This window comes from Schistocerca americana, chromosome 2 (assembly GCF_021461395.2).
Source record: "Schistocerca americana isolate TAMUIC-IGC-003095 chromosome 2, iqSchAmer2.1, whole genome shotgun sequence".
Taxonomy (NCBI): Eukaryota; Metazoa; Arthropoda; class Insecta; order Orthoptera; family Acrididae; genus Schistocerca; species Schistocerca americana.
Window position 1 is genome coordinate 766926199 of NC_060120.1, and position 288358 is coordinate 767214556.

A 288358-nucleotide genomic window follows, 5' to 3' on the forward strand; every position below is an offset into this window, starting at 1 on the left:
TACAATCTGCTGCACGTTGGCAGTTGATAACTGGGATAGGTTCTGAAAATAATTTAAGCATTTTAGTGAAGACACTCAAGTGCACTCATATAGTGAGCGTCGCATATGTTCGATGCATCAGTATATTAATAGTAAAACTGAAGGTTAATTTCTTTTGCAGAACCATATCCTACAAAATAGAATTGTTACAAGTATATATATATTTTCTCGTTTTAAAGCATGATTCATATTGTCATGAGTTTTCTGGTAAGTAGTTATAAGGAATTAGAGGCATATGTAAACAGGTATCGCACAGTACGCTACCTGTTAGCGCTGCTTGTTGTGCTAATAAGAGAAGAAAAGATTTATAAACAATTCTGTACGCTAAGCTAAGTGCATTATATGCACAGTTAAAGCTTTGCTAGTTTTGTTATAAATGCATTTAACATCTCGTATATACTATTAGAATGGTTTTGATACTTTAATGTTTAAAGGTTGAAAGGCTTAGGGATAATCGTTGATTAAAGGAGATACATTAAAATGAAATTACTTTTCTGCTTGAATAATCACTCTGTTTTTAAGTGGTTGATTTCGTGTAAGGATTATTTTTGCTCCATGGTCGCTTTCATTAGTAAGTTGTATCTTGAGACTATTTTACAGTGCAAATTTTTCTCTGTTCTGGTTATATTACGGAGCTGTAGTTAACCATGTGAACAATTGTACCAATGACCAGAGGCGGCTATTGAACTGGCTACCGAACTGCTATAATGAATGTCTTGAAAACAATTCACTGAAGTTTGGCGACCTTTACTGTTACGTGCGAAGCTTGCTAAATTAAAAATTGAAATAAAAGTCAGTGGAAAAGTTTTAATTAAACTATTCTGTGGCCTGGTACCTTACGCTCACCCAAATCCTCGCTAGTAGTTTCACATTTGATGAGCTATGTACGGCAGATGTAAGTTAAGTGTGACATGGACACTTCGTCTTACCATTTATAGATACATTTGAAGGTGGGCTGAGTTCCTGAAACCTGGTAGTGTAAACACAGTAGTCAAGAAATAACTGTCTAAGTGTAGCGGATATTTCGTAGTGACTTTTCTAAACAAAGAAAATTAATAATCCTCATTTGCTGATGTAACTCGCTTAAAGAGTCTCTACCTGTGTTTTATGTATCATGTTTACATGTGTTGTAGGCAATATAGCGTAGTTATATTGCACTTATCAGGCAATTTTAATGCAACCAAATACCTGGATTCGGTACAGCGGTAATTTCAGTTTAGAGCTGTTGCAAGAGATGCTGATGGCGTCCTCCAAAATACGGCTGTTGGATTAGATTATACAGCTCATAAAAATATTGCGGAGTAGATTGAGTGCCTGATAAAATCTAGAACGAGCCTATAGTTATTTATAACCATCAAAATGATCTTTACTTCTATAAATATTGTGGAATGCATTCTCTGCCGAGTTGCAGTTGTAAATTGGCATGTGTACAAAAGTAAAATTGTTTATTACTGTTTCCCGATGGTAACTGCAACATCATTAAGCACTTCAGGAACAGTGTTATCACTTAACAAGTAGGAGTGCAACTTCTACAGTGCTCAACACCTGTGCCTGAGAAATAGGCAACAAAGCATAATCTAGAATTCTTGGCCTACATTTATGATTGGTTACATGCTTCATTCAAGTCTACTTGCTTTCTCCGATCTTATTCAACTGCGTTACAGTTTCGGTCTGTGTGATGTCTTTATTTCTTGTAATATCGTATGGGGGGGAAAAATTACTGCCCTTCTCTTGGCGTACTTCACTTTAAAGTTAATGAATGCCTTACTAGAAGTAAACAGCTTCTATAAGGTGCTAATATACGCAGCATTAAACCTTGACCAGTACTGATGAGACTTTTGTTTGTGGTATCCATCGAGGTCGACAATTTATTTATTACAAAAAGAAAAAACACACTTCTTTGAAAATCTTGTCGCTGTTCACACTGTTCAACTATCCGTCCATAGGACTAGGAAGCTAAACTCGGCGCCCCTACTTACAAAGGAACCCCTTGAAAGCGAGGTCGCAATAGGCTAATGGTGTTTATGGAAATCCATGCCCCACATATTGTCTACCATGCAACCACAAATCCTGTCTCCAGAAGAACGTAGTAAAGGACTATCGTTGTTCAAGGAACAGGTACTAAAGATAATTACGCAGCACTCTAAAAAAACAATTATGAATACATTTCGAATAAGCCCGCGGCCATGTGACCGTGTAGCGCATAGTAAAAACTATTGATTTTCAAGAAAGGACAAGGCGCACTTGCTACAGAAGCTGGTGTTTCCGCGTTTTAAGAATGCTCGATACGATTTACAGGATGGGCATGGTAGTAACCTAGTACGTTATGCACATCAGACTGCGAGCGACAAAGATTACTGTGATTTCAAGCGGAACAGTGGTTGGTTGTATACCTTAGAAGAGCGCTACAGAATTGTAAGGCGTAAGGTAACGAAATTTCAAACAGAGCGTCTACTTGACGATAGACAGAAAACTGCAGAACCGGCCCGAAAATTTGCAGATCAGATAAACAAACTTATCCCACCGTTCATAAGAAATTTGTTTTAAATTCCGAACAATGGGGATTTGAAGAAGAAATGCATATGAAAGGAACTCTGAAAATTAGAGGTAGCAAGAGTGTTGTATCAAGATCAGCTAACATCAATGCCTTAACGCCTTCGTAAACAATTATGTCGACTGTTAATGTAGATGGTAAATCGGAAGGAATGTTATTTGTTGTGCTGCTAGAAGTTGGTGGTGCTCTGCCCCCTACGATTCTTTCTCGTGTGAGTGACGTCGCAAGGGCAATAGGAAATATTTACGTCACTGCAAGCAAGAGTGGGAAAATGTGCTCAGGAGAACTAAAACTACGGTATAGTACTACTTTTTGCCAATAACTGGTCAAAGGAACCTGCTTTTGCTTGATTCCTGATCTGCATGTAAAAATCATACTGCTTTACAGCAAACTATCTCTCCTGAAAAGTGTGTGAATTGCATTTCATACTATCTGGAACTAATGGACAAATTCAACCTTTGGATATTCGTTTTTTCCGTGCTATAAATCATATTATCGCAATATCTGCAGCTACACCTTAAAGGATAGCCACTTTTACGAAAAGCTTAACGACAGACTGTTTCGCATTCTGATGCATGCCATCACATTCCGTCAGTTCTCATCAACCTGTTACGCCAATGTGATTGTATATGTGTTTGTTAAGAGATACCTATCTGAACGTCTTGCACGGTTCGTAGCTGCCAAGCAGTTCGCCTTCGATCTTGATGGGGTAAATCTTTGTGACCACTGTGGCGCGCCGTTTTTCATTCGGACTTCACGGTGCAAGTTAATGGTTTCTTTTGAACATTTCTGGATATAGACGATGTCCATTTTGGGATGTGTAATACATACATTCAACAAAAGAATGATCTCTGCACCTCCCGACCAATCATTTCTTGTCGCCGTCCTGATACATATGATGTCATAATTGTTAACACAACACTTTTAAATGAGCCTTACTAAAGACTGAATTTGCGACCTAGCACTGAATAGGTTCCTTATTAGTGAAATTCTAGATCACTAGCCTGGTTGCAAGAGGAAGGTTTTATCTCGTCACCCTTCAATTTCTCTATCTTACTTTATCTTTCTCTCTCTATATATAGGGTGGTCGGAGACAGTCTGAAAAACTTGTAAGGATGTTTCAGGTGAGATTTTGCAGAGGAGTAATTGTTAGGAAAAAGATTCGATACGTACGACATGCCAGAGTTAGTTAGCGTTGAAGTTAGCTAACCAGGTCGTTGCGCGCGTGATTTAAGTGCTTGCGCGCTCTAAAATGCACAGCCATCTGTAGGTCCGTGAGCTACCTTTTGTAGTGTTGGCAGAAGAGCCAACACTGTTTTTCTAGAGGAGGCCGAAATGCACGCGTTTAATTACACGCTGACTGGCGTGAGGTCTGGAAGAGGACAATATCTTGAGAATTTCAAATAAAGTACGTAGTTGATATAATACTTAACTTTAATCCACAATTGTAGAACATCTCTCTTGACGGTACATGTTATAACCACAATATATATAGCAAAGGATTATGGCGCCTTGCTAGGTCGTAGCAAATGTAGCTGAAGGCTATGCTAACTATCGTCTCGGCAAATGAGAGCGTATTTGTCAGTGAACCATTGCTATGAACGTCGGTTGTACAACTGGGGCGAGTGCTAGTAAGTCTTTCTAGACCTGCCGTGTGGTGGCGCTCGGTCTGCTGTCACACAGTGGCGACACGCGGGTCCGCCGTATACTAACGGACCGCGGCCGATTTAAAGGCTACCACCCAGCAAGTGTGGTGTCTGGCGGTGACACCACACTACCACTTGTTGACATGCTCATTACCAGTTAAAATGTGCCTTTTCGGAAGCGATGGATTTAAGGTAGGTGATCAACAGCTACATTTGTTCGGTTTGAGGAAACCAAACAAAGTACTCGTACATGTTTGGCGACATCGCCTTTGCAGGCTGTTTGAATATGTGCTCCCAACGACATGACTGCCTGACTTCAATGCTGAATAAGTCGGAAACAGCGCCACGAATCGAATATTTTCTTAAGAATAATTTTCAGCAATCCTCCCCTGAAACATCCTTACAACCTTTTCGTGCTATTTCTGGCCACCCTGTATATATTATCAGCAGTACAGTCACTGATGACCTCAAAAGTTAAGTCCCATAGTGCTCAGAGCCATTTGAACCATTTGAAAGTGTTAACAATTTAATGTCGCTCTATTTCAGAAGAAGATGTATTGTTTTTCATTAAACTGGATACAATGGGGCGTACAGTAATATAAATCGATTAAGAGAACTGTAATGTGAAACACAGTGAGGTGAGGATTTTAACTGGATTGTATAGGCAAAGTGCAGGGACAGTACAATGAAATGAAATGTGATACTTCATTCAGCAAATATGTCATTAATTAATGAGTACAAATACTTACATAACTATTTCTACGACTTCCTGCGATGATAGAGGTGTGGAAAATGTGAGGGTGTGGTGAAAAACAATGCCTCAGAATTTTTTATCAGAAAGTTCTTAAGGCTTTTCAAATAAAACAAACGTTTTTATCGTTCTACATCATTATTGATCGTGTCTACGTATTTATTACTCAACATAGTCATCTTGGTGATAAACACATTTCTCCCATCAGAACATCCGTTTGTTGATACCGTCACTGTAGAATGTTTGGCTTCACCTTTGCTTGCACCGCTGCATCCCTATCGAAGTGAAGTTCTCGAAGGTGTTCTTTAGATTTTGGAAACAGATGAAAGCAGGATAGGGATAAATCGGGACTGTATGAAGGATGGTCAACGATAGTGGATCCAAGGCGTGGGATTGTTGCAGATGTTGCAGATTCATATGTGGTCCGGCATTGTCATGCTGAAGGAGAGGATGCTCCATGTGTGGACGAACTCTTGAATTCGAAACTCGATTACACCGCGCTGCCTCTCACGCACCGACATAGTTACGTTACACACCGCTACGTTACACGTTACAATTCGGAGCCCTGTACGACAGAGGGCTGCAAATATGCAGACATGGAAAACAAAGATGTATAATGTAAAAATAACATTTGTTCTATTTAAAAAGTCTTAAAGTTTTCACGTAAAAAACCACCAGCAACCTAACAGATTTATCGAGTTACATCAGAACTCGCTTGTTTTGTAAGAAACTCTATTCAAATTGGAGATAGAAAATAGTCTCAGCCACATCTGTGTGCTGTTTTCTTGCTGGGACAAAGTCTAGATCACGCAGCCTCACTTTTATTGCTCGTGTTTGTCCACGTTTAGTAGTAAACGTCCATCATGGTGGACCTGGGGCTAGTCTCAAGGGTCGCGAAATTGTTCAGACTGGATAATACGGCGCCATGTTCCACTGCCACTTCTCTTTGCCCGCATATCTCTATCCAGCTTGTCTCATCCCTATAATAACTTCTTAAATATCAGAAGATATTTGTTTTTAACCCCTTTTTTTAACTGATGTTTTTGGTAACCAGTAGTAACTCACTGTTTTCGTCCGATTATAGTGCTTTTCTTACGGACATGTAAATGTTTGTTGTAAATTATAATTCGTTTCTGTAATAGACTCGAATGTAAGCTTTACCCGATATTATGATTGCGTGTGGCCCCTTCTGTTCATTCACAGTCCCATGATCAACTTTTATTGGTCGATGTAGCAACTGACTGCTTGGTTCATGCCTGTAAGTAGGATCAGTCATACGCTTCTGAGGCCACACGGAATGGAGTATCTTTCTTTGGGATCCACTTACTGAAGCAGCTACTTGACAGGGCGGATGTAACATATAGGCAGCGTTCCTTGAAACGTTAATTCTTCGACTTTTAAAAATACTTTTAACCCGAAGAACCTCTATATCAGCTACAATATGTGATGATGCTTATTGCTGTTAGTTCCAAACACACTAACAACTCAATTAATAATGCATGGAGCTTTATTTTTGAGTTATTACAGCATTTAAACATCAAGAAAGACAGTGCCCTAAGTTCTTTGTACCGTAGGAGAGAAATTCCAAACTATGAGAGAAATTCCATTAGAATTACCTTTAGCAGTTATTAAATGCTGAGGTGACTTTATTTGACATTAACGACGCTCCAGTTCTTCCCAAAGACGTTCCATGTTATTCAGATTAAATTCCTGAGCACCCTTTTCCAGCGAAACAGCATGTTTTTCAACGTACCATGATACAACCCAAGTACTTCTCGTAGAAACTCCTATGTTAATTTATAATTAATTGACAGAACCATCACTAGAAAATGGCAGCACCAGACATCACACGACATACACTGAATGTCACTATCACCACAACACTCAGTGTCAACATTGTTCTCTCTGCAGTCTCCGGGTCCATATTCTCCCATCAGAGTGACACTGTGTAATGATATCAGGACTCGATTAAACACTCTTTCATTACCATACTAAAAATGACGGTGTTTATCCTACTCCTATAAGCACCACTGAACATTTCCTCATATTTACGAAAAGCTCCACGACAGACTGTTTCGCATTCTGATGCATGCCATCACATTCCGTCAGTTCTCATCAACCTGTTACGCCAATGTGATTGTATATGTGTTTGTTAAGAGATACCTATCTGAACGTCTTGCACGGTTCGTAGCTGCCAAGCAGTTCGCCTTCGATCTTGATGGGGTAAGTCTTTGTGACCACTGTGGCGCGCCGTTTTTCATTCGGACTTCACGGTGCAAGTTAATGGTTTCTTTTGAACATTTCTGGATATAGACGATGTCCATTTTGGGATGTGTAATACATACATTCAACAAAAGATTGATCTCTGCACCTCCCGACCACTCATTTCTTGTCGCCGTCCTGATACATATGATGTCATAATTGTTAACACAACACTTTTAAATGAGCCTTACTAAAGACTGAATTTGCGACCTCGCACTGAATAGGTTCCTTATTAGTGAAATTCTAGATCACTAGCCTGGTTGCAAGAGGAAGGTTTTATCTCGTCACCCTTCAATTTCTCTATCTTACTTTATCTTTCTCTCTCTATATATAGGGTGGTCGGAGACAGTCTGAAAAACTTGTAAGGATGTTTCAGGTGAGATTTTGCAGAGGAGTAATTGTTAGGAAAAAGATTCGATACGTACGACATACCAGAGTTAGTTAGCGTTGAAGTTAGCTAACCAGGTCGTTGCGCGCGTGATTCAAGCGCTTGCGCGCTCTAAAATGCACAGCCATCTGTAGGTCCGTGAGCTACCTTTTGTAGTGTTGGCAGAAGAGCCAACACTGTTTTTCTAGAGGAGGCCGAAATGCACGCGTTTAATTACACGCTGACTGGCGTGAGGTCTGGAAGAGGACAATATCTTGAGAATTTCAAATAAAGTACGTAGTTGATATAATACTTAACTTTAATCCACAATTGTAGAACATCTCTCTTGACGGTACATGTTATAACCACAATATATATAGCAAAGGATTATGGCGCCTTGCTAGGTCGTAGCAAATGTAGCTGAAGGCTATGCTAACTATCGTCTCGGCAAATGAGAGCGTATTTGTCAGTGAACCATTGCTATGAACGTCGGTTGTACAACTGGGGCGAGTGCTAGTAAGTCTTTCTAGACCTGCCGTGTGGTGGCGCTCGGTCTGCTGTCACACAGTGGCGACACGCGGGTCCGCCGTATACTAACGGACCGCGGCCGATTTAAAGGCTACCACCCAGCAAGTGTGGTGTCTGGCGGTGACACCACACTACCACTTGTTGACATGCTCATTACCAGTTAAAATGTGCCTTTTCGGAAGCGATGGATTTAAGGTAGGTGATCAACAGCTACATTTGTTCGGTTTGAGGAAACCAAACAAAGTACTCGTACATGTTTGGCGACATCGCCTTTGCAGGCTGTTTGAATATGTGCTCCCAACGACATGACTGCCTGACTTCAATGCTGAATAAGTCGGAAACAGCGCCACGAATCGAATATTTTCTTAAGAATAATTTTCAGCAATCCTCCCCTGAAACATCCTTACAACCTTTTCGTGCTATTTCTGGCCACCCTGTATATATTATCAGCAGTACAGTCACTGATGACCTCAAAAGTTAAGTCCCATAGTGCTCAGAGCCATTTGAACCATTTGAAAGTGTTAACAATTTAATGTCGCTCTATTTCAGAAGAAGATGTATTGTTTTTCATTAAACTGGATACAATGGGGCGTACAGTAATATAAATCGATTAAGAGAACTGTAATGTGAAACACAGTGAGGTGAGGATTTTAACTGGATTGTATAGGCAAAGTGCAGGGACAGTACAATGAAATGAAATGTGATACTTCATTCAGCAAATATGTCATTAATTAATGAGTACAAATACTTACATAACTATTTCTACGACTTCCTGCGATGATAGAGGTGTGGAAAATGTGAGGGTGTGGTGAAAAACAATGCCTCAGAATTTTTTATCAGAAAGTTCTTAAGGCTTTTCAAATAAAACAAACGTTTTTATCGTTCTACATCATTATTGATCGTGTCTACGTATTTATTACTCAACATAGTCATCTTGGTGATAAACACATTTCTCCCATCAGAACATCCGTTTGTTGATACCGTCACTGTAGAATGTTTGGCTTCACCTTTGCTTGCACCGCTGCATCCCTATCGAAGTGAAGTTCTCGAAGGTGTTCTTTAGATTTTGGAAACAGATGAAAGCAGGATAGGGATAAATCGGGACTGTATGAAGGATGGTCAACGATAGTGGATCCAAGGCGTGGGATTGTTGCAGATGTTGCAGATTCATATGTGGTCCGGCATTGTCATGCTGAAGGAGAGGATGCTCCATGTGTGGACGAACTCTTGAATTCGAAACTCGATTACACCGCGCTGCCTCTCACGCACCGACATAGTTACGTTACACACCGCTACGTTACACGTTACAATTCGGAGCCCTGTACGACAGAGGGCTGCAAATATGCAGACATGGAAAACAAAGATGTATAATGTAAAAATAACATTTGTTCTATTTAAAAAGTCTTAAAGTTTTCACGTAAAAAACCACCAGCAACCTAACAGATTTATCGAGTTACATCAGAACTCGCTTGTTTTGTAAGAAACTCTATTCAAATTGGAGATAGAAAATAGTCTCAGCCACATCTGTGTGCTGTTTTCTTGCTGGGACAAAGTCTAGATCACGCAGCCTCACTTTTATTGCTCGTGTTTGTCCACGTTTAGTAGTAAACGTCCATCATGGTGGACCTGGGGCTAGTCTCAAGGGTCGCGAAATTGTTCAGACTGGATAATACGGCGCCATGTTCCACTGCCACTTCTCTTTGCCCGCATATCTCTATCCAGCTTGTCTCATCCCTATAATAACTTCTTAAATATCAGAAGATATTTGTTTTTAACCCCTTTTTTTAACTGATGTTTTTGGTAACCAGTAGTAACTCACTGTTTTCGTCCGATTATAGTGCTTTTCTTACGGACATGTAAATGTTTGTTGTAAATTATAATTCGTTTCTGTAATAGACTCGAATGTAAGCTTTACCCGATATTATGATTGCGTGTGGCCCCTTCTGTTCATTCACAGTCCCATGATCAACTTTTATTGGTCGATGTAGCAACTGACTGCTTGGTTCATGCCTGTAAGTAGGATCAGTCATACGCTTCTGAGGCCACACGGAATGGAGTATCTTTCTTTGGGATCCACTTACTGAAGCAGCTACTTGACAGGGCGGATGTAACATATAGGCAGCGTTCCTTGAAACGTTAATTCTTCGACTTTTAAAAATACTTTTAACCCGAAGAACCTCTATATCAGCTACAATATGTGATGATGCTTATTGCTGTTAGTTCCAAACACACTAACAACTCAATTAATAATCCATGGAGCTTTATTTTTGAGTTATTACAGCATTTAAACATCAAGAAAGACGGTGCCTTAAGTTCTTTGTACCGTAGGAGAGAAATTCCAAACTATGAGAGAAATTCCATTAGAATTACCTTTAGCAGTTATTAAATGCTGAGGTGACTTTATTTGACATTAACGACGCTCCAGTTCTTCCCAAAGACGTTCCATGTTATTCAGATTAAATTCCTGAGCACCCTTTTCCAGCGAAACAGCATGTTTTTCAACGTACCATGATACAACCCAAGTACTTCTCGTAGAAACTCCTATGTTAATTTATAATTAATTGACAGAACCATCACTAGAAAATGGCAGCACCAGACATCACACGACATACACTGAATGTCACTATCACCACAACACTCAGTGTCAACACTGTTCTCTCTGCAGTCTCCGGGTCCATATTCTCCCATCAGAGTGACACTGTGTAATGATATCAGGACTCGATTAAACACTCTTTCATTACCATACTAAAAATGACGGTGTTTATCCTACTCCTATAAGCACCACTGAAGATTTCCTCATGTGATCAGTGGATTATGAAAGCAACATGCTTACATAAGCAGTCATGAACCCTTCCGGCAGCTTACAAATGAGTGCCGGACCAGGAATCGAACACGGAAACTTGTTTTGTGGGCAATTCTCTAACCAGCTAAGCATCCAGACCCGACAGACGAGCCACCCTCACAGTTTTTTTGAAGATTTAGAAGTCGGAGAGAGGTGCTGGTGAAAGTAAAGTAGATGAGAGCATTACCCACGAAATGCAAGGTACTGGGTTTGCGTCGTGGTTAGGATCACATTTTTAATGTGCTAAAAAGTTTCAAAACAGCACACATTCCACTGCAGAGTGTAATATTCATTCTAGAAACAGTCTCATAGTCTGTGGCTAAACCATTTCTATGCAGTACCCTTCCTCCAAGGAGTCCAACAAGGGAACCACAAAGCGTCTGTATGGTCTGGATTGTAGGAGATAAGTAAGTGGAAATAAAGCTGTGAGGTCGGGTCATGTGTCCTACACGGGTATTTTAGTCAGTTACAGCGCTGATAAGATTCTACGTCCAATTCCCAGTCCAGTACACATTTTTTAATGTTCTACAAAGCCGTTTATGGAAAATAATATTGTGAGTTTGGCATGAACACTGTATTTTTCGTATTGCTAACGTATTTTTGCATACATTTTAGAGGTTGAATAAATCAAGTGAGACGTAACAAACGTCAAAGAACAATGTGGATGACGAAATAGATTAATTTGAGTGTCCACAGTGCCTTACACCTTGTTTGGTATATAAATCGACTTTTGTAGATTCGTTAGTGCTGTTTAAGATATATGTTCATGGTAGAAACATTGTGTGTGTGTGTGTGTGTGTGTGTGTGTGTGTGTGTGTGTGTTTGTTTTGCTAACTTATTTTATATGTAGAAATTCTGCTACTTGTACACTTTATGTAACTTTTTGGGTAAATCTCTTCGAATATGACAAGAACATTTATATCGTTTGGTACTTTTGAGTACAGCTACAATGGCTCCTCTGGGGCTATTTTGTGACTGACTCATATTAATTGCTGCTAAACTACTAGGCTCTAACTGTAGGAGAGCAGAGGTGAGAGGGAAGATGATGATGTTTCGTTTTGTGGGCGCTCAACTGCGCAGTCATCAGCGCCCGTACAAAGTTCCAATCTTGACATTGTCCAGTCTAGCCACTTTTACGAATGACCATGAAATAATGAGGACAACACAAATATCCAGTCCCCAGACAGAGAAAATCCCCAAACCGGCCGGGAATCGATCCTAGGACCCCATGATCCAGAGGTAGCAACGCTAGCCACTAGACCACGAGCTGCGCACGGAGAGGTATGTGAATGGATGAGTGGGGCATAGCCTGTCGCCTGACGATGACGTCATTGCTAAGGATGATGATGCAACATGGCGTAGCTTATGACGCCATAAATGTAAACAAATTAGAACTTTCTGACTAAGTGCTCTGGTTAGTAGGTAGCTATACCAACAGAAAAGCGAGCACTTAACTGCACTTTGTTCTGTAAACGGATCAGTCACCTCCTGATGGGTCTTTGTGTCTCCCATCTCCATACCTGAAACGTAACGGTAGTCTTCTGAAATGGCTGATCCAGAGTTGTATGCTGAGGTTCCTCCTGCCTTTGCGGTATACGTTGCGTATCGGTCACTTACATCAAGAAAATAGTGTGAGCCAGACTGTGTCGGGAACCCGGAAACCTGACTTCTGCATCCAGTGCATTATCGCTTGCACTACCCGAATACGCCTCTGCTCTCAACGAACGAAACGGTGAAGTGGTTAAGAAACAGAACCAGTACCTGGGAGTTGTTAGATTCGGGCCATCTTGATTTGGGTTTTCAAACTAAATCGCTTAAGGAAGATGCCGAAATTGTTCATCTGAAAGAGAAAAATCGCTTTTCTTCCCCGTTCTTGCAACATCCGGTTTTACACACCGCCTTTTATTACCCCATTGTTAACGGCACATTAAACTCCGATCACTCTTTTTTTTGTGTGTGATGTCAGAGCTACTACCTCTCCAGGATTACAAACGAACTTATACAGCCAACTCCTGATCGAACTCACGCAATTACTTCCATTGACTCATTCCAGAAAAAACACCGTCATGATCTTAACAGTAAGTGTCTGTACTTTTTTTAGTACACTCAGAGTGCCCGGACAGGGGGGTATGAATACATTTTTGGCACCATAGTATTATTTTCAGAAGTAATAAAAAATAACATTGTCGACTTTTTTATTTTCTGAGAATTCTCGACTTTGCATTAGAAACGGGACACCACTCTGAAGTCATGGTGAGGATAAAAGCTCGATAAAAAATTTTTCTTGCGTTTCGTGCTGCTTGATATATAAGTATCAGACGATCCGAAAAAGACCTTTTTATTCCGTAAATACCATCAAAGAATAACAGAGATAATGTCTGAATACAAATATGCCGGTATCCCTGAAGGGGCTGTTCAGCTTAGTTCGACAAAGGAATTTACACACTACTAGGCACCTGCCCAGTCGTCGCACGAGTAGCACTAAGTATGTAATAGATTTCTTTATTCTCAACTCAAAAATGATAATTCAGTTACGGTGTGTAAGAGTTTAAAGGAGAAAAGACATATATTAATATCCAAATGGAAGAAATTCTGTAAAAAGGAAGGCAGTTCCTCAGAGGAAGTACTCAAATTGTATTTATTGCAGAAAGAAAGTAATAGATAACTCTACCAACACAGATTGCTGCAGTATCTCTTAACCATTTCAACAGCTGATGATTCAGACTGAGTGAAATAACATTTAAGGCTCTACATAAAAAGCAGCGCTCGAAGCATTGGGAAGAAGAAAAGGAAAGTGAGTTGAGGATATAGTACTCAGAGATAGGGCAAGCCATGGAAGAAAAATAAAAAGCATATGAACTTCTTTTACTACGCAGAACACAAGAATATATAGCATCAACATAAAAATAAGCGAAACCAAGATTAACAAGTAATAAGGAAAGCATAGCAAGATTCATTGATTACAAACACTGAACTTAAAAAAATGGAAGGCAGGATTTTGCCTACAAAACCTCTAAAAACTTAAAAAAAGTTGCCAGTAGCAATGTAATCAATGAAGAACAGTGGATGAAACATTACAAAGAAAACATTGGAATATGAAACGTCTGCAACACACAGGGAACCCGTGACACCTCAATACAACAAGTATATGTAATTATGATTGTAAATTTCAACGTATTATACAAGAGCATAAGCGATATATCGATTATAAAGATGTATGTGTGAAAGAACGCTGCGAGGCAGCTATCGCTGAGGCAGAGTATGTGTTACAAAGAGCTTAAATGTTAGGCCGGGCGGTAGGGAGCAGTTGTTTCTCGGGAGTAGTAGGAGTAGCGCGCCAGAAGCTGGCAGTTTCCGTAGTGATGCTCCGGAGAGGGCAGTCGCTTGGTATTAAATATTCAGTGTAATAATGTCAGTGTTGTGTATTAAGGATATATGGAAGAAATAAGATTTGAAGTAACATTAATTAAGTAAATGCTTCAAATATTATTGTGAAATTTTGATGAAAAATCTTTCTACATATTGTTACATCGATCTACAATAAGATAATCAATATTCATGTATTTATGTGTTTTTGCTGTGTAACGGATTTGAAGAGGCCAGATTTGTACATAACAGCAAGTTTTTTATTGCACTTTTGTTTGTAAAGATCATTTGTTTGCATAAATGTAATTTTTTTGATATGACTTAACAATTGCAAGTCAGCTTCACAATAAAGTAATATTTTCAAGTAAGATATTACAGTCTTTCTGCTCGGTAATGTTCCGTCCCCCAATTCCAAGTCTTTGTTTTTTTTTTTAAACAAATTTTAAATGTGTCTCAGTCAAATTTCTTGCATTTTGGCTTTTGCAACTGTAGTTAGTTTAGTAGTGCTGAGAGCAGAACAACGCGTTATCCAAGGTGATATCCAAGATGACATCAGTACGACATGAGAAATTTATTTCACACAGTTTGTGTGTTTTCTCACAGGTACCACTCTTGTACGTATTCAGATTTACAGCGCTGTAGTAAGATCGAGTGGATCTGAATGTACTTACCTCTGATTTGTGATTATCGCGCACAGGTTTTAATTAGTTTGGATTCACTGGTATTGCTTTCTTGCTAATATATTGTATAAAACAGGGTCAGGTAAATATAAAGGTACACGCAATCAGATACGCAGTCAGCGCACCACTTGATAAACTGTTCCTTGTTGGATACAAACATCACACCTTACTTTAGACTTAAACGTTACAACCTGACTCAGCGACATTAGACGAGCTTGAATAGGTTTTAAAAAGAATTCAAGTCATACAGCGTGCGGCTCAGATGGAGTAAATATCGATCTTATTAAGTATAGAGGATGTTGTGTGAGTGAAGACTTCTACATTTATTCAATCAAAGATGACGAAGCTATAAAGTATCTCTATTCTTGAAACAGGATTGAGAAATGAATGTGACAATTACAGAGATGTAAGTCTTTTACATAAACTTTATAGAAATTACTCAAAAGTATTAAATAATCACTTGCGAGAAATAGCAGATGTATTCCTAGCAGAAGAATGAAGTAAATTTTGGTGAAAAGCTCCCCAAACGATAATATTTTCAGCATTAAAAGAATTCAGGAAGAACGACAGGAAGCCAATGAAAAACACGTTATTTTTATTGACTTGGAAAAAGTTTCTGAGTAAGTCACAAGAGGTAAACTATGGACAATAATGGAAGAAAGAGCATATCCCAAGCATCTTATGGGGCTACAGGCAATCAAAAACTTATAGGATTATTCCAAAATAATGACAAACACAGACAGCTCGAAAATTAAAAGAGATAATGATAAATCAAGCATTAGGCAAGGATATAGCTAGTCACTACCACTCTTTAACGTCTGTACTGAGTATCTCATAAGAAAATGGAAGAATGAAGTACATAAACGGGTATAAAAGAAACGAAGCTATCATCTGCATGCTGTGCTATATGCAGATGATGTAGACTTAGCGCAGAATAAGGAAGCAAATTTACAACATTCTATGTACTCGTATATGAACTAGGAAGACAGTACTACAACCTGCAAAACTATCCCACTGAATCTAATGTTATGGCTTGCTATGGAGAACACCTAGCCGGATCGATAGTTATTATTGAAGACAATCCTCTGGAACAAGTATCCAGTTTTAGACATTTAGGGTGCGGTATCAATTTGAATAACAATAATGGTTTAATAAACACAACAATACTCATAACAAAGGCTGTAGTCGTCAATTATACAGTGTCCTTCACTATTTACAATATTCTGCCAACGCTGGGGTAACCTTTCGAATCGGCGACGGTAGAAATCATGTGGTTTTGAGGCAGAAGCACGACGAGCCATGTTCGGAGTACATTTTTGGTTCAAAAAATGGTTCAAATGGGTCTGAGCACTATGGGACTTAACATTTATCGTCATCAGTCCCCTAGAACTTAGAACTACTTAAACCTAACTAACCTAAGGACAGCACACAACACCCAGCCATCACGAGGCAGAGAAAATCCCTGACCCCGCCGGGAATCGAACCCGGGAACCCGGGCGTGGGAAGCGAGAACGCTACCGCACGACCACGAGATGCGGGCAGGAGTAAATTTTTCTCCAGAAACAAAGTCCCTTGAAGGTTGTTCGATAGAGAGCGGAAAATATGAAAATCTGAAGGCGATGGATCATGTGAATAATGTGAGTGCGGAATGACTTCCTAATCCAACTCCTGTATAACTTTTTTGTCACTCTACCAGAATGCGGGCGGGCGGGCTTATCGTGGAGCAGCATCACTTCATGCAGTCCTCCTGGTCGTTGTTCTTGGATTGCGTCTGCAAGACGTCTCAGTTGTTGACAGCAAATGTCAGCAGTGATGGCTACACCTCGGGGAACCAATTCGTAGTACACCACGTCGTCGTTGTTCCACCAGATGAATAACATGTGATGTGCGCAAGTCTTTGTACGGGGAGTTTCTGCTTTGTTTGGGCTCAAACATTCCTTTCTTTTCCTTATGTTAGGATAAAGACACCATTTCTCGTCACCATTAACAATATACAGGATAGGAATGGTCAGTGTTGTCACGAGCGAGTTGATGACGAGCAAGTAGAGATACACATACGGCCGCTTTGGCTTAGAGCATGCGCTACCCATACACCCCATAGCAATAGTGAACTACAAATGAAAATGACAGACGATAAATGAATATATTGCAACTGGAATACCTGCATGTAAAACCGAACATGAACCAGAATAATGTAAACAGGCCCTTAAGGGGCTCCAGAAAGGCTCAAAATCATGAAAAGTTCAATTTTTACTTTTTTGCGTTTTCTGAATCTTCAGACTATCACCTTTTAATAGATACATAATTTATTCAATTCCGAAGACTACAACTATTTTTAAATTTTTTTTGAAATGTGTTCTACATGGGCGTGACCCACTGTGGCGCTGTTAAACTGCTGTCAAATGGTGTTATTATTAACGTCCGTGTTCATCAGGTACATTTTAGTGATGTGAGATAAAGTATGGAGGTGATAAAACCTATTTTCAGAGACTTAGCAGCACCTGAACTGTTGAAAAAGTGTATTCACGGAAAAACTCAAAACCCCAATGAAAGTGTAAATAGTGTTATATGGTCAAGAATCCCCAAGACTGTATTTGTTGGAATAGAAACACTTCACTTTGGTGTGTATGATGCTGTTGCGACTTTCAATGATGGCAACATTGTAAGGTGCAAGGTATTTAGAAATATGGGAATGAAGATAGGTTCTAACATGGTACGAGCGATGCTTGCTTTAGACAAGGAACGCCTTCGGGCTGCAGACAGGGCTGTAAAGAGTCTAGAAATACAAGCAAGAGTAAACAGGAGGAGGAACAAGAGGAAGCTGGAGGAGGAGTTTGCAGAGGATGTAGATAATCCATCCTATGGACCTGGAATGCACTAAAAAGTTAATCCAATCTTTGTCGCTCGATTCCCAAAACTTTTATTTTCTCATACTAATTACATGTTTTCTAAGGATCTTCCAAACATATTTGTTTCAAACTTTCAGTAAATGTTACACAGTACCTTCTGCATAATTTAACACAGCCTTTTTCCAAAAAAACTGTATATTTTTGAATATGTAAATAAAAAATTGCAAAAAAATGTTGTGAATTTTCATTACAATTGAAAAAAATCATCTTTAATAACTGAACTAAAATTTTGTAAAATCCCTGTGTTAAGTTGTAGCCCATATTCCAATAAATAATCTGTAAAAAGCTCAACTTCCTACCTCAAGTACTTTGTGAGGAAAGATGTAATTTATAAGCGTTATTTTAACATTGCAAGTATAGGGCGTTCCGGAGCCCCTTAAAGAACAAGACGGGGAAAGGCACAAAGCTAAAATTTTACAAAACAATTGCTGTCTCTATCTTGTTCTTTGGCAGTGCACCTCGGATAGACGAACAGGAAAACAAAAGCAGCATACAGTCGGCTAAAATGAGACTTCTAGGATCTGTCAAAGGTTGTTCAAGGGGGGGTCTTACGTGAAATGAGAATATACGAAAATAATTAGAAATATTGAACTTAAACAACTAAGAGGTTTAATATAGGGAGAAATTGAGGCAACATCTTAAACGTGTGGATGATAACAGAATTCCAGGCATTGTAAACAAATAGAAGCACTCAGAAGAAAGAGACATTGGAAGGCCGAGAAAGAAACAGCCTTAAAAATTTGAAGTCTGAAGAGGCTTATTACCTAATCCTTTAAGTGAAAAAAAATTACTATTAGATCCTTGTGTGATTCCAAAGATTTACAGAGTTCTCCCCTGTACCGCCACACTGATTTACTGCCTCGTCCTGAGTGTAGGCCTTGTTCCAACTTCCAATTCTTTATTTTCTTACTTATGAACTTGCAGTCATTGGTGCCTTCAGCAGAAGGAACCCTGTATTACTTTACGAACTACTGTAGCGAGCTTCTAAGATTAAATAAACCTGTTCAACAGTCACAGCTTTGAGCATATATTCAATCAGTTCTGAGTATCAGCAGACACAGCACAGTCTTGGAAACTTGCACGAGACAAGGAACAAACATTCAGAACAGTTCAGAACTCGTTCTTCATGTCGCCAGCATATAGAATGAAATTAATATAAGTGTTGCCGGTTGAGTCATATTCAGCCACACGTACGGTACTATTTAACATCTGTTCTAACAATTATACCTTAGTAAGTCCCATATAACTATTTTGATAGCCTCAAGGCTCCGCTAGTATGAAATCAAAGAGAAATTAAGAGGAGACATCGCCAAATGCGAGGCACTGTGCGAACACTCCACCACACGCCCAGTTTGTTACACACATTTTCATTTATTTTCCCTCCTTATAAAGCGTACTGCAGGTTGACAAGCTCATTCATCAGAAGCACTTCGCTTTTAATAACAAAGCTTTAGCAACAGTCATATTATAATCATTACAAATAGACAATATTTTGCGTTCTTTCAATTATAGTGGATTGACCGGTAGTTGTCCCTATTGAAAACATATTCTACACAATACTGTCAGTGTTTTGTGTTCTTTTTGCATGTTCTGATGACAACAACTTCTCCATTCACGTTAGCAGAGGCTGGAATAGGATTTGCACTACACAAAGCCTTCTCAAGTTTTCGAGCTCACTTTATCTTAATAAAGCATTCCTAACAACAACTGTTTTTAAGCCCTTAATGGTCAAAAGAGCAAAAATTGTTATCAACAATGTTTACAGTATAGCTACTGATGTTACTAGAAAATTATAAATAAGTGACTTGCGTCTGACGAATGTGTTTTCCGTTTCAAGTTTGCTTAAGACCTAAAAAAGAAAACTATTGTGGCACCTGCAGAAGAGAATAGCTACTCAGTTGTCTCACTCTGCTATTAATGTATGATGTTCATAAAGCAGTGGATGAATCTGAGTATTATTCGTAATGACACTTTAGATCCGACACCTCTCTACACAAACAAAACTCACTGACGTATTTGTTTGATCAGCTCGATGGGTGCCTACACCGCTTCTTCGAAGTACAAGAAACAGCTCAGGAGCGAAATTAAGGCCTGCCTGCACCTGGGGTAACTTAAATGTAACAAGGCTCCGTAATTTGTTTAGCAACTCTGTGATTCGGCTTAGTTCCTGGAGTGGGTGACAATTATCCTTCCATACTCACTTGTCATTTTCTTCTCATTTTGATTTAATATTATTAATAATTTTCACTTAAAAGCCAACATTGAGTTAATAAATTTATGGTTTTGAGTCTTGTAAGCTCGTTCCAAGCAGGAACTACAATCAGTTTTGTCTTTTAATTTGTGAATTAACAGTCTTAGCCATTAATGTGGCAATGAAAGGACTATCTGCCACAGATGTTCGGTAGTCTTACAGTAACGTAGTTGCGCTGTAAAGGAAAAACTGTGTTAGTTCTGGTTCCAGTCTGACTGCAGAAATTTTTTCTTCTTTCGTAATATTGCTACAAGCAGCGTGATTGACATTCAGTAATAAAATCGTAAGAAACTTCTCCCTCCTAGGTATTATCACTACCTATCAGTACCCAGAGCAGATCTGAAGGTGAAACACGTGCACACTTGTTAAAGTCTGAAGTTCTCTTCTTCTCCTGGGCTATCTTTTAGTTGTTTGAATACACACGTCTGCTAACTAAATTGTGGCACTGAATAATTTATTAACTAGGTTTCGTTATGTGACTATTCCCACTGCCACATTTCCATACTTTCGTCGTAGTCCTTTACCGCTACTAGAATATGACTGCGCACTGCACGTTGACACAAAACATTTCAAAGACAAAAGTATTAAATATCTTGGTAATTTGTGATGATTTGTGCAGGCTGGTATTCCGGATACCTTGTTTTATAAAAATAAACTTTCGTCATAAAGTTATGACAATAAGTTGTAATTCATTTATATTAGATGCTTATAGTGCTATTCATTAGTTTATTGAACACAGCAGATAAACATAAGAGAGAAGTGATACATGATCAGGATATTCTCTCTCATTATCTGAAACGGACTGACAGTACTCTGATAGTTTTTCGATTTCACGCATGTAGGAACATATTAACATGCAGTTAAGGATGGCGACAAGCCAAGTTTGAAGCTAGTTTTTCTGATAATTTCTTGTAAATGATCATTCAAGGTAAACTTTTGAGGGTGTAAGACCAAAGGAATAATCTAGCTTCACGATAGTTTCTTTTTCGAAATTGTACAGGCTTTATAGTGCAGTATCAAAATCTGATGGAATCTTTTTGGTATTTTTCCTTATATTGCGACTGCAAAGTGTCAGTTTTTGACAACAAATGCCGGCGGCAATGGACATACTTCTGGAGTCAGTCCATAGTGCTCAGCACCGTCTTTGTGCCACGAAATATATAACATTACTTCTGTCGAGTAAATTAGAGCTTTGATTGAGATACTTTTTTTGTTAATGCTCAACCAATAACGTCTTTCAATTTAGTTAACATAAAAACACCAAATCTCGTCACCATTTAACATATTCTACAGGTATGCTCGCGGAAGCAGCTAATAGCGTTCAGGCAAAACTGCATACACTACCATCCACTGATTTTCTTCGGTTACAACACGCAGTACATCTACACCCATGTTCAGAAGTACCATCTGGCCATGTTGTTTCAGATTTACCGTAAAAGGCAAATACTGGTAATTTTTGTTGAAAGAATATGGTCAACTTCCTTCCTCATCCTACCTGCTCCATCCCTAATAACCTCGTTGTTAACAGGAAATTAAACCTATCTTCATACCTTCTTTTTATCCTCAACTTTTAAACCTTGCCCTTAGGATACGACAATAATTCACATCAACACGATCTATTTAAAACGGTGCAAATGTTTCAAACTGCATGAGACATCTGTCACACCCATCCCCCCGCCCCCCTCCAAGACCCCGCATCGCACAAAATAAAGGTCAGTACCCAAAGCGAGCGAAAAGTCACAAAGTTAGAGTTTCCTGATTTTCTAATGTTCTGATACGCAGCCCTATAATGTCACTACAAGAAAAACACTAAAACCTCAATTAAGGAATGGCAATTGAAATGTGCAGCCCTAAACAGCCTGCAAGACTTACACGCCGACCAGAAGCGCCAGGAATGTATGCACCTACCTTTTTTACAGGTAAAATTTGTTGGCAGTTGTGGATTACATATTTTGATATTCCTCACGGCCATGCTGAATGAGCAGTGGTCGGACCAGTGTTATTACTGCACAGTGTTCACTCGATTTAGCGAGGATACTTCGCGAGGAAACTCAGACGGCATTAATAAATAATCTTATGCTTGTCTATGAGAGTGCAGCACCTTGCGCTGTAGATCATTGGCACAACGTGCGAAGAGTCGCGAGCACATCGGCGGACAATGGCTGTTGTCCGGTGTCCAGTGGTTGTCTAGTGCTGCATCCAGAGAAGATTCTGTGCAGATGCGTAAAGGAATTGAAAGGTCACTTTTTGAAACCCCGCCTTTTCTCCCATCACGTCGCAGGAGTTTGTAATTTGTTCAAAGGTGCCTAAAACCTTCCTCTGTAATGATGGAAAAGCACGGCCCCCTGCGACGTCACCGTCGGGCTCGCTGACGCTTCAAACAGAAAGGCGCCGACTCATGCGGGGAGAAAAAGGCCAAAGCGCAGAAGTTCATGTGAGGTGTAACGCGTCTTAAGCATGTCACGCCGGCACCAAGTTTCACCACAATTCCGCCCAACGCTATCGTGGACGTGTCACACGATGGAGGGCTGCACAGACCGGTCCACCCACATGTCACCCCTTCGCTTGACGCCTCTGTAATGGAGGTCAGGACCACGACGCCGAGCGTTGAAATCACGCGGTTTCCTTATGCGTGGCCGACGGAAACATTTAAGACACACCGCTCTTAGAAACCTACACGTCAGGATGTGGCATAAATGGTGTCAATGAAACCACCCCTTCCCTTGGGGCGTTCATTTACACACATTTCATGATCGAAAACGACAACTTGCACTGCTATCTGCAACAGAACGACATCTTTGGTAACCTTCGACGTTGCTGACACTCCTAGAAAGATTATATTTTTCTTTAAGGACGTCACGGGGCTGCAATGTGGTTTGAAGTGTAGCGTGACTCCAATTTTAGTTCTAGTGTACAAGGTGGAACCACTACGGACCGATCAAAACGATTCGACGACATATGAACGTGATACGAAGCAGCAAAGCGTGTTTATACTTTTTCGGCCGACCTGTTTCGCGCCATCCTGGAGAGTGATTACGGGAAAGATGAAGGGAGGAGTGAAAGAGGGAGAGGGTCAGGGTGCGATATTGACACGGCGTGGCTTGAATACAACGGAAAAGATTCCAAGACCCTCCAGTTCGACGACACCCTTAGTGTTTTACCCACGTACATTTCTTGAGCACTTTAAAAATGTACTTGCACTAGGACAACTATGCAACGATTCCTGTTGCCTGCGGGACAGGCAACCTCATCGACACCCTTCGGCTGAGTGGCGCTACGGCGTTGCTTGCGGGCATGCGAAATCTGGGGAGTGACGAAGGGGTCGCCTGCCCCTGGGCACCTAGGACTCGGGCAAGGGTTGTTTCCCTACATGTACATTTTTAAAGTGGTCAACAAAGTTGGCGAGTGGCAAAAAGTGTGTTGCCGAACGAGGGGGCCTTAGAGGGACCTTTGGCGACTATATTCTTACATATATCTATGTCGACCCTCCCCCCCCCCCCCCTCCATGACTGCGCCACAGGAGGATGCGAAACAAGGAGGCTGAAAAAGCGTAAACACCCTTAGCTGCTTCGGATGAAGTTCGATTTTCGTCGAAACATTTTGAACGGCTGCCAGTGATTCTACAAAAATTTCACAGCCACACGTACGAGTATTTATTTTTGTATCTGACGACGGCGTAACAGCCAAAAACCAATTTTCAAAATAATAAATATTCAACGAAATTACACCAGGTAGAAATTATCATCAATAAGATCACAGCTACCACCTTATCCCAGAGCAAAAACTGCGGTCGTGCTACACTCCAAATCACGTTCAGTGGGTTTGCAGCCCCATTATGTCCTTAAAGAAGGGTTTTAATATTCTGTTGAATGTCAGCAATATCGAAGGTTGGTTCAAATGGCTCTGAGCACTATGGGACTTTATATCTATGGTCATCAGTCCCCTAGAACTTAGAACTACTTAAACCTAACTAACCTAAGGACAACACACAACACCCAGTCATCACGTGGCACAGAAATATCGAAGGTTGTCAAGAACGTAGTTCTGTTACACATCTCAATGAAATCTATCGTTTTCGACTGCGAACTGTGTGTAAATAAACGCCCCAAAGGAAGGGGTGGTTTCATTTATCCTCCTTACGTCACATTCTGAGGACTTTTCATGTCGATTCTGAGCGACAGCGTGTCCTCAGCCACCCATAAGGAAACCGCGTGATTTCAGTGATGAGTGTCACGATCTGATCTTCACTGCAGAGGCATCAAGAGATGCGATGAGATTGGACTGAGATGGTGGCGGGGGGGAGGTGACAACCTTCCCATCGTGTGACACGCCTGCGATATTTGATACCATATGACTTCATTAACCTTCCTCAAACATCACATAAACTTATGAGCTCTGGCCTTTTCTCAGTACGTGTCGACACCTGTCTGTTTGAGCCGTCACTGAACCCGAGGATGAGGTCACAGGGCGCCGCACTTTTGCAGCATTACAGAGGAAGGTTGTAGGCACCTTTCGGGTGGTCCGATGCATTGGTTCTCGACAGCATTCCGAGGGTCTCACGTTCGAGTCAGGCTCGAATCCAAAATTTGTCCGTAGTGCTGGTGGTTCTTCAGTATTTTTAAAATTACATAGACGGTTCTTATGTGATGGCAAAAATGTAGTGAACAATGTACAGAAACGCAAGAAAAAATGATAAGAGCAGGGCACGAGTTACCAATGTTTGTGTCTGTTGACCAGTTCTATGTCAACTGGAAAAATATAACAAACAGGCTTCTCTTTTTAGTGCTTTGATTCTTGGAGTTGTCATTTTAAAAAATCGTATGTGTTACTATTACATGCCGATATGTTGTCAGATGATCATAATTAATTATATAAATTATATGCTGATTTTATATTAGTTAGCTGAGTAAGTAGAGGTTCACATTCTATTATCAACATTTTTAGCTGTGGGTAGTAATATATGAGAATTGCAAACAAGAAGCAGGCTTAAATTGGCCTCCCCCATTTCAAAAATTAGATTACCCTTCTCTCTACGAGTTCACTCTCTAGATGTGCTACTGGTAACACTAACAACCACTGCAATCTGCAACTTCTTACATTCCTTCGGGTTCCTTTAGAATCACCATTCCCACATCGATCCATGACGCTCTGTAGGTTATTGTAATATTAATGTATCGATACAGGAAACTTTTGCAGGTCACCTGCTTGAAAGAGGACACAGTTGCGACGTGCAACTCGAAGTCTTACATAACATCCAGAAATGGAGAGATGAACTTTTTTGAAATAATGGAAATTATTTAACATATGCCCAACGGCCAAATCTTAGTACTGAATGATCCGATATAATTCTCTTACCAACTGCAGACAATGCTAGTAATCACATCCAGACCGCTTTGTGAATTACCCTTCGTACTCATGTGTCTTATTTTTCCTTTACTTCATTTATTTTGTTCATTGTTTCACTTACCTGTTCAATCTCACTAGCAATATTTTGTAGCAGTTTATAATATGAAGACTTGTTAAGGTCCAGATTACCTTGTTAATTCAGTCCCTTATAACACTTCACCGTAGTTTACTGAATATTGTTCAACTATTTTTTCTTCTAAGGACAATTGTTGTAATTTGTCATGTGGTTCCTTACTTAATGTGTCACATATTGTTTTGTGTAAGGTAAATAGTTTTATATCGCGCTTTTAGTCCACAACAAACATTAACAGTTACCATATTTCAAAGCTAACTGTGATATGCTGTAGATGCAGTATTTTAAAATCTCTGATCCCGCAAAAATTTCGCAGCCGCACCTGACGATATCTTCATAGCCGAAAGTCAGTTCGTAAAATAACAAATATTGTGGAATATTACACCAGAGCCAGAGTAGACTGTCTTTTTCTATCATAAAAAAATTGTCTCAGTTAGATTACAGCTAACTCATGTTTGTCTTAGATTGAAATCAATATTTTAGTTGCTATGCCTATAGCAAGTTTAAAAAGTAGTGGATAGCACAGTTAGAATGAACTATTCTCTTTCGAGTAAAAACATCCAGCAATCGTCCGCACCAAACAGTATATTAAGTGTATTCGAGCTTGCGAATATGGACAACCATTAGCTGTAGAATGGAATCACGGCAATGAAAATTTGTGCCTCTCCTAATTCGTTACACAGTACGAAAGGATTCCTCTTGTCTATCCGATGAATAAGTGCTGTTAGCGCCGGTCCAGAAAGAGTACCAATGTGACACATGTTAATTTTTGTGAGAAGTGTTGCGATAGTTCAGACGGGGTAAATCGATCTTTATTGTTAGCTACTCTTCTTAAATTGTTAGTTAGTCTTCTTAAATATTCAAAAACCATAAAAATGGTCTGCATTCTACCAAACGGCAAGCTTTATGTGGCCGAAAGTCAATGTGTTAAAATGTAATGGGAAATATAGAGTTGCAAATCAGTTAGTAAAATCGATTACTGACATGTTATAAAAAAAAAAGGCGCGTCATGAGAAAGGCTGTTATTACTGACTGTGATGATAGTAGATGACAATTATCCGTTGGCATTACGGCAGAGGAAACTGGAGGTTTTGTTAAATAGTATGTTGGTAGCACTGTGTATTCTAACTTGTTACGCTGCTCAATAGGCAGTTAAACTTGCAGTTCAGTGTAATAAAAAGGCGAGGGTCTCGCGAAATCTGTCCCCGACTGTACTTGACATCGTTCTAAATCATTTGAATGCACTTCCCCTTAGTTTAACCATCTTGCCGATTTCTGCAGCTACCTAAGAGGACCTCGACAAATTCTGTGTTTCTGCTTTTGATGCAAATTCGAACGACACAGCGTATTTTAGTCAATAAAACTACCCTAACGTACTTTATACAAAGATAACGATAGGTGCTGTCATCAATAAGTCAGTAATAATTTAAAATAAGAGATGTATGCGCAGCTACCAGTTTTTCAACTCTTTTTCTTATTTGCGTATGATTTTACGGATTAGCTAAGCATAAAAGTTGATGGAATCAGCGGACAGATATATTTTACTTGTGTTATCCTTTTTAATGTTAACTGGAAATTTCTCGTAGTTTGTCGCTGAATTATCTTGTCACTGAGCAGAAGATCATAATATGGCGTCATCACCGGAAATCGTATTGGAAACAAAACACAGTGACAGAATAAAGACCATTTTGTATTTGCATCTCAGTATTTACATAAAATACAATCACAGAAACTCAATAAAGAATCCGTCAGCGCTGCAGTGGGTTCTTCACATTTCTAATGCATTTTATTCGTTACCAATGCAAGATATGTTTCACAGAGCTTACATATAAATAGATATCAACAGTGATTTACATATAAGGTACTGCAGCACGACGTGCAATAAGTGTTAGTGTGTGTGTGTGTGTGTGTGTGTGTGTGTGTGTGTGTGTGTTTGTGTGTGATGTTATCCTGTAACTTCAGCGATGGATAAACTATAATCCAAGATATGTAGGAGGCTCCTAATAGTGAAGCAGTATGGTGGGAAACATTCCAGCCGCATATCACAACACGTGTCACTCCGACCATTAAGGAACAGTTTTGTGAGGGCTCCAACTGATTCATTAAACCCAAATATAAAGACGTTCTGCATCAGTTAAAATCCATTATATTCTTTACTAGTTTGGATGGTCCTATCACTAACACCAGCTAGAATTTATCGTGTTTAGAATTTAGTACTGGATTTATCGCTAGAGTACGCAATTCATTTTTGGCCACAATACCGAAACTCCAAAAAAGACGTATTTTGGCTCTCAGAAACACACTATATATAAATCTCACAAAAGACAAATTCTAATGTAAGACACTTAATAGTATTCCTCGCCATTGCGGCATGATCGTTTAAACACTTAGTGATTGGATTAAAGTATGACTGATACAGAACGCTTATGTTTTCGCTAGAAAGCGTTACAAATACACTCTGTACAATTATGAAGAGGTGTCTGAAGAAATTTCTTTACTATATCAGCCTTACATCTCAAGGAGATTAAACGAAAGGCTCTTGTTCCAAAGATGGGGAGGGCTTAATAAAATTTAACGCTGTAGAGAGTGCCATAAACTTATGATACATACAATCAGTCAAGTTTGAGTTTTACATTTGTATCGTATGTTATACTCCCGTTGGGACATGTTGTATACAAAGACGATAATGTTTAGTGACGTCTGTTTAGCATTCGTCTAATACAGTGGTGCAAATACTGCCTCCATAATCTTAATTGCACCTTTCGTATTACATTTCATATCGAGAAGTGAATGTTAGTCAAATGCTAGAATCATATCTTATGGAGGAAATGTCTCCTACTATCTTATTTTTTCCCAGCGCCTGCTCCATACACATGTTTCCGACAGATCAGATTCGTGTATGTTAGTCTAGAGATGAGAAAGTTAAGAGTCAAGCTCTCATCACATTTCCGAAAAATATGGTGGAATGATTCCCGTCATACCGTTCTGGAAAGGGAACGAACGGAGAACAACCTTAATCAACCGAACAATGGTCCTGAAGCGCATCTTTGGCGTAGAAGGTTTCTTTCAAAAATTTTAAGCTATTGGCACAGATATAATTTCTACAATAACAGCCTAGGAACTATTTTATAAAATCTTAAATTTTACGGTACAAATAGTCATTCTTGTGGAATTCTATCTCACTGATATATATCTGAATAGTTTCCATTTCACTTCCTTTACATGCACACAGCGTCTGCTAGGACAAATGAGTGTCCTGATCGATTAATACATAACAATATTACTCTCACAAAATAAATAATTTGTTTTACTGCCTCCGTATTTGCTCTGGGTAATCAACAATGTTCTTGGAAGAAAGTAGTATAAATCTATTACCTTGTTTACTTTCCTATCGTAAAATTATTTTCCAGATTTGGAACTTGTTCAATCTCTTAAAATTTTGTGCACAGGAATCATCACACTTTACTTATACGGCGACGCAACACGTTTTATTCTTCATCGTCTTACTGGAAAGTACTGGCGAGCACAGCGATTACTATGTCTTGCTTCAGGCTCGTTTTAGTTTTGTTTCCAGAAAGGCGACGTTTAAATGTTCGTGTTTCTAACTTCGTTTGTAAAACAATATCTTGAAATAAATAATTCGTAATACACATGTCACTGGGGTCCAGTACACTTTATAGAGTTTTTCTACTTCAAATATTGCACTCCACATGAAACAATAGGTAGTATCGCCACATATTTTTGTACAAGTGGTAACTAAAAACTAAGTAATCAACAAACGGTTTTGTAGTCACTTGCACTATGCACTGTCTTGCATAAATTTTATTTCTTTATTTTTTTTGTTTTGTTTTAATACGCCGAAATTATCGGATCATACTCGTAAATATGGATTTAAGTGAACAGTCACAAGGTTCACAGATTACTTGATATATCGTGTTAACTGCACTTTCGGCCTCACAGCACTTATTCGGTATTATCGATACCTCTTTACTGTCACTTTTATTTTTCGGAGAACAGGAGGAATAACTTGGCTACAGGAGTCCCTGTACAACTTCTCCAATAGAGCACTTCATTTATTTGATGATGCTGCTTGATTCTATTACTAGTTGCTTGACTCTTCTGAGAATGTTGGTAATTACAAATGAAACTGAAAATAATTTCAAGTGATCCTTTAGTGCATTCCAGGCTGAGGGGCTTTCAGAGGGAATGTTGCAAACATGAATTTTCCGCGTCATACATTTCAAAGTAGTTATCAATAAGACAGTCAGTCGCGAAGAAACGTTTTCTGTTTTAGTGAAGAACTAACGTCTCACAATCGGAGTACTTTTGTACAAGGGAGGCACAGGAATCAAATGCCTAGATTTGTACTGCTCCATTCATATGTATTGCAACGCATCGCTATTGTGATCCTGAGAAGTATCTTCGGACACTGAGCACCTGTGTACAGTTGAATCACAATAGCAGTAAGATCATAGGGCCCCAGGTAGCAGTCGGAGAAGAACAGCTTTTTCGGGAAGTCCGTTCTTCTGGATGATCGATTGGGAGCTCGAAGACACGGCCAAGTTTAATGTCCTCAATGGCCGTCCAGACGTGAGCCAACAGCCTGCCGCTTCACGGAGAGCGCAGAGTTGGATGACGAGTGGTAGAGGTATCGCCGACACTAGGACAACTGCTGTGCGGGGCTGTGCGGGGGCGGCGGGTGGAGGTCAGCGTCCTGGAGGCTGTCGGGTGAAGAGGAGACGGGCGACAGTGCCTGGCGCTGGGGGCGGGACGCAGCGGCGGCGGCAGCGGCGGCGGCAGCGGCTGCGGCGGCGGCGGCCGAGGGCAGTGGCGGCGGGTACGGCGAGAACCTGAGGACAGAGCAGCGGCTGTCAGTAGATGAAACACTGCATGCCATCTCACGCTGTCAGCTGGATACTTCATGACGATATGCAGTACGACAATATCATAATACTACACTGTTCAAAGTAATTAGAAGAACACGTGTAGCAACGTCAGGTATGTTAAAACTTGAGATCTTCGCTTTCAATGTAGACAACAGTTAAAATCGTTCGGCACACTTTTCTCTTCAGGGGACATCCACAACTGTTGGTCAATATCGCATAAACCAGTTATACATGTTGGCCACTAATGCATCGTGTTAATACATGGTGTTAAACCCTTGAGCTTCAGCTAAGGCCTGAAGATGGTGTACTGAAGCATCATAAGGACGACTGTAGGTGTTCCATTTTCTTACATAAGTGAACGGTCGAAGTCCCCCAGTCACAAGAATGGATATACAAAAACAGTTTTTCATTGTCAATGATAAGCTCCGATGATTCATTTATAAAAAGGAAGTACTAGCCGGTTTCAGAACATATGTCGCGTCTTCAGGTGCATATTAAAATGTGAGTCCACAAAGGACGTATAACTAAGTCTAAAACAGGTTACAATATATTAAAACAGTGAATCACTGGTACATGTCCGCTCAGAATGTCAATCCTAAGGGACCGGGTTCGATTCCTGGCTGGGTCGGAAATTTTCTCCGCTCGGGGACTGGATGCTGTGTTGTCCTAACCATCATCGTTTCATCCCCATCGACGCGCAGGTCGCCGAAGTGGCGTCAGATTGAAAGACTTGCACACGGCGAACGGTCTGCCCGACGTGAGGCCCTTGTCACACGACATAGTTTTTATTTACTGGTACATGACATGCAAAAGAATATACTCTTCAATCGTGGGTCTACCAGAAAGCTTTTCGCAGTGGAGGACAACGATCCACACATGGATCCTCAAAAAGACAAATGGGCGATCTTTAGAACACAGTGCTTCGTAGCACCCATTAGATTTCTGACTAGTGTGAAGGCCCTTAATGAACGTAATTCTGTTATGAAAGCCTCGTCTGCTTCTCCTAGATCTGACTATCCTATTTTGCACTCGCTGTACAAAATATTTGCTTGTCTACCTGCATCTATTGCTACAGTAGAAAGAAGTTTTTCAACATTGCGGCGTACAGAGACATGGCTGAGGTCGACAATGAGGAGGATCGACTTGATGGCTTAGTTCTATTGAACACTTTCTCTGACATTGATTGTCCTATTGATGATGTAATTAACCAATTTGTCAGGAAGAACAGACGCATAGAATTCATCACTTAAGAAAGAGAACCACATTTGTAACTTTTTATATCATAAGATGGTATTGTCTTGTATATGTGTATAATCAGTTTAAATAAAATTTTCTTACTCTTTGCATTTGACTTGATTATTTTTTATTACGGTAAAAGTAAAGGCAGCTGGAGATCTCCTTAGCGCCCCCTACTTGAGGATTTTCTGGATCCGCCACTGGCTCTTACTTATGATAGTCTACGACAGCCTACCGTAGTTTTACAATTCTAGTCATGATCAAGAGAAAGCATGGGGTGGGAGGGAAAGGGAGGAGGGGGAAGGCGAAAATATACTGCTGGCCATTAAAATTGCTACACCACGAAGATGACGTGCTACAGACGCGAAATTTAACCGACAGGAAGAAGATGCTGAGATATGCAAATGATTAGCTTTTCAGAGCATTCACACAAGGATGGCGCCGGTGGCGACACCTACAACGTGCTGACATGCGGAACGTTTCCAACCGATTTCTCATACATAAACAACAGTTGACCGGCGTTGTCTGGTGAAACGTTGTTGTGATGCCTCGTGTAAGGAGGAGAAATGCGTACCATCACGTTTCCGACTTTGATAAAGGTCGGACTGTAGACTATCGCGATTGCCGTTTATCGTATCGCGACATTGCTGCTCGCGTTGGTCGAGATCCAATGACTGTTAGCAGAATATGGAATCGGTGGGTTCAGAAGGGTGAACGCCGTGCAGGATCCCGACGGCCTCGTATCACTATCAGTCGAGATGACAGGCATCTTATCCTCATGGCTGTAACGGATCGTGCAGCCACGTATCGATCCCTGAGTCAACAGATGGTGACGTTTTCAAGACAACAACCATCTGCACGAACAGTTCGACGACGTTTGCAGCAGCATGGACTATCAGCTCGGAGACCATGGCTGCGGTTACCCTTGACGCTGCATCACAGACAGGAGCGCCTGCGATGGTGTCAACGACGAACCTGGGTGCACGAATGGGAAAACGTCATTTTTTCGGATGAATCCAGGTTCTGTTTACAGCATCATGATGGTCACATCCGTGTTTGGCGACATCGCGGTGAACGGACATTGGAAGCGTGTGTTCGTCATCGCCATACTGGCGTATCACTCGGCGTGGTGGTATGGGGTGCCATTGGTTACACGTCTCGGTCACATCTTTTTCGCATTGACGGCACTTTGAACAGTGGACGTTACATTTCAGATGTGTTACGACCCGTGGCTCTACCCTTCATTCGATCCCTGCGAAACCCTACATCTCAGCAGGGTAATGCACGACCGCATGCTGCAGGTCCTGTAGAGGCCTTTCTGGATACAGAAAATGTTCGACTGCTGCCCTGGCCAGCACATTCTCTAGATCTCTCACCAAATGAGAACGTCTGGTCAATGGTGGCCGAGCAACTGTCTCGTCACAATACGCCAGTCACTACTCTTGATGAACTGTGGAATCGCGTTGAAGCTGCATGGGCAGCTGTACCTGTACACGCCATCCAAGCTCTGTTTGACTCAATTCCCAGGCGTACCAAGGCCGTTATTACGGCCATAGGTGGTTGTTCTGGGTACTGATTTATCAGGATCTGTGCTCCCAAATTGGGTGAAAATGTAATCACATGTCAGTTCTAGTATAATATATTTGTCTAATGAATACCCGTTTATCATCTGCATTTCTTCTTGGTGTAGCGATTTTAATGGCGAGTTGTCTACTTCACGAACAGAGCGTACGGTGAATTACGGAGTAGAATTTAGAGGGCGGGAATTACCTGTGCTGCTGCGCGATGCCCGGGTAGAGGGGCCGCGGCAGTGCCGGCAGCTGCTGGCCGGCAGCGGTGGAGACGGAGGCGGAGGCGGCGGCGGCTGCGAGCTGGTGCGCGTGCAGCAGCTGGGGGCCGAGGCACGCCCACTGCCCCCAGAGAGGGCCGGCGCCGTATACCGCGGGCCCCAGTGGGCCGTACGGCCCCACTGCGGCGGCGGCGCCCGCGCCCCCGGAGGCGGCGGCAGAGGCGGCGGCGGCGGCTGCCGCGCGCAGGAAGAGCTGGCTGCGCGCCGCAAGCAGCGCCTTCTCTTCCAGCGTCAGGTTGTTGTTGTGCGTGTCCAGCTCGCAGAAGGGCCGCAGCGGCGCGCGCAGATACTGCTGCTCCGCCAGCATCGACTCCATCGTCTCCCTGCCACACCAGCCTACGCTGTGGTCCGCCCTCTCCAGTTGGACTTACATACTCGTCTACGTCTGTACATTTATTTCATACACAACTCTGCTTCCCCTCAAAACAATGCAAGCGTAAGCGGCATGCCACACACATGTAAAACTCAACTCTACCGGAAATTTCGAGGGGATGTAGATGGTTCCTTGAGGAAACATTTGAAGATAAGAACCCATGATCGACAACGTCATCCAGTGACGTTCAAAGTCGTCGCCATGCAATTCCTGGTGCATAGAAATATGGTACGGGTGAATCGATGTTTATGTAGCATTCTCAACACCGACGTTTCTGAGATTCCCGATCCTCGCGCAGTTTGTCTGCTGATGATGTGCGGATTAGCTGCGACAGCAGCCAAAACACCCACTTGGGCATCATCATTTGTTGCTGGTCGTGGTTGACGTTTCACATGTGGCTGAACACTTCCTGTTTCTTCAAATAACGTAACTATCCGGCGAACGGTCCGGAGACGTGGATGGTGTCGTCCAGGGTACCGAGCAGCATACATAGCACACGCCCGTTGGGCATTTTGACACAAGAGCCATACATCAACACGATATCGACCTTTTCCGCAATTGGTAAACGGTCCATTTTAAAACGGGTAATGTATCAAGAAGCAAATACCGTCCGCACTGGCGGAATTTTACGAGATACCACGCTTTCTACGTTTGTGATTATTACAGCGCCATCTATCACAAAGCGAAAAAAGTGGTGCAACTAAAACATTCATATTTCTTTACGTACTACACGAATTTTGTAATAAAAATGGGGGTTCCTATTTAAAAAAAACGCAGTTGACATCCGTTTGACCTATGGCAACGCCATCTAGCGGGCCAACCATAGCGCCAGCTGGTTTCCCCCTTCAAGCTAGACGAGTTTCGTTCTTGGTAGTTTTTTCGTTTGATGCTTATGTCGTGAGATATTTGGCCCGTTCACTATTAATGGACCACCCTGTATACATCACTTTCTCATTCATCTAACGTTTCTTGATATTTTCGTAGGTTTCTCGAATATTTGTGGGTAAATTCTTTGTTAGGTAGCGTTTTAGAACGCCACATTGTTCAGGCAGAAATGTGTTCTTCCACGTACTGTGAGCTCTGTTTCGAGCTGAAATAATCAGCATTTTCAACACCTTATTTCTGAATTTATTCACGTTTTTTTTCTCTATTAAACTAATAGCTGACATTTAATCATTCTATTTAGTATGACATCTGCCCATTCACTACGCAAATTAAACTACAGTAGTGATTCTGCCATCACCATTTGCCTGCAGCAAACTTTTTTATTCACTAAGAGCTGCTTGCACAGTCGCTACTGACTGATCCAGCAAAAACATTATTATTTGCGACTTTGTATGAGTTTTCAGGTTTCGAAGGTAAGTTGCATCGTGATTTTCGCATCAGCCACAGATAACTTGCGTCAGAATCCATTCATTATTTATTCTACTATCTAATACTTTAATGCTTTGTGTGAAAAAGTATTTAGATGACGATTTGGAGCCACATATGGTTTTCGCACATGCTTTGCCTGTAAGATGGGGCATTTACACACTTTCTAAGTCAGGTGATTAACTCGTTGGTAGGGAACTTGACAGTTAAGGTACGTTCAGTGGTGCTCACAGATTAACGATTCTACAAAATAAGCGTTCCCCTTGTTAACCTGTAGGTAGCGTTTAACAAAACTTTGATGGACACGTATTTTCTGATTTGAATTGGGCATGTTAATCAGGTCAGTTTTCTAAGACATACTTATATGTACTCAGAATTAAAAAATAACACAAGGGCACTGACAAGTTGTAACACTGCCGCCTTTGCTATCAGTGCACTTTGTGGTTTCCAATATCTTGAATATTATCAGGCCCATTAAGAGGAGTTCCGTTTGCGATCGGACTGCAGATCGAGAAAGTTTTGCTGGCGGAGTGGTGGACTAGCGACAGGCGTTCTTTCTTATAACTTCGATGCGGACGTTTCCGACCATAATTTCTAATTCTCATTTTGTTGCTCAAGAGACACTACATAACCCCTCGACGTTTGTCAGTAGATTTCCTCTTCATAATCTTAGAAAATGCATATAACGCAAGAAAATGTCTAGAAGGAGTCTCTATCCAGTAGGGGATGTCGAATGAATTCCTATGATGTTATGGTTTGCCATTTATTTGCCACATCTGACAGTGCTCCACCTCCATCCACCATATCGGAGGAAAACAAAAAGAAAACTCACGTCATAAAACTAAAAATTATGGACTTCCCTAAGTTACTTGTACTTTATTCAACATAACGTAGTTTTTAAAATTGGATACAAGAATGGAAACAGCAACATAGTGGAAAAGTTAGTACCATTTCTCTCAGCATATCGTCTTCTCTCTTTTCACTCACACGCCGGCCGGAGTGGCCGTGCGGTTGTAGGCGCTACAGTCTGGAACCGCGCGACCGCTACGGTCGCAGGTTCGAATCCTGCCGCGGGCATGGATGTGTGTGATGTACATAGGTTAGTTAGGTTTAAGTAGTTCTAAGTTCTAGGGGACTGATGACCTCCGAAGTTAAGTCCCATAGTTCAAATGTTCAGATGTGTGTGAAATCTTATGGGACTTAACTGCTAAGGTCATCAGTCCCTTACACACTACTTAACCTAAATTATCCTAAGGACAAACACACGCACCCATGCCCGAGGGAGGACTCGAACCTCCGCCGGGACCAGCCATTAAGTCCCATAGTGTTCAGAGCCATTTGAAGCACTTTTTTTTTTCACTCACACACTCACTCAAACACGCACGTACACACACACACACACACACACACACACACACACACACACACACACACCATACAAGCGATAATACAGAACACAACAGTATGCTATATCTCACTCCTTTTATTACAAGGCCTTCTAAAATGTTATTTTCCGTTATACTATTTCCGTAGTGTCAGTTATGAAAAAGGAAGTGTGAATGAACACTTTTTTGGAAAGATCCTCTGAGTTATGAAAAATATTCACATGGGCATCTGCAGAAATTTATCTAGGTGGTTTGGTGAAGACTCTTAAATTCTCATTTTTCATAAATACACATCAAAAAACGTTTTGCATCACCCCCGATACGTCGTGCAGGTTTGTTGCTATTGTGATTGTTCCTGTACAGATCAAAACGTCGTCCCTGACGTTGCTTTTAAATATAGGCACAGTTACCATGAGCTTTACCTACGGGTAGAGCGTCACACTCGAATGGATTGCAGCATTTCAGTAGAAACTAAAACATCATTAGGGACGCATTAGAGACGTCTGTAGAACAGTAGAGTGAACATCCATCACGCCACCAAGGACAAACCCGACCACTGATCGCATCCGACTCATCACATTACGCGCAGAAAGCTTGTCAATCAGGCAAATTGCTCGACATGTGCAATGAACATGAACTCAATCGGTTCCATTTGACAGGTAGTGTTGAGGATTTAATGCCGCACAGGCCAACCACATCCGAAACGTGCACAGGACTTTTGAGACAAAAGAACCATGGGAACCATGGGGTAAGTGCTCCAGAACTGATTTTGGCGTTCGAAGAGGCTACGGAACGTCGTGTAGAGCATAAAACTGTTAGGAGACAATTTAATGGTGTAATTCTCCATTCCCGACTACCAAGGCGAACTCCACGTCATACACCACAACGCCATGAGATAATGCAGAACTGTCGCCCAAGGACTGGCGTCGGGTGGTGTCTACGGATGAAACTGGAATCTGTTTGTACCCAGATAATCGAAGATAACTTGTTTGGAGGCAACCCGCTAATATCGAATGCCTCCAACACTGTGTCCCGCAAGTGCAACTACTTGGTGGTGGAGTGATATTCTGCTGGGTCACCGTACACCTCTCGTGGTTGTTGATGGCAGTCTCATTGCTCTACAGTACAGGGACGAGATTATGCAACCAATAGTGACACCGTGTAGCCAACATTTTGTACAAAAATTCGCGTGCTCATTGTGCTGCTCGCGTGATCACGTTTCTCCAGGATGCTAAGATCACCAGAAGAGAGTGGGCTGCCTGTTCCCGCACGTGAGCCCTATTGAACATGTGTAAGATTGACTGAAACTTGCTCCCTTCGGAAGTCGACAATAACCACGTCCTCTGCGTGACTTATGCAGAATCGCCACTTTGGATTAGGGCTGGCCTGAAGATCCCATTCATAATGTGCTCTGCACCCGAGGTATGGGATGTTATACAACGTACTGGCATTGCTCAGAAGCGCTGTGGGTCCCTTCTCCCTCTCAATTGGCTTTGGGATCAGTCGACTTGGTTGTTAAACTTTTCTTTTTCTGGCAGTCTGAACACATTACAGTTACATGCGCATGCCTCGGAGCCATTTTTATTGTCTGTATCATGAATTTCTAAATAAAGGGGTGATGCAAAACTTTTGTTGATGTGTGGAAATGAGTACTGTCTCACTGCAATCAGCCACGTAATTCTAGGATTGCTCAAACCAGAGGTTTAGGGGAATCACAGGATATCAGGTCTAGAAGTGTATGAGAATTCTGTATTTTTTTAAACAAAAAAAAACTGTGTAGTCCAGATTGCCGGGGGTAAGGGGGAGGGGGTGGAGTCCGCCCCGATAGCTGAGTGGTCAGCGTGACGGATTGCCGTCCTACTGGCCCGGGTTCGATTCCCAACTGGGTCGGGGATTTTCCCCGCTCAGGGATTGGGTGTTGTGCTGTCTTCACCATCATCTTATCCCCATCCGGCGCGCAAGTCACCCAATGGGGCGTCGAATGTAACAAGACCTGCACCAAGGCGGCCGGGCCTGCCCCGCAAGGGGCCTCCAGGCTAATGACGCCAAACGGTTATTTCCATTTCCGGGGGGGGGGGGGGGGGGATGGAGAGTAGTGACCCCTTTTAATCACTCCCCAACCTGATAAAAGCTGGTAAAAATAGCACACAGCTACCGAAATGAGATTCTTAAGAACAGTAAAAGGCTGTACTCATTCACGGCTAGGGAGTGACTCTAGTTGGAGTGGGCCCGCATCTCGTGGTCGTGGGGTAGCGTTCTCGCTTCCCACGCCCGGGTTCCCGGGTTCGATTCCCGGCGGGGTCAGGGATTTTCTCTGCCTCGTGATGGCTGGGTGTTGTGTGCTGTCCTTAGGTTAGTTAGGTTTACGTAGTTCTAAGTTCTAGGGGACTGATGACCATAGATGTTAAGTCCCATAGTGCTCAGAGCCATTTGAACCATTTAGTTGGAGTGAACAATTAGTAGTAGCCTTGGAAGGTAGGAGAGAGGTACTGCCAGAAGTAATGATGTGAGGGGAGGGATAGGGTCGTGTTTCGGTAGCTCATTCGATAGAGTAATAGCCTGCGGAAGGCTAAGGTTCCAGTTTGGAGTTCAGACACATAGGATTAGTCATTCAGGAAGTTGCGAATCAGCGCAAACTTCCCTGCGGAGTGAAAATTCATTCTGGAATTAGCAGAGAGAAATTTTTATTAATATTCATTGCTGTCACGGTTAGGTGCAAATGAAAATATTCGCTTTCAGTTCACATGAAACACAGCAGCGCAAAATTATAGGTTTCGTGTGTTGTGGCAGAAATGAAAGAGTGATTATGCGCAGTGATCGCAAACAATGGTAGCTCATTTCGTAAAGTGCCGCCGTGGAAGCGTGCGTGTCCGCCCGTGACGCTGCCTGAACACAGATTTGGAAGCCTCCGGCCGCGCAGGAAGCGACAATTAGGCGGGCGCAGTTCTCACTGCGGTGTGCTCGGTACTGTACGGTACCGGCCGGCGAGACGAGAGAAGTCGTTAGCCGGGGCAACCATCGGTTGCCGTGGAACAGGCGATCCGGCCGCGTTGCGAAATCCAGACATCCGTCCCGCCATTGTTCTCGCCAACAATTAGACGGGCGGTGCGAGCGCGGGCGGCCAGAGGCGCGCCGCGGCAGGAAGGAAACGCCACGCCGTTCCGGCCAGCAATCTCAATTTCAAATCGACCGGCAGCTCGCGCGCAGGAAGACGCGCGTCTGGGATCGCGAGGGGCGAGGAGGCGCGGAAAGCGTGGCCGATCTGACAGGCGGCCGGGACGGCGGATGCAGTCGCTACAGAGGGCGCCTGGATGTCGGTACCGCAAACAGGGACTGCTAAGGCAGGCTTCAGGAGCTACCACTGGTAACAACGTAACTGGAGTGAAAGAGGAGTTCGACATCCTAAACTTTATAGCTCATGCTGTATCGCAAAAAGCAAAACGTAACTGCAGGGGGCTGACATCGAAATAAGTGTCCAAGGAATAGGAAAGCAAATTAAATCACTCAACAGAGGAAAGTCCCCTGGACCTGACAAGATACCAATTCGATTCTACACAGAGTACGCGAAAGAATTTGCCCCCCTTCTAACAGCCGTGTACCGCAAGTCTCTAGAGGAACGGAAGGTTCCAAATGACTGGAAAAGAGCACAGGTAATCCCAGTTTTCAAGAAGGGTCGTCGAGCAGATGCGCAAAACTATACGCCTATATCTCTGGCATCGATCTGTTGTAGAATTTTACAACATGGTTTTTGCTCGCGTACCACGTCATTTCTGGAAATCCAGAATCTACTCTGTAGGAATCAACGTGGATTCCGGTAACAGCGATCGTGTGAGACCCAACTCGCTTTATTTGTTCATGAGACCCAGAAAATATTAGATACAGGCTCCCAGGTAGACGCCATTTTCCTTGACTTCTGGAAGGCGTTCGATACAGTTCCGCACTGTCGCCTGATAAACAAAGTAAGAGCCTACAGAATATCAGACCAGCTGCGTACCTGGACTGAAGAGTTTTTAGCAAACAGAACACAGCATGTTGTTCTTCCCGCGGACCATACGCGACTGGAACAGGAAAGGGAGGTAATGACAGTGGTACGCAAAGTGACCTCCGCCACAAACCGTTGGGTGGCTTGCGGAGTATAAATGTAGATGTAGATGTAGATAAATATGTGAAAACACCGCGAGCAGTTTCACCGTAAATGCCGGTGCTAGTCAAGCCTGCAGGTAAGGAAGGTAGCCGAAGATTTATACTGCATACAGTGAAAGTAAGTCACAACGCGGACGAAAGTTTGTGCAGCGTGGTCGTGATAAGCATTCACTGACTGTGAGGAAAAATAGGAGGACGCCTGCTGCATACGTTACTGCAGAACTGAATGTTATACTCGCGATTCCTTTCAGCACGAAAACAACACGAAGGCAGTTCCAGAATCAACGAATTCCAGCACTAGCTGGAATTCTAAAACCACTCAGCTGTGAATCAAAGGCCCGTAACAAAAAAAGTGGTGCCGAAGTCGATGAATCTTGTTGCATACGGCTTCCAACTTCTGGCAGAGTTTATGTCCCAAAAAGGAAATATGGCGGGAGATCGGCGATGATTTGGGCAGCAGCATCATGGTATTCCATGCTCTGTATGGGTACTCTGCAATGTCACATTGTTGCCAAGGATTGTGTGATCATTTTCGCTGATCAGGTCATCCCCACGATGCAGTTTCGTTCCCCAACGGTGATGCTGTATTCAAGGCGACGGGGCTCCTGTCACACGAATCGCATCGTCCAAGACTGGTTTTGCGAGCACGGGGATGAACTGTCGCATCCCCCTTGGCTATCGTAGTCACCAGATATAAGTATTATTGAGCCTTTGTGATCTATTTTTGAGAGAATCGTGCATTATCGCTACCCACTCTTTCGCAGACATAACGCTATAAGAATCCCTTGAAAGCTACACAGGAGCAGCATTCATCCATTCTGAGACGACTGGAGGCTCTTTTGCATTCCAACGGTTTTCCTACAACGTATTCAGTATGGTAGTGTGTTGTGTGTCTAGTGTTTCCATAGTTTTGTTTCATCCCTATATAGACAAGACACCGCAACAAGGACGGTTAAGTCCTGCAGACTACCCCTGGGAACGATCGCTTGACCCAGTAATGTAAGAGTATAGGGAAGTGGCTACAAGCATAACCAAGAAGTACGAGAAGCATCAGTGAAAGCTAACCGATGCTCTCTAAACCTTCGCCATGCGGTGTGGAGACAGTAAGACATTTCTGGATCCGACAGCGTGTCCAAACCGGTGTAGATCGCACAGAAAACCTAGATATATTTTGACAGTAGTAAACTGCGCGCGCTTGCCTGTCTGTGTGTATGTTTGTTTGTTTGTGTGTGTGTGTGTGTGTGTGTGTGTGTGTGTGTGTGTGTGTGTGTGTGTGTGAGAGAGAGAGAGAGAGAGAGAGAGAGAGACAAAGAGAGAGAGAGAGTTGGGAACAGTGAAGCAACACAAGACAATAGGCTACCAAAGTGTTCTCTGATTACCCGAAGATTATAATCAGTAGTCGTGGTAGAAGTATTAGCACGGTATTATAGTTGAGGTTAGTGACCCAGTTAGTTGCAGTTTCTGTAGAAAAATCAAGTTGTTGTAGTAGTAATAGGGCTTTTTTATAGTAGTAAAAGTAGTATCGTTTATTGCTTTGGCAGTAGAATATGCAGTTGTAATAGTACTAGCAGCAGCAGACGATAAAGAAAGCTGTAAAATTAGGCAAAATGGTTTGAAAAAACGAAAACCTATGGCTCTTTTGTCATCACAGCAAAAGAACACGCTACAGAGAGTAGAAAGGAAGATGCCATATGAAAGCTATGCGTAGGGTACCACATAGGTAGCCCTCTCACGTTAGAGCGACAGTGACAGAAACAGGTAAGATAATGAAAAATAGTAAGACAGACACTGTGAACTTTGTTCAATATTCAAAACAGAAAATAACAGGGAAAAAACAGGTGATCGCAAAATTCACAGAAATGTGACGGTTTATGGAACGGTCCATTGCTGTCATCCAGAAAATTGATTATAATAAACAAACAGGGAAACAAATATGGGTGTCACGTCTTCCATGTTGCAGTCAACGTAAACATGTCAAACCGGCTTTTGTTTTTCAAATCTCATAATATACCGTATCATTAGGTAAGTGTTCCAAAGTTGAACATGGTTTTTAATAGGGGAACATGGAAATAAATTGTATTAATTATATCTGTAAGTGGCTGACAAGATTTCGTGCATGACTTAGAACTGTACAACGTATTCGGGAAAGGATTACTCTCTGCTCCGATGAGGCACGTGATTCGAAGGAAAAGCTGCGAGTTTTAGCCATAACCTTGGCGTCTAGTCAAGAATTTCGTCGAGAAAACAAATGTTCGAGAAGAAGGTTGGAATTCCACCGATTTCAAAGAAGGAGCGCTTTGGTAAATGTAACTACATATGTTCAAGAAGTCCATTCAACGGAACACTACAGACCGTGACTGTCCAAGTCAATGATTTAAGTTAATAATTTTCTTGAATTACATGCTGAAGTGAAGATGGTTGTTAGTTTAAAACTGCGAAAAAATGATACACTAATAAATCTCAAAAATATCGAACAAATTACTCGAAGAGTTTCACCAGGATTTTTACGGCATTTGCTAGTTAGGGACGTTACTGTAGGAAGTAAAGGTCAGTTACCATCACAAACTGTAGCCGTACTGAGCTCAATTTAAAGCTTCAGAGTAGTGACGCTACACAAGTTCAAATTTCAACCGTACCGTACTAATCAAAAGAAGATGTCTTTCAGTCCACAAATGTGGCACATGCCTCTTCCAAATTCCTTACACACCGAATCATTTACCAGACCATTGCATTCGCGCTCACAAATCGTGATTTTCAGACTGTCCATTAACGTGTGAGGTGGAGCAGGTGATTCTCTGACACGATGTAACCTCGTGGTGTTACGTCTCTCAAACGTTGCCTGAGGTATGCACTGAGGGGAACAGTTTGAATAGTAATGACTCTTGGAACAAACAACCGACCTGAATGAAAGAACTTCGCGTGCTCAAGTCTTACAAAATAAAGGTGTAATTTTCTCGTATCTGTATTTCCTTTTTATTCTGCAATCGGATTATGTTGAGCACTCTAATCAAAAGTGAATGTATGCAATTGATAACCAAAGATGAATGGTTACCATTGCCAGTAATCGTTTTTCCGTGTGGAATCTGACGCTGATACCGGCATTTATTCAAGATATGCCGTTACTGATTTGCTATAGTCTATCACTTCACTCGTCTGTCACTCCGGAAATGTTTTCCAAAATGGTAATAATAAATGCTACGAACTTAGACACGCAGCTTTTCTCGGATCGTTAATTTGCAGTTAAAGCGCAATTACGGGTCAAAAGAACTAGGTGACCTCTAAAGCTATCTCACCCATTGTCTGTCTGCGCAATTATTCTGTCGTAGTAACTTGGTAATACTCTCCCTCACCGTGTCACTACACGCGAACACACACACACACACACACACACACACACACACACACACACACGAACATGCAGAGTGAGAGAGAGAAAGAGAGAGACAGACAGACAGACAGACACACAAATAGACAAATACAAAGAGAGAAGATAAAAATCTTTCATAAATATTACCTTTCGAATTCCGTCAGTCGCGATGAATCCCGGAAGCCTTTGGCAAAAGGATTGCTGTCAATCTTCAGCTTCGTAATCTGAAACACAAAAACAAAATGACCTCACAACACTGCCTGTATTTTTTGCTATATACTCATTCTTTAGATAACAGCTAAAGCTGTTGATGCTTTCTAAGCTGTGCAGCTTTCAAGATGACATCCACTGACTGAAAAAAACGTTAGTGTAATTATCTATACGTGGGAGTGAATTTCAATTATTGAGATAGTTAACGGACAACTTTTGAACCAGTATTGAAAATTTTACGATGCACTTAATGTAGCTTTCACATTAGAAAAGTAGATTCTGTTGTTGAATTACGCTAATAGGTTGCCAGCGACACAGATTATCACTCTCAGAAACAGTAAACTCCGTACATTCCAGAACGACATGTACGCTGTGTCGCTGCATTTTCATAGAAATAGCTATTCACCAACTTCTAACAATTGTTTTGGTAATATGAAAAATTATGTATTTTCTGTACAGCCTTATACAACTTTAAGGCAAAATCTCTTCGTCTTACACAAAAAAATGGCTCTGAGCACTATGGGACTCAACTGCTGTGGTCATAAGTCCCCTAGAACTTAGAACTACTTAAACCTAACTAACCTAAGGACATCACACACATCCATGCCCGAGGCAGGATTCGAACCTGCGACCGTAGCGGTCGTGCGGCTCCAGACTGCAGCGCCTTTAACCGCTCGGCCACTTTGGCCGGCTCGTCTTACACAGTTTCTGTCTTATGATGTCTCTCACGGGAACTCTCTTGGATCATCTTTTCTATGATTCCACTAAATAATTTCCGGCGATGGCCAGAGTGGTTTCCTATACGGGCTATCGTCGTCAACAGGGCCTTAAATCTTGATCTTCGTTTTTCATCCGTTCTTCATGTAGCCACGGCTCTCATTTGCAACATTCTCCTCCAGCTGAGCTAGTATTCCGTCTCAAATGAGTTCACTTCCTTCTTCTGTACTGAGCGAGGTGACGCAGTGGTTAGCACACTGGACTCGCATTCGGGAGGACGACGGTTCAAACCAGCTTCCGGCCATCCTGCTTTAGGTTTTCTGTGATTTCCCTAAGTCCCTTCAGGAAAATGCCAGGATGGTTCCTTTGAAAGGCCACGGCAGATTTCCTTCCCTATCCTTCCTCAATCCGATTGGACCGATGATCTAGCTGTTTGGTCTCCTTCCCCAAATCAATCAACCAACCAACCACCAAAAAAAATGGCTCTGAGCACTATGCGACTTAACTTCTGAGGTCGTCAGTTGCCTAGAACTTAGAACTAATTAAACCTAACTAACGTAAGGACATCACACACATCCATGCCCGAGGCAGGATTCGAACCTGCGACCGTAGCGGGCGCTCGTTTTCAGACTGTAGCGTCTAGAACCGCACGGCCACTCCGGCCGGCCAACCAACCAACCTTCTTCTGTTAATGCGACTCCGTAAGTATTTCAGGCGCTCGAACAATACTCAGGAAATGATCGGATGAGATTTTCATAAACGATGCGTTGCTTGCATCAACAACATATCCCTTAAACAATAAGAAAGAGGAGCTTACAGTAAGAAAGACAGAGATACAGTTTGTCCACTGCGTCCTGCCCGAAGGAACAGGCACCTCGCAGAATCCGGAGCTCTGAAATGTCTTACGTGACTGAAGATGGAGGAGGGAGAAAGGAAAGGAAAGGGAAGGAACTCATAATATTAACTACATCGGAACTTTGTGCGGAATCAGCTGTGACGAGTAAAATTGTATGCTGAACAGGGAGTTGAACCGGGCTCTCCTGCTTACTAGGCAGTTGTGTTACCCGCAAATGCACGCTCTTTGGCCGACTTACGTTCCCATCTAGCGGCACCACTTATTCGCAATCCCTGTCCATGCCGTCCATACTCACTAATTTTATATTCCCGTTGAAGGTCGAAAGTAGATCTGCATCTGCACTGATGATTCTGGATTCATAGCCCAGCAAGGCATATGGATTGTGTCAATGTGTGACGTCTGAAAGAACAGACGCAACTCATTCATATAACTTGAAACGTCCCCTTAGAAAAATTTATGAATTACTGTGCTGATAAACCTCTTACATTATTTGATTTTCAAACAGCTGAGCAGAACTGAACGTACTTAGACATTTCTCTCTTTACTTATTCTGATCAACACTAAACTGACATAATACTTTTAGCGCAACGCAATCTGACTTTCAATAATCTCTACAGAAGAATGGCCCTGACTAACAATAACCTATACCTTACATGAACCACATACCTCACAAAAATCTTCGTTACTCGAACTACTGCAGTCCAACCCAAAACTTCATTCCATAGATCTTTCCTCTTATTTAAACATTTGTTTCCACCAAAAAAATCCTATCCAAGCATGCTTTCTGTATTTATACGTTCACGTATTTATTACCTCGTTATTTATTTTCCATTATCATTTATTCCAAGAAAATCCTACCTAAACCTGTTGTCCCTAAACCCTATGTTTTTGTTCATATCCTCTATCAAAATCCTTTTTTGGCCAAACCATTTTCTTATAGCTTCTCAATGCATTTCTTCCAATTCATCACAACTCGTTCTCTTATAAACTGAAACGCCTCGATGGGCTATGAAGCTATGAAACCGTAACTGTCCGAAAGAACAGACACCAGGCATTCATACAACTGATATGCTTCGATGTGCTATGAATCCATAACTATCATGCAGATGCAAATTTATGTTCGACCTCCAGCAGGAATCTAAAACTAGCGAGCAAGCAGGACATGGACTGGGGCAGCGTATAAGTGGTGACGCTTGGTGGGAATGTGGGTGTGCCCAGATAGGCCGCACAGTTGTAGTAAAAACTGTGTACGGGTGAAGCTGTGGTTTTGTAAGTAGGCTGTTTAGGTTTTTATGTTGGTAACACCAAGTAGCGCTCTATATGAAAATCACTGACTGTGCTGTGTGAAGGCTGTGGTTGGTTTGCATTGTTGGAGTATATGCTATTGTAGTGTTGGGCAGTTGGCTGTTAACAGCGCGTAGCGTTGCGCAGTTGGAGGTGAGCCGCCAGCAGTCGTGGATGTGGGGAGAGAGATGGCGGAATTTTGAGAGCGGCCGATCTGGACGTGTGTCCATCAGAAGGAGTAAATTTGTAATATTGGATATCATGGACTGATATATATATATATTATGACATTTGAACACTATTAAGGTAAATACATTGTTTGTTCTCTATCAAAATCTTTCATTTGCTAACTATGCCCATCAGTAGTTAGTGTCTTCAGTAGTTTGAATCTTTTATTTAGCTGGCAGGAGTGGCGCTCGCTGTATTTCAGTAGTTTGAGTAACGAAGATTTTTGTGAGGTAAGTGATTCATGAAAGGTATAGGTTATGGTTAGTCAGGGCCATTCTTTTGTAGGGATTTTTGAAAGTCAGATTGCGCTGCGCTAAAAGTAGTGTGTGTCAGTTTAAGCACAGTCATATATAATTTTTCTAAGGGGACATTTCAGTTTATGCAACTGCTTAAGAAGCAGAAGATCCCTGGTTGGAGTCCCGGTCTGGTATACATTTTCATTCGTCACCACTGATTCCACTGAAGTCCCGATGCAGCTGATATTATAAGTTCCTTCCCTTTTCTTTTCTTCCCTTTCTGCCCCTCCACTTTCAGTTTACATAATATTGGACAGAATTCAAAAATTTGCATTTTTTTGGAATTTTCTACATTGTGTAGGTTTTCATATTAAAATAAATAAAATAAAAGTGAATCCTATTTAAATGATAACAGCTGTTTGGACAATCCTTAACTACTGCTTCGAAACGATGAAGATGTCAGATTCTAATTACCAGTACCAAGAGATACGGAATACTTGGAGTCTGCAAGTGTCGCATAACAAGTAGATGTGTCTCGTCCAAATGACAGATCGCTGTATCCTGAATGAGGAAAACAGCGGCGCCGCCGTGGGCGGCGTGTCGGGGCGGCGTCAGACAGCGGAACAAAGCAGCGGCTCCGTGGGGCATTTCCCGTTAGTCCTATTTGCGGCGGGCTCGGGCAGCACTGCTATATCACTCCATCGGCGGGAGCAAAGCAATATCGACCGCGCCGGGGAAAGGGGCCGCGCTCCTAACTGTTATGTCTGATTGCTTTAAATGTATTGCGCACGCAGGATGTTAATTTCACGCCTGAGAACGTATTGCTGGGGGCCGCGGGAAAAAGCCGGCCGTCTGGCGGGCAGCGCGGCGTCGCCGGGGGCGGAAGATGCGATGAGGGGCGCTCGCTGCCCAGGAGCCGTGGCTGGCGTGTGCCGGGCGCATTCCCGCCCATCTCAGGCGCTACTCACACAAGGCGGCGATGCTCTCGGCCTCACACTGACACACGCTATGACTCACCCGATGACCGGAGTAGTAGCTACAAGAGCAAACTTGCAAGTGGTATTTGCACCTATCTACCATTATTGTTCTGAGTATTGTCTTCTTGGATAATCGAAAGTACATTGACAATTATTACAAAAAGAAATACAAATCAGAAAATAAAGAAAAGGAGAAACTTACAGATCAGTTTCCTGATTTTCTAGCCGCTTGATTTCTTCTGAGCTATCCTGATACAGTTCTTCAATGCTAACGTTCGGAGAATGAAATAGCATGATAACTACGAGTTATGGCATGTCAACAGGTACGTCAACACCACCAGTCGACAACTGAGCACTCCGTCTTGAGGCCACAAGTGGCCTACCGGGCCCATCCGACCGCCGTGTAATCCATAGAGGAGGATGCGGATAGGAGGGGCGTGGGGTCAGCACACCGCTCTCCCGGTCGTTATAATGGTATTCTTGACCGAAGCAGCAACTATTGGGTCGAGTAGCTCCTCAATTGGCATCACTAGGCAGAGTGCACCCCGAAAAATGGCAACAGCGCATGGCGGCCTGGATGGTCACCCATTCAAGTGCTGACCACGTCCGACAGCGCTTAACTTCGGTGATCTCACGGGAACCGGTGTATCCACTGCGGCAAGGCCGTTGCCTAGTCAACAGCTGAGTGTTTGAATTAATTCTCATTTATTCTAGAGAAGCTGCACGGTCGTCAATGGTATCTGTTCTTTCGAGAACAGTTACTATCTTCGTACATGTTAATGTCATTCCGGTACTTATTTCAGCTAAAAGCGCTATCCGTATGTAAGCTGCATGCAGTTTCTGCAGAATCCAATGCGCTACAAATCCCATTCGCCAATTCGTTAAGACAATCCACGAAAGAGTAAGGTTAAATGGTTCAAATGGCTCTGAGCACTATGGGACTTAACTACTGTGGTCATCAGTCCCCTAGAACTTAGAACTACTTAAACCTAACTAACCTAAGGACATCACACACATCCATGCCCGAGGCAGGATTCGAACCTGCGACCGTAGCAGTCGCGAGAGTAAGGTTAACTAACGCAGTATCGGGTGGGAAGGTATGACCAGTTACACTGTACGCCATCTACACCAGTTTGTACAGAATCACGGCTAAATTAATGAACTTATACATCAGTTTAGTTCACTCAGCTGGCCGGGGTGACCGAGCGGTTCTAGGCGCTACAGTCTGGAACCGCGCTACCGCTACGGTCGCAGGTTCGAATCCTGCCTCGGGCATGGATGTGTGTGTGATGTCCTTAGGTTAGTTAGGTTTAATTAGTTCTAAGATCTAGGGAACTGATGACCTCGGAAGTTGAGTCCCATAGTGCTCAGAGACATTTTAACCATTTAGTTCAGCGAGGCGATTTTGTAGCCTTTCTCTCATATGATTACTAGCGTAGGGTAGGGATACTTGAATCTTCAAAGTGCGTTACAATTGCACCGGAACACTGATCCTGTTCATCGCTAGGAACTAATGGATTCCCGCCGCGCATCCGTGTGAGACTTCGCATGAATATTATATATGAATGCGGAAGTGACCGAAAGAACAGACACCACGCATTCATAAAGAAATGGCTCTGAGCACTATACGACTTAACTTCTGAGGTCATCAGTCCCCTAGAACTTAGAACTAATTAAACCTAACTAACCTAACGACACCACCCATATCCATGCCCGAGGCAGGATTCGAACCTGCGACCGTAGGGGGTCGCGCGGTTCCAGACTGTAGCGCCTAGAACCTCTCGGCCATTCCGGCCGGCCACGCATTCATAAATAACTGATGGGCTGTGAATCCACAACCATCAACTCAACAACAATCGACTTCCAGCGGCAATCTAACATTAGCAAGCATGTTGGACATGGACAGAGACTGTGGATAAGTGGTGGCACTAGGTGGGAACGTGCTTTGGCCGGGAAGCGTGCTGAGATAGTCCGCACATTTGCGATTAACAATGTGTCCAGGTGGCGCAGTGGTTAACGCAACAGCCTAGTAAGCAAGAGATCCCAGGTTCGAATCCCGGTCCGGCAGAAATCTTCACTCGTCGACGCTGATTCCGGTGCAGCTGATACCAACACTTCCTTCCCTTTCCCCCCTCTCCTCCTTCAATTTGCATAAGTTGGCGTGACATCACATCTCTGGGAATCGGAGCTAGGACCTTTTCGCTGTAATTCTGTGGCGCAACTGAACTGAAGTGTGATGGTCTCTAATCAACTGGCACTCCCGGCGTGTGATAACCGGGCGTGCCAGCGTCCGCACTTGTGCCGTGCAACATTTCCTTCCCGGGGCCGGGTCAGAGGGCCCGCACAGCGCCAGCAGCAGCAGCAGCAGCAGCAGCAGCAGCCGCCAGCGCAGGTCGCTAACGAGCCGTCAGGCGGCCCGCGGGGTGCCCGGCCGCTCCCCGCTCTGCCAATTAGCGCCCGCTGGGTGGGCCCGTCTCGCCGCCTCCGCTGCAGCCTTTATTTACGCTTCCTGTGGCGTCAGATTCTTCACCCGGGCCGTTTCGCAAACCAACAGCCCACCCGGGTGCACGCTGACAACACGATACGGGACACGACGAGCGTGTGAATTCCACTGGCCTATCACACGAATCAGAAGACAGAGAAATTCACGACTGAGGGACAGCAAGGAGAAACAGGTAACAAGATCGGCTTTCGTGTTTGTCGTCCCAGACATTCTGATCTCTTAGTTGTTGTCTTAACCGTTTCGTGCCTGTAGAAGACATCGCACAGTTCTTAGGCTCCCTTTGATGCAGAACACTGATTACACTGAACTTCAGGGCAGGTTAAAATAATGTCGGCCCTGGCCTCTAAATCATCCACAGGCGAAGTTCTTAAACTGGTACGGCTTACGATTTGCCCTCACAGCGCCAGATTTGCCAATACCGGTAACGGTATCCTCTCTGGCTGCAGCGAATCAGTTCCATCAGTTTCTCTGCCTTGTTTTTTCCTTCCAGTATTACTAGTCCTGCAAGATACACAAGTTACATTCAGGGAAATTTGCGAGTTGCGGGGAGTGGTCGCGCGGTTTGAGGCGTCGTGTCACGGACTGCGCGGCCCCTCCCGCCGAAGGTTCGAGTCCTCCCTCGGGCATGGGTGTTTGTGTTGTTCTTAGCATAAGTTAGTTTAAGTACGTTTAAGTAGTGTGTAAGTCCAGGGACCGATTACCTAAGCAGTTTGGTCCCTTAGGAATTGACACACATTTGATTATATGAAATTTGTGAAGTAGGGCAGGTGTACTGGCAGAGTCGGAGCTGTGAGTGGGAGTCACGAGTCGTGTCGGACGACTCAGTCTGTAAGACGACTACCCGCGAAAGACCAAGGTGAAATCTGGCACGAAGACAGAGTGAGAGGTTCATTCTAGAAACTGCTGTTAATGTTTCACCAAAACGTATAGGTTTTAAGTAACAAATGTGTTCTTAAAGTGCAGAATCACCGATTTCCCGAAAAGAAATAACAGTGCTGACTGTTTAAGGTGTGTGTGTGTGTGTCAACTTTGGGCTGAAATTCCTTGAAGATATTTGTGTGTCATATTGGGAGACTGAGCGACTTTGAAAAGCCCAGAGTAACCGAAGTGCTTGCTTGTCAGAACTATAATTATGTAAATTCGTTAATTTATGGTCTGTTGTGGATGACCTACGGTAAGGATTGTCAACGTAACCGCTTGTTGATCCGTACTCATGCGTCCCAATATTTTAAAAAAAAGAAGAGTTTTCTTAGACAGTTACTATCATCATACAATATAAAAGAAAGGAATACAAGAGAACTCCTCATAAATGTCATTTATTTCTGGAGCTATGAAAGAAAACTGCCTTCTTTGAGATAAACGACTTACCAGAATACCTTAACCCAGTGAAAAAATGCTGTAATATTAAGTTCGGCAGTCGGATTGGACGAAACATTTGGTTCTGCAGGAAAGCAGGTTCATATTATATACTTATTTTATTCCTGGGGATTGTTATTGAGCATTAGGCGATGGCAGGTTACTTTATCGTTTGCTAGAGACAACTATCCACACTTCAACGATTGTACATTGTATCCGTTACTGAATGAATTACTCTTCATACACTGGTTCGATGGCTGATCCCCGGCGGGGTCAGGGATTTTCTCTGCCTCGTGATGACTGGGTGTTGTGTGATGTCCTTAGGTTAGTTAGGTTTAAGTAGTTCTAAGTTCTAGGGGACTGATGACCATAGCTGTTAAGTCCCATAGTGCTCAGAGCCATTTGGGCCATTTTTGATGGCTGATCACACACTCTGAGCTGAAAAACCATGAGATGCTAATCATAAATTACTTCACTGCCAGCAACGCAGGAGAACCGACAACAAGACCTGGCACATCTTCGGAGGGCGCAGCAAAGATCGTGCACAGGGGCAGAGATGTTAACAACCGACACTCCTGGATAACTGCACCTGAGTATCACTTTAAATATTTCATAGACTTTCGTTTCTATACTGGTGCCCAATGTGTTGTGTTTCTAATTTATAATGAACGTGTGGGGGAAGGTCGGGAAAGGAACGATTCCTAAGGTCAAATCCTTATGCTACATCGTTACAAGATCATGGCGAATGGACTACTTCCGCTTCAGACGTACAATAAAGGAACACCTAAGAGACGCAAACAGAAAAAATTCACACGATTCGCAGGCAGATGAGGAAAGTGGTGTGGGGCTAGGAATAGCATTCTGTCATATAATCACAGCAATTCCAAATCTAGGATTGGGATATACTCACGACGTGTGGGTCGCAAAGTTACGAGAGAAAAACTGGAGAAATAGCTAAAACCGACGAACATTACTGGTCGTACTTTAGCTCTCGGAAGATGGGGATCTAACAGGTGTAAAAATAGTCGTACTACCCACAGCTCCTAAATGCATATAATTAAGGCTCTATTATTTGTGTAGGCGTTCTATTAGGATGCCCCGCACTGCACTCGAGTATTCCGTGCCCCACCTACTAAGCCCTCTTTTTGCCGACAGTAACGCAAGAGGCCGTCTGCCACCACGCAGACTCGTTTTTCTCCGTCCGTTTCCTCTCCCACCCTCGGCGGAGCGGGCAAGAAGAACAGTGGGAGCTGCCACGGCAGGAACACGGAGGCGCGGACGCAGCTGTATCCAGGAAACGAGGACACATGGAGAAAAAGAAACGAGAGGAAGTCGGCCCGCGGAGGGGAGCCAGCGGCGAAGACGGACGGCTGCGCAATGTTTTGTTGCCGCTCGTTATTGCTGTTTTGCTGGCTCGCGCCTGCGAGCGATGTGCACGATGAAGCGCCGAAAGTAAAACAACAAATACAGCGCGGCGGGAGCTGGCGGAGCCACTGATTAAGGAGGCGGTAAATCTCCGGGGGGGAGGGGGAGGGGGGGGGGGAGGCGGGCGCCGCCAGCACCGCCGGCCGGTCGCCAACTCGTGTAGCCTGCTGACCCCCGCCAAGTCACGGCGTCTGGGGTGCTGACTCCGCGATGTTGTGTGTATTTCGCGACTCGTACGTAAACGTTCACAAATTATACTTCAAGCAAAGTGTAAATCGTGAAAGCGTATCTTGCGAATAAACTCAGCAGGCAAAATTCAAACGAAAATTTGTTCCATTTGATGATGTGCATGTGTGACGCCCGAATGTCTAGCATATCATTCCCTTCGCGTGCTGGTGTGGTTGGGAAGCGTGCTATTGAAGCTGTTCTGCGCTGTCCTTGGGCAAGCTGTACCACTACTGCGGTATGTGGTCCGTGATCTCGCGGATACTGGGTTGGAAACAGTAGGTGTGTGAGCTAATCCGAAAGGGACAGAACTGGGGATCGTACTGCCCACGTGAGTACCCCAACATCACGCGCAGTTCATATTGACAAGTGCGATGTCACGAGCATTGTCCTGCTGAGAAAAGGCACCAAGATACTGTAATATGAGAGATAACGCATACCTTCGTGCCGTCAAAGCTACCTCAGTCACTACCAGACGTGACGTGGAGTCCGCCAGATGACTCCCCATACCGTACTGCTGTGCCTCTCCATTCTTGTCGACGATGACAATCCGACGTAACGCAAAACCTCTGTTCATCGCTGAATACAAGGCACCGCTATTCATTTTCCTCGGCCACGGCGTCAGTACAAATGCAGCCGTTTGTATTGTCCTGTTAACAGCAGCTTTCACATGGGATATAATTCACTAGTGTGCATGCCGCCAAACTCCGCCTAATGGTGATCGACGACACAGAATGCTGCACTTCATCTCGGATAGCAGCCGCATATGTGAAGGGGGTACGATGTGATTGGTTCACAAATGGCAATTTTGGCCAGACGTGGTCGACTGAAACATTGTCCTCACATTTCCACACAGTCCAACATGGGGCGCCTGTCACGTCCGAATGACCCATAAATTTGGATACTGCATGATACACTCAGGTGGACAAATGGAGACCCAGAGTGAGGCCCCGTTCAAACTCTGTCCACTGCTGATAATGGTGTCTCAGACGAGAACGTGGGATCTCCGTGTTGTTCACAATGATCATTGAACATCTTATGATGTTCACATCTTTTGTATACCCCACGAGGCCTAGTAGCGTCACTGAACACTACTGGTGACCGTTCTCCGTGTCAAAGAGAAATGCAACTGCTATCGCTGACATACCCGCCGATGATGTGTACGTGTATGAAGTTATACTGACAACCGACGTTGTCTTGTGGATTCTTCACTTTTTTGTCAGGCATTACATAAATCCTGACCAAGAGGGACGAACTCTTTATTAGCGATACACAGAATAAGGAAATGTCCACGAAAGTAGTGCACGAACGACTGTGTCCTCAGCTTCGACCGGCTACGGTCTACTTTATTCAGGAAGTTTTGACTAGAATCTGAGTGACAGTTAACTGCAGGTAAAATCTTCTGGGTTGATAGGCCGCGTCCTATTTTTTCTGTACGATCGACGTTTCGACTCCTCTGCTGGGATCATCTTCAGGATCTGTGTTGTCCACTATTGACTGAACACGCCAATGAAAGCCTGCAGACTTACATCAATGACAGTTGTTCCCCACTAGCCGTACTCACCAGACTTAGCTACATGTGAGTTCTTCCTCTTCCTCAAGACGAAAATCAAAGTGAAAGGATGAAGATGTGATACGGTGGAAGGGGATTCAAGTGAACTAAATACCTTAACAACGAAATATTCCCAAGACACATTTCAAAAATGGCAGAAACGTTGAGAATGGTGTACGCTACTACTTTGATGAAGATGGCGCAGAATTAGTTCTGAGTAGGACTTAGTAATTTTAATTAATGGTTTTCGCGAACTTTTGGAAACCACATCGTAGTTAAACAGCCCGCGACTGTAACCATCGCGATTACGCAGTCCGATGGCATTAACAACAGTGGGAAAGTGAAGGAATCCACGAGTGACAGTTTGGCTGAAACTGGTGTGAAGGAGGTTATCAGACGTGAGGTCAAAGCTTACAATATGTTACCTGTGCCACCGACCTGGAAATTATCAGAAAAATTAATATGAAAATTAGTTTTTAACAGCGAGGACGTTAGAGACGGGTACCCAGCTCGGATTTGAGAAGCATCTGGAAAGGAAACGAACGTCCCGATTTGAAAAGAATCTTCCCGGGATTTGGCCAATGCTACTTAAGGAAACCACTGTAAACCTAAATCTGGATGGTTGGACGGTTGTCTGACTGACCGAGCGCTACTGGACACCGGCCGATGGTTTGCTGGCGATACGTCACCAGGTGCGGTAGTCGCTGTACTGGCGGCTATACTTAGCCGCGGGTGCTGAGCAGGTCCTAAATCACGGCGGCGCGCGACAAAGTCCGTACGCCGCGACGCTGGCGCCATTAGTGCCGGCCCGCTGGGCGGCAAGTGGGCCGCGCCGTGCAGCCACGTCAAATCCGTCTCCGTGACGGACCCCGGACACAACAAGTGCTCATTTCTCCCTCTTTCCGCGCGCGCCTCCATTCGTTCTCGAGAGCCGCCGACTCTTGACTGAGTGAAATACTGGCTGATAGGTCTACTGCTGCATAACTGTATTTTTAACCCAGCCTTCGTTCTTCTCTTTGTTCCTACAGTGATAGTTTCATCGAGTTGCCATGGAAAAATTCCACAATCCACTTCTTTACAATTATTGAGGATTCTGAGGAGAGTTTTGGCAGCGCAACGCACAAGCATCATCAGCATGTTGAGTATACGGTATTGCATTTATCTTAACCATCCCAAATAACTTTTTGTCTAGAAGAAAAAAAATTTCTAGCAAATGTCTTTAGCTACCAAAGGGATAGAAAATAGCTTGACTGGCTTTCCTGTAATTTCATTCTTTACGAAGATATGAAGAGGAGTTGCTCCTTTTTAAATGGCAGTATGTATTTTCTAGTCGGTAGGTCACCTCCTCTCCTCAGGGCCTGTTCATGCATGGTGTTCTGGATATACCTATAGAATAACTACTATGTATCGAGTGGCAGCATATTAACTGAAAACGGGCAAACCAGAAACAGTACGAGACCTCTTAGGGGAGTAAATTCGGACCCTGAGAGAGTTCAAACGCTGGAGAGTGAATTTATGGCAAAGGGTGCGGGACAACTGTCAAAAGGCCGTAGGTTGTATGCATCGTTCCCCAATATCAAGGAGCGACTGAGGATGAAACATATTAACCCCAAGCAGGCATGCTTCATTTCTTAATCGGCCATGGGCCATACTCCACTCATTCACTGCGTGTAAATCTCGGTCAGAAGGTTGATTGTGCATGTGGAGAGAAAGGGCGTCAGAACACATACTTCTGTACTATTACCGTTGTTCGCAGGGCAGACGACTAGTGCATTCACACCACAACATCACATACAGAACAAATCAAATGGTTCAAATGGCTCTGAGCACTATGGGACTTAACATCTGAGGTCATCAGTCCCCTAGAACTTAGAACTACTTAAACCTAACTAACCTAAGGACATCACACACATCCATGCCCGAGACATGATTCGAACCTGCGACCGTACATACAGAACAGACGTTGTGGCTCGATCTCAATGACTGTGTACACAGAATATTTAGAGTACTGCATAAAGAGTACGTGCAACGAAGGAGTACGAGCAGTAACGAGCAAAGGCAACAAATTATTCCACAGACAGTACCAGTGTGGCAGATGACAGTAGTAGTGCTAGCACAGTAGTCATAGCACAGTCAACGTTGGCACTAGCGAAACAGACAGCATAGAATAAGGACTAAATGTATAGTCACCGGAGTGTCGCGAAATCAATTGTTCTTAAGACATTAATGTTAGATTGTAAGAGAGAAGCGGGCGTAGGGAAGAGCATATACTGCTGTGTAAAGTATCCCATCTGAGGGCGAGAGGCCCAAAGTATTCCTGTGGTCCTTTCCCTAGGTTGCAGGTAATTTGTAAACGACAGCGAATAATATAAAAATAATCAACCTGACATTTTGTAAAAACGGGGCTTCTGCCGCATGTTCGCATCGTTCTCGCATGATATTTCGACGGCGTAATCGCTGTCTTCTTCCGGTGCTCCCCGAGAATGGTCCTTGGGCGGATCGTCCCAGTATTTATACCTGTAAGGTGCTATGCGCTCCTTAGTCGGTCCGCGCCGCATCGGGTTTTCCCTCTGCGGTCCGCCCCCGCCAGACGCGGTTCCTATGGTCCTCTCTGGTCGCTGGTGTTCCCACTGCCGTGCGCGCCCGGCTCGGCCGCTCTCTGGGGTCGAAGTCATCTGAGGTCTACCGAAACTGGTCTGAAATGTCTGATGCTCTGTCTCATTGCTGTATCCTCGGTTTCCACTTCCGTCTCTAGTTCAGCGCTCCGTAATCGGTACGCGCCGGGTCGAGTGTTCCGTCCACGGTCCGCGCCCGCCAGGCGCGGCTCCAAAGGTTCCCTCTGATCGTTGGTGTTCCGACTGATGTCCGCGCCCGACTTGGACGTCCTCTAGGGTCGTGGTCGTTACCTCAGGAGTGTCAGGACAAATCTGTAGTGTCTGGTGCTCTGTCCCGTAGCTGTTTTCTCGGTCCCCACTCCTGTTTCTTGTGAAATCTCGGTGTGTTTTGCGTTGAGTCTTCAGACGTTCAAGAGCCGGATCCCAGGCCGTGCTGAGCTGGTATGCAGTGTCACGGTTGATGAGATACTCCGTGATTTTGATCTCGATGGACTCTTTTACGACACTGTCATAATATCTAGGGGTCTGTGTGACAATCTTGATGTCACTGTAGATCATCGAGTGACCGAGCTCTAGACAGTGCTCTGCTATGGCTGATTTGGTTGCCTTCTGACTCTGGTGTGCCTCTGGTGTTCTTTGCACCTGATGCCCACCGTTCTGGTGGTCTGGCCGATGTATGGCATCCCACACTCTAATGGTATGTAGTAAAAGTCTGGCTTCTGTAACCCCAGGTCAGCCTTTGCATTCCACAACATTGTCCCAATCTTAGTGGGTGGTCAAAAATACGCTCTTGATGTCATGTTTCATGAGAATTCTGCTGATGTTAGCAGAGATCGGTCCAGCATATGGTAAGTATGTCACCCTCTTCGCTTCTTCTGGTTCGTCTTACTGTATCCTGTGGTTGAATATGGCAAGTATGTCACCCTGTTCGCTTCATCTGGTTCTGCTTACTGGGTCCTGTGGTTGAATGGCATGTCGAAGTGCCTCCTGGATGTCTAAATTTGTTCAAATGGCTCTGAGCACCTTGAGACTTAACATCTGAGGTCATCAGTCTCCTAGAACTTAGAATTACTTAAACCTCACAAACCTAAGGACATCACACACATCCATGCCCGTGGCAGGATTCGAACCTGCGACCTTAGCGGTCGCGCGGTTGCAGACTGTAGTGCCTAGAACCGCTCGGCCACCCTGGCCGGCTCCTGGATGTCTCTTGATGAGAATCCATTCTTGCTGAACACCGAATGTAAGTGTTCTATTTCCATCGCCAATCTGTTGGGGTCTGACAGATAACGTGCTCTGTGGACTAGAGTTTTGAGCACTCCGTTCTTCTGAGCCGGATGTGCTGCCACGGATAAGGAATACCGCACATGGCAAAATGGCGCTATACAAAACCGGCACTGAGGCAACTGTGGTGCACCATGGGCCACAGATGGCAGGTATGAAAGACAGCTGCGAATGGAGGTGCAACCACTGAGCAACTGACTGTCGAAATGAACCAGGTGGTTACCAACAATGTCTCCTCTACAACAGTTCAGCGAATGTTGCTGCGTATGGGCTGCAACAGCAGGCGCCTTCTTCATGCACCCATGCTGACTGCTGTTAATCGGCTCCAAAGGCTGGAACTTGCAAGCCAGTACCGCAACTGGACGTCCACTGAGAGGCGACATGTGTCCTTTCCAGATGAATCACTTATTATGCACCGTTGGACTACATCTACACACATACTCCGCAATCCACCATACGGTGCGTGGCGGAGGGTACCTCGTACCACAACTAGCATCTTCTCTCCCTGTTCCACTCCCAAACAGAAGGAGGGGAAAACGACTGCCTATATGCCTCTGTACGAGCCCTAATCTCTCTTCTCTTATCTTTGTGGTCTTTCCGCGAAATGTAAGTTGGCGGCAGTAAAATTGTACTGCAGTCAGCCTCAAATGCTGGTTCTCTAAATTTCCTCAGTAGCGATTCACGAAAAGAACGCCTCCTTTCCTCTAGAGACTCCCACTCGAGTTCCTGGAGCATTTCCGTAACACTCGCGTGATGATCAAACCTACCAGTAACAAATCTAGCAGCCCGCCTCTGAATTGCCTCTATGTCCTCCCTCAATCCGAACTGATAGGGATCCGAAACGCTCAAGCAGTACTCAAGAATAGGTCATATTAGTGTTTGATAAGCGGTCTCCTTTACAGATGAACCACATCTTCCTAAAATTCTACCAGTGAACCGAAGACGACTATCCGCCTTCTCCACAACTGCCATTACATGCTTGTCCCACTTCATATCGCTCTGCCATGTTACGCCCAAATATTTAATCGACGTGACTGTGTCAAGCGCTACACCACTAATGGAGTATTTAAATATTACGGAATTCTTTTTCCTATTCATCTGCATTAATTTACATTTTTCTATATTTAGAGTTAGCTGCCATTCTTTACACCAATCACAAATCCTGTCCAAGTTATCTTGTATCCTCCTACAGTCACTCAACGACGACACCTTCCCGTACACCACAGTATTATCAGCAAACAGCCGCACATTGCTATCCACCCTATCCAAAAGATCATTTACGTAGATAGAAAACAACAGCGGACCTCCCACACTTCCCTGGGGCACTCCAGGTGATACCCTCACCTGCGATGAACACTCACCATCGAGGACAACGTACTGGGTTCTATTACTTAAGAAGTCTTCGAGCCAGTCACATATTTGGGAACCAATCCCATATGCTCGTACCTTAGTTAGGAGTCTGCAGTGGGGCACCGAGTCAAACGCTTTCCGGAAGTCAAGGAATGTGGCATCCGTCTGATACGGTTCATCCATGGTTCGCAAGATATCATGTGAAAAAAGGGCGAGTTGCGTTTCGCAGGAGCGATGCTTTCTAAAACCGTGCTGATGCATGGACAGCAACTTCTCTGTCTCAAGGAAATTCATTATATTCGAACTGAGAATATGTTCGAGAATCCTGCAGCAAACGTATGTTAAAGACATTGGTCCGTTGGGCATTGATATGTATGGCGTGAAATATCTGTAATTAAACACCCTACGATAATCGTCGGAAGAGTCAAGGGCAGAGGAAGGAACGTTATGGCCCGCTAAATATTTTCTGGGTGGTCTCGTCACTCTGGAAGGCACAATGAGTCAACGCAAGTATGCATCTATCTTTGAGGTCCATATTTAGGTCTTCCAGGGCTGGTCACGTTAATGTACGTAAGTAATCCAGTGTTCAGTACACTGTTCTGACCCAGTGATACCGAGACTTCCCGGCGCACTTTACATGACGATAATGTTGTGACTCGTCGGTGCCTGTGAAGGACCCGGCAGCACGGTGTAGCAGTGGCCGGCGGCGACGCGGGCGATGCTGCCACCCAAGTGGAGATTCTGCGGGTGTCGGGGCGGCGACCCGCGTGCGTCGCGGCGCCGTATGGCTGTCAGCGCGCGGCGGTGATTTAGCGCCACCCGGCCGGCCGCGAAGACAACTTGTTTGAACGGGCAGCGCGCCCGCCGCAGGTAATTGGGCGTCCCGTGCCAGCGCCCAGCGGCACACCGCGCCTCATTACGGCCGCGCGCTGACAGTATTTATGCGTCCGGTTCGACGACGCGCCGGTGCACCGTCTGTCGCCGACGCCGACGCCGAAATCGACACTCCCCCGCAGTGGTGAGTCTTTCGACACTACTCTGCTGAGCTTAGCACTCTGAATCCGACTAATAATATCCTTATCTGCCTCCCATGGCAATATAAGATTATCAACGGCACGCTGCATACTTTCCTGGCCGCCCAAATGTGCGGGCAGTTTTCAGTTTGGAAATCGCCTCAGACACTTTACAGCTGTAGGTGGAGACGTTTTTGTCCGTAGTCCTTCGAAGTGGGCATAGGTAGGGGACCATGAGGTTCTTTTCAAGGAGAGTAGTTCGTGTGGTAGTCGGCATTTCCAACAAACGCAGGGAAAGCTCTAAAACAAAATGTATTCACAGTTGCGAATATGAACCACCTTCGGCTGTATTTTGGAATGACGCCAATGAAACTTTGTGCTAGACCGGGACTCGAACGCAAATTTCTTGCTTCATGCGCGCAGTCATCTTAACCGTTTTGGCCACTCGAGCATGAAACCACAGCTCTCTGAGACTGCAGACGTGTGTGCAAGTTGCGTTTGCGTGAGCGTGTGAGCGCGTGTGTGTATGTGTGTCTGCTGCTGACAAAGACTGAATGGCCGAAAGCTATAATTGTGTGAATCTTTTTACTGTGCCTATCGCGACTCAGTATCTCCGCTTTATGGTGAGTAGCAACAATCCTGCCGGCCGGAGTGGCCGTGCGGTTCTAGGCGCTACAGTCTGGAGCCGAGCGACCGCTACGGTCGCAGGTTCGAATCCTGCCTCGGGCATGGATGTGTGTGATGTCCTTAGGTTAGTTAGGTTTTATTAGTTCTAAGTTCTAGGCGACTGATGACCTCAGACGTTAAGTCGCATAGTGCTCAGAGCCATTTGAACCATTTTTGAGCAACTTTCCTTTTCTGGTATTGTTACATTCCATCCTGGATTTTCCATTGTTGCATATGAGTAGATATCGCTGGCAGATATTACGGCTGAAATGGTGGCCAGTCAAAAACCATAAACACACGGTATGGTGTATTTAACAGCCAGTATATTCCTGTGACCTGCATTAATCACTTCTGTTTATCAACTGACGTTAATATGTGTCAAAACAGTGGCAGAGATCGTAAAAGAGCGGCAACACCATGTTAGACACATGATATTTGCCTTACCAGAGGTATTATCAGGAAAGAGGAGGTGGATATTTATGTAGCTAAGTGTTTATCACGTCCTTGTAAAATCTTGATCTCACAACGATGGCGTGGCTGCAACATTATAAAATCGCAGTTCACTGATTCATGATGACATATACAAAAGTTGTGAACAGAAGGTGATGAACAGAAGTGACGAATGCAAGTCACAAGAATATACTGGCTGTTGAATGCCCCATACTGTGCATCAATAGATTTCACTGTGCACAATGTCAGTCATGTTATCTATCTTCTTATCTACTCATATCTAGTAATGCGACAAATGGTCTGTAAGACAAGAAATATGTTTTTTCGACGATGACATCTCACAGACAGGTCGGACGAAGTTTAACGTGTAAGTAATGTTTTCAAATGCGTAATAACTGCTTGTTCCTATGCTTCGTACTGTACGATTTGCACACTTTATTAATTTTCAGTTCAGCGTGCACATGAGAATGGCTATAAAGCCGAAATTATGATTGTGTGAAATAAATGAACAGCTAACAAATTTCTTTGAAAAAATTCTATATGACTGTGTTCCCTCACGAAGGAAAGATCATCAAACTATTGTTGTAGGCCAAAAATCACGAACCACCAACGAAATGTAAGCAGTGGCAAATGACACGAATTGTTTCTCGACAAACCCAGGATTTTTTTTTCTTACCGCTTTACGCAAACTGAGTTGAATGTGTAACAAATATTCCTTATTCATCGTACTTTATTGTTGCGAGAACGCACACTACACTATGCGGTTAAAATAGAAGAACACAGTAAACATAACCTTCACATCTGACCACATTTGTCGAGTTGAGCTTACTTTGGTCGTTGCGATACAGACTGCTTCACTGGGACAACTGGATCTTAATTTCGCTGTAATATCAGTAAAAACATGTTTCACTACCTGTTATAACACGCTTCAGTAGCCCTGCATACTGTTAGCTTCATCTAGCAACTCCTAAGCAACACGCATTCGCCCATGTTTTTATTCCAAAGTCAACAATTTTGGAACAAATTTTCCTGTTTCACGCAATATATCATGGTATCAGCCAACCATATACCACCATGATCAGCGACTACAGTGATTGTGATTCTACAATCATACATGTTCACTTCTCTCACTTTTCACACCTTTTCATATGTTGATTATGTGCTGGGATGTCCATGGCGCTCGTCACATCCAGCGCACACACGGTCTTCTCCGAAAATGCTTATACCACTGGTAAATCTTTGTTTAACTCATAGCAGACTCACCAAAACCAATACCTAATATTTCGAAAAATTTGCTACTTTTCATTTGCGTCTTGTAGAAAGTTTAATAGACATTCTCTAATCAGTTTTATACAAAATTAATAAACGACAATACTACCGGTATCAAAATATATGCAAATCTAATGATTTTTCCTTGTGTAGGAACTTTTTGAATGAAATCATCGCCATCATTTGAATGCAAGTTCTGTTATACATCTATTTTACTAAAAAACGTTATTCCGGCTATAGAGCCAGTTTAAAATGCAATGGTGAAAAAAGTCAGTACATTTCAAATATGTCTGAATGACATGTAATTGTCCAAATGTTGACATAAACACTGTTTTTCAACATCTTTGCATTAAATGTCTAGGGGTAGTAGATCACGTAACTGGGAACAACTTTTGTTAGAGACAAACTGTTCGCTGATGCTTACCGACTACGCTAGACGGCCTTTCGCCACTCATCGATCCCGAGACGACGAGATTTCAAAGAATTAGCAAGGTGTACTGGCTAGGTGTGCTGCATTCTACCTACCCCAGTAAATTGATAGAGTGCTTTTACACAAGAAAACCTTAAGAATGAGTGTCTCTAAGTGGATAAAGCTGTTGTGGGAGTGAATGAGCAGCTTAAATTGGCTCGGCATATCTCCTTTTACACGGAGCAGGTGACTGGATTATCGGCAACACACGTTGCATATGCATATTGCAGAGTGTCTGCACCCCACCGTCTCTTAGGGATATAACAAATGAAAGGTCGCCCAGCGTCTCCACGAGGCGTCAGCGAACATTTTGACTCTAACAGCAGTTGTTTCCGATAAGTGGTCTATTAACCCCCAGATATTTGGCGCAAGGACTTCGAAACGCCCTGTTTATGAAAAAGAATGCTGTAGAAACGGCCAGACAGAGTTCCACTAGAAGCATCCTAAGTAAAAGTATTTCATCCTCAAGCAGGCAGCCGACAGTACATTCACCCGGCTGGTTCTCGAATACCAGTCATCTAATCACAAAACCGCGAATAAGCGATTACCGGTGACGTTACCCACGGAGACACACTATAATGTAGAGTGCTATAATAGTACTGGCCAACACCGTTCTGCAGTAAGCACTAACGAATATCTTCTGTAATATTCCGGCGACAACATGTCATTCCGAAGTGTCTGATATTTACGGATCTTTTTCTCACCACTGCACTTGAAAATGGCTCTACAGCCGAAATCACGAAAGTAAAATAAATAAGTAATAAAACCTAAAGTCAGATGGCAGCAATGATTTCCCTCACATGTAAAGCTACTGACAGCTGATAACAAAGTAAATTCTTGGTGGTCACAACGTCTCTACTTGCACAGTGTCTACATATAAGTCCACACTGCTTCATTAAGACATGCTCTCCCTGTGCAGGAATCACGAAATGTGACAGCGTAAGAGTTGTGGATTTCGTGATATGTGCAAATTTGGGTGGGTCTCGGATATTCTCCTGTAGCAAAAAAATTTAAGGCGACTACTCGCAATGAGCGAGAAATCCGGGTTCGAGACCCTATCCGGCACAAATTTTCATGTGTCGCAAACAGCTGACGTCAACTGGGTTTCGCAAAATGCGAAACCATTTAGTACAACAGGGTAAATATCCAACAACGCTAACATTGTACATCTGAGCTCAGGTGACAAATGTCACGGGATATCGATATGCACCCATACAGATGGCGGTAGTATCGGATACTAAAGCTACAAAAAGAGCAACACATTGGCGGATCTTTCATTTGTACTCAGTTGATTTTGCGAAAGGATTTCCAACGTGATTATGGCGGCACGGCGGAATTAATAGACTATGAACGCCGAATGGTATTGGAGACATTTCGGAAATCGTTAGAGAATTCAGTATTCTGAGATCCACAAAAGCTGTGCGGAGAGTACTGTATTTCAGGCATTGCCTCTCGCCACGGACAACGCAGTGGCTGATGGCTCTCACTTAACGACCTAAAGCAGCGGCGTTTGCGTAGAGTAGTCAGCGCTAAAAGACAAGCAACCCTGCGTGAAATAAACGCAGAAATTAATGTTGGATGTACGAAGCACGCATCCGTTAGGACAGTGCGGCGAAATTTGCCGTTATGGACTGTGGCAGCAAAAGACCGATGCGAGTGCCTTTGCTAAAAGCACAACATCATATGCAGCGTCTCTCTTGGGCTCGTGATCCTGTCGATTGGACCTTAGTTGATTGGAAAACTGTAGCCTGGTCAGATGAGTCACAGTTTCAGTTTTTAAGAGCTGATAGTGTGCTTCGAGTGTGGTACAGACCTCACCAAGCCATGGAACCAAATTGTCAACAAGGGACAGTGCAAGTTGGTGGTGGCTCCATAATGACGTGGGCTCTGTTGACGTGGAATGGACAGCGTGCTCTGGATGTTCGGCTGTTTGGAGACCATTTGCAACCATTCATGGATGGCATGTTCCCAAACAACGATGGAATGTTTATGGGTGACAGAGTGCCAAGTCACTGATGGGCCACAATTTCTCGCAATTGGTTTGAAGAACATTCTGGACATTTCGAGCGAATGATTTGGCCACCCGGATCGCCCGATATGAATCGCGTCGAACATTTATGGGACATAATCGAGAGGGCAGTTCATGCCCAAGATCCTGCACCAGCAATCGCGTTCGTCTACAGAGGATGCTTGGCTCAATATTTCTGCAGGGCACTCCCAACGGCGTGTTGAGTGCGTGCGACATCGAACTGGTACACTACGCCGGGCGAAAGAAGATCATAGGCGATATTAGGGGGTATCACATGATTTTTGTCACCTCAGTGTATGTTACATTTCAGACAGGTTCATCAACACAACCGGACTAACACTACACATGAAATCACAACATTCACGCTGCTATTTGGGCTCACCTCGTAGAATACAGTCAGACCTGTACCGCTGCCAGCGAGAAGAGTTTCTCCCATTCCGTGTGAGGACAGACGGCTGGGCTGACAGAGGGCGGCGCCGCGTCCCCGCGCCGTGGGCGACGGCGCGATGTGTTCATTAGGAGCGGCCGTAAAGCGCCGTCAGTATTTATGGGGCGTGTTGGGCGCCCAGAAGCGCCGCCCAGCGCGAGAAGCGGCCATTAAGGTTAAGTTTAATGGACTGCGCCCGCCGGTGCGTAATTTCCACGCGCGCCACGCCCGCGCGATTGTTGAAAATTTAATGACGGCCGGGGCAAAAATTTGTGCCGGCTCACCGATTGTGCGGCTCGGACGGAGAAATGCGGGGAAAGCCGAGAATGGTGCGCGGGGTTAGCGAGGATCAACAAACGCCGCCAGCGAGCTGGCGCCAGGAGCATACAGTCTAGACGTGCGTACTTGTCGGGAGGGAAAGCGGGTCGTGTTTTAAGGGTTACAGTTCAATGCGGTGCTCTCTGTACCGACACCGACGCTAAACGATTCGGCCTGGGTGGCACACCTGCCACGCATGTCTCCGCGGGCACTGACCGTGAGATGCAATTTCGGTATAGGAATTATCTCTTACGTATATGAAGCAGAGTGTATGTGTTTATGTCTTGCAATCCTCCTTAACCCCTTGACCGATTTCAACCAAACTTGGCGCAGAAACAGCAGGCCTAACGGGTATCATCACTGTTGGTTTCTAGCTTCATAACTACGAGAGGAGCAGAGATATGGGCAAAAACGTGCTTAGTTCCTAGCATGTAGGCTGCCCTGAACGTCAGGCGTGTGGAAACAGTCCAGCCTGCCAAATCAACCTGCTTTTCCGGGCAGCCTAAATGTCAAGGATCCCGGCATGTGGGCTCCCCTGCATGACAGTCATGTTGTATTGAAGTAGTATCGGTCTGTTTTATCGACTTGCTTTGCATGGCAACCTGCACATCAGTGGCAAATAAATGATTTTTGAACTCGCTGTTGTTTAGCCTCCCCTGCATTACAGTTGTGTTGTGGGAATAGTATCGGCCTGCCTGCCTTACTGAACTCTGTGTCAGGGACTGAACGGTATGGACGAAGATAGGCTGATATGGATGGAGCAGGAGGTGGACAAATTGATGGGGAGGCAGAAATGTATCTAGAGAAGGACAGATGAGGGGATGCATGAGGTAGGTGGAAGGTGTACAGGGATAGTGGTCAGGTGGCACAGATGAAAAGAGAGAAGGGCAGGAGAATATGATCAGAGGAAATGGAGACGAAGATATGGCCAGAAGGGGTGGAGGAAATGGACAGTGAGGGTAGATGGATGAGATAAAGAGAGAGAGAGAGAGAGAGAGAGACAGAGAGAGGAGGAGGAGGAGGACGGGGTAGTAGATATAGGTGAGAGGATGAAGTGGGCAGAGAGAGCGGGGGAGAGGTGGACATAGCAGGGAGTAGGAGGAAGTGTGTTCAATATTTGTGTTGAATGCTTACATCGCCGAAGCTGTGGGGAAAAGGCTAGTTCGTAATGTTTGTCGAAAGGTTGGAAAACTGCAATCATTCCTGAGACAAGGTACTTTGTGATCGTAACTGGATAGTGGCACTGGGACAGAAATGGCATCCAAGATTGTCCCACAGACAGATCTGTGGGTCTTGCTGGCCACGTGAGTATCTCAAGATTGGACAGACGGTTCATAGAGTTACGCACCACCTGTTGACGAGCATTATGCTGTGGAAAAAAGGGGCCACTGTACTGTTGCTTCAGAGGTAACACAGAAGGACGTTGGGCATCAGTGACGCCCCGTTTCTTCAACCACTACCAGCTCTTGTCTGAAGTCCGATATCCAACATGTCTAGTGTTCTCATGGTGTAGGAACCATTGTCCATAAGATTTGGGAAACCAGTGGCTGGTGAAATCATATTTACTAATTCTGTCCACAGGAACAGGACTGTGAATTTGCTGTTTAAGCCATTCACAGTCTCCAAAATGTTGTAGTACAGTTATGTTCCTGCAGTCACCACTTCATAATTTCCTTCCACAAAGCGCATGTCTTGGTGGGTATAGCTGAGCAGTTTCCCTCGTGTTAATTTCCACGAACAAAGTTTTGAAACATCTCTTCTTAAATAATATCCCCTTCCCTTATGGTTCACTGTCTTCGTTAAAGAAATCATATTTTCTGTCATTATGAAAAACATTGCGAAAGTACTGCTTTCACTTTACTGTGCTAACGAAATCGGAATGCGTGATTTACAGAGACCATTCGCGCAGTACAATTGTTCCTCGAAAACCAGGAATTTGTTCGGGCTAGCAAACTAATATGGAGATCTTCTTTTAGCGCTGAATCCAGAAGTAGGCTGGTTGACAGCACATTACCTGTCTTCACGTCTTCCTGCCTTCTTCATTTCTGGTATAAGACCTGCAGTGAACATATTTCAGAATTTGAGCTGTGTACTACAGCCGTGTTATTTCTCTACTTCTTTATTTATTAGCATATAACTCTATTATAGTTTATTGCAACCCATCACGTCGCATTAGATGACCAGTAATCTGAACTCTTCATTTTTACAGTAGCGGTCCAGAAACTTCTCTTCTTTCCCATTCTTTAAAGGAGTTCGCCATTAGTGATCTCATCAGTCGATCTTATCTTCAGGATGCATCCATAACACCAAATCTCAAAAATAATTTGGCCTTTTCCTTTTCTCGGTCACCAGAGTCGTGGTCTCCCTCCAAAAAATACCACACTCCAAAAGTATGCGTTGATACCGCATCCACTGATTTGTAGGCTATTGCGTTTACCAACGTCGGCTTGTCAGCAGGTCACCTTCAATTTACTGAAGGTACTTTCTGACACATATATGCGAAAGTGAGTTTCCTAAATTCGGCATTCCTCTTCCACAGGCTCCAATCGAATGAACAGCAGCTCCATGTTACAGAGACAAGAATAAGGTCCTAGTCTGGAGTAGTGCCATTAAATACAGAGTGAGAAACTAGTCTGGAGTAGTGCCATTAAATACAGAGTGAGAAACGACCACTTCCGAGGCCTGTTTATGGTAGTAAACGTAGCTTCAAGACAATCGCCTGCGCTGATTGTTGGACGGACATGTCACGCATCGTGAATCTAAACGTATGGCAAAAACAGTACTTGGTATAAAAGAAGGGAAAAAAGACCAGAGCCACCCAGCGAATACGTGAACCCCAAAGAACGACCTCTGAAATGATGCAGATACATGCAGAATCGTGCAATAAGATCTGGAGGGCCGACCCTGATGTATGTGGGGAATAAAGCACGAAAGAAGAATAAAAAGAAGACGCTGTCCGTCTTGCACAAGCTGTGTTGCACGCGAACTTGATGGTTGGCGAGTCGTCCGAGTACTAGTAGGCGCAAGTTGAGGATGGCAGCGGTTTCCCAGCGGAAGTTCCTTATTAGGCGGGAGGCGGCGGTTCGCGTGACCGGGTCCCGGCGTCGAGGAAGCGGCCGTCCGTACCTGTCACGTCACGCCACGTCACGATGCAGCTACGTCACGCGCCATTGCGCGCGATGCTCCGCCGACGCCCGTCCGGGCACGGAGTGCACCTTACGCCCTGGCAACGGGACCCCGGCACAGCCGCGCTCACCGGAACGGCCGTGCGAATCTTCTCACCGCCACACACCGCCCTCCCCCTCCCCTCTCTCCCAAATCCCCCAACCCTCTTCCGCTCCTATTTCTCCTCTGAGGTGCACGATCAGAGAGGCGTCGAGCTTGTTCCAGTCGACTGATCTTCTGTCACCACCGAGGACCCGCACCTTGTACCCAGAGTGATTTAAACCACGATTTATAGCGGCACCACCGAGTACGCTTCACTCTACAGTTGAAGCAGTTCATAACCGGATAAAAAGTTCTTGGGTTCCGAACCGTATCAAGTAATTAAAATTACACGAACTTTCGGCCAAGTACTCCTTGGCCATTATCAAAGGGTATGACTGCCAGTGGACTGCTGGTATTTCCCTTGTATGCACTAGTTGCCGGCTGTGACGTCACTGGTGCCCGCGGCATCGCCATATATAGGCATACGTTGACTCGGAGTTCGATGGGCCCGCTCGAACCACGCCGTGCTGTGCTGAAGGCCACCGTCTCTGTTTAGGGTGTTGTCGGTGACTGTTACTTCAGTGGCTTCTTTAATTACAAAGTCCCAGAAGTAGCTAGTGTTTCTTCAAATTGTATCCGGTGTCCGCTATCTAAAGCAGATTTCTTGGGGTATCGTAGGCGATAAAACGTCTCATGCTCTTTCCTGCGTTATGCCACAGACGTGCTGTTTGTCTGACGTAAGACTGGCCTCACTCGCATGGTACCTTGTAGACCTCAGGTGTTCTGACACCTGCTGCGCTTGTAACAGCTCTCAGTAACTGACGGATTTTTGTCGGATGCCTGAAGATCGATTTGATCTTGTGTCGTTTCAGCAGGCAACTTATATTGCCAGACTGGAACTACAGGACGGAAAAAAAGCCAGTTTCTGTTCCTGCTCCTCGCCGGTGGTCTTATTGTGAGTCTTCCTTGAAATCACTTCATTTGTTTGATGGACGCTGTTCCTGAAGACCTTGCTTAGGTGGCTCAACTCAAGGGGCAGGTTATCAATGTCTGATATCATTCTTGCACGATGTACCATTTTTTTGTAAAACAGTGCGCTTCTGTGCCGGGTAACGACGGATGATGGCGTAGAAGTACAGATCGGTGTGGGCGGGTTTTCTATAGATGATGTGACCAAGGCATCCATTTCATTTGCGGCGGACTAGGACGTCAAGGAAGAGCAATGCATCAACTTTTGATACCTCCATGGTAAACTGGATGTTCGTCGAGTTTCTCAAGTCCATGAACGTGTCGTCATCATATCGATAGAAACAACTAGACTTTAATGGCGCTGTGTCTAAGGCAATATCTCCAAAATTTTCCATGAAGAAGTTTGCAACAGCTGGAGCTGACGGGCTACCCACTGCAACGCCTACCGTCTGATCATAAATCGGGCCATTGTACAGGAAATACGAAAACGTAAGAGTGTGCCAAAATGGCTCGGCCACTTCACTTACAAAGAACAGGAATACTAAGTCCAAACAGTCTTTGACAGGCACATTCGTAAGCAGCGCCACCACATCAAAAGTAACCATAATGTCACTCTCACTGCGTCGAACACTGTTAATTCGGTAGATAAAATCTGCTGAATTTTTAATGTTGTGTTCGCAGTGTCCCACACGTGGAGCATGGCAATTGTCCAAGTACTTAGCCAGCTTGTATGTTGGTGGACCAGTTGTGGATACGATGAAGCAGAATGACGTCCTGCCCTTGTGAACCTTCGGCAAAGCATAAGAAGTGGGATTATGTAGGTAGAGCAGATTCTTCACCTCACTGTCTTCCACCGGAGAAGTTCAGATGTCTCTTATTATTCTCGATGTTGGGTTGTACGGGAGTTTGCGATAAGTATCTTCGTCCAGTAGCGCTCAGATCTTCGTACCACAGTACGTGTATTTCATGATTACGGCTGTATTCCCCTTGTCAGCAGAAAAGACCACAATGCTTTGATTATTGCACGATCCTCGCAGGACATTGCACTCAGTCCTGCTCATGTTGGATACTGGTAACTGTTTTCGTGAGAATATGGCTTCTTTCACGCCATATTTCATCCGCTGTTTCATTTGGGAGCTTCCGGACTGCCTGTTCGACGCCGCCTATTATATCACAGACTGGAACGTCTGGCGGCGAAGTAGCGAAATTAATTCCTTTCTTAAGAGCCGACATTGCATCCGTGTCTATATCTCTAGCCGTCAAGTTGATGACGGCGCGTTCTGAGGATCTGTGGTCTGCTCCGTGTATTGTTGCGAATGGTGGCTGAACTTTTCTTTCTGCCTCTCTGCAGTTCGTTTCCGTGACGACGTTTGTTGGGAAACCATATCTTCAACCCATTGCCAGTCCAAAGCTGTGAGTGTCCTTGATAGTCGTAGATGCAAACCCATAAGAGCACGTCCATTCGAACCAGCTGTTGCCTGGTGTTTTGTCTCCCTTCTCGTAGCATTGCGAAGCTGTCACGACGAAATATCCTTCTGGAGGCGGCGCTGTTGATATGATGGGATACCATAGCAAATAGTTGAATAGTCTTCTCGTCACGTCATCAGTTTATACAGAGTGATTCAAAGGTAACTGTACTCGCTTTGTGGGTGTAACGTATGCATCAAAATAAAACTTCTAATAAAGTTTTGTCTGACATTGATTTATTTCACAGTTTCACAGTAGAGTATCGATCACAAGTGCAACACAAACAACGCAAAATTAATTCTTCTCGGGATGTAACGACACGAAATTCAACCCCAGGAGATGTTCAAAATGATGCCCATTAGACGAAGAGAGTGACGTGCTTGCCGTTCTCGGAATATTGCAGTTTCCGTTCATCTCATTCTGCACAGTTGCACAGCTGTTTTCATTTCTCTGTTGTAGTTGTGCTACATTCTCAGTTGCAACGCCGTACACGAGCTCCTCGAGACGGGCTCAAAAGTAGAAGTCCAGGGTCTGAGATACGGTCATCTGGCGGCCCAAGCAGCTGGTCCCACAAGACCCATGAGCGTCTCTGGATAAGCAGCATTGAGATACTCTCTTGCTTTCCGACTGAAATGTGTAGGGGAAGACAAGGACTCAATGTGCCCACCAAATAAGGCCACTGGGTGCTAGTGATATCTTGAGTTCAAGATTTTGGCGCCGGAGAGAAAGTCGAAGCGGGCCACATGAAAGCGACCAGAAGAGTAAAGATCGCCCCCCCCCCCAAAAAAAAAAAAAAAACTGTGATGTAAGACGATACTGTGATTTCCGGAGAATCTGTTACGTCAGGAGCGAAAGTCTGTACAGCACGAGCTCCGGCAGCCAGCTGGAATGTTTCGCCGCTGCCACAGCTAATACAGGCGCTAATCTCCTCAAAAATGAATGTGCGGCGCGCGTTTTGTAACGCGAATTACGGCGAATGAAATATTAGGATCGCAAAGCGGGCGCCGGCGCGGCGCAGCGCTTAATTGTCAGGTAGGAGCGCTGCGCGCGGCGCCGCATTAATCAAAATTTCGTTGATGGCGGCGGCGGCGGCGGCGGCGCGCGTGAAACAACAATGAGCGGCTTGATTTAAGGCGGAGAGGGTGGGCGTGGCCGGGCCGGTTGAGCCACCATTACCGCCAGAATGGCCCGTAATGAATTGAACAACCCGTATTTTGTTCGCCGGTCGGCGGAAATAAACCGCTACGTAATCGCCCGTCGCCATATAAGTGCGCTTCTCCTTCTGTCGTCAGAAGAAGAACCGCTTGTTAGAAGAGTTCCGTGCCCGTCTCACTAAAGACAACACCTCCGGTGAAAAGATTCCTCCATCAATCTTAGAAGTTACATATCTTAACGTTGTCGTAACAGTCCTAGATTCGCTGTGTATTTTTTCGTTTTTAATTATTTTTGAATTCTGTACGAGTAACGTAAAACTGGCGCTCGATCGAAGAACATTTCAATATACTACCTGTATATGAAAAGAGTGGTCGTGGTGGGTTAGCGGTCAGAGTGCTAGATTCCGGCCAAGGAGTTCTGTAAATTTTTCTCGTTCCACCCTCTACAGGACGGATGAAAGTACTCTCAGCCTGTTATCAGATGAGTACTGGGGATATTTTCCGGGGATTAAAGGCGGCCGGGGCGATGGACGCACCCCCTCTTCCTCCTAGCGCCGCGGCAGAGAAAGACTGTGTACTCTACATATATTCAGGTCAACTGTCCTGCAGCACAGAATTTTACATGAAAAGTAAATAACAACACTAATGAAGATATGAAGTAAAAAGAGTCGTACTGCCTTATCGGCGAGAGATGCTGATAAAATGGTTCAAATGGCTCTGAGCACTATGGGACTTAACATCTGTGGTCATCAGTCCCCTAGAACTTAGAACTACTTAAACCTAACTAACCTAAGGACATCACATACATCCATGCCCGAGGCAGGATTCGAACCTGCGACCGTAGTAGTCGCGCGGTTCCGGACTGAGCGCCTGAACCGCTAGACCACCGCGGCCGGCGATGCTGATAAAATAAATCTTTATTAACAACTGTTTAGATAATCGAATCGTCATCAGCACTCGACAAACTGTTTCTTAATGACTGCAGGCTTGTCGTTTCTCCCGGTTTCACGTTCATTGAATGGTGCCAAAATATGGCGTGGCAGTTAAGATAATGTGTTCATAATGGTGGCCGGCCGATGTGGCCGAGCGGTTCTAGGCGCTTCAGTCCGGAACCAAGGTGCTGCTACGGTCGCAGGCTCGAATCCTGCCTCGGGCGTGGATATGTGTGATGTCCTTAGGTTGGTTAGGTTTAAGTAGTTCTAAGTCTAGGGGACTGATGACCTCCGATGTTAAGTCCCAAAGTGCTTACAGCCATTTGAACCATTTTTTGTTCATAATGGAGAGGAATTAGGTTCAAAACGCCTTCTGTTCATGAAGATTTGTGGTTTAAATGGTCCTCCCGAATCACTTCAAATGTACAGAGAGTGAGTAAGGTTATCCACGGGCCTTTCCCAGTACTAGGTTGCGGATCGTCTCCAGTGCCCTTAACTTCAACAAATGTTTAAAATAATTTCAGGCTTTATCTTAATTTTTCAGTAATTAACAAGAGCTGAATTGCAAGGAGACAGTAGCGGAGAAATTAAGAGGCGTAGAATGGCCCGAGTAACCGAAGTCTACGATTCCACTTCACCGACTCGCAATCGTGGATTGGGTTGGATTATGTTTGGGGGAAGAGACCAAACAGCGAGGTCATCAGTCTCATCGGATTGAGGAAGGACGGGGAAGGAAGTCGGCCGTGCCCTTTCAAAGGAACTATCCCAGCATTTGCCTGGAGCGATTTGGGGAAATCTCGGAAAACCTTAATCAGGACGGCCGGACGGGGGATTGAACCGTCGTCCTCCCGAATGCGAGTCCAGTGTGCTAACCATTGTGCCACCTCGCTCGGTGATCGCAATCGTGGACTGCGCCACTTATCAATATGCTACCATACATTTTATGACATGGGAGTACAATGACAAGGCTCACTTTTTAGCGCAGGGCACCATTCTGCTCAATATGTAGAAAGCTAACCGTTTTTCCAGAAACCACTGAAAGCTAGAGATTAACATCTTGAAGACATATTGGGGACCTGCAGTTCTGGGTTCAAAAATGGTTCTGAGCACTATGCGACTTAACTTCTGAGGTCATCAGTCGCCTAGAACTTAGAACTAATTAAACCTAACTAACCTAAGGACATCACACACATCCATGCCCGAGGCAGGATTCGAACCTGCGACCGTAGCGGTCACGCGGTTCCAGACTGAAGGGCCTTTAACCGCACGGCCACACCGGCCGGCGCAGTTCTGGGTCTTTGAAAACATGAGACACCGCTGAACGTTTTAACTCAGCAAAATCAAATGTATACGCAATATAAAAACCACGAGCACTGCATAACATAAATAAGTGGTAAGTTACAAACAGACACTGGACAGTGACGATGCAGATCATCTCACTGACCGTACAGAGACATAGAGAGAGAGTGAGGCAATTTTTTTGTGGAGGATGGTTAGATGTAATTTACTGGTTAACCAGCTAGAGAAGGGGACTCGTGGTTTGTAAGGCGGAAGATTTGGAGGCGAGCCAATAGAAATGCAGTAAGAGACGCAAAGCGCGGCAACGTGACATTTTCTTTGAATTAACTTTCGATCAGAAGTCACTTCAACTGCATTTTCGGGAGCCTCCGCCGCCAGATTTCCTCGCTACACCGTCGATTCCGCCGGCCCACCGCGCCGCCTGAGCAGATGTATTGGGCACTTTGAAAATTTTCGGGCTAATCTGCACTTACAAGATGGCGAGGGTAGTTGGTTCCACCATAACTGTTTCTGAAACCGCTTCAGCCTCCCCCTGCTGCACTATGGTCAGATCAAGCCACAGTCGCGAGAAGACGTGCAGGGACATTAAAGTCATTTTATAGTAATCCTGTTACTTCAAACTTCACTCTGAAGACTTGTATTTTAACACAAATGAACAGGTTGCGTTCAACTCCTGCCATAGGCGTGACGTATTTCCCTTTGTAGTACTACGTATTTTCAATCGAGGGAGGTGACACAGTGGATAGCACACTGGACTCTCATTCGGGAGGACGACGGTTCAAACCCGAGTCCGGCCATATTGACTTTCGCGATTATTACCATCTTCCGACCCTCTATGTTGAAATAAAACAATCCCTTGCTTTTCATTCCTTTTTCGGTACCCTAATGAAATACTCTCCGAAGAGCAATTTCGTAATTCCAAATGTATCTAATAAGTAATTTCGTGTAATACATTAACTTTCATAATATTTATTATTTAATTTGTTTACTTGTATGTTGTGTTCGTCCAATATATGCTAGCATTATTTTGTATTCACTAATTAAACCGTAATGAAGAAAAATTATTTTGGCACTGCTGTTTTTCACTATTTTATAAAATGTGATGTATATCTTTAGTAAAAATCTTTTATATTGAATACGCAAATTTGGGCATAAAACACGAAAAGTTTTGTGTATAGTTATTGATAATAGCTTTGAACTTTTAATTGTTAATTTTATAAATTTGCACTATAATTTTGTTAAGTTCATTGTTAAGAGCATATAAATAGGAGCAGCAGAAGGCTCATGAAAGTTCAGTTGGAGACAGAGACGTGACCAGTGTGTCGCACGTCACTGTAATAATCAAATTGTTGCACTACGGTATTGTGATTGTGTAGCCCGTTATTTGGAGTGGGATCCCACCAAGAAGAAGTGGTGCAGGTTGTCATTAATAAACCACTATAAAACGACTTGGTACCTGGATTGTTTAATGGAAATCACGTAACTAGATCCAGTTAGCGGATGAAATGGTCTGGGACGAAGACTTCAGCAGTAGCGGCAGGAAGCAGATAACTCCGAGTTACGCCGAACTAAGATATGTATATAGCAATGAACTAAACTTTATATATCACTGCACAACTAATTACTAACGTGTAATGTTTGGAAACTGTTCTAGCAGTAAACGTATGTATCTGTCTCAAAGTTAGCTTTGAGTGGTGTAGGCCAGAGTGATCAATAAGATACCCCCACGATCACACGCTCTTGATGTCTTTGGAACAGAGATATAACAACAAAGTCTTCAAATTCTTTGTTTATTCAAATAATCTTCCAATGTTATATTTTTTCCGCAATCTAGTCTCTCTCCCCGCCATGCTAAAAAAATGTCGTTACAATGTCACGTACCCCAAGGCCTTATTACATTAATGTTAGTACAGGTTACCAATACATTTGTCTGTAATTTTGTTCGAATAATACGCATAGGTGACGGAAGTCATGGGCTACCTCTTAATATCGTGTCGAACCTTCTTTTGCTCGTCGTACTGCAGCAGCTTGTCGTGGCATGGACTCAACAAGTCGTTGGAAATCCCCTGCAGAAATATTGAGCCATGCATCCTCTACAGCCGTCCGAATTAGCGGAATTGTTGCCGGTGCAGGATTTTGTGCACGTACTGACCTTTCGATTATGTCCCATAATGTTCAATGACAGGCCAAGTCATTCGTTCGTATTCTGCAGAATATTCGTCAAAACCAAACGGGAACAATTGTGGCCTAGTGGCATGAGGCTTTGTCATCCATAAAAATGTCATTGTTGCTCGGTAACATGAAGTCCATAAATGGCTCCAAATAGTATCCAAGTAGCAGAACATAAAAATTTGCAGTCAATAGTCGCTTCAGTTCGACCAGAGCACCCAGTCTGTTCCTAGTAAACAGAGTCCATGCCATTATGGAGCACCGCCAGCTTGTACAGTGTCGTGGTGACTAACTCAGTTCATGCCGTAGTGTCCATGCACCACACTCCAACCCTGCCATCAGCTCTTGTCAAGTGAAATCGGGACTCATTTGAGCAGGCCACGGTTTTCCAGTCGTCAAGGGTCAAACCAATACGGTCAGGAGTCCAGGAGAGGAGCTGCAGGCGTATTCGAGCTGTTAGCATAGGAACTGGCATCGGTAGTCTGCTGCCATAGCCCATTAACTCCAAATTTCGCAGCATTGTCCTAACGGATTCATTCGCCGTAAGTTCTACATTGATGTCTGCGCTTATTTCACGTAGTGTTGCTTGTCTGTTAGCACTGACAACTCTATGCAAATGCCGCTGCTCGCGATCGTTTAAGTGCAGGCAGGCGGCGACTGTGTTATCCGTGGTCTGAGATAATGACTGAAGGTTGGTATTCTCGGCACGCTCTTGGCACTGTGGATCGCGAAATACCGAATTCCCTAACGATTTCTTAACTGGAATATCCGATGTGTCTAGCTCCATCATTCTCCGTTGAAAGTCTCTTAATTCCCGTCGTGAGGCCATAATCACGTCGGACACTTTTTCACTTGAATCACGTCAGTACAAATAACAGCTCCACCAATGCACTGCCCTTCTACACCTTGCGTACGCGATGGCTACTGCCCTGTGTGTATGTGCATATCGCCATCCCATGACTCTTGTCACCTGACTGTATTAATGATCCGACGGGTTACCAAATGTTTATCAATTATTTTACTGGTGTAGATTAAAGTAATTGTAAATCTTGTTCATTTAGGAGTCACACATTCACTCGTCATTTTATTTTGGAAGGTACACTCGCATTTTATGGCGACGTCTCCCTGGATTCCAATGCACTATCATGAAGCGTCAACTTACAGATTTTAGAACGTTTCAGAGGAGTTCTCTTCCAATTTGTGCACGTATGACATCACACCCCGCAACGATCATTACGTCACGGGTCGAAACAGACGTTCGGTATCGGTAGGTTCAATTGACACCAGCCAGGCAGCTGCCTCGGGGTAACCGCACGGACCTACGGCTGAGCAGACGTGTTAAGCTAATGGAGCCGGCGACGTGTGGCGAAACAACGGCGGGCGCGCCGGAAGGCCGCTTGTCATCGGTCACTCGCCATCAGGCGGCCGAGCGCGTCATATTTATTGACACGCTGGCGTGGCGGTCCTCCAGGCGATCAGCGCGGCTAATTCCGGCGGCAGCTGTGATAGAGCGGCGTATCGGCCGCGACGCGACCAGCCGCGTGGGCGGAGCGTGCTGCGCGGCGCGGCGTGGCGTGGCGCGCCGGCTAATGGCTGCCCGGCGTCGCTTCGCACCTCATCAAGTGGCCCACACACGCGCGCTCACTCATCTGTCAATTAACAGCCGGCGCGCCGCGCGGGCAAGTCGCCCACAAAACACAGCCGCGGACCCTGCCGCCGGAAATACGGCGGCTGCCGTACTGTACTACTGTGCGTCGGCGTCTGGCTTCCCAGCCGTACAGAAACTCGATTGTAACACAGCACTGACTGTATACGCCTAGAAAACGAAAACGAAAAAGTTACAACCGGAATCATCAAAACCCATGAATGGCATAATGAAATACGGTGTCGTGGTATCCATCCTTCAGCCCTCATTCCCTCGCCGCCCCAAGTACGGCAGTCCCCGCCTGAGATTGACAGCCAGCTCCACTGATTAATTCGGCGGTGTGTCTCCCGTATTGCTCGTTGAAATGCACGAGGCGATCAAAAAGTTTCCATTTGAGGGCGTTGCTGCAGTCTATATGCAACGAAGCGCGACTCTGATGCGGTGAGTGTGGCCATGGAACGGGAACATTTTGATCTCCTCTTATAATTGTCGCCAGATTAGCACTACTACTACTCCTATGAAAGACCGTTCCACCCATACATCCAAATCCACTGAAGATCCTAATATCGTGTAGGTCCCCGCGATCTCGCAGAAGTGCCATAATACGACGTGGCATGGACTCGATTAATGTCTGAAACAGTGCTGAAGGGAACTGACACCACGAATTATGCAGTGCTGTCTATATATCCGTAAGAGTACGAGGAGGTGGGGTTCTCTTCGGAACAGCACGTTGCAAAGTATTCCAGATATGCTCAATAATGTTTATGTCTGGGGAATTTGGGGACCAGCGGAAGTGTTTAAACTCAGAAGAGTGTTCCTGGAGCCACTATGTTGCAATTAAGGACGTGTGGAGTGTCGCATTGTCCTGCTGGAATTTCCCAAGTCCGTCGGAATACGCAGTGGACATGAATGACGTATCGCCTGTCAGAGTCGTATCTGCACATATTAGGGATCCCATATCGCTCCAACTACACATGCCCCACACCATTACAGAGCCTCCACCAGCTTGAACAGTCCTCTGCTGACGTTCAGAGTCCATGGATTCATTAGATTGTTTCAATACCTGTACATGTCCATCCTCTCGATTCAATGTGAAACGAGACTCGTCCGACCTGGCAACATGCTTCCAGTCATCAACAGTCCAATGTCGGTGTTGACGAGCCAACACCAGGCATAAAGCTTTGTATTGTGCAATGATCAAGGGTACACAAGTGAGCCTTCGGCTCCGAAAGCCCATATCGATGATGATTCATTGAATGGTTCACACGCTGACATTTGTTGATGGCCCAGCATTGACATCTGCAGCAATTTGCGGAATGGTTACACTTCTGTCTCGTTGAACGATTCTCTTCAGTCGTCGTTGTTCCCGTTCTTGCAAGATCTTTTTCCGAGCCCACCGATGTCAAAGATTTGATGGTTTACCAGATTCCTGATATTCATGTACACTCGTTAAATGGTCGTACAGGAAAATCCCCACTTCATCGCTACTTCGGAGACGCTGTATCCCATCGCTCGCGCGCCGACTATAACACCACGTTCAAACTCACTTAAATCTCAATAACCTGTCATTGTGTCAGAAGTAACCGATCTAACAACTGCGCCAGACACATGTTGTCTTAAGCGTTGCCCGCAGCAGCGACGTATTTTGCCTGTTTACATATCTCTGTATTTGAATACACATGCCTATACCAGTTTCTTGGCACTTCATTGTAGTATTCACAAAATTTATTTGGATCAAATGGAATCTGCGAGGTCTTACTGAAACGATGCTAGACCGGTACTGTGGCCACAGATTGATTAAAGAGGTGCAAGACGAACGGGGACAGCAACACACAGCGTGTAATAAACCGAGAGAGCCTGGTAAAAACCACACACAGTCTCTGGTCTAACGTACCAGGACACCTACCAGTGGACATTTATGTGGGGCTGGCCACCTTTCGTCTTCATGATGGGTTGAATTTTGCTGGGGACACGTTCGATGTGTTTGAATGTCAATGAAGGAATGGTAGCCCATTCTTCCTCAAGAGCCGAAACCAGAGATATTGGAACGTTGAATGCTGAAGTGTGTAGGTAAGTCCACAATTTATCTGAACTAAACGGCGTCTGTCCGATCTTACTGAAACTCCTGCGAAATGTACCGCACTGGGTTCAGGTCGGGGCTATGACAGGCGAGTCCTTTTCAGTTATATCATTGTCCACAAACCACTGCCTCACATCTGCTCTATTATGATGGAGCGCATTGTCATGTTGATACAATCATCGCCTCCTAATTGCTCCTCTTCCGTATGCAGTACATAACGTTGGCCGGCTGGAGTGGCCGAGCGGTTCTAGGCGCTACAGTCTGGAGCCGCGCGACCGCTACGGTCGCAGGTTCGAATCCTGCCTCGGGCATGGATGTGTGTGATGTCCTTAGGTTAGTTAGGTTTAAGTAGTTCTAAGTTCTAGAGGACCGATGACCTCAGAAGTTAATTCCCATAGTGCCCCGTGCCATTTGAACCATTTGCACACAATGTTGTAAAATATGTTCATATACTTCCGCATTTAGCGTTTTCTTAAGTACAGTAAAAGGGTCGCAACCTAAGCACGAAAAACACTTCCAGAACGCAGTAAGACCTCCTTCGTACTTCAATGTTGCGCTACTTATGACGGCCGGTAACACTCTCGAGGCACTCGCCAAATCCAAACCCTTTCCGTGCCCAGTGCATAGCGTAGTTCATCGTTACTTGTTTCTAGTCATCCACTGTCCAGTGGTGTCGTCTTAACACCACCATATGCGTCGGTTGGAACTGACTACTGTTATGTGTTGCTTAAGGGGAGCCGCTCAAGCATCGCACTGCATTCTTTCTAACTCACTGCGCACAGTCATTGTGCTAGTTGGACTCCTGGTAGCACTTTGAAACTCAAGAGTGATTCCTTGCGTTTATTTCATACGAAGTTTTACACTGACCCTCAGCAATGGTCGACAATACTTTTCTGTCAGTATATGAGGTCAGCCTGTTTTTGGTTTAGCTGTAGTTGTTACTTAGTCCTTCGACTTTACAGTCACACCACTAACAGTCGATTTCGGAAGCTATAGGAGGGTAGAAACGCCCGTGAGGAATGACTGGTCCACATCCGAAGAGACTGAGATGTCCTGACAGAGCCATTCTGGTGCTGCTGTTTCTTTACTGACAATGTAATACACCAGGTGTCCTTATACAGCGGCGGGCCCACCTCTCGTGATTTTCAATTGTCATTTCTGCATTACACAGAGGTGTCCAGATACTATGGATCAAAAAGAATACGTTCTTACTGATCTCCAGCGCACAAAACCGCACAGAATTCCGTGGAGCGTGAGAGAACTACGCCAGTGTTTTTCTACGCCGGACATTTTACCTGCATACTGCAACGTGTTTTATTGCCACGATATTTACCTCATTGCTGTACGGACCTAGCGTCGGAAGCACCGGCTCATCACTCACTGTGAGGCCACACGCACATCTCCTCTCTAACACCGACAGTCTAGAAGAACCTCTTTTTTTTCTTTCGCGGTTGGCTTCCGAGAATGTCTTGCAATGACTACTTCCATGTTGACAACCCAATTCGTCTTGTGGTCACGCTCTTTTCTCAGCAAAGACAGCAGAATTTGTCTACTTTACTTTTCCTGACAAGGTCATTTTGCACAAGGCCTGTAGCTGACGTCACCTTTGTCTCATTAGTTCCAAGTTAGCGGCCTCACTCTCACCTACTGTCCCAAGAAACCGCCATTGCGCAAAGCCGTTCCGATGAGCAACCAACGTCCGTGTGTCGGCAAATGTCCGCCTCGCTTTTCCTCCAATATCTCCCCCCTCATCATCATCATCGATTTTCCACTCCAGTTTGCCGGGTTTGGTTTACGAGCGCTCCCGCCAGTGTGTGTCCATATACCGTTCTTCTATCAAGCCTCTATCCCGGCTGGCTCTTCTTATTAATATGTCGTCTTTCACTCGGTCCGGCTGTCTCTTCCATGGTCTTCCCACCTGTATTCCACCAATGACATCCCTGTGTCCATTGGCTTGCTGTCCTTCTATCGTCCATTTGTCTGACGTCGGCAAACCATCTCGAAGGGCTCCTGCCACTTTCAGTTTCAATAATGATAGCACTGTTCCTTCTTCCCTAATTTTGTTTCGTTTCTTTCCTTATTCTTCGCCGGGCACTGTGGCCGAGCGGTTCTAGGCGCTTCAGTCTGGAACCGCGCGACCGCTACGGTTGCAGGTTCGAATCCTGCCTCAGGCATGGATGTGTGTGATGTCCTTAGGTTGGTTAGGTTTAAGCAGTTTTAAGTTCTAGGGGACTGATGACCAAAGATGTTAAGTCCCATAGTGCTCAGAGCCATTTGAACCTTTTTCTTCCTAGTTTTGTGGACCATAGTACGTAAGAATTTCAATTCTGCAGCTTGCAGTTTTTGTATACCTGTTTGGATGTTGTGCAGGTTTCTTGGTCACATGTTATTACGGGGATAAGGTGTGACTGTTTTGATCTTAAGGGTCCTCGTTCATTTCAGCAGGTTCCGAACTTGATGGAAAAACTGATGTGATATCGAAATTCAGTTTTTGATCTCAAGCTGTATCCTTTTATTGCTTGTAATGATGCACTCGAAATATTTGCAGTGGTCTACGTTTCCAGCTGTGTATTTTCCAGCCGTATTTTTCCTTTCTTGTTCTGCCTATTCATTGACGTTGCAACCGTTTTTTATTTATTTATTGTTAATCCGTATGCTTTTGAATGCTCATGCCTGGTGGCTACGCCCTCCTGGACATTTTTCTCTCTGTTACTCCAGAATAGTACTTGATCTCCGCAACTCGTGGTCGTACGGTAGCGTTCTCGCTTCCCACGCCCGGGTTCCCGGGTTCGATTCCTGGCGGGGTCAGGGATTTTCTTTGCCTCGTGATGACTGGGTGTTGTGTGCTGTCCTTAGGTTAGTTAGGTTTAAGTAGTTCTAAGTTCTAGGAGACTGATGACCATAGAAGTTAAGTCCCATAGTGCTCAGAGCCATTTGACCCATTTTTGAACTTGATCTGCAAGTGCGTTGATGTCCTTATTGTGTTCTCCTCCATTCCTTCCAGAGCTCCATCTGAAATAGTGAGGAAGTGGTAACGGGAAAATGGCACAGCCTTACTGAATTCCTGTAGGCGTTCGGAACCAATCAGAGTTTCTATTCGCTGTCTGCTCGCAGCTGCAGTAGCTTCGTAAACCATTTTGTGAATTAGCCTTGCAGGCGCATGATTCTTTGTTAGGCTTTCCTGTGTGGTCTTCCGTTTTAAAGATCTAAAAACACAAGCATTAAGTCTCTGTCCTTCTCCGTTTTTTCGTGTTCAAATACGAGAACAATGTAATTACGTAGGGTTCTGTAGACAGAGTCAATTAGTATGAACGTTTTCTGGGTGTGGTACCGCGTTATATTTTGTCATGAGTGCTCTACTGAGCTTGAAATCACGTCATAGTTTTAAAAACGTTGATCTCTTATAGCGGAAGGAGTGATAAACTTTATTGTAATATGTTATCGTTATGGAGGGAGTGCGAATCTGCTACATTCTATTGCTTCTTGTACCAGTCATGGCACACACTGTACAAAGCAATAAAAACCACCAGACCCATGCTCGCTCCACCAGATTAACCTGTTCCAATAAGGTTTCCCACTCCTACCTATTATATCGCTTGAGCCTTGTCACGCAGTTGCGCAGGGTCAGCCATCGTTAATCGGATTTGGCCTGTTAATGGTTAAGGGGTGGCCGGATGCCCTTCCTGCCGCCACCCCGTACCCCCCGGACGGAATTAGTGTACCCCAACTGTCTGCGTCGAGTGTAATCCATGGAATAGTGCCAATGTGTTCAGACGTCTGCGAGCTGTGTAGCTGAGGCCGAACATGGGGACCAGCCAGGTATTCACCTAGTGGAATGTGGAAAACCGCCGAAAAAACATATCCAGGCTGGCCAGCACGTCGGCCCCCGTCGGTAATCCGCCAGGCGGATTGGATCCGGGGCCGGCGCGCCTACCCGAGTCCAGGAAGCAGCGCATTACCGGTCTCGGCTACCCTGGCGGGTCCCGCTCTTTCTACCATAAAGAGATCAATAATATCAACGTTTTGAACACTACGACAGTAAATGATGACAAAAGTGTAAATGACTGCGAGAGCCAAAAAACACACCTGTAGACCCCGAAAAAGGTCACTGTATCCGTGACCGAATCGTTGGTTTCATCAATAATAGCCTTTTTACAATATGACACTGTACTTCGTGCCAGATGAAGTCGCACGGTTTTCTTTGAATCAGTACTGCTTTTCCTGGAGTAGCTGACTGTTTTGTAGGTGCATTTGTAAATACGTAATATTGCCTCACTAGCGCACGTCCGGCTGTGTGGTATCAAAACGTTCGTATCACGACGAAGTGAGAGTCCTACAGTTTACTAAGGAATAAAGCCTAAAACAAGGTGTAGTTTGAGTGAAAATAGCCCTGTATGTAACGAATCGCGGTAAGTGAAGAAATTGTATCTTTATGTTTGCAAAGCGTGCGGTGCTATTTAGTGTCGTAATAATATTTCGGAAAGCCCGTGGAAAACTCTGGCAGCCTGCCTGTCCGCTGGCGCTCCTCCAGACACTGACAAAGCTGTCCCGGCTTTGGCAACGGCCGACGACTAACGACGTCCAGTGATCAAAAGAGCGTGCGGACAGCGCAGAACGACACCATTACGGAACTGCAGCGGGGGCGAATGACAAATGCAAAGCAGTAACCCGACGCCGCGTAGACGGAGACACTTGCCACTGTTGGCGCGGCGTGTCCGGAGAAGCGCGCGTGCTAGCTGACAGACGCCCCGGTGTCACCGTGTGAGCCGCTCTGTCGTCGTCGTCACCTGCGAGGAAAGCCGAGTTCCCTCCCCCCTACACTCGTCTCGACCACGGTGTAACACAAGCGAAGTCAATGTCAGTGTCAAGCCGTGGCTCTTCCTGTGCTTCACAGTATGCACTGAAGAGCCAAACTAACTGATACACCTGCCTAATATCGTGTAGTGCCCTCGAGAGCACGCAGAAGTGCTGCAACACGACGTGTCATGGACTCGACTTATGTCTGAAGTATAAAATTACAATGAAATCCAGACCTTTAACTGCTTACAGGCGTTAATAAATATCAAGGGGGGCAGTTGAAAAATGGTTCAAATGGCTCTGAGCACTATGGGACTTAACATCTCAGGTCATCAGTCCCCTAGAACTTAGAACTATTTAAACTTAACTAACCTAAGGACATCACACATCCATGCCCGAGACAGGATTCGAACCTGCGACCGTAGCGGCCGCGCGGTTCCAGACTGAAGCGCCTAGTACCGCTCGGCCACCAGCGGCCGGCGGGGGCAGTTGAAAATGTGTGCCACGACCGGGACTCGAACGAGCGATCTCCTACTTACATGGCAGACGCTGTATCCATCTATTTTTTTTTTATCTCATTTTGTGGTATATTGTTCGTTGAATTTTTTCGAGACGCACGTCCGATGACACCCATTTAGGTTCTTTCGTTGAGTCAGTTATTTTTGCACACATCCCACACCATTACAGAGCTTCCACCAGCTTGAACAATCCCGTGCTGATATGCAGGGTCCATGCATTCATGAGGTAGTCTCCATACCAGCACACGTCCATCCGTTCGATACAATTTGAAACGAGACTCGTCCGACGAGGCAACATGTTTCCAGTCACCAACAGTCCAATATCGGTGTTTACAGGCCCAGGATGGGCGTAAAAGTTTGTGCCGTGCAGTCATCACGGCTACACTAGTGGGCCTTCGGCTCCGAAAGCCTATATCTATGATGTTTTGTTGAATAGTTCGCACGATGACACTTGTCGATGGCCCACCATTGAAATCTGCGGCAATTTGCGGAAGGGGTGCGCTTCTGTCACACGGAACGATTCTGTTCAGTCGTCGTTGGTCCTGTTCCTGCAGGAACTTTTTCCGGCCGCAGCGATGTCGGAGATTTGATGTTTTACCGGATTCCTGATATTCATGGTACACTCGTGAAATGGTCGTTCGGGAAAATCCCTACTTCATCGCTACCTACAAAATGCTGTGTCCCATCGCTCGTGCACCGACTATAACGCCACATACAAACTCACTTAAATCTTGATAACCTGCCATTGTAGTAACAGTAACCGATCTAACAACTACGCCAGACACTTGTTGTTTTATATAGGCGTTGCCGACCGCTGTGCCTTATTCTGCCTATTTACGTATCTCTGCATTTGAATACGCATGCGCCCGCATCTCGTGGTCGTGCGGTAGCGTTCTCGCTTCCCACGCCCGGGTTCCCGGGTTCGATTCCCGGCGGGGTCAGGGATTTTATCTGCCTCGTGATGGCTGGGTGTTGTGTGCTGTGTTTAGGTTAGTTAGGTTTAAGTAGTTCTAAGTTCTAGGGGACTGATGACCATAGATGTTAAGTCCCATAGTGCTCAGAGCCATTTGAACCATTTTTTTGAATACGCATGCCTATACCAGTATCTTTGGCGCTTCAGTGTAGAAAACACCACTCGACAGTCCATCCTTTCGTTTCAGGCGAAAAATATATTGAATAACAATATCTTAATAAGAAGTTGCATCGGAAGCAAGGATGACAACAGTTAACAAATATCTTATCGCTGCGAGATATGGAATATACGAGACACACGAAAAGACTCTGCTATTCCTAATGACGTGAACGACATTACACTCAAAAAAATGTGCAGTTCCCTGAAACGTGCGTCAGTGATGAGATTCCTTATACCCTAAGGTATTACTGAGAATATATAACTGAGAACAAACACAACGGATATCAGTTGTAACGTAGTAAGTCAGAGGATAATGGAGCAGTAGATTTCTTTTAGTGGCATGGTAACTGCAGAGCTACATCCTGAACCCGGGTCGTGTGTAACATTTTATCCAAACAGAGGATTAGTCAAGTGCAACTGGAGCGGATATGTTCATCGTGAAAAAAAGAGAGACTCTCTTTTTGTACACAACTTATCTGTATCCAAAAAATTGAGAAGATATTCTGAATACCATTAATCACCTCATAGCTATAAATAAAAACGAATTGGCACGAACTCCGCAATTCTTATCTGCTCCATACCCGAATTCCACGAACTTATTCAAAAACTGCAATTGCCGATAGTATCTGAAGTCTGCAACTAGCACTGAATACATGATTTTTTCTTGGATTCTGCCCGCAACACGTCAGTAATTCATACGTTAGGAATATACTAATCTTAAGATAAAACGTATTGTTACATTTCGCAACAAATTTCTTTAAAAAAGATAAATTATTATCGTAAATAGAGTAACTGATAGAGGGAAGACGACGATATGTTTAAAGAAAGTAAAGACTGTAATAACAAATTTCTGTTTGAAGTATGTTTCTTCAGAATGTATCTTTAGCCTAATGACAACAGTGAAGCTTTGAACGAAGCTACTTCAGTACATGCGGTCTGCCCATTTCCCAATTTTGCCTATACACAGTTAGTTCTGCTTGCCTTTCTTTGCTTTTCGTGTCAGTTTTGATTGGGAAACAGAGCCGACATTAAATAGCCGAATGTATGAATGTCTTTCTACTCTTCTCAAGTTACTCACAAAATTGTAAATGTTATGGAGAACCGATTCGGATAAAAACCCAAAACGGAAATGAACATTATCACAAGCAGTTGTCATTCTCCAAAGCACAGAGGACTCGTTCGCCTGAATGCACGATCGCGCTGCTCTACGATGGGCGTTCAATAAGTAATGCAACACATTTTTTTCTCAGCCAATTTCGGTTGAAAAAATGCGGAACTTTTTTGTTGGACTTCGTGAAGTGTTCCTGCTTCTGTCCATGTAATTTCAACGGCCTTCCGATAAGTGGTGGCGCAATACGTAGCCTTCAAAATGTCATCTCACATCTGTAACGCAGATACGTTCCACGCAGAGAGCTGTCATTGATCATCTAATGACGGAAGCAGATGTTCATAAGAGCTTGCAGAATGTTTACGAAGATCTGACAGTGAACAAAAGCACGGTGAGTCATTGGGCTAGGCGTCTGCCGTCATCGCAACAACGTCGCGCAAACATGTCCGATCTCCCGCGTGCCGCCAAGGCTCACACAGCTGTGAAATTGAAGTAACGACTTCAGCATGTTCGTTAACGCAAGAATGCAAACGAACTTGTCCTTCTCTAGGACAACGCCAGGCCTCACGCGTTTCTGCGCAACCCAGAGGAGCTCACAAATCTTCATTGGACTGTTCTTCCTCATCCAACCTACAGCCCGGATCTCACACCTTCCGACTTCCATCTGTTTGGTCAAACGAAGGACACACTTCACGGGAAGCAGTAAGTGGATGATGGGGGGGGGGGTTATTGGTGCGACAAGAGGTTGGTTCCGACGACGAACAACACAGTGGTATAACGGAGGCATATAGGCCCTATCCTTGAGGTGGCCTAAGACCGTTCCTTTTAACGGAGATTGTGTAAAAAATAGGGTTTTATAGCCAAAGAAATGGGGGATATTATGGTGTATTGGAATCCTGAATGGAACCGACCTGTTTCCTGAAAAAAATGTTTTGCATTACTTATTAAACGCCCTTCGTTATTCCCAAATATGTAAAATTCGTGCCCGCTCGTATCTTTGTTCGTAGTGGACCGGCTTTAATCAGTTATGTATGAACAAATTTATGTTTGTACTCGTGGTGCCAGAGGAACATTTGCATCAAGACAAGAAAAGAATGTGATTTACCGAAAGAGCCAAAAACAGATTCTCATAATTTATTGCGACGTTGCCAACGGCGTAGAACTTTTCTGACGTGGCGTAGAATGAAGGTAGCTTGCGATGACATGCCCCTTACTTGGCGGCAAGCATTGTACGAAAGCGGAGCTGCGAGTGCGGCTGGCAGCGCACCAGAGGACGCTGCGCGCGACGCGGGCGGTCTTCGCGCCTGCGCAGAACGCCTCCCCCACCGCCCCCGCCACCGCCACCGCCACCACCGCCCCCGCTGGCCCCGCCGCCGCCCACGCAACGGGCCCTGCTGCTGACAGCCGCCGCGCGACGGCGGTCGATAAACTGTCGCCATGCAGCCGCCAAGATGGCGACACTCACGGCCGCTTCAGATTGCCTGCGCCCTCCTCCTCTTCCTCTTTCTCCTCCGCTTCCTTCTTCTCCTCTTCTTCTTCTCCTCCCTCCGGCCCCGGCGTCTCCGCCGCCCCGACGCCCGCTTATCTGTGCCGCCCCACTCTCCCACCGCTACGCTCAGCGCCCGCCGCACCGGCGTCTTCTGAACTCTGGGCTCGCCCGTAACGCCGTCTGTATCTTGATGCGTAGGGCGTGCAAACAGCTTCTCAGGCCTTATTTACATCCCGCGTTATCGGTCGGGCGCTGAATTTGAGGAATGGCGGCACCTCACCCTAAACTTCGGCAAAACGGAATCGTATCTGCATAATAAACGCGCCGGTCGTCGGAATATAAATTGTCGTAGTTGCGGGGAATTAATTTTGTTCTTGTCCCTGCTCCTCTGCTCGCACATCCTTCTCTCTGGAAGAGACACTTTTCCCGATGACGTGCCAGCTACGACTGAAGTACGAGAATGCTAAGCGGCGTTCTCGTTCTGAAAATCCAAGTTCTTTTATATATTGCACTTTGTTACCTCCGATAATGCTCATCCTTTTTATTCTGCGATCATCAGATGCCACCTTCACTACAAAAAAAGCCTTTTTTTTAGAATAGAAAACTTCTAAACTTACGGATCTTCCCGCATCTTTAAAAAGGAGCTGTAAAGGGAAATAAATATTCGTTGTAGCTAAGTCAGCAAGCGTGGATTGCGCAAAGTCTAATGCCTGCAATGGCGGATGCCCCAATTTTGTGTTTGTATCACTCTCTCTCTCTCTTTCTCTCTGTGAGTGTGTGTATGTGTGTGCATGTTTGTTTGTGTGTGTGTGTGTGTGTGTGTGTGTGTGTGTGTCCGCAAAGACAGAAAAACTGTATCTCCAACGGTTATTTTGAATTTATTTCATGAACTTTCGAAGTGAATGTAAACAGTAATCTCGTTCTCTGCCCGAAATAGGCAAAGCAGCTGTCAAGACCAGACGTAAAAAAAAATAAATGTAAGCAGCACATGACGATGAGCTCTGGTGTTCAAGATGCTTTACGGAGAGCAATAAAAAAAATATTTTTCTGATTAATAAGTTCAAAGATTCAGTTACCTACATCTACAATTACATATACATCAACATCTACGTAACTACTCTGCCATTCACAATTATTCGCTTGATAGAGATTTCGTTGAACTAAGAGGGCTATTCAGAAAGTAAGCTCCGACAGGTCACGGAATGGAACCGACATTGAAAATCCGATGAAGCTTTGCACAGATGTGTTGGGCAGTATCTCTAGTATGCCTGTCGATTCCGTCACGGCGCTCTTTTCAGTCCTGAAAAAAAAATGGGCACGTCAAGAGGCGTAAAACAATAGTGCCTCTCGCCAAGTATGGGTCCCCGCTGCATGGTTTCGCTTGATTTCACACAACTTTACATAATGTACCTGTCGTACATTTCCTTCTTCATGACAATTTTCGGCAGTACTCTACAGGAGCGATTACGATCCCCTCTGCAGCTTTTTCGATGGGAACTGTTTAAACACCCACCATACAGCCCGTACTTGGCTCCCTCAATGTTCATCTCTGCTTACATGAAGTGCTGGCTACAAAGACAACATTTTGGTATTTACGCGCTGACAACGAATTGCAGACCAGCTATGAGAAATGTTGAAAAGCACAGGCAGCTGCCTTTCATGACGAGGATCTTAGAAAGTTGGTACAACGCTACAACCAATGTCTACGTCGGAGCGACGCGTATATAGAGAAGTAGCTGGAAGGTGTAGCAAATAGATGCAAATAAATCATTTTCACTGTGGTTTCCATTTGGCGACCGATCGGACCTTACTTTTTTAATATACCTCATACCTTTAGACTGTTTCTCTGCCGTTTAACGCCCAAACAGCTCGCAGGAGAAACGAACATTTAAGTGCTTCCATGAGAACTATAATTTCTCTTATTTTATTACTACGATCATTTCTCTCTGTGTGGGTTGGCGGTAGCAAAGTATTTTCGTACTCGGAGGAGAAACTTGGTGATTGAAATTTCGTTAAAAGATCTCGCGCAACGAAACACGCTTTTTTCAAAGATTGCCACCCGATCCTGTGTACCATATCCGTCACACTCTCTCCGCTATTTGGCGATCGTACAAAACGAGCTGCCATTCTTTTTCGATGTCCTCCGTCAAGCCTATCTGCTACGGTTCCCATACCGCACAATAGTATTCTAGCAAATGACAGGCAAGCGTAATACAGGCAGCTCTTTAGTGGATTTTTTGCACCTTCGAAGTGTTCTACACAGTCTTTGGTTCAATTTCTCCACAAAATGATTTGGTAATGGATAAAATGAGTACTGAAGCTAGCACATGAATCACCGTACATACCTATGAAGAGCAAAAGAAATACTGTTACAGTAAATGCAGTAGTAGGAGACCCATCACACTCGCTTCTACACGAAGTTCGTAGGACAGGTTAACGAAACACGGAGGAACCGAGCGAGGTGGCACACTGTGACTCAGTGGTTAGCGCATTGGACTGGCAATCTGCAGGACGACAGAACAGATCCCCGTTCAGCCAGCTTGATTTAGGTTCTCCTTGATTTCCCTCAATCGCTTAAGGCAAATGCTGGGATGGTACCTTTTGGAAGGGCACGGCCGATTTCCTTCGTCATCCTTTCCTAATTCGAGCTTATGTTCCGTCTCTAATTATCCCGTCGTCAACGGACTATTAAACTCTAATCTTCCTTTCTCACTTGTTCCTGAAAGGAGGATATATTTTGTTCGTAAAGAATGACATCAACATTTTTATGGCTCTGAGCACTATGGGACTTAACTTCTGAGGTCATCAGTCCCCTAGAACTTAGAACTACTTAAACCTAACTAACCTAAGGACATCACACACATCCATGCCCGAGGCAGGATTCGAACCTGCGACCGTAGCGGTCGCGCGGTTCCAGACTGCAGCGCCTAGAACCGCTCGGCCACTTCGGCCGGCTACATTTTTATGTTTTGTAATTGTAATAATCTTTGAAGTTACGAATTTCTATTAAAGAACTCAACTGCAGGCTGCTGTTACAGAGACCGAATGATTGAACACCAAAAGTGTAGATATCAATAATGAAGTTGTGATTATTTACATGGAAGTCATTAGTGAACGTTTTAAAGTAGTACTGCATCGTGGACATACAGCAGTATTGGATACTTACATTAGTGCTATACATTTAGAATCTGCTCATCTTTGTAAAAAAAAAAAAAAAAAAAAAAAAAAAAAAAAAGTAAGTAAAAGCGAAATTTTATATATTTCATTTATTTTTCGCTATCAACAGATTTAACAGTCGCATAGAACAGGAACAGATGTGTTGCAACGCACTGAATGTAGCACGTCGGCTTGAATAACAATAACTTTCAGGTCATTTTCTATTTTTTTCCATTTTTAGTCGGTGTTTGAATACCTGAAAAGTCGCTACATTCGTCTAGGACAACACAACAAATCCGCAGTGGCAGAACATCAGCAAGACTGCAGAAAAGAAATAAAATTCAGCAAAGCCTATGTGTTGGCCAAGCAGCCAATTATGACGAAACGCAAAATCAGAGAGGCCATCGAAATATTTAAATACCCTAATAACATGAACAGGGAGGATGGACTCAGGCTTGCCCCATCTTGGCTGCCAGCAATCAGAGCCCAACAGATCGCACTGTCAACACGAGGCACGAGCACTACCGGCGAGTAACTGCTGCAGCGCGGCCGACGTCCAGCAATTGGTAAACAGCAGCCAACTTCTCATTCGACGGTGACCACCAATCATGGTACATAACACAAGAGCCAATAGACGACAGAGGTCACGTTCTCCCTCCACCGCAAAATCCTATTAAAATAAAGTTTCCTCTACTACTTCCTTAAGTGACCAATGAAACTAACTACCTTGTTAAAATTATGACGTAATGGCATGCGCAGTGAACAGTAACAACCAAATATAAAGGACACTGCATAGCTAGAACGCACCATTAGATCCAGAAGAAGGCCGCTGCAACCGTGGCCGAAACGTTCGTTTTTCTCCAGCAGCAGTAATTTTTTTCATTATGACGCGGTACCATACCCAGAAAACTTTTATGTCGAAGTTCTCCTTCTCCATGACAACGCAACGCCTCACAAAAGTCTGCGCACCCGACCGAAGCTCACAAAACTTCATCGGACTGTTCTTCTCATCCACCCTGGAGCCCGGATCGCACACCTCCAGACTTCCATCTGTGTAGCCCTACGAGGGATGCACTCAGCGAAGAGCAGTAAGTTGATGATGGGGAGGTTATTTAAACAGCAAGACGTTGGCTTTGACGTCGACCAGCAGAGTGAAATCATGCGGGTATACAGGCCCTCCCAATAAGGTGGTATAGCGCCATCACATTGAAAAGAAATTATGTTTAAAAACAGGATTTTGTAGCCAAAAGAGTGGGAAATAATATGGTGTAACGGAATACCGAATAGAACCAACCTGATTTTAGAAAAAAAGGGAAAAGAAAGTGTTTCGTTACTTATTGAACGCCCCTCAGAAAATATTTACATTTACTCATGACACTCCCTGTACAAGTCCTACAATTGTCACAGTGAGCTAGACGCCGTTATCTATAAACAGTGTGTTGCAGCTTTACAAAGATTTATTTTTACTTTTGATTTAATCGACAGAAATGACATCGGACGGCAGGCAGCGGCGTGACCCACAGGCAGCCACAGCCTGTCGAGACCGTTGTAGGCAACCCGCGCGACGCGGTTTCGCGACTCCCCAACGTGCCGCGTACAAGAGAGAAATGTGTAGCAACTCTTACCTACTCTGACACGAAGTAATTTAAATTTCCATACGGATCTTAGTGACAATTATGATGTTCGCTTTTCGTCTGCGGATTGAAGAACAGATGACTCTGACAGTATAATCGGAATGCAAGCTGGCCACACCAGACAGTAACTCGAACTAATAGTCTTCTGCTGTATTTTGAGAATGCAAGAATTTAATATAACTCAAATTACTGCAGACTAAAATGTTTCAGAAATCATTATGTAACGGCTATAATTGCAATTAAAGTGGAAAGCAATAGATACAGCTATTTGAATGTAGAATTAAAGAGGGAACGAAAAGTATTTATCTTTCGCCGTGTAAAAGTTTACATCTGACGTCACCACCTATTCTATCACTATAAAAGCTACAAGTTCAAAAGTCCTACGCTCTCTGCGACAACATCCAATGCATAAATTTATTGTAATCAGTTTACTGGTGAGAATCAGTGCCACTAATCATGGGCCAGTCTAATTTTAAGAATGAAGTAAATGGTTCAAATGGCTCTGAGCACTATGGGACTCAACTGCTGAGGTCATAAGTCCCCTAGAACTTAGAACTACTTAAACCTAACTAACCTAAGGACAACACACACATCCATGCCCGAGGCAGGATTCTAACCTGCGACCGTAGCGGTCGCGCAGTTCAAGATTGTAGCGCCAGAACCGCTCGGCCACCAGCGGCCGGCAAGAATGAAGTAAAGCAATAGGTATGTTAATATGTGGAATGCGTACGGCACTCACGAAGTAAGTGGTATTGATGTTTCTCTCCGTTAAACGAATGCAAGGAACGCAGTCAACCTATGATAGGTTACTCCACTTACACAGGAAAATTATCTGATGCTCATGTCAAAGAAGCGAACTCTGGGGTACCGTTTGACTTGGTTTACCAGCTGTCTGCAGGTAGAAGACTAAACTTTGTTACCAACGTAAGCAAAATTCTTTAATATGATTCACGAACTTAATTAATGATGGTGCCTCGATCACTGAATATATATTTTTTCTAACCGTATTTAAGCTATCATGTTTTGGTTACTTTCATCATCGCAATCTAACTTGCAACTTGCAAAATATACTGTGTCATTATAGAGTAAATCCTTTTTCGGAAGTTTTACATTTGGCGCCGGAGATGGCAGTAACCGAAACATGGCACATGAGATAATTTAGTAAATAATCATTAATGGTTCCAAGCAGCGTAATTCGTAAAATTCATAATTATCATGCCGTCACTGTAGGAATTTATGTAGTCTGGTAATAACAACTTTAACGAGAGTCAATGGTAAGTGTTGGTCAGAAAAATGCTTTCCCAGAGTCGTTTAACACCACCTGCCTGAAACAAAGCTCAGCATTTGACTTTTTCATTGTTACGACGATGAAACACATAGGTCGCAAATTTGGCAGGTAGAGAAGAAGCTGTGAAGCCTCCTTGTAATTACGAATTTGTCCCAAAAGGAGACAGCTAGGAGACGTAGTCATGAAGTATTAACTATCAACTAGGAACCAAAACAATATAATGCAATGATGAAGGAGAGTTGCTTCAATATTCAGTTTTAAGACCTGTGTCATGTAGTTCTGAACGACAGTCTGTCCTGTGCAAGACTCCTAATCTCTAAGTAACTATTACAATTACTTCAAGTAGAACCTCCTTACCGCTTTCATGTCTCGTTCTTCAAATTTTACCCCCACATACTTCCGTCCAGTACCAGATTGACTATTCCTTGATGTATCAGGATGCATACTATCAACGGTCCCTTCTTTTACTTAGTTTCGACTCTGTGCCTCCACATTAGTTATTTGATCTACCCATCTAATCACCATCATACATCCTTTTGTAGCACCACATTTCAAATACTTCTGTTTTCTTCTTGCATGGCCTGTTTACCGTCAATAATTTTTTCATAATGCGGGGCCACAGTCGTAATATATTTCTTTAAGGTCAGTACCGCCATTAGACTGTTGTTTATTTGCAGTGTTGCATTTACACTTACACAATCATGATTTCGGCTTCAAAGTACCATTATCAAGTGTTTTAAGTGTTATACATCTTAGGCACTGTATACATCTTAGGCACTGTATAACACTTAAAACACTTGATAATGGAACTTTGAAGCCGAAATCATGATAGTGTAAGTGTAAATGTAACACTGCAAATAAACAATAGTCTAATAGCGGTACTGACTTTAAAGAAATGTTTACTGTCTCTTCCTCACTAGGCTAGAACAAGACAAATCGTTTCAAAAAACATTCCTATCGTTCAAATTTATATTAGATGTTAATAAGTTTCTCTCTTTGTTTATAAATTCATCATTTAATATCCTCTCTACTTCAGTCACCATCAGTTATTTTACTGCTCGAATAGCAAAACTCGTCAGCTGCTTTCAGTGCCACATTTCCTAATCTTATTTACTCAGCACGTCTTGATTTACATCGACTGTGTCCCATTACCCTATTTTCTCTTTTGTTGTTGTTCATCTTGCTATATATTTTTCAAGGCCCAACCATTCCGTTCAACTGCGCTTCCAAATCCTTTTATGTCTGTGACAAAATTACAATGCCACCAGTAAACTTCAAAATTTTTATTTCTTCTCCCTGAACTTAAATTCCCTTTCCAAATTTCTCCTTGGCTTCCTTTACTGCTGGCCAGTGCACAGACTAAGCAACATTTTGGTAGGCTTCAACCCTTTGTCAGTCCATTTTCAAACACTTCTCCTCTTCAAAGTACTTCGATTTTTGAAACTGGTGTCTGACATCTGCACGAAAGAAAGATTGCGTGGTTAACGTCCCACCTACAAAGGTGCCATTAGGAACGGAGCACAAGCTCGGGTGTAGCAAGAATGAGAAAGGAAATCGTCCGTGATTTCAGGGAATCACCGGATATCTAAACCCGGATGACCGGACGCGAATCTGAACCGTCGTCCTTCCGATTGCGAGTCCAATGTGCTAACCACTACGCTACCTCGCTCGGCAGTCCGGTTTTTGTACAAGCTATAGAAAACATTTCGCTCCCGGCTCTTTATCCCTGATACCTTCGAATTTTCGAAAATTGTAGGCGAGTCATCATTCTAAAAGTTCTGTCTAAATCTAGGGAAGGAGGTTTGCCTTTCTTCAACCCATTTCCTGAAATAAGTAGTACGGTCAGTACTATCTCACGTGAACATACGTTTCCGGAGCTGATGTTGCTTCAGTGTTTAAGGAGACCCAACAGCTATGGCTATCAGTCTCCTCTCACCTCCCAGGACAGAAGCAGTGTATACAATCTGCCTGCGTATAGCATAAATTCTGTGTGCAACTGTGAGAATGTGTTCTAAATGTTTACGTAGCGTGTATCTGAGGCCTAACACGGTATTGGCCTATTCTGATGTGGGAAACCACCTAAAAACGTCAAAGCTGGCCGGCACACCGACCCCTCGCCATTAATTTACGTGGCGGTTTCGATTCGAAACTGGTACGCCTGTTTTCCGAAAGCGGTCGCGTTAATACGCGCGGTTATTCGGGCGCTTTTCTACATCCACCTGACGTAATTCATTTTCGGCGTTAGCAGGAATGTTGCAACTGTACAGCCGACTAAAGAAGTCATCTATTACTGAAAACGAAGCATCACATGATATACCGCGTTATCAGTGAGTTGTGTGATTTTGTTCTTCCTCCTTCAGCGGCGTGCTGCGGCTCTGCGGTGATTTCAATGTGTACCCGGCCCGCAGACATTTACTTATAAATTAAATAAGGATAATTAACGTACGCAACATTATTTTTCCGAGGTGCTAGTTAAAATCCAATTACACCCTTCATATTTCCTGCGGATGGAGAGCATCTGCAGAGGGACGTGATGAATGTCCAAGATTGAGAGAAAACTCTTGGGAACGAAAAGGTTTGAGTGAAATTCTCCCCAAGAACAGCGCGCAAACTCTCTTTGTACCGTTGTCTCATTGGCACGATCTCGAGGCAGCGAAACGTATTCTTCTTCCCTCTGCTTTTCCACACTAGCAGTGCCCGCCGGTAATATAAAAAGGGAAGAAGCCACGTTTTGTTTGCACTCAGTCGAAGCGGCGGCGATGGAGGAGGCAGCGTGTAATTTTTGAGTGCGCGCACGCGGTTTGCCTGCCGACTGCGGACGGGCGGGCAGCAGCAGCCGCCACAGCAATGCGGGATAATGAAGCATCCCGAATGCGCGAGTTGAAAACAGCGGCGGCGCGCGATAGCGGCCCGATAAGGGCGGGCGCTCAGTGTGCTAAACGTTACACGCGCTGCTGGCTTTAACGCGCCGGGCATGCCGCTGCCATAAACCTGTTTATTCAAGCGGACACAGTTGGCAGCGCGGGGAGAGAGGTAGTTAGGGTCCGACAGTCGCTGCGGAGAGCAACTCTCGCACGTGTAAACCTCCCGAGACGCATCCGAGCGGACGAGGCGAGGCCGCACATGCCGCTAACTGGCGGCGTGGGGAAGAAGACGGAAAGGTGGAAACGGGAAAAAAGCCGGACGGGGGCGGCAAAAGCAGGACGGAGGGGGTGGAGGGAGGCGGAACAGAGTGGAGCGGGGGAGGAGGCGCCGGCGGAATCGGCTGCGGGCGCTTAATGCGGGCATTAAATCGTATTAAGATAAGGCCGGTAGCGGCCGCGAGATAGGCGGCGCGCGGGCGCAGGACAATTGTCTTCTCGTCACGACTATCATCGCAGATGGAGCGTAAAGATAGCGGCTTATACGGCCGGCCGCCACTATGTGCCGGTGTGTGCGGCTGATACCGCGCAGCCGGTACCCCGCCCATAAGCGTTCCAGGTACGCCCGCCACCGACGCGGTAAATTTGTTCTGTGGACCTCGCAATCACCACCGTGTGAAACGGCCGCGGCCAGGCGGATACGGCAAGTACATCGTCAACACAGGAGGCGTTACCGAATCAGATTTTTCCCTCCTTGCTTGGTGTTACACACACTGTCGCACGTTCTAAAACCCTGGTTACTAAAACTTGCGTTTCCAAAAAGATCCGTTTCAGTCGTCAGAGACCGTGTATGTTAGCAAGAACTATCAACCAAGAAATAAAAATCAGCAACTGTACATAACGAGTCCTCTGTACAAATACATTGTACTCACTACTTGTGTTAAATGTAAAACACGAACATCACACAGGGTTAGGCCTTAGGCCTGTTTCGAAGGGTCCATTCGTACCTACAAAGCAGTATGAGAAATAATCTATGATTGTAGGACGTATGATCAACAGGTCGCCAATCCCTCCAACCGTTATTGGCTGTAGATTAACTCTTATGATGAAACTTCCTGGCAGATTAAAACTGTGTGCCGGACCGAGACTCGAACTCGGGACCTTTGCCTTTCGCGGGCAAGTGCTCTATCAACTGAGCTACCCAGGCACGACTCACGCCCCGTCCTCACAGCTTTACTTCTGCCAGTACCTAGTCTCCTACCTTCCAAACTTTACAGAAGCTCTCCTGCGAACCTTGCAGAACTAGCACTCCTGACAGAAAGGATATTGCGGAGACATGTCTTAGCCACAGCTTGGGGGACTTTTGGAACTCTTCTGATGCCTCTGCTTTTATATTCAAACAACTCTCAGTGAGTGGACCTTATTTCACACCTCGCCACCTCAGATAAATCCTACGGAGGCGGTCTTGTATGAGTACCAGATTCCTAAGCCGTCCTCTGCCCGTTCCCCGCTCTCCATTATACGAGAGCGTACTGAAAAGTATTGCCTCCGAACTTTTTATGTGAAAACTCTTAAAGCTTATTAGATAAAAGTAATTTTATTAAGTTTCTATGTCTTTATTCTTAATGTCTACATCTGTTTCTCAATGCAGACACACTGGCGACGAATACATTCTTCACAGCCCGAGACCAGGTTGTTGATAGCGTCACTATAGAATGTTTGACTTCGATGAGAGAGCCAGAACCTCACCTCTGTTTGCACCATTTCATCACTACTAAACTGAACTCACCGAAGGTGTCCTTTAAGTTGTGGGAACAGGTGAAAATCGGATGGGGCCAAGTCGGGACTGTATGGAGGATGATCGATGACAATGAACCCAATGCATTGGATTGTTGGACGTGTCGCAGCGCTTGTCATGCTGAATGTGTGTGGCCGAACTCTTCGAAGTCGTTGTTTAAGTTTCCTGAGAATTTCACAGTACCTTCCAGAGTTTATAGTGGTTCCTTTAAACATGAATTACAAATGCACCACATATTGCCCATCCCAGAACACAGTGAGCATGACTTTGCCTGCTGGTGGCGCGATCTTCAACTTCTTTGTTGTCAGTGATCCTTTGTGTAGATACGCCATTGATGCTTTCTTCACCCGTCACAGTCTTGTTAAGGAACTCATCAGTCTCACGTAGGGAACGTAAAGTAAGTTGTTGAAATATGTCTAATCTCCTCTGTTTCGATTGCAGTCAGTTTTCTGAGGTTATAAAGCTCTATTATTGCACGCTATTTCTCTCTCACCAGCATACTTAGGCTACACAATGACACGTTACGCGCTACAGTTCATGGGCCTCGAGCGAAGCGGGAAGGTCGACCGAGTAATACGCATGACATATGAAACCTCAACCGATACTGAGAACGGAATAAAAAATTCGGAGGCACTGCTTTTCAGCTCGCCCTCGAACTGGCTGACGACAATAAATTCACCTACTCGACTCTCGAGTACTGTTCGTCGGTCTGTAGCTCTTACCAGGTAGCAATTAATACAGGAACTACAGACTTAGGGGAGGTTCAACGAAGAGTTCCGTGGTTTGTTCAGTTAGTGCGAAAGCATCATGAGCATTCCCAACCAACTCTAATAGTAGACTTCATATAGAGGAGTAGTGTATCACAGACTTACTCTTAAGGTATCTAAAACGCCACGACAAATCTAATAACATACTGAAACTTACTTGGGGATTAAAAAAGTGTGCTAGATCGAGATTCAAATCTGAGGCATTTCTCTTTTGCGGACAAGTGCTCTACTGAGTCATCCAAGCATTACTCACGACCAGGCATCGCAGAGGTTTCAAATCGGTGGACACTGCTTGCAAAGAGAGAATTCATTCTGAAAACAACCACCCAGTCTGCGGCTAAGGTATTTTGCCGCAGGACCGTTTCCTCCAGGTAGGCTAGTCCCTTGAGGTTCGCAAGAACGTGTGTTAAGTGTAGCAGGTAGTAGATAAGATACTGGCAGTATTAACGCTGCTGGAAACAATCGAGTGGCTGGAGGAGCGGATACATGTAGCACCTTCTTCTACAAATCGTAAGTGGATAAATACAAATGAAAAACTATCATGGTAAGTTGTTGCGGTTTCCATAGCAAGCTAGAAAGGGCGTAACTTTGTGTATTCAGTTTGCTAGCCCCTATAGTTGTGTGTCTTGAAAATTTATTTCTTCCTATTTAATCGAGTTCTGGATGCCTTAAAACTCTTTCTCAGGTACCTTCTGTAACACTGTATTTCAGTGCCTTCGAATGAACAGGCAAGAGAAACTACATATCTAAAACCATTTCACATCGTACTGCGCGGTCAACTTACAACAAAAGCACAGCGTACATTTTGGATAGAAAACACATGTTCGTAATACGAAACAACTTAGTTAGACGAAACCATAGTCCTAATAATCCAAGAATAGAAGGAAAATAAATCAGATATAAATTAAGTAAACTTTTAATATAGTCAAACCAAAGACTCACTTACCTTCTACATACCCTTTCAACAGTGTAATACAATACGTGTGGAGAAAACCCCAATAAAAAACTAAAATATAGAATATATATGAAGTTCTCCGTTTACTGTCTCTGGGATATTTATTCTCTCATAAATGTACGTGAACAATACACTTATTAAATGTAATGTGGAAATCATAAGCGAATGAGAAAGTATAGAAAGAAAAACAGCGTCCAGGCCACTTTTTTTTATTTTAATCGGATAATTCGTTTCAAGTGATTCTTTGCCTGCTGACTACCTGCACTTCGCAATAATTCGTAATTAATGGAACTGAAAATGATCTAGAAAAGATTTGAAACTGGTTAACAGAAAAATTAAGGAAGTAACCTAGTCGATTTTTTTTCTTCATATACACTGGAAATTGTCACGGTACCTTGTGGACATTATCCACTTATGAATGAGGGTGGTTCCACAAAGTGAGTTAACACAGACGATTTAACTGTTTTCAGGTATGTATTTTCTAGGATAAATTTAGACTGAATTTTTGTTTTATGTGTTGACCTCATAATAGGATACATAAATGTTTCTGTTTGTGTATGTTGTTCTTGTATGTTCCTTTCTAGACACTGAAACAGTTCCTTTTACTTGCAGGTGTCTGAGGATGGAATGCAAGTGTCTCAAAATCGACAATATGGGAGTTAAATTTTTTCAAAGAGCACTCTTTCATGGGCAAACGAATTGAATTATCATGTGTTTTTTGCAGGAAACTCTTAGTCAATGCCGTGTTTTCTTTCTTGTTGCAAACCGAAATATATGTCCATGTAACATACATCAGCAGAAAGGTGTTCTGAGAGTGTAGTGCAGTATACCGTCGAAGAACGTTATCGTTCGACTAATTCCTTTGAAAGAAACTCTTCATATTAAATCATTACTAAATTAGAAAAAGACTTTCAGATCTTTTTGAAACCATAATTCTTATTACATTGTGATATATTTTATTCACTTTCAGGTATGCCGTGTTTTGTCTGGACTATTGTTACTAAAGAAACTATCTTCACTAAACAGAAATCTCGAATGCAAAGGGAAAGCACGAAACTAGTACATCAAGCTGTTATTTGAAAACATTTCATTAGTATTAGCTGTGCTACATTTTCTCTTCACTAGAATCAGCAAACTTGGAGACAAACTGACTTTCAGAATTTCCTGTAAGATTGTTTAATTTTTCCTACATATGCTTAAAAAACGTTCTCGCCGTAATCACGTAGGACAAGGTATTGCAGTAGCAGGTTGCCTCCACTTTTGCCTGCTGAAAAACCCATCCCGAACAACGTAGTTATACTGTTGTCACCTGAAGCTATCTCGTCCGCCCTTGGAATCCCTAGGCAAATTTTAGAACCATTGGAACATGCAACTCCGGAAGTTTCTGGTGTCAAAAGGAGCGACGGCTGTAGTAGCGTGTGTCAGCACGCCGTCCTGGCGCGACGGAGTTCGTGTCAAAGCGAGTATCACAGCTGGGAGGCATCGGGTTCCGTAGCAGCTGCGGCGGTACCGGGAACAGCAGAGGTGCTGATGAAAGGCGTCACAGCACGATGTTGTTCTCTTAATTATACTTTTTTTTATCTCAGTTCAGTCTTAAAGAACTCCAAAAACCTTCGATTCAGATGTTCACTGCGTTTCCACATAACACGACCATACCTGCTCCTAATAGTTTTCTGTAGGCCATTTCGTGGTCTTGTAAAGTTTCCTGTGAGGCTCAGTCACGACGTTACAGCAACGAATACGAAAACAGTTATTATTGAATGTAAATCTCAACTGCCGCTACAGAGCAGAGTGTTGTCAAAAGTGCAACTGTCTGCTCTCAGGGCCACTTACCAGCTGGTTCTGGTAGGCAGTGACAGCGGTGAAGACGGACTCTGGGAAGATGAAGGTCTTGAACTCCTCCCTCTCGAGGTCGGTGATGGGCGCCGAGGCGTTGGCTTCGCTGCGCTTCACCAGGTGGATGCGCGGCTGGTACTTGTGCATCGAGTTCAGCACCAGCTGCCAACAGTACCACAGATTTCCTCACATCGAACACAAGGAATATGAACCCACAGCTTCATAACAGCGAAATACACTCATCAGCGAGAATATTTTGACTATGCAACATCGGCACACGAAAGAGCTGCAAGCATTTTTACAAATCACTAATCTGTATCACAACATATCTGCAGCGTCTATTCTGTACAGAGGCACATTAACAGGCTCTTTTATTGTCCTTAAAAAATATGGGGCGTGAAATGAGATCGGGTGTAGGTAGGTCTTCATCTAGGTGATTACTGCGTGATTCACACTTAACGTTTTGGCAGACGGCTTATAGAAAGAAGTACTTTCAGATTATTTCTAAACCGTTCCACTCTTAAATATCGCATGGGAAAAATGAACACCTAAATCTTGCCGTGCGTGCGCTGTTATCTCTTATTAGACAATCGTTTCTTCCTATGTAGATAGGAGTCAACAAAATATTTCTGCGTTCGGCGGGCAAAGTTTGTAATTTAAATTTCATGAGAAGGTCTCGCGCACAACGAGAAATGCCTTTGTTTTATTGATTGACACCCCAGTTTCCTTATCATATCCATGACACTGTCTCCCCTACTTCGCGATTATACAAAATATGATGCCCTTTTTTGTTCTTCTTCGATGTCCTCCGTCGGTCCTGTCTGGCAAAGATGACATAACGCGTAGCAATACTCAAATACATGACGGCTAGCGTAATGCAGCTAGTCTCTTTAGCAGTTTTATTCCATCTTACGAAGTGTACTGCCAATAACACAGACTTTGGTCCACCTTCCCCACAACATTTCGTTCCGTGATTGCTCCGATTTAAATTATTTGTAACTGCAATCCCTAGGTATTTAATCTAAAATATTTAAATTGTATTATTTCTCGTGTAATCTATATCTAACGAAATGTTTATTGTACTCATATGGAGGACTTCAGACTTTTTATTGTTTAGTCAACTGGATGACGATAGAGGGCGTCATAGGTCTCTCTGCCCGCGACAGATTCCATCCTTACGTTAGGTGCAGAGAGGCCAGCAGGGAGGTGGGCGGGGGGATTTTTTTTTTTTTTTTGGTTATCAGTCTACTGACTGGTTTGATGCGGCCCGCCACGATTTCCTTTCCTGTGCTAACCTCTTCATCTCAGAGTAGCACTTGCAACCTACGTCCTCAATTATTTGCTTGACGTATTCCAATCTCTGTCTTCCTCTACAGTTTTTGCTCTCTACAGCTCCCTCTAGTACCATGGAAGTCATTCCCTCATGTCTTAGCAGATGTCCTATCATCCTGTCCCTTCTCCTTATCCGTGTTTTCCACGTATTCCTTTCCTCTCCGATTCTGCGTAGAACCTCCTCATTCCTTACCTTATCAGTCCACCTAATTTTCAACATTCGTCTGTAGCACCACATCTCAAATGCTTCGATTCTCTTCTGTTCCGGTTTTCGCACAGTCCATGTTTCACGGCGGGGGGATAGTCGATAGATTGAGGTTTGCTTGAGACATTCATTAATGAGGTGGACCTATTAACTGAGGGCTGCGTCAGCATGCTTAGGGTGGAATGATGCGATCCACACGGGGGCAGCGGATTTGGCTAAAGATAATGAAAGCAACGAGCATGAAGTCCTCTGCGATGATGTGTCTCAGATTTTGTGAGTTGGGTCCTAATGGACGTGGTTCTGCTGTATACCATGCTTCTCCTCTTGATATAGTTTCGTCTAAATTCCATAGATTTTTTATTAGAACAGCACCTGTCTTGCGGGATACCATGTGAAGATGTATTACGTCATAGGTTTTCCTTGTGTTTATGCACAGCAGGACTTTACTTATAGATGTGATTATACACACTTATTCCCTGTTTTCTCGATTTTCCCTCCTCAGCTGGATTGGTGCGCTTTCATATTTTGCACCACGGATGTCAGTTTAGTGATTTTCAGACATACGTAAATTACAGTATGTGATCAACAGTATCCGGACACTCCCAAAACATACTTTTTTCATATTAGGTGCATTGTGCTGCCACCTACTGCCAGGTACTCCATATCAGCGACTACAGTAGTCATTGGACATCGTGAGAGAGGAGAATGGGGCGCTCCGCGGAACTCACGGACTTCGAGCTTGGTCAGGTGATTGGGTGTCACTTCTGTCATACTTCTGTACACGAGATTTGACACTCCTAGACATACATAGGTCCACTGTCTCCGATGTGATAGTGAAGTGGAACCGTGAAAGCACAAGTACAGCACAAAAGCGTACAGGCCGACCTTATCTGTTGACTGACAGAGACCGCCGACGGTTGAAGAGGGTCGTAATTTGTAATCGGCAGACATCTATCCAGGCCCTCACACAGGAATTCCAAACCGCATAAGGATTCACTGCAGGTACTATGACAGTTAGGCGGGAGATAAGAAAACTTGGATTTCATGGTCGAGTGGCTGCTCATAAGCCACACATCACGCCGGTAAGTGCCTAACGACGTCTCGCTTGGGATAAAGAGCGTAAACATTGGACGAGTGAACAATGGAAAAACGTTGTGTGACGTGACAAATCACGGTACACAATGTGGCGATTAGATGGCAGGGTGTGGGTATGGTGAATGCCCGGTGAATGTCATCCGCCGGCATGTGTAGTGGCAACAGCAAAATTTGGAGGCGGTGGTATTATGGTGTGGTCATGTTTTCCATGGAGGGGGCTTGCACCCGTTGTTGTTTTGTACGGCTCTATCACAGCACAGACCTATATTGATGTATTAGCACCTTCTTGCTTACCACTGTTGCAGAGCAATTCAGGGATGGCAATTTCATCTTTCAACACGATCGAGCACCTTCTCATAATGCACGGCGTGTGGCGAAGTGGTTACACGACAATAGCATCCCCGTAATGGACTGGCCTGCACAGAGTCCTGACCTGAAATGTGCAGAACACCTTTGGGATGTTTTGGAACGCCGACTTCGTGCCAGGCCCACCGACCGATATCGATATCTCCCCTCAGTGCAGCACTCTGTGACGAATGGGCTGCCATTCCCCAAGAATTCTTCCAGCACCTGATTGGACGTATGCCTTCGAGAGTGGAAGCTGTCATCAAGCCTAAGGGTGGGCCAACACCATATTGAATTCCAGCATTAGCGATGGAGGGCACCATTAACTTGTAAGTCATTTTCAGCCAGGTGTCCGGACACTTTTGATCACATAGTGTATGTAACTGTATGGCAATGATGACGCAAATGAGATTTTATATGTCGACATTACATTTCCTACTGTATATACGAGAGCGTGTTAAAAAGTAATGTATCCGAATTTTTATGTAAAAACTATTAAAGCCTTTTAAATAGAACGAACTGTTAATAACGTTCCAGACCTTCACTCTTCGTGTGTACATATTTATTTCTCAACATAGTCACTCTGGCGACCAATACAATTATGCTAATGAGATACCTGTTTGTTGATACAGCCACTGTAGAATGTTTTTTGACGGAATCATTACCCACCTCCGCTTGAACCGCTCCATCACTATCAAAGTGAAGTCTTTGAAGGCGTTCCCTAAGTTTTGGAACGGATGAAAATCGGATGGGGCCAAGTCGGGACTGTGTGCAAGATGATCGATGACAGTGCACCCAAGGCGACGGATTGTTGCTGGTGTCGGAGCACTCATGTGTGGTTTTACATTGTCGTACTGAAGGAGGGGTGTTCCATGTGTGGACTAACTCATCGAATTCGAAATTCAATTACAGCACACTCTTTCTCAAGCAGTGACACAGTTACATGACACACCGTCATGTTACATGCCAAAATTCGAAGCCCTCCAGCGGGAAATAGCTGCAAATATGTAGACATGTAAATAACGTTTACTTTATTTAGGAATCTTCAAGAATTTTCAGGTAAAAATTTGGAGGCACGCTGTCGTAAAACACAGCTGTAGGCTGTGATTATGTTCACTTGCCTGACTTTGTAACCACATGTGGGCTTGTAAATTCATTTGCATGCTAAATAGTTACACAGAGATTATTTGAATGTACGTACTAGGCTGTACATTATGTTAACTTGACATCTCTGCCATTTGTACTTTTGCTTAAGTTCTTCTACGCCTACTAAATATTTTATTCTGTCTGCGCGTTGGTGTGTTTACAGGGTGCCTGATAATGACTAAAAAGTCGATATTGGTGAACAGCAAATAAAATTATACGGCCCGTAATGGATAATGTTTTCACTGGAAAGATATATTCATCATCCTATCTCTTGCTTGTTGTTGGAAAGCGACGTCGATACCGCCAACGAAAATGACAACGTTAGAGGCGCAAAGAGGTGGCAAAGAGAGGCAAATCACGATAGGTGGCACTCCTGACGCCACCTGTAGCCCTAAAAGCATTGGCAGTAGCGGCTGGGAGCTCCAGCGTACATCATTCGCCGAGTGAAGTCTGTACCCTTCAACCTCGAGACTCACTTGGCTGTCTGCTACGGTATTAGACTTCCCAGTGCTCTAAGGCTACGATAACTGGTCAGCAAAGTCTGAGACTGACTTTTCTCCGTAGCTTCCTTGATATTTTCCTACCTGTACTACAAATATTTGAAAAGAGCGTGTTTTTATTTATAATGCCCGTAGACGGTAGCACTCTCCTATCGGTAGGTTGGTAGTAATGCTATACTTTGTAGACGCTCCTTGCATTTCGCATACCAAACAGTGGTACTGACGCCAGAGGAGAAGTACGGCACAATAAAGTTCCGTCATCGTTTAAACCATACAGCCACTGAAAGTTGCGAAATGCTGCAGCAAGCGTACGGTGAAGATGGACAGCCTATTCCAATAGTGTTAGGTGGTTCAAGGAGTTCCAAGAAGGCTGACTTGTCTGTGTTAGGTAAGGTGAGTCTGATCTTTCGGCTCCTGCTGTGACTGAATTAAACATCAACACAGCTTCTGTGACTGTCCGTGAGCATAGGCGGATAACATTACGTAAGCTCAGTGAACTGCTGAGAATTTCACGTGGAAACATCTGTACGATTATGCATGATCATCTCCATGTGACCCGTGTTCGTGCCCGTTGGATGCCACGTCTGTTGACTCCCGAACAAAAGGTTATGGCAACGGGGATAAGCCATAAAGTGCTGCGCCTCTTTGCCGATAGAGGGGAAACTATGACCGATGAGGAGTCAAGGCTGCATCATTATGATCCTGAAGGAAAACGTTCCAGTACAGTGTGGAAATCTCCAGATTCTCCAACACCAAAACAGGCTGCAGTCCTTCCATCTGCAAGGAAAGTGATGGTGATCACTTTCTTTACTGTCATGGAATGGAATGATTTCCAAGCATGCAGTTCCACACCACACTAGTGTTACAGCAGCATACTACACGGCTAAACTGAGGAATCACAGTGCTAGGAAACGAAAAGAACTTTCCCGGTTTCTGTGGCTGCTTCATCATGACAATGCATGGCTCGACCTCGCAAATCAAGTGATGCAGTTTATGGTGCAATACGGCATTACCTGTGTACCGCATCCGCCCTGTAGCTCCGATCTTGCTCACTGGGGTTTTTCTTTCCTTTTTATTCCCATCACTAAAGGCAAAGCTTCCAGGAATTTGATTTGAGACGACTGGAACAGTGCTCAAGGACAATGAGGCGATAGTCAAGAAACCGACTAAGAATTCCCTGCACTATGAGTTCGAGGACTGGCAGAGACACTAGAAAATGTGCGTTCAGGTAGAAGGAAAGCATTTCGAAAAAGATCATGTAAACGTTGAAATGGAGAAGTAAACATCTGTGAAAAAATCAGTCTAAGCCTGTGCTGATAAGGACTTTCTGGTATAATTCTTCTCTCATCAAGTTTGGCTGCTCACATCGACTCGCCTAGTGTACGTTGTTTCGTTAACTGCAGATTGTTTTGTGGCTATTTTATTGTGTATTTAATAGACGCTGAGCGCATTTTTGCGGGATGTCGAACAAGCGTATTCAAAACTATCTGCTTTACAATTAAGCAGCTGGAGGGCGTGCCCCCGAGTGTTAGGCTTCAGGGCGTTCGTATCTAAGTAGTGAGACAGTTCTATCTAGAGACTAAACAGTTATTCGCCCAACAGCCCACGACTCTACTCGTGCAGTAGAGATGAACGCTCTTGAACGAGGAGACTTACGTGTCCGTGCTTGTCCATCTCGTTGTTGGTGAGCTTGACCTTCTCGAAGGAGACGACCTGCTTGCGCAGCTGCTCGCCGGTGAAGGGCGAGTCTGGGTGCATGTAGAGGCGGCAGGGCGCGGGCGGGTCCGCCTTGCCGGCCACCAGCCACGACGAGCGGTGGTAGGCGTAGCGGTAGCGCTTGTTGTCCACCGGCACGATGTCCATCAGCACCGCGTACCGCTGCTCGGCGCGCACGCCCGTGAACGACACGCGGCACGTCGGGAACATGCGCCTGCAACAGCGCACGCCGCAACCCTTACGTACAAAGTAAGTTACACCTAAAGCGAATTTACGGGGAGTAGCTAAAACTTGGAGGGGATTTCCTGAAAATTGATGACAGTAACTACACCGAAGCGCCCAAGAAACTGGTGTAGGCATGCGTATTCAAATACATAGATATGTTAACAGGGAGAATACGGCGCTGCGGTCGGCAAAGTTTATAAAACACAAGTGTCTGGTGCCGTTGTTAGATCGGTTACTGCTGCTACAATAGCAGGTTATCAAGATACAAGTGAGTTTGAACGATGTATTATAGTCGGCGCACGAGCGATGGGACACAACATCGCCAATGTAGCGATGAAATGGGGATTTTCCCGTACGGCGATTTCACGAGCGTACTGTGAATATCAGGAATCCGGTAAGACATCAAATCTCCGACATCGTTGCGGCCGGAGAAAGATCCTGCAAGAACGGGACGAATGACGACTGAAGATAATCGTTCAGCGTGACAGAAGTGCAAACCTTCCGCAAATTGCTGCAGGTTTCAATGCTGGGCCATCAACAAGTGTCAACCTGCGAACCATTCAACGAAACATCATCGATATAGGCTTTCGGAGCCGTAGAGCCACTCGTCTACCCTTGACGACTGCACGACACAAAGCTTTACGGTTCGCCTGGGCCCGTCAACACCGACACTGGACTGTCGATGACTGGAAACATGCTGCCTGGTCGGACGAGTCTTGTTTCAAATTGTACCGAGCGGATGGACGTTTACGGGTATGGAGACAACCTCATGAATCCATGGACCCTGCATGTCAGCAGGGGATTGTTCAAGCTGGTGGAGGTTCTGTAATGGTATGGAGTGTTTGCAGTTGGAGTGATGTGGGACTCCTGATACAATTAGATACGGCTCTGACATGTGACACGTACGTAAGCATCCTGTCTCATCACCTGCATCCATTCATGTCCATTGTACATTCCGACGGATTTGGGGCTATTCCAGCAGGACGATGCGACACCCCCATACGTCCAGAATTGCTACTGAGTGGCTCCAGGATGACTCCTCTGAGTTTAAAGACTTCCGATGGCCACCAAACGCCCCAGACATGAACATTATTGAGCATATCTGGAAAGCCTTGCAACGTGCTGTTCCGAAGAGATCTCCACCCTCTCGTACTCTTGCGGATTTGTGGACATCTCAGGATTCATGGTGCCAGTTTCCTCCGGCACTACTTCAGACATTAGTCGAGTCCACGCCACGTCGAGCTGCAACATTCTGCGTGCTCGCGGGGGCGCTTCACGACATTAAGCAGGTGTACCAGTTTATTTGGCTCTTCAGTGTATATTGTACGGAAATGACATGAAACGACAAAACACGGCGTCGAAATTGTGTGGGGTCAAATCTGCTGCTAGGCAACTCTTTCGCCACCAGATGTTACTTTCAAAACGTGTAAGACAAACGTAATTTCACCCTGGATGTACACTGAGATGATAAAACTCATGGGATACCTTCTAACATCGTGTCGGACCACCTTTTTCCAAGCGTAGTGGGGCAACTCGACGTCGCACGGAGTCAATAAGTCGCCGGAAGTCCCCTGCAGAAATGTTAAGCCATCCTGCCTCTATAACTGTTCATAATTGCGAAAGTATTGGCGGTCCAGGATTTTGTGCATGAAATGACCTCTAGAGTACGTCTACATCTACATCTACATGGATACTCTGCAAATCACATTTAAGTTCCATAAAAATTCAATGGGATTCATGTCGGGCGATCTGAGAGGCCAAAACACTCGCTCGAATTGTACAGAATGGTCTTCGTTTGGCAATATGAAGTCCATGAATGGCTGCAAATGGCCTCCAAGTAGTCGAACATGACCATTTCCAGTCAATGATCGGTTCATATGGACCAGATCACCCAGTCCTTTCCATGTGATCACAGCCCACACCGTTATGGGGCCACCACCAGATTCCACAATACGTTATTGACAACCTGGATCCGTGACTTCTTGGGGTAGGGCCGCACTTGAATACTACCATCAGCTCTTACCAAATGAAATCGGGAATGACTTGACCAGGCCACGATTTTCCAATCGTCTAGAGTCCAACCGATATGGTCACGAGCCCAGGAGAGGCGCTGCAGGCGATGTCCTGCTGTTAGCAAATGCATTCACATCGCTCGTCTGCTACCATACCCCATTAACGCCAAATTTCGCCACACATTCCTAACGGATTCGTTCGTCGTACTTTCTACATTTATTTCTGCGATTACTTCAAGCAGTGATGCTTGTCTATTGGCACTTAACTCTACGCAATAGCAGCTGCTCTTGGTCGTGAAGTGATGGCCGTTGGCCACCGCGTTGTCCGTGGTGAGAGGTAATGCCTAAAATTTGATACTCTCGGCACGCTCTTGACACTGTCGATCTCAGAATACTCTATTCCGTAACGATTTCCGAAATGGAATGTCCCATGCGTCAAGCTCCAACTACCATCCACGTTCAGAGTCTGTTAATTCCGGTCATGCTGCTATAATCACAACCTTTTCACATCAACCACCAAAGTACAAATGACAGCTCCGTCAATGCAATGTGATTTTGTATCATGTATACGCGATATTACTGCACCTGCATATGTGTATATCGCTACCCTATGACTTTTTTGTCACCTCAGTGTATAAGACGCGATCAAAATGTTTCCGTCTGAGGGAGTTGCTGCAGAGTGTATGCCACACTGCGCGATGCGTGTGTACAGGGTGTTACAAAAAGGTACGGCCAAACTTTCAGGAAACATTCCTCACACACAAAGAAAGAAAATATGTTATGTGGACATGTGTCCGTAAACGCTTACTTTCCGTGTTAGAGCTCATTTTATTACTCCTCTTCAAATCACATTAATCATGGAATGGAAACACACAGCAACGGAACGTACCAGCGTGACTTCAAACAAATGTTCAAAATGTCCTCCGTTAGCGAGGATACATGCATCCACCCTCCGTCGCATGGAATCCCTGATGCGCTGATGCAGCCCTGGAGAATGGCGTATTGTATCACAGCCGTCCACAATACGAGCACGAAGAGTCTCTACATTTGGTACCGGGATTGCGTAGACAAGAGCTTTCAAATGCCCCCATAAATGAAAGTCAAGAGGGTTGAGGTCAGGTGAGGGTGGAGGCCATGGAATTGGTCCGCCTCTACCAATCGATCGGTCACCGAATCTGTTGTTGAGAAGCGTACGAACACTTCGACTGAAATGTGCAGGAGCTCCATTGTGCATGAACCACATGTTGTGTCGTACTTGTAAAGGCACATGTTCTAGCAGCACAGGTAGAGTATCCCATATGAAATCATGATAACATGCTCCACTGAGCGTAGGAGGAAGAACATGGGGCCCAATCAAGACATCACCAACAATGCCTGCCCAAACGTTCACAGAAAATCTTCTCTGACACTGACATTAGGGTTATCGTCAACTGCACGAAGAATTGCCTCGTCCATTGCAGGTGTCCTCGTCGTTCTAGGTCTTCCCCAGTCGCGAGTCAAAAAATGGTTCAAATGGCTCTGAGCACTGTGGGACTCAACTGCTGAGGTCATTAGTCCCCTAGAACTTAGAACTATTTAAACCTAATTAACCTAAGGACATCACAAACATCCATGCCCGAGGCAGGATTCGAACCTGCGACCGTAGCGGTCTTGCAGTTCCAGACTGCAGCGCCTTTAACCGCACGGCCACTTCGGCCGGCGCGAGTCATAGGTTGGAGTGTTCCGTGCTCCCGAAGACGCCGATCAATTGCTTCGAACGTCTTCCTGTCGGGACACCTTAGTTCTGGAAATCTGTCTCGATACAAACGTACCGCGCCAAGGCTATTGCCCCGTGCTAATCCATACATCAAATGGGCATGTGCCAACTCCGCATTTGTAAATATTGCACTGACTGCAAAACCACTTTCGTGATGAACACTAGCCTGTTGATGCTACGTACTGATGTGCTTGATGCTAGTACTGTAGAGCAATGAGTCGCATGTCAACACAAGCACCGAAGTCAACATTACCTTCCTTTAATTGGGCCAACTGGCGGTGAATCGAGGAAGTACAGTACATACTGACGAAACTAAAACGAGCTCTAACATGGAAATTAAGAGTTTCCGGACACATGCCCACATAACATCTTTTCTTTATTTGTGTGTGAGGAATATTTTCTGAAAGTTTGGCCGTACCTTTTTGTAACACCCTGTATAAGCACCGATATGTAAGCAAGGGGTTAGTGTGACATTCGTGTCTTTGCGACGTCATTGAGGCAAATGCAGGAAACGTGAATTATGGAGTTCTTTCACCGAGGAAAAGACGGAAAAATCAGTTAACATATATTGTTATTCCTAATGTTTAATTCATTCTCTACACACATCATAAATTTATAATTTCTGTTATTAACATGGGCTATTAACGTTTTGTGGTCACAAATCATTACTTCCCAGAATTACTGCTGTGCACGAAACACTGCAAATGTATGACATTTATACTGCTTAACTACAGTATGAATGGTGTCTTAGCCAACGCTCAGTAAGATATTCGATGGACGGCCACACGTGTTATTTGGTCTTTCACGCACAATGTGTCGACGACAATACTTTGAAAGTCCTCCTTTCCCCGTCCATGATAGTATGTCTCACCGGACATTAGGGTCCAATTTAGGCCTGGAGGCGACACTTTGCCGTCTGGTGCAGCGCGCTAATGGATGCACGGCCAGCGACGTCACGAGCCGTCTAATAACACACATTAGCCGGCCCGTAACGCCGCCGCCGCCGCTGCTGCCTCACACGACGCACAGCTCACGTGCTGACCATCAAATGGCCCGCCGTTTCTTCCAGCAACGCCTCTGCTGTATCGTCACACGAATCTCGCGACGAATAGGAGAATTCTTCACATAGGTACCTCATCCTAGGTATCATCCTCATGACTCCGCACATACTATAGTCTCTGTGTAAGGACAGAAACGTACACAAACATACACACATACACACACTCGCAACCACACACGAGAGTACCTGGCCTTAGCTGGGTATGCAATAATTCCAATCTTCAATTAGTCCATCTCCTCCTTCGCCTCTATCAATCTCCTCCTCCATCCCCTCTATGTCCATTTCTTCCTCCCCCCTCCCCCCTCCCCCCTCCCCCCTCCCCCCTCCTTCTGTCTATCCATCATCCCCTCGCCCTCTCTCTGTCCATCTCCCCCTCTTCTCTTTCTGTCCATTGCCCTCTCCCTCTCTGTGTACATCTCTTCCTGCTTCCTATCTTTGTGTGTCTCATTCTCCCCCCTCTCAGTTCATTCATCTCCTCCTACCCTCTCACACTTCCACGCTATCACCCCTATCCCAGTATGAGGTTGCTGATTCTTACCCCCACATATCTCTTTCCAGATACTAAGTAGTAGGTGTATCAGCTTTGGTTGAAATCGATCCTGGGACTTTGCCCACGTACGTGCATGTCACATTTATTTAACATATTTGCACAGACTGGAACCCATAGTTGAGCTGTAACTCCAGCGAATTTCGCCCTGCAGTTTCGTTTACACTCGGCTCAATGTTTATGACGTCATATCTCTTGCACTATGACTCGTGCATGGATATAATTTTGCAGCTACATTCAGTGGTATACGTGAATACGGCCTGCAAAATGAGTCACAGTTAATATTGAAGAGATAATAAATGAAAACGTCTTGCCTGATGTAAAAGTTTTATTGTACGAAAATCATTTTCTGGCCGTTCCCAGCGAAAAGACGTTAAGGTTTGAAATTATGTTCAAAGTTTGTTGCAAACTTAGTAGTACTCTCACTCTCAAATACTGGGTGTACACAGTCTGAAAACTCGCGTGTCGCTGGTTACACCTCTTTTTCATCTCTGGGCTGCTCCGTATGACAGAAAGGTGGTTCTTAACCCCACTGGGATTCTTCCCGGACGGTAAATGACATGTGTACCAAGTTTGATTGAAATCGGTATCCTTTTGAACCTGCTTACTGTATCCATTTCTTGGCCTACTTCTACAATTTTGACCACTCCCTCCTCTCCCCCTCCCCCTTCCATACGTCCCTCCAATGCTTAGTTGGTGAAAACTTGACGGCTCAGAATTTGTCCTATCCACCAACCCCTACTTTTTTGTCAAGTTATAGCATAGTTTCTTTTGGGTCTGAGCACTATGGGACTTAACTTCTGGGGTCAGCAGTCCGTTAGAACTTAGAACAACTTAAACCTAACTAACCTAAGGACATCACACACATCCATGCCCGAGGCAGGATTCGAAGCTGCGACCGTAGTGGTCGCGCGGTTCCAGACTGTAGCGCCTAGAACCGCTCGGCCACCCCACAGTTTCTTTTCTTACCAGTTCTCTTCAGTACCTTCTCATTGGCTACATGTTCCAGCCACATTATCTTCAGCATTCTTTTATAGCATCACATTTCAAAAGCTTTTATTCTCTTCTTGTCTGAATTGTTTATTGTACAAGTTTCACTTCCGCACAAGGCTACACTCCACACAATCACCTTCAGTAAAGACTTTCTTAATTTATTTTTCTATTCGATGTTAACAAATTTCTCTTCTTCAGAAACTCTTTTCTTGCCATTCCCAGTTTACATTTTACGTCCTCTCTCCTTCAGCCATCATCAGCTGTTTTACTACCCAAAGAGCAAAACTCATCTACTACTTTCTTAATCTAATTCCCTCAACATCGCCCGATCTAATTTGACTACATCCGATTACCCATGTCTTGATTTTGTCGATGCTCATCTTATATCTACTACCCATTCAGTTCAAGTGCGCTTCCAAGTTCTTTGCTGTCTCTGACAGAATTACAGTGTCATCGGCAAATCTCAAAGTTTTATTTCTTATCCCTGAGCTTCAATTCCTTCTCAAAATTTTTGTTCGGTTTCTTAACTGCTTGCTCAATGTATATATTGAATAACATCAGGGACAGGCTGCACCGTGTCTCATTTCTTTCTCAAAACGCTTCCCTTTCCTGCCCCTCGAATTTTACTGCTTCCGTCTGGTTTCTGTACAAGTTGTATATAACCTTTCGTTCCTTCTCTTTTGCCCCTGCTACCTTCAGAATTTCAAGGAGTGTATCCCAGTCAGGCTTATCAACTCTAACAAAATGGAGTCAATTTAAATGGTTTTCTGCGGGCTGTACCCTACAGTAACTTATATTGTTTATTTATATATTATTGTTTACATCCAGTTTCACGCTCTACATCCCCAGCTCGATTTCTTCTTGTAGGTACTAATTAAAAAAAAAATTGCGTAAGATCATTAGTGAACCATCCTTAAGAAATTTGGGTATGAGAGAAATACGATGGTCTAGAGTACTTATGATCGATTCTGAGATGTTTGAAGGTTTTACGTTTCCCACTCGCTAAATTTATAGTGCATTATGACTTAAGGCTGAATACCTGGAATGTGACTCACGGAGCAATGGCATTATGATCAAGATCTGCAGAAGACTATCCATTCTGAATGGCTAAGATGGATGGGATGACACATCTGATACTTGGACTAGGGTGTACCCAGCCTGGCTCAAGTGGAGAAGCTAGAATCCTTTGGGATAAAAAGATAGAAAGATCCCCCTCCCCCCCACCTCCCTTTCCAACACACAATCGTCCCAGGCATGAAAAAGCAGAGAAAGATCACTCGTACGCTGGAGATACAGACACGTGGGAGGTCAACAGAATAGTGGACCGACACCATAAAGTGTGATTTAAAACACGAAGATGTCAACAAACGAACGAAATTAGGGCGATATAGCAGAGCAACGGATCCCGTATGTGCGTAATAAACGGTAACAAAGAGAGAGAGAAGAGCAGGTAGGATATAATTGACTGATGTCTGTTTCTATGATAAAGAGCACTTAACATTAAGAAATTTTTTTCATTCTCTTTAAAATAAATGCACCATTTCTGGAAGAGACCGTCGCTGAAGTGGTTTGTTAGTTGATAAGTAAACGGCGACGTGAAAATAAAGTTTGTAAATTGGTAATGCTAGTATGAACTTTAACAGTCTCTATATCTCATAGTGTTATCGTATTTTGTCGGAATTCTGCATATTTCTTCCCTGAGGGAGTCTTTCTCTCCGATTTTTTTTTTAAATCTATTTTTCTTGTTTTAGGCTTAAAATGTTATTGTAGTGTCCATCCCAATTTCGCTAGAAACTCTGTTCTCGAGTTACAAGGCGACTTGTGAAGAAATGACTCTGAAAACCACTCACGGCGGGAAAAATAATCGACATATCACTTCAACGAGAGCCTAATATGCACTATGGATATCACGAACGTGCTCGAACTTTAGAGCTGAGCATCCTGTTACAACTTCTGCACAAAAACGGACGAAAAGCGTGTCGCGCGAGCAGAGCGATGGGTGATACAAGCCGCCAAAAACGCCCGCAGGACCACAATGGCCACGAAGAATGTGGAGATATGGAGGAGGATCACTTTTTGTATCTGGAAGGACTACTGTATGGTCCAGGGATCGTCAACTAGCAGTATTTTTAACTCAACCACAAAAAATATAACCCGAAAGTATAAACGCGTCTTTTCCGAAACCGTGTTTTTCAAATTGGCGCGAAAGATAACCTGAGAACAGGACGTTCGATTTTGATCTGAATTTGATACTGGCACTCTAAACTGAATTATATATCAGAGCACTTAGCCGTTTTGCGTAATCTTCAAAGGTCTAATTTCGGACCGGCCGGTGTGTCCGTGCGGTTCTAGGTGCTTCAGTCTGGAACCGCGTGACTGCTACGGTCGCAGGTTCGAATCCTGCTTCGGGCATGGATGTGTGTGATGTCCTTAGGTTAGTTAGGTTTAAGTAGTTCTATGTTCTAGGGGACTGATGACCACAGATGTTAAGTCCCATAGTGCTCAGAGCCATTTGAACCATTTTCTAATTTCGGTACACGCTTTTGTCTCGATTTTGTGGGCGAAGGAAATGATATTTATTTCAACAAATCACCGTTTTTTTAGAACTTAACTTTTTTCAGTTAACCTATGAAATTTGATATAAAATATATTGAAAACGACTTTTACAAGATTATTTTGTTACAGGTTCAATAGGAGGGCTTCGGGAATTGCCGTAGTTCCTTAATGTTCCGGTTGGAAAGGTTCCTTCCCTCTGGCGCAGCGGTTACAGGGAGCGTCCCATGGGGACACAAAAACGATTTATTAAAGACAAAAATGTAAGAAATAACACTATATCATCAGATTTAGCATTGGCTTTTATTTTATTTGAAAAAAAAACACGAAAATCACCTATTTCTCATACGTTCAAGAGGGCTTAACCCTCAACTATTCCTTTGTTCTTAAAGGCATTCTTATTTGCGATTGCATGAGAAACAATAAATTAACGAGGTATTCAACGGGAATTCGCTAGGTTTTCTACCTTGTGCTAAGCTTCCGGGATTCTTGGTGCTGTGCAGCGTCCTCCCAGAAATAACTTTAACTAGCTTCTGTTCCCCAGGCCGACTAGTGCTGAAACTGGATAACGTCTCCCAAATATTCCCAGTTCAGTCAGTTATTATTCGCAGTTCTGATTCTCTCTGCACGAAATCTTGCCTGCCGGGTTATTCGGCTGACATGAACGTAGTTTTAGAGCATTTTGAGCAATTATACATTCATGGTATCTCCTGAAAGTTATTGTTGAAAATTTTTCTCCTTGTACCCGTTGAATTTTGCGAATGTCAGTTCCACCACTTGTTGTTGTTGTGGTCTTCAGTCCAAAGACTAGTTTGATGCAGCTCTCCATGCTACTCTATCCTGTGCAAGCCTCTTCATCACCGAGTAACTACTACAACTTACATCCTTCTGAATCTGCTTAGTATATTCATCTCTTGGTCTCCCTCTACGATATTTACCATCCACACTTTCCTCCAATACTAAATTGGTGATCCCTTGGTGATTCAGAGCGTGTCCTACCAGACTATACCTTCTGTTAGTCAAGTTGTGCCACAAATTCCTCTTCTCCCCATTTCTGTTCAGTAACTCCTCATCAGTTATGTGATCTACCCATCTGATCTTCAGCATTATTCTGTAGCACCGCATTTAAATAGCTTCTATTCTATTCTCTGCCTGCTGCGTACTTTCAGTTGTTCGCCGGCCGGAGTGGCCGTGCGGTTCTAGGCGCTACAGTCTGGAGCCGAGCGACCGCTACGGTCGCAGGTTCGAATCCTGCCTCGGGCATGGATGTGTGTGATGTCCTTAGGTTTGTTAGATTTAATTAGTTCTAAGTTCTAGGCGGCTGATGACCTCAGAAGTTAAGTCGCATAGTGCTCAGAGCCATTTGAACCATTTTCAGTTGTTCAGTAAAAGTTATAAAACTGCAGGCAGCTACGCTTACAAACATCTCGCTAGTGCAGGCGAGATGCTCTGCTGCAACAGACGTGAGCTAATAGCTTGTTAAGACAAAAATCTGGAAACACGGATCCAGTTTACCACGTCAGACCACAAGGCAAAGCCGTCTCGGTGCTCACCACGCACCGTTCCGTACTTCTCAAGACCTCCATAAACAGGTGAGGTGACTAAATTAATAGGTCAATAATCACGAGAACGCCGGCCTTAATCTCGTCGTAAGTCTTATCGGCGCGGCATTAATAGCGCGTTACGGTGCCTGGTCCGCGGACAGTAAAGATCGCGAACCCATTGGCGGCAGGTGCATGCCTCACCTCGGCCCCAGCAGTTGTTTTTACGGCCTCCGCATTATGCGCGCTCTGAGCACTAAATAACGCCTTGCAGTAATATTCGCGTCCGCGAAAGGGCAACACCATCCCAAGACAATGGCATCTTATCTCGCATCCGCTTAGGTGTCAAAATCAGGCAGTAATCTCGCATTGGCGCGGTTTCACATACAAACCAGCCGCCTTCTTTACATATTAGAGTAGCGGTAGCGATTGAAATCTCTGTGCAAGAAACCTTCCTACTTTCAATGTAGTAAAAAAATAATACATACTGAATGAGGACAAGGAATTTCTTGTTACATTCTGAATGGATCTGGATCAAGCCTTTTGCCAGTATTTTTACAGCGTCCCGGGCTGTCTGAGTTTTATAAGCCAAGCTGCTCGAGACTTGTTAGATTAAACCCACAGTAAAAAAAATGGTTATTAAATACATTCTTAGACGATGAACAATTCCTGCAAAGGTTGACAGCTGTCTTAAATGTAAATACGACGGTGTACTGAAAAGTAATGCCTTCGTAATTTCTATGTGAAAACTCTTAAAGGTTTTTAAATAAAACAAATTTTTGTTAACATTCTACACTTTTATTCTTCATGTTTATATGTTTCTATCTCAACGTAGCGTCGTTGTTTTTGTTCAGGAGTCAAGGTGATCGGGACCAGTTTCGCATACACTTTCCCCTCATTCAAAACACACTGGAGAAAGTCTTGAACGGTTTTAGAGATTGCAATTTGTGGCTCAAAAATGCTGATACCCTACGAACGCACGTCCACTACTTGCTCACAACTGGCTGATCGAATGAAGATCTCTTGTTTACAGTTGATATTTCAAGTTGCCCTTTTACAGCGCTCACGTAGCTTATACGCCAGGAATAAAATTAGTCTAGGAACTTTTTCAACGAGCTGTGTTTGTCTTTCATAATAAGCACTACAGTAAAATTAAAGAAATTAAAATTTTTGGAAAGGGTCACAGGCAATATGGTAGGGTGAGGCTTTCTGAATCATGAGGCTCTGTGGATATAAATAAAGTACTATTCTACTGCGCCGCCCGTGTACGCAACTCGGACGCCATCATGTTGCAAGACCGTTGCTAGACGAGTTGTGCAAAAGCTGCAAGAAGCCTTTTCCAAATATATAGGTTTGGTGCCTACGTTCGTAGCGTTTTTCGATAGCCTTTAATAAAAACACAACAGATACATATAACGGAGATTTTGGTCATAAATAATACTTTCTCGCGCGGGGTAACCGCGCGGTCTAGGGGCCTTGTCACGGTCCGCGCGGCTCCCCCCGTCGGAGGTGCGAGTCCTCCCTCGGGCATGGTTGTGTGTGTTGTCCATAGCGTAAGTCGTAAGTTAGTTTAAGTTAGATTAAATAGTGTGTAAGCTTAGGGACCGATGACCTCCGAAGTTTGGTCTCAAAAGATCTTACCACAAATTTCTAATTTATTCTCCTTCACTATTTACAAAAATCTACCAACGCTGTGGTACTTTTCGATTTCGCGACTGTATAAATCACATGATTTTTAGGCGAAATGCTCGTCGAGCAATGTTCGGAGCGCATTTCCATCCGGAGAAGGAAGTTCTTTGAAGGTTGTTCGATAGAGAGCCGAAAAGGTGAAAGTCTGAGGCCGCAAGAGCAGGTGAGTGAGGTGGGTGCGGAATGTCTTTCCAATCTGACTCCTTTATAGTGTTTCTTTTCAGTCTAGCAGAATATGGGCGGACGTTATCACAGAGTAGCATCACTTCACTCAGTTGTCCTCGTCGTTGTTCTTAGAATGCGTTTGCAAGACGCCTCAGTTGTTGACAATAAATATTAGCAGTGATGGTTACACCTCGGGGAACCAATTCTTAATACACCTCACCGTCCCTGTTCCACCAGATGCATAACTTTATCTTTTGTGAATGCGAACCGGTCCTTGTACAGGGAGTTGCTGCTTTGTTTGGGCTCAACAGTTCCCTCCTTTCCCACATGTTAGCATAAAGTCAACATTACTCATCACCAATAATGACACAGTGTGGGAATGGTCGCAGTTATTCATGAGGCTATTGATGACGGGGAAGCAGAGCTGCACGTACAGTCACCCGCTGATTTTTGTGATTTTGGCTTAGAGCATGCGGTCTCTTGCACGCGATTTTTGAATCTTTCGCATTGCATGCAAATGTCGCACGATGGTGAAATAATCACATTTGTCAGTTCTCAAGTACACTGATGATTTTCGTCAACCCTCGAAGGTCTTTCTGAATCTGGAGAGTCACTAATGTCAAAACTATCCTCCTTAAAATGAGAACAGCATCTTCTTGTTTTACTCTGTCCAATGGCATTATCTCGTATAGGGCGCCAAAGTTTCTGGCTGCCTTCGCTCCTGTCGCGTCTCCACTCAGCACAAACAGCAGAATATGTCGGGAATGTTCCGATTTCTCCATATGGCACCGCATTTTCTAGAGGCCACAGGTCCACTCACTATCTCCAAATGGCAAGATATAAACTCAAATAGAAACAATGAACTAAAAATAAAATCGATAAATAAACCCATAGCAACAGGAATACGAACATGTTAAACAAAATCGCTATGAACTTACGCACCAACCTAATATTTAATCCTGGCAGCAATAATCAATAAGCGTGCAGAAGAGGTTAGACAGTACCGCTTATAACAATCCGCCATGCAATATTAAGTCTGCTTAAAATGAAGTCTATTGTTGAAATACATGAATGCTAATTTTAAATATTTCCGCTACGAGTTCTTAGGATCCACCAGTTTGGTCAACAGAGCAACAAGCGACATCTGTTATAAATTTGAGCAGTTGCTTATATTTAAAAAATAATAACGAAGTGGTGTTATGCGAATGAGTATTAGTGGGGCTTTCTGAGTCAGATTATATAGTACGTATTACTTCTTCTTTATTCAAGTACTGACGAAGCTTAATTGTACACAATAATCCATCAGCCTCTATTACAGAATTTGTTGTTGGTAAAATTTTCGACGTCGTTTGGAGACGTGGAGGCAATATAGGAAATACTGTGAAGGGATTTTGGTGCAGGAGAATTTTCCCCTTCAGTCCAAACAAAATACCATCATAAAAATTCCTTCCTTCGTTCACATTCCTAAGTGCTATTACCACTTAATCAGAAGTCAGCCCGGGCCCGAAAACTCCGTTTAATCCTTCAAAAAATTCGAAAGTCAGAGCTTGGCAACATAATCTTCACCATTTTCATTTACGAGGGGCGTTCAACAAGTAATGCAAGAGATTTCTTTATCGGCCAGTTTCTGCAGAAAAAGTGTAGAATTTGCTGTGGGAAATCGTGGAATATTGCCGCTTCAGCCTCATAGTTTCAGTAAGTTCCGATAGGTGGCGGCGCTACGTATAACCTTCAAAATGGTTCTGCAACGGAGATGCGTTCCAGGCAGAGAGCTGTCATTAAGTTTATTTTGGCAGAGAACCAGAGCATTGCAGATATTCACAGACGCTTGCAGAATATAAACAGAGACCTGACAGCGACCAAAAGCAAGATGAGTCGTTGGGCGAGTCGCCTGTTGTCATCGGAACGAGGTCGGGCAGTACTCTCAGATCTCTCGCGTGTCGGCCGGCCGCGCGCACCCTAAGGAAATTGAAGAAACCAGCGTGTTTGTCGCCACAAAAACTCAAAGGAACTTCTTGTTCTTCTCCATGATAACGCAAGGCCTCGCACAACTCTGTGCACTCGAGACGAGCTCACAAAGCGTCAGTGGGCAGTCCTTCCTCTTCCTCCCTACACCCCGCTTCACGCACCTTCGGCTTTTCATTTGTTTGGGGCGATGAAGAGTACACTCCGCTGGAAGCAGTTCATGGGTGACTGGCCCCGATGTCGAGTAATAGTGTGGTACCACGCAGGCGTACAGGCAAACTCAGTAAGGTGGCGTAAGCCCGTCACAATGAACGGAGATTATGTTGAAAAATAGGGTTTTGCAGCCAAAAGAGTGGGGAATAATATGGTGTATTGGAATACTGAATGGAACCAATCTGCTTTCAGGAAAAAATGTGTGGCATTACTTACTGAATATCATCCGTATTTTGCCAACCCCAACGAAACCCACGGTACCACACGTAGGAGTGAGTGAAATTCAGCTTGCCACCTGACTTCACCAGTTCACCTCAATCTTGAAAGAGGAAAGAGAAAACTGAATTTAGAAAAGTCAAAGAAAGAAGAACAAGGGTTGCAGAGTAGGGCTGGATGTTCAAGATAAATATTTAAAAAAAAAGTTCAAATGGCTCTGACCACTGTGGGATTTATTTGCTGAGGTCATCAGTCCCCTAGAACTTAGAACTACTTAAACCTAACTAACCTAAGGACATCACACACATCCATGCTCGAGGCAGGATTCGAACCTGCGATCGCAACGGTCGTGCGGTTCCAGACTGTAGCGCCTAGAACCGTTTGGCCACCCCGGCCGGCTAAATCTGCAAATCCGAAAGAAGATTATTCATCACCTGAAGCTGTGTAGAAGGAAGAAAACGCACCTTGTGGTTTTTGCAACACCAAACATTACGCCTCCAGAGCTGTGAAGGAAGGGGAATGGATCAGACGTGATACTGTGCGTCCTAGGGGTTGTTTGACGAAATCTGTGTGGGAGCTGAAGCGTAATCTTCCATACTGTGTATAACAGTGTGACATCTTACAATGAATCACTTAGCCCCCGTTTTCGATTCAAACAGGCTCACAATTTTTAATTTTTCAGCTGTCCCGACATTTAAAATTTTGTTATTTACCGTGAAAAGAAAAAGAAAATGGCTCTGAGCACTATGGGACTCAACTACTGTGGTCATCAGTCCCCTAGAACTTAGAACTACTTAAACCTAACTAATCTAAGGACATTACACACATCCATGCCCGAGGCAGGATTCGAACCTGCGACCGTAGCAGCAGCGCGGCTCCGAACTGGAGCGCCTAGAACCGCACGGCCACCGCGGCCGGCTTTACCGTGAAGAGGAGTAGATATCGAAGCAATATAAGTTTGTCAGATAAAACTTTTAACTCTCATCTATTCATCATTACAATTTAACATACGTAGTAAAATAATTGCCACCTTTTTTGCGGCACAAAAAGTTGAAATGATTAATGTAGCCTCATGTCGCCCGTTAATCAGCGAATATAAGAGGGTGAGGGGCAAATAATTGTCCTTTACAGGCAATGTAGAAACGTGGTTTCTTTTCTTGGACTACCACTCGGTTAGTTTGTGATGGTCCGCCGCATTGCGGGCAAGTGGGAGTTGCAGTTGCACAGTGCTCGACTGGCAGTCCCAGAGGCGTCGGCTTGCCCCAGGCGGCGTCCGCACCGCAGGCTCGTTTTAATTGCGGGCCGACGAGGGCCTTTGTGCCGGCGTCCGGCCATTAGAGCAATTTGCCCGCGCCGTTCACCAGCCGGCAAATGGTGCGTGGCGTGGCGCGGCAAACGTCGCGACGTTGACGACGCTGCCGACGCCGACGCCGACGTCTGCCAAGAGGGCTGCTGCAGCCAGGCTGCACGGCCGAGGGCGGGTGTGAGGCTGCCGTCATTAGCGCCCTGGCCTCTGACTAAATATAGCGGTCGTCTGCGAGCACCAGCATGCGCCGCGCGGGATAAAAATAACGGGCAGCCACTTGCTTCTACGCCACCCTTCCCTATCATCCCAACTTTTGCTAACCTTTCAACGCTAACCACTCTACATTGGATACGAATAAATGACGTTTCACAATATTTCGACACCGTACTTTGCCATCATCTACGGGAGATATACTACTGGCCATTAAAACTGCTGCACCAAGAAGAAAGGCAGATGATAAATGGGTATTCATTGGACAGATAAATTATACTAGAACTGACATGTGATTACATTTTCACACAATTTGGGTGCAAAGATTCTGAGAAATCAGTACCCAGAACAACCACCTCTGGCCGTAATAACAGCCTTGATACGCCTGGGCATTGATTCAAACAGAGATTGGATGGCGTGTACAGGTACAGCTGCCCATCCAGCTTGAACACGATACCACAGTTCATCCAGAGTAGTAACTGGCGTATTGTGACGAGACAGTTGCTCGGCCACCATTGACCAGACGTTTTCAATTGGTGAGAGATCTGGAGAATGTGCTGGCCAGGGCAGCAGTCGAACATTTTCTGTATCCAGAAAGGCCCGTACAGGACCTGCGACATGCGGTCGTGCATTATCCTGCTGAAATGTACGGTTTCGCACGGATCGAATGAAGGATAGAGCCACGGGTCGTAACACATCTCAAATGTAACGTCCACTGTTCAAAGTGCCGTCAATGCGAACAAGAGGTGACCGAGACGTGTAACCAATGGCACCCCATACCATCACGCCGGGTGATACCCCAGCATGGCGAAGACGAATACACGCTTCCAATGAGCGTTTAACGCGATGTCGCCAAATAGGGATGAGACCATCATGATGCTGTAAACAGAACCTGGATCATCCGAAAAAATGACGTTTTGCCATTCGTGCACCCAGGTTCGTCGTTGGGTACACCATCGCAGGCGCTCCTGTCTGTGATGCAGCGTCAAGGATAACCGCAGCCATGGTCTCCGAGCTGACAGTCCATGCTGCTGCAAACGTCGTCGAACTGTTCTTCAGATGGTTTTCTTGCAAACGTCCCCATCTGTCGACTCAGGGATCGAGACGTGGCTGCACCATCCGTTACAGCCATGCATATAAGATGCCTGTCATCTCGACTGCTAGTGATACGAGGCTGTTGGGATCCAGCACGGCGTTCCCTATTACCCTCCTGAATCCACCGATTCCATATTCTGCTAACAGTCATTGGATCTCGACAAACGCGAGCTGCAATGTCGCGATACGGTAAACCGCAATCGCGATAGGCTACGACCCGACCTTTATCAAAGTCGGAAACGTGATGGTACGGATTTCTCCTCCTTACACGAGGCATCACAACGTTTCACAGGCAACGCCGGTCAACCGCTGTTTGTGTAAGAGAAATCGGTTGCAAACTTTCGTCATGTCAGCACGTTGTATGTGTCGCCACCGGCGCCAACCTGAAAAGCTAATCATTTGCGTATCACAGCACCTTCTTCCTGTCGGTTAAATTTCGCGTCTGTAGCACGTCATCTTCGTGGTGTAGCAATTTTAAGGGCCAGTAGTGTACTTGTAGCATGAGCGTCATTAAGACATCGCGTGCTACGCGATTCCCTTCGTCACCGATTGTGGCAAACTTATTCACGGACGGATTCGAACATGTGTTGATGGCGCATTTGTGGTTTGGCTAGACGGGCGTAAATACTTCAACAGTTGCTACAACATCTGAATACTCTGCACCCCAGTATAAGATTCACTATGGACTTATAAGACAATGGCGAAATCGTATTTTTCGACGTCCTAGCCAAGCAGAAAGTGACGACACTATGGTGCGCAGTGTGCACAAGAAAACCACACACATGGAGCTATACCTGCACACCTCCAGCTGCCAACATTCCTGACAGCGTGAGGGCGTTGTGCGTGCACTGGGTTCGTAGAAACGTAGCGAAGAAAACCCACGAAGGGACCTCAGCTGCCTGAAGGATGCGTTCAAGAAGAGCGAGTACGGCGCGCTGTCAAGCAGAAGGTTCAAGCCCAGCAAATATAACACGACGAGGGGGATAAGACAATGGCGTATATGTTGCAGTCTGGCGAAGCATCGAATACAATTGGTAGAACCTTGGCTCAGCATAAAATAAATGCTTTTTCTGTCCCCCTACAAAAAAGCGTGCACTATTAGATACGGTGAAACACAGACCTCGTTTTGGAATTGTGTTGTGAAGGAGACTGCCTACTCAAGAGCGACAGTCGCTTCACTCTCAGTAAACGCGATACCTACTGCTCAGCCTGCTGGGCTCGCAGCATCGACCCAGAGCGGCTTTCAAGCACGATGGGAACGGTAGAAGTGGATGAGGGACGAAAGTTCTCGCGCGTATTTCGCGATCGCGTTCTCCCCATCATACCAACCGAAACGGCGTATGTAGGGTGCTGAGAGAAGTGTTAGGAGTGGCATAAGAGTATAATGGAGAATAGGTGTAGCAAGATCCTCGTTCTACAGGTATCATGTAAAAATGACGCCATGGGACGCTATAGAAATATCGTGTTTTGTATACTATTGCACCTTGGTGCAGCCCAGGAGCAACACATACACTATGTGGTCAAAAGTATCCGGACACCTGGCTGAAAATAACTCACAAGTTCGTGGCGCCCTCCATCGGTAATGCTGGATTTTAATTGGCCACCCTTAGCCTTGATGCCAGCTCGACTCTCGCAGACATACGTTCAATAAGGTGCTGGAGGTTTCTTGGGAAATGGCAGCCCATTCTTCAAGGAGTGCTTCACTGTGGAGAGATATCGATATCGGTCGGTAAGGCCTGATACGAAGTCGGCTTTCCAAAACATCCCAAAGGTGTTCTACAGGATTCAGGTCAGGACTCTGTGCAGGCCACTCCCTTACAGTAATGTTATTGCTGTGTAACTACTCCGCCAAGGGCCGAGCATTATGAACAGGTGCTCGATCGTGCTGAAAGATGCAATCACCAGCCCCGAATTACTTTTCAACAGTGGGAAGCAAGAAGGTGCTTAAAACATCAATGTAGGCATGTGCTGTGGTAGTGCCATGCAAAACAAGGGGTGCAAGCCCCCTCCATGAAAAACACGACCATACCATAAATACCACCGCCTCCGAATTTTACTGTTGGCACTAAACACGCTGGCAGGTGACGTTCACCGAGAATTCGCCATACCACACCCTGCCATCGCATCGCCACATTGTCTACGTGACTTGTCACTCCACACAACGTTTTTCCACTGTTCAATCGCCCCATGTTTATGCTCTTTACACCAAGCGAGGTTTCATTTGGCATTTACCGGCGTGATGTGTGGCTTATGAGCAGCCGCTCGACCATGAAAACCAAGTTTTCTCGCCTCCCGCCAAGCTGTCATAGTGCTTGCAGTGAATCCTGACGCAGTTTGGAATTTCTGTGTGATGGTCTGGATAAATGTCTGCCTATTACACATTACGACCGTCTTCAACTGTCGGCAGTCTTTATTAGTCAACAGACGAGGTTGGCTGTACGCTTCTGTGCTGTACGTGTCCCTTCACGTTTCCACTTCTCTATTACATCGGAAACAGTGGACTAAGGGATGTTAGGGAGTGTGGAAAACTCGCGTACAGACGTATGACTCAAGTGACACCCAGTCACCTGACCACGTTCAAAGTCCATGAGTTCCCCGGAGCGTCCCATTCTGCTCTCTCACGATGTGTAACGAGTACTGAGGTCGCTGCTATGGACTACCTGGCAGTAGGTGGCAGCAGTATATACCTAATATGAAAAGCGCATGTTTTTGGGGGTTTCCTGATACTTTTGATCACATAGTGTACGGTTCATTGGCCACGAAAGCTTATATAGCGCAACAAATGAATAAGTTTGCAATAATGTACACGTATAACTTGAGTATTAAGTGTATTCGTGGCCCCTATGACCTTTTAAAAACACGGCATGGTATTAAAGAGGGCATTGATATAATCCTCCATGAAATGAAGTTGGTTTGTTCTTTGGAAGAGACCGTTGACACCATATCTACATTGCAGGCCATTAAATTTTCAATGCCACTAAGGACAGCAAATAAAAAATTAAACTTAAGCATACATTGTAAAGCAGGAAGGAAAACGTGACTTAACTTGTACGTGAATTTGGAGTATAGATGATGCAAAATGAAGCACACAGAATTCGTACCTTTGGCAGCAACATTGCTCTAACACGACTGGACGCTGAATGTAATTGAGTTTGAATGACGGATAAGGATACGTCATTTCATGTTGCTTCAACTCTACGCCAAAGTTCGTCAATTTTAGTGGCTGGTGAGTGGTGGTCTCCCAGTCTCAGTGCAAGCCATAACAACATATTAACAATGAGCGATAGATTTGGAGAACACTGGACGCGGGTGGAAGCCCGAGAAAATTCTATCAGTACCCACTGACGTTAACAAAATGAACCGAGAGTAAATCAGAACTGAATGGTGATTTTTTTTCCCAGAATTCTAATACGAGTGATCCACGATCAGTCGTAATTTGAAGATTCCAAACCCCGGCTGTTGTCTCGCAACATGTGTCACCACTAACTTAAAAAAAAGATAAATAAGTAATACAATGCTTTGAATTTTGTAGAGTACTGACATTCAAAGACGATGTTCGAAATGCCGATCACCTGATTCTCTACAATGATATGTAGAGGCTGATGCCCACGTTCTAGCTTTTCATAAGAAATTTCAGCGCAGGTGGCAGTTATACGTCGTTCTGTATCATCTGGTGTAGTCGATATGCCCTTGTAAACGGTGTCTTTTAGCTTTCCCACAGAGAAAAAGAAATCTGAGGGTATCAAATGTTCAAATGTTATGACCAGGCCACCAAAGATACAGGTCCTCTTTGTACAATACAACGATTTTGACACGTTCAGTGAATATGCATATATAAATAATCGTCTCTACGACAGGGTACAGGTAAGCAACTCCTCATCAGTTTGTTCTATTATTCTGCCACAAAGAACAGTGATAAATTGCAAAATGTGCCATGATTCACTCTTCTTTGTTGTCAAAAATATAGAAATGAACATAACGATGAGAAATTTCACATTTGACAATAATTATTGAGGAACATATTTTTGACAATTGTAACTTCTTAAGAGTCGTAACAAGAATAGCAACGAGTTTATGTATAGATTTTTTTAGGTTTTCAAGTTTTTGACAATGAAGGAGAGCGAATCGTGGCACATTTCCACTTTCTTACGTTCCTTTCCGAGAGCATAATATTACAAATCAGATCCAAAACCCTTCTAATGGTTTATTTGAATGCATCGTCTTCCAGACTGCATTTCGGTTTCCCCGTTGTGACTGAAGAGATTTACATCCTACGCAGTGACGTTGACTCCTTGTAGGTCGGTCACGCCGCGGCTCGCTGCTGCCTTGTGCCGGCTTGGATGCGTTTCGCGGTACAGGCTACGCTGCAGGGGCGGCGCCAGCCGAGAGTAGGGCGGCGGCGCGGAGCAGTAAAGCGATTGGCGACGCGTAATGGCCGCCATTACGGCTGCCCCCAGCCACGGCCGCCAGCATGGTCGCCATTTTTACGGTGGTGTGCGACGCCGGGTATTATCGGGGCTGCGCGGGCTAACGACTCATAAACGGCGTGCGGGGGCAGCCGCCAGGTGGCGGGGACGGCAGGGGCGGTGGCGGCGGCGGTCCTGGAGCCGGAGCTGGAACCAGAGCAGCGGCCGAGGTGTCGGAGTAGGCAGTGCTGCGCTTCATATCCGCTTCCTGGCGAGCTTGAAGGCCGAGTTCGGAGCTGTCGAGGCAGAGAGAGCCGTCTGAAGCAGTTCGAAGATCACATGCGTTGATCTAGGTCTTACAAATTCCCTCAACGACGTTGCTAATCCAGTATGAACTAGTTGTACCATGGTTTGCTGTTACAGTGACCAGTTACACTTCTTCCACTTCATTTAAGTTTAAATTTTGGGTACCTTACGTTAGTGTAAGCCAAAATTGTCTTCAGTTGGCTAATCTGAGTCCAGTTTTTGCTTGTCATCACACCACTGGCAGGAATAGAAATAAAATTTCTTACAGTATCGTTAGCTGTGACACCTCAAACTTAGCTGCATAATCGGACAAGTTTTTATTTCATTTCATTTTATTTTTGTTTGTTTATTTTTTTAGGTGAATGTAATGGATGTGTATATTTCGGCGCTGTATGATGTTGAGAGAAGTGACACGTTGAAACCCGGTGATTTCACATTTTCGCTGTATGATCTTGAGAGACGTGACAGGCTGAAACCTGGTTCTTTCACATAGACTCAAACAGTGTCAAGGCGGCGACCGAACTTAACGTCCCCACGCGACAGTCAGATCACCAACAACAGTGTCACATTTGCTCAATCCACGAGACGCTGCTGAGGAGTTCGTAATTTAATCTAGGACTCTGGCTCAGAGTTTGATGATAAAGAGCTTTACAGCACCGACTCCACCGCGCATGGTAGCCGCGCATTCTCAGACGCCTTACGGAGGCTCGAGTCCTCCCTCGGGCATGGGTGTGTATGTTGTCCTTAGCGTAAGATAGTTTAAGTTAGATTAAGCAGTGGTAAGCCTAGGGACCGATGACCTAAGCACTTTGGTCCCATAGGAACTAACCACAAATTTCCAAAGTACTGTCTCACTTGTCTCGACGGCTAAATATTGGTGGTGAAAAGAACAGCGTACTTCTCTGCCGATGAAATATGGTGGGTGCAATGTGCATGTTGAGCAAGTCAAGGACTTCCTTACACACGCAAACATACATTGTAATAAGAAAAGGCCAGAACTGGAAACCTGCTCCCAAATATTACCAATTGAGGCTCCCTCAGGCAATCTGCCAGCTCGCCCGCCAGTTGGCGGAAAGGAAATGGCCTTTTGAATGAGATATCGTGCAGACCGCTCTACCACTCGTGGTACAGAACAAAACGAACCAAAAAAAACAAACAAAAATGGTGTTTATGCAACGGACATACTGCTTCGTTTGTAATGACGCCAAGTCAGTGGAAGATAAATCCTAACTTCCTCTACATTTCTTATTATTAAACGCTTCAGTCTATTATATACACAAATAAAAATGTAAATGTTCATTTGCTCAAAATCGTGTATGGCTGAAACTTCTTCGCCGGTTACTTTGATATAGTGACGTAACGTTGCTTTCGAATACTAGCATGTTATTCTATACCGACTGGAGCGTCACACGGTTTGTAAACAAATATATATAAAATATAGAAAGAGATATTTTGTTAGTAAAAACCTCATGTTCTTTTGTTCAAAATCTTAAATCTCCAGAAGTTCTTTACTGATTCCTTTTATAGTCTGACACGACGTTGCATTCGAATACGCTCGTGTTTTTATATACCTACTAGAGCGTCACATATATATTATTCGAGGACGAATCAATAAAAAAGTAAATATTTGTTTGTACAAAACGGTAAATCCCCGAAAGTTTTTCAACGATTGCTTTGAAATTTTGACGCAACGTTGCATCCAAATACGTACGTATTTGTACATATTTATTTTTAATATATGTAATGTACTAAAGATATGTAATATAGAAAGGGGAAACGTTATTAACAAAAATTTCGGAAAGTTACTGACAGATTTATTTTAAATGTTTACACATTTCACTAATTCTCTGATGAACATTTGCACAGACACTGGCTATACAAATAAAATAATGAAACGTTGTTAGCAAGTTGGATATAAGGCTTATTGGCTTATGATTAGAATTCTACTACAGAATCTGAATATGCATTAAAGATAAACAATACTCAAGATCAGAGAGAGGAGAAGAGGAGATGGACAGAGGGATGGGAGGAAATGGAACGAGGGGTGAGGAGAAAATGGAGAGAAAGAGGAAGGAGGTGACGGATGAAAAGAGAGGAGAGAAAGGCACAGGAGGAGATGGAGAGAGATGGAGGAGGAGAAGATGGACAGAGAGAGGGGGAGGAGCTGATGGACAGAGTGGTAGGGCGGGGGAGATGGACGAAGAGAGTGGGAGGAGGAGATGAACAGAGACAGTGGAGGGAAGGAGATTGCCATGCATATTAGGAACGTATGCTGTCTCTTTTCTTTCTTTTCTGTTTAACCAGACAGAACCACAGCAACATGTGGCAGGGAACAACTAATACATCATAATTTCGGTCCGCCCCATGTTATGGGCTGCTGCATTCGTGCCGCGCGGGATTAGCCGAGCGGTCTCAGGCGCTGCAGTCATGGACTGCGCGGCTGGTCCCGGCGGAGGTTCGAGTCCTCCCTGGGGCATGGGTGTGTGTGTTCGTCCTTAGGATAATTTAAGTAGTGTGTAAGCTTAGGGACTGATGACCTTAGCAGTTAAGTCCCATAAGATTTCACACACATTTGAACATTTTCTGCATTCGCAACGATTTCTCTGCGCTAAACTTGGGCGTACGCTCCGCACACCTCCCGAAATGAATGTCTGGTGGAAAATACACTTTCACAATGAAGTGGGCTGAGAGTAGCTTCATCGAACTGGAGTGTCAGAGGCTGTTATTCGTTCATTCTCGTCAGCTGCACTGTCTGCCTCTCCAACCCGTCGAGATTACCTATTTTATCACGTAAGACTATACTTCATGTAAGGCCTTCTGCTCGCGGCGCCAGAAGGCGAGTCGCCAATGACCAGCGCGCCGGCTTACGCGCTCGGCCTGGGAGACAGGGCCGTTTCCTTCGGGCAGCTCGCACTGCGGCGTGTCATTGGTACGGCCGACAGTACGCTGTTTGTAATTGCCGTCTCCGTTTCTCGAAACGTGGCCAGACGCTCGTGATAATTGGAAACGTGATATGCCAAATTATGTACCGCTTTTGCTGACAGTTTCCCTCTGGGCGTGAAATTATACGTCTCTTTTCGAAAGACAAGGCCTTATGTTACGACAGATTGTTACGCAACTGTCTTCCTCGAAATCGTGCCCGTTAATTAAACGGGCGGTGTGAGATAACGTCTCCATGACAAACACGGTATCGACACGGAATATACACGTGAAGGTACCAGCTCCGCTATTTCTGTTACCGGCTGCACTGAGGTACGTTGACTGTATCAGAGAGAAATCTATATGAATGGAGTGGTTGTGACTGTCGTAGGGGATATCTCAATAAATGACAATACTTTACGAAATCTACCATAAGAGCTTAATAGATCGAAAGGGAAGATAATAATCAAATCCGCTGCCTCTACTGCTCTAAATCGTTAGGTCAGTAATTCGCTAAACAGTCTCTGCCACATTTATGTGTTCTGACTCTGAAATATCATCACAATACTGAGAATCGTCAAGTAGGAGAGGATAGGAGGGGAGGAGGGGATGCACACTATAACAACAGATCAATGACTTCAGAAACTTATCATGTGAAGCAAATATCTGTAAAGCGGAAACCAAGAACAGCGACATTCCTGAGGAAGGAATTGGGTCTTTGTGCTCTGCACGTAAAACCAGCGTATGTGAAGGAGTTATTTTCATCTGTAAACATTACGTGGATTTAGGTTACTTAATTTTTCTGTATTTTTTTACATTTATCAAACAATATTTCCATTCGTTATAGATTCCAGTTTATAGTTCAAGAGCCACATAGTAGAGCATTCATTCCTGAATCAATCTACTTCCGAACAAATTTTGTGTTGTGTAAATTAATTGTTTTAGCAATTAGTAACTTAAATACACTGATATTATTGTGAAAACGACGAAGGATGTCTCCTCAAAGCAGACAGTGAATATATTACAAAGCTCGCTGAAAATATGTGATTCAGTTTCTACAATAAAGATTGGCTGGAGTTCTACTATTTTCGACTACATAGGTTTTAGACTCCACACAGCGTCTACCTCTGCCACAGCGTCTCACACAGTGAAAGCCAAACAAACTCCTGTACGAGATTCTCTGTCTTGGCGCACTCGACATCCTGAATGTGGCTTCGACATTTCGTTTAATGACACAGCTAATGTAATGCTTCACGTACGGACCATCCGGGTCTGCCATATCTGGCAGGCTCGTGTGCACTCTGGATGTCGTTCCACTCATTATCGACTGTGATGCGAAAACTACTTGGTTCGGATGATGAAAAGAGAGAGAGAGAGAGAGAGAGAGAGAGAGAGAGAGAGAGAGAGAGAGAGAGAGAGACAACAAGAGAGGGAGGGAGGGGGGAGGGAGGGAAAGACTGTACAGGGTGACCTAAAAGTCGGTTAATTTGAAAGTGCAATATTTCATGGAATAAATTAGGTAGACGGGTACAAAATTGACACACATGCTTCACATCACATGTGGTCTTATTGAAACCAAAAAATTGCACACAATTACCAACAGATGGCGCTTCATAATCAATAATTAGCATAACATGTGATTTTTAGCAAAGATGATATTCTTTATAACAAATGTTCAGCTTGTCGGCCGTCATTCATCTACAATAGGTGTAGTCGAGGAACAACATTGTGAACAGCAGTATACAGCACATCAGTAGGTATGGTGAGAAACTGCCGCCGGATGATATCTTTTAAGATTCCGAATAAGATCGGATGATCGTGGTAGACTTGTGACGTCAGATAAAACCACAACCAGTAATCACAGGGACTGAGGTCTGCGGATTCGCGAGGCCACGTATGACGGAAGTGGCGGTTCAGCACGCGATCCTTACGGAACGACGTGCGCAAGAGATCTTTCACACGTTTAAAAATAAGAGGTGTAGCGTCGTTCTGCATAGAAATAATACCGCCCATCAGGTATTTACCATCCGGGCCAGGTATGACGCGATTCTGTTAACGTACCGGCGTACCTCGGCACGTCACGCTGATGCACCCCGTTGTCTGTCACCATCTGTTGGCCGGTTTTTGCACTCGTTTTTGATTTCCATAAAACCTAATATCATTTCAGGCAAGTGTGCCAAGATCTACCCCTCTTGCTATTTTCATATGTTGACGGACTTTTGGGTTACCCCGTAAAATGCATAATTTTGGGTTTCTACGCAAAGGTCTTGCTTGTCTGTTTGGATGCGTTTGAAAATACGTCGCCTTGTACGGAAGTTCTGTTTCCGGTTACAACAGCATCCTCAGAATAAATTATAGTTGTGCCAAGCCAGCACCTCAGAGCAAAAATCAAACTCCCTGCTATGTCATTTCTGTAAACAGACTTCATATGCAGAGAATATGAAGATCCTCACATGTTTTGACATTTCATATGTGGCGTAGTGGAAAGGCCAATTTTCATGGCACTAAGAATGTTTTGCACAACTTGATTTTCTTAACTAAGTAGAAACTCTTGACATCAGTTGGCGGCAGTATTAATCGATTTTCACTACGCGTCTTTTTCACATGATTCCAAGCGCGTGATTCGTCCACTGGTCACTCTCCTTACTTAAAGATACCAAACAGCCGGAAGGTGAGTCTCACCTCGTCAGTATGTTAAACAGTCTTTCACTTCATTGCCTTAAGGGCGCGTCGCATACGATTGTACACGGGCTTATGACTAGATCAACGGCTTATGACTGGCAGACTATTTCATATCCCTCTTTCGTCTTCTCTTGCTGGAGACGTGATTTCAAGCGTTGAAAAAGAAGCTTCGAGTCTTGAACACCGCTGTTAGAGTAATGTGTCGGATAAGCTCATCCTTTTGACTAATTACATTTTTTAAACGGCATTAATGTAGTAAGTTATGAGACAAGATTTCTCTTTCTAACTTTCACAGTTGTGCGTATTATTTCAAAGGAAACCAACACAGTGGCAATAAGAGCTCCCGTGAAGACAGACATAACGCAACTGCTATATGAGCCCTGAAGCTCCCCTGATGGAAACTGTGTTTAATTTACTGGAAACTACAGTCTTGCAGAGAGTGCTGCCGCTCCCATGCTGAACAGCGAGTCATCAGCGTAAATCTGTGATCTTCGTTGACGGTGATTCTACTAGAAAATATTTCAGGAAGTTGCTATTATTCAAACTGTAGCCATAAGTAAACAGCGCAAGTGATTTGCGCTTATGATGTCATTGCATTATTTCCTTAGAGAGACTCCATAAATTTCTCAAATACCACATTGACGATGTTTCTTTCTAGTTCTTTATCATCCGCATATTTATTTCTATGTTTCAGTGTGTATATGATACGACAGAAGTAACATTTTCTCACATCGTAGAGAAGCGAAATTCTTTTAACATGTCGTAAATATTCTGAAATCACACTGTATATCCCAATATGGTGAGAGCCAAATCGTGTCGTTATTGTGTTTCTCTTTACTTTAACTGTAACACCATCTTCCTCTCCCAGTTACGTAAATATGGAGAGTTTACTTAAAGCGGAGTTTTAAATGCCCATTTGATAGAGTGCTCCCGAATTAGTCTAATCCGATATTCGTTTTATCGATGTGTATTAACAGAGACAGTAAAACAGGAGGAATAAACAGAAATCTAGCAACGACTAATTGCCGCTGCATGCTTGGCGACAGCAGTCAGCACGGGCCAGGACAGTTTTGCCGCATCTGGAGTACTTATTATTCTTCGAGTTTTACTGTCCCTGACAATATATATCGATAAAACGAATATCGCCCTAGACTATTCTGGGACCGCTTTATCGAATGGGGACTTCAAATATCGGTTTAAAAATGAATATGTTTGTAAAGGGAAACAAACCAACGCCTCCGTTGCATGAAAGACGTCACGAGCAGTATTTGTCTGGGCTGACTCCAGCAACACAGTGCAAAAACGAAATTGCAAATATCTGCTGAAACACTAGAGAAAATGCGGCTGACGAAATGCTGTACATATTCGGCAAGTCACTGTACTGTGCATGGTGCAGAGTATTTTGTTCCAATATTAGTGATTTTCTGTCCTATTCCATTCCTGAAACAGTAAGCAAAAAAATGACATAAATGACTGTGCGAAAACTAAACTCTGATTCACATGTTTCCTATGTGATATACGGGGTGTTCCGCATTGTCTGTTACAGGCTTCTAGGGGTTGTAGAAGGGCTTCTGATAAGTAATCCATGTCCAGGTATGTACCATTTCGATATGAAATAAGTTTGAAGATCAACTCACTTTAAAATTTCCTCTTCAAAAACCGAGAGTACCATTGCTCTAGTCGGACAAAAGTGGAAAATGATGTCACAATACTATTTCAGCGACTGGCGACTGCGCCCTCTTCTTAGTTTGTGTACGTTCCGTGAATCTGAAGATTGAAAGTGACTCAGTCTTCAAACTTATTTTATATCCAAACTTACTATTCCGAACGTGGGTGCCTTCTCAAAATTTAATCCATTAAGTCCCCTCTACAACCACAGAAGCCTGTAGTAGGAATTGTGAAGCACCGTGTATACGATGGTAGGAGCAGGTAAGTAGCACAGTGTTTCTCGAATACCGGTTCTCTAAACTTGCTTCAAGTGAGTTACGCGAAAACTACAACGTCCTTGTTCGAAAGATTCCCAGTTAAGTTCCACGAGAGTCTGTTATACATTTATTGGCTTACACCGAACTGTTATGCAGCACGTCTCTACATTCTTTCGATGGCTATTTTACCTATTATGTGAGATAGATTCAAACAATTATCAAGAGTAGGATGCACTACCGTCTTGCAGGTAATTTACTTTACGGTTGCACTATGCCTTACCAGCGTAGTTCGAAGCTATTCAAACCCTGCCATACTTCACGTTAGCACTAAAATAACGTCATAAACATTTTCCTATTGCGTATGAGTAGTATACCTAAATTATATTTTGAATGATAATGACACGAAAATGGTGCTCCTTTTAAAGTTTTTTACAGTGTCCGACTTGTTCCCTAAAATCTTAGGGCGACGTTTTCAATATATAATCATGATGACTGCCTCATCCAGTTATTTTAAAGTAATCAGTCAGCTGCATATTCTTGTGAATCCATTTTTCCTTTTGCCTCTCTAATATTTTAACTGAAAGTTTCAGAACAACTGACCGTTTAACGCTATCTTACATTAGTGTTCTAGTGTGAGTATGAGAGCAACCATGACTGTGATTGGGAGAGAGTGGGGCCAGTTTTATATCAGGCTGCTTTTTATTCATTTTTTCGTATTTTCTACTTTTTAACCACATTCGTTTCTGCTACTTTTCGCTGAGCGCAACTAACACAAACAACAGCTAGCACTTAGATGATGTAACCCACTCAGTATTCAGTTGGATACTGTCAAGTTCTTTCTCCTTCTTATAGGCATTGTCTTGCATTTACGTACATATAAAAGAGTTACCTTTCATTAAAACACGTAGAAATTATTCCATTCTTCACCTGCGATGCTCCAACGACAAAGCCTTCCTATTGATGACAGCATCGCCAACGAAAAATATGGTAGACTGGTAGTCCTATCTGGCACATTTTTCAGGGGCGGTCAAAAAGTTTCTGTCCGAAGGCCATACAGTCAGGCAAAACCGCAGTGAGTACTGAGCCAGTCATCCCAACGACGCACCAGGCTGAAGATACCCGTTCGATGAAACACCTTGTCCTGCCACGTGAAGAAGTCCGTAACTGTCTGCTACACATCCTCGTCCGACAGAAGTCTTCGACCCCTCAAGGCTTTTTTAAGGGACCGGAGGCTTCATAACGGCATGGGTAGAGATCAGGACTACAGGACAGGTGCTCGACTGTCTCTGACATGAGTAAGCGTGGTGGGTGAGGTTGGCCTGGCACATCGACCTGCGGATGTGTCAAGCCACGACCAACACTGAACTTGACGCAACATTCTGCAGCGGTGTTTTACGACTGACATGCTGCTCGATACTTTTCCTTCTTTATCCTATTGATGTCTACCAGTGTTTGTCCTTCGGCAGCCAAGAAAAGAATAACAGCACTTTGTCCTGAATGAGATTTTCACTCTGCAGCGGAGTGTGCGCTGATATGAAACTTCCTGGCAGATTAAAACTGTGTGCCGGACCGAGACTCGAACTCGGGACCTTTGCCTTCGCGGGCAAGTGCTCTACCAACTGTTTTATTTTTTCATTTTGTTCGCTCTTGATCGTTGTGTTTGGTCGTTGCGGACGTCACATGACTTCCGTTCAAGTTCGTTTGTTGATCCTTCCACTCAGTTTTTTATTACAGAGGCCAACCGGCTCTCTGACCGAACACGAACACGCTTTTTTTTTAATCTCATTTTGTTCGTTTTCTTCGTTGCATCTGCACGGTGCGGACGTCTCAAAACACCCGTTTCGGTTCGTCGTATATCCATTAACTCAGTTTTTTTTTTTTATTACAGAGGGCAGCTAACCCTCTGACCGCACACGCTGAGCTACCGTGCCGGCTATCAACTGACCCACCCAAGCACGACTCACGCCCCGTCCTCACAGCTTTACTTCTGCCAGTACCTCGTCTCCTACCTTCCAAACTTTACAGAAGCTCTCCTGACAACCTTGCAGAATCAGTCGTGCTTGGGTAGCTCAGTTGGTAGAGCACTAGCCCGCGAAAGGGAAAGATCCCGAGTTCGAGTCTCAGTCCGGCACACAGTTTTAGTCTGCCAGGAAGTTTCATATCAGCGCACACTCCGCTGCAGAGTGAAAATTTCATTCTGGAAACATCCCCCAGGCTGTGGCTAAGCCATGTCTCCGCAATATCCTTTCTTTCAGGAGTGCTAGTTCTGCAAGGTTCGCAGGAGAGCTTCTGTAAAATTCGGAAGGTAGGAGACGAGGTACGTTTGTCCTGTTTGGACGCATTTTGCAGCATAGTTCACCTTTCCGAATTTACCGCACGCACGTCAGAAAGACACGGACAGCACACTGATACCTCGTCTACATATTTTATACACGCATCGGAATCGCGCTAGTTGGATACACACTGCAGAAATGCCCTCAAACGGGAACTATTTTATCGCCCCTTATATTTATGTACAGTGAGAATATTAGTTATCGAGGACAATACCTTTGGGCTAACACGATTTTGCTTTCATTTCTGTTGGACAGTCGCCGCACTGTATAACGTTCTGGGCTGTGTTGGTTCTATTATCCAACGGCATACCTGCGAAGATACTCCGTGTCTTGGCATCTTCGTTAGCAGTCGGTGTGGTACGTGGGACTCCCGAAGTAATCAACAAGCTGTACGGAGCCGTGAGATGAAATTCAGTGTAGTAAAAACGGCAGCAGAGTAATTTTCTGTTTCCGCGGATAATTCGCTTGCAGACACGTTTCTCGAGCCTCACTATGTCGTCGTAGTGACGGAAGGGAGGAAGGAACACTACCGGAGATGGCGTGCATGCCCCCGTGCCAGGAGCACAGCGGAAAGCTCTGGTTATTCCGTATGTTACACACGCGCGCGCGCGCACACACACACACACACACACACACACACACACACACACATGGGATTTGGGACCATCAGCCACACAGTGGCGCCTGTGCCTGCGGCTACGGCTGCATCCTTATCGCCGCTGTATGTAAATAGCGTTCCATCTGCTGCCGAACGGCCACTCAAGGCCACCATTAGCGGCGAGGCGTGCTGCGGCGCCTAGGCATTGCCAGACCGCCTAGCCGGCCTGCGATAAGCCGCCTACCTGACGTATCTCCAACCCGCCGTCGCTCGCCTCTCCGCTCGACACTTTGCATTAGCGGTCAGACGGTGGACATCGCTGGTCGCTCTCTGCTGTGATACTGACGTAAGGTGAGACAAATGAAGTCTCGTCTCGCACTCTCTCATACTCCCTCCCTCTTCTTCTTCTTCTTCTCCTCTTGTTCTCCTTCTATATGTCATTCTTCAATTTATCTCCCTCTCTTTCTTACACACACACACACACACACACACACACGCACGCACGCACGCACACACACACACACACACACACACACACACACAAAAACGTCACATCACATAAATTCTCCCCCAGCTGACATACCATAGTAGTTCTCACGAAACATTAAGAATTAACTCCACACTAAATATAAGGCAAAACGGTGAAAAAATGAGCAAAGTGACCAGCGACAATAAAATAGCGTCTCTCAGTGAGTATGGAGACAGAAATGTCTGCTCAAATCAAGCTTTGTGGAAAATACGTCGGACGTAAACGTGAGAGTGACATTATCTTTAAAAAAACACAAAACAAAAAAAAACCTTGTGAAAATATTGCATTCAATTGCAGTATAAAGAGATAATCACCAGAGATACACAACAAGATGGAAAACGTAGGTATAGCCACATACATAACCACTACCAACTAAATAGTACTTCAAAAATGCACAAATTTTCTTCATAAATACTTTGCAGATGACCTGCTGTCAAAAACACGAAAACGGCACAAAATATCGATCTCTAGAAAATGCATTTTCACTAGAAATGCGATTTTCAGGTGAAAAATGGAAACAGAACAAACAAATAATTTTTAGACCTACAACAGATAAACTATTATAAAAACTTTGTATTACACTTTACAGAAATACATTTGACACGCAGAAGATGACACGTAAGTGTCGAAAAATGTCTGCGTAAATAAAACGAAATATATAGTGTTTTACGTATGGCGAATTCCAAAAAACTACAAAACCTTTAGAGAAAAGAATGTAACGTACAACACACACACTCACACACAAAATCACACTCCCCTCTATAAAACTACTTCTTATAATGCTAGTTGTTTAATGACGCTGCCTGACTTAAATAAACGAAACTGTGGCCGATAGGCGGCACCAGTGCAATATCTTTTCATTTTAAGTTCGAATTTTTTTTTCTGTTTTACACAGAATGCTCAGTGGCGGTAGGACATAATTGTAGGTAATAATACAATATTGCAAGCAGGTGATTTCGTTCACTTGTAGTTTATTTACAGTGCACAACTACTTCCGATTAGGTAACCACTCATCTTCAGACGCTCAAAGCGTCGGACTTCCGATGCGCGTTTACTCCAGAGCGGTGATTATGGCCATCCGTATAGCGTTGTTTGGTGCATCTACACAGACAATAAAAGACTGATACCTTGAAACTTCACGGCACAGTTCAGGGATGCAATACACGAAAATTTACACTTTATAAATACACCAGATGTGTGTCCTAAGAGTTGTCAGGCGCATTTTCTCAGTTGTTCTGGCAAATATTTGCAATCCTGTTTTTTGCAATGTGCAGCTAGAATCAGCCCAAACAACAACTGCCCATGGCGTCTTTCAAGAGACGCCCAGTGTCCATGGAAAACTTCGGTTTGTTTCCCGTTACAAAGAAATTTATTTTAAAGCGGAATTTCACGTGCCAGTTGTACCGGTCTCGTATTAGTCCTGTGTGATGTTTGTTTGCTCGATGTGTACTAACAGGGATAGTAAAACACGAAAAACAACCATCATTGCAGCTGCATGGCGGCAGCAGTCAGCGTGCACCAGGGCAAAGCTATTGCTGCTGGAGTATTGGCTATTCATCGTATTTTACTGTCCCCGTTAATTCATATCGATAAAACGAATACGGCGCTAGACCAGTCTTGAACCGCTCTATCGGATGGGCACGTCAATTTCCGCTTTAAAGTCATTTTGTTTGTAATGGGAAACTACCCACGCTTTCTGTTGATACTGGACACCTCTTTAAAGTCGAGATGATCAATATTTGTTCGGAGTGTCTCCAGCTACACATTGGAAGAAACGATACTGGAAAAATCAGCAGAAACGCCAGAGAAAATGCACCTGGGCGACTCTGAGGAGAGACACCCTGTATACGTACGGCTTGCGTTTCTATAACAAGAACTACTGTTCGAATAGCTGAAATCAAATAGAAATGACGTTAAAATTTGGAATTGTGTCTGTTCTATTACACATCAGGCTCATTTACCTGCTTTTTTTGCACCATTGATGTCTGTTCGTTAATGAATCTAAATACTTAAAAAGCTCAAGGCGCTGAAGAAACAATACAAAATAAGACAATTATTGCCAGCAGATTCCCAAAACTCATAAACCAGGTTTCATTTGCCAAAAGACTAACACCTGCAAGAAAAAATATACCTGTTAGTAGATGGAAAGAATGTGTGACTAATCAGGAACTTCTGTTTTCGGAAATGTGGCTGTGTCAGTACTGGCAGTGCTGAAAGTGTTTATTGTTTCGGCAAATAAAACCTCTTTTATTACGCTTGTATATTGCTGGTACTATTGGTATATATTGTTCCTATAGCGACTTGTGTTTCACTAGTCTTTTAGATTATTTAAGGGACCGAAGGCGTGATAATTGCATGGTATGAGAACAGAGTATAGGGCAGGACCTTCGGGTTCCGAGATCGACAGGCGTCTTTTGTCGAATCGCGATCGTCACTGAATTTGCCGAACCATTCCACAAGGTCGCCTTCGAAAGACGGTCTGCCCGATAGACGTTGTCTATTTTCCTGTGAATATCTACCGGTGTTTGCCCTTCGGCAGCCAAGAAAAGAATAACAGCACGTTCGTCCTGTTTGGACGCATTTGGTAATAACGTCGCCATAGTTCACACTGCGGCATTTACTGTCCATACTTCGGAAAGACACGAACGACACACTAATCCCTTGCCTACATATCGGTGCTTATATACCGGCGTCGGGGTCGCTCTACGTTGCTTATACGCTGGAACAACGCCCTCAAAAGGAAAATTCACCCCTTACGGAAGTGAACAGAGAAATTTTGTACCAGCTGTGAGGCACTGAAATCTATGAAGTAGCTTCGTAACAGAGTCAACACGCGGCATAGCGATGTGCTATGCAAATGCGATACGCTGTGCGCACAGCCGTACATAATCCACAGCGACGTGGTCCCCATCGCTGTATGTCCATTTTTTCCTCCCTCTGACTCCCTTTCAAAATGAGAGAGATAGAGAGAGAGAGAAAGAGAGAGAGAGAGAGAGAGAGAGAGAGAGAGAGAGCGTACCTGCGGGTGCAGAAGCGCGAGTAGCGACAAGTCTGAATGAGCGGTGGTCGGAGCGCTCGCCAGCGACCGCTTGCAATATACAGGGCCTGATAAATATTGATGCCGCGGCGTGGCGGTGAAATCTCCCCCGGCCCTCGGCTGCCGGCAGTGGCAGCTAACGGCCGCCATATACTGCCGCCGAGCTGAGCTGCGCCGCGTGCTCGACGCCACCCCCGCGCCAGCAGCGGGCTGTGAGTGTAGTATTGCGCTACACGAATAGCTGAGTGCATCTGCCGCCCTTCCTTTGTGCTTCATACGAGCATCGCTCACGTCCGACACCACGTGAAATAACGTCAAGAAAATTCTCATTTACTGTTCCGTCTGAGTTGCATGTTTTTAATTAGATTACATGTTTCGATCACTCGGGATCATCTTCAGATCTAAGTAGAGCGTCAGATATAAGTATAGCGTCAGCGAACTATCTTGTCTACTCAAAACCACTTATCAGAGTAGATAATCCATGTGATTCTGAGTAGACAGGTTGCTGACGCAACTACTTAGATCTGAAAATGATCCTGAACGCTCGAAACATGTAATCTAACTAAAAATATCCAGTTGAGGAGAAACGAAAAATGAGAATTATCTTAAGTATCAATATTGTTGCTGTTTCTCACAAGACGAATTTGTCGGCTACAGTGAAATTCCTTCTTTGTTGTTGTTGTAGAAGTTAGACAGGAGATTCTCAGAAAATTGTTAGAAAGTATCTATAGGGCCTGAATCTTTTTTTAGCCGTTATTCAATTGCCTTAGGATGAAATCTCAAGCGCAGTATATTACACACTCCTACAGCTACATACGTATTGTTTAAGCTACTGCACAGTACATGTGGATGACACATTTATAATTAAATGCAAAAACTGACATAATGTCCTTGGACAACAAATCCGCCATCACCGACATTCAGATACATTAATGATTTCCCTTGAATGCAATCTTTTTTTTTTTTAAAAAAAAGAAAGATGAACGATTTCGGTTCAACATGAATCATCCTCAGATCTGAACATACGGGTTACAAGAGTAACCCATCCAGCTACCGACAAATTTTCGTTTTACGTCATGTAATAAAATTTCCCCAGTTCCTGTTGAATCGAAACATGTTATTTAAAACAAAATTAATGCAGTATTCACATTCTGTAATGTTTTTGTGTAGGCCTGAACTAGTTTTTGGTGTCTTTTGGACTGCTGCACCAAATACTGCACTGCGTGAAGTCTCTTAAAACTCGACGAGGATGACTACCTACTGATGTCTTTTATGTATTTTAAACCTTACTTCCAATGTACTGAACACTATTTCACATCAGGGCAGCACACAATGTTTTTAAAATATTGGAAATGGTGTTTGCCTGATAAGATATTTGCATGGACGGCAGCCTATGTGTTTAGCACCTTATATGGCAACCAATGCGACTGTGCCTTAAAGAACGCGAAACGTGTTACTGGCAAAATATAAAATAATAAAGTCTGTTTTGCAGCCAAGACTGATTATCTCTTCAAAATCATGCAATCAAGACGGATAATAAGTCTGTCTGAGTTGTTAAATGGTTCTCTAAACGCGAACTCGCCCTTGACTTTGAGAAAACACACTATTTTCAGTGCTGTACAACAAATATTAACACCGACGATTTTTTAGCACAAGAACAGGTGCCAGTGTATATATGATGATGAAAACTTGGATTGGAAGAAAAATGTTACTGAGCTGCTCAAACCAACACATTCAGCAATTGCTTTTCGTATAATTGTCAGCCCTAGAAACAAAGGAATCAACATCATAACATATTTTGCATATTTCCACTCAATAACGTTTTATGAAATAATTTTCTTGGGTAACTCATCATTTAAAAAGAGAGTATGACTATACAGAGGGGAGCAGTAAAAATAATACGTGGTGTTAGCACGCAAAATAATACGTGGTGTTAGCATGAAGACATATAGTACAATATGAGATTGTGGTGTGTTTCGAAGACTAGCAATTATATGAAGAGCAAAAGTATCTGAACATAAGTGTTTGAGCAACTCTGTAATATTTTCGCATTTTAACAGCCCTTCCACGGTATATACACATTCGCAAATGAAATTCATCATAAATAGACCATCCAATTTGGTAAGAACAACAATGTGCGTATCTTCAATTTAAAAAAAAAAGACCTCTGTTAGTCATTAGTAAAGCTGTCAGTGTTTTAGAAAGGAGTAAGATATATATCAACAAAACTTTTTGATCATTTTCTCAATAACGTAAAACGTTTGACAAGTGGGAAAGCAAGTTTTAAATCCAATAAAAAATAATTTCCTCTGGACAATTCCCTTTACTCCACAGAGCAATTTTTATTTAAAATCTGGTAGCCTGTAAAAAAGTGAGAAAAAGGCATTATTTTAAGTGTAATTGCATGAACTGGACTGAAAAGTAATATCATATCTTCAGTTATGTAAAACTGAGGCTAGTATGTTGCGTAGGAAATGGTCAGTATGTAACCATCTACTGAAACTAAACGTAAGTAGCAGGGAGTACTGAAAAGTAATGCCTCCGAGAGTTTATGTTAAAACTCTTAAAGCTTTTTAAATAAACATTGTTAACATTCTGCATTTTTATTCTTCGTGTCTACTTATTTGCAGCCTTTGCCGTTATAGGGCTTCGAATTGTTGCGTGTAACAAGGTCGTGTGTAACGTAGCTACATCGAAGCGTGAGAAACAGCGTGCTGTAATAGAGTTTAGAATTCGAAGAGTTCATTCACAAGTGAAGCACCTTCTTCTTCAGCATGGCACTGCCAAAGTACACACGAGCTGTGCGACATCTGCGACAATCCGACGCCTTGGGGTCACTTTCGTCGATCATCCTCCACATAGTCCCAGCTTGGACCCATCCGATTTTCATCTGTCTGCAGTACTTACAGAACACTTTCCAGGATTTGACTTTGATAGCGATGAGGTTGTGGCTCTGTCAACAAAGTGAAACATTCTACAGCGACGGTATCATTATACTAGACCGAGAGAGATGGCTCAGTGGCTAGCACACTGGACTCGCAATCGGGAGGACGACAGTTCAGTCCCGCGTCCGGCTATCCTGATTTAGGTTTTCTGTGATTTCCCTAAATCACTCCAGGCAAATGCCAGGATGGGTCCTTTGAAAGGGCACGGCCGACTTCCTTCCCCGTCCTTCCCTAATCCGATGAGACCGATGACCTCGCTGTTTGGTCTCTTTCCTCCAAACAACCCATACCCAACCCATTATATCAGCTTCCCGTGGGAAGATATGCGTTCGTCACCAGGGTGACTCTGATGATTAATAAATATGTGCATATGAAGAATAAAGATGTTGGTTGTTAACAAAGTTAAGTTTATCTGAAAAAGCTTTAAGTATGGGGTCTTGCCCACTCATCGCTAATAGGGTTCCGAAGGGATGCAGCGTTCTCGGAATGCTATACAACAGTTCAAACAAATAATATTAGCAGTTTTAGATCTATAAAGCAAACTGACAATACTTAACTTTGATTACAGCAAATGTCGCTAGCGAAAGGCGACATGAAAACAGTAAAGTTCTTGCTATACACAAAATCCTAGTAAGCACTTGATAAGGTTCACTACAATGTGACAGCGTAGCACTAATATCCGTTGCAGACTTTTGCTACCTGAGAGGCCGATGCTAGGAGGAGCAGCGCTTATATTCACTTCTTCCAGGTGTCGCTCTTGGCGCGGCGAGGTCCAATTCCGCGCACCATTGGCTGACGTTTCCTCACCGCCTTTTCTGTTGTTGCGCTCCGCATCTTCGTTCCGGCGCTTGTGGTTACGCCAGAACATTAAGAATTTTTATATAAAAATTACGGAGGAATTACTTTTCGTGTTCCTAGCGGAAAGATCAATCTCAACGAAAAAGGAAGAGAGACAGTAGTACTATAGCACTACTAAAACGAACTGTACTTGTTTGGAGGGCTGAACAGATATCCATGTAGCCCCTCGAGGAAAATTTGGAACGAGATTACGTAAGCAGTACACAGCGCACCTCCCCAAACAATGTGAGATTAATAATCGCAGTATATTTCAATTTGATCGTGAAAGCTATCTTCTGAACAATAATATGTCAGGACATTCAGTCCATGTTCATCGATTTAACCTTCGTTAAATTCAGTTATCACGCCACAAGAGGGAATTTCATCGCTTATTAATTCAGTTAATCTTGATAAGGACTGAAGAAATGCGACGCAACATTTCTTGGCGTGAAGCAGAATTCAAGGCTATCTGGGATGGCACGGAATCACGTCGAGTCAACTTGCAGAACGCTTGATCTGAGGGATATTTTTGCTGAGTTAAACGCAATGCTTAGAAAATGTGAGGGAATTCCTCTCTTGGAAGAATAGATTCGGCAAGACGAATCCGTCAGTGGTTAGGCAAGAAAATATTGCGTGCCTCTAAAACAACTCCGACTTCGATAGCTGATTAACAATTGGCTGAGCTGGGAAACAACAACACTTGACTAACTGGTTCCAGTCCTACATGGCACATTTCAGTGGTGCAGGAATGTAAATATGACAAGTGCCTCATATGTGTTGGGAATGCGTAGCTAAGTATCTCAGTGCTTCCGCAAATTTCTCTTTTCTTTAGTAAGTTTTTTCGCAGTCTTCGTCTGACAACAGCGTTCGTTTTTCCTTCTACTTGTTTTTACTTGACACTGAATTCTTCTATTTTATGAATGCCCTTTCTGCTACCTTACCATGTGGCGGTTCTCTTTCCGGAAGTCGTAAACACTCAGAAAGACGAGCTGAGTACATGAGACTGCCTCAGGAACATCTGTTCAGTGTATTTCAACCTACGTTAGAGCTGCACCTTACAGGCCGAAGGAGGGTTTCCTGCAGCTGAAGTTTCCATCCGTCAGAGGATGACACCACTGCTGCTGAGAAACAAGTGCAAAGCAAAGACATCGAGTAGCAAAGAAGTCGCACATTTATTTTGCGCCGCGTGGCAGACAGCGCCGCCAAAGTGAATTTCCCGAAATACCTTCGCAGTAAACAGCGCACGGCCGTTGTGTGGCGCGTATGGCGAACTAAGCACGGCGTTGTTTGTGCGCTGCGCCGCCGCGAACTGGCGTAGTGCGCACTCTAGCGGCAGCCTTCCGCGAAGTGCCGGAAGCCGAAATCCCGTGCGGCCCGAACACGGCACTGCCGCTAACTGCTGCAAGCGCCGCCCCTTACTCGCTTATCACACCCGTCGGCTGAATGTCAACAACACTGCAGTTTGAAACACGCATTTCCGCTGTAGTATATTTTTTGTCACACTGCCGATGACCTTGTTATGCCGTAAACTGGTTAAAAAAACTGTAGAAAATTCAAAGTTTGGGTTTTTCTTCCGTGAACGAGTGATTCTCCTATTAAACAACAAAAGTGAATTCATCAACACGATAAGTTATAACATAACAGCCAAATTACTACTCGCCTTCTAAGGCTAACAGAGGGGCCGAAACTGGCCGGAGTGGCCGAGCGGTTCTAGGCGCTACAGTCTGGAACCGCGCGACCGCTACGGTCGCAGATTCGAATCCTGCGTCGGGCATGGATGAGTGTGATGTCCTTAGGTTAGTTAGGTTTAAGTAGTTCTAAGTTCTAGGGGACTGATGACCGCAGCAGTTAAGTCCCACAGTGCTCAGAGCCATTTGAACCATTTAGGGGCCCAAATTTCGTCACCTTCGTAGTTCAGGACCTGTATAGACCAGTCTTGACAGTGTATGGAAAAGGCTACAAATTGTTTCATATACTCCTAAATTTATCCTCCGCTTGTAGGCAAACCACATCTAACTTTTTAAAACTGGCTAAAACCAGTAGCTGGCGTAAACATCAACGCTCCAAAATCGGTGTACCTCCAAAAAAAGTAGTGTTCCTAATTTCGCTCCCTATAAAACTGCTCAAAAGTAGAATTAATTGAAATTTATTTTTCCATTGTAACACTGCCAGACACTTTCACAATTATTAATCACTTGGAAATCATAAATGAACAATTTTTATAGTTACTTTTAGCTGTCTAAAGATGTATGACATATGTCTACGGAGATGAAAAGTGTGTTTCGTGGTAACAAACCGAGCGTTTCGTGCAAGGAATCCATTTCGCTCCGCTTTAGTTGTCCCACGCGAAAAAATAAAATAATCTGTACAAACAGCAAATAAAATCAATTTTTAACAACAGACCCATATTTCGTCCCCGGGATGATAAGAGGAACTGGACCAGTGACGAAATTACGAACATCCCCAGATTTATTACAACAAACCCTTTACCATAGCGATTACACACGAGAAACTACAACACAAAACTGAAATATAGCCCAATAGTGGAACACAAACCAGTGCTGACACTCAGAATTGCAAGCTGTTAATCTGACAGTTACATTAAATCACCTCAGCATAAAAAAAAAAATTAATTCCGTCCTACGCGGAAGCCACGCGTGCTATGCACAACAGATTCTCTCTACAAAACAATGGACGAAGGTCACGCATGAATGCTGAGCTAAACGTTTGCTACGAACTTTAGAAACCGATAAATTCCTAGAGGGCCAAAACGAGGAGCACGTACGATATTAGGTCCCCTTATCTTATTCATAAAGCTGAAAATAAAGTCTACCAGAACACACCTGATTCATTAATAACGTCGGGGCCGGCCGAAGTGGCCGTGCGGTTAAAGGCGCTGCAGTCTGGAACCGCGAGACCGCTACGGTCGCAGGTTCGAATCCTGCCTCGGGCATGGATGTTTGTGATGTCCTTAGGTTAGTTAGGTTTAACTAGTTCTAAGTTCTAGGGGACTAATGACCTCAGCAGTTGAGTCCCATAGTGCTCAGAGCCATTTGAACCATTTTTGAATAATGTCGGAAACAGAAGCTAATGCCAAATAACGAGTCCATTACTGAGGGGAAACACTTACCGCTACTATAAAAGCAAATTATAAGAAGGTAAGGGAAGATATGAGGAAACACTACTGCATCAAGGCACGTAAAACTGAGGCGGAATTACGCCCAAGTGAGTTTGATTTATTTGACAGTAATATTTCACAACGAATGTTGCCCTTATTTGTGATACGTACTTTTTCAACAGAAAAGCTTAGTTAGGCCTAAAGAAAGTATGGCACTCCTTATGTAGTGTGCAATCAAATGTCTTAGGAAAGAGCAATCAACCTTTCATTTTCAATTTTCAGTCTAGATCACACCGTGTCGAGCGCAGTTCACAATATCAAATGGTTAAACACAAGCCGTCATCAGATTAAATAAACGTAAACAAGAAACCAGTTATGAGGCAATAACCGAAGAGTACACAATCTTTACAAACAGCTGAAAGGTGTTCTTCTGATGTATGTAGAACCATAAGTGCAACTATTTGCCAGTATTCCCACACTTTTTTCCTTGTTTCTGTGTCGTCAGTCTTTTGCCTGGTTTGATGCAGCCCACCACGAGTTCCTCTCCTGTGCCAACCTCACCTCAGCGTAGCACTTGCAACCCACGTCCTCAGTTATTTGCTGGATGTATTCCAATCTCTGTTTTCCTCAGCAGGTTTTACCCTGTACAGCTCCATCTAGTACCATGGAAGTTCCCTTTCAGAGAGCGCAACAAGAATGTGGACTTGCAGACTGGACATTATGGTCAGTATGTTCTCCAGCGCTTTCTACATCTACATCTACATCCATACTCCACAAGCCACCTGACGGTGTGTGGTGGAGGGCACTCCCTTCTATTCCAGTCTCGTATTGTTCGTGGAAATAAAGATTTTCGGTATGCCTGTGTGTGGGCTCTAATCTCTCTGATTTTATCCTCATGGTCTCTTCGCGAGATATACGTAGGAGGGAGCAATATACTGCTTGACTCCCCGGTGAAGGTATGTTCTCGAAACTTCAACAAAAGCCCGTACCGAGCTACTGAGCGTCTCTCCTGCAGAGTCTTCCACTGGAGTTTATCTATCATCTCCGTAACGCTCTCGCGATTACCAAACGATCCTGCAACGAACCGCGCTACTCTCCGTTGGATCTTCTCTATCTCTTCTATCAATCCTATCTGGTACGGATCCCACACTGGTGAGCAATATTCAAGCAGTGGGCGAACATGTGTACTGTAACCTATTTCTCTTGTTTTCGGATTGCATTTCCTTAGGATTCTTCCAATGAATCTCAGTCTGGCATCTGCTTTACCGACGATCAACTTTATATGATCATTCCATTTTAAATCACTCCTAATGCCTACTCCAAGATAATTTATGGAATTAACTGCTTCCAGTTGCTGACCTGCAATATTTTAGCTAAATGATAAAGGATCTTTCTTTCTATGTATTCGCAGCACCATGCATCAATTCGTTGCAGATCCTCCTGCATTTCAGTTCAATTTTCCATTGTTCCAACCTCTCCATATACTACTGTCTGACCGCAAAAATAGTTTTCAGGCTCTTGTAAAGACAGTTGTTGTTGTTGTGGTCTTCAGTCCTGAGACTGGTTTGATGCAACTCTCCATGCTACTCTATCCTGTGCAAGCTTCTTCATCTCCCAGTACCTACTGCAGCCTACATCCTTCTGAATCTGCTTAGTGTACTCATCTCTTGGTCTCCCTCTACGTTTTTTACCCTCCACGCTGCCCTCCAGTACTAAGTTGGTGATCCCTTGTTGCCTCAGAACATGTCCTACCAACCGATCCCTTCTTCTAGTCAAGTTGCGCCACAAACTCCTCTTCTCCCCAATTCTATTCAATACCTCCTCATTAGTTATGTGATCTACCCATCTAATCTTCAGCGTTCTTCTATAGCAACACATTTAGAAAGCTTCTATTCTCTTCCTGTCCAAGCTATTTATCGTCCATGTTTCAATTCTATACATGGCTGCACTCCACACAAATACTTTCAGAAACGACTTCATAACACTTAAATCAATACTCGATGTTAACAAATTTCTCTTCGTCAGAAATGCTTTCCTTGCCATTGCCAGTCTACATTTTATATCCTCTCTACTTCGAGCATCATCAGTTATTTTGCTCCCCAAATAGCAAAACTCCTTTACTACTTGAAGTGTCTCATTTCCTAATCTAATTCCCTCAGCATCGCCCAAGTTAATTCGACTACATTCCATTGTCCTTGTTTTACTTTTGTTGATGTTCATCTTATACTCTCCTTTCAAGACACTGTCCATTCCGCTCAACTGCTCTTCCAAGTCCTTTGCTGTTTCTGACAGAATTACAATGTCATCGGCGAATCTCAAAGTTTTTAGTTCTTTTCCATGGATTTTAATACCTACTCCGAACCCTGTCTCACTCCCTTCCCAACCACTGCTTCCCTTTCATGTCCCTCGACTCTTATAACTGCCATCTGGTTTCTGTACAAATTGTAAATATCGCTCCCTGTATTTTACCCCTGCCACCTTCAGAATTTGAAAGAGACAGTGAAGAAAATAATTAACCCGCTGCCCCACAGGCCCACTGACTTTGCAGAAGATGTGGAACATCAATAGATACACACATCCACTTTTACAATATGTATGGACTAGGGCGCATATGGAGGCGTGTAGGCAGTACTGTTCCCACGCTCCTTTTGCGAGTGGTACAAGAAGGGGAAAGACTAGTCGTGATACAGGGTATCTTCTGCCATATAATGTACAGTGACTAGCGAATTATGTAGATGTATAAAAAGACACTCCTACAGAGGCCATGTTGTGTTGGCTTCCCGTTAATTATCTATTGCGTTACGCCTTAGAGTATTGCTGCATTTACCAGCTAATTACGTTCCTCTGTCGGATGCGCTGGCACGAAGGGGGAGCCCGAAGACCGGCACTCCCCCGCGCGGCGCAGGCGGATTCCTCGGCTCGGCCGGGCGGCGTTCGCCAGCGGAATCCCGACGCGTCGTATCGACCGAGCCGGAGGCGTCGCCCGCTGATAGACCGTAACTATGGCTACACGCGCCACCCCCACGTCGCAGGGTTACTCCGGCAGGCAGGCCGGGCGAGCTTCAATATTTCAGCCGCGCTGATACGCGGCCCACCGTTGCCTCCCCTGGCACTTGCCGCGGCCGCGCCGAAAGAGCGTCGAGTCCGTCGCAGCTCCTGAAGCACTCGCCAGCCCCTCTCATTACCTAATGGAGAGACTGCTGAACGCCCACGGAAACGGATGGCTTCTGCACAGCCTCCCGATCGCGGCTGTCCTGCTATTTTCGGCTTCCGTGCCGCGTAACCGTATATCGCTGGCGAATATTGCCAAGGGCCAACTCTCCGATGCGAAACATTCATTTTCACAAATGGCCCATTGATTTCGAAGGTGGGAAATAAACTGTTTTCATATTTCATTCGTAACGAATAAATGTGCTTCAATCGGTGAAAAAAGAGATATCAAAACAGAAACTGAGGGAAAAACAGGAACGAAATAATAAATCACCGAACACATTTAAAATTTAAATTAGAAATTCTGCGGAAACTACACAATTTCAGAGCATTAGTTATTCTCTACGGTTCTTTTTTTTTGTAATCATCTCAACTTTTAGTGCAAAATTTAAAAGTTAATTATGAGTGTATTTCCACAAATCTGCCACTAAATACATTCACGAATGTAAGGGAGGAAAAAAAACTGTTTCCGAATACACGCTCCATTTTGACGTAAAATACAACGACCAGAAATCGTTGTGTCAGTCAGTATATAACTGGGAAGACTCCGTGTATAAACGGTTATTAATGTTACAAGTCTAGCTTCAATTTCCTTTACATCCAAGATCACAATTTTTTTTTATTTTTTTGTCATCAGACTACCGGTTTCGGTCTATAATGACCACCTGCAGATCTGTTTTATAAAAACATGTCCTAATTTACTGGTGCTGGCATCGTCAAATGCTGAACACAAAATAAGCGACGACATCGTCAAATGTATATAAATAACTGTTATTTATACATATTTGATGATGCCGGCGCTGATTTTGTATTTAGTATTTGACGATGCCACTATGGCTCTAGTGTATAAAGACATGTTTTTACAAAACAGGTCTGAAGATGGTCATTATAGACCGAAACCAGTAGTCTGATGACAAAAAATTTGTGAGCATAGACGTGAAATAAAGGAAATTTATTCTATATTCGGGTCACTGTTCAATTCGCGACCATGTCGCAGCTTGTGAAACAAGTGTAGCTAATATCTATCAGATGACTACGATTTCATTGGTTCCATAATAGAAATGATTCGTGACTGTTAAAACTACAAAAACAAGCCGAGTTTTCACCACCGCAATATCGTCGTACGTATGCAATTTTTCTGGAGGTACTGACATTCATGCAACATAAATAAAGCTAACAATTACTCATTGCAGTTAAAATGAGAGAAACAATATACAGGGTGTTTCACAATTTCTGTTACAGACTTCAGGGGCTGTAGGGATTGCTTTGTAGATAAAGGTTTTGCTAAGAAGTCTATGTATGGATATGTGTCATTTCGGCATAAAATAGGTTTGAAGACTGAATCACACGCAAACCTAGACGCTTAGCGGTACGCACATGGGAAAAGGACGCCGTCGTCAGACCCCGCCGTAATTAATGGCATCACATACCATTTTCGTCCAACTACAAACAACAATGGCTACGAGAAATGCTTTCGCAACCACGAAGGTTGAGTGTGGTGTTACACGCACGCGCCGCATATCCTAATTTGAAGAGAACGTCCTTCGCCGCGCGGGATTAAGCGAGCGGTCTGGGGCGCTGCAGTCGTGGACTGTGCGGCTGGTCCCGGCGGAGGTTCGAGTCCTCCCTCGGGCATGGGTGTGTGTGTTTGTCCTTAGGATAGTTTGGGTTGAGTAGTATGTAAGCTTAATGACTGATGACCTTAGCAATTGAGTCCCATAAGATTTCACCCACATTTTCAGAACGTCCTGCGTCAAATACAAGAGAATCCGATGACCAGTACTCGAAACATCGCGTGTACCGTTGGCTCCTTTAAAGCCCAAAGAACAAAGTTCGTTCTCTCCGGCCATGAGGTGCATGAAAGTGCGATTCCAAAAGATAGAGTCGGCGGAATAACTGTGGGGTATGTCATAAACCTGGCCGTGCGGTTAAAGGCGCTGCAGTCTGGAACCGCAAGACCGCTACGGTCGCAGGTTCGAATCCTGCCTCGGGCATGGATGTTTGTGATGTCCTTAGGTTAGTTAGGTTTAGCTAGTTCTAAGTTCTAGGGGACTAATGACCTCAGCAGTTGAGTCCCATAGTGCTCAGAGCCATTTGAACCATTTTATGTCATGAACCATTAAACGTTGCCACAATAAAGCAAGGATCTATTTTGCGTATTGAAGTCTCCACGGATATGAAGTCAACACATTCGGGGCACTGTCTTCATATAAAATGGGGTGCGAGGGCGCCACCCACGGAAACCCCAATAGACCGATCATTGTGTGCCAGTTTCCGGCAATGTAAATGGATACAGCAGGGAACAGCGACAAGACAGCTAACGGATTAGTCACACATTCATTTAGGCAGCGCCAGAGGGCTAATGAAAAGCTCAACGAGTTCTCTTACAACACTGTACAATGAAGCGATAAGAAACTGGTATAGGCATGCGTATTCAAATACAGAGATATGTAAGCGGACAGAATACGGCGCTGCAGTCGGTAACGCCTATTTAAGAGAAGTGTCTGACGCAGTTGTTAGGTCGATTACTGCTGCTACTATGGCATGTTATCAAGATTTAAGTGAGTTATAACGTGGTGTTAAAGTTGGCCCACGAGCGATGGGACACAGCTTCTCCGAGGTGGGGATGTATCCGTACGTATCAGGAATCCAGTAAAACATCAAATCTCCGAAATCGCTGCGGGCGGAAAAAGATCCTGCAAGAACGGAACATACGACGACTGAAGAGAACCGTTCAACCCTTCCTCAAGTTACTGCAGATTTCAATGCTGGGCCATCAACAAGCGTGAGCGTGCGAACCATTCACTGAAACAGCATCGATATGAGATTTCGGAGCAGGAGGTCCATTTGCGTACCGTTTATGACTGCACGACACAAAGCTTTACGCCTCGCCTGGGCCCGTCGACACTGACATTGGACTGTTGATGACTGGTCAGACGAGTCTCGTCTCAAATTGGATCTAGGGGTTGGACGCGTACGGGCGTGGAGACAACCCCCTGAGTCCTTGGACCTTTCACGTCGGCAGAGGACTGTTCAAGCTGATGGAGGCTCTGTAATGGTGTGGGGCGTGTGTAGTTGAAGTGATAGGGGACCCCTGATACGTCTAGAAGCGACTCTGACAGGTGACACGTTCTTAAGCATCCTGTCGGGTCAACTGCATCCATTCACGCCCCTTTGTGCATTTTGACGGACTAGGGCAATTCCAGCAAGACAAAGCGACACCCCACACGTCCAGAGTGGCTCCAGGAACACTCTTCTGAATTTAAACACTTCCGCAGGCCTCCAAACTCCTTAGATATGAGCATTATTGACCACATCTGGGATGCCTTGCAACGAACTGTTCAGAAGAGATCTCCACTACCTCACTCTTGCGGATTTATGGACAGCCCTGTAGGATTCATGCTGTCAGTTCCTTCCAGCACTACTTCAGACATTAATCGAATCCATGCCAGGCCGTGTTTCGGCACTTCTGCGTGCCCTACACGATATTAGGCTGGTATACCAGTTTCTTTGGCTCTTCAGTGCATATGAAAGGCGCAGTACATCAGCAGGGAGCCTTATCTGTAATCCATCGAGGGCGCACTTCCAGACTGACCTTTTTTTAGTGGTATTTCATCCCACGCGCGATTCAGACAACTGACAATCTAAAATTAAATGAGCCGAAAAACAAGAGACATCTAGTGGAGATATTTACAATGAATTTAAAACTTTTGAATATGAAAAACTAATGAAAGTTTTTAGATACATAATAGATGGGTTCTAGCACTGGCAGTTAAAGCATTAATAATAAAATTAAACAAAATAAGCGCACTTTCAAAACATTTAAAACATGTTGTCAGAACACAGATATGTGAAAGAAGCATTTTCTTGTCTCTAGAAACTTGAAGAACATGCTTGGAATAGACAGTTGGTGAAGGGGAAAAGGCTGGCCGCTGAGGAGGGTAGGAGTCCGGTGATATAAGGATGGAGGACTGGTGTAGAGCAGCGATGTGGTTGGAATGGTTGCTGGGACGGAAGAGGGGGTGGAGTAGAGAGGGGAACCGCTGACACTAATAGTTGTTGGAAAAAGAGGGTGGGGATAGAAAGATCGATGGGGAAAAAAGGGGGTAACGAAATGTGGGGAGGGGAGGAATCCCTGATAGGGTGAACAGCGTGGGATGGACCTATAGCGGTAAGGAAGGGTAAATGTGGGGACAAAGTCCATTATCGGAGGGTGTGTAAGTGGAGAGTTGGTGCTATGTGTCGATAAATGTGCGGCAGCATATGAGGATTGGAAAGTAGAGGGGAGTCGAGTTTGCAGATGGTGTAGATTGTTCGAAAGTGCTGAGAGGAGAAGCGGAAAGTTAATTAACTTGTAAAGGATGCTTGTAGGGGAAGGTAAACGGATGCGGAAAACGAGGCAGAGTGCATGGCATTCCAGTATCTGCAAGAACTGGTAGGACATGGGTGGGGCGATGCTGAGAAAGTGACCGTGAAATTAAAATCAAACTAATTTCAGCTTATACGGTCAGTATAAACAATATTTCTTCGCATGTACCATTTTGGAAAGGATCGTAAAAGGAGGAAAATGTAGACGTGGACGACAGTTAATGCGTAAAAAGTATGACATCCTCAACCGGCAGCGACTACGGTGCTGAAATGTTTCATCTACCACCTGGATATCGATATGAGTGACATAGGAGAGGCAGAGACCAACAGAAGTCGCGTTCAGCGCTACATGCCTCTGGCCAAACCCTCTAGCTTCTAAAGACAGCCCTCTCGCTGTGTGTACATGTATTTTATTGTAGATTTCTCCCTTGACGGCTCGTTCTCTGCTGTTGACGGACTTCGTTGTGTTTACGGAACGGTTGGCACAGTACGCCCCACCCCCGGCCATCTGCTTTCGGGGTAGGTGCACTGAATGCAAGTCCAGCTACTCCATCGGTGGTCAGTGGTTTTCGACGTGAAACCGAGCACCGCGTTGCGGGACTCTAGTTTGGCTTATGTGACGGACAGAATACAAAACTAAGTATATCAGTGGCGTAAGAGCAGTGTTACACAGGGCGGCATCTTGAAGAGGGCCGCCGCCGCTTTGCTCCACACCCGCTAGTGACTGCTGACGGCGCTCGATGCATCTGTGCTGCTGCCGCCGCCGCCTGGAGCGCTGCCAGCGGCTGTAGCAGAGGCTGCTGGTGAAAGAAAAAGACGACGGCGGGGCGCCAACGTCATCGCGGCTCTCGCCAAGTCGGCGGCCGGCGAGCGCTCATAACGGGCGGGCGCGCCGTCCATCACGGCAGGGAGCGTCGCGACGCCAGCGCCGGCCACTAAATAAGTCTGCGCGCGCCCCGCCGCCGTGACAGATGGCGCCGCGACGCGCCGCCGCCTGCCGTCTTCATCAAACGCGGCTCATCGCCGGATGATTCGGTGCGAGCGACCGCCTCATTAGTGGCAGCGGCGCGTGGCGGACCCCTCAATTAAACGTGTGGCCCTGCCTGTGGAACCGCCCCGATGTGCTTCTTCCCGCTGTCACTGCGCCTCCCGGAATGAGAAGAGCCGCTACGAACGTCTCCAGGTTGTCTACCGTCATGGCAGCATGCTTTCACGACCACGAACATATCTTGCACAGTATGGACACTGAGGTGACAAAAGTCCTGGGATATCTCTTCATACCGTATCGGACCTCCTTTTGTCTGGCGTAGTGCAGAAATTCGACGTGGCATGAACTCAAGTCGTTGGAAGTCCTTTGCACAAATATTGAGCCATTCTGCCCCTATAACCGCCCGTAGTGCAAAAGTGTTAGCAGTACAGGATTTTGTACACAAACTGACCTCTTGGTTATGCACCATAAATGTTCGATGGGACTCATGTCGGGCGATCTGAGTGGCCAGTACATTCGCTCGAATAGTGCAGAATGTTCTTCAAACCAATCACGTATAACTGTGGCCCGGTGACATGGCGCGTTGTCATGCATAAAAACTCTATCGTTGTCTGGGAACACGAAGCACATGAGCGGCTCCAAATGGTCTCCAAGTAGCCGAACATTACCGTTTTCAGTTAATGATCGGTTCAGTTGGACCAGACGACACAGGCCACATCATTATCGGGCCACCATCAGATTGACAGTGCCTTGTTGACAACTTGGGCCAGTGGCTTCGTGGGATCTGCTCCGAGTCGAACCCTGCTAACACCTCTTATCAACTGAGATCGGGACTCATGTGACCATGCCACGGTTTTCCAGTCGTCTAGGTCCAGCAGATATAGTCAAAACTCCAGGAGAGGGGCTGCAAGCGATGTCGTGCTGTTAGCAAAGGCACCCGCGTTGGTCGTCTGCTGCCACAGCTCATTAAAGCCAAATTTCGTCTCACTGTCGTAGTGGATACGTTAATAATTGGCAACTAATGTTGTACAATCGCAATAAAGTCATAAGATGTTCAATTGACTCTTTTATTAGAACATGTTACGCGTTTCGGGATTACACCCATCTTCAGACGTCACGAACTTCAACTCCTTCCTAACCAACCAGGCGTACAGCCTTGACAACTCAAAGAAAGTGTCGAATAACATATGACTATAACTGCGACACAAGCAGTCTTGAGCAGACCAACACAAAAAAATCTCCATTAAACATGCGCACTAAAATGCGCAGCGTCATTCTGTGATACTGTTAAAAATTACTAGGAACGATGGAGAATGGTAAATGTATCAGTATGAGGTGAAGAACCTTCGTCGCGAAACGAACGCGTCGGAAGTTATAAGCGAAAAGCGTTCTGATATCTCTGAAAGAGCATCTCTTCTACTGAAAGCTGTTTGTTCTACATATTTTAGCAGGTAGTGCGAGCAACATGAGAAAATTGTGTCCGGTAAACATGGGCTCTAGCTATCTTAAGAGCTACGGGCACTTGTTTAAAATGGGGGGGGGCACTACGAATGTAGTACGGGACAATACGTTGAGAATGTCGGTTTCGCTGGAGGTGTGCCAGAGATAAATCCCTGCAGTCGCGCTATCCTCTGTGTCCCCGGTGGCTTAGATGGATAGAGCGGCTGCCATGTAAGCAGGAGATCCCGGGTTCGAGTCCCGGTTGGGGCCCACATTTTCATCTGTCCCCGCTGACGTATGTAAGCAGCTAAGGGTGTTCATTTCATTGTAACTTGTTTAAAAGATGAACGTGTTTCACAGCAGGGAAGATGAACAAATGCACATACCGCGTGAGGTACCCATTTCACATCCCTTGTATGCAGGACATATTCTTGTTGTTTTGGTCCGTACTACCTCCTCCCAAAACACAGAAACCAAAGAACTTTCAATAGAAGAGGTCCACTGTCAGAGGTATAAGAACGATTTTCTCCTGTAACTTTAGACTCGGTGGTTTCCGAACCAAGGTCCCTTACCTCGTATTGATGCATTCTCCATCGTCCCTGACAGTTGGTAACATCATCACTAAATCACCTTGTACACCTTAAGAGCTATGAGTACGGGTTCATCTTCGCTACTGTGAAATACATTTCTTCTGATGCAAGCTCTTTGCTATTACGAACGAACTACAGAATGTATTAAACAAATGAGGACACATTGCTCTGATACGGTCCATAGATAGAGCGTGCTGTAATAAATTAGTTCAGATGAAACGAGCATGTGTTTTGTTAAGTCTGTGAAATGCTTTTACATTGCAGTGTTTTTTTACCGCTTGCCAGTGTAATGGAAGCCTACTATTATTGTACTGTGCGGTTGCTTCCATTTTCCAGACCATAACAGAAGGTCATGTCCGCCACTTACCGTGTGGAATAATAAGCTTCCATTATGCAAAGATAAAATTACAATGTAAAAGCATTTTACAAATTTATCGAAACGCAAACTAGTCCCATTACAAGTAATGTATGTGCTGCATTTACGCCGAACTGCGAATACGGTTTACAGTAATAATGGGAACAGACAATTACTGCACAGCGAAAAGTAACAGAGGAGTGTGTCTCCATTTATTTAACGCATTCTGTATGTCATTCGAAACAGCAGACAGCTTGCAAGAGATGTGTTTCAGAGTAGTGTAGATGAACAAGTACTCACATCTCTTAAGGAATACGTTTTACAGCCTATGTTTCTGGACATTGTTTTCGTTATTTTGGTCCATACTACCACCTCACAAAATATCGAATACTTGTATTTGAACACTCTGCTTGTGTTCAATATGTTCTGTCTGGTATGGGCCCAAAGATTCGATCAGTATTTTAGGATAAGAAACATGAGTGTTATGTTTCCTATCTCTTTTGTGGACCCGTTGCATTTTCCAGTACCCTGTCAATGAAGTAAAGTCTGCCCCCTGCATTCCCTACAGCTGTCGCTGTCGCATGCTCGTTATTTGACAGAATTCAAAGGTATTTGGAACTTAACCCAAGACAATGATGCAACCTGTTTTAGTGTTGCATTTTCTACACATAATTAGAGTCGAAAATGTTTCGGTGTTAGTCCATTGTGTATTTTATATCCTTACAGAATATAAATTGCATTTTATAAATAATAAAAATTAGTTGAACTCGAAAGTTCAGTATTTTTATGACTGATAAATGTGAAAGTTGTGTGTGATTAACAGTAACATGGTTTATTCATCGAATTATTGAAGCGATGGCTGTTGAAGTTTTGTTTTACAGTTTCTTTTAGTTTACCTTTTTGTTGAGGAAATGGCGTTTTCTAGCACTATGTGGTAAAGCTGTGTTGTTTTCTTTATTTTTGCTACAACATCCGTCTGTTTCAAGTTACAAATCAACATCTTTCGAATGAAACCTTAATTTAAAACTGCAAATATCAATTTTACTATAAATACTGTTTATCCTTAAATAAGAGACAGAAGGATAATGATACAACATAGGACAAAAATGTTCCTCAGGTTACCTGGCCGTTTATATACATTATTTCATTCCATTTTTTCATGGTGGTACAGTACAGTAACCTTCTGTAGCTATTATTAAAAAACATTTGTACGTTGCGCAATATTCTTTACTAACTTCAGAACAATACATTTTGCATAGGGTATCAATACGGTATCTGAAAATATAAGAGGACGACGACATTACAATAAATCCGGCGTTGTCCGATCCTGAACTACCATAAAAGCAATAAAAGTTTCAGAAACCGACCAAATAGAATTATATGGAGAAACATAACGTAATTTACGCTAAAAATCAGGAAAAGCATCCGCCAAGAAGGCAAGATTCCGAATGAAACGCACTAAAAGGCAACCTATAAGGAAAAAATATGAAAAATTAATCAAATAAAATCACCGGCATTAGTTATGAGTAGAGAACGAAGGAGAAACCGAAAAAGGCGTATTACCTCATGGAGGTGACGATAGGCTTAATGGGCAGAACAGGAGCGCACTGCTACTACGGTCGCAGGTTCGAATTCTGCCTCGGGTATGTATGTGTATGATGTCCTTAGGTTAGTTAGGTTTAATTAGTGAAACTTCCTGGCAGATTATAACTGTGTGCCGGACCGAGACTCGAACTCGGGAACTTGAGCACTTGCCCGCAAAAGGCAAGTCCCGAGTTCGTGTCTCGGTCCGGCACACAGCTTTAATCTGCCAGGAAGTTTCATATCAGCGCACACTCCGCTGCAGAGTGAAAATCTCTTTCTGGAAACATTCCCCAGGCTGTGGCTAAGCCATGTCTCCGCAATATCCTTTCTTTCAGGAGTGTTAATTCTGCAAGGTTTGCAGGAGAGGTTCTGTAAAGTTTGGAAGGTAGGAGACGAGGTACTGGCAGAAGTAAAGCTGTGAGGACGGGGCGTGAGTCGTGCTTGGGTAGCTCAGTTGGTAGAGCACTTGCCCGCGAAAGGCAAAAGTCCCGAGTTCGAGTCTCGGTCCGGCACACAGTTTTAATCTGCCAGGAAGTTTCATATCCGCTGCAGAGTGAAAATCTCGTTCTGGAGGTTTAAGTAGTTCTAAGTCAGATGTTAAGTCCCATAGTGCTTAGAGCCATTTAAACCTCAGAACCATTTGAACAGGAGCCCCAGCGCAAACTGTAAACACAGCCGTACACGAGACCGGCTGCAGAGACCCATTCGCATTCATGTAGTGCGCACATATGAATGACAGGAACTCATGCAAAACACTGGGCTAGTAGTAATGACAGTCACCATGCGGCGCTGCCGTCGTGTGTACAGCGTGGTACTGGTGGATGTAAATTCAGATAGTAACGGATAAATTAAGAAATAAGTAAAAACATAGTAGAGCATATAGGAATAAACACAATATAGGACAATCCAGATGGAAAGCTATGCAAGAGAGGCATGGAGAACCCTTATTTTCAAAAGCAGTACAAGTATAGTGAAGTGAAATACGAAGAGAATTAAAATAACGGCTAGACTACAAATATATGGTTAAAAGGTAACAAAGCTAAAAAACAGAACTGCATAAAAAGTCTATATACCACCATTTGTCCATCTGTAACACAGATATCTCTTCATCCAGAATCCAGAAGACGCACGCTACTGGTCTATTACATTATGCAGCGTTGGTAGAGCACACTTTTCGTAATTTATAATTCTGAATTACACTACTATACAACACTACACGACACTACACTGCTCTACTGTACTTGGAATCAGAACTAAACCGGATTTCTCATTTGTCTGGATGGTTAGCCCCCAGCGCGCAGAGGTGCACAGGGGCTGCGCTGCACCGCCACTCAACGAGTGGAGATTTGGAGCTGGCTGCCAGGGACTCAGGAAATCCTTCCTACACCTCCCCGCGGCTCGTCACCTCACTGTTTCCGGAAGGCGCGATTCGTTATCATGATGTACGGCCTCTTCTTGGTTGTGTCTCACTCTCGTAGGCTTGCAGGTCATAAGCTGAATATTTCAGCCGTCAGCGAATTCAGCTTAAGCTAGAGTTCCTCATTCCTTTTCATATTATAGGTGTTGCATTTCTGAGCTGCAACATCTTGTCTAATGACAAGTCCCCAGACGATCCTGAAATATTGTAAATTGTTCCAAAACCACTATTCCAGTCCGCGTCTAGCTCCACCACACGAAATGGAGATACGGAAGTGAGTCAGCTGCTCGGGCGCGTCACGGAAACGAGAGAAGCTGTCACGTTGGGCAACGGGTAACACACTCAGTTCGCCGGTTGCCGCCGGAGCTCCTCCGGCTATTTGGGTCGACTTTACGGCGCGGACAGTGAGCCAGCGAGCCGAGATTTGCGGCGGGTGGCGCGGAATTTGTGCGCGCTTTGACGCGTCTTTGTCAACAGGGCAGCCTAATGGACAGCGCGGCTTGTAAACAGGCTCCATCGGCGGCGCGCATTAACGTCCGCCGGGCGGTGATTTACGCGCCGTTGTTTTTGCTGTTTTTGCCCGGGCTGCCACTCCCGCGCACTGGATGCCACCGAGGCGGAGCGAATATTTCACGAGGCGGGCCGCGCGGCCCACCGGCAGCTGCGCTTCTTGCGGCCGCCTTATCGCGGCCGGGGGAGGAGCCGCCGGGCACTCTCTGCGCGCGCATCGCGCCTCTTTTTGTGCAGGCGTCAGCCTTTCAGCGTGCCCCGCCACTTCTGCGTCGCCTGTTTATGAGAGCAGGTGTGTACCTCATTTATACACCAATAAACCGCAGCACAAACACTGTCATTATACACTCACTACTCTACATATACCCATATAACTTTTAGCAAAATGTTCCCATCATCATAAGTCTGAATTTTCGAAAGTCTACCGTAAATTTAAGTGGCATGCGTGAGAAAAGCTGCTAGTGTCCACGTTATATCTAGGTTCAAAATGGCTCTGAGCACTATGGGACTTAAATTCTGAGCTCATCAGTCCTCTACAACTTAGAACTACTTAAACCAGGGCCGGCCAAACGCTGCACAGTGTGCAGACGTGCGGAAGTGCTGCACATGTTTGCACGTGTGCGACAGCGAGCGACAGCGACATCTCTTATTAGACATGTGTCCTAAATGAACGGAGGCGGCTCCGCTTCCATGTTTATGTGGTACAAGCAAGAGCGCAACATGCCCAGCCTCGTTTACCCCTGGTGACCGTAACCTTAACAGAGAAGTACTGAGAAATGGCAGGTACTGTGAAAAAGCAGAGGGCGGGAGATCTATGTTCTGTCGTTTAAAAATGACTGGGAACTGCAATTCTTTTTTGTAGCCGTTGGCGAAAACTCACAGTGTTTGCTGTGCCGCCGAATAATAGGCGGCCAGCGTAAGTTTTCAATTGAAAGACGCTACAATGCACATCACAAAGACAAATGTAGTGTACTCAACAGTGAAGAACGGCAAGCAAAATTAAATTTCCTTAAGAAAATGGATGAAACACATAAACTCGATTTTACTGTACGTCAAAGTAACTGGTACTTCTTGAACTCTTAGTTTCTGTGTTACATTTATGTCTATATTACTGTACACTGTACAATGTACTGTTTTCAATTTTCCAGAATGACAACCATACTAAATCTTCACTGCGAGCAAGTTTTAAAATCGCATTAAGAATTGCACAATCTGGGAAACCCTTTTCCGAAGGGGAGTTTGTGAAGGGGTGTCTGATTGATGCTGCAGAACTTGTGTGTCCCACGAACGTTAGCAGGTTTCAAGAAATCAGTCTATCCAAACAAACAGTGACAAGACGTATCAGTGCTATGGCCGGCGATGTGCACAGGCAGCTAATAAATAAGGCTAAAGACTTTGTTGCTTTCTCTGTTGCGCTCAATGAAGCAACAGATCTTACAGATACAGCCCAGGTTGTGATATACATACGAGGTGTCAATAACGCACTTTGTGTAACAGAGGACTTTTGGACTTTTGAAAGGGACTACTACAGGTGCGGACTTACTCCGAGCTGTCGAGCAAGGGATTGATGGTGTTGGTATGGACTGGAATCGGTTAGTCTCAGTGACCACAGATGGAGCACCATCAATGCAAGGCCATCAGAGAGGACTCATAGCACGGCTGCGCAAAAAGCTAGGGCGCACATACGAGACATTGTATGGAATTCACTGCATTGTGCATCGAGAGGCGTTTTGTGAAAAATCAGTAACGTTAGCAAACGTCATGCACATTGTTGTGCGTACTGTAAACTATCTGAAGACACATGGGCTTACGCATCGCCAGTTTCGGCGGTTCTTGGCGGAATTAGGATCGGAGTACGGCGACATACCTTACTATACCGAAGTACGCTGGCTCAGTCGAGGTAAAATGTTGAAAATTTTTTTTTATTTACGTTTCGTCATAGTAACATTCTTACATGAGAACGGAAAAAGTGAACCTATGTTGGATGACCCTTGTTGGATATCAGACCTTGCATTTCTCGTGGACATTACGTCTCACTTGAACAGCCTGAACGTCAGATTGCAAGGTCAAAATACTCGTAATTTAATTTCTGACATGTTGGAAAAAGTAAATGCCTTTGAAAGGAAACTTGCGCTTTGGGAGAGCCAGCTATTGACAGAAAACACTGCACATTTCCCGACTCTTGGACTGGTCCATGAAAGTGCTAGATTTCAAGAATACGTGTCAATAATTGTAAAAATTAAGGAAAAATTTCGAGCACGAGCCAAAACCTCTCAGACAAACAGAAGCTAAACGATTCAAAGTTAGCGTAAGGAGGGCTATGCGTGAAGCGTTCAGTGAATTCGAAAGTAGAATTCTATGTACCGACTGGACAGAAAATCCTAGGAAGTTCTGGTCTTACGTTAAATCAGTAAGTGTCTCGAAACAGCATATCCAGACACTCCGGGATGATGATGGCATTGAAACAGAGGATGACACGCGTAAAGCTGAAATACTAAACACCTTTTTCCAAAGCTGTTTCACAGAGGAAGACCGCACTGCAGTTCCTTCTCTAAATCCTCGCACAAACGAAAAAATGGCTGACATCGAAATGAGTGTCCAGGAATAGAAAAGCAACTGGAATCACTCAACAGAGGAAAGTCCACTGGACCTGACAGGATACCAATTCGATTCTACACAGAGTACGCGAAAGAACTTGCCCCCCTTCTAACAGCCGTGTACCGCAGGTCTCTAGAGGAACGGAAGGTTCCAAATGATTGGAAAAGAGCACAGGTAGTCCCAGTCTTCAAGAAGGGTCGTCGAGCAGATGCGCAAAACTATAGACCTATATCTCTGACGTCGATCTGTTGTAGAATTTTAGAACATGTTTTTTGCTCGAATATCATGTCGTTTTTGGAAACCCAGAATCTACTATGTAGGAATCAACATGGATTCCGGAAACAGCGATCGTGTGAGACCCAAATCGCTTTATTTGTTCATGATACCCAGAAAATATTAGATACAGACTCCCAGGTAGGTGCTATTTTTCTTGACTTCCGGAAGGCGTTCGATACAGTTCCGCACTGTCGCCTGATAAACAAAGTAAGAGCCTACGGAATATCAGACCAGCTGTGTGGCTGGATTGAAGAGTTTTTAGCAAACAGAACACAGCATGTTGTTATCAATGGAGAGACGTCTACAGACGTTAAAGTAACCTCTGGCGTGCCACAGGGGAGTGTTATGGGACCATTGCTTTTCACAATATATATAAATGACCTAGTAGATAGTGTCGGAAGTCCCATGCGGCTTTTCGCGGATGATGCTGTAGTATACAGAGAAGTTGCAGCATTAGAAAATTGTAGCGAAATGCAGGAAGATCTGCAGCGGATAGGCACTTGGTGCAGGGTGTAGCAGCTGACCCTTATCATAGACAAATGTAATGCATTGCGAATACATAGAAAGAAGGATCCTTTATTGTATGATTATATGACAGCGGAACAAACACTGGTAGCAGTTACTTCTGTAAAATATCTGGGAGTATGCGTGCGGAACGATTTGAAGTGGAATGATCATATAAAATTAATTGTCGGTAAGGCGGGTACCAGGTTGAGATTCATTGGGAGAGTCCTTAGAAAATGTAGTCCATCAACAAAGGAGGTGGCTTACAAAACACTCATTTGACCTATACCTGAGTATTGCTCATCAGTGTGGGATCCGTACCAGATCGGGTTGACGGAGGAGATAGAGAAGATCCAAAGAAGAGCGGCGCATTTCGTCACAGGGCTATTTGGTAACCGTGATAGCGTTACGGAGATGTTTAATAAACTCAAGGGGCAGACTCTGCAAGAGAGGCGCTCTGCATCGCGGTGTAGATTGCTCGCCAGGTTTCGAGAGGGTGCGTTTCTGGATGAGGTATCGAATATATTGCTTCCCCCTACTTATACCTCCCGAGGAGAGGTTAGAGCGCGCACGGAGGCTTTCAGACAGTCGTTCTTCCCGCGAACCATACGCGACTGGAACAGGAAAGGGAGGTAATGACAGTGGCACGTAAAGTGCCCTCCACCACACACCGTTGGGTGGCTTGCGGATTATAAATGTAGATGTAGATGAAGGACAAGTTCTTTTCAGTGCGAGGTACAAAAGAATTCTACGAATATTTTTCACAACAAGAATTTCCACGCCTGCACCGAGAAGCCGCGAGAGTTATGTCCATGTTCGGGTCGACATATGTTTGTGAAAGATTTTTCTCGGTGATGAAAATGAATAAATCAAGTTTTCGATCAAGCATAAGTGATGAAAATCTTCGCAACTGCTTGCGTTTGTGAATGAGCCGTGCTTTGTGCCCGATATTAACTATATCATTTCTCATGACCAGTGATAAACGTGTTTGGATTTATTCCTTTCATAATTAAAAATTATTGTTTACTATCTGTGCATTATTGCCTCATTCTGCTCCATGTTACATTATTATCAGGAAAGTTGGTCATTAAACCAATTGTTCCAATGTATACTTACATTTAGGGTTTTTTTCTTAATGTGTGAAGGGCTACGTTCAGTTGAAGTCGATAAAACATAACATTCATCTAACTGTCAGTTATTATGCAAATTTCAGACGGAACTGATGAAAGATATAGCAATAATGGTATAGAAACAACAGGTGATCATCGAGAGGTCTGCGGTTATCATTCTGTTCAGGGGTCAGTGAGACAGAAATTATGTGAGTGTAACTGAGGGCACCGAGAATTAGTTATAAGAAACCTTGCATTAGTTTAATGTTATTTGATATCATGAATAACGTTGGTTGGAAGTCGCTAAGTGCTCTCTTTCTTAAACACTAGATCAAAAACATAACGGGTATTTACGTGCCGTCAGTCAAGCTGCCTTAATAAAAACCCACAGTTGTTAACTGTATTACTTGTCTTACTGGGTTACACTGTTAACACAAAAGTATACGTCTCAATGAGTAGACTGTGACAGTATTTTAAATGAGTAATACGCGAAATACCTTCCCATGGTTGACTTGGAAGCTGTGGAAAGAGTGCTAGAATGCGCCGGTACAGAATATCCCAGCAAGTGGATAAAGCGACATCTGTGCGTAGAAACATGCACTACGTAAACGCTGACGGCTGCGGCGTGCACGCTGTAACCCGGAAGTTACACATGTGCTGGAGCACTGCATGCGTGCAGAATTTCTGACCGGCCCTGACTTAAACCTAACTAACCTAAGGACATCACACACACCCATGCCCGAGGCAGGATTCGAACTTGCGACCGTAGCGGTCGCGCGTTTCCAGACTGTAGCGCCTACAACCTCTCGGCCACCCCGGCCGACTTATATCTAGGTTTGCCACAACAGCTGACACACAACGAGAGGAAGTTGGCTGAACGTATAGTTGACAGCAATTTTATTTTTTTGAGCCATCACTCTTCTGACTGATTTGATGCGGCCCACCACGAATTCCTCTCCTGTGCCTACCTCTTCATCTCAGATTAGCACTTGCAACCTACGGCCTCAATTATTTGCTGAATTTATTCCAATCTCTGTCTTGCTCTACGGTTTTTGCCCTCTACTGCTCCCTGTAGTACGGTGGGAGACATTCCCTCATACCTTAACAGCTGTATTATCGTCCTGTCCCTTCTCCTTATCCAGTGTTTTCCACATATTTCTTTCCTTTCCGATTCTGCGCCGAAGCTCCTCATTCCCTACCTTGTAAGTCCATCCAATTTTCATCATTCGTTTGTAGCACCACATCTCAAATGCTTCGTTCTCTAGCGTTCCGTTTTTCTACAGTCCGTGTTACACTACCATGAATTACTGTGCTCCAAAAGACAGTAATAACAATGTTAAGACCGGGAAGCAAGGAGAGCGAGCACTGCAATAAAACACGTGATCATACATCAAGCTTTATTACTTCCACATTACTGAAGCCTTTAGTAAATCATCCGGAAACGTCAGTAAGTCTACTATGCTGATGGTTTCAGTACATGACTCATACGCGGTCCAGTCACACTGACGTGATTACCATTTATGTTCGATTTTCAATCCAATAAACTTGACCAACAGCCGTACACTTTAAGATATTTTATTTTGAAAGCAACCAGTTTCGGCAATTCATTTTTCCATCTTCAGGCCCCATACGCTTTTTCAAATCAACGAACCTATCGCAGAGCACCATAAAACTGGATATGGTGAATTCCAGTTGTTGTGCAGCTGATTCATACGATTCATACAGTTGCTGTCATATATCTTAAAGTGTACAGTTGTTGGTAAAGTTTACTGAATTGAAAAGTACGTACCAGTCGATGACCCCTGGCCGTAATGTACCAACAGAGATTGAAATGATGATCGACGTTGACATTCAATAGCTGCTCACAGCACTAGCAGTGGAGGGTGTATAAAATGTGTCTGGGGGGACGCGGAAAACAGTGGAATTGCTATTGTAATGCGAACATGGCACGATTTATTTGACGTCCAATAGGTCACCGTCATTGGCTTTTGGGCCAAGAATGGAAACATTCCCGACACGGTTAAGTTCGTAAACTGTTCGCGTGCGGCCGTGGTTAAAGTATACTGTGCATGGTAAAATGGCACTATCCAAAATTGGCGCCGAGGCAACTGTGATGTATCATGGGCCATAGAGGAGAGGGGTGAACGGCGGCTTTGGAGACTGGAGGAAGACATGCAACTGTTGAGAAGCTGGCTGTTCAGATGAACCAAGTGGCTATCAATAGTGTCTTCTCAATGACCGTTCAGCAAACGTAGCTGCGTATGGGCCTTCGCAACAGGTGCCTCGTTCAGGCACCCACCCTGATTGCTGTTCATGGTCGAAGAATTCCGGAATTTGCACACCGTTACCGCAACGGGACATCCACTAAGTGGCAATAGCTAGCCTTTTCAGATGAATCAAATGTGTGCTCCATCGAACAGATGGCCGTTGGTTTTACGCCCCTACAGCGATCGTTTGAGGGAGATGGGGTGGGGGGGTTCTAAAGGAGGGAGCGTTATGGTCTGGCGTCTCTTTTCCTGGCTTTCCCTGGTGATCCCGTCATTTCGGAAGGCATAATGGATTAACACAAGTATGCATCTATCCTTCTGGACCATCTGCACTCCTATATGCAATGTGGAAGAGGTTGAAAAATCAGCCAACTAGTTGAAAAAAAAGCTTTATTAGACCTTGACCTAGGTTTCGATATGCTGTTTCGCAGACATCTTTAGGATTTTGATACGCAGTTTTGTTTTTCCTCGGAACGATGGCATCTACAAGTAGGACAGTATTGCGCCACGCAGCTCACAATCTACGTCCGTGGTTCAAAGAGCACAAGGGTGAGTTAACCGTACTCCCATGCCCACCAAACTACCTGGATTTAAACCAAATCAAGAATCTGTGTGACCATTTCGATTGGACTGTTCGCGTCATGTGTCCTCAACCGAGAAACCTTACGCAACTGGCCATGGTACAGCGGTCTGCGTGGCTCCACATCCCTGTCGGTACCTTCCAGAACCTCGTTGACTCCCTTCCTACACGTCCACAATCTCAAAGGGGTTATTCGCGCTACTGGTAGGTGGTCACATTAATGTGACCGGATAGTACAGTAATTCTATCCAGTAAAACCTTAGAGCTATAACAGAAATATAAAGATAAATTTTAAGAGCAAAAATGAGTTTCCGCAGCACTACTAACTACTAAGAAGGCACAACACTAGGCCGTTTTCACTCCATTGAACCTACATGGGAAGTCACCTAATCTGCACTAGCAATTAACTTCACCACGCTTTCCTGGGATGTGATAGTGGATCCTGGGCGGATGGCACATTCTGCTTGCTTACCACTTTTCAAGAAATGCCAGGCACTCGCATGGCGGCCGTCCCCACACTCTGTCTCCTTTTGCTATTAATTTTTAATACTTGTTTGTACTCAATCATGGTTTCCTTGTGTCAGTCAGACTTGTCTCTATTCTAAAGTTATTGCTTATTTCTTCTAAACCTTACTTTTAACTATTAATGTGTTATTTCAGCTACCTCTATTCTATAATTAGCGAAGACAGTATTTGGCTCGCAGTCTATGTTGGCGGTCCACCAGAAGGATCATTAGGTGTCCGAGGTACTTGCGGAAACCCACCTCCACCATTGTTCTGCATTCTGTGTAGTAGTTTCACAGAATCAGTGATCTGCAAAGGGTGCTGCTAGACGGTCGCACCCACACCCTGCACTCTCTCTCTCCCCCCCCCCCCCCCCCCCTATCTCGACCCTCCATTCCACCTCTCTGCCCACTGCCCCACACAGAAATCCCACACGCAAAAGCCAAGTGCTTCTCTTCTTTAAGAAGTTCATTCCGGCATGTGTGATAGGTGGCTAACGGAATACCATCCGATCGGATGCCGTTACCACCGTTAGTTCACGCTCGACTCTACCAGTTATACTATTACCAAACAATAATGTGTGACTTCTTGCGTGTCAGCCGGGCGTCACGAATAGATCTGAATACAGAATACAATTTTGTGTGATCCTTCAACGAGATATCACATATTTTGTTATTGATTTAATGTAAAATTATTTTGTATGGTATCTGATTGTTTTAAAAATAAAAAGTCAATATATTAAAATAGCAGCCTAGGGCATCTGAATACCACAACCACCCCACGGAGACAAACGGGAAAAGCAGGGCCGTGATAAGAAATTTTTTTGGAAATTTGTAGTAAGTTCCTATGGGACCAGAGTGCTGCTGAGGTCATCGGTTCCTAGGCTTACACACTTCCTAATCTATCTTAAACTAACTTACGCTAAGGACAAAACATACACCCATGCCCGTCGAATCTCCGACGGGGTGAGCCGCGCGAATCGTGGCAAAGCGCCCTAGACCGACTAACCCGCGAGGCGCCGCCATATGAAGGAAAGCATGAATACGTGCGCCGTCCCACAGTGAGAATCACAATTTCCAGTTCCGGCCTGAATGTGTTAATGAATTTTATTTGTCGCCTGAAAGGATTCAATCGTGCACCATTTAGTTAACACATAGCCCTGCTGATTTCGTTGCGGTGCAAAATATGTCGTCAGCTATTAAATATTTTGCTATGGGGAAAAGAAGTTATTGCCTTACTACTTTTTTACTCTCAGCTGTGTTCATTTGCAATAGATTTCGAAACATATACGACTTCATATTCTGGGAAAGGTGTGATAAAGCACCGCTAATGTATCTCGTTAACATCTCTCAACATCCTTTGATGCGTAACTGGAAGACTGTCATCTTCTCCTTTTTCGATGAACTTGGGAGTCTTCCAGATATAACTCTAGAGCTTGCTGGGGGACATTGGCAGGACTTACTTGTGGTGCTACATCACACCTTTTCCGGGAGATAAAGCCGTTGTTGCTTCTAAACCGATTGCAGATAAACATAGAACACTCCGTTCTTCATAGAAAAATAATACACTGGTCTAATTTTCGAACAGACCGCATGTGATCGGAAAAATAACAACTAACTTTAGAGAGATGATTTGCGTAATATTTTTTTATCGTCGGGTACACAGCCTTGTGAGACCAAATGAGGAACTTCATTAAATGTATTTATCACTGCAAATATGGACCCCATCAGCTGTGTAATGTAATGACGACAATGGAAATTTGTACCGGACGGGGACTCTAATCCGGATTACTCGCTTATTGCGAGCTGCTGCCTTACCATAGGGCTATCCGAACACGACTCAGTGCCAGACCCTAACTTCCATATGACGTCATCCATGTGTCTACAACCTTTACTCGTACATCCGTTACGTATATACCCGTACAGATGAGAGTCTCTTGCCCGATATCGGCGGATAGATACGATATTGCAGTGCCTATGTTATTGCGAATTAAGATGCATGCATGTCCAAAGGAACATCATACCGTAATTCGGGATAACCCAGGCACTGGAATATCATGAACTGGGAACTTTCACTTATCCTCGTGAGACGAAATGAGAATAACGTGTTGTGTGGTGTCAGATCAGGAAAAACGAAAATTTGGTGGTCAACTGACAATTACTTATACAGTGGTAAACATAATGAGAAGGAATTTGGTGTAGTTTTTCCGAGTCCTAGGTTGCATTTACAAATGTCAGCTTTGAAATTCAGAACACGAGTCGCATTTTATTGTTGACATTCGTGTTGTTATGTAAGTGCTGAGTGGATGGATTCTTGTCTTTGGTGGTCCTCGGCAGTAAACGCGCTTCCCAGGCAGCTGTCAGAAACGCCTGCCACCCAGTCCGCCCCCTGCCGCTTCCTGCTGACTGTTGCCAGTGCCGTGTCGCTAAGACACGAGCGACCCACCCCTGGCGTCTCGGAGACCTCCCGAAGCCTAGCGGGGTCCGTTTGCAAAGTTGAGGCGCGCCGGCCGGGAAGTGATTAAAACTTGCCCCTGCGGCGATAATGCCGCCGCCTTCGCCTTCCTCGAGGCCCCAACTTGCCGCCAACTCAATTAAACTGGCGCCGCGGCCCGCGAGCCAGTCTGCGGCAAGAAGAAGAACTCCCGAGGACCGCTCGAGTTCTGGGGCCGCGCCGCGTAGAGTCCGGACAAGTGCCGGAGGGCGCGCTGCGAGCGAAAATTGCCGGCAAGTAATATTCAGTCGCAACTGCGAAGCGCGCCAGCGACGCCGCGGGGGCTTCCTCAACCCTCTGCCGCATCGTATTCTAGAGTCGTTCGCAATCGCGTCCATTTCCAATTATTATCACAACCTGGTCGACTTATTACACTTAAAGCTCCCCAGAGCCACCTACCGTTTATTTATATGCATCTAGCCATTAAAATTGCTATACCATGAAGACAGCATGCTGCAAACGTCAGTGAGTATATTTAATTCTTGGATATGCATCTCAAATATAGACTAGACATATGGGAAATAAGTAAGTAAACTGTTTATTATTTCAAAAGAATAGCCTTAACTGTTCATAGCTTTATCCTACTGTGACACAAGATGGTCAAAGCCTTCCGGGAAAGATGTTTGCGGCTCTCTGTGAAACCATGATTGTATCCAGGCGTGCGCCTCTTTGTCCGAAGCAAATCGACGACCACGAATGCCTTTCTAAAAAACATGGAAACCGCACGGGGAGGGATGGGGATTGTATGGAGGGTGCGTAAAGGGTTCCCAGCGAGAAGTTTGCAGCGTAGTCGAAACAACCTTGGCAGCATATGGGTGGGCCCACGCCAGGGTACAATCATGGTTTCGTAGGCAACCGCAGACATTTTCGCGCGGATGGATTGACCGTCTTCTCTCACAGTAGGATAAAAAAACAGCAGTTACAGCCATTACTTTTGATATAAGAAACAGTTTAGTTACTTTCTCTATATATCTCGTCTTCGCCGGCCGCAGCGGCCGAGCGGCTCTAGGCGCTCCAGTCTGGAACCGCCCGACCGCTACGATCTCAGGTTCGAATCCTGCCTCGGGTATGGATGTGTGTAATGTCCTTAGGTTAGTTAGGTTTACGTAGTTCTAAGTCTAGGGGACTGATGACCTCAGATGTTAAGTCCCATAGTGCTCAGAGCCATTTGAACCATTTGTCTCGTCTTCCTTTGACTGCGCTTACACATCTTACGTGTGAGCAAAGATAATGCAGCGGGTTTATCATTCAAAACTCGCATTTTAACGTTGAGTGTTTCTGAGGAGGTCATGCAAAGAAGCAGGAATTTCTACCAGCTCGTGTCTGAATCCGACAGCGCCAGGATTTTTGTCTATCCAGACTGTAGTTCATCGTTCCGCGATAATGCTGCTGGCGTTGTTCGGCTTCCCATAACTGTCATCAGAATATGGAACCGTAGGGTTCAGGACGGCCATAACATCGTGCAGGATCTCAAACTTCTCGCGCTACTGGCACCCGAGAGGAAATAAATATTATTCGCTTGACCGTCCAAGACCATACATCCACGTGACGTACCATGAGTCAAGCTTGTTTATAGGAACACAGGTATCCACACGGATAATATGATGACGTTTGGAACACCATGGAATGTCAGCTCGTAGACCATTGTTTCAGTTTCGCTCTACGTGGGGAGCAGAGAGGGGGACGCCGACCGAGAGCGCTCAACAACACTATACACGGGACTGGCACCATGTTTTTTCCCCCGCTAGTTCCGGTTTTGAGTACAGCATCACGATGGACATGGTCATGTACAGAAGCTCCGAGGAGAACGAACACCGCCAGATTGTTTTCGTTATCATTATACTGATCCAGCATCTGGAATTATTGTGACGGGTAATATTGGGCATATTACGTGATCACGTTTGATTGATATAGCCGCTAATTTAGACAGCCGCCTTTACATCTATGATGTCATAAGGTAGATGGCTGTGCCCTATCTTCGAAGTCTCCGTGACGTTATCTGTCAACAAGATAATGCAAGATCGCAAGTTGCCCTTGCTACCTTGAACTACCTCGACACAGAGGGTGCTCGACTGATTGTCTTGGCCAGCACGTTCTCCAGATCTCCTATTCACAGAAAACAACTGGTCGTAGGTTGCCAGGGTACTAGCCACTAGAATTGATGACTCTGGCATAGACTTGGTTCAAATGGCTCTAAGCATTATGGGACTTAACGTCTGAGGTCATTAGTCCCCTAGACTTATAACTGCTTAAACCTAACTAACTTAAGGACGTCACACACATCCATGCCCAAGGCAGGATACGAACCTGCGACCTTAGCAGAAGCGCGGTTCCGGACTGAAGCGCCTAGAACCGCTCGGCCGCAGCTGGCATAGAGTTAAAGCCACGTGGAATGACGTACATTATGTAAAGAATGACACCATGAGACCAAACATGCTGCTGTTATGTATGTTTGTACACAAACGACCAGTTTCTGTCTAGCTACCATCTTCATGGCACAGACTGAGGTCACACGAAGTTAATGGGAAGTTCTGTGGCGTGTCTGTGTTCGATTCAATGCCACTGTAACTCTACCACTTATTTTTACCGTGCTTCTTTCGTTTGTCTTTTAGTCACTTCGTTTTTATTTTCTTGCTTTTACAGAGTCCAGTTTTTATGATTCGCATGTAAAGATACGAACGACATACGAAATTCTTGACAAGAAAAGAGGTTTCTTCCATTCTAGTTCTAAATATAGCAGTATGCCCAGTATGCAATGGGTTTAATCTTATCCCGTCGTATAATTCATTAGGAATGGACAAGTAGGATTGTGGGGAGACTGGTCTAGGTCTTCTGCAGTGGACCAATCAAATTCGACTGAAATGACTGACCCAAATCACTGGAAATCGAACAAAGTATACCTAAATAGGAGTCATGTAAAGTTTACATAGATAGCAAACAGAAAGTTATCGAGAGAAGCAAGTGACTATTTGAAACCTTACGTCTGTCTCAGAGGCGAATTCGTTTGGTTCAGAAATGGAAAAGCGTTTCCCATGACCGATATGTTCATGGATTCGACAAATGATCAGGCACGCTTTAATTTGTAGCTAGTCATCAAGTGTGTGTGTGTGTGTGTGTGTGTGTGTGTAGTGGTACATAGCAGGAAACTCTTCTCTGCAATAATACCTACACTGCCGATAAGTTGCACTGTTCTTCCCATGTACGCTCTACTGCATCCCATTCTCTACTCATTACTCACATTTCTTATCGCTTATATATTTTCTTCATAACATAAAGGGCGATCAAAAAGTTTCTGTTCCAAGGCCGTACAGTCCAAAATCTGTACGTCAATCAGACATTGAGGCAATAATCCCACTGATGCTCCAGGTTGAAGACACCCGTTTCGTAATACACCACGTCCTGTCCTGCTGCGTGAAGAAGTCCGTAATTGCCTGCTGCACTTCTTTGACCGTCAAGGACCGTCGACCATTCGAGACAGTTTTTTAAGGGACCGAACGCTTGATAATCGCATGGCGAGAGATCAGGACAATTCCATAACCGTGGTTCTCGACAGATGTCCTGTCCCATATTTTATGTCCCATATTCTTTATTCTCCGAGGGAGGCCTATCGGTAAACATAATGGGAAGGAATTAGGTGTAGTTTTTACGACTTCTAGGTTGCATTTACAAAAGTCAGTTTTGAAATCTACAAGTCGCATTTTATTGTTGACATTCGTGTTGCTATGTAAGTGCTGAGTGGATGGATTCCTTCGGCAGCCAGGAATTGAATAACAGATCGTTGGTGCTATATGCACGCATTTGGTACTAATGTCACCATGATACACGTTAGTGCATTTGCCGCATCCAAGTCGGAAAGACACGAATTCCCCATTAATAGCTTGCCCACATGTCGGTGCTTATATAAGCGCATCGGAGTCACGCTTCGTTGCATAGACGCTGTAGCAACTCACTCAAACCTAAATTTTTTGAACGCCGCTTGCATAATTTCTGCAGATACGGCTGTGAAACTGCTACAACTTTTGGTACGTGCCAGGGAGTGACCAAGAGTATTACGCTGTCTTAAAGAATAAAGACGTAATCATAACATTCAATGCGCACATCGGCGGAGGGAAAAAGGTATAAAACATCGTTCATTGGAGTATTTTTATTTGATATAAAAGAGCGGCGTCATGTTGTAAAAACTGACCTTGGCGGCGTAAATCAACGCACTCAAATTTTTACGTAGTTTAAACAATCAGCTACAGTTAGTGAACGTCGATCGTAACTTTAATCACGAAATATCCTTAGTTAGCGTCACATTTCAGTCAGAAACGAATTAATATTAACCATGCGTGCTATTAAAATACTACATTCACAATAACACTGTTTTCGAACAAGGAAAGCGGTGCTGGCCAACATTATCCGTAAAAGGCCTTCCATTATTCTTCACTGTGGCACAGTGATTATCCAGAGTCACATCGAAGAACCCGAATAGAAACTCCCAGAATATCCTATGAACGTTATAGGAAAACGCTTCCCATCTCATCTGTCTATGCACCGTGGGATGTATTTGTATGCACGATGAAGAGCCTATTCGCTGACTACTTTAGCACACAGCACTGATGGAGCTCCGGTCATAAATATTACGCTGCACAGCCACTGCCGCCTTGCAGTAAATCACACAAACATAAATTTTTCTTGACAACGGATGCTTCACCTATAAAATCGTTAACGCTTTAACACGTTGAATGTTGGCTTTTTTCCGATTTTATTTTCGCTCCGTAACAGTAGCTCGTTACCTAGATTTATACGGTCTGCTGCCGTTGAAAAGAATTTCACTCCTGCATTTATTTTCGCCGAAAGGATAGGCAGCCATTTTGAAGGGATTTCAAGTATTTTTATGTTCGTCCATTAAATGAAATTATAGTCGGGAATTCTTCGAGAAAGGAGCTTTACGGTTAGCTTATTTGTGGGACGTAAAATGGGCTGCTCGCCTGATAAACTTGTTCGTAAGTTCGAACATAGTAAAACCCAGATCCCGTCCGTCGACTGGAGACTAATATCGGAGGATTTTCGGAGATTTAAAACGGACCACAAATGCAGCTCCAAGACCGTAGGCAGGCCTCGGCCCAAATTGAAACGTCGCGTGCTGAGATTTCTATAGTCCAGAAGCCAGTTCTCTTTGAGTTAACGTTTAATCTAAAACTGTAGAGAACGCAATTGTAAGAAGAAAAAGGCATAACTGGTGTGCATGCCGCCTTCAAAAAGGTTATCTCTATAAAAAATAAAATGATAGGTAGCTTCAGAAATTTTTAAGAACTCTGTCCCAAATTTGTATCTGTTTTCAGATAGCACTTTTGTGATTACATCCAAGAGTAATTATCTGTCGGACCACTTGAAGTCTCATAATGATTATCCTAATTTTGAAAAAGAATTTATGAAACTCTATTAGCGCTAAAAATTACCGCTGCCAATCTGTAACACAGACTTGTCCGCCTTCTTAACATCAGCAATAATACAAAATGCAGAAGACGAATGACCATAAGTGCATCCCTGGAGCTAAATATGTAATTACTAGTATTGTTTTTTAACATACTTCCTCTTTGTCACTGCCTCAGCCATCGATTAAAGAATGTTATTTCCTCACTCCATTCTTTGCTTTCCCCTGAAATTCCTAGCTCTCGTATCCTTATAAGCATTACACTCCTGTATACCTTACATCTGTACGTCAGTCCCAGTTTACAATGTGTTATTTAACTTCCGCAGGCAATATTCTATCGTCAGAGTCACCCGAACACATCGCATGGACTTAGACATTGTTTTAATTGGCCAATATGCTCCTCCTTACTTAAACAGAGATTCGTGAAAGACATAATTGTTTGCACCATAAGCTGCTGTCAAAAACTTTATCAAATTGTTACTGGTTTCGGTTATATACATGGACTATTGTCTGGCACTTGTCAAAGAATCCGTTGAAGCATTATGCTTTTTGATACTTATAAACTGTCGCCTTAATATTAGGTTAAATAGGTGAGCATCAGTCTCGTTACAATATGCCACCAATATACTTTTGTTGTCTGGGCATGTGTGCTATTTCGTTGTGCAAGGTGGCAAATAGGTCTCTTGCAAGATCTGCCTAATTTAGTCCTAATCGGTTCACGTGACAACCTTGGCAAAAAGTTCGTTCCAGCTTAGATGAAGAGCTTATTCACCTTTTCTACAGGCTATTGTCTTGCAGATTCACTACATGCATGTATCTCCATCTGGAAAAGAATAGCCTCCATACAAGGTGAAAATATAAGCCAACGAACATTTACTTAAGTAGGTTCCTGCATAGATGAAAATCTTACATTTAACTTTAGGCTAGATTCTCCTCATAACTCCCTCTGCAAAAAAACAGTGAACAGGCAAGATAACATGCGACTTTGTCGAAAACCGACGTTTTGAGACGGTTACCTTGTAGAAAATAAAGGCTGTTTCTCTCAAAGAAGAAGAAGCGAACAGCCTCTACTGATAACGCTATTTATTTGCGTAAATAGCGGCGCAACCGGTTTCGGACAGGCTCACCCTCAGATGGCTGTTCACATCAAGACGCACATTTATTGAAGCTAACATTAGTTTTTGGCTCTTTATTCCCCTTGCGTTGAAAGATCGATGGGATAGCGATGCCGTCCAAAATCCCGTGTAATTTTGTCGGAACGTTGTTCGTTTGTATTCGTGAAATACTGTAGAGTGTATGCAGCACTTATATGGCTTGTATATAAAGACTTTGCTTAACGCAGCACACGCACACACACACACACACACACACACACACACACACACACACACACCAAAAAGTTTCTGCTACTGAAGAACTGTAAATTTACGGAATATTTGAGCTAGCTGTTCTTCATTGTAACAGTGGTCTGCCTACGGACAGCATAAGAAGGAACAGAATCATTTTCAGGCGTTGTCACGGTGTGTCTGTGGATAAGAATGGGAAAGGAAGACGACTACTGTCTTCTTGGTGCTATAAGGTTTCCCTGCTTTTAATGGAAAAGTAAGAGAAAATGAAACCTGAGGAATTTCATATGACGAGTTTGAAATATCAATAAACGTTTCTGTAAGCGCAGATTGTAGTGGTCAACACAGACAAAATTTAAAAAACGGTATCAATTCAGGCATAAATTTTATTTCTTGACGATATTCCTTATCTCGTCTCACTAATTCTTTGAAAGGAATATATATGTAAGCAAAAGAGTTAGTAACATACAGATGGCAAGCAACATTTGCTATTTATGCAATAGATAAACTCAGTTTTTACAGTTGCACAAAAAACTTTACTGATGTGTAAGTAGCACAGAAATTCACTTGTCTGAAGCATGCATATACGATGTTTCACATTTCCTATTACAGGGATTATAGAGGGGACTTCGTAGATAAAATTTTGATAAGTGACCCATATCCGGAAATGTACACAAACGGTACGAGGTGTATTTGAGACGCGTGCTTTCATTCACACGGTCCACAAACCTTTGTGGGCGTCCGTGGAACATCATAGTCAACCCTCTTATTTGTGAACGTAGCGGTTTCTCCCAGTCGTTAAAGTAGTCGGACGAAATTCATGTGTGTTGGACTGAAACGATCCAGAAAACGTTCTCGATACGTGTGTTCTGCAGCTCTTCCATTACGTGTCGTACTTTGAAGCGCGAGATGTGAAAGCGATCTGATCGTCAAACTTATTTTATTAGGTACTTCTAAAAGGCTCCGTTCGAGGGTCGTACAGTTCACAATCGGTATACTAATCAGGTAAAATCTTCGTGAACACTGACGCAATCATGCCGACGACGCAACAGGTTAGGGTAGAAACAACGTGTCCTGCTGTTTGAAGACCGTAACTGCCTGAAGCACATCCTCTCCGTAAGGAACCGTTGACTATTCCAGGCCGTTTTCAAGGGACCGTATGCGTGATAACCGCATGGAGAGATATCACGACTATAGTTCGGGTGATCGAGTGTCTTACACTTCAGCTGATGTAACTTCTGGATTACACTTGCGATATGGATACGTGTGTTATCATGAAGCAGCACCACCCCATGCAGCAATTTTTTCCTCACGTTTCGCTTTGATTGCACGCCATAATTTCTGCAGCTTGCGCATTACCGTTCCTCAGTGAGGAAGACACTAGGATGAGGATGGCCCACCAGATCGACCGCGGTCGTGTGCCGAACGCAACCGGCACGGAACTTGGCGCATGACTCCATACCGGAAGATTTCGACAGACATTCTGCCCCACATACGTTCTTTATTCTGCAGTGGATGTCTACTGTCGTTTGAGCTTCGGTAGCCAAGAAAAGAAAATAGCACGTCGGTCGTGTTTGGATGCCAACGGCCTTGCCGCAGTGGTAACACCGGTTCCCGTCAGATCACCGAAGTTGAGCGCTGTCGGGCTGGGCTAGCTCTTTGAGGGGTGACCATACGGTCTGCCGAGCGCTGTTGGCAAGCGGGGTGTACTCAGCCCTTGTCAGGCAAAACTGAGGAGCTACTTGATTGAGAAGTAGCGGCTCCGGTCTCGGAAACTGACATAGGCTGGGAGAGCAGTGTCCTGACCACATGCCCCTCCATATCAGCATCCAGTGACACCTGTAGGCTGAGGATGACACGGCGGCCGGTTGGTACCGTTGGGCCTTGATGGCCTGTGCGGGAGGAGGAGTCGTGTTTGGACAGATTTGGTAACAACTTCGCCATAGTACACGCTTCGTATTTACTGCAAGCGCTTCGGCAAGACACGGCGCCACACCAACCGCCTGTCTACATGTCGGTGCTTATATACCCACATCGGAGTTGAGCTACGTTGCACATACGCTGAAGTAAAACTCTGAAACAGAAATTTTTTGATCGCTCCTTGTATAACCAAATAGTACATTTCCCTATATGGTTTCTTTATCAAAATTTTATCTACTAAGTCTGTTAGAAGGTTGTACCAGGAATTGTGATACGCCCTATAGACAGACCTCGCGGCACAATTTGAAACAGCTAGTATTTTTATCCTGCATCTCCTCGGTACTTTTTCACAATGGTTTCCCACAAAATACATTCCCACTTCTTCTTCTCGATAATCTTCGTTATTCACTGACATGTTAGAGAGATCGTGTTGTAACTAATTATGTCCGTAACGCGGTTCTTTCTCTTTGAAGTGTTCCATTTTATCGTATTTCCCAGGCTGTGTTTTAGTTATAGTACAACGCCATCTTTGGAATCTGAAACCTTCTTTGTTTCTTCCTTCGTCGCCCAAGCGTTGCCATTTCTAGATGCAGAACAATCCCTTTGATGCTGTCCGCCTAAAAGCAGCAGTACGGGTCACGTGCCTGCAACGAATTCTGCACCTTCTCTCAAGCTGACAAACTGCAGTGGCGAGTGAGCCGGGATGCGAACGTGGGCGTCTCAAAATGTCCGGATCCACTCACATCTCTTAAAGTAAATTTCAACCTGGGCGATAGCACTATGCTTTAGTGGAAGCCAGAGGTAGCGGATGAATTGTGGTAGCGGTTGTTGGGGCTGGCAGCGGTGTCGGGGTGGTCCGGACAGCCATCGTCACCCGTTGGGTCGGCGACCAGGCCTCCGGCGACGCCGTCATCGCCTCGGTAGAAAGGTCGCGCGTTCTACACGCACCTGGCGCCGCGCTCAGCTTTGTGCTGCGAGGCATCCCCAGCCAGGCATCTCCGTCACTATGCCCGAGCGCCGCCGCTGTTGCTAAAGAGGCTGTCTCTGAACTCGACCTCCATCCCACTACTCGACGGACACGGTATGTGTAACTAATGACTGCCGTCATGCTGAAGAGAGCTGTTATTTTTCTGTTTTGTTTACAGTCTACATTCTTTTATGTTCTCTACTCACATTTTTACATCTGCGAAGGTACTTCACTCAATGTCTTTGACAGACTTTTCTTTTTTACATGTTCTGAACTTTGCTTGTTCGTGCAATATATCCCTCCTCCCCTTTCCACCTCGCCCCCTTCCTTCCCTCACCAACCCTACCACGCAACTGACTCTTTCCTAGTTTTTTTTCTTTTTGCTTGCGCCTTTGTCCCGCAGTTTTCGCAGGGTCGGCGTGGTTACAACGAATTTGGAATGATTAATTTAAAGGGGCGGCCGGATGTCCTTCCTGCCGCCACCCCATACCCCCTGGGACGGAATCAGTATACTCCAGCTGTCTGCGTCTAGTGTAAACTATGATACAGTTGTAAGGGGTCCGTAGGCCCTTACTATAACTTTGCACTCGGCACAGGTCGATAGGCCGAACACTCGATTGTGACGTGTTGCGAGAGCGAGTGTCGAGATGCGCCAGAGTGGTTGGCGGGAATGGTGTGTGGGTGTGGAAGCCATTATTGGAATACAGGTATTTTAACCGAGAAGGGTGTCACCATCGCTTTGGTTAGACCCCTAAATAATAAATAAATACCGGGAAAGTGATGAAGTATCTTTATAAAAGTGATCAGTGACGTTACTAGTGCCGATATTTAGTTTCGCGTCTACCGTGCCGCCCTTACCTTGGATTGCAGTGCTGGATGCAGTGATGGATTAGCGTGTGACGATAATGGCAAATGAAGAAAGCCTTTGCTGAGATTTGCCGTAATTAGATATGTATGACGAAGGCAGTGGTTGTTTCCTTTTTGTGTTTTGAGAAGAATATAAGTTCATAATTAGTAAAACTGTGTTGGTGTTTCTTATTACCATACATTCAGTATTATAGTACTGAACAGGACGAACTGGAAAGTAACAACTTCCGTAGCAGTCAATTACGATTACCAGCCCCATTAGGTACACGGTCATGTTAATAATAAATATTGGGCTCCTATTCGATCAGATCAGGTCGGGATAAAAACGGAGGTGTTACACAGTGCTACCGTATTTCAAATGTCTGCGAGTCGTGTAACTGAGGTGGGATGGGTCCAACCCGGTATTCACCTAGGGAGATGTAGAAAACCGCCTAAAAACCACATCCTGGCTATCCTGCACACCTACCCACGTTCGTAATCCGCCGGGCGGATTCGATCTGGGGCCGGTGCGCCTACCCGACTCCAGAAAGCACCACATTAGCGCTCTCGGCTAACCTGGCGGGTCAACTGATGCTGTCCAACTGTAGTGAACTATTCGTGAATGCCTTTACGCATGTTGCACTAACGCCTACTTTGTAATGGTAAGAGATATTTTGGACGAATAAACGTAAACATTCTTTCCAACCTTCGCTGCAAGCGAAAAATTTATCTTCCACAAGATTCAGTAGATTTAATCGTGGGTCAACGCCCTGTCATCTAATACCGTATACCCGTTTCATTCCGTCCTTCATTATTCTTAATTGACGGATGATTTTTGTCCAAAATGTAGAGAAAAATAAGTGACGATAAACGTTTTTCGAAGTACATCCAATGACGTAAAATCCGCGAGAACTTTAAATTTCTCTTAGAGCGAAGTGAAAATGATGAGGACTTCTCCACAAAGACTGAGATTGTTTTTTTTTTAACTCCATTTCAGTGTTTACATTATCTTTTTCAAAGTACACCCCTCGTAATTCAATGCACTTTTGTACAGCTTCTCTTCCAGTCCTCGAATACTTGGTGCAGGCCATTCTTTGTCAGGGCTTTGAGAACCGCCTCACTTTTCCAGAACTGCTTCAGATTTCTTAAATCGTATACCCCGAAGCTTTGCGTTTAGTGATGGAAAATAAAAATAATTACAGGGTGCAAAATCGTGGCTGTAAGGCGGATGCGGTACACATGTAATGTTGAACTGAGCCAGAAACTGCAAGACTTGACTTGCAACGTGAGGCTGCGCTTTGCCGTGATGAAGTCGCCACCCAGTCCGAGCAAATTCTGTTTGTTTCCTTGAACGTACTTTCTCAGTTTAGCCAAGACTGACGTGTGACATTCTGCTGTAACAGTAGTGTGAAGGGGAACTGCATACTGGTAAAACAATCCATGGCTATAAAAAATGCGATCGCCACCACTTTCCCTGCAAATGGAACAACTTCCGCCTTCCAGACTGTGCTGGCTCGTTTTCCTTCAGTATCATAATGATACAACCGTAACTCATTACCGGTGATTATGGATTCCAGAAACACATCCCCTCTTATCAGTATAGAGACGCAGCACCTCACGGAGTTTCTCCATTCGCACAGTCTTTTGTTACGGGAGTCACCAAACGTGGCGTGCAACGGGCACAAACACGAGTCTTATGGAGTTGTTTATGCATAATCGTAAAGACATCACGATATGAAACTGTCAGCCTTTCATCGAGGTTACGTAATGTTATCCGCCTTCACGGACAATCACACTAGCTATGTTGATGTTGTCTTCAGTGACATCAGAAACCGAAACATGATGCTTGACAAAGACAAGGCCGCCTTCTTTGAAGTCCTCGAACCACCTAAACAGCTGGCCGGTATGGCCGAGCGGTTCTAGGCGCTACAGTCTGGAACCGTGCGACCGCTACGGTCGCAGGTTCGAATCCTTCCTCGGGCATGGATGTGTGTGATGTCCTTAGGTTAGTTAGGTTTAAGTAGTTCTAAGTTCTAGGGGACTGATGACTTCAGAAGTTAAGTCCCATAGTGCTGAGAGCCTTTTGAACCACCTAAACACTGTTGGACAAGGTACTGCATCTTCACCGTACGCTTGCTGTACCTTATCATAAGTTTCATTAGCTGTGTCGTTTAAACGAACACAGAATTTTATTGCACCGTACTGCTCCTCTCGCATCACATCCATTGTTTGGTATGCGAAATGCAAAGAGCGTCTACAAAACATAGTATTACTACCAACCTACCCATACAAGAATAGACATTATACTTAAGAACCCGCTCTTTCCAAATATTCATGTTACAAATAGGAAACTAGAGTAAATTCAGTCTCAGTCCTTTTGTTGATCAGCCCTCGTAATTTCTGTTTTTCATAACTTTGCTGTTTGCTAAATAAACTGGAGTTCGTGATGTTTCAAAAGGACGCATCCGATGTTACAAGACTATATCTTTGACATGAATAAAGATAATAACTTTGTGTGGATTTTGACTAACGCGTCGAAACTATAAACTAAAAGTTATCTTGGCGTCAGCTGTTAATTGCCGATTTGTGTAGTTGTCTGTAGCTTGCTCGGTGACTCGTTCTCTGGTTAATTATCTAATGAGTGGAAGCTGGCGACAACACTGCAACAAAAGGTGTTTCATTTTTCAACATCCTTTCTTAACAAAGGGCTGCGTCAGCGATGGATCTGTCATAACGGGCGAACGGATCTCCCATTGCACCATCGGACCTCCGGGGTCACATGTTCTCAAGGTATGTGATTTCTTGTGTGGATTTGAGAACGACTCCGTTTACGCGCCTCCCGTTCCAACAGCTTTGAGCGACCTGCAACGCCGGACAGCAATAGAAATGAAGGACATAACGCAAGACACGTTCGGAAAAGTATGGGACGATCTTAACTGCAGTCTGGATGTTTGCCACTCGTCAAGTGAAAGGCAAACAAAAACAAAAAGTACATCAAGGCTGTATTCGTATGCATGTAGAAGATTTACCCTTCTAAAATCGGAAGTTGCTTTTGAAAATAAAACTTTTTTTAGTCCAATGTGCAAGTTAAAATTTATGCCAAGCTTCTATCATCATTCATGCAGAAGATGCAGTCACGAGTAGCGGATTAATATTTTTAATTCAGCTCCTATTTTTCAATTATGTATTTAGTCGCCTTAAAGTGGACGGCATATAGATGTGTATAGAATAACTGATGTTAATGAATTATAAGCAGTCTCTTTTTACATAATGTTCTACGATAACGTTCTGATTAACCTGAAGTAGACACTTGATTTTTGACTCGCGTCATTTCCAGTTCCTTACCTTTAGATTTTCTCACAGTGTCACTTCCGTACAACTCTGCAGTCGAAGTATTTTCCTCGAAGTCATTTAAATGTTTTCTTCAGGGGGCCAAGATCTTTGACGAAAAGCTTACTTCGTCTTGCTCTATCTTTCTGTTGTCGCCTTTACTTTCGTCGTAGCATCTGACCTCGTTTCCTGTTTAGAAGCTCAAAGCTTGTCTCGTCTCTAATAATACAACTTGGCACTGGTCCCAGACCATCTAACATTATTCAATAACTATCTGAAAGACGACGATATCATTCATCTGTTTCGTTTGTGAATTATACTTCCTTACAATTCGTCTAATAAATCCGCATACAGCATTTGTCTTCCCATTTCACAGCCGGCCGTTGTGGCCGAGCGGTTCTAGGCGCTTCAGTTCGGAATCACGCGACTTCTACAGTCGCAGGTTCGAATCCTGCCTTGGGCATGGATGTGTGTGATGTCCTTAGGTTAGTTAGGTTTAAGTAGTTCTAAGTTCTAGGGGACTGATGACCTCCGATGTTAAGTCCCATAGTGCCCAGAGCCATTTGAACCATTTTGAACCCATTTCACCCTAAGTCTGTGTGTCTGAATAAGGAATTCAGTCTCGTTTCTGCAGAATGCGACTCAAGAATTTTAACCACTGCATCACCTCGCTCTGTAAAGTAAATACAAGAAACACGTTGAAGTAGTACCTGGAGTTACAATGACATAATGTGTTTGGCCTTTTTAGGTGTGCAGTGTGTCTCAAACACGATCTCACGTTTTGGTATTAGTTGTAAAAGTACACATGAGAGACAGTGTGGTGATTAGCTTCGATTTATGTGCGTTTGGGTGCCTAAAATAAGATGCTCATTACAAATGCCATAAGTATGTCTGTCTAAAGTGGAGGATTTCATGTACGATACAATGCGATGCGCAGAATATGTATTGCTGAGTTACAGAATAAAGTGTTTTATGAAGATTATGAGTCTACACAAGGAACAGGTGCGGTATTGCGACATTACTACTCAAGAACAAATCTTACTAGTGCGGATGTGTGTTCATATTCGAGAAGTGTATACCAATCAGAGTCAACGTAGCAAATAAATATCCTGCTCGCCTTGGCAGTTGTACGTGGCCAAATAAATCCGAAAAGAATCGAAGCAGTGAAGTCGGCACCTGCGCATGGTAATCGTAATTTGTCGGCAGTACTATGCAGAAACCCTGTTAGGTGCCAAGACGTGGATGTAATATCTGATACGGAAGATGGAGCGAAAATGATTAAGAAGATTAGGTGCGTCGTAAACGAGGTGCCTGTATAGCGTACAAGTCAGTGGACAAAGTTGGAGAATTTATTGCTGTGACGTGTGAATTAATTGAAGCTTCGGAGCGTGCGCGTAAGCGGGCACGTAAGCAGACGAGGAGGGGCGCAGGCTGGGAAGAGTAAACGTATTCCAAACGTATAACTCATGTTTCCCGTCCCCTGGCCCGCGACGTAATTAGAAAGCTGACACTTGATGAAGCTTAAGTGCGACATGGTGTGGCCCTAGCCAGACATTAGTACCTGCCACGCATCCCCTTCCGCATCAGATAGCATGTACTTCACCTTCGCAACGCACATAGTACGGGTCGCCATGGAAGTACCAGATGAAACTGTTTCGCATTTCTAACCCGAGCTACGGCAATCAATGGCGGTATTCTCTTAAAGCAGTAATTTTCTTACTTGCTGTTCTTAGTCACGTGCCTGTACTGTCATCCTAAATCAACAGACCATAATCCAATAGTTCCTTCTGCTCCTTTACACTGATTTAAAACTTGTACGTTGTTCCTCTCCGTAGATGCGGGGGCCGCACGACAGATTACTAACCGAAAGGGCCCGGGTTCGATTCCTAGCTAGGTCGGAGGATTCTTCTCACTTTGGAGGTTGTCCATATCTTTGTACCGTCATAACTGACTCGAAAATCGCCTACATGGCATCACATGACAAGTCTAAGCCTATGTAACTAACGAATGTTCTGAATTATCGAAACACTTTGTTGACATGGGCTTGTGCATAAAAAATAATGATAAACAAGTTCCTTGTACATAATTCACTATTTATAGTGCATGTACTGCAGTGTTTCGTTTGCTGTATTTAATTGTATGGTACATCGTTATTTCTCGTGTAGTTCCTATGACAGTTCATTTTACCCCAGAAGGTGACGCTGCCGTCCTCCATGTGCTTCCAACTGAACCTGTGCTCCGTCTCTAATGACATCGACGTCATGTCATTCCTTAAAATCTGCTTCAACGATTATTATTCTCGAACACTTTAATCGATGAAAATATAGTAACTGATGCTGGAGTTTATTTAACAAGACCTTTGTCTTTCTCAACATAAAATCTGTGTCTAAAGGGAACGACAGAGATTTTGTAGAAAGGTAAGATCCATCCAGCGGAATACGAAGGTGCAAAACTACAACTACAAGTTCATTCTCCTTATAAATAATTACACTTTCATTTTCAGGATTAGGAGGAAGGTCTTCATGGGGCACTAGGGAAAAAGTTTAGCCATTAACTTCCGGTTGGCGCTGGCGCCATTAACATTAGAGCACATGCACAGTTTTATATTAATTTATTATCTTTTAGTGTTCCCGCGTCAGGTTATTGCGCTGTGCTGTTGTGGTTGTGTTTTAAATAGGTAAGTAGAGGAGGGAGGGGAGAGGGGAGAAAAGATGGAAAAGGGAGAGGGGAGGGGACAGGAGTGAAAGTGGAGTGATGGAGATTGAGAGAGGGAAGAGAAAACATTGAAGGGGCAGGGATAGATGTCATGAGCATGACGGATTTACGTTCTGTAAAACGTCACAGTAACTTGCGTAAAAAAAGAGAGTAAAATTACGTAAAAATGTATTATTAAAATGAAAAGTATATCCCTTCCATTTTTAGTAAAATAATTGGTAGTGCATGTTTAGTTTTACTCTGTTTCTAGATCTGAAGATTGTCCAGGGACCACGAAACTCGTCATACTGCAAAAATGGTGCAACTGGGACCGAAAAATAAACGATACACAAAAAATTAAAGAAAAAGTAAATTTATAAATTCCATAAATTGCATGAAATTTAATCACGGATCGTTCCCCAGTCGTCCACACGTAATACACGGACTAAACATTTCTTATTGTAAATGTGGCAATAGGAGACATAAATAATATTTCCCTCACTTGTAGTATTTATATAAACAAGCATGAAATCCTGCTCATTAAGTTTCTCAAAGGACGCCCAGCGCCGAAGGAAAGCGCGGTACATTACATTTCCCATTACAAACAAATGGTTTTTAAAATGAAATTATATACGCCCATTCGAAGGCGCGGTCCCAAATTAGTCGAATGTGCTTCTCTTTTTATCGACATGTGTTAATAGCAACAGTAAAACACGAAGAATAATCAGTTCTCCAGCAGCGCTCTTAGCTCCTTCGTGAAAACATCAATTATTTCATTACATTTAATTTTAGTGTGTCCATAGATGTTTGTTTCCAGTGATGGCTGGGAAGAAGCTATGATAGAAATAAAAGAAATCTTCGGAAGTGGGATTGAAATTCAGGTTGAAAGGATATCAACGATAAGATTCGCCGATGACATTGCTATTACAGAATTTGCCGAATGGAATGACCACTCTAACGAAGAAAATTCTAGGAATTTGTGGTAAGGTCTTACGGGACCAAATTGCTGAGGTCATCGGTCCTTAAGCTTACACACTACTTAATCTAACTTAAACTAACTTACGCAAAGTACTCTAGGGCGACACACCCACCCATGCCCGAGGGAGGACTCGAACCTCGGGCAGGAGCCGCGCGTACCGTGACAAGGCGCCTGAGACCGCGCGCCAACCCCGGCGGACGCTCTAATGAGTACAGAGACTGAGAACAAAGCGGTAACAAATAAAAGTAGTGAGCAGTTCCCGAAGCTGAAAACAGAGAAAAACTTAACACCAAAAGGCGATCAAAAATTAGATGAAGTTAGAGAATTCTGGAACTTTAGAAGAAAAATGACTTACGACGAACGAAGTAAGCAGGAGAGAAAAAGCCGACTAACACAGGCGTTAGGGCATTCCTGGCCAAAAGAAGTCGACTAGTATCAAACATAGACCTTAATTTCAGGAAGAAATTTCTGAGAATGTACGTGTATGCCAGTGAATGATGGACATTAGGAAGACCAAGACAGAAGAGAATCAAAGCGCTGGAGATTTGGTGCCATAGACAAATGCCGAGAATTCGGTGGACTGAAAATATAAGAAACAAGGACGTTCCTCGCAGAACCGACGAAGAAAAGAACATATGGAAAACACTGACAAGAAGAAGGGACAGGACATGTATCAAGGCATCAGAAAATAACCTCCATGAAGCTCGAGAGAGCTGTAGAGGGTAAAAACTGTAGGGGAAGACAGACTGCAATACATCCAACGAATAATTGAGGAGCCGGCCGGGGGTGGCCGAGCGGTTCTAGGCGCTACAGTCTGGAACCGCGCGACCACTACGGTCACAGGCTCGGGCATGGATGTGTGTGATGTCCTCAGGTTAGTTAGGTTTAAGTAGTTCTAAGTTCTAGGAGATTGATGACCTCAGAAGTTAAGTGCCATAGTACTCAGAGCCCTTTGAATAATTGAGGACGTTTGACTGTTTGACGTGAACGATAAAAAGACAATTCAGCCTTTTATTAGAGGATAGTGGATGCAATGAAAGGCCAGCCAAGAGGGGCAACTTAAAAGTGCCGCACTTATTTTGCGAACCAACTGCAGCGCCTCTGTCAACAGGTCAGCAATTCCGCGTCGCAGCGTGCAGTTTGTGAGCGTTTCCAGCAGATGTTCCCACGGTGGGGGCTGCGACTTTGACAAAGCGGTCGCTTTGTGGCACTAGCCGCGTCGGCGCAGATCAATATTGTGCCACGACGCCGCCAAACAAACGCGCCGCCACGCCGACAGGTGGGACCAGGCCGCCGCCCTCTGCGACACGCGCTCTGCTTGCCCTGTGCCGACCGAAGCGCGCACTTGCTGCGCACAATACTGACAAGTGTCGTCGAGAATCGCGACGCTTCAAAGCGGCTAAATCACATTGCGTTCCCGATTTCGTCATCGAGGGTACTGTTGTTGTTGTTGTGGTCTTCGGTCCTGAGTCTGGTTTGATGCAGCTCCCCATGCTACTCTACCCTGTGCAAGCTTCTTCATCTCCCAGGACCTACTGCAGCCTACATCCTTCTGAATCTGCTTAGTGTATTCATCTCTTGGTCTCCCTCTACGATTTTTACCCTCCACGCTGCCCTCCAATACCAAATTGGTGATCCCTCGATGCCTCAGAACATGTCCTACCAACCGGTCCCTAATTCTTGTCAAGTTGTGCCACAAGCTCCTCTTCTCCCCAATTCTATTCAATACTTCCTCATTAGTTATGTGATCTACCCATCTAATCTTCAGAATTTTTCTGTAGCACCACATTTCGAAAGCTTCTATTGTCTTTTTGTCTAAACTATTTATCGTCCACGCCTCACTTCCACACATGGCTACACTCCATACAAATACTTTCAGAATCGACTTCCAGACACTTAAATCTAAACTCGATGTTAACAAATTTCTCTTCTTCAGAAACGCTTTCCTTACCATTCCCAGTCAACATTTTATATTCTCTCTAATTCGACCATCATCAGTTATTTTGCTCCCCAAATAGCAAAACTCCTTTACTACTTTAAGTGTCTCATTTCCTAATCTAATTCCCTCAGCATCACCCGACTTAATTCGACTACATTCCACAATCCTCGTTTTGCTTTTGTTGATGTACATCTTATATCCCTCTTTCAAGACACTGTCCATTCCGTTCAACTGCTCTTCCAAGTCCTTTGCTGTCTCTGACAGAATTACAATGTCATCAGCGAACCTCAAAGTTTTTATTTCTTCTCCATAGATTTTAATACCTACTCCGAATTTTTCTTTTGTTTCCTTCACTGCTTGCTCAGTATACAGATTGAATAACATCGGGGATAGACTACAGCCCTGTCTCACTCCCTTCCCAACCACTGCTTCCCTTTCATGTCCCTCGACTCTTATAACTGCCATCTGGTTTCTGTACAAATTGTAAATAGGATTTCGCTCCCTGTATTTTACCCCTGCCACCTTCAGAATTTGAAAGAGAGTATTCCAATAAACATTGCCAAAAGCTTTCTCTAAGTCTACAAATGCTAGAAACGTAGGTTTGCCTTTCATTATCTTTCTTCTAAGATATGTCGTAGGGTCAGTACTGCCTCACGTGTTCCAACATTTCTACGGAATCCAAACTGATCTTCCCCGAGGTCGGCTTCTACCAGTTTTTCCATTCGTCTGTAAAGAATTCGTGTTAGTATTTTGCAGCTGTGACTTATTAAACTGATAGTTCGGTAACTTTCACATCTGTCAACACCTGCTTTCTTTGGGATTGGAATCATTATATTCTTCGTGAAGTCTGAGGGTATTTCGCCTGTCTCATACATCTTGCTCACCAGACGGAGTTTTGTCGGGACTGGCTCTCCCAAGGCTGTCAGTAGTTCTAATGGAATGTTGTCTACTCCGGGGGCCTTGTTTCGATTCAGATCTTTCAGTGCTCTGTCGAACTCTTCACACAGTATCATATCTCCCATTTCATCTTCATCGAGGGTACTAGGTCTGCATATTATAAGCAGTTTTCTGAAATTCCTTCACCAAAAAAGTCGAAGTAAATATTCTAGAATTCGACTCGAGAACAACTGCCAACATGAGTGACTTGGGAGTAGATGTTCTCGGTCTAGCGAAGCAGCTGAAAACACTTAACAAAGGCAAGTCTTCCGGTCCAAATAGCATACAAATTAGCTTCCTTTCACTGTATGCTGACACAATCACCCCATACTTAACAGTCATGTGCAAACGCTCGCTCGACATTAGATCCGTACCCAAAGAATGAAAAACTGCCAGAACACACAGATACTGAATAAAGGAAATAGGAGTAATCCACTCAATTACAGACCCATACCACTGAAGTCGATTTGCAGTAGGATTTGGGAACGCATATTGTGGTCGAGCATTATGCATTATCTCAAAGGTAACGATCTATTGACACACGGCGAGGACGGATTCAGCTCTGTATTCACACAAAGTAATGAGTGCTGTCGACAGGGGATCTCAAAAATATGTTCAAATGTGTGTGAAATCTTAAGGGACTTAACTGCTAAGGTCATCAGTCCCTAAGCTTACACACTAATTAACTTAAATTATTCTAAGTACAAACACACACAACCATCCCCGAGGGAGGACTCGAACCTCCGCCGGGACCAGCCGCACAGTCCATGACTGTAGCGCCTTAGACCGCTCGGCTAATCCCGGGCGGCAGGGGGGATCTCAAATGGGTTCCATAATTCTAGATTTCCAGAAGTCTTTTGACACAATTTTTCACAAGAAACTACCAAACAAATGACGTGCCTATGGAGTATCGCTTCAGTTGTGCAAATGGATCCGGCGAATTGCCCTCAGAAAGGTCACAGTACGTAGTAATCGACGGAAAATCGTCGAGTAAATCAGAAGTGATATCCAGCGTTCTCCAAGGAAGTGTTTTAGGTCCTGTGCTGTTCCTAATCTACATAAATAATTTAGGAGATTGTCTGCAGATGATGCTGTCATTTACTGTCCAGTAAAGTTGTCAGAAGATCAAAACCATTTGCAAAATGGCTTAGCCATGATACCTAAATGGCGCGAAAATAAGCAACTGTCTCTCAATTGGAAAAAGTGTGAGGTCATCCACGTGAGTAGACTACAGTAAGAAATACACTAAATTTCGGTTACACGTTAGATCACACAAATTTAAAGGCCGTCAAATAAACTAAATACCTAGGAATTGTAATAACGAATAACTTTAGTTTAAACGATCACACAGATAATGTTGTGGGAAAGGCTGCGTTTTATTGGAAGATGCAACAGGTCTACTAAAGAGACCATCTAGACTGCACTTGTTCGTCCTCTGCTAGAGTATTGCTGAGCTGTAAGGACTCCTTACCAGATAGGGCTGACGAAGGACATCGAAAAGGTTCGAAGAAGGGCAGTTCGTTTTGTATTATCGCAAAATAGGGGAGAAAGTGTCACAGATATGATGAGTAAGTTGGGACGGGGATTATTAAAACAAAGGCATTTTTCGTTGCGGCGAGATCTTTTCACGAAATTTCAATCACCAACTTTCTCCTCTGAATGTGAGAGTATTTTACTATCGGCAACTTACGTAGGGAGAAATGACACTCATAATAAAAGAAGAGCCGGCCGGAGTGGGAGAACGGTTCTAGGCGCTTCAGTCTGGAACTGCACGACCGCTACGGTCGCAGGTTCGAATCCTGCCTCGGGCAAGGAAGTGTGTGGTGTCCTTAGGTTAGTTAGGTTTAAGTAGTTCTAAGTTCTAGGGGACTGATGACTTCAGATATAAAGTCCCATAGTGCTAATAGCCATTTGAACCATTTTAATAAAATAAGAGAAACCAGATCTCTCACAGGAAGATTTTTCCCACATGCTGTTAGAGAGTGGAACGATAATTAAATAATCTGAAGGTGGTTCAAAGAACACACTGCCAGGCACGGAAGTGTGATTTCTAGAGTAGTCGCGTAGTTGTAGAACGACAAGGGGATACGCGCGCTTTAACTACGCGGTGCTGTGGAAACTTATCGCTGTGGACGAATCCATGTCAACAGAAGCCACCACAAAATTTCTCACGATCTTATTTGAGCACGCGGCTGTTTCGAAATATACTTTTTATGCATAATGCTCTATATTGCATTGGATGAATTTACTGCAGTTTACCGATTTCAGTTCTATGAATCATCATCAGATACAGTATTTTGTTGCAAAATCAACGCTTCGAACCGCCACCTAGCGCTCAGCCTGGTCACTGTCAGCAGAGTTGTCAGGTGTGGAAGTTGACTGCTCGACATTTTATTGTTTGTAACAAGACACTGCTTCTGATAATGACTCATTAGATTAGAAACTAGTAAACTGTCTCCGGAAAGATTTTTCAATCTGCAACGCCGAATGCACTGATTTGAAACTTTCTGGTAGATTAAAATTTCTTGGTGGATCGGACTCGAAACTATGAACCTTGCCTTTGGCGGGCAACTTATAAGTTGCCAGCCAGAGGTACTTGGGAACCATTGAGGGAGTCGCCGAGCTGTACTACAGATACATCCATGTTAACATCAATGCAAACACTGAAATCAAAGGAATGAAAACAGTTCACTGACCTCGTTGCTTCAATAAGAGGAAACATCACTGACCCAGTCAGTCCTGGAAGCATTCTCGTGATATCCAGGACTTCCGGTTTCGAATGGCGCTCTGCCATGGATTTTCCATTGTCACGGTACATAATCCATATCGCTGCAACTGTGGCATATCGCTGGCTAATATGACCTTCAGAAGTTTACCAAGATTTTGATAATGACGTTTCAAGTCTTCACAAAGGGAAATTAAGTATAAGTAAATTACAACTAGGTGAGTTTTTGCTTGTGACCTCTTGGCGAACTCGATTCTGAGACGTGCTGCACGCAGGCGTGTGTGGACGACTTACTTCAGTCTCTCCGGGACCTGGTTGTTAGCTGCAGAGCACTGAAGGGACATTGAAATGGTATGGCCTTTCGGCAAGGAAACGCCTGGCATCGCTCAGGTATGCGAATGTGTGCAACCTCTACACGCCGAACTTACACAGCAGATCAAACGAAATCTTGAGACGCGTCTTGATTTGCAGCCATCCAGTTCCGCGAACATCAAAGGCTCGCGCGAATCCTCATCGGTCTGACGTGAAAGGGAGACGGCGTTTACGACTGAAAAGTGCGTGGCAAACTTGCGACAGCCTTTGCAGCAGAGCGATCTCATTTCGTCCCTTCATTCCGCCGCTTCTGTTGGCATTCTTACCCAAGACTGTCAAAAATATAAAAGGAGAGGGCGGAAACAAAATACTTGCTTATTTGTCACTTGTTCCGCTGCGCAAAGGAAGAGGAATTCTAAGAGAATCAAATCCGTTAAAAATTAGTGTCATAAATAGTAAAGATAATTTGCAACGAATCCAGGCACAATATTGATCAAGCTATACCTGTTAATGTTACATATTACAGTTAATAGTCAACGTTTCAGTTAATCCTTCGTTTAAGGTAGGCAAAGTCGCTATTGCAACCACGACACCAAAAGGCAGGAAATTAAAACTTCACGATTTTCTTTTTTGGCCTTCCCTCGTCACAATGACCGAAAGCGGAGGATGAGTAGAAAAACAACATATTTTCGCCAAACACCGGTTAATCAACACCGTAATAACGAACAATTTGAAGCATGGCAACTGAAGTCATAATACACATAGGATGAGGCAGGCGAGACAGACTATATCCAGAACGTGTAAATATGAGAAGGAGAGATTTTTGTCAAGACATAACAGACAACGTGGAGACTTTTATGATGTATGCAAGTAACTTTTAATGCTTATAGCTGCCAAATCAAGAAATTAACTTTTTAAAAATTGAAGCTACTAGGGGCGTTCAATAAGTTCAAAATGGCTCTGAGCACTATGGGAATTAACATCTATGGTCATCAGTCCCCTAGAACTTAGAACTACTTAAACCTAACTAACCTAAGGACATCACACAACACCCAGCCATCACGAGGCAGAGAAAATCCCTGACCCCGCCGGGAATCGAACCGGGAACCCGGGCGTGGGAAGCGAGAACGCTACCGCACGACCACGAGATGCGGACGTTCAATAAGTGATGCAACACTTTTTTTCTCGGTCAGTTCCGGTTGAAAAATGCGGAATTTGTTGTGGGACATCGCAGAATGTTCCCTTTTCAGCCCCTACAGTTTCTTGAAGAAGTTCCGACAGGCGACAGCACCATACGGAGCCTTCAAAATGTCTTTTATAACAGAGGTGCGTTCCTAACAGATAGTTGTCATTGGATTTCTTTTCCCGGAAAACCAGAGCACCGTAGACAGCCATAGGCGCTTGCAGAATGTCTACTGAGACCAGGCAGTGAACAAAAGCACAGACAGTCGTTGTCTGAGTCTGTGAGTCTGTCAGCATCACAACAAGGTCACGCAAACCTGTCCTATCTCCCGCGTGCCGGCCGGTCTCACGCAGCTGCATCGTTCGAAAGTACGTGTACTCTCATTCGAGGCGATCGACGGATCACAATTAACATTAAAATTAACATTAAGATGACAATTAACATTAAGATGACCATAAAGGGCAACGAAGGACCATATGTGCGGAATTACTTACGCTTTACGAGCTGATCGTAACAATTTTTTGTCGAAAATCGTCACTGACTGAACTGTTCCTCCTCATCCATCCTACAGTCCATATCTCACGCCTTCCGATTCCAATCTGTTTGGCCAACGGCCGGAGTGGCCGAACGGTTCTAGGCGCTACAGTCTGGAACCGCGCGACAGATACGGTCGCAGGTTCGAATCATGCCTCGGGCATGGATGTGTGTGATGTCCTTAGGTTAGTTAGGGGACGGATGACCTCAGAAGTTAAGTCCCATAGTGCTCAGAGCCATTTGAACCATATTTTTGTTTGGCCAAATGAAGGATGGGTGCACTCTGCGGGAAGCGGCACGTGCGTGATGGGGAGCTTATTGATGCAGCAAGACGCTGGCTCCGAAGTGGACCAGGAGAATAGCACCATGTGGGCATACAGGCCGTCCCAGTCAGGTGGCGTAAGGCCCTCGCTCTGAACAGAGATTATTTTGAAAAACAGGGTTTTGGAGCATAGTTAACCTGATTTCAGAAAGAAATTGTTGCATTTCTTATTGAACGTCCCTTGTATGTACAACCACAGCATCCTTCTTAGATTGTTTGTAGATGATATTGTCTTTTACAAAAGAATTAGGCAACATATCTCCATGATGCAAAGCTGAAAATTGAACCTGAACAATAAAAGCTGAGATGTCTTCCACATGAGATCTAAAAAAATTCCATTAATTTCTTTTGAACGACGAATAACAAAAATTTGAATTTTGGTTGGTTGATTTCGGGAAGGGGACCAAACAGCGAGGTCATAGGTCCCATCGGATTAGGGAAGGATGGGGAAGGAAATCTTTCAAAGCAACCATCCCGGCATTTGCCTGAAGCGATTTAGGAAAATCACGGTAAATCTAAATCGGGACGGCGAGACGCAGGATTGAACATTCTCACCGAATGCGATTCCTGTGCACTAACTAATGCTCCATCTTGCTCGATAAAAATTTGAATGTTGTCGGTTCACTTAAATATCTAGTGATTACAAACAACTTAAACTGGTACGCTCACACAAAAAACGTTGTAGGGAACGTTAACTGAAGACTGCGTTTTACCGGCAGAACACATGGAAAGTGCAACGAATCTAGTCAAGGCACTACCGACACTACACTTGTCCGTCTTCTCTCCTGTAGTATTGCTACGCGAAATGTGATCCTTACTAGACAGTACTGACAGGGGACACAAAATACAAATAAGTACAGCGCGTTTTGCTTTATCAAATGGTTCAAATGGCTCTGAGCACTATGGGACTCAACATCTGAGGTCATCAGTCCCCTAGAACTTAGAACTACTTAAACCTAACTAACCTAAGGACATCACACACATCCATGCCCGAGGCAGGATTCGAACCTGCGACCGTAGCAGTCGCGCGGTTCCGGACTGCAGCGCCTAGAACCGCGTGGCCACAGCGGTCGGCTTGCTTTATCACCAAATAAGCGAGTCGGAGCGGAAATTGCTAGAACAAAAACCCTTTTCATTGCGGCGAGATCTTTTCGCGAAATTACAAACACCAACCTTCTTCTCCGAATGCCAGTATTATTTTTTTACTCACACTTGCATAAGGAGAAAAGACCGTCGTGATGTAACAATAGAAATCAGAGCTCACATGTGCTCCTCTGGAGTAGTTCTATGAACCCTACAGCAAGCACACAAATGTGAATTGATGAGTACTCATACCGATTTGGACGTAGATACTTCGTTCGGTGCCTTCGAAGAGAACTTCAACGACATGTCACATTTGGAACTCCATAAAATAGTAAGAACAGCACCGCAAAGGCCCATTCCGCCGCCAACAGACGATGCCTGACAAACTTCTGCACCGCTGTCGAGATGGAAAGGGCGTGGGACACTGTAATGGTACACGACGTACTGTCCGTCCCTAGCCGAAACGTCTGATGGTAAGTATAAACATAGATGTAGGTGCAGATGCTTCAGCCACTGGACTCTTTTGGAACGATGGGCAGTAGAGCGCTGGACAAGCCATCCTCATTTGGGTTTCCCATCTTCCCCTAAATCACATCAGAAAGTTGACAGGATGATTTCTTTAGCAACATGACAGAGACTTCCGTCCCCTCTGCTTGCCCTTCCGAGCTGTCAAGCATTTTATATGGTGGGAAAAATAAATCTGGCCCAGAAAAATTTGTAAGACTCACACAGAACTGACCCTTGTTAATTAACGGGAAAACTAATGGGAGAACGGTCCATCACAAAAAATGCAGGAAAACGTGATTTCGGCGTTTTGGCAAAACCTGCAGCAAAGTCTGCAATGTAAAGCTTCGTGGCAAAAAGGCATAAAACAGGCTCTGTGGCGAATAAAAACCGCAACTATCGGAAAAAGGTTTGGACACACGGAACCGTTACTCCAGTGAAGAAAAGTCTGGAATAAAGTCCTACGGAATTTCAACGCCGTTTGTCTATGTAAGTGAGAATTAAGGGATCATCGTGTCGACACATTACCACAAAGGTGCTGTATCTGCATCCTTCCTAATTTACTGCTGTGCTTGAGTTAAGGCGACTAGAAAATCTTTCGCTTCTTGATGGGTTCAAATGGCGCTGAGCACTATGCGACTTATCTTCTGAGGTCATCAGTCGCCTAGATCTTAGAACTAATTAAACCAAGCTAACCTAAGGACATTACACACATCCATGCTCGAGGCAGGATTCGAACCTGCGACCGGAGTGGTCGCTCGGTTCCAGACTGTAGCGCCCAGAACCGCACGGCCACTCCGGCCGGCCGCTTGTTGAGTTCTGCCGGTAGTTTCTGGAGTGAAGTGGAGTTTTTTCCATTTCTTCTTGGTTCAGCTTGTCGGTCTTGTGAACTTACGGCACATGACTGACTACGCATCAGAAAATCCCCAAAAGTAGTTTGAAGAATAGTTGTACAATCTCAAGATTGGTGTTTGGTGCACAATTTCTGGCGTCAGGATCGCAATACGATTCTTTCATCAAACTGTTGATGCTAACCAGTGTGGTGTCACCGCCAGACACCACACTTGCTAGGTGGTAGCCTTTAAATCGGCCGCGGTCCGTAGTATACGTCAGACCCGCATGTCGCCACTATCAGTGATTGCAGACCGAGCGCCGCCACACGGCAGGTCTAGAGAGACTTCCTAGCACTCGCCCCAGTTGTACAACCGACTTTGCTAGCGATGGTTCACTGACAAAATACGCTCTCATTTGCCGAGACGATAGTTAGCATAGCCTTCAGCTACGTCATTTGCTACGACCTAGCAAGGCGCCATTACCAGTTACTATTGATGCTGTAAAACATGTACCGTCAAGAGCGATATTCACCATTTATGGATTCAAGTTAAGTATTCAACAACTACGTCCTTTTTTGCTAGTCTAATTTCCTTGTCCTGTTCCAGACCTCACGCCAGCCTGCGTGAGCTAAAACACGTGCCTTTCGGCTTCCTCTAATATTACGGTGTTGGTCTCCTGCCAACCCACAACAACCAGTACGTCCAGAAACCGTTTAATCCATATGTGGATCAAATTACTTAAGATAGACGACTGTGTGGATATTTTCAGCAAGACAGAGCAATAGCATACGCCGCATTGACAACCATATTACGAGCGTGTGAGGTGTTCGCTGAGGGGATGACAATCATCATAGGCAGTGCCGTCTTCTGGCCACCTCGATCGCCTCTCTGTGGTCTTTACGTAAGGGCAAACTGACGGGCTAGTTGTAATCAAATAATCCTCCCACTCTGGAAGAGCGACATCAGAACACTGAAAACGCTCTTGCTGTTATACCTCACGGACAGCTGCTAGGCTTGTCTCACAGTTTGAAAAATGGAGTACACCGCTGCATTGACATCAACGGTGGTCATTTGCAGCATGCTGTATGGTGTTCATTAACAAGGATTAGACCCACGTCAGTCATAGTGCAACTAGACCCGGTTTCGTATCTACGGCCTGATGACTTGTTTGAATATAGACACAAACCCCCGTGAATCAGTCTGTCTATTAAAAAAACTGTCTGTTAAACATAAGACCTAAATGCATAGCTTGAGAACTGTGACCAGTTGTTCAGCAGAAGAAATTCATTCCACAGTAGCGAAGATGAACGAGTCCTCATAGCTCTTAAAATTTGCCCTATAGAGCCCAAGTTTACTGAACTTCTCTGTTGTTTTGATCCATAGTACCTCTTCCAAAAGTATGGAAAACAGAGAACATGCGGTAGAGGAGATTTGTTTCACGGTATGGAAGATGAAGATATGCTCCTAGCTCTTAAGGTAAGCATTTGAGAGGCATGTCAATAAGACGTTTTTACTTCGAATGATCGTTCTTGTCATATCCCTGGAACACCTTGCATATTCTGATCAAGCTTTTGTAGCTCTCTGGAGTTGCGGTGACTGTTTACTCCAAACCCCAATTGATTAAAGAATATTCGGCTAATACCCGTATCCGAGTTTTCATTTTCCTCTTGCATTTCCATTATTGCATCGCAGTTCAGATGTGGAGATGCCTTTGGCATGGCATGAAACATGTCACCATATATATTACCGATAATAGAGGGTGGAGGCCGTGGCAAAGTTTGCATCTCTGGCGTTTTTCATTTTCGTGTCCCCGTCTTACCTGCTCAAATTGTAAGACAGGAGCTGACGTAGATGTGTGCCAGTGTTTATGGTCTTTTGCTGCTTTGCACCAATTAATTTGGTCAACGTCTAAACTCTTTAGGTTCTTCTCGAACTGGTCCATATAGCGCTTCAGAGAATGCACCACGAGGCCTTCTACTATACAAAATTTGTCTAGGAAATTGTTATTTTTCATCCGCTAGTCATGCCCAACCCATCTGAGTTGGTGGCAGATAACGGTGGCTTCTATATTATATGTCTTTGCTTTCTCAAGAACAGTAACGTTTGTTATAAAGTCATACCATTTGATGTACATAATGTAGATAAGCTTCTGCTGGTTGAAGCTTTCTAGTTTCTTAAGATAACGGCATACAATGTCCAGGTTTCGCAACCATAGAGCAGAGTAGGAACAACAATTACTCGGTACACTATTAGTATGGTGCATAGCGTCAGATTTTTATTCAAGGAGACCCGATGTAGGAGACGTCCTAAAGCTTTTCCGATGAGGAAGTAGTTGATGTACTTCCTAAATAAAGGAAGTAATCTACTTGTTCTAATGGTGTGCTGGAAACAGAGATACTGAAATTCGGAAAGGCAGCGGCAGAAGCTTGCTGTGCTTGTTTTTTGGATGTTGATGGTCAGACCAAACCGTTTACATGCAGTACCGAAACAATGTACAGACACTGGCAACTCTGCGAGCGTGTGAGCTACAGAAGCATTGTCGTCAGCATACTGCAGTTCAGTAACCTGAGTGACACTTGTGAACCTTCCGATGTGTACTCTGGACTCTTTAAAGAGCCCTTCTTCAAACATGCGTTTAAGTTCTATGCATTGCTAATAGATGTTGTTCTATAAAGCACGGCAGCTAGATACAGAGCAAACACACGCCTGTCTGAGTCCATTAGTAATAGGACATATGTCAGACGCGCCCAAACATGTCATCACGGAGAGCTGGAATCAACTGAACAAGTGTTCAGGATAGTCTAAACTTTTTAACACCTCTCACATAGCTTCTCTGGGCACTGTATCGAAGGGATTCAGATGGTTCAAATGGCTCTGAGCACTATGGGACTTAACATCTGAGGTCATCAGACCCCTAGAACTTAGAACTACTTAAACCTAACTAACCTAAGGACATCACACACATCCATGCCCGAGTCAGGATTCGAACCGGCGATCGTAGCGGTCAAAGGTTCCAGACTGTAGCGCCTAGAACCGCTCGGCCACTTCGTCCGGCCACAAATAGTAAAAGCTTATGCTGTTGCTAGCACTTCTCCTGCGGACACTGTCATCATTACTGCAAACATGAAATTATATACACAGACCTTCCTCCGGAATCAGTCTGTCTATTGGTGGAAACGTATGAATGTCGCTACTGTAGTGGCTGAGATAAGCCGTAACAAACAGAGAGGAAATGTATATAGAGTTTTTCCGGGCCAGTTTTATTTTGTCCATAATGTTTGACCACATTCACCTGACCGATTAGTTGAAAACTTCACTGTAAACGTTTCTAGCTACGTGTAATGTAGATACCGCAATAACCTTTCAAGCGTCGATAACTTCAGCAGACAAATCATTGTGTACCATTTGTCGCCGACTGACGACTGTCCGTTGGCCGATCCGAGGACGGATCCAATAAAGGAAAATTGCCCGCATCGCAGTCTACGACGGTTCGCTATCGACCGACGCGGGAAACTAATCCCCGTGCGAGAAGGCGGTGCGAGGTGTGCGCGAGGCGAGGTGCGAGCGCAGCTATCGATTGCCCGTGAATCAGTAAGGCGCGATTCGGCGCGAGGTGTGGGCTCCCACGCCGTCAGGAGCGGGCCGGCCGCGCTGCTCATTCCGGCTGACAGGGCGCGCGCCACCTGTGCCGAGTAGCGCAGTAATTGGCTGCGTGTCTGGAGAGGCGCGCTCTTCCAGGCGCTGCGCCGCGGACTGCGCCAAATGGAACAGCCTTCGCTCCGCTACTCTGACAGCTCCAGCCCCATTTGTCGGGGCGGGGATCGTGGCACTTGCTCTCCAATCACGCAATAATTTATCCCCCATTACGCTCCCCAACTGGAAGGAGCACTTCTTGTCATTTAGTTCACAAGCTCCGTAATAACATACGCTTATGTTCCTGAAAATCTGAGGGTCCATAAGGAATGAATATAAACTTGGAGAATATTAACAACAAATAGTTAATACAATTATACGGGGTGTCTATCCAGAGAGCCGCCAGGCGCATATTCTCTGGTCTTTCGGCAGATATTTGCAAATTTTGTTTTTTGAATGTGCAAGTGGCGTCAGCCCAGACAAAACACTGTCAATCAAGTCCTGGTGCGACATCCAGTGTGGGCGGAAAGTGTTGATTCGCCGCCCATTAGAAAGAAAATTATTTTTAGTGCTGAATTTTACGCGCCGATTCAACAGAGCAATTCCAAGCAAGTCTAGTGCGATATTCGTGTTATCGATGTATACACTACTGGCCATTAAAATTGCTACACCAAGAAGAAATGTAGATGATAAACGGGTATTCATTGGACAAATATACTGTACTGACATGTGATTACATTTTCACCCAAATTGGGTGCATACATCCTGAGAAATCAGTACCCAGAACAACGACCTCTGGCCGTAATAACGGCCTTGATACACCTGGGCATTGAGTCAAACAGAGCTTGGATGGCGTGTACAGGTACAACTGTCCATGCAGCTTCAACACGATACCACAGTACATCAAGAGTAGTGACTGGAGTATTGTGACGAGCCAGTCCCTCGGCCACTATTGACCAGACGTTTTCAATTGGTGAGAGATCTGGAGAATGTGCTGGCCAGGGCAGCAGTCGAACATTTTCTGTATCCAGAAAAGCCCGTACAGGACCTGCAAAATGCGGTCGTGCATTATCCTGCTGAAATGTAGGGTATCGCAGTGATCGAATGAAGAGTAGAGCCACGGGTCGTAACACATCTGAAATGTAACGTCCACTGTTCAAAGTACCGTCAATGCGAACAATAGGTGACCGAGACTGTAACCAATGGCACCCCATACCATCACGCCGGGTGATACGCCACTATGGTGATGACGAATACACGCTTCCAATGTGCGTTCACCGCGATGTCGCCAAACACGGATGTGTCCATCATGATGCTGTAAACAGAACCTGGACTCATCCGAAATAATGACGTCTTGCCACTCGTGCACCCAGGTTCGTCGTTGAGTACACCATCGCAGGCGCTCCTGTCTATCATGCAGCATCAAGGATAACCGCAGCCATGGTCTTCGACCTGATAGTCCATGCTGCTGCAAACGTCGTCGAACTGTTCGTGCAGATGGTTGTTGTCTTGCAAACGTCCCCATCTGTTGACTCAGGGATCGAGACGTGGCTGCACGATCCGTTACAGCCATGCGGATAAGATGCCCTGCTAGTGAAACGAGGCCGTTGGGACCCAGCACGGCGTTCCGTTTTACCCACCTGAACCCACCGATTCCATATTCTGCTAACAGTCATCGGATCTCGACCAACGCGAGCAGCAATGTCACGATACGATAAACCGCAATCGCGATAGTCTACAATCCGACCTTTATCAAAGTCGGAAACCTGATGGTACGCATTTATCCTCCTTACATGAGGCATCAGAACAACTTTTCATCAGGCAACGCCGGTGAACTGCTGTTTGTGTATGAGAAATCGGTTGGAAACTTTCCTCATGTCAGCTCGTTGTAGGTTTAGCCACCGGCGCCAATCTCGTGTAAATGCTCTGAAAAGCTAATCATTTGCATATCACAGCATCTTCTTCCTGTCGGTTAAATTTCGCGTCTGTAGCACGTCATCTTCGTGGTGTAGCAATTTTAACGGCGAGTTGTCTATTAACAGAGGCAGTAAAGCACGAAGAATAACTAGTACTTTAGCGTCGACAGCACTGGCCTGGCTCGCGCTGACCACTGTCGCCATGCAGTAGCAGTGCTGCTCAGTCGCTGCTGGAATACTGGTTATTCTTCGTATTTTACTGCCCGTGTTAATTTGGGACCGCTGTATCGAATGGGCAGGTAAAATTTCGCTTTAAAAATCATTTTGTTTGTAACGGGAGACGAACCGATGCTTTCCGTCCACACTAGACGTCACATGAAAGATGTGATGAGCAGTTTTTGTTTGGGATGTCTCCAGCTGCAGATTGGAAAACGAAATTGTAAATATCTGCCGAAACAGCAGAGAAGAAACACCTTATGACTCTTAGAGAAACACCCATGATCGACTTACTTGACGTATTTGATGATCGACTTGTCCAGTGTTACTGTCATTCTTCTTTCTTCTTCTTTCGGTACTGCCTCTATCCCGCATTATGCGCAGGGTCGGCAGGGTTAAGTACGGATGTGGCATGTTTAATGTTGAAGGGGTGGCCGGATGCCCTTCCTGCCACCACCCCATACTCCCCGGGACGGAATGAGTGTACCCCAGCTGTCTGCATCTAGTGTAAATCGTGAAATAGTGTGAATGTATTTCAAATGTCTGCGAGTCGTGTAATTGAGGTGGGACGTGGGGACCAGCCCGGTATTCACCTAGTAGGATGTGGAAAACCGCCTAACAACCACATCCAGGCTGGCCGGCACACCGGCCGTCGTCGTTAATCCGCCGGGCGGATTCGATCCGGGGCCGGCGCGCCTGCCCGAGTCCAGGAAGCAGCGAGTTAGCGCTCTCGGCTATCCTGGCGGGTCCAGTGTTACTATCATTATCGAAGAAAAATTGGTATAACATAGCTGATTCGAGCATTTTAAATAATTCATCAGTTTCATTTGAAAATTTGTATCGGACCAGGACTCGAACCTGGATGCTCCTCTTCTCTAAAACTGTTGTCTTAGCTACCTCGGATAAGGTTCGACCAGCATACGGCTATCTGATTACGCATGCGTACCATCGGTCATTCCCTTGAGGGAATGCAGTTAGGCTGCAAGCAATCTGGAAAATCTGTGGGGTCACAGTATCAGTGATGAGCAGCACTTGGGAATTTCGGTCGAACGTGAAGCGCGTCCGGGAGGTCGAGCCGGTTAAGGCAAGCGTTCTAGAGAAGCAGGCCATCCAGGTTCGAGCCTTGGCCCTGCACAAATATTCAAGTGCAGCGGCTGAAATCTCTCAATGCTCAAAACAGGAAGGTGATACCGATTTCTTTTACCTTATTAATGTTTCAGGGAGACAGCTCATGTCGTGGCCTAGCAGCTCTGTCTTTGTGACAAGGAAGATCGGCGTTATTCCAACCTCATTGAGTGACGAGCCGTCAGACAACGTCATACACAAAAGTATGGCTCAGAGAGTACATCGAATGTTTCATTAGCATGGGAATGAGTTCGAATGGTGTATGTTCGAGCTCAGATGACTTCATGGTGTTGCGGTTTGTGAAGTTAATATTGGGAGAGTATGTACAGATTTACTTGGCCCCTAGTGGTGCAGGCGGCACCGTAGGAAGGGGACAACGACAGTAGTGGGGATTCCCTTACGGAGGGGCACAGCACGGTAGAGGACGTGTAGTTCTACCGCGGAAGCCTTCACAGAAACACTTATTTCGCATAACGTCCAAGCTACAGCTAGGGACTCTCCAAATGATCATATTACGAGGTTGTGCCAGGACGACCACTAATTCGACAAGACATCTGTATATTATAGAAGGTACAGTCGGTTACAGGATTTCACTGAAACTGCAACAGAAGGAGCGATTTATTTTAGCCTGACTGAGAAACAGTTTTTTTCTTTCTCTTGTCTTTATGCTAAACTCAGCTTCCTTTGACTAAACACAGTGAGTTGTACACAATTTTATATTACTAAGACGCTAATGCAGTTGCAAGTGTGACAGAATTCTGAGACAGTCTACTCTCGTTATTAAATAAACAACTGAGAACAAGTCAGCTCAGTAGCTTACGGAAAGATCATTCTCTCTATGAAAATAAATGTGAAATTTCTTCACTTATGTTGTTGCAAACCCATACTAATTCTCATTCTACCAACTAACTATGGCCCTTCAGATGATTACATTATTTCATTGATAAAAATCTGTAGCTACTCTTATGTCACGATAAATAAGAGAGTGTCACTAGCTAGACATGTGGCAATCCTCCTTGCATACTATCATTTGCTAAAAACTCGTATCGATATCTCGAACTTTTACGACTTATAAGAGATTATGTGAGTATTTCAGTTTCCTTCTATCATTTGCGAGCACGTTTGGAAGTGAGTGTGGTACATGCAATCCGTTTTCTCGACATTCGAAACAGATATAAATCTCAAGTTTTAAGAAAAATTTAATGTGTTAGCTACATATTATATACATACTGTATGACCTAACATGCACCAAATGCAAACTAATAATGACCCCTATTTTTCATCTAAAAGTATTCGAATTCCGTGCAGTATCTTACTTGATGTCGAAATATCACAATATTAACCCAATAACTAAATGGCAGGCTGTTCATCATGAAGCCGACGAATGAGGCTGAGAGCTTCAAGAAAATCAAATTTTTCTCCTAGTAGTTTCATTCAAACAATTTGCATCCTATTTTGGGCGTCTTCTTTTATCTGCCAAATGAAATTATTTAGCGTTCCCGTTATTATCATTGTTAGTTCTACGAGCAAACAGCGCTGCAAGAATTTGTGCTCCTCTACTTTGTATATGGTCGCTGTTTCCTACTAGTACTACATGATGTAGATCTCAAACACTGCATTAATATCACACTGTAGACTGTACATGGGTTCCAAGCAGTCTCCTCCTCAGAATATGTCTTCTCTGAATAACCCGAAGTCTACCACTTACCCTACATACAACTTGGCCTAAGTGATCGCTTAGCTCCATATCTTCACGCATTGTTTAAATGACCCTAAAGACTCCAGTTGCTATTCATAAATCATGCAACCAAAGGCTACTGATTTTTTTTTTTGAATTTTTTGTGAAGGGCAAGGATATATATTCTTGCACTGATTTTTTGTTCACTTATGAGAACATACTATCATGATTATCGGATAACACTTCAGCAGAGGTAATCGCGTCAATTGGGAGAGATCTGAAGTCACAAATAGTAGTGTCTGTTACGTCTTGTGCAGCGCACTTCCTTGTGACACAACCTAAAACACGCAAACTGCAATTGCCAAGAAATTTTGCTGAGCCTAGATACATCAAACACACCTCGCTACTTCTGTTGTGTCGAGTCTGGTGGTCTAGTGGCGAAGTAAGATCGAATCCCGGTCGAATCACAGAAATTTTTCAGTCCGCCGTTAATCTACACTTAACCTCACAATGACGTGAAGATTCTCCACGAACTATACATAGTTCTAATTCCACATTAAACTGCAATGTTTGTTTCCCTGGTAGGATTATTGTGATAGGTTAGGGATACGCAAGGCGTTAAAGTGGTGTACAATTGAAAGACTTACATCAGGCCGTTGAGCGAAGTGAAATTATTATTATTATCATTGCCTCTATCGTTAACTGTCTGGAAAGCTTGCATCAATCGCGCGAGCTGAATTAAGTGTGGTCGGTTTTCCTGGAATCGATGGTAGTTTCCCAGGAAAAGGTCATTTTGTTCGAAATGGATACGTTACGTTGCACGTCAGAGAACGTTGCAGCCAAGCAGCGTTAAGTGAGAGGCTGGCTCACCTGCCGGACTTGGTGATGATCATCTCGGTGCCCAGCTCGTTGAACTTGTCCCAGAGCTCCTTGGTCTCGAGGTGGCAGACGACGTGCCGCAGCTCCTCGCTGTTGCAGCGCTCCTGCAGCAGCGGGTTGCGCGTGGGCGGCGGCGACGAGCTCTTGCTGCCGCCGCTGCCGCCCCCGCCGCCGCCGCCCCCGCTGCCGGTGGGCGTGCACACGCCGCCGTCCGCCGTCGACGACGAGATCTCTGGCGGCGTCTCGCGGCCCTCCGCGTCGCTGCTGCCCACCGACGATGGCGTCGGCGTCGGCGTCGTCGTCGTCTCCACCAGCTTCTCTGCAACGCGAGAGACACGTCGTCAGACTCCGGGCAAGAGCGGCGCCAAACGTGTCGGAATAATTGTAAACAGGAACCCCCACTAAAGAAGTAAATGATTGCTTAATATTTCAACTTAATCTTCTCGGGTAACTAACCGCGTCAACCCTGAAGACGTCCTCGATATTACGAGAAACATTCTCCGCTCCCCGCCTACACTTCCTAATCCCACGGGAAGATACATTTAGTAGATGGACAGGATTTTATTGGACCAACACACTGCGGAAACCTTCAAATACTTAATGCCCATTTAATGAATAACTTAAAAGACTATAAGCGAGCGATGTACTTAAGAACACTGTACGACACTTTCTGTCACATCAAAGTCTATTCTTCCTGAATTTGGTTACGTAAAACAGATGCCTGATCCAGGTTTCTGTGGTGGAGAAGTCATGCAAAGCGTGATCGCAGTATTGGCTGGAGCCAGCGGCATTTACGGTTTAGCTTAGTTTGTGAGTTTTAAGCATCTGTGCCTGTAGAAGATGTATGGTAATTAATAGCGAAATGTGACACAGTGTGATTGCAGTGAGGTGACAAAAGTCATGGAATACCTCCTGATATTGTGTCGTACCTCCTTTTGCCCGGCACAGATAAGCGTCTTGACGTGGTACGGACTCAACAAATAGTTGAATGCATCCGAAGATATATTTAGCCTCGCTGCCTCTGTAGCCGTTGATAACTGCGAAAGTATTGCCAGTACAGAACTTTATGCACGAACTGAACTCTTGATTATGTCCCATGAATGTTCGATGAGAATCATGTCAGGTGATCTGAAGGACGACATCATTCGCTCGACTTGCGAACAGTTGTGGCCTACTGACAAGGCGCATTGTCATCAAAAAAAAAAAAAAAAATAAATAAATAAATAAATAAATAAAATAAAATAAAATAAAAATACCATCGTTGTTTCGGAAAATGAAGTCCATCAATGGCTGCAGATGGTCTCCAGGCAGCCGAACATAACCATTTACACTGAACGATCGGTTCAGTTAGAGCAGAGAACCCAGTCCATTGCATGTAAACACAGCCCACACTATTATGGAGCCACCACCAGCCTACGCAGTACTTTGTTGTCAACTTGGATCTATGGCTTCGTGAGATGTGCGCCACACTCGAACGCTACCATCAGTTCTTATGAATTGAAACTGGGACTCATTTGCCGAGCCAACGGTTTTCTGTCCGTCTAGAGCCCAACCGATTGGTCACGGGGATTTCATGCTGCTAGCAAAGGCCGTGACACGCGACGTTTGCTGCCATAGTCCATTAACCCCAAATATCGCCTTTGTGTCCTAACGGATATGTTCGTAGTACATCCCACATTGATTTATGCTCTTATTTCACGCACTGTTGCTGGTTTGTCAACACTGACAGCTCTACACAACCAGCACTCTCTCTATTGTTGCGTGCAGGACGTCGGCCACTATGTTGTTCCGTGGTGAGAGACAATTCCTGAAGTGTGGTATTCTCAGCACACTCTTGACACTGTGCTTCTCAAAATATTGAATTCTCTAACGATTTCAGAAATGGAGTGACCCATGCGTCTAGCTCCAACCACCATTACGCGTTCATAGTCTGTTAATTCCCGTCGTGCAGCCATGACGTCGGAAACATTTCCACATAAATCAGCTGAATACAAACGATAGCTCCGCCCTTGTATTGCCCTTTTACACCTTGTGTACGCGATTCTGTGCATGTGCATATCGCTGTCCCATGACTTTTCGCACCTCAGTGAATATACGAGGGCTATTCGGGAAGTAAGCTCTGATCGGTCGCGAAATGGAAATCACTGTGAAAATCAAAATCGTTTTATTTGCAACAGTTAGCTACACCTTCCAGCTACAGCTCTTCCTAGTCACGGCTCCGACTAATACATCTGTCGTAGCGTTGTACCAACTTTCCAATACCCTCGGCATAGAAGGCTTTCCGCCAATTCTTTACGCTGGTCTCAGCTCGTTGTCTGTGCCAAAATGTTTTCTTCACAGCCAGCGATTTATGTGAGCAGAGATGAAACTCAGGGTGAGCAAATTACGGGCTGTATTATGGGTCATCAAACACTTTCCAAACAAAAACGCCGCAGGGTCTTCATTGCCCCTGCAGAGTGCGGCCGAGAACTGTCATCAAGAAGGAAAAGCATGACAGTTGTGTTATGTAGGCTGCATGACATCAGGCGAAATCTCTCACCAGGTCCTCACAGTTGGAGGGAGACACTATTTTCTAGGCATCTTTACGTGGTCATTGTGCTCTCAGAACTGTAAAAAAAACACGTGACGCAACCGACGGGAATACCAGAGACACTTCTCAACAAATTGTGCAAAGCTTCATCGGATGATCACTGTGATTTCCATTTCACGCCCGATCGGACCTTACTTTCTGAATAGGCTGGTTGGTTGGGTGGTTTCAAAGAGGGAGGGGGGAGGAGGGACCAAACTACGAGGTCATCAGTCCCTTCCGAATAGGCCTCGTACGTAGTAGTAGCAAAAACATTCCAGTAAAGGTGGAATCACAAACTAACTGCTGGCGAGATAACTGCCAATGTTATTAGGTACTACTGACTGCAGTATGAAGCTTTATTATAGCTAATACAAATTCATTTGAAATGTGCGTGGACTTTTTGTTTTCCAACTTTCGACAAGCCATAGCCGGCCGGAGTGGTCGTGCGGTTCTAGGCGCTACAGTCTGGAGCCGAGCGACCGCTACGGTCACAGGTTCGAATCCTGCCTCGTGCATGGATGTGTGTGGTGTCCTTAGGTTAGTTAGGTTTAAGTAGTTCTCAGTTCTAGGCGTCTGATGACCTCAGACGTTAAGTCGCATAGTGCTCAGAGCCATTTGAACCATTTGAACAAGCCATAAATAAAAGGTAAGTGTATAGAAAACAATTATTTTCTTACTTGTTATGGAGGTACTCTAGCCACTTCTTCAGTGCAGGGAAAAGCTGGCATTTACCTGGCTCTAAGCCTGGGCTTTGCGGCGGTTGACCGAAAATGTCACACTGGAATTTCTCAAGGACACGTTAGGTTGCACCTGCGTTGTGAGAACGGGTGCTGTCATGGTTCAGAACAATTCCAAAAGCTAGCGTGCATCTTTTTTTGTTTTCAATGGCTCTCCGCAAAAGTTGTAAATTTACACAACTTCCAAACAATCGAAGAGCCTCAAGACAAGTTTCAGTTCATTGGTAGCAATATTTTATGAAGGAAGTATTGGAAGTCTTGTCCACAGATACGACAAATGCCTTAGTCGTCTCGATCATTATCTAGAGAAGTAACCGTAACAATATTAACAAAATAAATTTTTATATACGCTTGTCATTTATTAATGGCCTATCGGAGGTTGGAAGAAAAGGTCAGGGTAAATTCTGCACTTATGACCCCATGTATTGAATTCATATTTCACCCATGGCCTATGATTGAGGTCTGTGTTAGATGCATGTTGTGCAAAGGTACATTTTACTTTTGATTTGAGACAACACGTAACGCAGCAGTACGGTCCAAGATCAAAGGCTGTGGAAGGTCTGTGACTTGGCCGCTAATATCCTGAAACGTCCCCTTAGAAAAATTAATGAATTACTGTGCTGGTAAACCCCTTACGTTATTTGATTTTCAAAAAGCTGAGCAAAACTGAACGTACTCAGACATTTCTCTCTTTACTTATTCTGATCATCACTAAACTGACACACAATATTTTTAGCGCAACGCAATCTGACTTTCAATAATCCCTACAAAAGAATAGCCCTGACTAACAATAACCTATACCTTTCATGAATCAATTACCTCACAAAAATCTTCGTTTCTCGAACTACTGGAATATAGCGAGCGCCAATATTTCCAGCTAAATAAAAGATTTTAACTACTAAAGGCACTAACTACTGATAGGCATAGTTAGCAAAAAAATGGTTCTGAGCACTATGGGACTTAACATCTATGGTCATCAGTCCCCTAGAACTTAGAACTACTTAAACCTAACTAACCTAAGGACAGCACACAACACCCAGTCATCACGAGGCAGAGAAAATCCCTGACCCCGCCGGGAATCGAACCCGGGAACTCGGGCGTGAGAAGCGAGAACGCTACCGCACGACCACGAGCTGCGGACATAGTTAGCAAATGAAAGATTTTGATAGCGAACAAACAATGTATTTACCTTAATAGTGTTCAAAAGTCATAATATATTTATCAGCTCATGACATCCAATCTAAAAAATTTCTCTCTCTGATGGACACACGTCCAGATCGTCCGCTCTCAAAATTATGCCACCTCTCTCCCCACATCCACCACTGCTGGCGGCTAACCTCCAACTGCGCAACGCTACGCGCTGTTCACATCTAACTGCCCCACTACAATACCAAATATTCCAACAATGCAAATCAGCCACAGACTGCACACAGCACAGCCAGTGATTTACATACAGAGCGCTACGTGGCGTTACCAACATAAAAACCTAAACAGCCTACTTACAATCCCCTGCCGTCAGTCCTGCGCATTTCCGTCTGCGGGTCACCTGACAGATGGGGGCATTCTCGTTGATACGGCTGCAGAACTAGAGCAGCGTACTTTACAGTCTTGTGAATATATAGAAGATGATATGTGGGTGTTTGAAAGAGTTCGTAAGTCATTGCAGTAAGAGTGCAGCATTGTGTTTAAATATGAGGGCGACACGCGTTCACGTTCTTCAAGAAGTTCGAGTGTTTAGAAGATTGGAGTATGTAACTTATTGTTGAGGTAGGTAATGGGTGATATTTGAGCCCAGTTTGATGAAGACTTCATCTAGAAGTTGCCCTACAAGTACATTTGTACTAAGACAGTATTTCACACTAAAGTCAGAATGTCAGAATTATCTCGTAAACGGCTCGTTGGCGCACTCACTTTTACTGGAACGTCTAGCTTCTACAACCATACATGTTTATCCGTTTCAGTTCTGATACTAGTGACGACACAATCTTACTAGCGGTCGCCCATCGACAAAAGAAATTCGCTGACTAGCAATATGACTGACAAGATTTATGCGCTTTAGAGCACTGATTATATTATGAATGTCATACTGATTTTCTACCCTACCTTCGTCCGGCTTAGTCATTATTAGGCAGCACTACAACCCATTACTGCTTTTGTAACCGCAGGCACCAAGCTGCTAATGACAATCTTGCAAAGAGTCAGCTTTCCAGAACAAGACAGCTAAAGATCATTTTTAGTTTCCCACCTCGCACGATTGAACAATTTCCGCTTTACAGGCCATTTTAAAATGCAGTATCTGTCGACGTATTGTATAATTATCCTGTTAATAAGCGGCTTTCAGATCGACTACTCCGCCGTTTAGTAATAGAGTAATTGTACACCTATTGCGTATTAAAACGTCCTGTAAGGACGAAATTGGCCAGTCGTGCAAGATGTAATAAACTGAGTACTTTCGAAAAACAGCCGAGGTGAAAAACTTCAAAATGTCCTTTAAAAATGTACGGCTACGGTGCCATACTTGACGAAACTGGTCAAGACCGACGCTACTGTGACAATATTATTAGTGTGCTTTGCACGGTATGAATAATCTGAAGACATCTACACCAATTACTCACTTGGAGAAATAATTGTTAAGTGAGTAAAAGGAAGAATGAAAGTGAGCACTTCTCGCGGATGGCAGCTTACGAGTGCGTACACGATACATGAATAAAAAAAAAAAGAAAAAAAAAACAAAGAAAAAGAAAGAAAGAAAAGACATCCACTGAGAACAGTAAGGAATATCCGTTGGTATGATCCTCTTCCCTGTTTCGTTCAATCTGGTGTTCAATGCGTATGACCACCACTGCAAATAAATAAGGACTGAGAAATATACTCCAGGTTTCACAACTGATCGTCGTCTTCAGGGATCAGATTAATCACTTCTACTCGGGACTGAGGTCCTACGTAAATTTGTGGTAACTGTTGCCGGAAAGGGGATATTACTTAATTTCCTATGGCTTGAAAATAGTTGTTCCAGTCGGGGAAGGTTTGATGAACTTCTCAAAGAGCATGACTCGCTAAGATCCTTTTCAAACAGACTCATTTCTCACACTCTTATGTGACGACGAAAAAAAATTCACAATCAGAAATAAAAACTTGACTCTTTCTCACCAAAATGTATGACCTGGGATATTTTCCAGTTTTTGTCAGCAGTGGAAAAATCTTAAAAACAAAAATACATGGTGTTTCAAAATGAATATGCGGGTTTTAAGGCTTTGTAGCACATACTACATTCACCTTACAATTATAAATAATACACCAAATACCAGAGAAAGCCGGTCGCTGTGGCCGAGCAATTCTAGGCGCTTCAGTCCGGAACCGCTGCTGCTGCTACGGTCGCAGGTTCGAATCCTGCCTCGGGCATGGAGGTGTGTGATGTCCTTAGGTTAGTTAGGTTTAAGTAGTTCTATGTCTAGGGGACTGATGACCTCAGATGTTAAGTCCCATAGTGGTTAGAGCCATTTGAACTTGAAAGAGAAACACAAACAGGTTTTCGTACAATTATTCAGTGTGAAAACCGATCACACATCGAACAGACAGGCGAACTGTTCCGATACCTTGATCAATGTGTCAGGAGTAACTGTTGCAATAACACTGTTTCTAAATTCGGATACATCAGCTGGTATCGGAAGCACAAACACATGATCGCGTCAGATCGTGAGTGAACGTGGAGACCATGCATAAAATGCTGTGTCAACCGGCCCCTTGCGTCCAGTCCACCGGTCGGATACAACGTCGTTTAACCAGTCGCGTATTGAGTTATGCCAGTGAGGCGTGCTCCCAAATAAAGACGTGTTGTTCAGCTTCTTCCCATTGAGGTACGGGCCATAGCTGTAGAATATCAAGATAAGAAACATCAGTTATAGTTGATTCACCGCTAAAGAAAGGCCGATAAACTTTCCGCGGGGATATTTCTTGGGGCTAAGAGTTAAAGACTCGCGCTCGTTCAACACGTTTTTCACCTCACTCTTCGTCATTCCACACTCTTCCCAATGGGCACAGGTATACGAACAAAACTGTTCGAGTTGCTCTTTCATTTGGTGTATTATTTAAAATTGTAAGTTGAACGTAATAAATGGTACAACGCCTTAAAACTGGTATGTTTATTTCGAAACATCCTGTATTTGACAGAACTCTGGAATTCCACTGCTGTTACATGTTATATAAGCAATTACGCTCAGATATGGTGGCAAATGGGTTGAAGAGCTTTATTATTTCATGATTTTAAGAAATTACCTACCAGTGATTTAATAACAAGCAATCAACTGCGATAAGTTTTTGATCTCGTTACCGAAGCTGAAACGCAAGATACCGACACAAGCTAAAATTCAGCGACTACGTGTTGCGTGTTCCCCAGAACTGCAATTTTGTCGCATTATCCGCCATTGTCTGAGAAGCAGGGAAAAAGCTGCTAGCGAACAAAGGACGAGCGTGTGAAACAGTAGTTCAGAAACTTACATAGATGCTCACAGTCACTGCATATCAAGCTAAACGATAGCAATCTTTCAATATAAAGTGTATCTATATTGGTACTGTTTCCTACGTTAGACGCTATAAAATCACGACTAAACGTCAGTTTCCGCTCCACTTCTGATCGATACCAGGATGGCAGGCGGTGTACGCATTCCTCTCCACCCTCCTACGAGGTGCATTCAAGTTCTAAGGCCTCCGATTTTTTTTCTAATTAACTACTCACCCTAAATCGATGAAACTGGCGTTACTTCTCGATGTAATCGCCCTGCGGACGTACACATTTTTCACAACGCTGACGCCACGATTCCATGGCAGCGGCGAAGGCTTCTTTAGGAGTCTGTTTTGACCACTGGAAAATCGCTAAGGCAATAGCAGCACGGCTGGTGAATGTGCGGCCACGGAGAGTGTCTTTCGTTGTTGGAAAAAGCCAAAAGTCACTAGGAGCCTTGTCAGGTGAGTAGGGAGCATGAGGAATCACTTCAAAGTTGTTATCACGAAGAAACTGTTGCGTAACGTTAGCTCGATGTGCGAGTGCGTTGTCTTGGTGAACAGCACACGCGCAGCCCTTCCCGGACGTTTTCGTTGCAGTGCAGGAAGGAATTTGGTCTTCAACACATTTTTGTAGGATGCTCCTGTTACCGTAGTGCCCTTTGGAACGCAATGGGTAAGGATTACGCCCTCGCTGTCCCAGAACATGGACACCATCATTTTTTCAGCACTGGCAGTTACCCGAAATTTTTTTGGTGGCGGTGAATCTGTGTGCTTCCATTGAGCTGACTGGCGCTTTGTTTCTGGATTGAAAAATGGCATCCACGTCTCATCCATTGTCACAACCGACGAAAAGAAAGTCCCATTCATGCTGTCGTTGCGCGTCAACATTGCTTGGCAACATGCCACACGGGCAGTCCGTCAGCATTTGTGGCACCCACCTGGATGACACTTTTCGCATTTTCAGGTCGTCATGCAGGATTGTGTGCACAGAACCGACAGAAATGTCAACTCTGGAGGCGATCTGTTCAACAGTCATTCGGCGATCTCCCAAAACAATTCTCTCCACTTTCTCGATCATGTCGTCAGACCGGCTTGTGCGAGCCCGAGGTTGTTTCAGTTTGTTGTCACACGATGTTCTGCCTTCATTAAACTGTCGCACCCACGAACGCACTTTTGACACATCCATAACTCCATCACCACATGTCTCCTTCAACTGTCGATGAATTTCAATTGGTTTCACACCATGCAAATTCAGAAAACGAATGATTGCACGCTGTTCAAGTAAGGAAAACGTCGCCATATTAAGTATTTAAAACAGTTCTCATTCTCGCCGCTGGCGGTAAAATTCCATCTGCCGTCCGGTGCTGCTATCTCTGGGACGTATTGACAATGAACGTGGCCTCATTTTAAAACAATGTGCATGTTTCTCTCTCTTTCCAGTCCGGAGAAAAAAAATCGGAGGCCTTAGAACTTGAATGCACCTCGTACTAGAGGGCCCGTAGCGACGAAGCGCTTCGCGAATACCTTGTCTAAGTTCTGGCGTGTTCTCCATGTATGTAAGAATAAGCGGTACTCTTTGCTACCGACTAATTACATTCCTTTGTTTCGTGGTACTGTTACGAAATTAGAAGGACAACTGTTATGCGATGTTCGCCTTGCATATCCTCGGCTGCAAACCAAGGGTGGGGGTTTCACGTCCTTTTAACAACGAGGTGATATAATACATCCTCAGAATGCATAAAGACGGGGAAGTAAATCAGCTCCTCTTTAGAGGAACCATCTCGGCTTGTATCTGCTTGGATGTGGATTCGCAGCCTGTACTTCCCTAATGCAAAACCGTAGTACTACCTGCTCGGATGGTACATCGCGGATAATATGTCCGTACCTTTTCGTACATCAGTGACTTTCCCTTAACTAACGCTTGGGAGTCAGTGAAATTGCCAAATGTTATAGCACAACTGTAGAGACATAGTCAATTGGTGAACGGTATGCAAAGAGGCAATACGTTGCTAGTTCTGGACAGGCATTTCAGCGTGTGTCGTGAGGTGGCTGACTCCTAACCACTATACGAGAATTACCAGAGAGCGAACGCAAAAGAATGATAACTTTTCTTCGGATGGCCAGTATCAAGGAATGCAATATAGCCAACAAAGAGATCATGGAGTGTCATCCATTACTGGGAGAGTCTTTTCATGAAAATAAAAATCAGTTCCACTTCTCCACTTTACCTGTTTCAACAAATTAATGTCATATGAAGTGTGATACGGGCTTAAGGAACAGGTAAGCCAATGTTAAAGAGTAATAAACTGTGTCACACGCAAAAAGTATACGATACGTGCGGTGTTTATTACTGTTCACAGCACATATTACGTACTTATTGCGTATATTGTATAACATAGTTTATAGTTCTTTAACGAAGGACGTCCGACTTTTACTTGACGTCGGCTACCTATCAGTTAAGTTTGTATCAAAATTCTGAAAATGATGTATTAATTCGTTGAAACTGGTGAACTGAAATGTTTTAAAAAAAGAAAAAAAGGCTGTGCAGTCATTTTTATTTGATCTTTTGTAGTTTCGTCATGTCATCATCATCATAATCAGTTTTCTGCTATATTAGCAGGTCCTTTCCCTCTCCATTTACTGCGATGCATTGCTTCCTTCTTAAGGCTGCTGTATGTTGTACCGTACATCACGTTATCCAGTATATGGAATCTCTTTCTTCTTCGCTTCCTTTTCCCTTCTACATAAACTTCTTAAGCTGTTTCTATCAGTCCGTCATTCTTGATTAATATATGCAGAATCCAATTTCTTTTCTTCCTTTTCTTACATCTAGTAACTGTCTTTTCTCTCCCACTCTTCTCAGTACCTCTTCATTTTTTACGCTGTCCTTCCAATTTATTCTTTCCATCCTCCGCCATGTCCACATCTCAAAAGCCTCCAGCCTTGCTCTGTCTTTCTTCCTCAAAGTCCATGTTTCAGCGCCATACAGAAGAACACTCCATACAAAACATTTTATGAGTCTTTTCCTCAGGTCTCTGTCCAGACTGCTGCAGAAAATTCTCCTTTTCTTATAAAATGCCTCTTTTTGCCATTCCTATCCTTGTTATAATTTCTGTGCTGCCCTGCCAGTCGGTGACTATCCTGCTTCCAAGACACTTAAATTTTGCTCCTGTTTTAATATTCCTCCATTCAGCATAATTCTTATTTCTTTATTTCCTCCTAGTGCCAATACTTTTGTTTCCTTTGTGTTAATTTTAATTCCATAATTTTTCCCGTTAACTTCAATGGTGTTCACTAAATCCTGTATTCCTTTTTCTCCTGTGGCTAGAAGGACCATGTCACCAGCAAACCTCAAACATCCTACTCTTCTTCCTACAATTTCTACTCCTTTGTCATCTAATGAGCATTGGTCAATCATATTTTCCAAGTAGAGGTTGAAAAAGGTAGTTGATAGACGTCATATTGTCTTACTTCTTTTCCTAGTCCGATCCAGTTTGTACTTTCTCCTCTCACTTGAAATGAGGCTTTTTGATTCAGATATAATGAGTTTACAAGTCTTCTGGTTTACCAGTCCACTCTGTTTCCCTCATTATAGTCGCCAGCTTGTCCCAAGCCACACTGTCAAATGCCTTTTCTAGATCGATGAAGCACATCTAGAGGTCTCTTCCGTTTTCAATAAACCTATCTCCCAAGTTTCGTGGGAGCCCTATTGCATCTCTGGTGCCCGTATTCCGTCTGAAGCCAAACTGCTCCTCGGTAAGATTCTCCTCAATTACTTTTTCAAGTCTCTTATTAATTATCCTTAACATCACTCGGGCTGCATGTGAAATGAAGCTAATTGTCCTGTGCTCACTGCATTTCTTGGTTCCTTATTTTTTTCGGTAATGGAATCATTACTGTTGTCAGGAAGTCCTCAGACTGTTCACCACTGTCATATATTTTATTACATGACCTCAATATTTCTCTTATTCCATCTTGGTTCAAGCATTTTAATATGTCTCCCGGTATCGTATCTGTATCTACTGCTTTACCATTTTCCATTGCAGCTATGGCAGACTTTATTTCTTCCATTATGATGGTTGGTCCTTTCTCGTCATCATTTACACTGTTAAGTGTTCCAAGTTCCAGAGTTTCTGGTTTCCGATCTGTGTCATATAGATCTTTTAGATATTCTTCCCATCTCTGGAGGACATCGTCACGATCTTTCTACACTACCTCTTGGTCTTTACTCAAAATTTCCATAGTAGCACTTCCTGCTTCGTCTTTACCGTCTTTACTCGGTTTATGGGAAGTCGTATCTTCCCTTCCTGTCCAGTTCTTCAATTTCATCACATTCCTCTTTCAGCCATTTTTTCCTAGCCCTCTTCGCAGTTCATTATTCAACATTCGGTACATCTTTCTTGCATCTTTAGTGTTCTTGTTTTTAAAATTTTTGTCTACTCCATCTTGGAAATCATTTCTTATGTGACCCACGTTTTTTTTCCCTTTTCCCTTTTACATATCCTATATTTTGCTGTCCTGCTTTCAGCATATTTCAGTACTCGTTCAAATTATCAGGTGGTTCTTTGTCTCGTAATGTGTTTAGAAACTCAAGTGACAGCATTTCTGTAATTTGTCCTTTGTTGGATCTTATCTTCTCTAGATCCCACTTCTTCCCCATGGTTCCCTTTTTCGGTTTCTCCGTTCTTATTTCTATTTCTGCTATGAGTAAGTTGTGGGCGCTATTAATGTCTGCACCTGGTAATGTGTGCACCTTTTTGATTCCATTCCTGTATCTTTTTTTTACGAATACAAAATCCATTTGGTTTCTGTATTTATCCCCTGGTAATTTCCAAGTGTAAAGCCTCCTCTTGTGGTTCTTGAAGCATGTATTTGCCACTATCAGCTGCCTTTCCAAGCAGAAGTCAATTAGCTATTCACCTCTATCATTTCTCTTTCCAAGACGATGACTGCCTAGTATGTTTCCCTCTTTCCCTTTTCCCACAATGGCGTTCCAGTCTCCCATTACTATTTTGCAGCATTTTTTATTTTCGTCCATTATTCTGTCTATTACAGTGTACGTTTCCTCTACAATTTGGTCATCATGTTCTGAAGTTGGACGATCAATAAATCTTTTTGTGTTCCTTGCAGCCTTACACCAATAACTCGGTCATTTGCATAGTCCACATATTCCACACATTTAGCCAATTCCTATTACTTTCGTCATGTATTTCGTCAATAATTCCGATTCAAAGGTCCTCTGGCAGAGTCTGACTCTGTGCTCAGAGCTTAATTCCAAATCACTGGAGGTTACCAATGCACGCGAAGGAAGAAACTTTTTGCCGTTAGGTTGTTTCTCCCACTCGATAGTCCCACGAGACAGTATTTTTATATTACCTCTGCCTAGGTTCGATAGACAAAGCCATCACTATATCCTTTCTCGGTAATACCGTGCATTCGACAGTAATATATCCTCAAAGACCTCAGTATTTGCCTCTACGTTATACACTAAAAACAATCCTCGTCTTGAAGAGGCAAAGAAGACATCATATCTGCAGATGACGATTCATTTAGGGGCCACAACTGGAAAAGTGATACCGATAGCAACTAAATAACATTGTCGCGCTTTAAAAAAATGAAATAAAAGCGGCTAAGCATAAGACTCACAAGGAAAGGCACACGGCAATAAATGTCGCTAGTAACTTGCTCTCACATTTTTTTTCCCCCTCTGTGCTAGCGTGACGCAAACTCCCGGCCGCCTGCTCCACCACGTGACACGTAAACCCCGCACTGAATAGATTCCTATTTAAAGTTCCTAAAACCCACAATAAAATGCGGTGTTAAGTTCGCCCGAACCATATAACTGCCCTGGTATCTGTTCGCGCTAAAGAGTTATGCGCTGTAATCACAAAGTATTGCGCGGCGAAACGCCAAATTCTGTGGCAACAGAGTGGCGTGTGACCGGTTAATTCTGATAAAGTGAGCCACGTTCCGTGTATCCTGTACCTGCGCTGCGAGCGAGCGCCGGCGGTCGGCGGGAATTGAGACACAGAGCCGGCCGTCACGCACGCCGTATGCTGCAGCGGGCGGACCGTTCTTCTCCCTGATGACGAACTCACGTGGACAGCCCGAAACGTCGGACACCGCGGAACGAAATTTCCTACGTCGCTGCATGTTTTGTTGGCTGTCTTTCGTAGACAGATGGGAAATTTCAATGCGTGGGAAGCTTTCCATGTTACGTGGACATCTAGGGACACAATGTCACAGCCTTCACCTAAGATTTCACTGTGTAGGAGGCTTAGGGAAGTTTGGATGCCATCTTCCGTACGATCTGTTAGGGTTTGATGAACAGACCGGCACCGCGTTGTTGTACAACACTTTTTCGAAGATTATTGCCTAGGAAGAGCAGCCAATACCAGAGCTCGGCTTCCTTGTGGAATATAAATGGAGCAAAGTTACTGGTAGTTTATTCCACAGGTAATTAAGGGACAACATTGTGTGACATGGTTTAAAGTGATTTGTGGGAACACTTGCAGAATTTGCTATATCTACGTTTCACAGAATCGTTGGCCGGTCGGTCGCGTCAAATTTTTCGTTCATTTAAGTTACGCTAATTTTACAGGTATTAGTAATCTCAGGCTTCTTAAAAGAAGCTGTTAAACGCTGAGGCGCAGGTACATGAGGAAACAACAAATAACGGAGAAATTGAGAGAAGTTGGGAAGCAGAATTAGGATAAATTACACGGGAAGAAATGGAAAAAGCTGTGAAGAAGATGAATGGGGGGAAAGCCCCAGGACCTGATGAAGTATCAGTGGACATGATAAGAGCAGCAGGTCCAGTGGGAATGCAGTGAATGTATAGAGTACTATCAAGCGTGTGGAGAAATAGTACAATACCTGACGATTGGAGAACAGGAGACATTGTTCCCATCTTCAAGAAAGGCACTGGAGCAGACTGCAAGCAAGGGAAATGAAATTTCTCAGAGCAGTTGAGGGAAAAACAAAAATGGACAGAGTAAGGAATGTAGAGATTAGAAAGGACCTTAAACAAGACAGTATGACAGAAGAAATTGAAAAAAAGAGATTAAGATGGCATGGGCATATTAAGAGGATGCATGGGCAGAGACTCCCCAAAATTGTGGAAGAACTAAAGATGGATGGGAAAAGACCTAGAGGGCGCCCAAGAACACGGTGGAAAATGGGAGTGAGGATATCTGTAGAAAGGAGAGGTGTGACCTGGCAGCAAGTGGAGGAAGAAAAGTGGTGGGAGGACCGAGCCAAATGGAGAGGACTCGTCAGCACCCAAATCCGGCAGTAGCTAGAGCGGGATTCGGATATAGATAGAGTAGACTCAGGTACTTTCATCCATTAACAGAAGCAACATATTATAATGACTTACAGTAAACTCAAAAATATTCTGACTTAAGCGAAGGGGGGGTGTAAAATATTGTTATGCTCATAAATGAGTGATAAAACAGCTAAGTGTGTTTTTAGTGGCACCATTTTGTTGAAGAATCAGTTACAAACAGGAACCACGATTCTGTTAACTAGTTTCACGACTTGCTTGAGGAACTAATTTAAGGCACCCGATATCTTACGGTATACACCAACGGGACAACATTGGAATGCTCGTCACTAAGTAAATATAAACTAGTGGAATGTGTTTAAAGTGGCGCCAATTTTCTAATTATACAGTTACGAATATAAATTTGTGCTTGTAACTGAAAATTTTCAGAGAGTGGCGAATTATTTTAGAGACAAACTTGGTATACTTTCTGTCAAGCTATTACGAGGTAACGCACTTGTTTACGTAAGATGTTCAGCTGCAGTTATAGCCCGACTGACTGAAGTCTATTCGTTAAATGTGAGCGATGCATGTTGGATTTACCAGCGACCAATGCTTGATTTGTGACTGCACGGACTGTACCGCTGACGAATGAAAATCAAATGGTTCAAATAGCTCTGAGCACTATGGGGCTTAACATCTGAGGTCATCAGTCCCCTGGAACTTAGAACTACTTAAACTTAACCAACCCAAGGACAACACACACATCCATGTCCGAGGCAGGATTCGAACCTGCGACCGTAGCGGTCGCGCGGTTCCAGACTGAAGCGCCTAGAACCGCTCGACCATACCGGCCGGCATAAAAATCAGAACCGCAGGTTTTGAGATGTAGTACGACAGAACGTTATGGTAAAACGGTGCTGAGTCACTTTCTGTTCGCTTGCAGTTGAACAAACGAGGTAAGATTAAAGCATTTCGTGATTATGTCTTGACAGCTGTGAGACCTTTAGCGGGAATTGTGGAAACAAAACAAAGTATCCCACAAATTAGTTTCCGTTGACAAATACCATCAAGATAATTCTAGTGCCATCTAGTGAACGTGAAAGAGAGTTTTCCCAAATTAATCTATTACTCACAGTAGAGGGTCTCTGTTAACAAAGACTGTTTCTTCACTACTTTTCCGAAGCTGAATGGCCCACCAGTGACTCGTTTTGACCTTTGAAAATAAATGGAATTCTGGCTGCTTCGTGGACGGCACTCTGCTATGGACACCAACAGCAAGCATACAGAGACAAGAGGGACGTGCAACGAAAACCTTTCAAAGCTTGGGGCAGTTTTATAAACTAAAAGTAAAAACATTTAAATTTTGCCCCCTTTATAGTTTTAATTTACGTGTGTTTACCTTACAGTAATTTCTTTTTGTAGCAAATCGTAAATTGAGAAACAGCTTTTAACCAATACTGATAAAAGATTGTTGATGCATATTGCAGTTTTATTTTTACAAGTACATATTCACACTGTCAAAATAATCAGGAAAAGCATTAAAATAATGTTTAAGGAGCCAAAAACCTCAAAAAACATCCCCTCCCCCCTCCCCCCCCCCCCCCCCCCCCCCCCGGAAGCCCACAGTACCGGAACCTTCTTTTTTACAGATCAAGCCCTGCCAGTAACCATGGACCCAAGAAGTCTGTGTTCCTCGTTTTTAGGTACGCCATATCGGAAAGTAATGCATGGTTCTCTTCTGCAGCTAAGTCACTTCGATGACAGATAGAAGCTGTAATTTCAGGGACTGGAGAACTGTATCCTCGTGCAGTAAAAGAAACTGAGGTCCTCGGGTGTCTATTTAGCGAGCCTGCGTGCATAATGTGCGACTTCATTTCATCTGGTGTGCTTCAAAGGAAAATAGTTTTATCTAAATAAAGGAAAATTGCAGCCTTTTTCAAAGCTAGTTTTTCAGATGACTGTTTTATGTGTGTAAACAAAAACACCACAGTTTTTGGATTAGCACGACTTCTTAGCTATGCTGTCTTTCTCAAGAGATTTTAAGGATGCTATTTGGTAAAAAAAAAAAAAAAAAAAAAACTGATTCTTTCGTTTATTGTGAAATGTGTGCAAGCCAAACCAGCTCTGTTATTTTAAGTACATCTTTCAATGTTGCAGATGAACACGTGAAAGTTATTTTCCGAATTCGTTTAGTAAGAAGAACCTGGAAACAGACAGAAATAGATACGCATCCGAGAACCGAGAACTTTTGCGAGAACAGCCAACAAGTATTCTCGTTTTCGTGTCTCGACTGCCAAAACGTGAAACGAAAAGTTTTATTTTATGTTTGGGTTATATGTTCCTAAATCCTTATATCCTCATTTATTTTGGAGGTCTTGTGCATGCCTTCACTCTTCTTAGAAACCCAACTTTTTGAGCCTTTATTTTACTTTCTTGATGTCTTCTTGTCACCCTTGCATCATTTCCATAAGTACGGATTGGTATTGCTATGGTTTTATAAAACTTCAGCTGGGTTTCTTTGCTACCTTTATTCTTTATATTTTTTACTGTCGTGCGACACATGAAAGCAAATTTATTTAATTTTTGGTGCACATCATCGTTGCATTCATTTGTGATGTCGCATCCTATAATATATAAACTGTTTAACTTTCTCCATAATTCCATTCATGAAGAGTACTTTTGATTTTACTGGTTGTATGCCCTGAAATAACAAAACTTTCGTCGTATCAAAAGACAATTTTAGGTTGAATTCTGCGGTCATCTGCAGCAGCTTCTAGACTGGCATCTGAAGGTCATCTTCATTATCTGCAGGCAATGTTAGGTCACCTGCACACAGCATCGCATTTAGTCTAGTATCACGATCTCAGACTACTCCACCTAGTCATCATTTTCCATTTACTAATCACTTGATGTATATATTTAGTAAAGAGTGTCGGGGAAATACAGCTTCCTTGTCTTAAACCTAGATTTGTGTTCAGCGGCTTTGTGATTATGTTTCCCATATATCTAACAAATTAGGTGTTTGTGTATTAACTGTTAGCAGCATTTATGAGATGATATGGATAACAGAATTCAGCCATTACATTCAATAGCACTTCTCTGTTCAGATTTTCAAATGTCTCTTAAATATCTGTGAAAGCAAGTTGAGCTTCCCTGTTGATTTCTTCTCTAACTTGTTGTAGTATAAAAACATTATCAGTAGTTGATCGTCCATTTCTAAAACCTGATTGTTCTTCGGATATATTTGTTTTTCCATGATACTATTTAGTCTTGCCTTCAGAATTTTGGCATATAATTTATAGATTGAATCCAGGGACTTATACTTCTCTACTCATTACGGTTATTTTTGTCACCTTTCTTAGATATTGATACTGCTTTGGGTTTTAGCCAGTCTTTTGGTACCTTCTCACTTCTCAACTATTTATCAAAACTGTGAAAAAGCTTTAGATGTAAGATAACACTCCATCTTTCCACAGTTCCATACTAACACCATCCAAAACATTAGCTTTCCTACTCTTTCTAGGTTTTAGAGTTTCCGTGTGCATATCAAGGAGAGAAGGAATGGGTAGAGCATTATAAAAAGTTGGTATGATGATAGTTTATTCAGACATTAGTTTAACTAAATGACACAAAAGGCCTGGACGATACTGACAAGGGAGAACTGACGGAATGTTAGCTACTTTTCTGTCCTATTCCATTTTGCATGTTGAGCGTGAGGCAAGTAATTGCGTATATTACACCGTACACACCCTAATCTCTCATACGATCGCGTTCACTACGCAAGATATACGATGATTGCTGACAGCAGGTGATCACACAGTGTACTTGAAATTGATGCTCTCTAAATTTATCCAACAGGCTTTCGTGAAAACTACGTCTTCTTACAAGAATTCCCATTTAAGTTCCCCGTGCATTTCTGTCATACTTCAGCACAATCTATTCTGCCCTGTTACGAACCTAGAAGCGAGTCTCTAAATTCGTTCGACATCTGTCGTCATACTTATTCTAATCAGTTTTCGGAAACACCGAGTTCTCAGATATTGGGTCGCCCAAAACTAGCCAATAGCATGGAGAAACACAGAACACGCCATCTAGCGTTCTGTAAAACTGGCACAATACTGCGTAGCTCCTCACAGATTTGGGAACACAGATGACATAAACGTTTTTATAACCACCAGTGCAGCGGTGGTGCAACCATCTGGTTATCTGGAGACTTGTGAGGCGGCGGGGCCGTTCTCCGGCAGAAGGGCGTCGCCGCTGTATTGATCACGTAATCTGGCCGGACGGCAGCACTAAGCCGGGAACAGCCCCCCTAAATAGAACACGAAATGGTGCCGCCGCTCCTGCCACTTTCCCCTTTCTTTCCTTCCGTCTCCTCTTCCATCGGCCCGCCTCTCTTCTTTCGATTTCACTCAGGGACCAGCCTCCTGCCGAAAGAGCGAGAAGGCGATGAATCGGCTGTGAGGGGCATAGAGGCTGGAGTGTGATTCGTGTCCGTAAGTCAGCGGGTTCCACGCTCGGAGCCCGTGACGGGACACAGCCGAGAGGCCGTGGCAAGACGCTCAGCACCTAGCGGCTGTGGCTGTGCCACGGCTGACACCTCCAGTACTCCTCTCTGTACTCCACAGTGAGGAGTGCGCCCGACGAGAAAGTTTAGCTTGTGCTCCTCCCTCATTCCTTCAGGATCATCATTACAATAAACCACTATCTATGTGCGTCTTTGAGTTTACCTACAATATATCAAGTCAATTAGATTTCAGTACTCATTAATAATGCGCTGCCCAACAGTATGGTAAGGCATCTCTTACTCAGTCTTGCAGCCAATTACTTCGAAGAAAACAGTCTACTGAAACACAGTCAGCACGAAGTCAGAAAACATCGTTTTTACGAAATACAACTGCCTCTTTATTCACACGAATTAACGAGTACTATCGACAGGGGATCTCCGACTGGTTCCATACTTCCAGATATCCAAAAGGCTCTTAGCACCGTTCTTCACAAGCAATTTCTAATCAAGTTGCGTGCTTATTAAGTATTGTTTCAGTTGTGCTACTGGATACGTTATTTCCTGTCAGAAAGGACACAGCAGTAACCAACGAAAAGTCATCAAGCAAAACAGAAGTAATATATGGTGTTTCCGAAGGAAGCGTTAAAAACCGTCAGCTGTTCCTGTTCTATACAAACGATTTAGGAGGCAGTTTGAGCAGCCTTCTTAGATTGTTTGCGCATAAGGCTGTCATTTGTCGTTTAGTAAACTCATAAGATCTACAAGCATTGCAGAATGATTTAGTTAAGATATCTGCATGGTGCGAGAAGTGGTAATTGACTCCAAATAACGAAAAGTGTTAAGTCATCCACGTGAGTGCTAAAAGGAATCTGTTAAATTTCAGTAGCGCTATAGATCACACAAATATAAATGCTGTCAGTTCCAAAGAATTACAATTACGAACAGCTTAAATTTAATCGGTCACACAGAGAATGCTGTGGGGAAAGCGAACGAAAGACTGCATTTTATTGGCAGAACGCTTGGAAGATGCAGCGGGTCTAGTAGGCGCACCGGCCCGGGAACCTACTGCGCCGCAAGGATTATGGCCGTTGAGTCTTGCAGCGTAGATGTGAAATAGGCGGTTTCCCGAATCCGACTAGGTGAGTACTTCACTGGTATCCACGTCCAGTTTCAGTTATATTGCTGCGTGGTAGGAAAACCATAACATCATGGATTGACGGAGGAAAACTTTCCAGGAAGGGCAGTTCGTTTTGTATTATCGAGAAATAAGGGAAGAGTGTCAAAGATATGATACGTGAGTTGGGGCGAAAATCAGTAAAACAAATGAGTCCCCGTTGCGGCGAGATCTTTTCACGAAATTTCAGTCACCAGCTTTCTCCTCTGAATGCGAAAATATTTTATTGAAGCCGTAATAAAATAAGATAAATTACAGCTTACACAGAAAGATTTAGGTGTTCAGATTTAGGTGTTCATTCTTCCCGCACGTTATACGAGAATGGAACGGCACAGGAATAAATAGCCCGAAAGTGGCTCGATGACCCTTCTGCCAGGCATTTAAGTGTGTAATGTAGGACAGACATACAGGTGTACACGAATCCTTAAATGAGATTTTCCACCTCCGCTCCGCCCTTTTTGGGACTGATAACGCTTACTGATTAGGCCTATCATGTGTATCCGTGCAGCAAAGCTGGATCATTATATTACACTGTCTTCTATTAAAGACTGTCGCTCTTCGTCATCTACATCACAGCGAATACGTCATGCCACGGTTTTCCACCACAATCATAGAGAGCAGCCCTCCCGGATTACTGCACGCTTTAGCACGCCGCTACCGGGATTCGGGGAGGCGCGCCGGCCCTGGAAACTAATGCGCCGTAAGGATTATTGCCAGTGGGTCTGCCAGCGTAGATGTGATTTTTAGGCGGTTTCCCGTATCCGACTAGGTGATTACTTCACTGGTATCCACGTCCAGTCTCAGTTATACGATTCGCGAACATTAAGAAAACGTTCTCAGACTTTCACATGAGCTAACACTGGGGTCCCACAAATTCAATCCCGTGATAATGCGTGATAGGGCTCCGGAGAGGGGTGTTGGTGCGGAGGGGGTGGGGGATATGGAAGGGCATCCGACCACCTTCCGTCTCTAACATTGTACAGATCTAGATTAACCCGCCGATCCCGGCAGATATGGGATAAGGCTAGGAAAACGAAGAATACTTATAAAAGAGTTATAGTGTCCACACTCACTGAACTAGAAGAAAAAAAACATCTTTATTGCTCAGTGATAAAACTGTCAGTGTCTCACAAAGGTGCTCAATATGCACCTTCAAGAATCTCTGATCATAATTTGAAGTGCCATAATTCATACCGAAAACTGATCCTGTTGAAATCAGGATTTAAGCTCTAATCCACATCGACGTCATTAGAGAAGGAGCACATGCTCGCATTTTTTCAAGGATTGGGAAGGAAATCGGTAGTGCCTCTTCAGAGGAGCGATCCCATATTTTGCCTTAAGTGATTCCCATATTTTGCCTTAAGTGATTTAGAGAAACCACGAAAATCTAAATCTGGATGGCGAGAGGGAGATTTGAACCATCGTCCTCCGAAAAGCGAGTACAGAGTGCTAACCAATGTGCGTCTTCGATCGTGCCGGCAATTAGCCGCTTGTGACTGAATGCGTCACTGTTTTCAGTATTATATTTTGTCTTAGTTAATTGTCTAATGAAACGTTTTTGTTTCTGTTATCATATACTTCCACCCACGTCAGTTTTAGATAGCAAATTATTATACACCTTTTGTTCGAATAAGGTATCTAACAGTTAGATTTTAAATCTTGCTTGAATTCTTCATTTCGGAGAACACCTTCTATTACATAGATGAATTTCGAACTAAAATTGGTTGGCTAAGAAAATGTAAATACAGGATGGTCAGAAACAGTCCGAAAAGCGTGTAAGGGCGTTGCAGGATAGGTTGTGCTGAGAAATAACGGTTAACAAGTTGCACCTTTTCAGATTTAATTAACATTGAAGTTAGGCAGTCAGGTAGCAGCGTGCACAAATTCAAGCAGCCTGTTATAGGCAGCGCTACGGTCGCAGGTACGAATCCTGCCTCGGGCATGGATGTGTGTGATGTCCTTAGGTTAGTTAGGTTTAAGTGGTTCTAAGTTCTAGGGGACTTATGACCACAGCAGTTGAGTCCCATAGTGCTCAGAGCCATTTGAACCATTTGTTATAGGCAGTGTCGCCAAACGTGTTCTTCGTTTGGCTTCCTCAGATCGAACAAACAAGCTTTCGCTCTACTAGCTAAAAATTTATTACTTCTGAAAAAGGCACATTTTCACCGGTAATGAGCATCTGAACAAGTATTATATCATTGACCCTGTCCGTGCGTTACCGCATTGAAGCGCGTACATGTTCTTGAATTTTTGCACGCAACGACTTGAATGGCTAACTTCAATGTTAAACAACTTGGAAACGCCGCAACATATCTATTTTTTTCTTAATACTTATTTCTCAGCATTACCAACCTGCAACATCCGTACAATATTTTCAGACTGTTTCTTACCACTCCGCACACGTGTATCACTAGTAACAAGAAAAATGAAATGAAATGAAGTTCCATGCTTCTTTACAAAGCGTAGGGGAACGATGCGGGAGACCCGCACCGCTTTACTAGGCAAGGTCCTAGTGGAAGAGGATTGCCATTGCCTTCCTCCGACCGTGATGGGGATGAATGATGATGATGAAGACGACACAACACCCAGTCATCTCGAGGCAGGAAAAATCCCTGACCCCGCCGGAAATCGAACCCGGGACCCCGTGCTCGGGAAGCGAGAACGGTACCGCGAGACCACGAGCAGCGGACTCATTAGTAACATAAGTAATATTAAAAACTAGAACCTTAAGTATTATTAAATTTTAGTCACTCTGACAGTAATCGGTAAATGGCCAGCATAAGCCACACTTACAAACAAATTAAGTATATGTAGCTTGTATAGTGACTCGTTCCTCATTACTGTGTCAAATATCGTGTAAATAAAGTAGGGAGCATGTCACTAGTTAACGACCTGTCGTCTCTTTTCTGACCTGTTCGTCTTCCATCTTCTTTGTTTTGGTTTCTCTCATAACACATAGTTTGAGAAACAAGGTTCCTCATACTGCTTAATGTGCTCCATTAGTCTTCACAGACCCAATCCTACTACTTCGACTCAGTTACCCTCGAACTGCATATACTCAGTTTTGCAGGCAATAAATTGATCTTGCAGTAACTTGAAGTACCTTTCAAGGTTTTATCCACGTCCCTTTCGATGAGCTGTGCTGTAGTAGCTGACATTACTTGGACAAAGCTGGCCAGAGACATCAGCAACAATTTGCATTTAACAACAGCTTACTTGGTTTCATGTTTACGTGTCAATTGTAGGATCACAAATTTCAATTACACGAGAATTTCAGATCTGCCCCGCCCTATTGTAACGGATAACTCTGATAACTCTGTGACATGACTACAAGTCATGTAACTGCGGGTCTAGCGTGCCGGCAAATAAACTGTTATTACACTAAAATTTACTTTTTTCTTCATTAGATGACATGCCATTTCTATCAAAATTGACTCTTAACGACTGTAGCACTTTCACGTAAAAATCTTTGCCAACGTGTAATGTTCTGGTATCACGTAATGTTTGTTCTCGAGTTTATAAGCACCATTTCTGTTAGTCAAGTTGTACTTAAAAGTCTTTTCCCTTCGGTTCGACTAAATTTCTATTCATTAGTTACTCGATCACCCGCATAATTTGTTTTTCCTGTAACTTTTTGTATGAGTTTGAGAAACTCTGACTTAAGAAAGTAATCTCTACAACCTGTTAGCATGAACTGGAAAATATCGGTCTGCTTAACGTTTCGAATAATATGCAACAGGAATGATTCATTTAAAACACAACACTGGAAGCAGTAACAAAATGACGAAATATGCTTCTGATGCGTGTTACTTCACGTGAAAAATACCTAACTGAATTAAATGTCAAGAAACAAACAAGGTATTCCGTTTTAGATAGTCTCCTTCATAAATTAAATCTTCCTTCATTAACTACATTGCTTAAGGAGCGTGGTAATTAGTCCTCGTTAATATCTGCCGAACAGCGAATCTTGATAAGGGAAGTTTCTTGGAGTTATACGGGAAAACCAACGGAATAAGAAACTGCACAGTAAACGAGTTTGCTCCGGTATTCTACACTCTTCCAAGCGGCGTTATTAAGCAAGTCTCGATAGCGATGACTGTGGGTATGTTCACGTTGGACGCTACTATTTATTGCCGAATTGTGGTCTTCAGTCTGAAGGTTGGTCTAATGCAGCTCTTCACGTTAGTCTATCTTGTAAAAGGCTCGTCATTTCTACGTAGCTACTGCAACAATCGTTCTAAACACGCATTGATCTTCCTGAACAATTTTTAACGGCCACCCGTTTCCTACTTCCCTTCGTTTTCAAATTGGCTGTTAATGCATCATGGTGTGTCCCCAACCAGTCCCTGTTTCAAGTGGTTCCGTAAATTGTTTCCTCCCCGTCGATTCAGTACACCCTTATTACTTCTCCTATCTACTCATCTAATCCTCCTCATTCTTATTTAAATTTTCGCTCCTTAAAGATAGCTCGAGGTCCACGTACTTCAGAAGAGGTTTCGAATTTACCTCTCTACAGTGGCATGCAGACAGGTGGATAAGAACTCCATCTTGCCACTGTCCTCACATTGCCGGGAAAATACCGTTGCCACAAATTTCTTTCATCGTTGGGATTGGAGAGTCTCCGCACCAGCTCACGCTTAGAGACCTCAACTAGAGCCGTCCTCACACGAGTCGCGTTTCTCATAGGAAAGCACGCAAGACGCGGTGTCCGTCGTGCTTCCCGCGATGACCTGCTACGTCTCACGGAACGTGCTCGTCATCGTGGTTTCCGACCGCCTCGCTCTCCAGCGGTAGTTCTTGGCCGCATCTGGCAGACAAATCACACAGTCGGAGAAGAGTAGAGGAAATCGCGGAAAAGATTCTGAATTCGTCGATAGCTTGAACAGCGAATTGCTGGTATAATGTTGCAGGATCTTAGATACATACTAGTTAAAGTTATTCGTTAACCCAACTGAATCTCCACCTCATTTTCGGTTTTAAATTCAATATAGTTAAAGTATAGTATCTAATATTAACTTGCTCCTTCGTCTCCAATCGCCCATCTTATGTCATTGTTAACAACACCAATTCCTATACCTTCCACAACACTGCAGGAGTGCCCCCACGTTACATTCTCTCCCCTCTTCTTTACCTCATTTACACTTCCGATATGCCCAAACCGCCTCTTCTCATCCACCTTCTTCAGTATGCTCATGACACCGCTTTCCTCGCGAACGATTCTCCGAATCCACCTCAGACTGTTTTTGTCCTGGTGTAACCAATGGCTCCCTCCAAAACCGAGGCACTAACTGTAGGACGCACCACCCGCACATTCCGTCTCCATGATTTCTACCTCACCATTTACAACCGTTCCATCCTGCCAACTAGCACATTAAAATATCTTGGACCATCCTTTGCTGTGCAAATGTTGCATGGATATCCGCCCTCCTAAGTTCTGTAACTCCTTCCATATCCACGGACGCCCTACTCTCCTCCTCGCTTTCCTCGTCCGCTTACCTTCCGCTACAAGGATCCTTTACCAACTCACAAAATTCACACATCTTCTTACTCACACTGAACACCTCCAAATAACCTACACCGTCCGTAAACTCGACTCCAACAATCCTAATGCGTCCCTTCTCTCTTCCAGTCCAAGTGCGCTGTCACCTCCTCTACCTACACAGCCCACCTACCCTTTACCTGCACACCCACCACGTCCTCTCCCAAAGAAATTTCAAACGCCTGCCTCTCCCGGACCACAAACTCCGACCTGACGTCTGCCCGTCCTATCAGCTCTGAATCCACCCTACCCTAACCACCAACCCTCCTTGTCTCCCACAGCCCCCACTTAGTCGTCACCACCTCATACCAGTCCTCAGCCCTCATCACCACCATTCCATCTACGTCCGTGACTACCCCTCTTTTCATATGCATACTGTCCCAGGATAGGTCCTTCTCCAGTTTTAGGGAAGGTGCAGGGTTCTCCATTTTGAATGGTCAGCCTATCTTCTGTCGTGCTCAGTGTTTTTCAAGTGTAGTTTTTCAGGTATTTAGTGTTTTTTTGATATTTCTCGTCCACATGCGGTGAAGGGGGATGAAATAACAACAAAGAAAAAAATCAGTTTGCACATGCATAATATCCTTGTTCTCGGATGTTGTACTGACTACAATCACTCTAAGGGGATCGTAGTTCACGTAGGTATCAAGGTCGGGATTCATTTGGTCATTTCATTCGAATGGGAGAGCAGATGTTTCCGAAACTGGTCACCATCATTGAAAAAGATATTTACTGGCAAGAAACAAACATGGGGCAGTCCATAAAACTAAGAGATGCCTGTATACAGGGTGTTTGGGGAGGAAAGTTCAATATTTTAAAAAGTGATAGTATAAGTAATTCTGAACAAACAATGCTTCCTTAAGAAGGTATGAGTATTGAAAGGAACTTTAATTCTGCAAAACTGACGTGGACAACGTGAACGTATACGCAATACAACTGGACCGTAACGTCATTTCCTTGCAGACAATACACAGGTACATGCCACATATTATGGTCAGGTGACGTACGTAGCACGTAGTACAATCACCCGTTGTTTGAGCAGTTGTGCCGTGTAAGCCGCATTGTGTAGTGTACCGGCAACGGATCGGTTAGCTGTGTAGTGTATGGTGTTAACTGTGTTCGTACAAGCGCTGCTAAAAGTGCCACACATCTACAGTAATGAAGAATACGCAGATATGGTGTATATTTATGGCTTCTGCGACGGTAGCGCTTCCGCTGCAAGAGAAGAATACCACAGGGGCTTTCCGACTTGGCGATTACCTGATCGCAGGGTGTTCACCAAAGTGCATGCGTGCAACAGGCTCTCTTCCAGGTAGACAGTTTTCGGCCAAGCGTACACGTCAACAAACTTTGCAAGAACAGGAAGAAATTATCGCAAGTGTTAAGCGAAGTCCCGGTACGAGCATACGAAGAATGTCCCTGCGTAAGCGTGTCCCACAGATACGTGTATGGGAAGCATTACATGCGGAAAATCTGTATTCATTTCACATACAGCGTGTCCAAAACCTCTACGTTGGCGACAATTCCCAACGATTTCAATTCTGTCACTAGGTTATTGAGAATAGTCATTTGCTTCCATACACACTATTCACTCAAGAAGCCTAGTTCTCACGACATGGAACAAACAACACTCGCAATAATCATCGATGGTCACGGGAAAATACACACGCTTCAGTGAATAGCAATTTCCAAATTCTGTTTTGCCATAAATGTTTCGTGCAACATGATCGGTAAACTTTTGATAGGTCCATTTATTATCAATCAGCGATTGACGGGAGAGAGGTACCTGCATTTTTTTGGAAAATTTATTTGTGGAACTATTTCTCTTTTAGAAAACAGAAGGTGAAGAAAAACATTGGAAACAGCTAAACGCTAACTTGCTACCTTGCTCTTTACTGTTCTCGGCCCTATCAGCAACTCCCCAGCTTTGACATGGCTGGATTGTCTCAGCTACATGGTATACACAATGTGAAACATGTATCCAAAAATGACATTATTTGATATTTAAAAGAGAAAATTTTTTCCTACAACGACACCATTTGCACAGATAATTGATCCTTAGCACCGAATCGATACACTTTCATGGCACACGTTATAACACTAAAAGCATCAAACACGGAAAGGTTTTAACTACTGATATGCAGTTTCCTTTCATTTTGCTATAGCAAATTGTACGTAGAAAGACCCGTTTTCGAGAGATCCTCAATGTGCTGATACTTTGAAACATTCATACCAAGTACTCTGTAGCAAAAGAAGTCACTAAATACTGAGTTTATCTTCATATACTATTGCGGCTCCTGGTTCTGCTAGTGGCGTAAAGTCGACGCCGCATTTAATTGGCCACGTTCCTCTCCACGAAACAAAAATCTGACATGCTAGATTCTACGTTTCACGCTTCGCAAGGTGGTGAAACGTGGAATAGCACTCTGTGACGTGGCCCGCTTCTCGTCCACGTACGTTTTCACGTCCCGTGAGAGGACGGCTTAAGCCAGAGGACATCTAGCTCGTTTACCCGGCTATGTCCAACCATCAGTGTGGGAACGTCTGTAAGAATGTGCAGGAACTGCCGGGCTCTGGACTCGCAGTCCAACGTGTCCCCTCCACGGACAGTAACCCGCCAGCACTAATAAGCGCGGCAAACCACCCGCTACCATTGCCTCGTAATGCAGCGTCGCGGCGGCGCGGCCGGATGCGGCGAGCGCGCGTTTCCTCGTCTTGCACTCCTCTCCCGTAATTAACTAACTCCACAATATTAATTCGCGGGGCACCGTAAAACACGGCCTTACAGCTCGCCACGTCTGTGTCATTACGGCCACGCTACAGCGGCTCCACGGCCGGCCAGTAGGCCGACAGCGCCGCGGCGCGGCTGCCTCGGTGGGACGGCGAGCTGGAGTTAGGGTGACGGCTCGGCTCCTAATTGCGACCGATGGGTCGGCACCGAGAAGCGCCGCTCGCTTTATCGATGGCGACGCCTTCACCGCGGCACGCAACCACAGCCGTATCGCGTCGGATGTTACTCTTCTCACGCTCAACACTACCACTATCTCCATTTCAGGTGCGGATTTTGTCCCACCGAGTGATGTACCAAGAACAACAAAATCATTGATAGTATGCTGTTAGATATTAGAACTGCAACGCCAGGAAGGCTAGCAAATATTGAAATTTTATAGTTTTTGCGTATACAGGGTGTTACAAAAAGGTATGGCCAAAATTTCAGGAAACATTCCTCACACACAAATAAAGAAAATATGTTATGTGGACATGTGTCCGGAAATGCTTACTTTCCATGTTAGAGCTCATTTTATTACTTCTCTTCAAATCACGTTAATCATGAAATGGAAACACACAGCAACAGAACGTACCAGCGTGACTTCAAGCACTTTGTTACAGGAAATGTTCAAAATGTCCTCCGTTAGCGAGGTTACATGCATCCACCCTCCGTCGCATGGAATCCCTGATGCGCTGATGCAGCCCTGGAGAATGGCGCATTGTATCACAGCCGTTCACAATACGAGCACGAAGAGTCTCTACATTTGGTACCGGGGTTGCGTAGACAAGAGCTTTCAAATGCCCCCACAAATGAAAGTCAAGAGGGTTGAGGTCAGAAGAGCGTGGAGGCCATGGAATTGGTCCGCCTCTACCAATCCGTCGGTCACCGCATCTGTTGTTGAAAATGGTTCAAATGGCTCTGAGCAGTATGGGACTCAACTGCTGAGGTCATTAGTCCCCTAGAACTTAGAACTAGTTAAACCTAACTAACCTAAGGACATCACAAACATCCATGCCCGAGGCAGGATTCGAGCCTGCGACCGTAGAGGTCTTGCGGTTCCAGACTGCAGCGCCTTTAACCGCACGGCCACTTCGGCCGGCTCTGTTGTTGAGAAGCGTACGAACACTTCGACTGAAATGTGCAGGAGCTCCATCGTGCATAAACCACATGTTGTGTCGTACTTGAAAGGCACATGTTCTAGCAGCACAGGTAGAGTATTCCGTATGAAATCATGATAACGTGCTCCATTGAGCGTAGGTGGAAGAACATGGGGCCCAATCAAGACATCACCAACAATGCCTGCCCAAACGTTCACAGAAAATCTGTGTTGAAGACGTGATTGCACAATTGCGTGCGGATTCTCGTCAGCCCACACATGTCGATTGTGAAAATTTACAATTGGATCACGTTGGAATGAAGCCTCATCCGTAAAGAGAACATTTGCACTGAAATGAGGATTGACACATTGTTGGATGAACCATTCGCAGAAGTGTACCCGTGGAGGCCAATCAGGTGCTGATGGTGCCTGCATACGCTGTACATGGTACGGAAACAACTGGTTCTCCCGCAGCACTCTCCATACAGTGACGTGGTCAACGTTACCTTGTACAGCAGCAACTTCTCTGACGCTGACATTAGGGTTATCGTCAACTGCACGAAGAATTGCCTCGTCCATTGCAGGTGTCCTCGTCGTTCTAGGTCTTCCCCAGTCGCGAGTCATAGGCTGGAATATTCCGTGCTCCCTAAGACGCCGCGAACGTCTTCCTGTCGGGACACGTTCGTTATGGAAATCGGTCTCGATACAAACGTACCGCCCCACGGCATTTGCCCCGTGCTAATCCATACATCAAATGGGCATCAGCGAACTCCGCGTTTGTAAACATTGCACTGACTGCAAAACCACGTTCGTGATGAACACAAACCTGTTGATGCTACGTACTGATGTGCTTGATGCTAGTACTGTAGAGCAATGAGTCGCATGTCAACACAAGCACCGAAGTCAACATTACCTTCCTTCAGTTGGGCCAACTGGCGGTGAATCGAGGAAGTACAGTACATACTGACGAAACTAAAATGAGCTCTAACATGGAAATTAAGCGTTTCCGCACACATGTCCACATAACATCTTTTCTTTATTTGTGTGTGAGGAATGTTTCCTGAAAGTTTGGCCGTACCTTTTTGTAACACCCTGTATAGTAGGGAGGGTACATAATTAAATTTGTAGCTGATTTGGGAGTGTGTGATGCCATTGTGTCGAGATGTGGTGATAATACACTGTGCAGCACAGTTAAAGAGTCACTTGTTTGAAACCCCGTAATTCTCTCCTATTGCGACGCAGAACGTGAAATTTGGTTCAAAAGTCCCTACACTCTTCCTCTGTAATGGCGTTACGCCCTGCGATGTCACGCTCACGCTCGGCGACGCTCCAAACACCGAGGCGTCCACACTTCGGAAAGAAAGGCCAGAGCCCTTCTTTTGACGCCTCTGCGACGGAGGTCAGAACCGCGACGCCCAGCTTTTGAAGCACGAGGGTCTCTTGTGGTAACCAAGGAAAACATTTCAGACACACCGCCACTCAGAATCGGTAGGAAAAGGCATCAGGGAGTGGCACAAATGTTGTCAATGAGTCGATCGCTGTCCTTGGGTCTTTGAATTCCATAATTTTCCCGGGCGCAAGCGACAGTTTGCAGTGAGATGAGCAACAGGATGATGTTCTTGACAGCTTCCGGCTCTGCTGACACACACCGTATGATTCAACCCTTAAGGACATAGCGAGCCAGCAACCCCACTGAACATGATCGCTCTCCTTTGGAGTAGTGTGTGACCGCAATTTTTGCTCTGATGTACAGCATGGAACCGTAGGGATCTTTCAAAACTATTCGAGGAAATTTGAATGTGAACTTTTTTCAGTCCTCCTGTGGCGCAATAACGGAGGGGTAAGACATCCACACAGGCATGAATAAAACAGCAAAGAGTCGCTCTAGGACCACTGTGTTGTACAGGGTGACACAGAAACACGGGAACATTTCCACAATCCAATAAAACTAGATGTGATGAACGAAAGAAATTGCTTTCATAGTAATTGAAACCTTACAACTTTTCCGTTTACGGAGCGTTGACGGTATTTATCATTTTTGAAAAATTACGCCCTTATTGGCGTCCTCCTGTACGAATACATTCCTGAAATCTGCTGTTGAGATTTCTCATTGGCCGCTCCAACATCTCAGCTGGGATACTCTGAACTGCATCCCGAATTCTCGGTTTTAACTCATCCAAAGTTCTTGGTCGAGTCGTGTAGAATTTCTTCTTTAGGTAGCCCCACAAGGAAAAACACAAACGGATAAATTTGGCTATCTAAGAGGCCAGGGAATGTTACCGAATCACCAGATCACAGGCTTGCCAATCAGTTCTCGCACATACGCCACTGATTGCCGTGTAGTGTGGTTTCGCTCCGTCCTGTTGAAGCCAGGCTTCATGAACGATTGGAAAGTTGTCCAATGCAAGTGTAACGAAATTTCGCAACGTCTCCAAGTAACGATCGGCATTGACAGTTATGTTTCCCTGTTCATTTGCGCAAAAATAGTCCGATAATCCCATCTGATGAAGCATCGCCGGCCGGTGTGGCGAAGCGGTTAAAGGCGCTACAGTCTGGAACCGCGTGACCGCTACGGTCGCATGTTCGAATCCTGCCTCGGGCATGGATGTGTGTGATGTCCTTAGGTTAGTGAGGTTTAAGTAGTTCCAAGTTCTAGGGGACTGATGACCTTAGAAGTTAAGTCCCATAGTGCTCAGAGCCATTTGAACCATTTTTTGATGAAGCATCACACCATACTCTCACTTTAATAGCGTGTAAAGAGCGCCGGTGAAGGTCATTAGGATTTTTGTTTGCCCAGTAACGATAGTTCTGTTTATTCACATAACCTGAGAGATGAAATTGTGCCTCATCTGACATCCACAACTTGTTTAGAAATTCATCGTCATTGTTTACTTTTGATATCAGTTGTTGACAGAATCCTAATCGTAACCGCTAATCGTTTTCCTTCAATTCTGGCACCATCTGTAGTTTGTACGGATGAAATTTTAAATCAAGATGAAGAATTCTGCGAACGCCCCCGAGGGCAATCCAGCCACTGCTGATTGCTTACGAATTGAACACTGTGGGCTCCGTAAGACAGACTTTCGTAGGCCGGCCGGAGTGGCCGAGCGGTTCTAGGCGCTACATTCTGGAGCCGCGCGACCGCTACGGTCGCAGGTTCGAATCCTGCCTCGGGCGTGGATGTGTGAGACGTCCTTAGGTTAGTTAGGTTTTATTAGTTCTAAGTTCTAGGAGACTGATGACCTCAGAAGTTAAGTCCCATAGTTCTCAGAGCCATTTGAACTAACAGACTTGCGTACAACATCAATGTTCGCTGGAGAACACCCACTTCTTGGTCGTCCTGTTGGTTTCGAGGGCAGACCCAGTCTCTTCAAAGCTATTGATCCAACATTTATGGCGTGTTTAGAAGGAACGGCATCATGACGTTCTAAATTACAAAAACGTCGAAACTCCCTCTGCGCCGCTACCAAACTATCACTGCTTTTGTAAAACATTTTTATGGCTAACTCACGTTGTTGTACGTTCCACTGATCCGTGATTAATGAAATGACTACCTGTGACAAACCCGCAATGGTGCCACCTACCCGTGGCTGCCACTAATCATTTCAATCATTCCTGTTATTCGGTGTCACCCTAAATCTGTACCTGTACCGAGACAACCAGTGACGGGGTCCTAGGCTCCTGCAGGCGGCTACCCATCCGATTCCGCAGAGGTCATAGTAACAGCGTAGCCTGCATGAAGCCGGCAACCCCCTTCCCCCTCTCCCAACGGTGAATACGCCGCAGGAGGGTTGAAACACATAGGCACCCTTTTCGGCATTGGACTGCTTTTAAATGTCTTCGAATGGCTTCGACAAGTCCCTAGTGCATCCACCTAGTACATCACGACATAATAGCCTGGTATATTTAATTAAGTGTGACATTCGCCGTAGTTAAAACTTACAGCTTACACGATTATCTTATTCAAGAGAAAGAGATATTTTCATTCAAGGTATCAGTACTGAAACCTTACTACCTTTGTATCATAATTTGCTATGACGTAATTTACATTTTTTGTCCAGATCCCGCGATCTAGTGGTAAGCGGCACCGCCTCTAGATTGTGGCGTCCGGTGATCATCTGCATCTAGATACATACTACGCCAGCCACTGTCGTGTGCGTGGCGAAGGGTGCCCTGTACCACAACTAGTTGTTTCCTTTCCTGTTCCACTCGCAAATAAAGCGAGGAAAAAATGACTGCCTTTATGCCTTCGAATGAGCCGTAATTTCCAGTATCTTATCTTCGTGATACCTATGCGAAATGTATGTTGGCGGCAGTAGGATCGTTCTGCACTCAGCTTCAAATGCCGGTTCTCTAAACCCTCTGAGTAGTGTTCGTCGAAATGAATGTCCTCCTGTCTCCAGCCACTTGAGGTGCCGAAGCATATCCGTAACACTTGCATACTGGCTGGACCTACCGGTAACAAATCTAGCTGCCAGCATTACTTGATGTCTCCCTTCAATCCGACCTGATGCGGATCCCAAACGCACGAGAAGTACTCGAGAGTAGGTCGCACGACCGTCCTATATCCTGTCTCCTTCAAAGATGAACCACACTTTCCTAAAATTCTCTCGATAAACCGAAGCCTTCCCTACCACAATCCTCACACGCTCGTTCCATGTCATGCCGCTTTGCAGCGTTACGCCCGTATATTTAAACAACGGGACTATGTCAAACAGGACACTAATAATGCTGTATCCGAACATTACGTGTTTGTTTTTCCTGCTCATCAGTATGAAGTTACATTTTTCTTTTTTCTACATTTGGAGCCAGTGGCCTTTCGTCACACCAACTAGAAATTTTGTCTGAGTCTCCTCCTACAGTCACTCAACTTCAACATCATACTGTACACCACAACATCGTCAGCAAACAACCGCAGATTGCTGTGGGACCTGTCACACAGATCATTTAGGTATGTAGAAAATAACAGCGGTCCTATCACACTTCTCTGGGGCACTCCTGACGATACCCTTGCCTCTGATGGACACTTGCCATCGAGGACAACATACTGGATTCTGTTACCTAGGAAGTCTTCGAGGCACTCACAGCCGGCCGGAGCGGCCGAGCGTTTCTAGACGCTTCAGTCTGGAACCGCGCTACCGCTACGGTCGCAGGTTCGAATCCTGCCTCGGGCATGGATGTGTGTGATGTCCTTAGGTTAGTTAGGTTTAAGTAGTTCTAAGTTCTAGAGGACTGATGACCTCCGATGTTAAGCCCCATAGTGCTCAGAGCCATTTGAACCATTTGAAGGCACTCACATATCGGGAAATGTTTCCCGTATGTCCGTATCTCTGTTAACAAGCTGCAGTGAGATACTGTGTCAAATGCTTTTCGGAAATCTAGAAATATCGAATCTGCCTATTACCTTTGATACATAGTATACCACGTGAGAAAAGGGCAAGCACCCTTCCCGGACCAGTCGGAGATTTTCTACCTGTGGGGAACTGGCTGTTTGAGTTGCCCTCATCATTTCTACTCATCTTCGTCGACGGGCAAGTCGGCTGAAGTGGCATCTAAAAGGAAGACCAGCGCCAGACTGTCGAACAACCCTAGAAGAGGTCTCCCGGCCACCAGCCAATAATAGCAAACGATCATTTCGTTTTCTGCGTTTTCCTGCCATATCGCTCTAGATGGCCCACTATTGTGATACTGGAGAGTGTGGGTTGGTTTAGGGCTCGCGGTTGGAAGTGTTAAGAGAAAGAGTAGGAGACGGCGGCAGCTGACGCGGCGTGTCGGCCGGTGGCGGCAGCTGCGGTTGGTCCCGGGGCCGCAGCTCCTCCTCTCCTCTGCCCGCCGCGGGTTTTTGCCGCCTACAGGCCTCCCGCGGGCCGCCGCCCGCCCATCAATCATAACTCGTAGCGGCGTGTAAACAAAGGAGCCAGGCCCGCTAGACCTAATGAAATCGCACTGGCCGGCGCTTCCTGCCCGCTAATGACATTATCCGCCGATGACGGACCTGCACCACTGCCGACTGGAAAAAAGAAAAAAAAAACCACCGAGGAGGAAGTGCTGAGGGAACTCACAGAAAAACAACAGGGGCAGGGACCTACCCCACGGAGTACTCTTGTCGTCGGCCCTCAGGCAACCGCAACGCAAAAGAAACGAAGCCTAGACTTAAAAGACATGTCGGCGTCGAACTCATTAATGGCAAAACACTACACCAGTAGGAACAGGACATGGCGCTCCTTGAACGGATTTTGAGAAATTGTGGCAAACATAAAACAGGAAACCGGAAAGATGGATTTGAACCTAGTTTCTCAGAGTTACCATACAAAATATACAGGTTACCAGATGTCTAAAACATAGACTTTAATATCTGTGATTACCAGAACATGGTTTATGAACTCTGGATTGAAGTTCGATGGTATCCCACGTGTCCTTCATATGGCTGAATTGTCGCATCACTACTGATACTAAAATTGTCGCAGCAATGAGATCAGCAAAAATCACTTCGCACTTTTCTGGTCTCCTAACATTCGCCAATCTGGACGCATAAAAAAATGAAAAAGTAACACCGAAATAATAAGGAGAATGGAAATAAAAGAAAGATTACATGACGTAATGGATAAGAAGAAATTACAGTGGTACGGGGATGTACGACGAATGGAGAAAACGAGAATACAAAAATTGATACTGGAGTGGGAACTGGAGGGGAGAAGAAGAAGAGGACGACCTATGACCACCTGGGTCCAAAATGTACAGCACACAATGAGGAGAACGGGCGCAGAGGAAGACACACAAGATCGAAACACCTGGACGAATATTTTGAAAAAATAGTTTAAGAACGTTTATTGTTTGTATTGTAATTTCCAAGCAAATTATTATGTTGGAGATAAGCCTCTGTAATGAAGAAAAACTCAAAATAATAAAAAAATAAAATCTCAATCGAAGACATCTATCAGCAGCAAAACAGCAGACGAGCGCAATATATTCAGTGAACTATGGTCACAGGGATACGTTTTAGGACAATGTGAGAATATCCCACTACGTTTGCCTAGCGGAGAAAGTGTTCTGTCTTAAAGAAACGCTGTTTGAAGCGACATTACGAATGTTTGCAAATGAACAAGTATTGTCTCTTACAGTACTGCCACTCTTTCTTAGCGTTTATTCCAACGTTAAGGGTATTTTGCTTCTCATGACTTGACAAATTTATCTTAATTTTGTGACCAGATGCTAATCCTGTCGCCACAGGCGACAGTTAATCTAAGGACAGGAAATTTGTAAGCACCATTTCTGTACAAACTGTATTGTGTGTCTAATCGTGTTTAACTATTTTTGTATTGCACTTCCTGATCTGGAGATAGAAGACCAGCCCAGCATTTGTCTAAACCAGAGTGAAAAATCGCCTAAAAGCTACGTTCATGCTGGCCAGTGGACCACAACACGGTCGTTCGACGGGAGTCTGGCTTACATCCTTGTCTCACAAGCTAGCGAGATGAGAACTGTGCTATACGAACAGATCAGATATGATACGCAGTAGTAAAAGAAGATTACGTGTTCTGCAAGGTTATAAAAAATTATTTTGTTCTAATTTTTTCTGAAACAATGTTACGCTGTAGAAAAGAGGTTGTATACTGCGCAATCCTTCATCTTTCTCTTTGCGGTGCAGTAGACGGATGTTCGCCGGTATGCTGCACGCATTATTAATATTACCTTAGCATGTGGCTCGCAAAACTATATCTCTTAAACGATTTCCGAATACCGCTTCTGGAGTGTCATGTAAACACTTCAAAATAGATTCTGGAAATCCGGTTCTTCTTGTAGAGCTCCCACGTACACAGTCGATTTTTCGCTTGATTACTGCTCGTCAGTATGGGAACCGTAACATATAAGACTGACTGAGGCAATAGTGAAGACTGAAAGAAGAGCGGAGCGTTTCGCTACAGGTTCACGCAGTAGGCACGAAAGCGTCGCCGGCCGATGTGGCCGAGCGGTTCTAGGCGCTTCAGTCCGGAACGGCGCTGCTGCTACAGTCGCAGGTTCGAATCCTGCCTCGGGCATGGGTGTGTGTGATGTCCTTAGGTTAGTTAGGTTTAAGTAGTTCTAAGTTCTAGGGGACTGATGACCTCAGACGTTAAGTCCCATAGTGCTCAGAGCCATTTGAACCATTTGTTATAGGCAGTGTCGCCAAACGTGTTCTTCGTTTGGCTTCCTCAGACCGAACATCACGGAGATGATTAACCAACTCCAGTGGTGGACACTGCAAGAGGGGCGTTCTGTATCGAGATGTGGTTTACTGTTAACGTTTCCAGAGCTTACGTTCCTAGAAGAATCCATAAATACAATGAGGTGACAAAAGTCATGATATACCACCTGATATAGTGTCAGACCTCCTTTTGCCGGTAGTAATGCACCATGTAGACTCAACAATTCGTTGGAAAACCGCTGCAAAAATGTTGAGCTATGCTGAATCTAAAGCCGTTCGTAATTACGAAAGTGTTGCTTGTGCAGGATTTTGTGCACGAACTGAGCTCTCGATTATGCCTCAAGACGTTCGATGGGACACATTTCGGGAGATCTGGGTTGCCAAATCATTCGCTCGGATTGTCTAAAAAGTTTTGCCAACCACTCGTGAACAATTGTGGTTCAGTGAAATGGCGCAATGCCATCCACAAAAATTCCACCGCTGAGTGGGAACAAGTAGTCCACTAACGGCTGTAAATCGTTTCCAAGTAGACGAATAAAACCATTTCCAGTCGATGGTCTATTTTCAGCTCACACCATTATGGAGCCACCATTAGCTTGCACAGTGCCTTGTTGACAACTTGGTCCCATGCCTTGGGGGGGGGGGGGGGGGGGGGGGGGATGCACCACACTCGAACTCTACCGACACCTCTTACCAACTGAAATCTGAACTCACTGACCAAGCCACGGCTTTCCAGTCATCTAGAGTCCAACCGAGTGGTTTTAGCAAAGGCACTCGCGTCGGTCGTCTGCTGCAATACCTCATTAAGGCCAAATTTCGCCGTATTGTACTAACGGACACGTTCGTCACGCACAGTACATTAATTTCTGCGGTTATTTAAAGCACTGTTGCTTGTCCGTTAGCGTCGACAACTTTGCGCAAACGCCACTGTTCTCAGCCGTTTAGTGAAGGTCATCGGCCGCTGTTTTGTCCGTAGTGAGAGGTCATGTCTGAAATTCGGCATTCTCGGCACACTCTTGACGCTGTGGATCGCGGGATGTTGAATTCCCTAACGTTTTCCGAAATGGAATCTCCCATGCGTCTATATCCAACTGCCATTCTGCGTTAAAAGTCTGTTAATTCCCGTCGTGCGGCCGCAGTCACCTCTGAAACCTTTTCACATGAATCACCTGAGCACAAATGACAGCTCCTCCAATGCACTGCCCTTTTATTCCTTGTGTACGCGATACTACCTCTGTGTATATCATCTCTCGATGGGACAATGAAGATAAAATTAGAGATATTGGGGCCCTCACGGAAGCTTACCGGCAATCGTTCTTCCCGCCAATTTTTCATGACTGGAAGAAAGGGTGACACACAATGCAAGATGGCTTGCGGAATGTAGATAGCAAACCTGTAGGGGTGTCGTAAGCCACATAAAGAGTCAGTGACGGACAGTGTTGTGCGGCCGCCACCGTATTCGGCTCAGGTCCGCCGCCGTTCGTCACCCTTCGGCATGCGCACCGGCCCTCTGGATATCAATTACGGTCCGCGCTAATCCAGCCGCCGCGCCGCGGAAGACGCGCCGCGCTGTTCTGTTCTCCACACGGTAGTAAAACAGTGCGCGCCCGCGTTCCGCCGGTAATGACGCCCTAAAGCACCTGCGGGCGTAATTAAACAGCCGAAACGCAGCACGATCTGCGTGCGCGTGAAATCCGCTTCCGCCGCGGAAGTGGCGTGTGGGCAGGCCAGCTAGCGAGGCCCGCGGCTCGTCTCGGCGCGGCCATCGCCGACGCTACAAGCGGCAGCCGCTACCGCGCTTCACTGGAACTAATGGCTACACGTTTACTCCGCGCCGCTCGTGCCCACCACCTGCCACGGCACCTGCTGCAGCCGCCCGCTTTAGGAAACAAGGAGCCACCTCCCAGGATCGTACAGCTGCTGGAAGACGACGCGAAAAGGCCTCAGCTGTCATAAACACTCACTAATTCTCCGATGAAGCACTGCCTCCTTACTCAAAGCCAGAAAACATCAGGCGCAGCGTGCCCCAAACTAGGCTAGATCATGTGTTGAGTACTGCGTGATGGACTAAGCTAATGTGAAAGGTTTATGTCCTGTCTAAGTGATAACATTACATTAGCACTTGTTATGAATACGACTTACCGTAATCATATTGAAAGTGTCAGTTTAACACAAGTTTTCTTTACGCGATATGATCTTTTTTCCTATGACTACTATTTCATAGTAAAAATTCATCGATTGAGTAGAAGGAGTAGCCATTAAGAAATTTCTTAAATTTATTTTTAAATGGTGAGTGGCTATGTGCAAGACTTCTAATGCTGAAACTTCCTGGTGAGTTAAAACTGTTTATCGCACCGAGATTCGAACTCGGGACCTTTGCTTTTCGAGCACGACTTACGACCTGTCCTCACAGCTTTAATTCCGCCAGTATCTCGTCTCCTACCTTCCAAACTTCACAGAAGCTCTCCTGCGAACCTTGCAGAACTAGCATTCCTGGAAGAAAGGATACTGCAGAGATGTGGTTTGGTCACAGTCTGCGGGACGCTTCCAGAATGGAATTTTCGCTCTGCAGAGGAGTGTGCGCTGATATTAAACGATAGGAAACGAGGTATTGGCGGAATAAAAGCGGTGAAGACGAGTCGTGAGTCTTGCCCATGAAAAATAAAGGCCCGAGTTCAAGTCTCGGTCTAACACACAGTTTTAGTCCGCCAGGAAGTTTCATGTCAGCGCATATTCCGCTGCAGAGTGAAAATTTCTTTCTGGACTTTTAATGCTATTTGGTAAATGAACAAAGATATTTGTGGCTCCATAATGGACTCCTTTCTATGCCAAAGTCAGGTTTAACCCAGAACAGTGAAGATATTCCTTTCTTCCAGTGTTGTTACTATGCAATTTGCTGTTATTTTTTAATCGGGATGGGTTATTAATAACAAATTTCGTAAGTGAATATATGCATTGCGAAGATACTGCGAATATCCCGAGTTCCTTAAATAAATATCTTCAAGGTGATCTTGCGCGGGTTCTAGCTATTATTCTGATTACACGCTTTTACACAATCAAAATTTTTCTGTTAATGATGAATTACTCCAAAAATAAGATGCCATATGAAAGCAGTGAATGAAAATAGGCATAGTACGCTAATTTACTGTTATGTTTATCACAAAAATGTGCATTCAGCCGCGCTGAGGGCCGCGCGGTTTGAGGCGCCATGACACGGACTGCGCGGCCCCTCGGGCGTGGGTGTGTGTGCTGTTCTTAGCATAAGTTAGTTTAAGTTAGTTTACGTAGTGTGTAATTCTAGGGACCGATGACCTCAGCAGTTTGGTCCGATAGGAATCCACGCGTATTTCAACATTTTCTAAATGTTTCAGCAGATCATCAATGCGTTTCTTTCTCATCAATGCATACACCCAGAAATTTTGAATATTCTGCCTCAGCCACAGACTACTGTTCAAAATCTATATTTATCCATGGCGTTAGGCCATTTATTGAACAGAACTGTATATACCACGTTTTCTCAAAATTTAGTGAGAGACCGTTTGCAGAGAACCACTGTATAATTATGTGAAAGATACTATTTAAAATTTCCTCAGTTAATTCTTGTTCGTTGGATGTAATTACTGTATTTACATCATCAGCAAAAAAAAACCAGCTTTGCATCTTCTTGAATATAGAGTGGCAAGCCATTAATATATACTAAGAACAATAGATGACACAAGACTGAACCCTGTGGGACACCATTCTCGATACCTCCCCAGTTAGAAGACTCTGCTGATTCTTGCAGACATTCTGTACTGTTAATTTGTTATTATTATTAAATTTCTTTCATGCTGGTACACTTTCTTAACTGTGTGTTCTCAGCACTTCATGCATATTATCGTTCCATAAATGAAATACACGTCCAGCAGCATGGCTGTACTTATGCTCAATACCAAAACTCTTTCTCCATCTTCTTCTCCATTTCAGATGTACCACTCTGTCTTATCCGAAAGAATTCTGCATTCCACAACAAATTATAGCCTCAGCTGCTAGCATTGGTGTGGACTCCACATCGTCGTACCCCAGCTGGCTTCTTCCTTCTGCGCAACAGTGAACCAGTATATCTGTTACACCGTCAACACTCCACATACCTTCATTACCTCTGCACCTGTTTTCTCGCATCTGAACCTCCAACCTTACCCTATTACTTCTAGTTCTTTTCCGGGCACATCAACTTTACATTTCATTCCTTCTGTAATGATGTCACACATTTCTTTTTCAAGAAATTATCCACATTTGACAAAAAATTATGAGGCATTTACTTAATATTGTCAATTAGACAGATTTTTGGAATGCTATTTGTTCTTTACTACGTCTATTATTACTGTTATTTTTATTACTACACCCAGTTCGTGTATTACGCATATATAAATGCAAATAACATAAGAGTAATGATAATAATTATTAAAGTATTTCTTGTCATATGTAAGGGAGAACCTGAAGAGTATAATATTGTCAGATGAAATATGTGTATAAATAAATGAATTTATACATAAACTTGACCCCACTAACGGTTTTCTGTGTGCTGCCATTTACTTCAGTCGTGTTGTGTGATTTTCGTTCGAATTGATGAACAAGACTATTTAACCACCATAAAAATTATTTTTTCAGGGACGCTTTCGGCAACGAAAAATTGATCCTGATTTGGTGATGATTTGTAAGGAGTATCATCCTTTAATTACGTTAGTTAAGGAATGGGCGGCTAAATTCAACCTTGGCCGTCATTCACTTGAAAAAAGATCCATTCGGATCACACAAATTGAAACTTTGTGAAAGAACACCACATAGGTTCGAATGAAATCCAATTAAAAGTGCGTGCAATAGGTAATTTCAGGTGTATTTTACAAGTAAACATCAGCTGTGCGAAACGTATCTACAAGGTGGGTGGCGCCAAAAGCAAATGCAAAAATGCAGATGTGAATACGCAACTGTCAGACGTAGAAGTCGCAATCTTGCTCTAGTTTTAATTTATTTTATTCATTTACGTACTTGAACAGATTTCGGCTATTCAGTCATCAGATCCCATAAAGGCAGGGTGACAGACGTCGAGCGATCGTGAAGGACTGCGTGTCCTGTCTGTGGCCGCCTTTATAAGATCTGACGATGGCTATATAGCCGAAACGGTTAATCTGTTCAAGAAATCAAAAGGTGTCCATGACCACGAGCTCAACATTTTACTTAGATATCATAATCACAGATCGTCTCCAAAGGGGATCACATTTCTCTAAACTGTCAGCATTGCTTGGTGAATTTTGTAAAGAATCTGACTCATTTCGTGCACTACTTTGTTTCTGTAGACGAAAACTGAGTCACTCTTTTCACGCCAGACACTGAAGAGCGGCAAAGCTATGGCCGTTATATGCTCGCTCTGCACCAGAAAGAGTAAAAACATTTCCATATACCTTAAGGATTTCCATATACCTTGTTGATTACTCTGCAAGGGTAAAAGAATAACAGACAAATATCTCTTCAGTATCAACTAGATGAGAAAAATACCTGAGACCTGAGTGCAAAAGAGAGATAATTATGTTCCATCAGGAATTGCGAAACTAAGGTGTTTCAAGTGCGGACAGAGCAAACATTAGTTCCACTCGCCAGATTTGGCACATTCAGACAAACATATATTCCCTCTCCTAAATATAGTTACAAAAAATGAAATGATCGTGTGGCATTGTTGGCAGGAAGGCCGCCGTTCGGGGAAGTTCGGCCGCCGAGTGCAAGTCTTATTTCAGGTGGTACCACATTGGGCGACTTGCGTGTCGGTGATGAGGACAACACAACACGCAGTCCACGGGGGAGAAAATCTACAACCCGGCGAGGAATCGAACTCGGGTCCGCTGCATGGGAGGCAAACGCGTAACCACTGAGCTAAGCACGCGAACTGCAGCGACAACACATATTGTGTAAAATGAAAAGGGTATGCTAACAATATTTGTATTTTTTGGGGAAAAATGTCGAACATAGTGGACTAAAAATGTCCAAAAATAGATGAATTTTTAACAGTCTTTCACTACCAAGTGGAGAACTTTCTTGTGGCGCTCGTACTCAAAATACAGCAGAAGAGCGACATACACGCAGAAGAAGACACTAAACAATGAGTCTGCAATAAAATGCATGTGACCTCCCTGATATTTTATTAAGACGGAGCAGACAACGACCAAAGTTCAAAGTACTGATCCAGGTACACAGAAGCTCGAAAGTTAGAATAATGCCGGATATCGCTAGAGTCGAATTTAATAGAATATAAGATGCTGAGGAGCTTATGTGTTGGCAGTACGATGCTACAGAGCGGGAAGTACCTTAGTGCTGTAAAAACATGTTGTGTTAAAGTAGAACAAAAATTGCAAAACAGGCCAAAGTTCAAGACTTGTTTTAAAGAGCATTCTTTACTAACGATCGACTGAAAAAGAATTATTTCCCTTGAGAGCAAGCCAAACACTCTTTTTAATAGCGTTAACAAACCTTTTCACGCTAATAGGATTAGTTTTACGTGAAATCGTTAACTGCGTGACATGAACAATAGCGCGTTTCTTACGTGAGGCGTTCGCTTCAACCTGTTACTTGCTGCAAATGCAGTCCATTACGATCGATAACTAATGGAATTAGAGAAAAGTTTTCAAAACAGTTCGAATGTAGGGAAAAATGCTCCAGGAGATTGAAGAAACGAGATGTGCACACCATTCTCGATGCTCTTTTACGCGTTTATCAGCCGCTCAGTTACATCTAGGATCCGTTCAGGCTCTTAGCGCCCGTCAAACTGATTACTGCGCTATATGCTTTAGAACACGAGCTGTTTCGAATAAAATATTTTCTCGTTCCCAGCCGTGTCAAGTGATTAAAATTATACGAGATTTTCGCCAAGCACTCCTTGGCCATAGTCAAGTAGTATACTCTTTATTAAATGTTACCGCCTTGAGACTCTGCATTCTTACGAGGTGTTGACATTTGCATATCTCTGCATTTCCTTTCACGACTACTCGCTACTCGTAGGCGTATTAATGAGCTACTCTTCTCATCATTTATGGTAATTAACGTGGCTACAAGCGCTCATTTCTGTGTAGATAAGGAGAAAACATAAATGTTCTGTTTATGTACCAATACTTCAATAATGCGACATATATGATAAGATGTCAAAGAGCTGAAGTTACCAATTTTTTTATTCATTTTAGGCGTGGCTGAGAAAAAATGGTGTTGAGCCTACAACACGTGGACGAGAAGTGCCGCTGGTAACAAGCTTTGCATAACAACACAAGAATAGATGTTCTACACATGTAGCGCGATCTGCGTATTTCTTCAAACCAATTGTGAAGTCTCGGCAAGAAGGGAAAAAGTACTCGTATACAGTGATGCGTGATGGCGTGTTATGTGTAAAAGAAAGAACAGTACTTGCTTTACCGATAAGTTTTCACTAGTATCGCCATTGTGGCCTTTACTGTTGATTTCTTCTTGTTTACTATTGAAAACTTCGACAGTAAAAAGACGATTATTCGCGAAGAAAATAGCTGTCTTAGATATTAGGAGATGGAAATTATTATGAGTTCTTTCACTTCCTAAACAGGAAGACGGCCATTATGTGTCAGTTTCGCCTTGTTTGCAAGCTATGTGTTCGAACCTTCAAAGCACATGGCTCAGATTATGACATTATCATTTTTGTTTTGTACTTCGCGTACTACATAAACATAAGCAGGGAAGAGTGTAGCCCCGAAGGTATTTTGAGAGTGAGAAGAATGGTGACCGGGAACAGGTCATCAAATCCGCATGTTAAAAGGTCAAGCTGTGCTGCGGATTTTCCTTAGTAACAACAGAATAATGAAGAATCATTGGGAATCCGCTGAATGGGATCATAAGGGCAGAATGGGATTATAAGTGCAGGCAAACAAGTATAATACGTCGTTTAGTTGGACGTCATATCTGTGCCACCAAACATTCTTAAAAATTATTCAGATTCGTAGCAGGTAGTACACTTTGTTGCAAGTCAGTCTTGAACTGGAGGCAATTGGTGTTCATTATTATACGATAGAAGACAGTTACCTGGTCCAGTGATTTATGTACACGTTACCAGTCATTTAGAATTCCAGCACATAACCAGTAGAAGCGTTTCATCGGTGTTATTATCCCTTGACAGACGCAAATGATTGTTCTGTTTGCTTTTATGTAGTAACGTAGGCGTTTCATTATGTGTCTCCATCACAGCTTCCACGATTCTTTTTATTTATTTGTCTGTTTTTAAATGTTCATTGGGTTTTGCTAAATTGTAAGTACCATCTACGTCTAAGTTACCAGACTCAACACGTAGCTGTCATCTATAACTACGCAAGCCAGCTCTTATTGGAACTGGAAATAGTGTTTCTCACTGTGGGATGGCGCACGTATTCATGCTTTTCTGCATATGGCGGCTCCGCGCGTGGTAGACGTGCGGTTTGAGGCGCCATGTCACGGATTGTGCGGCCCCTCCCGCCGGAGGTTCGAGTCCTCCCTCGGGCATGGGTGTGTGTGTTCTTCTTAGCATAAGTTAGTTTAAGTTAGCTTAAGTAATGTGTAAGTCTAGCGACCGATCACCTCAGCAGTTTGGTCCCTTAGGAGTTCACACACATTTGAACATCTTACTTAAATCTTTGGACTTTGTTGAGACGCAAGACATGCGTTTATGTACAGAATAGCCGATGCGGAAATTGGACACCACCAAATCAATCGACAAATAGTAAGTTCTAAATTTCTCTGGCACTGTGTGGAGACATCGGCCATCCATGGCATAATCCCGTACTTATTTCGGAATTTCCATAAAATACATTAATTTATTCCTATTTAACTGTGTCCGTTATATGACAAAGCAATGTTTTACGTATTTTATTCAAAACCCTTGCTAGAGATTAGATCCTTACTGCATATGTAATTTTCATTCCACCAAAAACTGTAGCTTCCAGGGTATTCGACAACATACGCTCTTGGGGTTGTGATTCTTTAGAAAATGGCAATTAAAAGTCTTTACGTTAGTTTAATTGTTGATTTAACTGATTTCTTAAGTAAACAGCAGAAAACTTTAATTATTGCCGTAACTATTGAGATAACAACTGTGGAGGATATTCCCCACATAATTTAAAAATAATTTTTTATTCAAGTACGCTGAATTAATGTCTATCAGATGTCACTCATATGATTTGGTCAGTTTTCATTGAATAAGAATTCTCATATCAGTTGTTGCAGAAAACATAATTACACGCTAGATTCACAAACGCATTCAGCCTTCCAACAATAGATGAAAGAAGGAAAGTAAATAAGAAACTGAAGAAAATAATTTCGTCTGGTCCCTCCTAATAGCGCGAAACTGATGACCACGTGGTAGCTTTTACTAGCTAGGCAACCGAAATTTTCTTCAGTCTTATCATTTTTTTATCAGCTGTACGTTTTCCATCTCGGTTCACGGCTTTGAAAACTGCTTAGCATTAATCTATAATCAACATTAAATTAGCTGCTACAAGTTGGTAATTATTAGTTATCCAGCAAACAAAATTCCCAAATAAAACAAATAAAACTTCTTAATCCAGATCTGCTACTATTTAATCAAGCGTCATATATTATATTTTATCTTACGGTCACCACTCAATACGTATCTAAAATGATAAGCTTGTAAATTTCATGTATCAAGGGATATACCTGTCCGTCTATGAGTAATATTTTTATGAACTAATATTTCATTTAATATTTATACAGAAAGCTGCCACTAATAGTATCCATTATATGGTACTATCCGCTAGTCAGGCGTATTTCTTCTGTTAACTTTTTCCACTTCTCCGGCTTTCATTCTTTTTCTTAGTTTCCCATTCCCCTGGACTATCCGTGGTTAACAAACAACAAGCGTTATGTTTCCATGCCCTCGATAAAAAACGAAGTCACTAAAGTATTTACGCTGATACTGACCCAAAGATGCGAACGCAGGGACCAAATTCTCCAATATTTTATGCGCGTATATCAGTGGGTCGGAAAAACATTTCTATAAAATGTTCTGCGGGAAATTTCTATATCATACATCTTTCCTTGTGTAGAATTAATCTGACCAAGATGTCGTATTTGTTTATGTAAAAGACATATCTTCAGACGATATCTGTCTGAATAAATATTCGAAACGTCGCTGTTGTAGCACGTCTCCAATAGTGCTTCTTCTCGCTATACTGCTTCTATTTATTTGTTAACATTAAATTACATTCAGTCGTTTCCTATCTTTCTACTGTGTGCATTACTGAAGTTCCCAGGATAAAACTTTCTGGTATATTAAAACTTTGTGTCGTGCTGGAGTTGGAATCTGGACAAAGACATAAGATGAGTACTGGAGTATCAGTGAGGAGTGGAATTTTTATTTGCGAGGAACGTTGATTCAGTTGTCCTTAACGTTTCAGGCATTGTATTATATCTCATAATTGCATACTATACGCATTATAAGTAAAAGAACCGAATACCGAGTTCCGGTGTCTACAGAGAAACGCTAAAAAAAAGATGAAAAAATAATTTGGTTCGCTTGTTTCTAATTATCGAAAACAGTGAAACATTGTAGCATTATCTATATTTCAGTGGTTGGTCTGAAGATGATCATAATCGATTGAAACCTGTTACCATTTTAATAAATATTTAATAATGCGAGCAAGACGGTTTGAATTTCTGTTTTTAATCGTTTCTTTCTGTTGGAGAAAAGGTTAACAGTGAGTCATGAGGGTCTTTCATCTGCGTCCACACGTTGGTAGATTTATAGTTCACGTACGTGCACGAACTGAGAAACTGTTAATTTCTTATCTTCACTAAGTTCAAAGTACCGGCTTCAGAAGTAGATAATTTTCAGTCCCGGTTTAAATGTCCAGAAACTAAAATTGTGCACTTCACAAAACGAAAAACCGTAGTAACCTATGAATACAATATCAATGAGTTACAGTTGTAATCGGTGAGATCATACAAATACCTGAATATAACAGTTTTTAGGGATATGAAATGGAACGATCACATAGACTCGGTAGGGGGCAGATTGCAGTTCATTGGTAGATACAAAAACGCAGTCCATGTACTGAGGAGATTGCCTACAAAAGACATGCAACCCATAGTTCAAGTGTGTAGAATCTATACTAAATAGCAGTAACAGGGGATACTTAACGGATACTAAGAAGGGCAGCACGAATGGTGACAAGTGTGTGGTGCATGGGAAACTGCCACAAAGACATTGAAATAATTGAGCAAGCAGACGCTTGAAGATAGGCCGAGACTGTGCTGTGAAAGCCCGATTAGTAACTTACTAGAACCAGAGTTCAATGATAAGTTAAGGAATATACCACAACCCCCGTATATCGTTCCCTTAGGGATCACAAATACAGATTAGACTATCTACAGGGCGCACATAGGCCTTCGATCGATCATTCTTTCCGCGCACCATACATGAATAGAACGGAAAAAAGCCCTAAAAATTGGTCCAATGGGGCGTACCGTCTGCCATCGACTTCATAGAGGTTTGCAGAGTATACATATAGATGCAGAATCCACGCGCGTAAATTAGATATTAAAAATGTGAGGAGTTCGAATTCAAAGTATGTACTTTCGCACTTTTACTTATTTTACTGAATAGCTGATTTCGCTGTGTTTCCCGACAGTAACAATAAATTACGCGTCTTAGAAAAAGTTTGCAAGTATTTCCCTAGCTTTAGATCTGGGTCTATACGTAGCGTTTCACCTCTACCAGAGGTGAGAGAACCAGCGGAGAGCACCGTCAGGTGGACATGGGCCGCACTCAGTTACTTCTCAGCCATTAGCGAAACATTCCTGATAAATTATATCTTACTGCGCTGACGTCGTGCGAGCGGTGTTCATCAGAAAGGGCAACCGACAAAACGAACCGGACGCGCCGATTTCCATTTATCAGCGCCGTGTTCCGGAAACGACCATTTCGGTCTCCCCCTGCCGTTCCTTTAAAAATAGGAAGAGTGGCAGCAGATCATCAGAAACTGCAGCATGCAAATCCCACCGATGTTTGCGTTTAGAGTGCCGTAATCCCGCAGCGGCGGCGCCCCCTGGACGCCAGTCGCTTTAATGGGCTGAAAACGCCATTAGAATGACAATGCGGGCCGGCGCAGATTAGCGGCCGTCGCCGTATTAATTGATACGAGGCGGCGGGCGGTCGGATCACGAGAGCGGATCTCGGCCCAAATTGGATCGCATCTGGCGCCACCTCACACCCTGCCCCGGTGCCCGCCGCCACCCCTCGCCGAGGAGAGTCGAGCCGCGTCGGTGCGACTTCCATCGGTCCACGTGGCGTCACATCTGCCTCACCAGTGTGCGCCGTTTCGCGAACGAAAGTTGTTCCCATTATGTGGGAGAGTTGTTTGTTTTCTGTCATCAGCCGAGCCGTTCTGAAGTGATCCTGAGCTCCTGGCAGAAGTATCTGATTTATTTCCCTCCCTCACCCCCCCCCCCCTTTCCATATAGTCTCTCCCATCCATCGTCCTTTTCACAGCACATCTACATCTACGTGATTACCCTGCTATTCACAATAAAGTGCCTGGCAGAGGGTTCAATGAACCACCTTCATGCTGTCTCTCTACCGTTCCACTCTCTAACGGCACGCGGGAAAAACGAGCACTTAAATTTTTCTGTGCGAGCCCTGATTTCTCTTATTTTATCGTGATGATCATTTCTCCCTATGTAGGTGGGTGCCAACAGAAAGTTTTCGCAACCGGAGGAGAAAACTGGTGATTGAAATTTCATGAGAAGATCCCGTCGCAACGAAAAACGCCTTTGTTTTAATTATTGCCACTCCAATTCACGTATCATGTCTGTGGCACTGTCTCCCCTATTTCGCGATAATACAAAACGAGTTGCCCTTCTTTGTACTTTTCCGATGTCATCCGTCACTCCCACCTGATGCGGATCCCACACCGCACAGCAATACTCCAGAACAGGGCGGACAAGTGTAGTGTCAGCAGTCTCTTTGGTAGACCTGTGGCTCCTTCTAAGTGTTCTGCCAGTGAATCGCAGTCTTTGGTTTGCTTTAGCCACAATATTATCTATGTCATCTTTCCAGTTTAGGTTATTTGTAATTGTAATCCCTAAGTATTTAGTTGAATTTACAGCCCTCATATTTGTGTGACTTATCGCCCAATCGAAATTTAGCTGATTTCTTTTAGTACTCATGTGAATAAGTTCACACTTTTCTTTATTCAGGGTCAATTGCCACTTTTCGCACCATACAGATATCTTATCTAAATCATTTTGCAAGTCGTTTTGATCATCTGATGACTTTACAAGACGGTAAATGACAGCATCATCTGCAAACAATCTTAGACGGCTACTCAGATTGTCTCCTATGTCGTCAATATAGATCAGGAACCATAGAGGACCTATAACACTTTCTTGGGGAACACCGGATATTACTTCTGTTTTACTCGATGACTTTCCGTCTGTTATTACGAACTGTGACCTTTCTGACAGGAAATCACGAATCCAGTTGCACAACTGAGGCGATATTCCATAGGCACGCAGTTTTGTTCGAAGACGCTTGTTAGGAAATTCTGGTAATCTAAAAATATGGAATCAATTTGATCTCCCCTGTCAAAAGCACTCATTACTTCATGAGTATAAAGAGCTAGTTGTGTTCCACAAGAACGATATTTTGTGAAACCGTGCTGACTATATGTCAATAAATCGTTTTCTTCGAGGTACTTCATACTGTTCGAATACGTTATATGTTCTAAAACCCTACTGCAAATCGACGTTAGTGATACAGGCCTGTAATTCAGCGGATTACTCCTACTTCCCTTTTTGGGTATTAGTGTGACGAGCAATTTTCCAGTCTTTAGGTACATATCTTTCTGTGAGCGAGTTGTTGTATATAATTGCTAAATATGGAGCTATTTTACAGAAAGACGAATTCCGTCGCAAGGAAAATAACAGTGATCTTACAAATAAACTTATAGGTAGGGCAACCACAGCTAAAGAACTTGTACCTAATGTGAAGGGCAATCAAACAATTTAAAATCGAGGATGGTAAAATAGTCTATATTAAAGTGAGTCAAAATCCGCAACAGCTGTTTATTGTGTTTTTCCCTGTGTGACGACGGGCTTCGCAAATGTGCACCATAAAAACATGCCACTCCTCGCTAAAACCATGCGTGAACCGGCAGATTGTCATCAGATCCGAACCGTGTATGATAACTATAACATATCCAACATTCTGTCAAAAGACTATCCCGGACAGCACATGACAATCCACATCTGACAGGATCAAAATCCGCATTTAGGATCGGATGCCGGTTCATTCATGGTTTTACCGAGGAATGGCATGTTTTTATGCACTCTTACATCTTTGAAGTCGTGCCACATGAAATACTTGTTTTATATGACCTGAAGATATACCTTCATGGTATGAAACCGGTCGTCACACAGGAAAAAGCACAATAAACAGCTGTTGCGGATTTGGACTCTCACTCAGTTTAATATAGACTATTTTACCATCTTTGATTTTGAATTGTTTGATTGTGCTCCACATTATGGACAGTGATCTTGTTCTATAAAATTTCGGGAAAACTGCCGAATACCTGTAATTTGCTGGTACGACATTTCGGCGCAGCGTCTTATGCCCGTCTTCAGGGGAAGACTGACGAGCAGTACACTAAGCTTCACTATTTAAGATCCCGCCGGCACATGCGTTGTGTCCTAGTTGTCATCTTGCACGCTCTTCTGCTGTAAGTCTGTGCGTTGCTCTCCGCGCCCTTCGTGGCGAAAACTCGCCTCTTCAGTATCAAAATTGTTGTCTTCACTCGGTAAGATCGCAAGACTATTACGCAGAGCACGAAGTTCTTCCACAATCGGGTTCCATGCAGAATTTAACTGGAAACCGTCGTCTCGATTCGTAAAGAGTTCATACAGTCTTATATCCACTGATTCATTGACGACTGCGCTCCAGATGTTTGTATAAAGGGCCACAACTTTTGTTTCACTATATTTCTTCGAATGATCAGCGCAAATACAGTGTTCACCGACAGCGGACTTATTTGCCTGGACAAGGCAAGTATGCTGCAGATGTTCTACAATACGTTTATGTATCGAAGATGAAGATATGTACAGATGTATAGATGGTAATAATAATTTCGTGTGGCTAAATGACATGGACGCCACTTCAACTACTTCCTTGTTCCTAACCGACCCCGGTTATCCAGCTGTGGAAATGGGACATATAGTTTGCCCCGGCGTGGTTAAAGAGACACATATGTCTACTATAGTAATACGCAGTTTTGAGTGTTGGGAAAAATACTACGGACCACGGGATGGATATATGGAAGGCTTTTGAACGATCAAATGGGGCGCCAATTGCTTGTACGTGGAACAGTGCGTCTGTTTCACGCTAATAAGATAAAATCACATCTCCTCCATTCCATAAATGTCTAAAGTAAATAACTGTGCTTTCTCGTACGTCATAGATATTGTTTTTAAACATTACTACACACCTCAGTAATTATGCTGGTTTGTACATAATTTGTATCTAGTGCGGCGTATATGCACCAGAAAATTTCGAGGGATGTAGAAGAAATTGGTGTGTGGTATGTCAAAGCCATCTTCTAACGTTACGTTGAAAAATTTTGTGCGATATTTTATGATTTCATTGTCATGCGAATAAATGTGTTTTGGTCCTGATTTCGTATACTTTTTTTTCATGTTGGCCGTCATGATAGAATCATTCTAAAATTAAAATTATAACCACAAAAATCCTAGGTTCACCTGGGTCTAATAAGGTTCATGCGACACATGTGACCCACATCACCGATTTTCAAAATCGGCCATCTTAAAATTTGTTGGTAGTGAAAGTGTATTATTTATCAAAAAGGAAGACAGTATTTGACCTTCTACTTTTTCAGATGTATGTAATATGGACTTTACCATGAAAAGGTGAACGTGGAATGCGAACCACGTGTTGTTTCTGCCGAATATCCCCAACAGTGAGAGATGAATATTAAGGAAAAAAATAAGAACTGTGGCCCTACCAGTATTCTATCACGTGCTTCATCACAAAACCACCACTTTCGACCAAGATTCTCATCAAGCTTCAGTACTCCGTGGATTTGCGGCGGCTGTTACTAATTACTGCTTTTCTCACCAGATACCGCCTCTTCGTTACGTGACTAGCTCGTGACTAGTTAGTAGATGTGCAATTGCTTCCAAATATGACTCCAGACGCTAACTAAATTCGGAACAGAAAAAATACAAATAATAAACAATCATCATTACTTAACGGTAATACATTGTACATAACAAATCTTTCTCGTGGATCAGTCTATATATTAGTGATATAATATTAAAATCCCTACAGTAGTTCCTGATGTTAGCCCGAGCAAACAGTAAAAAACTACGGCGAAGAACTTTAATTTAGAATATGTGTAGCTATGCAAGCTACATAGAAGATGAAGATTGTACTTATACTGTGGCGACAAGTTTCGGGAGAATGAGGCTATATTCAGATACAAAATGTGGAATTATAAAATCTACCACGACATTAGCTTTTGCATGTCGTCAAAGTTTTCTTCTCCATATTTCAGATCTGGAGGTGGCCTAATTCAGTCGAAACCGATCAATACAATGAAAATCCTTTACCTAGACTTTGACTTGTTCATAATATGCTAAGCTTTATTAATCTTTCATTCTCTATACTAGTTCGCCCACTCGTCCTTCCCTCCTCCCCCCCCCTCCCCCCCTCTACCGCTACTCAGCAGGATATATACAGGGTGAGTCACCTAACGTTACCGCTGGATATATTTCGTAAACCACATCAAATACTGACGAACCGATTCCACAGACCGAACGTGAGGAGAAGGGCTAGTGTAACTGTTTAATACAAACCATACAAAAATGCACGGAAGTATGTTTTTTAACACAAACCTACGTTTTTTTAAATCGAACCTCGTTAGTTCTGTTAGCACCTCTGAACATATAAACAAATACGTAATCAGTGCCGTTTGTTGCATTGTAAAATGTTAATTATATCCGGAGATATTGTAACCTAAAGTTGACGCTTGAAACCTCCGACGTTCAGTTGCGTGTTGTAACAAACACGGGCCACGGTCGGCGAGCAGCATCTGCAGGGACATGTTTGCGATGACGACCGTGTTTACGAGTGTGGCTGTAGTGCACTGTTGTGGTTTGGTCTAGCTGTCGCAGTGTCCGCATGTAGCGCTTGCTGCTATTGATATTCTGCATTCGTCTCCGCACGCAGACCAACTGTAGTACACCGTGTTACCAGACGTCTGTGATAGTGTAGTGTTGTAGGAACTGTGACCATGGTGTATTCGAACTCTGAAAAGGCGGAGATGATACTCAGCTATGGCGAGTGTCGACGAAATGCAGCTGAAGCCTGCAGGATGTATGCAGAACGGTGTCCGGACAGAGAGCATCCAACGTGCCGCACATTGCAAAACATCTACCGCCAACTGTATGCAACAGGTATGGTCGTAGCACGCAAACGGGTCCGTAACAGGCCCGTCACAGGAGAAGCGGGTGCAGTTGGTGTGTTAGCTGCTGTTGCCATGAACCCACACATTAGTACACGGGACATTGTGAGAGCCGGTGGACTGAGTCAAAGTAGTGTCATGCGCATACTGCATCGTCACCGCTTTCACCCGTTTCATGTGTCGCCACATCAGCAATTACATGGTGATGACTTTAATCATCGAGTGCAATTCTGTCAATGGTCATTAACAGAGAATGCGTTGCAGTTCTATTAGTTTACCGATGAAGCGGGTTTCACAAACCACGGGGCAGTGAATCTACGGAACATGCATTACTGGTCCGTGGACAATCCTCACTGGCTCAGACAGGTAGAGCGACAGCGACCGTGGACTGTAAATGTATGGTGCAGAATCATTGGCGACCACCTCATTGGTTCTCACTTCATTGCAGGGGCCCAAACAGCTGCAACATACATCGCGTTTCTACAGAATGATCTGCCAACGTTGCTCGACAATGTCCCACTGGAAACGCGTCGACGTATGTGGTATCAGCATGATGGTGCACCTGCACATTCCGCAATTAACACTAGGCTGACCCTTGACAGGATGTTCGACGGGCGTTTCATAGGACGTGGAGAACGCATAAATTGGCCAGCCCGTTCTCCTGATCTTACACCTCTGGACTTCTTTCTGTGGGGTACGTTACAGGAAAATGTGTACCGTGATGTGCCTACAACCCCAGAGGATATGAAACAACGTATTGTGGCAGCCTGCGGCGACATTACACCAGATGTACTGCGGCGTATACGACATTCATTACGCCAGAGATTGCAATTGTGTGCAGCAAATGATGGCCACCACATTGAACATCTATTGGCCTGACATGTCGGGACACACTCTGTTCCACTCCGTAATTGAAAACGGAAACCATGTGTGTACGTGTACCTCACCCCTCATGGTAATGTACTTGTGCGTCAGTGAAAAAGACCAATAAAAAGGTGTTAGCATGTGGACGTAATGTGCTGTTCCAGTCTCTTCTGTACCTAAGGTCCATCACCGTTCCCTTTGGATCCCTACGTAATTCGGTGCTCTCCGATACACACGATCGAACAGCGGAGGAGTGGTACCCAAGCGTCAACTTTAGGTTACAATATCTCCGGATGTAATTAACATTTTACAATGAAACTAACGGCACTGATTACGTATTTGTTTATATGTTCAGATGTGCTAACAAAACTAACGGGGTTCCATTTAAAAAAGCGCAGGTTTGTGTTAAAAATCATACTTCCGTGGATTTTTTTATCGTTTGCATTAACCATTTACACTAGCCCCTCCCCTCACGTTCGGTCTGTGGAATCGATTCGTCAGTATTTGATGTGGTTTACGAAATATATCCAGCGGTAATGTTAGGTGACTCACCCTGTATATACAAGTGGTGTATTGTTAAAAAGTAATACGTTAATGAACTGTAGTCATGCTAAATACTGCACACACGAAATTAACTGGATCACTGGAGCAAACAGATTTCAGACTGCAAATATTTTCTAAAAGATTGAAAATAAAACAATTCTTTGAGCTCACTGTGTGCCTGTGCCCTCAGCAGAGGTGAATCTTGTCACCCCATTGGAACTGCACTGTGTCCCAGGACCCACTTCGACGCGAGTGCGGAAGCATGACTTGAAGTCCGACAGAGAAGAGAAATCAAAGATTACACAAAGATTACTCATTGAATAGGTGAACGAAAGCCTAGCCACAGAATGGAGAAAACAAAGACAGTGCACTCATCCATAAACATCAGTATTCACAGCGTCTTAAAAACGTACTGTATTAGATACAAATAAAAATAAGGAAAATTTGTCTTCTTCTACAGTATTCATAAGCACAGCTCATAACACTTGTATATAGTAGTTATGGCGCACCTTGTTGTTATGTATATCACAAAGTCTCTATTGCCATTATTTTTTGTGAAAATTACCTGTGTTTCATTTTGTCTGTTGAAGGAAGGTTATTATTTCAAGGCATGAGATGTTAACGCAAAAAATTGACGTAGTTTGACCTTGAACGTCTGCATTTGCTTCCTCAAAATTTGTTGTATGTGTTGGACACAGCTTTATGACAAGAATTTCCACAGTGCAACAGATATTATCAAATTTTATCTGCTAATTTTAGCTACATACCATGGTCATCTACCTTATGAAATTTAATGCGAAAACAGCCTTTGTACTGGTGTCCTGCTGAAATTAAATTACAGCTCCTTTAAAAAGAGGAACTGGAGCCTGGTTTTTTCATCACCAAACTGCCTGCGTCTGAGGAGATTTGTCACTAGCGAATAAAGCGTAATTCCACAAATTCGATACAAACTCCTTACAGTTGACGAACTGCTGTCACAAAAAAATCTAGTTTCACGCTATCTAAATACGAGAAGCAAATAACTGGAAAAAACACTTGATCAGACATTCTGTTAGTTAAATGTAATACCACCCGATAAAGGTCTGTATTCAAACATTACTAAAAGGAACATTTTCCTGTTAGAGAGCAAATAATCATTAAAGAGGAGACCTTTAGAAGGGGGGCTAAGTGATGTTTTCGCGTATATCGCTGCATATATATGTAACTGTTGCACAATGTGAGGTGTGGAGATAGAAAAATACATTGTTTTATCTTCGAGATCTGTTTCCAGTGATCGTACTCAAAGATCAGAGATGGAATAAATTACAAGCGGTCCCGGGTTCGATTCCCAGCCGTGTCGGAGGTTTTCTCCACTTGGGGACTGGGTTGTTGTGTTGTCTTCATCTTCATTTCATCATCATCAACACGCGATTTGGCGGCTGAATTTCCCTATGTGGGGTCTCCCGGTCATCAACACCATACGATCATTTCTTTTTTTTCTGTGCGTATTCTTTCTCCTTATTTCGTTCCTGCCTGTCCAGTCTAATCATAAGAGAGTAATTCCAAATCTTCCTGTCACCACGAAAGATAAACGTGTTGGTCTTTTTTCTCTGATAAGTAGTTTACAAACTTGTACTTATCTCAGTGGCTCTTAGCCACGTTGGGTAGTTCATTGCCAAAACAGTGCCCGCTAACAAAACGGCTCCCGGCATTCTGTCTTTTCTGCACGAACAATTGAACTTTCCTTGCAATTTTTAAGAAGCGGAAAACAGCGCTTAAGGCTCAACACAAATCGTATTCAGGCAGGTGAACAACGAATATTTTTAAAAATAAGTAGCGAAATCGTGGAAAATCCGGATCAGGATTGTTTGACTAAATTGGAACCCAATTCCATCCCATCAACTCCAGTACTCTGCGCAGTATAACGTCACTCGTCCGAATTCCTTCTCCAGATCTACGGAAGTTCGTGTCAGTTGAAGACGTTTCTCGTTGCTGAGTTCTAGTTGTAGCAAATGTGGATGAATATTTAATGTTGCATGATCGTTACCAGTTAAGAAATATTATACGCGACTAGCATTCTTTTGTGTTTGCAAGCGCAATTTATGGAAAAAAATATGCCTACATTTCGGTAAATTTTGGATTTAGTTCATTTAGAATATAATGAGGGCAGATTGTCATTAATTCCGAATCACTAAACGAGGTGGCGCAGTAATTAAAACAATTGACTCGTATTTGGTAGGAACACAGTGGGACCATCCAGACGTAGATTTTACTTAGTTCCCCTGAAATCAGTAAGATCATGCAAGGATAATTTCTTTGAAAAAGGCACAGCCGATTTGCTTCTACAAGCTTGCCACAGTTTGGGCTCATTTCTAATGATTTTGTCGTGGACAGTGCCTTAAACCATTATGCTTCTTTCTCACCTTTTCATCCAAAGAGGTGGCGTCGCACACACAGGATAACCATACTGCCAATGACTGCCGCTGTGGAGGTCAGCGCTGATACAAAATATTTGTTTCCGTCCAATATTTGGAAGCGTAAAAACAAAAAGATCTACAGAGCTTCAAGCAAGAGGAGATAGATTACTTTCACTCAGGGAAGTAGTTTCGACAACATTCCTTCAATAAAAGAGAAATGCAGCGAAATTCGTCTTCATATTAACCAGTGAAACAGATACTTAGTTTATTTCGTTAGATGCTTCGCTAAAATAGCGGATAATATCCGCAGAAGCCGTGGGGCTACTTTCTCGGTCCTCCTGAGGAGGCAGGGCGTTTCCCGCAGTCTCTCACCTGACCAAACAGCGAAGTGAAAGCGGGAAATCTTGTCACCAACATTTCTGCGCAAAGCGATATAATCTGAAACGGGCAGGATTACGCAACATGTAGCTCTCGCCACTTCGCCGACATTTCTATCAACGCGCAGCAGCCATACACGTCCATTTGATGTTTCTCGTATAATCTAGTGCCTAGTAAGGTTTGTCGAAGCTGCAACCGTGAATTGTAATTGGATAACAATGCTTGGTAAACCTGTTGTTCTTTCACTCGCTGAAGGAAGTAAACCTTTACCGGAATATATTTTTCTTTCCCTTAAAGTTCATTCCGCCTAGTACGGCGTGCGCTTTTCCAAGATTTGTCAAATTCTATTGTTACGAAATTTTGTGAAAACTACGAATATTTTTGACAGCAGCTATATGAAGCATGGAAATCACGTCTATTGCTGACACATCAAACTTTGTGTCGGACCAGGATTCGAAACCTGGATTTCCCGCTTATCGCGAGCAATCGCCTCCACCATCTCGACTATCTGTGCACCTTTATACTCCACAGCGTCTACGTTGTGCAGGAATAGAAAAGTGTGTGTGTGCTCAAAAATGTTCAGATGTGTGTGAAATCTTATGGGACTTAACTGCTAAGGTCATCAGTCCCTAAGATTACACACTACTTAACCTAAATTATCCTAAGGGACTGCAGCGCCTTACACCGCTCGGCTAATCCCGCGCGGCTGTGTGTGTGTGTGTGTGTGTGTGTGTGTGTGAGAGAGAGAGAGAGAGAAAGAGAGAGAGAGAGAGAGAGAGAGAATGGGGAGGAATAGAAAAAGAGAGAGAGAGAGAGGGGCAGGAAAGAAGAGATGGGAGAGACAGAGAGAGGTAGAATCTGTAACATGGTGCTATAGTGTGAAACATTATATGATTAAAGGATGAAATGAAGATATGCTAGACGAGATTAGCCGTGAAGTTATAAATTATACTAGCGGAAGGTAGACAACACGGCGTATTAGTTGTGGCATCTGATAGTCGCTGATTTGGCAGGAAAGAGGAATTAGAGCGTAAACTTTTGGGAGAGAGAAAAACTAAACACCTATTTATGACACATATTATTGATTACGTGAAACAGAAATGCGGAGATTAATAGTTTCCTACATTATAGCAACGAGAGGCTTTATGAAACCCTCAAGCCAGTTGACTGCTCGATTACAAAAATAATAAAGAAGAAAAATCATATTACTACATTCAATGCCCAGCGCAATACTGCATCAGTCTTATCACAGCTATGTGCAACCGTAACTTAATGATTTTGCTTTCACAGTACAACCGTCGATGCTAAATACACGGAAATATATTTCAGATTTGTTGGATTGGTGCATAACTTCCTAGAATTTTCTGTAAGTTTAATAAACAGAACAGGTACACATAACAGAGGCTTTAGTCACCAATCATATATTTTCCTTCACTATTTACAAAAGTCTGACAATGCTGGAATAACTTTTCGATTCCGCGACTGTAGAAATCACGTCGTTTCGAGGTGAAGAACTCGTCGAGCTATGATTGGAACGCATTTCCATCCGGAAAGGAACTGAAGGTTATTCAATAGAGAACACTAAAGGTGAAAATCTGAGGGCGCAAGATCAGGTGAATAAGGTGGGTGCGGAATGGCAGTCTAAATCCTGCATATTGTTTTCTTGTGAGCCTAGCAGGGCAGAAGTTATCGTGGAGTAATCACTTCACGTAATCTTCCTGATCGTTGCTCTTGGATTCCGTTTGCAAGACGTCTCAGTTGTTCAGTAAATGTCGGCAGTAATGGTTCAACCTTGGTGAAGCAGATCGATGTGCACCATACAGTCGCTGTCCCACCAAGTGGATAACTTTATTGTGAATACGCGCAGGTCTTTGACTGGGGAGTTGCTGCTTTGTTTTGGTTCAACCATTCCTTGCTTTTCCTTATGTTAGCATACGGACTCAATTGCTCGTCAACAGTAGCGATAAAGGATGCATATCGTCGGTGTTGTTATGAGCCAATTGATGACGAACATGCAGAAATGCACATAAAGTCACCAGCTGATTCTTGTTACTTTGATTTAGAGCAAGCGGTACATATATACCCCATTTTTGAAACTTCCCCATTGCTCACAAATGTCGCAAGATCGTAGAATGATCACAGTTCATCACATTTGCCAGTTCTCTAGTAAGCTGTTGGGGATCATCGTCGGTTAATGCGTTTACACGACCTTCATAAACCCCGAAAGGCTTCCTGAACGGTGGGAATCACTAATGTCAATACGATCCTCCTTAAGACAAGAAAACCATTTTCTTCTCGTGCTCTCTCCAATGGCCTTATCCCCATACACGGTGCAAAAGTTTCTGGTTGCCTCCGCTGCTGTCACCCTTCTATTGAACTGAAACAGAAGAATATGTCGGGAATATTCCGATTTCTCCACTTGGCACTTTTTCTAGCGTCCACAGCTCCACTCACTATCTCCAAACGACAAAATTACAATATGTTAAACTCAGCTAGTAAGGGTGAATTACAAATAAAAAATGACAATCGATAAATATATCTACAAAAAGGCTAAGAACTTATGCACAAACCTAACAGTTTTATCCGTGTTCTTAAAGAAGACAGAATTCTTTCTCTTCACTCCAACATTACTTCGACAGCCTATTTATCCATTCAGTTAAACGTCAGCACACAAATGAGACAAGTATGTGGATATCGTGGTAACCTGACTTTCTCTTACTAAAAATCTGTTTCGTATTTATTACGCCCCAAACCATTTGATCTGTTCTTTCTATCTAAAAAACATTCAACAGCCAAAATCGTATAGATATTTCTTTGTTAAAAACACCGGTTCCGACAGATTTTGCTGTCACCTTCAGGTCTTAAAAATATTTTTGTTATGAAACGTGTTCATTTTACGCTGGAAAAATGGTTCAAATGGCTCTGAGCACTATGGGACTTAATTGCTGAGGTCATCAGTCCCCTAGAACTTAGAACTACTTAAACCTAACTAACCTAAGGACATCACACACATCATGCCCGAGGCAGGATTCGAACCTGCGACCGTGGTGGTCGCGCGGTTCCAGACTGTAGCGCCTAGAACCGTTCGGCCACCCCTACCGGCTTTTACGTTGGACCTCACGCCAAGTTGTCGCGTGGATAAAAATCAGCACATCATAAAATGTTTGTCATAATTTTTATCCACACGACAACTTGGCGTGAGGTTCAACGTAAAATGAATACCTTTCATAATAAAAATGTTTTTAAGACTTGAAGATAACAGCAAAGTCTGTCGGAACCGACTGTTTTAAACAAAGAAATATGTATGCGATCTTGGCTGTCGAAAGTTTTTACCAAGTAAAACAGATTGCTCCTTTCCAAAATGAGAAAATTCGTTACTTTCTTATTTCTGGTCTTAGTAGGCATATTTTTATTGCAAAAAAGCATGATTTCGTGCGGTCTTCAAAAACAAAACAACAGCAGCTGCCAGTGGCATAGATTTCCTCATTCGTGTATTAGGCGACCACAATATTATTGGGCTTGGGAATGAGCCGCGCTTCGCTCGGCTTATCGTGATACTTCACGAGGAGCACTTGATAGTATACGCCTAACTGTCTTGAAATCACAGTTCGATCCGTTTTCCTTAGTCACCACTGTACTTGTTTACTGTGAAGTCACCGCCTGTCCACAATAATATCCACGGGAGGCAAAAGTGCAATAATATCGTTTTCGGGTAATAGCCAGTCAGAGCAGTCAGCTCACGAGGCGGTCGGCCGTTGCAGCCTGCACCACTGCTCGTATTTCCCCGGCCCCTCAACAGCCCCTCCGTTTACGTATCCTACAACACCCGTGTTGCAGCGACTAGAAAAACAAATTCGTATCCATCGACTGTCATTAACCGCTTCAGCGGGCGTTTCCGCGCTCTGTCGGCGGATGAAGTATTTGGAACCGCTATGCATGGAAAATCTCCCGCAACTTCACATCGCCAAGTGTTGACAGTGTGATTATTTAGCTGTACACCGGCATTTGCTTGCTCTGTAGTCCAATGTTTACGTCCCTGTGTTCCTGTTTCATCACGGAGTGAATCTGAAAAGCTGTTCCGATTCTCATGCATAAACCACAGAAATGGAAATCAACAACAACAAAAGATTTTCGGATGATTATTGACTTACCGAGTCACTGAAATTAGGGAGTATATTCTGTTGATTTTAGGCCTTTGTTGTTACAGGCACTTTGCTTTCTGAGTAAACCACAACTCATATGGTTTAAATGTGTAACAACACCTTTTATTGTCATAGCATCATGTCAAGAATAAATAGATTAGGTTGATGTATAAGTTCGTAGCGTTTTTGTTTTGCAATCTGGTATTCCGATTGCTATGAGTTTATTTATCGATTTCCGTTTTTTTTTTTTTTTGTAGTTCACTGTTGCTATTTGAACTTACATTTGGAGATACTGAGTGGAGCTGTTGACGCTAGAAAAAGGAATACCATGTGGAGAAATCGGAACATTTCCGACGGATTCTCCTGATAATGCCATTGGACAGAGCACGACAAGAAAACGGTTTTCTCCTTTCGAGCAGGGCAGTGTTGACATTAGTGACTCTCCACGTTCACGAAGCCCTTCGGGATCTGATGAAGATCCTATAAACGCATTAATCGACGATGATCCAAAACAGTGTACTGAAGAACTGGCACTCGTGATGAACTGTGATCATTCCACCATCGTGTGACATTAGCGATCAACGGGAAAGGTTCAAAAATCGGGTGTGTGGGTACCGCTTGCTCTAAGCTAAAGGCGCAAAAATAAGCGGGTGGTTATATGTGCATTTCTGCTTGCTCGTCGTCAACTGGTTAGTCAACACCACCGACCATTCCCATCCTGTATCGTTACTGGAGACGAAAAATCAAAAAACAAGGAATGGTTGAACCCAAGCAAAGAAGCAACTCCCGGGTCAAAGACCTGCGCCCTTCCACAAAAGGTAACGTTATGCACCTGATGGAGCAGCGACTGTGTGGTGTGCTACGAATTGCTTCTCGGAGGTAACCCTTACTGCCGACATTTACTTCTGACAACCGAGGTTTCTTGCAGACGTAATCCAAGAACAACGACAAGGAAAACTGGGTGAAGTGATGCTAATCGACGATAACATCCGCCCGCATTCTGCTACGCTGACAAAAAGCATTATACAAGAGTTGGGTGGGAAGTCATTCCGCACCCACCTTATTCACCTGATCTTGCGCCCTGAGATTTTCACTTTTAGCGATCTCTATCGAATAACCTTCAAGGAGCTTCCCATCCTGATGAAAATGCGTTCCGAAAATGGTTTGACGAGTTCTTCACCTCAATACAACGTGATGTCTACAGTCGCGGAATTGAGAAGTTACCCCAGCGTTGTCAGACTTTAGTAAATACTGAAGGAGAATATATGATTGTTGACTTAAGTCTCTGTTATATGTATTTGCTGTGTTTATTAAACGCTTATGGTTCAAATGGCTCTGAGAACTATGGGACTTAACATCTGTGATCATCAGTCCCCTAGAACTTAGAAATACCTAAACGTAACTAACCTAAGGACATCACACACATCCATGCCTGAGACAGGATTCGAACCTGCGACCGTAGCGGTCGCGCGGTTCCTGACTGAAGCGCCTAAAACCGCTCGACCACATCGGCCGGCAAACGCTTATGGGTAAACGCCACGAACTTAGACAGCAACCCACTATTTATAATTAAAGTTTTACGGTACTGATATACACGGATCATTGTATGGAAGATACAACGAATACTGGTTGTTAATTCCGCAAAAAGTAATTACTGCTATCTGAAAAACTAATTTTATGATCACGCAGCTGCACCCATTTAAATCGCGTTTTATAATTTTACTTAAAATATTTGTTATATTTTAACTAAAGTTCAGTCTTGATCACAACACTTATGTCTCAATAACATAGGTGACCGGTTACGGTTATATTTATATAACCATCTTCAGACCCATGGCTTCCTTGGAGGATGGTAGGCGGAGCTCCCCTCAGCTGTTACGAAGTCAGTGACTTCGTAACAGCTGAGGGGAGCTCCGCCTACCACCCTCCAAGGAAGCCATGGGTCTGAAGATGGTTATATAAATATAACCGTAACCGGTCACCTATGTTATTGAGACATAAGTGTTGTGATCAAGACTGAACTTTAGTTAAAATATAATACTTTATTGATCACTGTTCCAAAAATGTTTACCAAAATTGTATAAAATATTTGTAATTTCAGAGGTTGTCTATCATTTTAAATGTACGACCTGAAAAACTAAGGTGGGATATCCGCCGTCAGCGCCACGTATCGAAAAGCACTTGTATTTCCGCAAACGTCCGTGCACTGTTGGTAGTTGACACCCTGCTTTGTTAAAACTGACACTGAACATTTTTTTACAAGTTCAAATTGCTGACTGAGTTTTATAATTTTTAGTTTTTGTCTTTTGTCGACTCATAATGAACGTTCTTTTGAATCTTAAAAGCACAGCGGATGATAGCAATAGACGAAACGCCTGAATAAATGAAGAAAAATATGTCTAACAATGTAGTTACCTTTATTCACAAACAGCCACTACTTTCCTTTATTAATATAGTAACCCATCGACAATCTCATTTTTTGTTCTGTTTATATGAAATTTATTTCCTGTAGTGCGTGCAGCGTACTTCTAAACATCCGAGAAAACATCGGTCAGCTGTTTGTGAGTCATCAGAAAATCTTTTATGTAAAATCAAAACGAAATTTAGAGGAGAAAACTGTTAGTGTATCGATCTTAACATTTAACTGAAAATCGTTAACATCTGGTCACAATATGGTTAACGTTTACAGTTGCGTGTAACCTAGAGTTGCAGATCTGAAGATGGTTCTGTAGACACTGCGCTGTTCAAGACTAAGTGAAAACGTACCCCAGTTCAAAATTTAACTACAATTAGTTTCCCACGTAAGGGTCTCGTTCATTTTTTTTCTATAGGTCTAATAGTCTGCGCGTAGCGAGCGAGGGAACATGACAACTTCGCATGTGGGTTTTTAATGGTATGGCTAGGGCCCCCCGTCGGGCAGACCGTTCGCCGGGTGCCGGTATTTCAATTTGACGCCACTTCGGCGACCTGCAGTCGAAGAGGATGATAGGATGATGATAAGGACAACACAAAACCCAGTCCCTGGGCAGAGAAAATTCCGCGGCCTAGCCGGGAATCGAACCCGGGCCCAGAGAACTGGCAATTCGTCACGCTGACCATGCAGCTACCGGGGGCGGACAACATTTCAGCAAACAGCCCTGACTGTTAATTAATTAATTAATTATCGATTGCGTCTCCTCTGTCTCATTAATGCGCTAACTTCCTGTAGAACGTCTTTAAAACAAAGAAACCAGATTGTTTGTGGGAAAAACGTTAAAAGTTACACTTCTTCACTGAACTCTTACAGCAGGACGACGACGAATTGGCTATTGTCAGTCACTGAAAAGATTAATTCAGCCGGAGCAGCTGCAAGCCAAGACTGAGCTAGCAGTCCACCGTGCGACAGACATCATTTGTTTGGCTTTTATACGCAAAATGTGAAGAAAAATATTCAGAGACATAATTATTTTAAAACTCGTACGATGTCCCTTATAAATCATAACACAGAGTGCCCTTAGTCGCAAGTCCTGTACATTCGCTACATGTCAGAAACGCCTTTAACGCCACCTTTTATCACAATTACCTTAAAAAATAAAATCTCACAGAATGGATATATTCCTTCACAGTATTATCTTCGCGATAACGTCTTGTAAAAAGAACGTATGTGTAACGGAAATCAGTATTGTCGGGAAAAACGAGCGGAACATGTAACTGCGACTCTTCAGTACTTGCAGCTTAGCCCCTTTCCAATACTTAGATGAGCTTTGTTTCACACATAACGCACTGTTTGTAAAATATCATCTGATGAAGAGCCTACAGTAATTCGAAAGCTGGAAACGGAGCCTCAAACCTATACACCAGCGGGATCTAAGAGCGAGGTGCCATCTTACTGTCTGTTTCTCATTGCTTTTCCTACCTTCCAAAGGGTATTCGGTGTCACCCTCCGCTTCTTGTGACTCAACATTCTGTCGATTTTCGACAAAGGCAACGCCTACATTATTGTCCTCATCCCGCTGTTACTTAGGGGCTCAGAACCTGCCCACCACCTGGGGCAGGTCCAAGGTAATGCTGACGATTCGTTTGCAACAGTTCACTCACATAACTGTATCTTTCTTTGTGCTGTAAAATTTTATCAACCGTAGGTATTTGATATTTCTGAGTCCCTGCTTTCCCTGCACTTTACTGTAGAGTGAAGAATTATTAGGGCTACCTGGAACTATCTAGAATAACCGGCCAATGTGAATTACACAAGAATTACATGAACCGGAGATGAGTCTGTGCATTACTGGTAAGTTTCCTTTGTTACTGAGTCCTGGATGTCTGCAGTGGTAACGTCAGCTGTTGAAAGTAGCATGACGTAGCGAACACGACTGCAGTGTTGTTCCATAGGTGTTGGCAGGCACAGGAGTACTCTGCAGCTTTCTATGTCTAGTGGTTTAATTCTGTTTATTAAAAGACGCATTCAACGGTAACATTAAGTTCTGAACCTTTTCACGTATGATGATGCACTGTATTTTGCTACACCTTACCTGAAATGGCTACTCGGCCAAAACTGCTATAGTGGGTAAACAGTTGTAACATTTATAGAACTCGATGAACGCCAGTCATGAAAAAGTAATTCTTTTCCTCCTGCACCTATTCCTTCTTCCCGTGACGGTCGTCAGTGACAGTGTCGGTGCCATTTCGTGGCCGGATACCTTTCCCCCAGGAAGGAATCTGTGTACTACATCTAGCTGCGTCTAGTAAACATCTACTGTTCCAAGTCTGTTAACGTTTTCGTGGAGTTTGCGTAGCGTCTGAGGTAGACGTGGGAGTCAGCTCAGTATTTATCTAGTTTCGTGTGGAAGGCGCTAAAAATCACATCCAAGCTGGCCAGCTTACCAGCCCTCGCAGACGTAGGTACGTCATGGATAATGCGATTTGGAAAATGTATTTGTAAGACATAAAGGTTTTAATGACATTCGCTGCCAGCCGGCGTTGCTTTAAATCAATGGGGAAAGTGAAAATTTGTGGCGGACTAGGGTTCGAACCTTAATAGGCGGATGCGCTAACTATGGGGCCACCTAGACATAGTGTTAATCACAATTGTGCGTAGTATCATGGTACGCCCTTGGCCGACCCACATTTCCGCCTAGCGCCATCTATTTACAGCCGCCGTCAATGTCCTCCATGTTCGGTATTTTGAAATTCCCACAGGAGATCGAAAATGATTGTGCGTTCGCACCAGAGTTGGTGGATTCACAGTCCATCGACGTGACTCAATTATATGACTGTGTGGTGTTTGTTCTTTCGGACATGTCTGACAGAACAGACACCAGAACAGACACTATGAATCAGGTCACAAAGGAATTAATGACAGCAGCTACCACTGCATGCTAATTTAATTCAATGGGGAAAGTTGAAAATTTTGTGCTGGACCGGAATTTGAACCCAGCTCTCCTGCTTTCTAGGCAGCTGCGCTGACCACGTGCCATTCCGACACAGTGGTCATCGACAAATGCACTGCCTACCCTACCGCGCTGCCTGTTCGATTCAGATTCTCAACTTATCCACACACTACTAATGTAGTTTCCCTTGCCCATTACCTTCATTAGTCGCATCATTCCACCAATTTCCGTACGAGTTGGAGATTGAGGTGCATCCGCACTGAAATGATGTCCTAAATAACAGACACCACATATGTAATATCCATATTCCGCAGTTCCCACAGGATTGACACAAGTACTAGTCAATGTTCACTACTCGCCATTAAAACTGCTACATCAAGAAGAAATGCAGATGATAAACGGATATTCATTGGGCAAATATATTATTATACCAGAACTGACATGTGATTACATTTTCACGTAATTTGGGTGCGAAGACCTTGAGAAATCAATACCCAGAACAACCACCTCCGGCCGTAATAACGGCCTTGATACGCCTGGGCATTGAGTCAAACAGAGCTTGGATGGCGTGTACAGGTACAGCTGCCCATGCAGCGTCTACACGACACCGCAGTTCAAAAATGGCTCTGAGCACTATGGGACTCAACATCTTAGGTCATCAGTCCCCTAGAACTTATGACTACTTAAACCTAACCAACCTAAGGACATCACACACATCCATGCCCGAGGCAGGATTCGAACCTGCGACCGTAGCGGCCGCGCGGTTCCAGACTGTAGCGCCTAGAACCGCATGGCCACACCGGCCGGCGATACCACAGTTCATCTAGAGTACTAACTGGCGTATTGTGACGAGCCAGTTGCTCGGCCACCATTGACCAGACGTTTTCAGTTGCCGAGAGATCTGGAGAATCTGCTGGCCAGGGCAGCAGTCGAACATTTTCTGTATCCAGAAAGTCCCGTACGGGACCTGCAACATGCGGTCGTGCATTATCATGCTGAAATGTAGGGTTTCGCAGGGATCGAATGAAGGGTAGAGCCATGGGTCGTAACACATCTGAAATGTAACGTCCACTGTTCAAAGTGCCGTTAATGCGAATAAGAGGTGACCGAGACGTGTAACCAATGGCACCCCATATCATCACGCCCTGTGATACGCCAGTATGGCGATGACGAATACAC

General features: G+C 44.0%; 1 protein-coding gene and 1 pseudogene across 1 annotated transcript; both read right to left on the bottom strand.

Moving 5' to 3' along the window:
• Positions 1-30334: 30334 nt before the first annotated feature.
• Positions 30335-217756, bottom strand: LOC124594411 (T-box transcription factor TBX20-like). Its single transcript, XM_047132780.1, has 6 exons — positions 217628-217756; positions 112284-112557; positions 106002-106166; positions 44432-44508; positions 33567-33968; positions 30335-30524 (listed from the first exon to the last, which is right to left on the bottom strand). Exons 1-6 carry the CDS (start codon positions 217648-217650, stop codon positions 30335-30337), a joined length of 1131 nt encoding a protein of 376 aa, XP_046988736.1. The 5' UTR covers positions 217651-217756.
• LOC124597455 lies at positions 49346-49463 on the bottom strand (annotated as a pseudogene).
• Positions 217757-288358: the final 70602 nt, after the last annotated feature.

Coding starts and splice junctions, on each gene's coding strand:
- LOC124594411 (XM_047132780.1), bottom strand. CDS start 217,650: ATGATCATCACCAAGTCCGGCAG. Junction 112,558..217,627: donor ATCATCACCAAGTCCGGCAG/GTGAGCCAGCCT, acceptor GCGCTGTTGCAG/GCGCATGTTCCCGACGTGCC. Junction 30,525..33,566: donor GGCATCGCGCAGCAGCACAG/GTAATTCCCGCC, acceptor CTCTGTCCTCAG/GTTCTCGCCGTACCCGCCGC.